The sequence below is a fragment of the Eulemur rufifrons genome, chromosome 4 (assembly GCF_041146395.1).
Source record: "Eulemur rufifrons isolate Redbay chromosome 4, OSU_ERuf_1, whole genome shotgun sequence".
Lineage (NCBI taxonomy): Eukaryota > Metazoa > Chordata > Mammalia > Primates > Lemuridae > Eulemur > Eulemur rufifrons.
In genome coordinates, this window is record NC_090986.1 from 64,053,666 (window position 1) to 64,314,478 (window position 260,813).

A 260,813-nucleotide genomic window follows, 5' to 3' on the forward strand; every position below is an offset into this window, starting at 1 on the left:
AATGGAGCAGTAAGATGGTGGAGTCAGAGTTGAAGGCACTGCTGCTGCTGCTGAGGCCAGCTGAAGGGTAGGCTCAGTGTGAAAGCCAAAGGGTTCCTCGCACTGAACCCAAGAATTAGCAAGACTCACCTTCCTGGTCACCCGGGACTGACTTCCTCTTCCTCCCCTGGAAGAGGAGAATGGGAGGAGCAGAGCTGAGGTGCCCAGTTCATTGTCCCCAAGCTTACTGATGTCACTATTGCAAAGTGCATCACCTCCTCAGTGGAGGGAGGAGGGCCGGGGGAGGACAGGCTCACCCTGACTGCACTCTCTCCACCAGGAAAGGAGTGGGAAGAAGCTTTCTCCCCAGCGGTGAGGTTGCATTTTTTAAAAACAAATACCTGGAAGCTTGCTAGGAAACAGCACTAGTTTAGTACAAAATATTTCCATCATTGACTTTGTTTCAAATTGTGGCATCATTGTTGAAATTACCAAAAGTACCGAAATGTGGCATCATGCAGGGGTTTGGCTTATGACACTATGGAATGGCAAAGACTTCTCAAGTGCCGCAGCTGGCCCCCCAGGTGGCCGCGCAGCAGGGCTGGCTACATAATTTGCAGAGCCCAGCGCCAAATGGAAATGCGAGGCTCCATGTGCAAAAATGATTAAGGATTTCAATAGAGCAACAACAGAGCATTAAACCAGCTGCAGGGGCCTTCCGAGTGCGGGGCTTTTGTGCAACCTCGCAGGATGGAGCCAGCTCTGCCGCTCACCCACCACTGACAGAATTCTGCTGCGTGCTTACTGCACGCTGGGCATGCGCGAGTATGGTCCATATATATTTTTTATTTCACCCTATGTGGGCTTATTCCTACCCATACACTACAGTTGAGGAAACTGCGATGGAGAGGGGCTCTATATATCTTGCACAAGGTCAGGTGGAGGAGCCAGAGTTGACCCTACGCCTGACTGCCCCCCAGCCCGTGTTCGTACCTACAGGGCAATTCCACTCGCCCAGCAGTTCCTCCCTCAGTGACCTCCTGTCACTGTATTACTGTGAAATGAGTGCTAAGCAGGACCGGATGGGGGTGACCAGCCATGCCAGGGGAGGCTGGGCTGGGGTTGATTCTTAGAGGGGCCCAGAGGTTTTGGTGAAGATGAAGCGGAGGGTAATCTGGGGACCTTGGCATTGCTTGGGAACATGGATAGGCAGGACAGACTCTAAAGGGACCACCTCTTTGATTATGCAGCTGGTGACCTTGCACCTTTGTGTGGACCTGGCCTGCTTCTAAGGACCTTGCTATCTCTTCACTTTCATTTCCTATTTGTGTTAGAAACATGGTATTGCTGGCTCCAGCCTCTCTGAGAAGCATAATAATTCTCTAGCTCTGATATTTATTCATCTTCTCTCAAGCGGAAGACACAGCACAGTACACAAAGAGGCACGCCAGCCACGGAGGGGCAGCTGAGTGTGTCTTTGCTTGAGAGATGAGGAGATGCAGAGAGGTTAAAGTGCTTCAGCAGGACCAGGGCCAAACAGAAAGCGCAGACCTCTGTCTGAGTCCTGGGAAATTGCCGGCTGCCTTGCTAATATGAAACATGTTTTCCTGGCCCGATTATGTAACGTGGGATAGGTTGTTTTCTATTTTCTAAGATTCAGCTGGGCCTCCAGAAACGTTTGCAATCCCCTGCCAAACATCAGTAGGTTCCTGATCCTCTGAGGGTAGTGCAAACACCAGTATTTGCAGAATTTATCACCAGATCCTGAGGGTTTGGAAGCTGGCAGATTAGTTAAATGCGAGATGCCTCCAGAGCCTATGTCTGCACACGGCTCTTTGTTGAGATATCATAGTATATGAATAAGATAAAGTTTGGAAATAATTCTCCTTAACCTTTGGTGGCAGTATGTGGGGTCCAGAGAGATTTTCATAGTTTATCCTGTTATGGGACAAAAACAAGCTGCTCTGGGTGGGATGGTGGGTGGGTGAACCCTGGGGTGTGCAGAGATTTCCGGAGACAGCTTCCATTCACTTATTGCCCATGTTTTTGGCCTCCTCCAGGGCTATGCGTTTTGCCTGTTAGCATTCGGTGGCGTTCAGAGTCCATGAAGAGTGAGGACAGATGGGAGGGAGGCGAGGCTGAGCTAAGTGCCCTGCTGGCAGCCTGCCACAGCCCAGCGTTAGCAGATTAAAACTCTCACCCGCGTCTTAGCCTCTCTCACCGCAGGACACGAGACGAGGACACTGATTCTACCTCCACCAGGACAGCTGCGTCACCAGTTAATTGACTGTGATAAACAGGCAGTGGTGCCTTCGCTCTTTGGCAGAAGGCAGGGAAGGATGTGCTTCCGGATACAGTAAATGCTGTTCCTTGACGTTCTGTGACAGGCTGGTCTCTCCCCACGGGCTGTTCAACACAGGGCCCCCAGGTCCAGGGACACCTTCACTGCAACAGCACGTACTGTGCACTTTCCGTGTGCCAGCAGCTGCCCTAAATGCTTTTCTTGGATCCTTTCATTCAATCCTCATAACAACTGTACAGGTTTTACAGATGAGGAAACTGAGGGTCAAAGGTAGCCTGAAACCAGAGCCTGTGACTCACTTCCCAAACAAAAGACAACAAAATTATAGTTGGGGCATTTTTAGTATAGGGCTGTATCTGTCAGTTATTGCTATGTAACAAAGTACACCACAATCTCAGGGGCGTGCCATCATTGGCATGTATTTTTTGCTGACTCTTCTGTAGGTCCACTGGGTGGGCTAATCTCAGCTGGGTGTCTCCAAGCAGCAGGTTGGGTCTGGAGTATGTCCCAAATGTCTTACATCCTCCTTCAACCACTGTGCAGGCCAAGGTATATTCTCACGGCACCAGCAGAAGCCAGAATGTGCAAGCAGTTCCACACCCCTGCTGGCTTCACTTCTGCCAACATCTGGGGGACCAATGCAAGTCATTTCACTGAGCCCAAAATCAAGCATCAGGGAAGTATATACCTCTCCCATGGAGGAAGGAAATACTGTCTAACAATCTACTACAAGGGTTCTTTTTTTTTATGTTCCAATTTTTTGGAAATGGGTCACCTGAGTTTGGTATAGTAACTACTAACCAAAATATTGAATGAACGAAAACACTTTATTTATTCCATAAACATTTATAAAGGGTGTACCATATGCCAGACACTGCGACCAGTGGTGAGGATTGAGAAATTAAAGGGACTGGCCTAGTGGGGGAGTTAGCCACAAGCGATTCCAGTCACCGTGTGGTAAGTTCTCTTTCCTCCACACAGGGAGCTGGGCTGCGAAGCCTCAGGGGAAGACAGAGAACGGCACTTCCAAGGTGGATACTTCCTCAGCCACGGCGTGCGTTTGGTGCCAGGTCTTCTTACTTGTCAATGACCTTCACCTTGAGCTTTACCCAAGCACTGCTTTGCTCCTAAGACCTTTCAGCTCACAAACCTTCAAGGTCCCCAGAGAGGCACAGTACCTGGGTGGTAGTAAGTGCTGTAGAAATGGTAGCGAATGTTGTTGTAGCAGCCAGCTTCCTTAACCTGGAACTGAAGTCCTCTGTGAGCGGACCCCGCCTCCTGTCCAAATGCATTTCCCGTTATTTTCCGACACGGATCCTCTAGCACTCAGCCCCTCATTTTTGGAACATGCCGCTGGCGGTGCTACCTCTGTGCTGTCGTCCCTGCTGCTCCTCTGCCTGGAATGTCCCCCACCTGGTTAACTCTCGCTGCTCCTCCGTGACCCGGCCGGGACACTCCCCACGCAGAGCCTGGTCAGGTGCTCCTCCTCCGGGCTCCCCTGGCACCCTCTGTGTGCCTGTCGTCGCTCGGTAGAAGCCGTCTGTTGGCAGTTGGTTTCTTGCACAGAGCGTGGATGCATGAGGGCGCGCCGTGCCTGGCTCTCGGGAGACGCTCAGCCCACGTTGGCTGAACCGAGCCCTCCAGCTGTGTGACCGTGTGCAAATTGCCTAAACCTCTCCCAGCCTTACTTTCCACTTCTGTAAAATGGGCATAATGATACTTTTATAGGCAGGAATGAGGATTCAAGAAAGAGCTGTAATGTATTTACCCAGGAGAAATAACTTGTGTTCACACAAAAGTATTCATACGAATGTTTACAGCATTCACACAAAAGTATTCACACGAATGTTTACCCCAAAGTGGAAGGAGCCCAGGTGTCCTTCACCTGGTGAAGAGATGAACTGTGGTACTTCCAGGCAACAGGACGCTATTCAGTGCTAAAAAGGAACAAAACATCAATGTGCATAGCAACCTGGGTGAATCTGAAATGCACTGGCCAAAGTCAAGCCAGTCTCAAAAGGGTGCAGACTGTATGATTCCATTCACAGGGCGTTCTGGAAACCGTAGACCTACAGGCCCTGAGAGGAGGTCAGTGATGGGGTGGGGGGGGGGTGAGGGCGGGAGGAGGTGTGATTCCAAAGGCAGTGTGAGCAGTGGTGAGGGCGTGTCTGGGTGATGAAGCTGTTCTGAATCACACCGCAGTCCAATGCGTAGAGTTACCCCACTCTACACATCTGTCAAAACACATCAAATGTGTATACATGCACAAGGAATATTCTTGCATGTAAAAAGTACGTTTAGGAAAAAGCAAAAAGAGAGGAAAGTATTGTAACTTTCAGCACAATGCCTGACATGGGGTGAGTGCATTTCGTAGTAAGAAGTGGATTATTCATTATGATTGTTTCTTGGTGCCCTCCCTCAATAATCAATGAGCTCCTGTTAGGGGGACTGTGTCCCCTTCAGCTTGGAGTGGGGGCTAATTTCAGATGACGGGGAAGGCTCACGTGGTCTGGCACTTCCCATACCACAAGCTGCATCTCCACCCTCCATCCAAGAAGGACCTTGGAGCCCAGGTGAGCCTCTTGGTCGTAAACTGCACCTGGGAGCCCTCCTAAGGAGAGAGAATTAATAAACTCAAAGTCAGAGATTATTTGCCCATTGGCTTTTGGTTTTCTGCCAGCCATGGACGCTGCTTCTGATAAGACATAAAAGTCTCCCGGAGTGGAGCCCCCTGGGCTGTGCGGTGCACCCTCTCCTGCCTGCAGTCCCTTTCCCAGGCAGGGCTGAGCCCGCTCTGGAGTGATCCCTAAACATACAAATCTGATTTGTACTGCTTAAACTCGTCCCTTGGTTTCGTATGAGTTGAGTGACTTTGGCATCGGCCTTCGAGGCTCCAGCCCCACCTTGCCCTGCCCTTCCTCCTGCCTTGCTCACTCAACTGCAGCCACCCTGGGCGAACTCACTGGCCTCAGGGCTGCTTCATGCATGCTGTGCTCCACGCCCCATCCCACCCCTCTGCCTGCTTATTCCTGCCTCTCATTTGAGTCTTAGCAGAAATGTCACTCCATTGCTAATGTGGACCTGACCCCACCCTGCCCCACCCCATGAGCTCACCGCAGTCCAGCACATGCCTGGACTGGGAGCATAGGTTAGTCTTGTAATGACACGTGTGACGCCTGGTAGTGCCTGGTGAGCTCTGTGAGGGCAGGGAGCCCTCACTCTGTACTCTTCGTACTCAGCATTGGGCCTGGCACTTAGCAGGCCCTTGGCAGGTGCTTATGGAGTGAGTGGAACTGGATAGGGGGACAGGTTGAGGTTGGGGCAAGGGAAGACCTGACTCAGCCTCACCACTCTCTGACCCCAAACCAGAACACCCCATGAGAAGCTGGTGCTTTAAATGCCTCCTAATGGCTCATTTTCTCTGGGACTCTGTCCTGCTGGCTTCCCCAGGTAATCTGATCTTTGAAACCATCTTTATACAATTTGTAAGGTCAGTGTGTGAGTCCCCCAGGCTCACTATGGGATATTTCTGCTACCGCACAAAAGGAGAAGTACCAAAGGGCATTCACCCGTGCAGCCGTCTGCTCCGAAAATCTGCACCAGTCACTTCCCAGAAGTAGAAGGGTGATGATTTTCTCCAGCAGATAGGACAATTGGTGGAAGCAGCTAGCTCACTGGCAAGTCACCAAAGTGGCTTTAATTCAAGGTGGCTTTGAAGGTTTCTTTATAGAAGCTCCAGTTTTCCTATGCTAAATTTAAAAATTGCAAATTTTTCTCATCAAAAAATAATTGCCTTTAATGCTATAAAAATCTATGATACTCAAGATATTGCATAATGTCGAGAGTACTAGGAATTTAACATTTGGAGGCTAGAAGCGTGGTTTCAGCAATGCTTCAAGAACACTCAGCACCTCTCCTTCAACATTACCTGGGGTTGACACAGTTTTACATCCCTTCTTAATTAGTTTATAGAGAGAGATTTGCTTCAAGTCATGTACCCATGTAATAATAGTTCTTGTTGCCATATTTAGAAGACTATGCCAACATAAATTCCACTCCCAAATCTTTCTCGTAATGAACCTCCATGGATATAATGAGTTCTTTGGAAGAAAGGCATTGTGTAAATTAAAAATACTAATGAGTCATAATGATAATGAATTATTTTCCTTATTACTGGGAGCAGGACTAACCTTGGGCAAATTTTCCAGTAGCTGAAGGTGCCTTCCCTACACCTACGCCTGCCCTCCCCTGAGATACTCTAAAATATCTCTCTTCCTTTTTTCTCTCATCAAAACCTTTCATCCCACGAATGTCCCTGATATTCACTAGGAAGTCTTGGGGGAAAGGAAGTTACTGAACTAGTTCACACCAAGATATGAATGACTGAGAGCCCCCCTTAACCACTTCCAGTGATGTCCACCCTGTGTCTTTCCAGAGACATTCGTATCTAAAAAGGTAGCTGATTATCCTAGGAGAATTGATGGACTTCCTCGCTAACATGAGCTGAGTGTCTTAGGAATTGTTTGGTTACAAGTAACAGGAGCCCCCTCAAGCAGATTAATCAAAAATGATGTATCAATGGGCTGCAAGGGCAGCCCTAGAGCTCAATGGCAGAGGCACAGCTAGGCTTGGGAGGACAGGACAGAAGCGCTGCCAGCAACTGCAGTAAACGTCTGTTTCTCTGGGCCTGTTGTCCACAGACTCATCACACTGCGTCCTTCTCTGCCCCACTCTGGAGGCAGCGTCTCTGCTCGTCCATGCGTGTGGGTCAGATACGGCTGCCACTGTGTCCGCCTGTCCTCCAGCCAAGGGTCCCATTCCCACAGCCTCGTGGGGAGGCTTTGACTGGCAGGGCTTGGATCAGGTGTCACCCCTGGCTCAGTCCATCTGCCCACAGGGTTAAGGCCGCATGAGACTGACACATGCATGGCCCAGGGCAAGGACTCAGGTGTTTGTGGGTGTTATAAACAGGATATGTGCAGGGCATGTCCCCAAAAGACATCTACACCAGGCTGACGAGTTTTTTGGTTTTTTTTTTTTTTTTTTTTTTGCCTAATTTGGTGGGGAACCTGGAGTGTTGAAGGAATTTGGGGCCAGGAGAGTGGCATGGGCTCTCTGTAAATGACAGTCCTGTGGTTGGATCTGTGTGAGCCAGGCGAGAAGTGACCGGCACTGTGCCCACTGAGGGAACAATGACTTACGAACACTGGGTTACTTTCCTCCTTCCTTGGCACTGGTTGGCTCTCAGCGTGGTTAAAGGACTCAAGAAAAGGGAGATTTGCCATCGGTTTTCCACTTTGTGTGGGCTTGCTGGGACTTTGGATAAGTCACCAGACCTCTCTGGGATTCTCTAATTCTTTTAGTAACACACACACACACACACACACATCTTACATAGACACATATCTTACTTATATATTTCATATTATTTTAGCAGATTATTCCATTTGCTGGCCTGAAAAAGAAGGGCCTCAAAAGTCCTGCCGGGAGGTTGGAGGATTATAAATTGCTTGTAGCTGGAAAGAGAGCCGCCTCATCTTCTCAGGGAGGAGGAATTCCTGCTGGCTGTGAAGAGTTCTACATGTCTGGTGACCCAGGAGGCTAAAAGTGAGCAGAAACACACTGTCTCACCTGGGAGTAGGTGCCCTTTTTGTGGACTTGGGAAAAGGGAGATCTTTAAAAGATCTGAAAGCCCTATTGCTAGAAACTGCTGGTTCTCTAGGTTTTTTATTTTTTAAGCACCTACCACCTGGCTGTGCCCTAGAGGAGAGAGTATTGCTATCTGGCAGGGCTGAGTGGTCCAGCTAAACCTCCTGCAGGTGACTGTGTTAACGTCTGAATTGGTACAGGTGTATTCTCACAGAAGCTGAAGCGGAAAACAAAAGCCCCCAACACCTCCAGAGTAGGGAGGAGGCGCAGGGGGCTCACCCCGGCTCTCCCGGACACGAGGGGAGACAGCAGTTGCCCCCGGCAGGGGCAGGAGCCAGCCCAGCGCCAGCTTTCATTTCCGTCACTCGAAGGAGTCATTTGTGACAATCCGGCAGGGCAGGCTGGCGGGGCAGACCGCTTTTGGCAGAAGTCCTTTCTACTTCTCGCAAATTAAATCACAGAGAAAGCCACCAGCAGCGAATACAAAGAAAGTGTCCAAGACCACTGGATGGAGGTTAACAGCTGTTAGTGACCCGGGGTTCAGGAGACTTTAAAAATCCACACATACGAACGAGGCAGGCCCCTCCAAATAAATTGGGATGTGAACACGGAAGAATGCTGTCGGGGATGAAAGTCTCAACTCAGAATCACAAATGATAATACGGCAATGACATGACAAAACCGGGCTGCCCAGAGAACATTCCAGTCCTCACAGGACATACACACATTTTTATTTCACCACAAAACCTTCTGATCCTATGAGGTGGGCCGGCCAGCTATTATCTCTCTTCCACAAGTAAAAAATATAAAAACCAAAGCCAAAAGTGCTACCGTGTTTGCTCAGGGTCACACTGCTGGTAGGTGCCGGAGCCAGGGTCAGACGCGGGTCCCTGGCTCCGCCTGCGGTGCCCTTTCTGCGGTGCCGGCGGCCCCTGGGAGCTGCACATGGCCGCGTGGGAGGCAGGGGTGCAGGACGCCACGGTGAGAGCTGGGGAGGGAGGAACTGAGGCATAGCCCCCTGCCTGCCGCTTAAACCCGTTCCTTGACTGTCGCCTCACTTTGGGGTCAGCAGCTTTACACCTTCCCCTTTTTTGAAAACAAGATAATACATGTTCATTGTTTAAAAAAATACAAATATGGGCCCGGCGCAGTGGCTCACGTCTGTAATCCTAGCACTCTGGGAGGCCGAGGCGGGAGGATCACTCGAGGTCAGGAGTTCGAGACCAGCCTGAGCAAGAGCGAGACCCTGTCTCTACTAAAAATAGAAAGAAATGATTTGGACAGCTAAAAAAATACATATATAGAAAAAATTAGCCGGGCATGGTGGCGCATGCCTGTAGTCCCAGCTACTCGGGAGGCTGAGGCAGGAGGATCGCTTAAACCCAGGAGTTTGAGGTTGCTGTGAGCTAGGCTGACGCCACGGCACTCTAGTCTGGGCAACAGAGCAAGACTCTGTCTAAAAAAAAAAAAAAAAATACAAATATGTATAAGAATATAGAAATGATAATTCCACCATTCAGACATGAACACTTTTAACATTTTAGTGCCCAAAGTATTAACATCACCCTTCACACATTCTCTCTTATTTCGTTAGACACATCTTTGCTCACAGAAATGGAATTGTGTTGCTTCCACTGTTTCTGTAACTTCCCAATTCCGTAGATATATTATGAATGTCTTTCCATGTCAAATACACTTCAAAAACATTTTTCTCATTCCATTAAAATGTTATATGTATTGTTCTTGATTGCAGAAATAACCATAAAATTATATGTTCATTGTAAAAATATTCAAATCCAAACAGTACAGAAATGTATAGCAGAGGAGGTAAAAGTTTTACTTAATGCCACCCTTGAGACATGAGCAGTCTTGCTAAATTTCACATTTACATTTTTCTACGTGCAGAATAGACACATACATATATTTTTTCCTTTTACGAAGTGGACCAATATACTATTTTGCGGTTTGCTTTTTCCCTTCCTGTACTCCTGTGGTGTGGACGTCTTCTCCTCTCAGCACACGATGCTCTAAGGCGTCTTTCTGCCAGTCCTGGGGAAGAGATGAACCGGCAGGTGACAGTAACACACAGCCAGGTGCAGCGCTGGGACTGCAGACTCCTGGAGGAGGCAGGTGCACTGACGGCGCTGCGTGCGCTCTCGGGAGGGCGGGTGCAGGTGGCCAGGCCCCACGTCACCACCGTCAGGGACCCAGCCTGGCGGGACGCTTTGTGCCTCCGTGGTGGGGGTGTTCTCACGACTGGCCTGATCCCTGCGCTGGAGAAGGAACACGACCCCAGAGCACTGTGTCGACCTTTGGGACGTCCTGAGAGTAACGGGCTTTGCTCTTACCGGGAAGTCCGGTGGGGCTGGGTTGGCTGCCCGAGGGTCCTCAGGGGGCTGTTCTGTCCCCACCCGCAGCGAACACCCAGTTCTGTCGGGGGGTTAAAACGGAGGTGGAACACACCCAGCCCTCTCTAAAGGCCCCCAGCTGCCCTGGGAGACAGGGGAGGGAGGGCTCTGAAGGCGAGGGCAGCTGGCTGCTGGGGGTGGTGGCTGCACCTCCTGGCCTGTCCTGCTCACATGGGAAGGGACAGGCTAATGGGGCCTGTTCTCACCCAGTGGGTTTAAATGACATGAATCGGAGAAATCAGGAAGAAGGCAGTTTATGTAGCTCCCTGCTCCCTGCTGTAGGGGGCAAAATAATGACACCCTCCCCCAAGAGTTGTCCATGTCCTCATCCCAGGAGCCTGGGAATATGTCACCTTTACCTGGCAAAAGGGGCCTGGCAGATGTGATTCAGCGAAGGATCTTGGGATGGGAAGAGTCTGATTATCCGGGTGGGCTCAGTGTCATCACAAGGTGCTTCCCCGCAAGAGGGAGGCAAGAGGGCCAGAGTCAGAGAGGTGGCGGCGGAAGCAGAGGTCGGAGTGTGCGCCCGTGAGCCAGGACTGCCGGCTGCCTGGCGGAGCTGGAGAAGGCAGGGAACGGATTCTCCTCTGAAACCCGTAGCAGGGACACGGCTCTGCCGAAGCCCAGATTTTAGCGCCATGAGCCCCATCTCAGACTTCTGACTTCCGGACCTGTAAGAGGATACATCTGTGTTGTTTTCAGCTACTAAGTTTATAGTCATTTGTCACAACAGCATCAAGAAAACTGATACACTGCTCGGCGGGTAGAGAAGAACAGGAGGGTGCCACGAGCTTTTGTTTGCAAATCTCTATTCCGTTGATTGCAGATATCCTAAGCAGATAACAGTCTGCTTAGGAGGAATGTTGGTTCAGAAATTGAATACCGCTGATCTGCACTCGGAAAGAAGAGCATTTAATGGAACGATGGTCTATGAATGGAACAAGGTAAGTAAGGTGGGTTTCCCAAGACTGCGTTTTATTAAGGTGCCATGTGGGTTCTTTTCCAAGGAAGGCTACTCTGGGCTGCACATTAACAGGACCTTAGAAGTTCACAGCAGCACTGGAAAATGTTCCCCCACCAAGAGAGCACACCCTGTCTCCACCACGAGCCCCAGGTGGGCCTTCAGCCCGATCCTGGGAGGAGCCACAGAAGCTGCCACTTCCCTTCTCTGTGTTTCCTCAGACCCACACAGAGGAGGGTGGAAGCTGGTGATCACCAAGACGGGAGCCCGCAGGGGTATCCGTTGCCCTGCGCGGCCCAGAGGGAAGCAGGACGGCGGGTCCCTCGTGCCCCCCACTAGCAGCCTGGGCACTGGCTAGGCAGATGCTGCAGACACAGCTCTGGGCTCCCTGGGCTCACTTCGAAGGCATGCACATTCGATTTTGAAGAGCTGAAAGGGCAAGAGTCCAGATCCCATGCCCATTCTTCCCAGAGAGTGGAACATCCCTAATCTGAAATCCAAAATGTCCTGAAATCCGAGAATCTTTGAGCACCAACACGATGTCACAAGTGGAAAATTCCACGCCTTTGATTTCTGATCGTTCAGTGTACACCAACTTTGTTTCATGCACAAGATTATTAAAAGTATTGTATAAAATTACCTTCAGGCTATGTGTATAATGTGTATGTGAAACATAAATGAATTCTGCATGTAGACTTGGGATTTCATTATATATATATGAAAATATTCCCCCCCCCAAAAAAACTTGGAAGTCCCACACACTTCTGGGCCTAACCATTCCAGATAAGGGATACTCAACTGTACTGCCCTATCTGAACTTATTACAGATATATTTAAAAGCCTGCTTTGTAAAATGTCCCATTTGCAGTTCTTGCCTTAAATTCACCCGGTTGGGCACCCACGTTGTCTGCGAAGCCAGCGCCAGCGGCTGCCCGGTGGGTGCTGTGTGTTTCTGAGGGGGCCTGTCCGGCACTCTGCCCACCTCCACCTCTGCCACCTGTGTGTCCTCGGTGTGCCTCAGTTTTGCTCCCTGACCCCAGACCAAATCCTGGTGGATGACTTCTCATGGCTCCAAATCCTGTCATTTGAAAGAGCTGTAATTTTTTATGGTTTTCCCAGAGGACCCGGGAATAAGCCAAGCACTCATCACAAATGCAGCCGAGAGGCGATTCTTTGCAAAGCGTGACCAAACTGCCCCGGGTTGGGCCGTAGCCTGAACGCAGCTGAGGTTTGGTTTGAGGGGGTGAGGAGTACTGAGTGATCTGTGTTGTTCATGGCTGGTGTGTTCTCTAAGTGTCTCCAGTAGGTTTGCTGGACTCCCTCTAGGGCAGGAGTGAATTCCCACGTCAGGTGAACACCCACTCGGTGCCAGCGTGCTGGGAGCCCGAGCACAACAGCGAATGGGCCAGTTACCACCCTGCCCCCACCGAGCAGCAGAGAACAGAGTCACACGGGTGACTGTGGACGAGGACAGAGGGGATTTGATTTCACTGGTGGGGGGACAGTCCCCAGTCAGGTGCAGTCTGCGGTTCCTTCCTCCCCAAGGTGTTTGCCTCCTGTGGAGGGGGCGGACCTAGTGCCGGGTCCTACTCAGACCTTGGAGAAAAGCCGATTCCAGAGGGAGGGGAGGTCAAAGGGCCGCGCACCCTGCAGAGTCCACGGGCTGGGCAGGGGCTCGTCCGTGTACCCCGCGGCCGGCGCCCTGCCTGGCACCCAAGGGCACCTTCTTTCTCTCTCCCGCTCACCCCCCGCTGCTGTCCAGAGGCAGCAGGCGGTTCTGGGGCAGCAGAGGCCCAAGTGCACCTGGGCATCCATTTCTCTTCGGTGCGTCCTGGCTGGGCCGACACTCCAGGTATGTCATAGCCTTTAATTGCTGCGCTGCTTATGTTTCATCTAAAAATATCTGAGCAGCCGCAGGATCCAATCTCCCCAGGAATGACCTAAAACCAGTGTAATGAGGACTGAGGAGTCGCTTCATTTCCATTTAGGTGGGGGCACGTTGGGACTAGAGTGGGAGAAGCCCCACCTTCAGAGGCAGGGAGGGGACGGTGGCGGCGAGGGGGCCCCTTCCCTCGTGCCTTCCTGACCACAGCGGGTCCTGCTGCGAGCGGAAGCTGGTGACCACTGTCGCTTCATGCCAGAGAGGAATGAGCAGAGGCTGAGTGAAGTCCGTGGGAGAGGGTTGGGGACCTGGGGACAGGCACAGGCCACCTCACCACTCTGCAGGTTTTTGGAAACAATGAGTGACAAAGGTAAGTGATGACCACAAGGACGCAGGGGGAAACAGCTGGAGGCGTGGTGGAGCGGCAGGGATCTGCCCCACCCACTCTGTGACCTCGGGCAGCTCACCTGGGCTCCCCACAGTTTCTTCCTCCCTCAGAACAAGGGAACCGAAACCAGCCGCAGCCACAGCAGACACCCCAGGGTGCACCCGAGGTGCCAAGAGCTGGTCTCTGTGCTGGCGAAACCCGCCTGTCCTCGCAGCCCCTGTGAATCGGGCACTGCTATTTCCTCACACTCACTCACAGACGGGGAACTGAGGCACAGAGACCCTGGGACCTCCCGGCTGGCCCTGGCCCCAGGGTGTTGGAAGCAGGCGCTGTCACGCTCTGGGGCTGCAACCGTTCTGAAAGCCACTATGTGTTAGAGGCCTTACCATTTGTATGTAAAGCTTTGGAATTCATCCAAAGACATACAGATTTGGAAAACAAGGCTGCTTAACACAGCACTGGTGAAGGAGATGCAGTTAATGAATTATGGAACCCCCGTACAAAAGAAACCTGTTCAGGGCTGAAAACCCTGCTGTCCATAAAGGCCTATGGAAGAAGAAAACTGTCTGCACTATATCATTACGTGAAGATCTCAAGCTCTAAAATAGTACACACTTTATCAACTCATTTTTGTCGCGACCACACCCCTATAGAAAGAGGTGTACGTTCGTGCTTTGTGGCATCCCGTGGAGACCTCGCTTGGGGACTTGGCAGAAACGAGCCCTCTGCTGCACAGAGCTGAGGAAGTTCTGCAGTCTCCTGTCACAGATGCAAAAGGGATGTTCTCAGCACAGTGCACCGGGGGACTCGGGCTGGGCGTGCTCAGAGAGCGTGGCCGCGCAGTTCTCACTTCCTCGTGGGAGACGCGCTCGGTTCTACCTGTCCACGGTTTCGGTTCCAGCAGGCGTGGGGAGCCCCTTGGACTCCCGACTCCAGCATTCTGACAGCCCCGACACCAACTCACATGCTGACAAAATCCCTCTAGCAAGCCCGCCACCTGCATCTGTCCCCTGGGCTACGGAGCAGTTTGCCGTCTGTGTCCCCAGGCTGGGGAGCCACGAACGCTGAGGTGCAGACCACTTGTCTGTGGCCGTAGAGGCCGGGCATGTGGATGGTTGTCTCTGAGTGCCCCAGCAGAAGGCTCCAAAGTCCTTTTCTTTTTGCTCATTGGTATATCCTAATTTTTCCACAGTAAGTATTGTTTCTGTAAAAAGAAAAAAAGATGTTTATTTTGAATTTAAAAAAGGAGGACCTTAGATTAGATGATCGCTTCTATCTCTAAAACTTGATGATCTCAGTAAGGCTCTTAAATGTTGTTTTTTCTGGTTTCGTTCCTCTCCTTGGCTTCGTAGGAGAACTATTTTGTTTCCCAATGTGCTCACTTCCGAGACATTGTGTTCCCTGAGGTCTGCGGGGAAACGGGGGTGTCGCCTACAGCCAGGGCACGTGGCTGCGTCCCTCCTCAGGCCACCGGGCAGGCCCAGACTGGGGGCCCCCTGTGGGGCAGGGCCAGGGTGGGGGCCACGACAGGCAGCCCGGGGGCGCAGGGGTGCAGAGGGAGGGAGAGGCAGAGAAGCTTGGCAGAGGAAGTGAAAAAATTCTTTCCCCTCTTACTATACTCCTCCCTAAAGGGAAGAAAATGCTAAAATGGTCCAGGAAACCAACAGCCAGGAACCTCTGAGAGGTTAGGCTGGTTTGGGGGAGATTGGTACCCAGGAGGCAGAGCTCTAGGGTTTGGTCCCCTGGGGCCTCCGTGTGGGCCCTGCGCCCGGTGAGAGCCGTTTTCAGGATGGGCAGGGGGCTCTGCGGCCACTCTGCCGGTGGAGGAGGTTGTTTTGGGTGCTGGCGTCTGGAGCCTGGGGACATGGGGACCCAACGCACTCTCAGGCTCTGGCGGACGAAACTTTCCACCAGGCAACGCCTCAGGGGCTTTATAACAAGGTTCTTTGGAATCAGTTCTTTACAGCTTGGAGAAGTGGGGTTTTCAGGTAGAAAGAGAGAAGTGTACGATCCCCTTTCATTTTTGATCCTTGCTTTGGAATTAGAAAGAAGTCGACCACACGAAGTCCCTTCCACAGAGGATGCCGAGCTAACCCAGCTGCTCTTAGTCCCCCAGGTGCCACCAGCCCTCCCTGCAGGGCTCCAGGCCAGGCTGGGGGGCCCTGTCTTCTGCAGCAGCCACGCAGCCCAGCGGCCACTTCTTCCAAGGTGACTTCCTCCCTGGCTCTGCAGGCAGCGACACAGGGCTGGGACACAGCCCGGCCTTGGAGGTGCACCCTCCCCCCACAAACCCAGGCAGGACTGTCCCCCCTTTCGCCGGGGCTGTGCCCGACTTCGTGGGCGAGATGCTTCATCTGTCCATTGAGGTTGGCTTGGGGAAGTGCTGCACCCTGATTTTGCCCCCTCCTTCCATTGATCTTTCTGAGCTTGGTGGGTCTCTTGAAGGCTTGTGATGACCCTGTCAACAAAGGCCTGGGCAAGGCTGTCCTGTGGGGGGGGGGGTCATGGAGGCAGCCCCTACCTTGGGGGCAAAGGACAGTCTGGGCAGTTTACCAAGCAGCAACGCCAAGGGGGTGACCGTGGCCCCGCTTCTCCACTCTGGGGAGCCTATCTGGGCGGGCTCCCGGGGAGGGGGGCAGGCTCCGAGAGGAGGTGGCCTGAGAGTGGATGCCGTTAGAGAACACTTGACCTTGGCGGAAACCAGGCTCTTCTCTGTGGTTCTTTGCTCTGTTCTTGATGAGAACCACCCTAGCTTGGGTTATTAGGAAGTGCTGGTGACCCCTGGGTGGCCACGAGGATGGTTGCTCCCCTTCCCATTGGTCGCCCACATGTGGCCCCCTCCCCCAGCCTGGCCGTCACCTGCCCCTTCCCAAACTACCACTCAGCCGTGACCCAGGCTGAGGACACCTGCAAATTCAAGGCTCAGCCCTGACCTCTCTTCTCCACTAGGCCTCCCTCTGGGAGCACTTAACATACTGATCCTCGGTGCTGAATCCGTGTGGGTCCCTCCAGGGCGGGGATGGTGTCCAACACCCGGGGTTGGGGGTCCTGCCACCTCCTTCCCAGCGGGTGTCTGTTCAATGACTGACCGGGGCCTGAGCAGCAACAGGGACAGAGGTGCATCTGTGCTGCCACGGTTCACCACCTTTGTCGTTCCCTCTCACTTTTAGTTCAGAATCCAGTTTCCACACACTGGCCTCTTGCTAGAACATACTCCTCGCTGGCTGAAGAGGAGACACTCATGGAGATCCTGGAACAGCTGGCTCAGAGACTGAACTAGGCCAGGCCAGGCCCAGCATGAGCCAGAGTCATCATAGAAGATACCAGAAGGTGCGGTCTAGGGGCCAGGGAACAGAGCCCACTTCAGCTTCCCCGGGTGCCTACAAGGAATGGAAACTGTTATTTTAAAATAAATATGACTGGGGCCACGAACAAGCTGGCCTCGATCTTCTGCAGAGGGTTCTTTTCTCGTTTAAGTCTCTCCCGTATTTGAGACTGGTTTTCTAAAAATTTGTTTTAACATTAACCAACCTTGTCAGGCTGAGGGGCCACAGGGGTGGGAGGAAGAATGAATATCCTCCCTGTGGACTCTCCCTCCTCCCCCTTTCTCGATGCCTCCAGCGTCGGGGCCTGGCCGCTGTGCACCCCTGCACCGAGGAGAGGCTGGGCGCTGCCTCCGCCTCGTGTCCCCAGGCGCACAGCACGGCCAAGGGGCCAAGCATATTTACATAAACGATTTAAATGCAGCCAAGTTTACATTTGCTGAGGATTGGGAGTGGCAATCTGGCACTACACTCTGCTAAAACCTCTAAATTACACCATTTTACCTCTTAGTGACTTTAGGGACAGGTGTAACAAAACCAACAAGCAGATTTGGAATACATCTACACACGTCCTTGGTGTTCAGGGTAAAATAACTGTAACTTGTCCCCCATACCAGAGGAGAACTCAGATGGTGCAGCTTCTTGGTGGTCCTTGAGACACTTGGGACCCCAGGCTTGGGACTTCTCTGGGCACGCCTGCTGAGAGCTTCAGATTGATTACACTAAACATTCTATAGGAATTTGAGTTGTACAGCGTCATTACAAATCACATAACGATTGATGTATTAGACTCTCTCTCCTGTATTGGGATGGATAGAAACTCCTATACTGAAAGAAACCACTGAAGAAATCATTACTCCCTTTATGTAACGATAATGCACTACCATTTACTGAGTGCTTCCTGTGTGGCAGGCATGGTGCTGGGGCTTTGCACACATTTCTCGTCTGATCCCAGGAACATCAGTGTCACCCGACAGAAGGAGGCGCTGCTGAGCTCTGGCTCCTTGTCTGCAGGAGGAAGACAGTGCTGGGCCTGGGGCTGCCCTGCCAGCCCCCCACTGGCTGCTCCACAGCACGAGGGCCACTTGGTTTCTTCGCACCTGTTTTCTTCTCCATAAAATGGCCCTCTTTTTGAAAGAGGCTTTCCCTGGCTGTATTTGCCCGGAAGTCCTTTCTCCTCATTTGGAGAGTTATTAAAACACAGAAAAAGCAGACACATGAAAGATAAAGACAATAAAAAAGCCCTCCATGGCCACAGAGTCTGTGCTGCATGTGCGTAGTCTGTGGAGAACAGTGGCTCACCTCCGTCTCCAGACGTGGCTCTCCCTGAGGTCTAGGCAGCCGGGCAGGGTGGTCTGGAAACCTCCCCCCACCCCCCAACTGGACAGAACCCACAGGGGCAACACCAAAGCAGGGTTGTTGGCATGTGTGTGGTCACGTGTAACAACAACGATGGCACCACAGTTGCAGGAAGGTTTTCACAGAGATTTATTTAAGCCATGGCGGTGACTCTGCACTGAGTTGGCCACTGGCAATGGCTACACGCACGTTTTGGTTAGAGGGAAGCACAGCGGGAGAGAGCAGGGTGGAAACATTCATGACATTCAGCAGCATTTGAACGTAGGACGGGCTACAGGCATGTCAACATCACAGGAAGTTCTTGCTCATCACCCCCTCATCACATTCAGGAAGTCAATGTCAAGACTGGTTGGTCTGGGTGGTGGGATCGTGGCAGGGGCCGTGGCAGAGGCCAGCAGGGTCCAGCTGGAGCCACACTGGAGAAATCTGTCCCAACGCCAGGCTTACTACATTCTCAGCCCGACCCCGGGGGGAGAATCTCTTTGTTTCAGAAACAGAAACAGATATCTGTTCGGTAACATGCCCCTGTAGCCAGGTCCAGATGTGGGCCGCAGCCCGGTCATGCACGGGCTGGAAGAGTCCGGGTCCCTGGTTGTGAACAGAGTGGTGGGTAGGCACAGACGTGGGGCCAGCACCTTCCCTTTTGTCCAGTTACTAACAGTTTTTGTATTTTCATACAAAGATTTTTTGCAAAATGACAGTACCTTGAAACACAAAGTCATTTAAAAAGCAAGGCAAGTGGTATAAGATATAAATATATAAGTATAATGGTTAACAGTAACACTAGTGTTTTGGTCCATACTTCAGACTGGCATATGCTACAGACATAAGGCTGCCGTCCATTTAAATGATAAAACATGTATATGAGTGAAATACTTTTTTTTTTCAACCCATTTTCCCTTTTTGTGAGTTATAGATCACCTTCTCATGCATCCCAGAGAACCAAGGAAAATAAAAGAGAAAGAATCGTAAATGTCAAGGTCACTTCTGAACCAACCTGCAGTCCCCTGACACGTCCTCTCCCAAGAAAGCCAGATACTCTTCCTGACTCAGAAAGGTGGATATTTTGAGGTATCTATTTTTAATGAGATGGTACCGTGATTAATTTCCACCTTCACCATCGTTTTCTCAAACCAAACCTATTAGGCTCTAGATGAAAAAATCCAGAAAGCAACTCACTTGATACAGCTGAAGATAGCAAAGGTCTGGTGACACAGGCTTTGGTGACGGTTTAGGCTACTCCAACAATGAGAGTCATGGAATCACAGAATCACAGGATTGGAAGGGACCTTTAGGACGATCATTGAATTCATCCCCCCCCTCCAGGCTTTAATTTCCTTTCCAACATCTCTGACCAGAGAACTATTTGCTGTCTGTAAATTCCCTGGCATGGGAAGTGCAAGGGAGGGATCCCATTCCAGTTTAGGATAGATCTAATTTTTAGACACTGCTTTCATATGTTAGACCTAAACAGGCTTCTTGGGGGGAAAGGGTAATGTTTAAAGGCAGAAATATAAACTAAAACCCCTGAGGGTTGGTATGTGATTCTTGGTTGTAAAGCTGAGCTGAAGTTTAAACATGAGTACAGATATTTCTGAATGCAGTTCTGGACATAGGATACTTGGGTCCTGAAAGAAAAAGGCAAATGATGCAACAGCAAGAAATAGCTGCTGCCAAGCCCCGCCATGGGGTGTTCGGGCCTCAACAGGGCCGGCTCTCCCGCGGGCAGTGGCTGCCTGAGCCCTTTCTCCGATAACTGAATTGAGAAAAATTGTTCCCTTCCCCTTGGCCAGCGCCACTGTGACCAGGATTTGCCACACTGTACTGAAATGATCTGTTACTTGTGAGAGCAGGAAGTGGAGGCAGTAGCTGCCGGCGTCTGGACCCAAACTCGGTGCTGCCTGTCAGTGCAATGCCACGTGCAACTAGGACAGTGCTCTCCTGCCACGGGTCCTGGTCTTGCCGTTCCCGAAGCGGAGCAGCTGAGCCCTGCCCACCCACGGCATTAGCCTGTGAGTCCTGCAGGCCACGGGCCGTGCGCGCAATGGTCTCCAGCTCTGGCGAGAGGCTGTGCAGCCACAAAGATGGAAAATCAGTTACCACGGGTCATTTCCAGATAACAATTATGGGGATTTCCAAAGAAGAAGAAACTGATACTAGCACTGGCTACAGGGTGAGCCTCCGAGTCCCCTCATGGCGAACTGTGGGCCGCCTGCCTCCCTTTGGGGCCATGCCGCAGCCGACGGTGAGAGCTCCGGCTCCAGGACCGCAGCCTCGCGGTGTCCTCTGGCAACTCCAACCCACTTGTGGCCCCTGCACACACCACACCTGACTCCAGCACTCAGGCCTTTGTTTACCCTGTTTCTGCAGCCTAGGAAGTCGTTTCCTTCCCCCCCCCAAGACTCACTCCTCATCCTTTAATGCTCAGCTCAGAAGTCCTGTCCTCTGAGAAGCCCCTCCTGCCCCACCTGCTGGGTCAAGGCACCCGGGGCAGCTCCTGGGGTGGGGCCCCAAGCTCGTCTCTATCAGTAAATTAATCTCATCCCACTGGGATGATCTGTTTACTGTGTGTGTGGCCTCTGCCCAGCCTGGGAATGGGCCTCAGAGACTCTGTAACCCCAGTGCCTAGTTCAAAGCCTGGTGTATGGGGGGCTCTCCGCAAACGGCTGATCTGCACTAGAATCTCAAGGACCATCTAGACAACTCAGTGTTCAAAATGGACTTCGTTTCTGTGTTTTCCGATTGAATTAATAAATATCCACTTTCACACTAGGAAAAATTTAACATTAAAGGAGGGAAAAACAAGAATGTTTTGGCAAAGTACTTCCTTTCACTTTAAGATACAAAATCTTAGTGAATGAGAGCATTTACATATATACAATCAAAGTACTGTGAAAAGGCATAACCAAAGGAATCTCATCTAATGAATATTTATGTCAAGGAACTGTGATCCATAGTTTAGAGCTACCCTATTGCATAAAAACCAAAATTTGGGCCTTAAGAATTGACTAATGTTAAGCAAAACTAAATTTTACTTTTAAAAAATGAATCTCAGGCCAGGCATGGTGGCTCACACCTGTGATCCCAGCACTTTGGGAGGCTGAGGCGGGGAGGATGTCTTGAGATGAGGAGTTTGTGACCAGCCTGGGCACCATAGTGAGACCCTATCTCCCCTGTCTCTAAAAAAAATTTAAAAAATAGGCCAGGCATGGTGGTACGCCCCTGTAGTCCTAGCTACTTGGCAGGCCGAAGCAGGAAGATCGCTTGGGCCCAGGAGTTCAAGGCTGCAGTGAGCTGTGATTGTGCCACCGCACTCCTTCCTGGACAACAGAGCAACACCCTGTCTCAAAAAAACAAAAAACCAAACAAACGAACAAATGAAACAAGTCAGAAGATGGAAAGGTGATGTTGCATCCGGGCAAATGCTGCCGGCCCAGAGCCTGGCTCATACCACACCGGCCCTCACACGGACAGGGAGTGGTGCATTCCCAGTGCCCTGGACTGCCACTTACATTTTGCCACTGGCGTGGTTTGTGAAGAAGTGTGTAGGAAGAAGTTTATGTGGACGAAGAATTGCAATAATTACCTCCGTGTATAGTACCCGCCCCCTCGTAACTACAGGACTGGGGCCAAAAGAAGTGCCAGATACACTTACCGCGAGGAAAACCTGGTTTCAGAGAGCTCCCGTCGCACGGCGCTGGAAGTCACTCTTCCCACGCATGCCACTACCACGTAATGTTAAGAAACAGCTGTTCCTGGAACATTCCTTTAGATTCTCCTGTTTACACCTCAGCTATATCTAACTGCCTAATATGACTGAAGTGTTTTCTACTTGGAACACTCTGGATGTCTGACGATCCCTTCCAGTTTTGTGATTTTATGATTCTTTGAACAATTCAAACAAATGAGAAATACATTATGGTTGATTGACCTCACGTAAAATGACACGAGATTCCAAGTACTTAATCTCAAACCATTTTTGCTACTGTGGAAACAGGCCCAGGCAGCTGAAGGCTCCAGTAATCAATCGTCATTCCTCTGGAGCGACCAAGAGCATGGGACTGGCTTTCTCCTACCAAACAGAGAACAGCTCCGTGTACAACACGTGCAGTTTTGCTACTTTCCCAACATAACTGTGTCAGGCATTATTTGCCAGAGCTGCTGGATGTTTAAGTGCTAAAGCAAAAATATATATAAAGTGCAAATCCAATAGGGTAAAACAAGAACTATGATGGTTCACCTAGACAGGAGAAAAGCCAGGTGCTGGTGCCAGCTTCTATTCCCAAGGAATGGAGGCTCCACTTCCATAAAATGCTTGGAAGACACCCAACATCAGCACATTATTTCTTGAGTTACAAAAATGGTGGAGACACTTAATGCAAAACTTATGAATTCACAGTATTATAAACACATACAGTTGGTTTGCTAAACTCTTTTTACCAAATTCAAGCACCCACACAGATCAGGAGAAAGAAAAGGGCAGAGCAGTGAATAGCTTGACATATCTGTGGTTTTCCATTGTGATTCTCATCACCAATGAGGTGGCAAGTGGTTTCACCCTCTGAGCGGTTCTGTGGCTGGGCTACAGCAATGCTGGGAGGGAGATGGCTGGAGTAGCAGGTCACAAGCCGGAGCGACTACAGTGGGCACACGTGATCTAACGGGGGCAGTTGGCTTCCTGAACGAGATCTGAACTCACCTAGCCCCAACTCAGAATCCACGCAAGCCTTGCTCCAGGGCGCTGGGGCCTCCACCACCCTAACACTGTGTTTCCCTCTTTGTATACAGGCTGAGCTCCCAAGCTCAGGGAGGGAGAGCAGAGATTCATTTCTGCTACTCATTTCCACACACAGTCCTCTACTACGTACAGCTTAGTAAGTGGCTGCAGGTTCTAGGAATAAACTACAAAATAGATATTTGGATATTTTAAATTTAATTCCCTTTTTAAAGCTCTCTCATAGAGTAATCATAAAGAAAAGACTCGCAGTAGTGAGAAGAGTTTTGACTGAGGCAAGCAAGGGTGGTGTGGGCAAAGGCAGAAAAGCGATGAGTGGTTATAGCGCCCGTGCGTGCATGTGCGTGCATCCTCAGAGCTCTGGTCACATGGGCCGATCGGGTCTGATGTCTCAGGTGACGGGTGCCATGTATCGTGGCTGCATGGGACGCGCGTACTGGCCCTGTCTTCCCATGCTGGGGCAGCAGAACCATCCCCAGGAAGCCTGTCCCCAGGAAGCACGCTTGCTTGGTGTTAGGGGTGGTATCGGAGGATGGCTTGTCGTACTTCCCCCAGTTAGAAAAGCAATGAATGATCGTGAGGGAATAAAACCGAATTCCAGGAAAAGAGGAAAAATAACAGGGAGGATTTCAATTTTCACCCAAATATACCACCAAAAAACTGTCACATCGGAAGTGAACAAGATACCGTGGAGGCAGGGCTTGGACCGGGAAGGGCAAGCAATTGGCCTGTGTATCTGCAAGGCTTTATTCAACCTGGTGACCCTCAGGGACTGGGGGGCCCTGGCTGATCCCGGCAGGTGAGGATGGAATGAGGGGGTCCACGTAAAGTGCTTAGGACGGGGCAGGCACCTGGCACAGGCTTGCCGCTAATTTTAACTCTAGTTTTACAGGTGAAAATACGATTTTTAAAAAGGACTTCGATATCCTGAGTTGAGTCACTACACACAAGAATATTCCATTTTATCAAGTTTGGTTGGAGTCTCTCAGAAATAAGCATTCTTCAGGTTCATTTTCTCAAGTCCTCCTTTATGTTCCCAACAGGAAAGCAGCAGGAGCTGTAGGATTCAGTACCTTTCTGTCTCAGATCACACAGAGTTTTAGCATGAAAATGTGCAAAGTGTTCTGATGCAATACATTAAGATATGAATGTTTAAATATCTAGTTTTTAAAGGGATAGAAAATACAGAAGGCGAGGAATAGAGCAGGATTACAATCTTGCATGTTCAAGTTTAGAGATGATGTCACACAAAGAAACACATCTTAAAGATGCTTATTTCTGAAGCACGTAGGGTTTTGTGTGTGCATGTTGTTTGTTTTTAATGTTATGAGGGAGGGAGAGCTGTGTCAAAAAAACTAAAACATAAGAGGCTCAGGAGGCTCCAACTGAATTCTAAATGATCCAGGCACTGAGAGTTGAAGCTCTGAGTTACAACAATCTCCTTCTGGGAGGATGGTGGCTCGGGATTGGCTTTCTCATGGCATTTTTTTTTTCAATGTGGGAAAGCCAGAGGAAACCAAGGCAGAAATACAAGGTCATTTCTCAGTAAGAACATGAACGAGTCAGACATCGCACACAGATCATTCTTCAGGTGATTCAAGAAGTCAGTTGGTGAAGCCACACACGTGGTTTTCCAAATCTCTCCATGGAAGAGGACATGAAAACAGAGGCGCTGAGAATAAATAGTGTAAAAACATATATACTCCGGGGAAAAGCAGAGAAGGTGCAGGTAGATGCAGAGAGAAGAGAAGAAAGAGATGCTGGCCACGTGACACACACTGAAGTGAAGAAAACATGGAAACTACTTTATAACGACCAAAGTACCCTGAACACATACTTCCCTCATTTCTTGGACACACAAAGCAACAAGTAAGCTAGAGTGTTGAAAAATATAAAAACTAAACACTCCACACAGATTTTTCAGTATACTCAAAACAATGTAGCTCAGCCAGAATGTATAAACCATTTGCTAAAAAAATATCTTCTTTTCTATTGTATGAACAGGTTGAAGAGTCCTCTTGCAAGTGTTCACTCACGAGGCCACCACTGTGCGCGTCGGTCATCTGCAAATCCATCCAGGGTCTTTAGTTTCTCTCTTACTTCTCGCTGGTCTGCGTTTCCTCTCCAGTCATGATTCAGATTAGAACCGTTTCCTTAGTAAATGCTGTCTTGCTGAGTCCCGCGAGGGTCATCATGACACCACTGGGGTCATATCCCACAACTGTAAAAACGAAAAGAAAACACAGAGTGAACTAAAAGTCATTGTGTGGAGGATAAACAGTCCTTATAATTGAATTCTCCAAGGGAATTTCTTCTCATTTAACAAGCAACTGCATACTATACTAACATGATTCCCAAATCTATAAGATATATTTTTCATCGGAAAGTTCAACATAAAGCTCAAAAACATGACAATGGCAGCTTGCAATTTTGACCCAGCTCAGAGTATAAAGGCAGATTAGATCCATTTAAGGGGGAAGGGAGCTTACATTAATCAGACACTAAGCATGTGTGTGTCCTTTCCATATCTTCTCATTTCATCTTCCAAGTAATTCTACAGGATGTCTAATTTTCAAAAATAAAAAAACTGAGGCTCCCAGAGTTTACTTTAAACTTGCTCAAAGCCACAGAGGTCTGGCGGATTCCAAAGTGGGTTACTTGAACCACCTCATCCTGCTGCTGTCTCTAAGGACCAGACTGGGTCAGCAAGGCAAAGCTCGGTATGTTGGGCAACCTTGTGCCTCTCTGTTTCTCGTGGTCCCTTCTGTCCTGGGCCACTGCCGTGGCACTGAATCTGTGTGGTCTACCACGGTCCTCAGAGAGGCCCGGGATAAATGCTTTTGGATTAATTGATCTCATTGGGAAAAGGTCTTGTTTATTACCTGTTGGCTTATTCAAGTCCTGCCCTTCATCCATGCTCAGCTCAATCCCACCTCCCTCGTGAAGTCTTCTCCACCAGCACCATCTCCTGCTGCTGAACTTTTAAGATAATTCTCATCTGTATTACTCTTTCGGCTGCTGCACATGTGATCTACTATTCTTTTTTTTAAGAGTATGTCCCAAGTAGACTATCTATTCCTTGCGGGCTGGAGCCATGTCTTATTTCTTTGTATAGAGCCAGTGCCCGGCGTGAAGCCGTGCATGTATTAAATAATAGGTTCCCAAAAATGCTCACCTCCAAGGACAACCTTTTGAGCAGTGCCTCACCTGTTCTTGGTGCCCGCCAAAGATAAAAACCTTTTAAATAAGATGGTGTCTCACCTTAATAACCTTGTCAGTTCCAGAAGTCAGTAACCATCCTCTGGTTGCATCAAAATGCACATGCACAATGTTATGTTTACTATCATGGAAAGTAGCCGTGGGTGCACGTCTGGAAGAAGCAAAGAAAGTTTCCAAGAGTGAAAGGTGGTGACATGAATGGAGGAGATCTAGGATGACATTATGTCCTAATTTTTAGCCTAGTGGCTAAAACTGCTTCAGTGTGAGAAACGCTCCTCACATCTAGCTTTATTCCCTGCCAACCTGTTATGATAAAAAAAAAAAAAAAAAAAAAAAAGTAAAAGGATTCTTAAAGTCTCCAAAATGGATAAGTCATAAAATCTCTAAAAGTCCTTCTGGAGAATGTGTTGCCCTAATGGAGTCTGTGAAAATCGCTTAACCGTGCTTTTGAGAAGACTTTTAAAAACCATAGTGCTTTCGCTAAGTTTCAGCTCAGAAGGACTTGCCAGTAAAATAGTTTACCTTTGCCTATTTAATTATAAAAAAAAGGTATGCTTGATAAAATGCCTAACATACTACTAACTGTTACTCTAATTGGAAGGCCATCCACATCCTTCCTTCAGTGGTGGAACTGCAGACTCAGTTTCTCTGTAGTATTCGAAAGCTTTAGCAAGCAAAACGAAACATAAACAAACATCATTATTTGCTTTGCATTTTTCAATCCATGTGGTTTTGTTTTAGTAAGAAGGCTTGTCAACTGCTGAGGTGCTCCGCGGGCAATGCAAGCACTTCCACCAAGAAGAGGTGGAAGATACAGTGCAGTGGGAAGGGGACAGGGACATAGCCAAGGGGACAATGCTCTCTCATCATGCTTCCAGGGGTCCCAGTAGGCTGCAGGGGGCTCTCTGAAGGTGGTTCTCTTCTTCCTTTATTCCATAGCTAAATCTGTAGGGCAGATCTCTAGTATACTAAAAATGGTCACTTTAAATTTTTTGAATTAAAGATTTAGGCTTAATTTGCAAGTCCCTTAGACTCCCTGGATGTGTGTCTTTATCTATAAAATGAAGAATTAAAGTAGAATATCTCTAAGGTCTCTTACAGTTCTCTAATTCAATGAAAAGAACTCTCTTATTAATTTCATCATGTATGATGAGTGGAAAATAATGAATGTAAATGCTTACTTACGCAAGGGCATCTTAATTTATATTTCACATGGAAAAATAAGAATACTTAAAATGATTTTATTGTAATTCAACGTGCTGGGAGGACCGGGGAGACAAATTACCTAGGTGATGCTCCTATAACTCACTAAAAGGGAAACTTGTTGCAGAATATTCTGTTGACTTACATCGGGGGGCAGCCTTCAATTACCCAACATAAAGAGACAACACAGATTTGTCCCACCCTCCAAAGTACACGAGGTGCAGTAAGCTAAGGCCCTAGGCTACTGGGCAGGTCTAATCAGCCTCATCAGTGGTTAGGCAACTGGGAATGTCTGTCTCCTAGGTAAAGCTGCTTAGCTCTTCCCAGAAAATAAAACCTTCTAGAACCTGAAGGCTGATCCAACTCCTTGGCCCAGAAAGTAAACACTGGGCCCCTGCACTCCTGGGCAATTCTCAAGTAGACAGAAGGGTTTGCTCCGAGAGCATCTATTTTAAATGCACATATCTCTGGGATTAGGAAGAGCAGAGATGAATTCTCTGCTTCCCTTGCATCTCGCAAGATAACACAAATCTCTTGGTGGCAAAGGCAGGCTTTTACCACTTGCCATGACCTACGCTCTAACCTAGCAGGAACGAGAACAATCTGAGTCATGGCGGGAGCGCGGGCGCAGCTCTCAGATTAGATTCTCTCCTTGGAGCGGTGTGCAGGTGCCGGAACTTACTCTTCATCTGTGATGGCCTCGTGGCAGCTGTCACAGACCCGCACTTCAAACTCGAAGCCCATCAGAGGGATGGAGGAGCGCTTGGAGCTGCACTTGCCGCACACGGCCTTCCCGCACTTGCGGCAGTGGTGCTGTGGGGGGAGAAAACAGACACTCGCTGTGGCCCCTGCGCCTCACCCCCTCCCGCCTCACCCCCTCCCGGCAGACTCTGGCAGGTCAACAGGGGAAGATGCTGAGCGAGCGTGTCCCAGAAAGCGGAAAGGAACACAGCATGTGTCTCTCGTCTGGGGCCCTGTTATTCAGAACGAGGGCTGTCGGGAACACCTGTGACTGTGCCACCTCTCCCCACTCTCGGTCTTTTCCAGAGGAACCACCCAGCAGCCAGGTGACCTTAAAGCTGGGTGCACTGCGGAAGTGCCACCTTGGGGGTGATGCTGCTGGGTGAAGGAGAACCTGGATAAACCCAGAGTCAACCCAAGGACTACACTTTGGCCACGCTCAACCCAAGTGACCTAACATTTGATTTCCTTGGGGAAGAACAAACCAAACCATGGAATTAGATTGAAAATGCTGTATTATAAGTAGACATAAATAATTAAAACGAAATTGGAAGGAGGGAAAGTAAAATAATTAAGGAGAAATAAATACCACTTATATAATTTCATGGTTTGGATATGCATGACACCTCTAATTTTAAGGTGTATTTCATTAGATGCCACTAGAATTCTAAAATCATATCCCTTAGCTACTTATTGGGAAGAAATCACTGCAGAAACTGAACTTAGAAGGAACGAGCTACAGTAGACAAAGGGAGTAAATTAATCTGTGCTCACACGGCAACCACAGGATAATAATTTACCCCACCATGACTCCCGCCCAGAGATGCTATTTCTTCCAAGATCACATGGTTGTTTCCACACGATTACATTTTGATGGAGCATCTGTATCACTCACCTGCCTTAGGCCAATCTTCTTACTGTCCCACATTTGCTTGAAGTTCCAGAAGAAAGGCTGATCACACTTTTGGCAGGAATCACTGTCCAGCCATTCAGGGGTCTTGTCAAATAAAGCAGAACGGGTCACAGTGAGAAGCAGTGAGGACAATGGAACCACTGACCCTGGTGAAACTTACGGAATCAGGATGCGTTTATATGAAGCAGAGGTGTGATTTCTCAATCATTCAAAAAATATTTACTGAATGTCTATTATTCTTTAGGCCCTGGGGATGGGACGTAGCAGTGAATAAAAAGAATCTCTACCATCATGGAGCTTGTAACTTATCAGGGAAGACCAGACATGAAAATATGATTAGCATTAATAATAATTATTTAAAGAAGCACAAGCGCGTGAAGGCCTAAGAAGGAGAAGCACAGAGTGCTATCTGTGGCAGAGGTATAGCAGGAGGCTTCGACCCAGGCTGGGGTTCTCTGACAAATGGTAGGACAGCTGAGACCCAGGATGGGTGGGAGGAGGCGATGGCTAGAGTGTAGACAGGGAAACGAGGGCGAGGCCAGAAGGGTGGGTCTTGACAGCCATGTTGAGGACAGAGGATTCTATCTCACAGTCTCTGATTGTGTGCAATTTTATTGCTCTGATTGTGTACAAGGATATCAATCTAATGATTGTGCATATTACACACACACAACCGCCTGTGTTGGAGCGATACAACTTGACTACAGTAAACACTCAGGGACTTGTCCACTGTCCCCTCCTGGCAGGGCTTCACAGGGTTTGAAGCTCTGCTCCTTGCTGCATGAATCACACAATATTCTGGCTCTGTTCACTCTTGAAAAATATATCCAACTCCATGGTTGACCAAAAGTGAATTCCAGGGAACATTTGACTCATAGGACGCTCATTATAAAGGAGGCCTGACATCAAACAAGTTTGAGAAACATGGTAAACACAGCCCACCCCCTCTAGAGAGTCACAGTGGATAGGAGGACAGCAAAGGCTCGGGAAGTCCTTTTCCTGTTGATGTAATCCTTTTCTGAGGAATACCTGCTATGGAACAGATTTTGGGATTTAGCCTCTTCTACCTTCAGGCAGAAATGAACCAAAAATTACACATTAAAAAAAAAAAAGTAAAAAGATGACATTTTAAGAGGTCTATTCTCTATGTATTTATTTATTTTTAGAGTCAGGGTCTCACTCTGTGTCATCCAGGCTGCAGTGCAGTGGCACAATCATAGCTCACTGTAACCTTGAATTTCTGGGCTCAAGCGATCCTCCTGCCTCAGCCTCCCAAATAGCTGGGACTACAGGCGCATGCCAACATGCCTAACTATTTGTTTCTTTAAAACCAAAGAAGTAAGCCTTGATTTACTTTGTAATTTTCATGCCCTATTTAGTTCAAAGACAGATTTAATAAAATAAAGTATTGATCTAAATAAATTTTACCCCTAAAAGGCTTAGTATGCTATGATTTTTCAGAACATTTATGATGCAGGAAAATCAGGAAGATTTACAAAAAGAGAAAAACCCCAAAACCAAAACTCACTGGTTAAAGAAATAAGTCAAGTGATGCTTACAGTATGTCATCAGACTGGGTTAACCAAGAACTTCTAGTGGCCTGAAAAGTTTGAATTAGCAATCTACTTCCCATGGTAAAAAACATATTAATATGCTGCTCCTTGGAGAATGGAGGGGGCAGTATTAATGTTTGCTTATGGAATAATTTCTCAAATATCAGCTTTTTACCATTAAAATTAGGTGGTAGAAATTAATATGTAAAGACATAGAAGATGCTCAATATATAATAAACTGAAAAGGAAAAAACACAGGTTATATAACAGTAAATACAACACAAATTTAACGGAGACTAGAAGAAGATATCTACGAAGTCTATAACTAAAACAGAGCCCCTGCAAACATCTACAATATATAAAGAACCCCTACAAATCAATAAGGAAATGACAAAAAAAAAAAAAAACAACTGAAAAATTGGCAGAAGACACAAAAGATATAAACATGTAATTCATAGACAGGGAAGCCTGAATGGCTAACATAGGAAGAGGGTCAGATTTGCTGATAAGCACAGAATGCCAATAAAAATGAGATAATATTTTACCCCTGTCTCCAAAAGGGCAAAAGCAGAAAGAGGATAACAATAACCGTTGCTGAGGATTCGGGGTATCAGGAAACTCCCTGTCCTCCTCTAGAAGTATAAATGGGTACAGCTATTTGGTTATTTAGCAAAATCAAGAATACACCTTCAATTAATCCCATTCTTGGGTCTACAGCCCTGAGAGAGTCTCACACAGGCCTGTGAGGGGACATGTATGAGAAGGCCATCTGGGTGCTGTGTGTGGGAGTCCATGGCAATCTATGTGTCCTTTGCTTGGGGAACAGAGAAATAAAATAGGACTTCTACACACTATGGGATGCTACGTAGGAGCACCCCAAAACACACGTGGCAGGGTGGGGAGAGCTCAAAGAGGGTTCCGTGGGAGAAGCTGAAACAGACCAGACTTGTAGCACACCATTTATGGAAACTATAAAACATACACACACACTGAACACAAAGAAGCATGCATGTTTAAGACACCTATCAAATGTATCACAGTGGGTATCTATGAGGAGGGAATTGGGAGTAAAGACCAGGAAAGGGGAAAAAAATAAGTCAGCATGTGTAGTATGATTCCACTTTTTGTTTAAAAATATCTTACATGTGTATATGTAGAGAAAAACCTAAGGAAGAATGTTTGCCAACATGTTAAGGGTGGTATTTCTCGGTGGTATTATGAGCAATTGACATGTTTTCTATTTGCTAATGAGCGTTCTCTACAGAGAGCATGTATTATATAGAATATATGCTTAAAAATGACAAAAACTTTTAAAAAATGGATTTCATTGACTGCATAAACACTTGTTTCACTTACAGGATGTCACAGAATCTGCATTCAGCCACTCAGGGTCTTCCACCATCTGCCCTTATCTTTCAGATACCCGCCATCCTCTCCTCTCTGACTGTGTCTAAACTGCTCTCGAGCACTAATGCACTGCATGCGACCTTTCACATTCACCTTGCCCTTGCTCTTGGTGTTTCTTGGCCTGCAAAGCCCACAATGCTTTGCCAGAGCACGTCCAGACTCTATCCATTTTCAGCACCATGTCCTTCCATAAACCCTTGCTAAGAACATTAGCCACGATGATAACATCCCTTCCAAAATACCCAGCACTTAGTTTCTATCTTACATCAACTGTAATTTTGCCATATATACCATTTGATAGCATGCTAAAGTTTTCTCCTACGTGGCTTTTCTTCCAGAAAGTTTGTCAGTACTTCACGTTAGGGACTGCTTCATTATGTCTCAGACCTACCAAGGTGAGCACCACACAGCACTTGTCATAATCAGAAAGCAGCTCCACTGAGACTGAATTGCAAAAAAAAAAATAAATAAATAAATTTCGGGAGATTTATGTTTATAAAATATGATACTTGCAAAAAATGAATGGAACCATCTCCACTGCTTAGAGCTTTGACTCACTCAACAAGATTTTAAATCAGTCCACAAGTATTGGGTTCCCATATAGCTGCATGTCCAGCGGCAGAATTTAAGCAAGATGCTCAAAAACTGTGCATCAACCCCTTGGTTTCATCTCTGGAAGCCACATGGCTATCCTCCTGTGGGCCTCCGTCCATAAAGGGTGGAGGCTACTTGCACTGAGGGCAAAGAATCTGGTTGTCCTCCCTTTCCCTGGTTTGGTCAGTTAGGCCTGGAAAGAAGCCAAGACAGTCCAGGTGTGACTGTCCCTAACTCAAAGCAGGCTAGCATGCAAAACCCAACCCAGGGCACAATCACTGGTCCCACTGGGGCCTGGTTAGCACAACCAGGGGATCATTGCACCCATTCCTGCCTTTATGTTGATGGTGCCAAGTGGACTTTTTAAAGAGCAATATTCTACAGTTCCGGACTTACTAATGGTAATGGTCGTTTTAATTAGTTACTAATAGAACTCCCATGAATTTATGGTCTGAGCAAATAAAGCTTTAATCTTCCTAAGCATTTAATTACTGGCATTTGAACAGCATTACGTTGTAGGTAACAGCAACCACTCTCTTGAAATGAGACTCGGGTGAGGGCATGGAAAGAAGGTGCTTTTTCAAAGTGTTGCCTTTCTAATTCTTACATTCTGGAAGAAATAAATTAGAAGAATGTATACTGTCAAAGGGAAAGTCTACCCAGAATAATTCTGGGGTAACGGTAAAATGGTTAACTTCAAAGTACTTGTCAAAGGAGATATTCAATAAACGTATTCGTTGTTAAGATGCTCAAAGATCAAAAAGAAAACTCATAAAACTTGTGCTTAAAAAAGACAAAAGTATAAAAATTTAACTATGTGCTTAAAAAAGACCAAATATATATTTATATCTGGGAGACTGTTTAGAATGTGATTCATGAGGAAGCACAGAAATAATTATTTCTAATAACTCTATTAATGCCAAACTACACATTCTTACTTCATCTTAGCCACCATTTCCCTCCATAGCATAAAGCACATGAGTTTTCTGGTTTTGTAGGAATTTTTATACCAAAGGGCTAATTGCCAGAAAATAGATGGTTCCTTCTTCTCACCTGTACTTTTGCTGTGACTGGTGTGACAGATTTAAAGTCTAAACAGCTTAGTCTCAGTCAAAATTCTTATGAAATCTCCATCACATTAATGTTGCATGCTAATTTGTGAAGGGTAAAAAAAACAGAAACTGTTTTTATGCTATAATTCTTAATTCTCTGACATTACATGTCTTATTTCACGGCTTAATCATAAAAGAAATAAGAAATAAGCAGGAGGGGAGGTGGAGCCAGAACCGCAGGGCCCAACCTACCTCCTGCCTCTCCACGTCCATGTTCCAGACGACAATCCCACCGTCACCGCCACAGGAGATGAGCTGCCGCGTGTGCTGTGCATAGGAGAGGGCCTGCACTTTGTCGCTGTGAAAGAAACCAAGGGTTTCAGGAGAGCAAATGAAAGGCCTAAAGACAGAAACCTCAGCAAAACTCACTCCTCAGCCCCAAGTGTAGATCTTAGAACCTGATGGAATTTTCAACATGCTAATAATGGTCAGCAGAGTATCCAAGATTTAAAATAAGTCTAAACGCTCCTTTAACAGGCTCAGGCCCCAGGAAGAGGTAGTCTTTGCCAGTTACCAACACTTAAGGGAAAACGCGGATTGTTGAACTGGTTGCAACTTCTTACTGGTTCCCTCCTTCCTTAAATAATAAAAATTTGTGGATTTGTGGCACATGTTCACCTTATATTTGTTCAAGAGTCATGATCTTACCTTTTGCAAAATTATCCTTGAAGAGCTTTGGAGCCCATCCATCGACATGCCCTGTGGATTTTCCTGACAGAGGCAGGTACGTTGTCACCTGAGGTGTGCCCCTCCCGGGTGGCTTGAACCCAGGCGTGCCTTTTCTTGACTCCCAAAGCATTAATAGACTTGAATTTCACTGACTCTCCATTTCTCTGGCTATTATTCCCTCTCTCCTGATTTTGTGCCTTATTTTTCTTCCTAGTTCATGCATGGCTGACAGGTTATTCCCTCTTGGTGGCAAAAATGATGGAGAATTCAGTTTTATGGTCTGACAATTTGGCAATCGCTAATAATGGATTATAGAGATCTATTCTCTGCTGGGCGAAAGAGAATGGGGTATCTGGTTTCTTGGTCATTTTTGTTCGTATGTTTGTCTATTTTGAGCTCCAATCAATTAAGAGTTTTGTGCCTACTGGGAAGAAGAACAGTTCTTTGATATTTGGACTGGTGATTTTTTTGTGTGTTTCTGTGTTTACTTCTACGGCTGAAGTTGTAAAATGAAAGCTATTAAGCTCTGTGTGTCCATGTCTATTATCCAGAAAGCCCTTTACCTCTTGTTGTGTATGGAATGCTTTCCTATTTCCAGAGGGTGTTAATAAATTAGATTATGGCGCCTTTTAAATTAAAAGAAGATTGTTCTGATTGGCTTATAAACAAGTGCTTATATAAACTGAATACTCCTTATATTCATAGAAAATAAAGAAATTGGTATTTTAAATGTACTAGACTTAAAATTAAAAATTCTTTTTACGGAAACTGCTAACGAACTCAGTAACATTTTAAGACTCCAAATTCATAAAATTAAATCTCATTTGGCAAATGAGACTAGTAGGATAGGTTTTAAAAAGCAGTTATATCTTTTTTCTGAGTTATCAGTGTGTTAAGTATAAAAAAGTACACATTTTATTTCACGTGGGTTTATTTCTCCCAAATTTATTCAGGATAACTGGTCAAAGAAGCTCATATTACCCTACATAATATTTCAGATTACTGAAAATATAAATTTATGTTCAATTAAATTGAATAATTATTCTGACAAACTTTTTATGTGAATAGTTACATTTTGTAGCATGTCAACTTAAAGGTTAATTTCCAAGGTCTTTAGGTATCTTTAAATGGGCTAATGTTAACTTTAGCTAATTGATAGATAATTGTTAGATAACTAGATAATTTCTAAGAAAGTTAGAATACTGTATATTTGATTGATTATACAGTATAATATTAAATTTATATATGTTTGCTTCTTATTTTTATATGCTATAGTGAAGCTATACTTTTAGGTTGTGTCAATGAATGAGTTCATTTTTTGCCACTTTAAGGAGATGTAAAAGTGGTGTATGTCGCAGTGGAAATTTCAGTTATGTGTGTTCATGAGCTTTGCTAGTCTGCCAAAATGCTTGCATGTGGCAGCTCTCAATTGTCCATATCCCACCTCTTCCCAATTTTCTCTATGAAATATAAGTTAGCACCTTGGTTAATTATTACAACTAAAATGGGTGGTTGAGACTACACCCCTTGCAATAATGAAAAAGAAATACAACTGTGTACATATTTCTGTTTTTGAAAGAAAAAGACTACTGTATCAGTTTTGACTTAAAACAGTGGTTCTAGAACTCTTTGGTCTCAGAATCTCTTTACACTCTTAAAACTTCATTGAGGACACCAAAGAGCTTTGGTTTAAATAAGTGATAACTATTGATATTTATTATATTTTAAATTAAAACTGAGAAATTTTAAGAATATTGACTAATTTGAAAATAGAAATGACAAATCCCTTCCATTTTAACATGGAAAATCCCATATATTTTGTGAAAAATATTCTTTCTGAAACAAAAGAACTTTGATGGGATAAAAATAATATTTCTGCAATCTTCTAACATCTGGCTTAATAGGAGAGCTGGATACTCATCTTTTTCTGCATTTATTATGATACCACTCATCATGTAGTAGCTGGAAAACTCCACAGTATATTTTTGAGAGAATAAGGGTGAAAAAGGCAACCCTGAGGTGTCAGTTTGTTCTGGAATATGAAAGAGAGAAATGAAGGACAAAACTTGGAAAGTGAATTTTATTTGCTTTAGCTTAAAGTACATGAGTCTGAAAAGAAGCTATAAAATGCATTACAGTGTTGGCCAAGTTCCCTCAGATTTGACGGCTTGCTTCCTTAAGCTACTGATTAATGCCTTTGACTACAATGCAGAAAGGATGTTCTTTACCTTCTGTGGAACCTGCCTAGTTAGCAGAGATTCTATGTCTCACCAGAATTATTTTCAGTGCTTTATGTTGACTTGATTAATGTCCTTGATTATTTAAGGAAAAGAAAGAACAAAGTGTCCTCCCTTGTGAAAAGAGCTAAATTCCTTAAAATTGTGTTATGTTCTATGTTTAAAGTGCTGTCTTGTTTTGATTATATAGATACCCAGGTATTGTTTCTTGAGCACCTGTGTGCCTATCTTACCCAAGGACCTGAAACTCTTCTCAGTTCTTTTGGTTTTGTCTTTCCAGATTGAACTCTCTATGTTGAAAAAATAAAATAAAATTTTTAGGATGTGTTTTACACCTAAAACTCTTTTTACGATTTCCCAGACAGGTCCTGGAAAACCATAAAGATTTGTCCCTTCACCTTACAAAAAGAGAGATGCTGGAAGTAATTGCATTTGTTAGATGTGTTACGACTGAAGAGTGGCATGGGAAGAGTTGTCAGATCAGAAGAGATGCTGAGCCTTCCCTAGGTTAAGTCGGTTTAAGTAAAATGTTATCAATGTAAATATTTCAGATGTGTGTTTTACTGGAAGACTGTGGAGACTTGCCAATGTCATTATTGCCTATATTTTTATCCTTAGTGAAAATACTCATCAAAACTCTTAGGAAATAGTTATGTAGGGTACCCCAAAAGAAAATGTTATTCTCTCCCATTCTGATATTATTGATCACAGTGACAAATTAACCATTAAGTCACTAAGTCTCCATAATCTACAGATAATTTTTGTATGACTGATCCTTGCCTGGAGGCTCTGCTATAGGCAGAGTTTCTGACTTCAATAAAGGACAGCCTCAGAGTTTCATGGAAAGGGACTGTATATACTAGGTATTTTCAAATATTGATATTTCAAAGAATAGACTCTTGGGCACAGGCTGCAGAGCTAACACTGCTTAGATAATTTTTAAGCCGTGCCAGTCAATTTCTGGACTCTTTTTAGTCTGGACGCAGATGGCTTCATGAACGTGGACTGCTAAACCGAGAGCCATCAGAACAAAATTAATTACAGTTCATTCACAGGACTGAATGGACCGAAGAGGGAAATTTCATTCCGGTTATTTGTCTGGAATACTGTTGATGTTTTAATGTTCTATTTTCTGGATATAGGAGGATGCCTTTTCTCTTACTTTTTAAGCTATCTCTAACCTACAATTCAGTAAACTTTGCTTGTATAAACTAAATCAAAACATTTAAAAATGATATTGAATTCTCATTGCCCAGAATTTAAAAACCGTTCCCGAGTCTCCTTAATTTTCACAGCAATATGGTTGTTTGCACAGATTCAATGAGAATCTAGCCACACGCGGGAACTGCGCAAATCAACTGTACAACCAAGCACTTACCTGGAATGTCATATTTGAGAATGATGCTCATTGAGTCAGGTCTGACTGGCCACTTTAAGAACTCACAGAGCCAAGGCCTACAAAGGCCTCCCAGAAAAACTAGCCTAGTGCCTGGTTTGCAGGGTCCTGGCCTTACAGGTGGTAAGGAAGGTACCAGGCTAGGAACCTAGAAAATGTTGGAAACCTCAAGGAATTCAACCAAGGTTATAAGTACAGCAGTTGTGAAATATAGTGGAGAGTTTCTTGGGTTTTGTTTCCTAGCCTTGGGATAGCAAATAACAGAGGCTTTGAAAAGTTCAATCCGAGATTCCTTATAAACACTTCCAGACAGAAGTTAATTTTGTGGGCTTAACAGTTGTTGAATACTGTGTAGCCCTAAATATGTATGCAAACCAAACCCAAGAACGCCTATATGGTTAATTAATACTCTTATTGTACCAATGCAAATAATTAGGCCAAACCTTGTGAGACCAGCCTTTTTTTGTAATCAAGGATAATCACTGAGATTATCATGATCACAGGGAGGAAAGCGGGAAGAACTCTTGGGCAGACTGTGAAAGATTTGAAATGGGCAAAAAGAGTACACTTTCAGTGAAATATTGGGTGTTGTCTAACACACCTTTCTGGTTTATCTGATTCTATAGGGGTCTACAGCTTTCTGTATCTTTACCTAAGCTATTTTACAACTCTGTAAGTTATAGAAAACTGATATTATTACAAACAAGTCTCGTCCACTGGAGACACAAGTCATTCCCACACCCCACCCTGCCCATGGCAGGAGGCAGCTGTGCATCTGCTTACAAATTTTCATTCTCCCTTGTCTACGTGTGTCTCCTCTTTAGATTTTCCTTTGGACTGGCTGTAACGTCTTTCTGGTTTCCTTACTAATTAATGACTAATCTAAAACATTTGACATATATTCATTAAAAAAATCAACTGTTTTCTCACTCTCTCCTGGTTGTTATTTCATACCTAAAGCATGCAGTGCTGCTATTCCTACACTCAAGGGCAAGAAGGGAAATCTATCTTGTTGAACAGACTCGTAACCCAGTGATTTGAACTACATTTTATTTGCTGAGGCATCTTGATATACATCAATGATCTTGTAAAACCAAAATAAGCTTCAGAAGGAACTGCTCTGCCATTCATAGCTGGCAGCAACATTCGGCAACAAATACATAATTTATGGGACTCTGGTCCCGTTAATATTCCAACACAGAAGAGAGGAACACAGTGATGAATGCTGGATTCCAATCTTGATAATAAAGCTGCTCAGGGACTTCCTGATTTAAGGATTCAAAACATCACCACCTTGCAGTTAAAAACTAGGTGAGGGAACGTGCCAGGTTCACAGATTAAAGGTTACAAAGAATGAAAAGATACCTTCTTACATCCATGTTTCATCTGACATCACTGTAGCGTTTATACTAGAAAGCACTTTGAAACTGGTTATTATTTCATGGATGAGAGCTCCATGAACTGCACTGCAAATGCTCTTACAAGTGCACAAAAACCCCACTTTTCACAGCCACCAGGATCTGCCATCTATAAATACTACACTCAATGGGATGACCTCATTTCCTTCTCACCAGTCCTAGTGGCAACATATGTCTGTCAGGCCCAGCTATGTAACTGGAGGGGACCAGTGCAAAATGAAAATACAGAGCGCCTTGTTACAAATGTATTGAGAATTACAAGATGGTGACAGCAGAGGATTAAACCAACCATGGGGCCCTTCTAAGAATGGGGCCTTCTATGACTGCACAGGTCGCATGCCCATGAAGCTGGTCCTGTGTCTGATGCTTAAGGGAGAGGGTAGAGAAGCTTTATCCTTTTTAAAGAAACAGATTCTCAAATGCAGGCTAACATCTGCCCAAAAATCAACTTAGACCCCCTTCTATCCCCCAAGAGTACAGGGACTTAAATGTATGCCATCTTTCATTTCTTTGATGAAAAGTCTAGGTTACTTAATGAACATCTACATTAGTCATGCATCTGCTACCAGAGATCTCACTCTCCTATATTCATAAGTCTTCCAAACCTCCAAGGACCAGCGGAGGCCCCTGAGCAATCTACATATATGAGGCCTCCCGGTGACACAGCCTAGGGTCATCCCATGCCAAAGGGACCCTAAGAGGGATCTGCCTCCCCAGGGATCCTTGGGCCTGACCAGTCTGAAACTGAACTCAGGGATCCCTCTCTGGGGGCACTGGTTTGAGCACCAGTGACATTCTGCTATTTCTTGGCTAGGGAGGACGTTCCGATTAGGCCCTGCCCTCTGTCCACTAGTATTTCCTGAACCACTGTATATTAGTTCATGCTGTTCTCTGTTTTGGGTAACCTGATCCTGAGAACTGTGAGAATGTCTTCATCTCCTACCATCTGAGCCAAGAGTGACTCCCCCCACGGAGGCATCCCCCTTTCCAGTAAGACTGGCAAACTGTCCCACCTTCACCCACTTCACACTTCTAGCACAGCTCCACGAGGGCAGGGCTGTTTTCTTACTCACGCTGTGTCCTATGAGCCTAATACAAAGTCTGGTATGTAGCTGGAGCATAGTAAACATTTGCTGAACAAATATGAATAGAGGAATTGGACACATGCGGAACTATTTCCTTAGGAAATGTGATAAACAGAAACAGCAGTCATATCCAAAAGGGTGGTTTCTGATTATAATTCTTATTTATAAGAATAATTTTCACAACTGCAATTTACTAGGTCTTTACTCCTGGGCTGATTATTGGACAGGCATTACATCATTTATATTTTTGAAAAACTCATGAGAATTTTTCTTTCCAATATTATCTTTATTTTAGAGATGAGAAAACTGAGGATCAGCGAGGGGCAGTCCCTTGCCTCAGAGGGCTGGCCCCATGCGGTCTGGCCTGCCCCAGGCTGCCCACTAGTGACCACACTACACAGCTCCTGTGTCTTTGACAAGAGTCTACCCACTATGAAAACTCTAACATCTAACACTTTGATCTATTATGTGTTTAGCTAAATAGTTAGAAATAAAAAAGACAGTTCCGCAGTACTACAGTGGGAAACACTCCTAAATCTCACAGATTTGCAGGCAGGGAAGTCTTCAGTTATATTGATCCTTGCTTCCTCCCCGAAACCCAGAAGCTGAGTGCTAGAATAATTCTACTCCTTTCATAACTTGAAATGCAATTTACTTGATATAAGGGGAAAAGCACAAATTCTCCCAATGTCTATTTACTTACACATAGCCCATTTCTTTATCCAAAGGCTTTGAGGATGCTTATAACAAAAGTCTTACACATGGTAAGAGTACTGAGAAAGAAATCAAGAGCTGGGATTTTGGAACGAGAAAGCAAACACACAGGCCAGGAGAGCCAAAGGTCATGGCTGTTGACCAAACCTCACACACCTGCTGAATCCAGTCTTGGTGCAGGGTCCCAACACAAGGGACAGCACAGACCTTTACCAGTGCTTCAGATCAAGTTATGACTCTAAGAAAATACTATTAGAAAGAAAAATTATGGTCATAAAGTTGGTCATGATATAATAGGTATTATGTAAGAATAAAAAAGGATCTAAAAAGGCCAAGTACATTATTAGATATGACCAGCTGGGCACGAGACAATAAATGTCCAGGTTTATGTTTCTGTAATAACCATCAACTAGTAAGTGATACTGGAAAACATAACCTGTACCTGAAATCGGAACCTTTTCTTTTCCTTTCCTCCCACGGAGCTAGCACAGCACACAGTCACATTCCAGTTGTTACAAGAAATAAAAACAAAATGCTTCAAATGCAGATAGCATTGTACAGAAGCGTACTTTCTTAGCTGTTTTTCCTTTGGACTTCATTCACTGACATCAATCAATTTCTTTAGTGCTAAAGCTTTCTCTGTTTTGATGGCATTTTTTCACACCAAATCAAACGAGTCATAAAAATGTCGTATTTTCTGTTGCTGAAGGATGGTGAGAAGCTGCAGAACCTGGAACAGAAGACGTGTGGAGCTGTCCCCCAACACGACGGCTGGACACTTCCATGCCAAGGAAAAGCTGTCTCCCCGCCCTGCGGAGGCCAGTCTGCTCTGCCCAGTTCCCCAGCTCACCAGTTCTGCCCCTGATCTGGAACTCTGACTACCACTAGTCACCCTGGTAGAACGAGGAAAACCAGGAACCGCAGGAGTGCGCGGGCCCCAAGCAGAAAAGAAACAGAAAACATGGTACTCTTACCATGATAGGAACCAGGTGTCATTTGATCTTCATGTTTGTACCCCAGTGCCTTGCAGAGAGCCCTGGATGTACAGAAGGTTCTGCGGAGCTCTCTGCTAGACTCAGCTAAGGTTTGGAGACCTAAGTTACCAGATGGGGTCTTTGAGGACAGTACCTCAAAATTCTCATGCAAAAAATATCTGATCTCTCCCCTTTATAGGGTAATGGTAAGATTAAACCGAGTCTGTGTGTTTTAAAAGCTCTTTGACAAAATATTAGGTGCTATTCAAAAATAAGAATCACTAAGCCAGTCCAGTGGCCGAATTTCAGGGTGAAGAATGGTCACTGTGAAAGTGGCCCCATGACTTCTCCCTTCCTGCCGAGTGCTTGTTACCCCTTCTTCCTGCACCTTCGTTGTGAAACTCATCCTGCATCTTCCAGCAGCTCCACGGCTTCTCTACCCACATGCCGGCACTAGACCACTCTAACAGATGACACCACGTGCAGATGCTGAGGAAGTTTACTTCTTCTAGCTCTGTGATACTGGGCAACCGCTCTCAGGCTAAGACATGGTGACAGGGCCCATCACAGAGCTCACATTATGTATTGCTGAGCTCGGGTTGAATAAAGCACCAGGTAAAGGCCACTGCTCTCTTCCCAGGGAGCGCCAGTTCCACCTGGTGACTCCCAATCTCAGCGGCTGCCTCCCTGTGCAAGTTCCAAGGGCGTGACCCCATCAGCACGGACTCCAATAGGGTATGTTCCATTTTCTACAAGGACAAGTCTGTACTTAAAACTGGAAGACCTATTGGTTAAGGTTTTATTTTTCTAGGACTAAAAGACTGTAGCTACACTTCACTGCTTTTCCTTTCTCAAAAAACTGTTGGTATATGTTTCCCAGAACCACATTTTACGTGCGGGTCAAGGGCCCTTGGCACACGGTGATGCCGGTGTTGAGCGCTGGTGCAGTTTATCATCTTGTGGATGAAACTGTGCGAGACTGCTTGCGGTCTTTATTAACCACTGCGTAAAAATAAAACTAGCTAGCAACTAAACTGAATGCATCCAGCAAATATTATGATCTTCATTCAAAACCTGCATTTTATTTCTCTGAGAGAGTGAGTTGGCAGGAGTGACTTGCAGATTAGATAATAATTGTTATTAAACAGAACTATGTTTTGGCTTCTTTGCTTCTTCACTTACATGGGTGATGTGAACTCCCTCTACAGGACCTGGATGCGAGTCCCCTTGTCATAGAGATAAACATAAGGGGACGATTCTTCTAGCAAGCTGCTGACAAGGTCTGAGTGCCCCCCCAAGCCAGCAGTGGCCCTGGACAACCGTTCTGCCCTCTAATGTGAGAAAGAAGGGTGTAACAGCTACTTCTCTGACATGAAACTCTAAAACTAAAATAATTATTTGTGTACAGGCCCTCTAAAATTTAATTAGTTCATATCCAACAATCTCAAACTCGATTTAACTATTTAGGAGAATATTTTGAAACTAATGCATCTAGGCAGATTTACAGGAAAAGCTAATGTTGCTTAAAACCAGTCTGGGATCACCCTTAATAGCATTTTGAAAACTTCACATGTAAAAAATAATTCAGATTAGTTCTAGAGTTGTAAAGCAGATCTATTACAATATTTTCTGTGAAAACCTTGAGCTGTGTCCCCAGGGACGGCAGCAGCACACAGTAGGGCGACTGGGAGTGTGATCTGAGGGTCACCAGCAGAGTTGCCTGGGGGGACTTCTTGTCACAATCCAGAGTCCCATAGCTCCCGACCAGCAACCAGAACCTTACAACACGGGACCCAGCAATCTCTTCACCAATTCCGCAGTAATCCGAAGTGCCCAGCAAAGTCTGAGAACTGCTCCAAGGAAATACAAGGTTTTCTCTGCTCTTCCTGTCAGCCCCCTAAAACCCATCCCTTAAGGAAGACAAGCCTGATAGGAATCAAGGCAAGTACTCGATAAATATTTGCTGGAGTACAGAATGTACTGTGTAAGGATATTGCCTCTCCCCTTTCCCTCAGGCTGCCAGGAAGCTTGAAGTCACATTGGAACTCAATTATAGAAATTTGGTAGGCCTTCATGGCTTGTATTTTTAAGCTTTTGCTTACTCTCAAATTTTTACTTTTGTATTTTCCCTGGTTCTAATTTTTATCTTTTATTTATTTGCTGCCATTACTTTATTTTATGGTTTTTGTAAGCACTCTCGAAACTTCTGTGGAATAAAATGGAGTATAAATATATAAACCCACTTTTGTACAGATATAAATCAAAGTGGCTGATCTTTGTGTTCCTGGCATGTTCCTTCCCATGCTAAAATCCTGCCACCAAGACCGGGCCACGCTCCTTTGTTCTGGCTGTCGGTTAGGAATCTTTTCTGAGAGTTCTCTAGGAAAGCAGCCTTACTTGTGTCCTTGGAGCTCGATGGCTGTTCCTTTTCTCCCTCCGATGTCCCACATGATGACAGAGTGATCTGAACTGCCTGAGAACAACACCCGCTGCACTGGGTCCCAGCAGAGAGCGGTCACCCCACCTGAGAGGACAGACACAGCCGGACATCAGTCACAGGGTAACAATGTTACTCGCCAACGAGATGTGAATGCACAGGAGCCAGGATCTAGTGCAGTTCCTGGCATACAATAAATTTTTGTTAAAAGCACAAACAAATAAGTCCCAAGAGGGAAAAAAATTGGATCCAAGAATAAAAATCCCGCCCTTTTTAAGCATTTTTTCCCCAAAATTTAATGTACCATAAAATCAATTACTATAAAGACCAAATGGAAATGAAAAAAAAAAAAAAATTAATGGACCTTCAGAAAATAGACAGCATTCTAAGAAGAATGGAAAATATTGTACTGTTTGGAAATATTAACTGTATTTTCTTTTCTTTTTTTTTTTTGAGACAGAGTCTCACTTTGTTGCTCAGGCTAGAGTGAGTGCCATGGCGTCAGCCTAGCTCACAGCAACCTCAGACTCCTCGGCTTAAGCGATCCTACTGCCTCAGCCTCCCGAGTAGCTGGGACTACAGGCATGCACCACCATGCCCGGCTAATTTTTTCTATATATATTTTAGTTGGCCAGATAATTTCTTTCTATTTTTAGTAGAGACGGGGTCTCGCTCTTGCTCAGGCTGGTCTCGAACTCCTGACCTCGAGCAATCCACCCGCCTCGGCCTCCCAGAGTGCTAGGATTACAGGCGTGAGCCACCGCGCCCGGCCTTTAACCGTATTTTCTTAACTGCTACCCACCTCCCACCCTGACAATAACAGCTGACAGGTGCTTCATTAGATTTTTTACTCTTGAATATCAGATATAATTAAGCTACAATATCAGAATTTAAAATTACTTTTTCTCTTTGGGAATTTTAATTTACAGATTCGGGAAAATCACTTACATTCTTAAGTGTCAGTTTCCTCATCTGTAGAATGGGAGCTGTGGCAATCCCACAGCCACTATGACCATCACCACTAATGATAATATCCACACAGCCATTGCCTACTTCCCAGGGCTGTGGTGAGAACTGGATCAGTTACAGAGGACCACTCTGTGGGCTGGCGTGCACAGCACAGATGCTGGTCACTAGATGACTCTAGCGATGTGGCTACAAAACATTATGACAGATTTTCCTCCACGGTAGGCCCCTTGGAGGTGTACTGAAAACAGTAATAATTTTTTCTCATATAAGATGAGCACAAAGCCTACAAATTCTTAAGAATGTCAGAAATACTCATTTTTTTTACATTATTGAAAAAATATTATAGTCTGAAAAGAACATAAAATAGCTTCTCATTTGTTAGAATCTGACATTTTTCTTATTTAGATGATCAATTTGTTACAATGAGGTGCTATATTTTAAAGGCTTTTAGGGAAGTCTCTCTCATATAATTGTATCAGAAGATTTCTTTATGTTCTTTTCCATAGGACTCTGCTTGGTGAGAAGATTTTTTTTTTTTTAAAGAGCAAAAAATGGAAGAAACCCCCCCAAATCAAAATTCCACTACCCTGGATTGTGCTCACTAGCTTCTCCCTATACCTGCACCCCACCCTGCTGGTATACACTCCGTGCATGTGAGAATAAACATCACTTCCCCCAGTGCGTATGCCGTTTACTACCCTCTGCAGCTCCAGCCTTTGGCCCCTGCCACCACCGTCCACTTCACGGCAGCAGCCAAGCACAGCGCAGGGAGTGGACAGGTTCTAGTATTGTCTATTGAATCAATGAAGGAGCAGATGAATAGAAACATAAAAATCCTTCTATTTCCACTTCTTGCAAATTCTTGCTTAAATGCCACCTTCTTAGAGACACTTTCCTTGAGCAGGCTCATTGCTTTCTTTCTCATTCTGTTTTTACTTGGTTGACTGTCTATTGCCCCAAAGGAATACAAGCTCTAGGAGGGCCAGAGCTGTGGCTTGTCCACTACAATATCCCCAGGACCTAGAATTCTGCCTGGCTTACACACAGAAGGCACCCATCCAACAGGCATGGGCAAATGATTGAATGAACGAGTAAGAATACGAATGAATGCCCTTGGCCTTGTTCTTAGCAAATGAAACAGGCATATGCTATCTCTTTCCTGGCTGACCAGTGACGTCACTGTGATGTCACTATTCTACCGCTTGCACCTTTTAGGTCAGGGCATGCTCTGCTCGACGACAGTCTCTCAGATATTCTTGCATGACTGATTAAGCCACTATGATTAGGAGGACAGAGAAGAGAAAGGTGACAATTGTATGAATTCCCCTACATGTAAAATGGGTAGCTCAGGTTCTTTAAAGCATAGTGTCAGATTAATAATGGTGGGCACTGATAAAAAGAGTGATCAGAAAGGCTTAATTGACTCAATTAAAAACACTTAATTGGAGGGGTTGTTCATTCTGTTAGAATCAATATGGAAATACTGCAATAGGGCTTACAATGTATAGGTGACAGATACTTTTAGATTCCCTCGTCAATATACACCTACACATCTACAAACACTGCACCATGAGGAGCAGGCCCTCTGTCCTTCTTTGTTGGTGACCATGGGATGAGGATGGTTTATGGTGAAGGAATTAAAGTTAAGATACGGATTATAAGTGCACAGGCTCTGGAACCAGAATCTAGGCTCAAAGCCCAGCTCTACCTTTATTAGGTATATGACCTTGGGCAAGTTATTTAATGTCTTTGTGTCTCAGAGGTCTCATCTGTAAAATAGAATGACAACAGGACCTAACCCACAGTTTTGTTGAGATTAAATGGGTTAATATATATAAGCATACAGAATAGTGCCTAGCACATGGGAAGTACTCAATAAACATCAGTTATGATCATAGTACAGGAGGCCTCATCTATACAACTTCCGTGAGGGTGTCCTTTGTTTAGTCGGCCTTAAGACAGCACCCAGCTTGTTCCCATACTATCCCATTTATCAAGAGATCAATTAAGGTTTTAGAAACAAGACCAGTCTCTAGCTTTACCACTTACATCCGGCCATCAGGGGCCAGGGCTGGGAAGGGGAGTTCTCTGTAACACAGAGAGTTAGGAAGAGAAAATAGTGAACCTGGTTAAAGAAGTCAGGGTATATTTATCAAGTCCCAGGGCTCAGAGTGGGAAAGATGGAATGAAAAGTAGCAAGACATGAAAAAGGATGGGATGACGTAGGGGGCAAACACCTCTGGGGTCCCATGCCAGCTCTCTGTCAATGTCCTGACAATGAGGTTACTAGCAGTTGGCTTATCAATTGTAAACTACAGTATTCATTTCAAATCAGTTCAACAAGCATGTACTGAACATCTTCCATGTAGTAGGCTCTGTGGATATAATCAAATAAGCCTCAGACCTTACACCACAAATGTGAAGATAAGATGATGGATGACTTTCGAGAACAAGAAGAACATGTGCATGATGTTTGGTGGAGCCATTCTCTCCTGGGGCATGTGGCTACTCCCTCTGCCTACAATGCCTTGTCCTACCTTTTATTACCCAACTAACTTTTTCTCCCTCTTCAAGGTACAGCTCAGATGATCTCTCCACCGGGAAGCCTTCCCAACACCCTCAATCGGGGTGGGCTTCCAATCTCTGCTTATGTCTCTATTGTTACATTGACACCACCAGATTGAACTTTGTCAGATAAGTCTATCCCCAACAGTAGACACTGGATTCTGTATCTCTGTATCTGAGCACGGTGCACAGTCCCTGGTACACAGGAAGTACTCAATACATGCTGACTCATCTGACCCGCTGAATTGGATGGCAGAGAGGAATGGGAGGACGATAAGCAAGAGCATTCAGGAGAGCCCTCCTGTGGGGGGTGGCGGGAGGGCCGGGTGTAGGACACTGAGGAGCAGAGAGGAACAGAGACGGAGGGGAGAGGCGCCCCCAGAAACAGCCTTCCTTCTGTGATTACTGATAGTTTATATGTTCTTTAGAGCATTGCTTATTCAAATACTTTGCTTAATTTTTTTTTTTTTTTTAGACAGAGTCTCACTCTGTTGCCCAGGCTAGAGTACAGAGGCATCAGCCTAGCTCACAGCAACCTCAAACTCCTGGGCTCAAGTGATCCTTCTGCCTCAGCCTACCGAGTAGTTGGGACTACAGGCATGCACCACCATGCCTGGCTAATTTTTTCTATATATTTTTAGTTGCCCAGCTAATTTCTTTCTGTTTTTAATAGAGACGGGGTCTCACTCTTGCTCAGACTGGTCTTGAACTCCTGACCTCGAGCAATCCTCCGACCTCAGTCTCCCAGAGTGCTAGGATTACAGGCGTGAGCCGCCGTGCCTGGCCAGGAGAGGCTCTCTTGCTATTTACTTCCAAAGCAACCTCTGTGCGTGGCATCAGGGTTTCATAGTACTTGCTACACTCATGTTTGGATGAATGGTCTGCAATTACTCATCTAAAGCGTGTACTCTATGCTGGACTAGAAGTTCGATAATGACATGGATTAGGCTTGTTTTATTCACCTACATATAGCCTGGCACCAGCATATACAGAGAGAGCTGAAGATGACTTGTATTTTATACAAACTGCATAAGTGTGAAAATCTTCATTATAAACAAAAATTAAAATTCTCCACTATTTGAGCTTGCATCTTTGCACTGAATTGTGCCTTTCTTGGTTTGTTTATTTTTATTATAGTTACACTGTTCCTTTCAATAATTCTCCTAGCAGCTAATGAACAAGTCTGTATTTAATTTTTGATTAATTAACATGCTTTGGCAGATTTACATTCAAACCCTCCTGTTTCACATATGTTCCTGCTAATCAAAAAAATTCTTAGAAGTAAAAGGAAAAAAGGAGATTTTTATCGACACTATTAATTTCCAATGGCCAAAATATGATTTTCTTCCCCTTTGTGCAGTTTCTGACTTTTTTGATAGAAATACATTCTAATTTCTGTAGAAATAGCAAAGAACTATGATACTTGGCATTTAGCTCCAGAAAGAAAACCAGCAGAGGGAGCATAAGAACTTAAAACTAGTTTCCTAAATCTCTGTGGATTAGAAAGTGTTACTTTGGCCTCTGCACATGAGTATTGGGCCAATTCCCTTGTTAACCCCCATGTTCGTATGATTGTCTGTACTGTGAGAGAGCGGTGGGGTGAAGGGCTATGATGCTGGACACACGCCCAAGACTTACCTGCTTCTGAGTTTGGATCTGGAATGTTGAGATCTCAAGACCACTCTTTAATGGATCTAGGTTTACCCAAATCCTTTCCCAGAACTGGGTCTGCTGAGTCTGGGATCTTCCCAGGCTCAGAATGGGCCTACCACATGGGGAGAGCTCACCAATATGTCTGAATCACCATGGACTCTCTTAGACGTCCTTGCTCTAGCTTCAGTGCATGAGTTGTGCTGGAGCCAGATTACTGACGGACAGATACTACTCTCAGGAATAGTAACAACAACGAGCTAAATATCTGACCCGCTACATTTGCCTTCCTGTTAGTGACCTTCCTGGGCCATGTCCTGTTTTCCTCAAAGCTATTTCTTGATAAAAATGAACCGAAAATGCTTTAAACTCTTGGAGAAAGATAAGACACAATGCCAAGGCAGTATTTTATTTTAGGACAAGCCTACAAAACATGAGATCTTTGAGCTACATATGGCTGACAGCACAGTGGTTAGAAGCAGCTACTGACCCTTTCCTGACCTCGAGAAAACAACATACTGTATAGAACTCAGGGGACTCCCATTGGCCACCCTACGGTGAGTGCCTGAGTACCGAGGAGTCAAGAGGTCAGGCTGAGAGCCACCTGTGCCAAAAGCGAATCTGGGAACTTCCGGTCCATCATCAGGCCTGCTGAGTGCACCTCCTAGATTTTACCTTGAGTCCATTCACTCCTCGCTCTCTCATTGCCACTGTCCCATTTCAAGGGACAGTTCTCTACTAGCTTTCCAATTACACTCTCTACTGCTAGAACAATCTTTTTTTTTTTTTTTTTTTTTTTTTTTTTGTTGAGACACAGTCTCACTTTGTTGCCCAGGCTAGAGTGAGTGCCGTGGCGTCAGCTTAGCTCACAGCAACCTCAGACTCCTCGGCTTAAGCGATCCTATTGCCTCAGCCTCCCGAGTAGCTGGGACTACAGGCATGCGCCACTATGCCCGGCTAATTTTTTCTATATAGATTTTTAGTTGTCCATATAATGTCTTTCTATTTTTAGTAGAGACGGGGTCTCGCTCAGGCTGGTATCGAACTCCTGACCTTTGAGCAATCCACCCGCCTCGGCCTCCCAGAGTGCTAGGATTACAGGCGTGAGCCCCCGCGCCCGGCCTAGAACAATCTTTTAAAATCCAATTAGGTTAACTTCTTTTCTTCAAACTTTTTAATGGCTTCTCATTGACGCCAGGTAAAGCCAGAGATGAGCCTCTGAGATCTGAAGTGACCCTTGCTTCCTGTCTGGCTGTCCCTCCACCCCTGCCTTCCCTCTCCCTCCCTCGTGCCCAGTGTTCCAGCCAAAAAAGAGTGACCGCACTCCCCGGAGGCCATGCTGTTGCCAGTCTCCACACCTTTACCCATGCTGATTTTCTCTGCCTCCATTGTTCTTCTCACTTCTTTTTCATGAACTCAACACTAAGTATCCCCAAAGACCTCAGGGCAAGTGACACCTTCCTGAAGAGGCCCTCCCTGACCACCTCCCACCTCCTTCCAAGTGAGTTGCTCCGTGCTTGCTCCCCACCCGGCACTATAATTACACTGGGTCGTGAGGAATTTGAGGACAATGACTGTGCCTTTTATTTCTGTGACTGGGAGTAGTGGCTGAGGTCAACAAGGGAGAGCACAGAGTGTAAGGAGAAGAGGATGTTGGTCAGAGCCTGGGTGTGCCACAGACCGCAGGGAAGTTGCAGAAAGAGCCATTAGAAGGGTGGAAGGAAGAGTGGGAGAGAGTGTGTCACAGGAGCCAAAGGCAGGCAGTTACGGCAAGAATGGCCACAATGTCGAATGCTGCTGAAAGGTTAAGGATGATAAGGTTTAAAACGTGTCCTAGCAGGCCACTGGTCACCTCAGGGACAGCAGTGTAAGTCGAGTAACAAAGACAAAGCAGACTACAGGGAGCTGGAAAGCAAATGGGAAGTGTAGGATTTGAAGCAGCTGGGAAAATTATATTCTTTTAAGAAGCATTGCTGTTTGCTACAACCTGGGTGAACCTTAAGGACATTATGCTGAGTGAAATGAGCCAGTCACAAAAGGACAAGTACTGTATGATTCCACTCATGTGAGTCACCTAGAGTAGTCAAATTCGTAGAGACAGAAGGAAGATCGTTGCCAGGGATGGGGGGCGTGGGAGTTGGGAGTTATTGTCTAAGGGAATAGAGTTTCAGTTTCACAGATGAAAAATGTTCTGTGATGGTTGCACAACAATGTGAATATATTTAATGCCACTAAACGGCACATTTAAAAATGGTTAAAATGGTAAATTTTGTTATGTATATTTTACCACAATTTTTAAAAAAAGGAGGATTGCTGTTAAGAGAATAAGACGGAAACTGCTACAACAGAACATGGGATTGAGAGGGCTTTGGGTTTTGTTTTTTTTTTTTCCCTCATCTGCAAGTGAGATTAGATGGTTTATTTTTTTAACAGGCAAGCAACTTGAGCATGTTGATAAATTGAGAAAAGTGAGTTAGTCAAAAGGGAGACAAAGGGAATAATTTTGGTGTGGAGGCGCTGAGGAGTTTGCCTGGGGCCAGAGGTAGGCAGGCTCCTGCCCTGGAGGTGAAGGGAGACAGGAAAAGCTTGTTTGTTGGGGTGGGAAGGATACAGAGTGGACAAAATATGTAAGCTTCTCTCTGGTGGCTTTTGGAGGAGAAGGCAGGGGATGAGATGGGAAAGGGGCTTGGGAAGGGTGGTGACGGTCTGCAGCGGCCACTTAGGGGACTGAGAGGGGGGTGACTACGGAAGAAGGTGGACATTCTCACTCACTGAACTGAGGATGCTGGGGAGCCGTGGCTGAAGTGGGGCACCACTGGGAAGGAGGGTGATAGAGGGGCTGAGATGCTGGACACTGGGGGGATCCAGGACCAGAATTCTCCCCAAGGGCACAGGGCAGTTGGAGTGGAGAAGGATGTAGGAAATTGGACAATGAGGAGGCTGAAGTCAGCAGTCAAATACAAGTGTAAGGTTTCTGAGGTGGGACAGTTGTGGGATTGGCCAGGGTGCAGGTGGCTAAAAAGAGAAATTCCTATCCACTGGGCATGTCTCTATATGTTCTTCCTTCTAAAGGCACAGATAATTAAGATGGTCTTTTATGAATCTATTTCCTTGGATTCAATCTTCTTTTTACTATCTGTTTCTGATTCTAGCATTCCATTTTTTTCCTTTGGGAAACCCTTATGATCTGGGTACTATCTGGTTCTACATCTTCTTTCCCTACTTTTCTTCTTATATGACTTCCAAACTCAGTGTTAGCCCTGTTCTACACTAAATCATGGGTTGGTAGTCCGAAGAAAACATAAAAGCCCATCAAGAACCATGACAACAGGCAGTGACTCATTTTCCAGGGTCAACATTCTCTAGAATGTTTCCAGGGTCAACATGTTAAAAATACTAGTAGAAAATTAATCATCATCATCTATTCAAGTCCTTCAAAGGCTACGCATGAATATTTTATATTACTTTGCTTAAATGACCCTGAGTAGACCAGTAACATAAAGGGGACCTTGGGTTTTAAACTGAAAAGGACCCCAAAAGAAGGAAAGTTATAGAGGAACTTGTCCCTTTTTCCACAGCTTAGCTACCCATGATGAGTGTATTTTTCTTTTCATTTGTCTTGAAAGTGGAGGTCCTCTTGCACAGTATCTTCTCACTCCAAGAAGGACCAGGACAGCCCAAGGCAGCTGTCCTTTTGGCCTTCTGAGGACTGAACTGTTGCCACAGTCTCAAACAATGTCTCATTAATGTATGCCAACATTGGCTTTCTCTAGTGCATTATGCCAAAAAACCAAATCACCAACGTTTTCAAAATAGATTGGTTCCTCTTTTGTTTGGATTACGTAGAAGAATTTCTGACATTATGTCTTACTAAACCATTGTGAAATCAGTTAAGCATTATCATACTTATCTTTGCACAAGCACGAACTGTACTTTGCCACTTTCAAAACGAATCAACTGAACATCAGGACATGCAGCAGGCGCTGTCTCACTGTAGTATCAACACATGATGATTTTGCTTTTAGTCCTACCTGTGTGTCCTCTGAATGTTGTGACCAGGGTGCAGTTTTCTTGCTCCAGTTTGAGGATCGTTACTTGGCCTGAGTGGTCACCAATAAACACATGCCGGGTTTCAACATCAAATCTATCATGTAAGCATTAAGGATTGTTTCTCAAAATTGAATGGGCAGAATTTACAATGAAAAAAAAAAGGCATAAATGTAATAAGAAATGTACAAATCCCATCTGAGGAAAACTTGAAGATAGTGCTGAAAGACACAAAAGTGGACTTAACAAAATGAAGGATATGCTGTATTACTGGACAGGAAGATTTAAGATGCTATGTTATTGGATGGTGAGACTTAGAGATGTCACTTCTCACTATATTTATTTACAGATTTAAAATAATCCCAATAAAAATACCAACACATGTTGTTTTCTAGAACTAGGTATATTTATTCTAAAGGTCACGTGCAAAAATAAATAAGGCAAAAGAGCCATAAATATTCTGATAATAAGAATAATATGTGTGATAGGACAGGTGAGTTTTGTCAGATATTAAAACATGTTATAAAGTTTCTTTAATTAGAAGTGTGGTGTCAGTGCATAAATAGACTAACGGAACAAAATAGAAAGTCTAAAAACAGGCTCAAAAGCACATAGAAATTGTCTGATAAAGGTAGCTTTTAAATGAATAAGGAAAAGATGGATTTTAAAAAAATGATGTTGGCAAAAGCTGGATAGCCATTTGGAAAAAAAAATAGGATCTGTATCTCACATTGTATACCACGGTAAATTCCAAATGAATTAGGGATCTAAATGTGGAAAATGAAAACGTAAGTTCTAAATAGGAGAGTTTCTGTATAACCTTGCAGTGGAAAAGCTATGCCTCAAAAACACAAACAACAAATACTATAAGCAAAGCCAAAAGACAAATTGAAAAAAATATTTGCAACTTATGTCACAAAGGGCCCAAATCCCTAACATAAAAAGAGCAATCAAGAATAAAAAGATCACAAACTGAATTTAAAAATGGGCAAGATTTGAATGGAACTATGAATGGACAGTTCAAGAACTTGATATGAAAATGGTACTGTGCAAAAAAACAGTTAACAGAGCAGACCTGACTGCTGTCCTTCGAAAGGCTGCTTACAAAGCTGGCATAGTGTCTGGGAACTTGGATTTTTGGGAGGGTTCCCACCATTAACTGATAAGAGTGGCTCGCTGTGCCTTAACCACACAAACAACACGGCCTATCCTGAATACCTGCTTTCCTTCTGGGAGTCTGGAATTTTGGTATGTGCCAAGTAGACGCTGCCTATGTGACCAGCCCCCAGTAAAAACCCTAGGCATGGAGTCTCTAGAGACCTTCTCTGGTTAACAATGCCTAGCAATCCTATTTCTAGAGATTTATCCCAGAGGTACACTGGCAAAAATATAAAATGACACATGCCTGAGGCTATTCACTCCATATTATTTTAATAGCTAAAGTTTGACAATAACTCAAAAGTCCATCAATCGGGGACTTATTGAATTAGCTATGCTATATCTGCACAACACAATACTATGCAGCTGGGGGGAAAAAATGAAGAAAATTTCCATACATTGACATGAATTTTCAGGTTACATTAAGTGGGAGGAAAAAAAGCCAAGGAATATGAGAGTTTATAAGCTATACTACCTTTGTGTAAGAAAGAGAGGGAAATATAAATGTGTGTGTGCATGTGTGCATGTGCACACAGGGATGTACTTATATTTAGAAAAGGAAGGAGTGGAAGGATTAAGATATAATGAAAATGGCTGCCCATGGAGGGGGGAGAATCAAGGTAAGCGAACAGTGATGGAAGTGAGACATCTCTCTTGTTAGAGATCCCATTTTGGAATCCTGTAATAATATTACATATTAAAAAATATATTAAAATTAAAAGAAAAAATCCCCCAAATTGAAAATGAAGTTAAATAAATGAAACTAACTATGAAATTGGTGATACAACCACATAGTTAGGATTATTTCAAGTGACTTTAAAACACAACATTTTGAATCTACATCCTTGGTATTCTAAGGACAAAGAGAGCTGCGAAGAAATCTAAAATTCTTATTCAGTAGTCTTATTGTTATTTTAACATTGCACTTACTATTTTGAAACCATTTAAATATACCATAGTGTAAAGCAAATAAGGAATTATGTCAGTGTTTTAGGAACCAAGATTTTCAGCCCAAGATAAAAGAACCAGCACAAAAATGAAGAAGTAAAAACCCTGTAATGCTGAATTTTTGTGAGAAATATATGAACTGATGATTTATTTTCTTTTAACACACACACACACACACACACACACCCCATATATATTTCCTGTTATCTCTGAATATTTTTCCTCATTAAAAGAATGGCTGATTCTAGGACTGGGACAGGAAAGGTATGAGATGGGCTTAAGACATGTTATGTAAGGCAGCTACTAAAGGCTCATGGGCTTATCTCAAAGAGACACAGTGGTGAGAAATGAACAGGCAGAGCACAGAGGCTGTTTAGGGCAGGAAAACTCTGTACCATACAACGGTGGAAACATGTCATCACACATTTTTCCAAATCCATACAATGAACAGGACCAAGAGTGAACCCTAATGCAAACGATGGATTTTGGGTGATAATGATGTGTCAATGTAGGTTCATCAGTTGTAAAAATGTTCCACTCCAGTGGGGGACGCTGCTAATAGGGCAGCTGTGCGTGTGGGGGCATTAAGTATACAGGAAATCTATACCTTCTGCTCAATTTTGCTATGGATCTAACACTGTTCTAAAAAATAGTCTTTAAAAAATAAAAATAAAAAAAGACTTTGGGGCCCAGTCTTCCAGTAAAACACACATCTGTTGCCCAGGCTAGAGTGCCGTGGCGTCAGCCTAGCTCACTGCAAACTCCAACTCCTGGGCTCAAGCAGATCCTCCTGCCTCAGGCTCCTGAGTAGCTGGGACTACAGGTGTGCACCACCATGTCTGGCAAATTTATTTTAATTTTTTGTAGAGATGAGGGGTCTCATTATGTTGATTGGGCTGCTCTTGAACTCCTGGCCTCAAGCAATCCTCCTGCCTCAGCCCTCCAAAGTGCTAGGATTACAGGCCATGAGCCACTGTACCCAGCCTGAATTCTTTAAAAAAGTATTTAATTGACAAAAATTATATATATTCAGGTATATAATATGATGATTTGTTATACACTATATTGTGTAATGATTAGCACAGTCAAATTAATTAACACATCCATCACCACCCATAGTCACAATTTGTGTGTATGTGTGGTAAAGAAGATTGAGTGCTTATGCCCCTTCAAAATTCAAATGTTGAAACCTAATCCCCAATGTGATGGTATTTGGAGGTGGGGCCTTTGGGAATGATTAGGTCAGGAAAATGGAGCCCTCACAAATGGAATTAGTCCCTTTAAAAAAAGGTCCCAGAGAGTCCTTTGCTCCTCCTGCCCTGTGAGGACACAGTGAGAAGACAGTTTGTCCATGAAGCAAGAAGCACGCTCCCACCAGACACTGAATGTGCCGGTGCCTTGATCTTAGATTTGCCAGCCTCCAAAAGTATGAGAAATAAATTTCTATTGTTCATAAGACACTCAGTCTAGGGTAATTTGTTAGAGCTGCCTAAACAGACCAAGACAGAGGGGCAGACTGGATGATCTCAAAGTGCCCTTCCACTCTAACACTATAAGGAATCATTACTGTTTTGACAAGAGAGTTCATGTATTTCAGTTCAAGCACTATGCTCATCTGAACTGGCTTGTAGAAAGTCAAGTTTGGAGTTTCTTTTATTAACAGGCCGTATGACCCTCTCAAAGATAAGCTGATCTTGCTTTGCATTCCTTATCAACCTTGCCTCTGGTCTTCTTGGGAACTTGCCACTTTCACAACCTTCCACAATGGCCATTGTTAGTTTCTTCACCTTGCCCTTCCAGCCAGAAAAATAAGAGTGACATTAGCCTATATACACATAAAAATATCCATCCTGCTACATGGCTGCAAAAAACCAGCAATGTGCTTTGTCAGGTTGTTGAGAATCACTGAACAGGCATTTTATAAATATGGAGATGAAACTAGAAAGCAGGCCTTACTGTTTCTTTCTTATCTGTTTCCACCTACTTTCTCATCCGTCAGCAGGTGGAGAGACTAAGACTCTCAGGGTCCTTTACTCCCTACAAGGGTAGCATCATCCCCCCATGCTACACACGGGTCCATACTGTACTTGTTGGAGCCCAGTCAGCCAGACATGAGAATTATCCAGTATCAGCAGGGATTTACCCTGAGCACATTGGCAGCTTGGGAGATAAGAATACCATTCCACAAATCCTGGAACAGTCTCATGCATAGAGCTAAGCTAGAACATTACCATGTAGATACCTGCTGACCACTCTGGTCCTGGCATGGTAGCTTCTCAATAACTGTTTTTAAAATGAATAGGAATCCTGTAGTTCTTTTCCCAGGCATCAATGGGAATGTTCACAACCTTAATACCTATGTATAAATATCAAATATTATATTTTGGTGATGGTTTCATCTCCATGTATCATAATTCTGACAGCTGAGGTGCACAGATCTGGGCTGTGTCCTGCCTGGATGTCAGACCCTGTGTCACAGCAGACACACAACCTGCCCAGCCGTGTCTACTATTTCAGGTAAAAATGCCTCACTTCACTAACATGAGGAACCTTGACGACTTGTGCTTCAGGAAGGTCTATGAGCATCTTCATCACATAGGGCAACTCAGCAAATAACAACAACAAAAATCTTTCAAGATGCACGTGTCCCCAAATTTCATCAATCAAAGAGGTCAACAGCTAAGTTCCCACCGAGAGATCTTGTCCGGCAAAGGATACTGCAGACCTGAGGCCACGGCACCGGTGCGATAACCTCCCAGGCGCTGCCCGCTCTCAGAGCAGTGCCAGGCGAATTGCTTGTCCTGCCCTGTGCTCAGCACCCACTCCAGCTCCAGGACAAACAGGACCATCGTCACTCTGCTCTGATGCGCTGAAAATCAAGAGAAAAGAGAACAACCTATAAAGTATCCTAAGGAGGCTGGAAAGGCATGGTCCACAGGGACGTATCATTCTTTTCTCCCCTCCCAGAATAAGCTGAACAGTATAACCATGTCAGGGACGGGGTAGAACAATTGGAGCCCGGGGTATGCTTCTGTAGGCAGGCGTGTCTAAGTTTTTTTTATTATTTTTAAAAAACCATCCATCTCTTCCCCATGCTCTCTCCACCCAACTTGTGCCAACTCAAGGACTGCCACAGAGAGCTCCCATTACCAAAGGCCTGGGCCACCTCCCTCAGACAGGCTACGGCTGCTGGACTAGAGCGTCAGACCCAGTGTGACCACAAAACACACTGGGAACAATGCTCATATAACACAGCCACTGTGGTTAGCGTATGTCCACTTACAAAAAATTAATAAAGACCATACTGTTCTTTTTTTGATGAAGTCTGTCTTATAAACCCATAACAATGTTCTAGATGAACAATTTTCTTTAAGAAATTAAATGCAGGGAAAGGAAGACAGAATTATTCCCAAGTGCCATATAAAAGAGAATTGAAATATCCCTTATGCCAACGTGTGTGTGTGTGTGTGTGTGTGTGTATACACTGTATGAATGATAATGAGCACAAATTTCCTAGAGTTGTTCATATATACGGGCAATATCATCACAATTATTACATCACACAATTTCAGTGTTAGAAGAGACCATTCCTATCACCTCACTGATCTCCCTATTTTACATATGGGCAAAGTGAGGCACAATGAAGTTGAGTAGTTTGGCCAAGGTCCTGTGGCTTCTCAGCTACCGAATGAAATCAGGCAGGAGGATTTTGGCTTGCTTCTTCTTATACAATTCTAGGCAGTGAGGTGCAGGGTACCTGTGGTCACTGAATAGAGCAGATTGGAATGAACAAAAACAGATATCCTGCGGCCTTGACCTTACTGGGTCCTATTCCTAGGGGCTGGTAGTCCGGTGCGGCACTAGTTTCCCATTTTGATCATGAAAACAGAGTTCGGCAGTATGGATGGATAAATGAAGTTCTGCTGGCAATACCAATATTATCTGCCAATTGCTGAGTATCTAACAAGTGCCAGGTACTTAAATAACATTCTCCAGCTTAACCATTGTAATGACCCTGCGGCTGATTTCCTTATTTTACAGCCAATCCAACCTTAGCAAAATGGAGCTTTTAGATTGGCTACCATGTAATACAATCAGAACGAGAGTGAAACCCACAGGACAGTCACTCGACAAATGCTGGATGTTTTAAGATCTGGTATTTGAAGAGTGGAGAATCTAAGAGAATATGGAAGCAATACTACCATGACTTTAATTATACATGCCTGCCTTTCAGAGTACCAGCCACCATCAAGATCAAAACTCAGGCTTTAACTAAAAGATGTGACTTCTTGAAAAAATTCCTGAAGATCTTTTCATTTCTGTGTCATCAATGGTCCAATTCAAGTTCCACCAGTGGTGGAATAAAAGTAAACTCTCAAATGAGTCCACGTGTACCCAAGTCTATTTCAGGCAGAAAGTGGCCCCCAGCACCTCACCCCTCTTTCTCCTAAAGGGGCCTTTGGCCTTCTAACTGTCACTTTCTAAGTCCAAGTGATAACAACCCTAGAAGATAAAGGGGGATTAGCCCTCTGAGTGGCCTTCATGTGCCAGAGGACATAGAGCCAGGAAATGGTAAGTGGCCTGCTCAAAGCTACATAAACAATGGGTGACAAAGCTAGAACCAAAACCCTAGTCTCTGCTGTCATAGTTGGTTCTCCTTCTCAGTGTCAGGCTGCCTATGACTACTGGAAAAGCAAAACAAAACAAAACCAAAAACCCCTAACTCAAAGCACATACTCTTTCTATGGTGAAAGAATTCTTTTATTCAAAAAGAAACACTTCAAAGACACATACTTATCACTAAGCTTCAGATCAGAAGCTTATTTAAGAAAATGGTGGGCTTGATGTCTCGTCCTTCTTGAATAGGAGTGATGAGAGGCTACATCCTTGCTTTGATCCTGATCTTAAGAGGAAAGTATCTATTTTCTCACCATTTAGTATGATGTTAGCTATAGGATTTCTGCGGATGTTTCTTTATCAAGTTGAAGAAGTTCCCCTTTATTCCTAGTTTGCTGAGAATATTTTATTATGAATTAGATTTTATCAAATGCTTCTTCCACATTAACTGATATGATGATATGATTTTTCTTCTTCAGCCTGTTGATGTGATGGATTACATTGACTTTTTAATATTGAACCAGCTTTGCATATCCGGAATAAATCCCACTTGGTCATGCTATAAAATTCTTTTTAAACATTGTTGGATTTGATTTGCTAGTTTTTTTAGGATTTTTGCATCTGTTTTCATGAGGGATATTGGTCTGTAGTTTCCCTTTCTTGTAATGCCTTTAGTTTTTATTAGGATTGAATTTTTTTAAATGTTATTGAGATAAAATTTACATAATATAAATTTCACCACTTTAACCATTTTAGAGTGTATAATTCATTGGTTTTTAGTATAATCACAATGTCATGCAATCATCACTACTATCTATTTCCAGAACATTTCCATCATCCCAAAATGAAACTCCATATCCCAACTCTTCCTCCCCTCCCATCCTTGGGAAACCACTAATCTACTTCCTTTCTCTATGGATTCTCCTATTCCTGATATTTCATATAAATGTAATCAGGGAATATGTGGCCTTTGGGGTGTGGCTTTTTTCTCTAAGCATAAGTTTTCAAGAGTTATCCATACTGTAGCATGTATTGGTACATCATTCCTTTTTTATAGCCAAATAACTCATTGTATGTGTATACCACATTTTGTTTATCCATTCATTCACTGATGAACGTTGAGGTTATTTCCACTTTTTGGCTATTATGAATAATGTTGCTATGAATATTTGTGTATGAGTTTTTGTGTGAATACCATCATGCTCCACACAATGATGTTTTGATCAATGATGGACCACATATAGAATGGTAGTCCCATAACATTATAAAGAAACTCAAAAATTCCTATTGCCTAGTGATGTCGCAGTGCAACACATTACTGTGTGTTTGTGGTGATGCTGGTGTAAACCAACCCACAGTGCTGTCAGTCATATAAAAGTCTAGCATATACAACTATATACAGTACATAAAACTTAATAATGATAATAAATGACTTTGTTACTGATTTATGTATTTATTATACTATACTGTTTATCATTAATTTAGAGTGTATTCCTTCTACTTATTTTTTTAAAAACAGTTAACTATAAAAAAGCCTCAGGCAGGTCCTTCAGAAGGTATCCAGAAGAAGGTATCATTATCACAGGAGATGACAGTTCCATTTGTGTTATGGCCCCTGAAGACATTCCAGTGGGACAAGATGTAAAGGTGTAGGACAGTGATATTGATGATCCTGACCCTGTATAGGCCTAGGCTAATGTATGTGTTCATGTCTCAGTTTTTAACAAAAAAAGTTAAAAAAAAAATGAAAAACAGAAAAAACCATATAGAATAAGAATATAAAGAAAATATTTTTGTTTAGCTATACAATGTGTTTGTGTTTTAACCTAAGTGCTATTATAAAAGAGTCAAAAGTTTAAAAAATTAAAGTTTACAAAGCAAAAAACTTACAGTAAGCTAAGGTTAATTTATTCTTGAAAAATTTCTTTTTATAAATTTAGTGTAGCCTAAGTGTACAGTGTTTATGAAGTCTACAGTAGTGTACAGTAGTGTCCTAGGCCTTCACAGCCACTCACCACCCACTCACTGACTCACCCAGGGCAACTTGCAGTCTTGTAAGCTACATTCATGGTAAGCACAGGTGTGCCGCCATGACAGCTCACTCTGAGTTTTAGTTCTCTCTTTATTTCTGGCACGTGAGAATTTTCCTTTTGTTTCTCCCATGAGCTTAGTATTACATTAAGAAGAACAACAAAAACAATACAAATAAACTGTCATTTTACCACTACCTCTAGGTGTTTGTAGGGAAAGGGTTTCCACAGTAGTCTAATTATCAATTTTTTATGATCTTCTTATAGACAAAATACCTATGAGCTATACCAAGAGACCCAAAGAATACTGGCATATGAAGAGTAGTTTCTAGCGATTTGCTTATCACATGTACATCTGTGAGGCCAATCATTATTTTTAATAAAGACATAGGGAATGACATATTTTATGCTTACATGTTTAAGAAAAACACAAACTAAGTGGGAATTAATATAATTAATAACAACTGGGATTTCAAAATATCTTGATGAGCTGAGGTGATGGGCTAAATAAAATGAGATGATAAATAGCAGAACATGAAGTCCAACATTTGGGCTAAAAACAAAAATAAAAAATAAAAACAAGAAATAGCCTCAGAAGTACAGAAGATACAGCCTAAAAGCAACTCAAGTGAGAACTGCTGAGAAGTTGAATTGTCTGTTCCACATGACCTCACGGTATAAAGTGGCTGCCAGAAAGCTCGCCCTTTATATTAGGAGAAGAGTACCCAGGAGAGGAGAGGAAAGGAAGGAAATACGATTTTGTACTTACCAGATTACCTGCATGTGCTAGTTATCTATTGCTAAGTTATCAAACCTTAGCAGCTTAAAACAGTAAACACTTATTATCTCTGAGTTTCTGTGGTCAGAAATCTTGGTGCAGCTTAGCTGGGTGCCTCTGTCATAAGATCTGTCACAGGATAGAATCAAGGTGTGGGATGGAGGCGACAGAGAGGAGACCTGCTTCCAGGCTCTCTCTCATAGCTGTTGGCTGGATTTAGTTTCTTGTAGGTTGTTAAACTCAGGGTGTCGGTTTCTGCCTGTTGATAAGGCCTCCCCTAGTTCCTCAGCACATGGGCTTATCCATAGGACAGTTCATGACATAGCACTGGCTTCCATCAGGGCAAGCAGGCAAGAGAGCAAGAGAGGGAGAGTAAGACGGAAGCCCCAGTCTCTTTGTGGCCCAATCTTGGACGCGATATCCATCGCTTGCCATACTCTAGGTCTACCCCGCACTGCAGGCAGGGTAGGAGCGTGAATACCAGGAGGCATTACCATTTGGAGCCATCTTAAAGGCTACCTACCAAAACATGCCATATTTTAAATAATCCTAAAGGTACAATATGATATCCCAAATCTGTGACCAAGACAATTAAAAAAAACTTCTTAAGAAATGCTTTTTAAAAATTGATCAATAATAATTATACATATTTATGGGGTATATGTAAAAAAAACATTTTTAAAGAACAAAGGCTCAGGTCAAATAAAATAGGAGTTGGAGATATGTTTAGGCTGGAAAAGAGAAGTATTAATAAAAAAAAAAAAGACTGAAGGAGGAGAGAGAAGGACAACAGTAGGAACTATCATGGCTGTTTTAAAATAATTGAAAAGCTGCCATGTGCAAGAGAGATTGTACTCAGTTTTTGTGGCTCCAACCAGCTGGGCAAAGACCAATAGGAGAACATTCTAGCACTTATTGCACAACATTTGAATGGCATTTGCCTGTTAGCATTCTCCACATGATTATAAACTGCTTTATAGACAGACACTAATCATGTCTTGTTCACTATTACGATCCTCAGTTACTGGAATATAGTAGGTACTCAATAAATATTTGATGAGTGTGCAAAATTAAAGAATAATAAAATACTATAGAGAAATGAATTGTAGCTCCAAATCTTAAAATACAATACTTAATACTTGGAATTTTCCAAAATCAGAATGGTTGTTATGTCTCTAGAGATATTAAAGGAGTGGCTAGATGATCACACAGGACGAAATGAGGTCAAGAGATCTAGATGAAATGACCTTGAGGTGTTAAAAGGTCCTCCTCTAATATTCTGATTCCACAACATTGTTGTTCTAGATAAAGAAATCCCTTCCAAAAATTGCTCCTGATGAAGCTGGCCTGCCAATGTTGAAGACATGATAAAACCATAGTTCTTCCCCTTGGACAGTATGAATACTCTGAGCATTCTCAAACATTTAACCAAATATGAAAGGAGTCCCATTTAAGGCAGCTTTACACTGGCCCCACTTTCCGAGCCTGCTGCACTGCCAAGAGGCAGCGTGGTGTAGTTGGATGACAAAGGCTGTGCGTCTGGGAGTCAGGCCAACCTAGTCTGGCTCTGCACTTGACCAGCGGCAGGACCACAGGCAAGTTACCCAACCCATTTGGGCCTCAGCTCCTTAATTCAAAAACTGGAACAACATTCGCTTCAAAGGGTTGCTCTGGGCCCAGCTTGGTGGCTCACACCTATAATCCTAGCACTTTGGAGGCCCAGGGAGAAGGACTGCTTGAGCTCAGGAGTTTGAGAACAGCCTGAGAAATATAGTCAGACCCCAACTTTACAAAATATACAAAAATTAGCCAGGTGTGGTGGCATGCGCCTTTAGGCCCAGCTATCTGGGAGGCTGAGGCAGGAGGATCGCTTGAGCCCAGGAGTTTGAGGTTGCAGGGAGCTATGATGATTCCACTGTACTCTAGGCGACAGAGCAAGACCCTGTCTGGAAAAAAAGAAAAGGGGGGGGGGGTTTGCTCTGTTTTGTTCCCCTGACTATTGTAAAGTAAGTACTCTCTTGTGGCAATGAAAACTATCAAGAAATATTTATAAGTCTGGATAATGAAAACACTCCTCTCACTCCCTACCTTGATAGTTTTTCACGGGAGTCATCTTGTTATAATCTTCTGACAAAATAAACTCCTGCAAAAGAAAAGAAAAATATTAAGCAAAAGAAATCCTTTAAGTGGATAACTATGTTTTGATAAAACCAGATTGTATAAAGTAAATTATCATCACAGCTTCAAGTAACATTAGTATTTTCCCCATTAATTCAGCACTTTTGTGTATCTTTAAAAGTGATGACCATAATTATGATCCAATGCAATTATCATAATTTTTACCTTATACACCTCTTGACTTTTTTTGTGTGTGTACGCATGAAAAGAAAACTGGATCAAGTTTAGAGTGTTGACACTGGTCAACTTTGTAAATAAACGTGATTTAAAATACTTTTCTCTCAAGGGTGCCACAGCTGAAAATTTGCAAGGCTCTCACCTGTGAGCAATTCTCTTCTAAAGAAGTAAATTAGATGTTTTAAAGATTCTGTTTCTACCATCAGTAATTTATTTCCCGTTACTTACTTACTACAAGTTGCTCATGGCTGCATCTTAACCATTCCCTGTATCCCCAGGGCACCTTGCACAGTGTCCTGGCACAGCAGCAGGTGATCAGTAAGTATTGGGCAAACACATATGTAGAAGGCACCTTCCAATCTGATGAGGTTAGTTTGGATGTCAAATTTACAGAAAAAATCAGTTTCTATACAGCACATTGTACTCTTTGTGGGGATACATAAAAGGTGAGTGTGTATGGTTTCACCTAAGTATCTACGTATACAGCAGAAGCCAACCAAATGTTTCTGGGACCCAGCCAGGTTTGGAGTCCTTGAGCCTCTTTCAAATGCAAAATATCCATATGTCCTTAAAAATTAAATTGTCAAAAATAAGGAAAGCTGCAAAGTATAAGAAATCAATGCCTTCATCTGAGCCTAAAAATGAAACAATGAATATTTTCAAACCATTTGGAAACATCCAGAATTTTTCTTTGGTGACTTAAAAAAAAGGGGTGAGAGGACAGGGTGAGAAACTCCTGACTTACTGTCTGGGTGTTTACTGAGTTCGTATAGTTTGTGAAATTTTTTAGAAGAAAATAATTATGATATTGTTTGTGTGGTAATCGTGGCAAAGGTAAAGTAGGAGGTGATGTGGAGAACATTCGTGGTGACAAAGTTCCTTTGGTTGTGCACTTTGCTGTCCCAGCCCCCTTTATGAACCTTATCTACACGTGGATTTTCTTCACCATAATTTTCTCAGTAATAACAATGTTCAACTCGTCACTTTTAAAATTCATATCATTATTCCCTCAAGGAGTGGCATTATAGCCACTTCTCGTTTCTGAAGAGTTAGACTCACACAATTGAATGGAGTGGAGTAATTTTTGCCCATAAGGAGCTTACAGCGTGGGTAGGAAAACCTCACACATGTCTCAGTGTCAATTTCCTATCTATCTTTAACCCCAGGCAAGACAATTTTGACCCTGAGCCTCACATTTTAGAGGATCTCTAACATCATAACACACAAATACATTTATTAAAGACAATGGTTATTTGGACAAATATTTAGACTTCATATAGTTCATGTTATTTTGAATATACTGAAATAGTTCTCTAGCTTAGGCAAAAGACATCTCAATTCCTTTTGGAACAAGGCAAGGTATAAAATAAAACAATCTGATGCAGGTTTGCATTTAGGATTGAATACATACGTACAAAATAAAATTACCCATTCACTGAATTGACAAACCTAATTTTTTGTTCATTTGTTATTCCTATGATAATGAAAATATAATCACGGAGAAAATTTGAGAGATTTTATCAGTTTTCATATTTTTAATCATAAAAACAATACATTATTCTAAGGAATATAAGATGGATAAACATTAAAAAGTCCTTGTGATTCCATTTCTCAGAGATAAGTATTATGGAAAGTATTACTGTAATAATATATATAATAAAACAAAATGTTACTACTACTTGGCAATGCATTTTTTCTTTTTATAAATCATGTATATCATTCCATATGAGAACATACTTATCAACTTCATTCTTTTTAATGACTGTATAGGATATACTATAATGTTCTTTTATTGATAAATGTTTATTTTGTTTCCAGTTTTCCTCATTAAAAAGATTACATTAAATATATTGTGTCTTCAGATATTTCTAGCAGTATTTCTATAAAAGTTTTAAGAGTGGAATTGCTGGATTGGAGGGTATGACATTTAACATTTGATAGATATTGCCCCTTGTCTGCTATTTTTTACTTACTACAACAATATTGCAAGAAAGGTCTCTGCACATGTATTCATATGAATTAATGTATACATAGGAGATTGCTGGTTCACATATGTACAATTAAGGTTTTCATAAACACTGCCAGATCACTTTCCAGAAAGTATACAGCCATTTAATTCCTATTCACCCTCACCTTCATAGGACAGCAAATCTTCCCATATCACATCAGCATTGAATGTTATTCATCTTTTTAATTTTTGCCAAACTAATGTGCAAAAAAAAAAAATAGCATATCATTGTGGTTTATGTGCATTACCCTGTTTATGAGCTGGAGAACTTTTTTAGATGTTTGTTTGCCATTTTCATTTCCTGTTCTATGAATTTTTTGTTCAAATCCGGCTGTAGTTTGGCTCCCTGGAAAACAGAGCCTGAGGCAAAGCATCAGTCTAAAGCTTTAACTGGAGGTGCAATATCAGCAGCGTAGCGAGGGAAATGCAAAGTGAAGAGGAGAAAGATGGTGGCGCGTTACCAAGCTGGCCCGAGTTTCATGAAGAAGCCCACCTGGTTCTCTAGCATACGGGAAGTTTCCGGACACACAAAACTGAACATCAGGTTTTGGAAGAGTCCACTAGAAGGAGGGATGGAGCAGGAATTTATCTGCCAGCTCTCTTCCATCTTCCTTTGAACTTTGATCATAGCTCCACGGGAGTTTATCTTCCCCCTCCTTCTGGAAAGTTGTATTCATACTACCTCACCCTATTAGCAGCCACAGGAGAAGTCAGACCTTTGGCCTCGCGGTGCTGCACTTCATACAATTCAGAAAGCAGCAGAGGAACCAGAGATTCTGGGCTTTGGCCTCAGGGTGGAACAAGATGCCAGGAAAGCCCAGAATAGAAGTAAAATCAAAAAAATCTGAAGCAGTGCATATGATGTGGCCTAGGCATATCCTTTGCCTCTTTTTATCTATTGCATTTATAATTTTCTTACTCAACTGTAGAAATTCTTTGATTGTTAGGGATAGTAACCCTTTGTTTAAGATGTGAATTGACACTATTTTCTCTCCTAATACTCTGTCTTTAAATTTTATTTATTGATCTTTTGTAGTACTAAAATTTTTTATTTTTTAATAAACAAACAACTCCAGCATTATGAGTTGAAACTGTGTTCCATCTTTTAAGTTTTAATTTGGGAAGGAATAATATTTCAATTATAATACGTCTTCCATGAGAAACATACTCAGGTCTTTAAATACAATTTTTCTTTACTAGTTTGAATGGAAATTTTTTCTATTTCAATTTCTAATGAGTTACTGCTCATACATACTAAAAATAGCTTTTGTTTTAGATATACACATATATTTAAGTTTTAGTATGCTACCATAGCATTTAATGTTATTTGTTGTTGACTTTGGCAAATAACCTTGACTAAGTTTTACGTAAAAAGATTATTTTAATGTTCATCTAGCTACATTTTTTAAGAGAAATTCAGAAACATATAGCTTTTATGTTAACACATAATTTTTATCTACAGTAATTACATCACTTTATTTTAGTTTTATCTGGAGTTTTTATTAAGAGTATCTGCTGAATTTAATTAAATGTCTTTGGTATCTATTATACAAACTTTTTAAAAAAAATCTTTCAATTTATAAAAGTAATTGACTGATAAATTTCCTAATATTGAGCCATTCTTGAATTCCTGAAAGATCCAAACTTGTCATGGTATATTCTTCCTTTAGTGCAGTACGGGATTTGATATGCTAACATTTTATACAGACTTTTACATATATATATATTTAAAAGTATTACTGGTGTGTAGTTTTCCATTTTGGTATTATCTTCACTGGGTTTTGGTTTAAAGATAGCAAAGCACAGTGGTTAAGAGCTCAGGCACTGGAGCCAAAGTGTCAGGTTTAAATCCCAGCTAAAACACATATTAGTTTTATGATCTTGGACGAGTTGCTCAAGATCTCTATCCTTCACTTTCCTCCTCTGTAACAGCCTCATAAGATTGTTGCAAGGACTGAGTTAATGTAAAAAAACGCATTTAAAGCAGTGCCCGGCACATAGTAAGCACTCTGTGATAGTTAAGTAAAATAAATAAATGCTACCTTTTGTAAAATGAATTAAGGAGATTTCCTTTAAAAAAAAAAAAAAAACCTTCTGGAATATATTGAACAATTCTAATTGAAGAATTAGAAAGAATTCAACTTTTCAAGCTTTTCCCTGGCATAGATACAAACACATGCTACACATATTTGTAGCTCTCCTTTTTAACTTAACACTATCACATGAGCATTTCTCATGTCATTAAACATCCTTTGAAAAATAAGTCTTAATGGCTATCACACTGGAAGGCTACACAGGATTTTATCTGATTAGTCCCTGACTGTTATATTTCTAAGACACAAATGTTTTATCATAAAAATGAGAATGAGAATATATTTATAAATAATCTTTGCCTATTTTTATGATTATTTTCTTTGGATGGTTTTCTAGAAATAAAATTGTTGACATAAAGGTAAAAATAAATCTAAAGCTCTGGATAAATATTACCAATATTTCTTCTAAATGGTTTGTGCCAATTCATATCCCTTCCATTAGTGTTCTAGAGTGTCTATATTATTCAATTCCAGCCAACATGTATATCCTAAAATTACTACTATTTAGATAAAAACAAAATTTAAAAAAATTTAACACTTTAAAATGTTGATTAGCCCTTAGTATTTTTTCTTGTGACTTTTCTGCTATCTATAGGATTTTAGTGTTTTTCTTATCTATTTGTATATGTCTGTCATGGATTGAGGACATTTTCCTTTCTGTGTCATATTTCAAGCAACTCTTTATTTTTTAAAAAATTATATTTAAGTAGTTTTTAATGCTCAGAAGGTCTGAATTTTATGTAGTGAAATATAATGATATTTTCCTTTATGACTTCCATTGTTTCAAGCTTACAACATTCTTCTTTGTACATAGTTTATAAATGTCCACTCAATTTACTTCTAGTTTCTGTTTTTCTTTATACATTAAAGATGCTTCAAATTCCTGGAATTTATTTTGGTATACGACATGAGGTGAGGATTAAAATCGATCTTTTTCTTAAAAGCAAACCAACTGCTTCAGCACCATTCATTTAATAACTTCTCCCATCCACAACTGACATGTAGTGTCTTCTTTACTATATCTTATATTCTTACATATAATAGAGTCTGTTTGGGGGTTATCTAACTCTGCTCTACTGACTGCTATTCTATTCCTGTGCCAGAACCAAAATGATTTAATTACTGCAGATATAAATTATGTGTTAACATAAAGGCCATGTGCCTCTGAATTTCTCTTCTTAAAAAAAAAATGTAGCTAGATGAACATTAAAATAATCTTTTTATGTAACAAAAAGGAAAAATCACATTAAGAATTTTGATTGGAATTGCATTAAACCTGTAAATTTAGGAAGACAACATTTAAAGGTCTTTTTTATGTATATCAGTAAATTTTCATGACTATTTTCAACTAAATTTCACATATTTCTTTTAAAAAATTATTTCTAGATTTATGTTTTTAACTTCTGTGAATGGGATCATTTTTCTATTACTTGGTAAACTCTGAATTATAAAAAAAAGGGCAGATTTGTAGGTACTAACTTTGAACTAATACTCAAAAACAGTGATATCATAGTTCGTGGGAGGCTCACTATTAATCCACTTAAAAACTTGATTTGTGGAAGTTAGGGTGAGGTGATCAATCTTGGATAGGGTACTTGGCTATGGGGACATTTAACACACTCGTAACTCCAAAGGCAGAATGAAACACCATTCTATTCCTAAAATTTAGAAGGAAAGAAAGAAGGTTTCTTTGACGTTTCAGATGAAATTAAGGAAAAAGAAGACAAGAGAAAAAGAAAAATGGCAAGACTATTTAAGCTGCAATGTAAGTAGCAGCCAATGCTTTGGGCTGGAGGTGCAGAAAAGAATAGAAATAGAGAAAGCCATTAAGCATCTTTGTAGATTGGTCAACGCCTTTTTTACTCATCTTTGTTTCTTTGAATTCCTATGAAAACCAAGCCTTGCAGAATGAAATCAATCAGATGGTAACATCACTTTATTTCTGCAATGCTGTATTCAGAAAAAAGTTTCTAGTATGCCCCATAATTAAAGAATGTACAAAAAGGCCCATGCCATTTTGTGAATACGCATGCCACTCACAACTCTTGTGGCATGTTTCACAAGAACAGTCGTTAATTTCTATTGGCTTACAAAAACATACCTGTCAAGTAGATATACCACGTTTCTTATTTGGTAACCAAGGTCACCTTATCTGAGTCAAGTTGTTACTCAGCTTTTTGTCAGTCTAAATAAGAGGCCAAGAAGCAGTACTTTGTGTTTTTACTCAAACGAAAGGTAAGATTTCGTTTTCTGGTCATCCTTAGGCTTCTGCACATCACAAGTTCTCAGTGATGTTTTGGATCCTTCTGTGAAACGCAGTAACGGGAAAAAGGACTAATGTCCACAGTGCTGTGGCTTCTGGTCCCATCCAGGGCACTGGGCATGGCAGGGTCACAGTAAGGTCTAGGTGCAGTGCTATGGTTTGAATGTTTGTGCCCTTCCCAAAATTCATGTGTTGAAACTTAATTGCCAATGTGGTATTATTAAAAGCTGCAGCCTTTAGGAGGTGACTAAATGGAATAGATAGGGTCCTTCTAAAAGAGGTCTGAGGGAGCAGTCACCCTTTTTGCCCCTTCCATCCCTTCTGACATAGAGGTCGTCCCCTCGGAGGACCCAGCCTTCAAGGTGCCATCTTGGAAGCAGACACTGGGCCCTCACCAGACCCTAAGCCTGCTGGTGCCCTGATCTTAGAATTCTCAGTCTCTAGAACTAGGAGAAATAAATTTCTGTTGTTTATAAATTACCCAGTCTCAGCTATTTTGTTACAGCAGCAGGAACGGACTAAGACACATAGGAAGAAATGAAAGTATCATCCCACACTAAGATACCTCAATTTCATAGACATGTTGAGACAGCAGCCTCTCCCTGGCCAAAGTACATTACTGGCCAGTTTTTTCCTACTTCTTTCTTTCTTTTATGAAGTAATATTCAACCACCGCAAAACATAAAACTTTTAAATAATCAATAATAATTTATTGAGTTTGGTTCTTTTGCTATTTCCATAGCAAAAGACTCTCCATTTTGAGTTTACCAGTGAAGAAATAATACACAGTTCTAAGCACTGCCCACCTGCTCACCTACTGAGTAAGGTTCAATGAAACAGATCCTCAAAAATTCCAATAATAGAACCATGGTAACTTCCATATTTTTTTACAATCCAGTTTTTAGTTTCCTGCTTTATTTCAGTTTGCCAACAAGCTCTTATTTCTTAAAATATAACACTACTTTAAAAATAGAAATATAATCTAAAATTAGATGATCTGTTACTGATTCTTTGTCATGTTTGCTCCATGTGAGAAACATAAATGGATTTAATGCTTGAAGGGTCTAATTTTTATGACGAAAACTAAATTATAGTTATATTCCCTATGTAGGTTTTTCTCTCCTCTCAGACAAATACATCTCAAACCAACCAGCAAGGTCATCCAAAAAATAAACAGGAACTCTTAATTCAGCCCAAGTGTGATAAAGAATGAAGGAAAAAATAAAATCCTCTATTTAACTACCCAGCAAAAGTGTCATATAAAAACACACAGCTTTATGAGGTAATGTTATTTGTGTGCCTATGCAAAGCCGTTACTTAAGAGAGGATTTGTTTCTACTGTGGTAAAAAACATATAACATTAAATTTGTCATTTTAACCATTTTTAAGTGCACAGTTCAGTAGTGTTAAGCATATTCATGTTGTTGGGCAACCAATCTCCTCAACTTTTTCATTTTGCAAAACAAACTATACCCATAAACACTAATTCCTTCTCTCCTTTCATCCTAGTCTGTGGCAACTACCTTTCTACTCTTTCTGATTCAATGATTTTGACTACTTTATATACTTCATGAGTGGAATCGGGCAGTACTTGTCTTTTTATGACTGGCTTATTTTACTTAGTATATATATCCTCAAATTTCATCCACACTACAGCATGTGATGGGCTTTCCTTCTTTTCTAAGGCTGCTTGATATTCCATTGTATGTACACACCACATTTTCCTTATCCACTCCTCTGCTGATGGACACTTGGGTTGCTTCTACCTCTTGGCTATTGTGAATAATGAATGCTTTAATGAACAAGAATGTTCATTAAGTATATCTTCAAAATATCTCTACAAAATCCTGCTTTCAGTTCTTTTGGATATATACCTAGATGTGGGATTGCTGGATCATATGTTAATTCTATTTTTAAGTTTTTGAGGAACTTCCCTACATAAGAGAGTGATGGATTTAAATTCAGTGTTTGAAAAATATGACTGCCTTTAAAACTGTCTTCTTTTTTATTGTATAGTTTCAAGATTAACAGTCTCCTTTTTGTCTTGGCTACCAGGAAGTTCAGAATCAAATTCCAGTCTTAATCATACAAACTATGCTGGTCCTTATTATAATCTGCACCCCTGTGTTATTCTAGGTTTTACTCAGCTCTCTTGGTTACAAGGAACTCAGCCCACTAAAGAGAGGATTTACAGTAAGAAACTGTATTAGCCACTCTCTGTCTCAGGGCCTTTCTTCTGGTATTCCTGCTTTTTTTTTGTAAGCGTAATAATCTATTATCCTTTCGCAACCAGCTGTTCTCTTCTGACAACTCAGCTTTTGTTCCCTCATATCTGGAGCTTGTACATGGCCATCATGGCACACAGAGGATTTCTAGGACAGTAAGACTACTCTGTATGATACCGTAATGGTAGATGTCATGACACATTTGTCCAAACCCATAGAAGTGCACCACCAAGAGTAAACCCTAAGGTAAACTATGGACTGTGGATGACAAGGATGTGTCAGTGGAAGTTCATCAGTTGTAACAAATGTACCACTGTGGTGGGGGATGTTGGTAGTGGGAGAGGCTGAACATGTGTAGGGACAGCAGGTATGTGGCAAATCTCTGTTTCTTCTTCTCAATTTTCTGTGAACCTAAAACTACTCTAAAAAACACAAACAAACACCTCAAACCCTATAAGAATGATGCTAAGAAAGACCCTCTAAGATCTCTTACTTATGGCTGTCTCTACACTTGAACAACCAATGGCCTGGAACTTGCATCCCTCAGTTGTCTTTTTGTTTAAATCAGCAGTTCTCCAACTTTTTGGTCTCAGGTTCCCTCAGTCTTAAAAATTATTGAGGACTCTGAAGAGCTTTTATATATGTGGGTTGTACTGATTGATCAAAAATACATATTAGAAATTAAAACTGAGAAAATTTTAAAATGTTGATTCATCAAAATAACAATAACAAATTTATTACACGTTAATATAAATATCAATCTATAAAAAATAACTGTTTTACAAAAGAAAAAATGTAGTCAAACAGTAGCAATGTTTTCCATTTTAGAAAATCTCATTCATGTCTAGCTTAACAGAAGACGGACCCTCATCCTGCTTCTGCATTCAATCTGTACATTTGCTAGAAAATGAGAGTGCAAAAGGCCAAGAACATCTTAGTATTATTACAAAAATAGCTTTCGCTTCACAGATCACACTTTGAAAACTACCGGTATCAGTGATTGACCTGACATTAGGCTTTGCTTAATCTTCATTTCAGATTCTGCCAGTTTACCTACAGGGTTCAAAGAATTATTCTTGTTTGTTTTATAATTATGAAAAGAGGCTTCACTGGCTACCAAACAATGGGACATTCTCTCACCCAGGAACTGAGAGAGAAGGTGCCATTTCCCCCTCCTGTTCTATGTCTAGTGACCCTAATCTTTTCTGACCACATGTGTTTTAATAAGCAGGGGGAAGGAATGCTTTTGCTGCAATCCCCCAGCCTTGGCTCCGAACTCTGTAAGAAACTCCCAGTCACATTTCTAAGAAGACTGGAATATGTCACGATGCATGGAAGCATCCGAAACAAGAGAACAAAAGACAATTGGGGTTTGTGCAACGACAGCAGCCGCGGGCCTCTCCGGATGCAAAATATCACCTATAAAGGGACAAATTCAGGTTTACAAATGCTTCTTACAAATTCTTGTTCAAATTCAGGTTTACACACAAAACAAAGCAATGTCAAGGTCTCTCCATAGATAGACTGCTTAACTGTCTGGCTGCTGCCCCTCCAGTTTGCTTGGGTGCTTCATGGTTTCCCTGTCATCATCTTTTTTCATCAATGGCAGCATGTTTTTGTGCTACCCCCAGTCCCTCAACGCCGACTGGAAGCAACCAGTTGCAGTTGGCTTTTCAATAATATCTCTCCCAAGAGGATGGAAAGAAGAAGGTAAAAGAGAAAAGACACACAGGTTTGGATGCAACCACTTCGAAGACTGCCTCTGGCAAATTTAAGATCTTAAGGACAAATGCTCTTGGAAGTTATTCAACGAATGGGGAATATCCTGCTCAAGGCCAAAATCTAAAGCCAGAAAATGGATGTATCATGCAAAGGAAGCCACTAGCGAAAGTATTCTGTGCCCCCATCACCATTCATGAACAGTAAAAGAGATTGTATATTTTAAATAACATTTATACACAATAAAAATTCTGCTATAATATTAAACAGCAAATGATGTGAGAGATCAATTTACATAAAGTCTAGTTGCTGATATTTATTTTTTAAACAGAAAAAACAGCTCAAAACTTCTTGAGAAAATGACGCTGAACAAAAAAGCTGCCTGTTGAAACTGAAAATTGTTCATATCTGATGTCATGGTATTTGGCCTAACAGTTAAGGCTAGAGACTACTGTTCCTACTTACGAAAGCAGCTTGTGAAAGAAGTTTGGATCTTTGGTTGTTACGTTGTGGGTTTTCTCGAGTTATAGAGTTTGTAAGGGGTCTAAACATTACCTAGCACAATGACTCATTCTCCAGATAGAGAAACTACAGTCTAGAGATACTAAGAGACTTGTCCCCAGGTCACAGGCTTAGTTGGTTGGATAGCTCCGGCTTAAAACTTGGGTCTGTCTTTTGATTTTTTTATCCACTGATATTTTGACTCACGCAAACCTCAAAGAGCCTACTCAAAATGATATTGAAACCCAGGAGAATGTCTCATTGAATTTCCATGAGCAAAGGAAAAAAATCACAGTGCAAATTCTGAAGTTTCTATTCTCCTTGGAGAATCCAGATGACAATACATCACAAAAAACCTGAAAGAAAGATAAGCACAAAGCACCACATACCACTAATGCCTCCACTATGATCCCTGTTACCCAAGCCTGACACCGGGAAGTAGGAGCAAATGGTATGCCGGGGACACTGACCAATTAGAACAGAGATGGGCTGTAGACAGCAGCAACCGATGTGTAATGGCTGAACATGAGCTTGGCTTGGAAGTTATTTTTTGCCAGCTACCCCTTTACCCCACTCAATTTCTCCCATATATTCAGTCATCAGATTCTGACCATCCTTGTTGAACCCATGACCCTTCCAATGCATTTATTTCCAAGTAAATGACATTTATCCTTGACAGTGACCTGCACGTCCCCACTTCCCAGCCTTTGATCTAGTCTCTCCCTTTCCCTAATCTCCATCACTTTTCAAACCTATCCCCCTAGGTAAGATTGACTAGTGTGCTTTCGTATAATCACCCCAGGCAGAATGGATCTTTCTTCTCTGAATTTCAAGAGACTCTATAGCTCTCTGATGCTATTGATCATAGTCTACATTAAATTAGAGGTACCTATGATCAAATTATTTTATCTTTACTTATAGATTTTAAGGAATGGAGTTTTTGTTGTCCTAATTTTTGTCTCCCATATGTCCAGTAATTTTCCTAATATACAATGTATGAGAGGTAATCAATAAATATTTATAAATAAAGAAATAATATTCCTTATTTTCTTAATAAAACCATGATTTTATTTGTACCAGGATCTTAAACAGTCTTGCCTCAGGGTCTTTGTACTGACTGTGACTCTGTCTTAATCACTTTTCCCCAGACATCAGTGTGACCCACTCCTCCAATTTTCAAGTCTTCTGCTCAAATAACATCTGTTCAATGAAGGCTAATCTGTCCATCTTTTAAAAATTGCAATCAGTTCCTTCTACCCCACCCTCATATCCTCAATCCCCCTTACTCTGTTCTATTTTTCCCCATAGTACCTATCACCTCTATGACCTTCTAACATATATAAATTATCTTTTTTGTTTATATAAACTTTACTAAAAGCAATACAAACAAGGAGAAGGATTTTTGGCAAGGGAGGGTATATTTTGTTCACTGATGCATCCCAAGTAACTAGAACACTGCCTGGCACATAGTGAGTGTTCAACATGTATTTATTAAAAAATTGAATAAAAGAATAAAAGTGTCATTTTAAGTACTATATTTTATATGTAGCAGCTCTCTATTAATATACTTTTGAAATATATGCAAATAGTAATATATAATATACTGTATAAACATTAAGCATGTTCTTTTCAGTGATGGTGTCAATTAATAAATGTGATATTTATTAGTTTATGTTTTCATTTAGATAAACCATCAGAGAAAGATTAAATAATTTGCTCATCAATGTCTCAATTGGGGGCTTAGTGCTACCCATAGTAGGTTTGAATGAAAACATGTGTAATTATCAGACATCCAAATAATAAAAGAAAAAAGGAAGAGAGCCTAATTGCTACACTATTACTTTCTCTAATCAATGCTGAAAAATAGAACAGTATATAATTTTGACTCAAAGCTCAGGACTAACCAATCTTTTACTTATTGCATCAACAGAAAACACAATAACATGTTGCTTTTTCAAGCTGTTTAGAACCACGGTCTCCATGCTGAAATGTTATAATTATCTCTTTTTCTGGATTTAAATTCACAAATTTTTAGTCCTGAACACTATTCAAACAAATAAATACACATTTAGCAAGTAAAAAACAAAAAAAGACAGCCAACAATACATGTTAAATCCAGTCTTATTAGCCAAAAATGGTGCTCACAAGAAACAAACTAGTTTAAGAACAATGAGTTTAAAAAAATTCTTTAAACTTGAGGTGACAAGTAATTGTGTAAAAAATAATACTCTTTAATTTCAGAAAAATTAACCTTATCAAAAAGTAAATTAAAGTTCATCTATTACTGAGAGGAATAGAATTTCTGCTATAAAAACAGTAATTACCATTTACTGAGGGCTTACTGAGTGCCAAGGCCTTTATATAAATTATTTCATGGAACCCTCACAACAATCCCATGAGGCCCAGATTATTATCTCCAGGCAGCAATGAGTAAACTGAGGCATGAGTGAAGTTAACCAACTTGGCCATGATTCTCCAGCTAAGAGATCGTAGAGCTGGAATGCAGATATCGCCCTCTATGGAAGCAAAGTTCACACCTCAACCGCCAGAGCACCTGCCCTGCTATATGAAGGCAAAGTATGTTAACAATGATTTCTTACAAACCCTGAGTAAGCTCTACCTGACAAATGGAGGGAAGAGAATAAAATAATTGCTTCCTCCCTGGCAGCTGGTGGGAAACAAGGGCTTCTGTAAGGATGACTGTAAGAAGGAAGGTGATAGGAGAAAGAACATCTGGATGGAAACACAGATGAAACTGATTTGGCTTTTTTCATTCCAAAACTAATATTGCAGTTCCAGGTTGCACAAGGCTCTCTATACTGGGTATTGGAAATACCAAAGCAAATATTGTGTTTCTTGCCTTCAAGTTGCTCAGGCTAAAGAAGGTAAAGAAAATAAGGAAATTAACACTCACTAAATTTATTAAGTATTATTCACCAACACTTATGGGGACTACAGTTGGCTCTTGAACAATACAGGTTTGGACGGCGCTGGTACACACACACACACACGGCTTTTCTTCTGCCTCTGCCACCCCCGAGACAGTAAGACTAAGTGTTTCTCTTTCTCTTCAGTCTATACAGCGTGAATATAACAATGAAGACCTTCATGAGGATCCACTTACACCTAACAAATAGTAAATATATTTGCTCTTCCTTGTGATTTTCTTAATAACATTTTCCTTTTTTTTTTTTTGAGACAGAGTGTCGCTTTGTTGCCCTGGCTAGAGTGAGTGCCGTGGCGTCAGCCTCGCTCACAGCAACCTCAAACTCCTGGGCTTAAGCAATCCTACTGCCTCAGCCTCCCGAGTAGGTGGGACTACAGGCATGCGCCACCATGCCCGGCTAATTTTTTCTATATATATTTTAGTTGGCCAGATAATTTCTTTCTATTTTTAGTAGAGACGGGGTCTCGTTCTTGCTCAGGCTGGTCTTGAACTCCTGACCTTGAGCGATCCACCCGCCTCGGCCTCCCAGAGTGCTAGGATTACAGGCGTGAGCCACCGCACCCGGCCACATTTTCCTTTCTTTAGCTGACTTTATTGTAAGAATACGGTATATAATACACACACAAAATATGTGTCACTCAACTGCTCATGCCATCAGCAAGGCGTCCCATCAACTGTAGGCTATTAGTACGTCACTTTCTGAGGAGTCAGGAGTTATATATGGATTTTCAACGTGCAGCGGATCAGCACCTCTAATCCCCACATTATCTAAGGGTTGACTGTATACATGTGTTACCTTAATACATAATTATATAAATGTAATATACCTATAAACTAATGATATAGAAATACTAAAGTAGAAATTTGAACTAATGGGTGTTAGAGTCCTCAGAGAGTCTTTTAACCCTTCCCTGGAGTAGAGCAGGCTTCTCATAAGGATGGATTTGGGGCTTTAGGCTAAGACTTAAAGGTAGGAGAGGAGTTCTTGGGGTGAGCAAGTCAGTGAGGGATGACATCTATTTTTGGTAGAGGGACTCCATATACATGGGCATGGATGTGTGACCCAAACAGGTTTGATATCTGGTGGGAGAGTTGTGACAGATGAGGCTGACAGAGAGGGAAGGAATTAAGGGCTCTGAACTTTATCCTTCTGAAAGTGGCTGAGAGTCTCTACACACAGTGTGTGTGGAACTTCGGGGATCTGGTGGCAGAGCAGCCGGAGGAAACTAGAGATAACAGGCAGTAGGACCAACCTGGCTTATTACAACTATTCAAGCGAACCTGCAAGACACAGAAATTTTAAAAGTACTAGTGGGAACACAAGAAAAGAGACAGAGTCAGGAGACAGTTCTGAGGTTAAGTCAGGGAGCCATGGGCACTGATTATGGTGCGGTTTGGGGGACACGTGGGTCACATTTCTGGCTGGGGCTACTCAATGTGATGCCATTTACCGAAGGAACAGAGAAGAAAGAGCATATTTGGGGGGAAAGAGGATTACTTCTATTTAGAATATGCTAAATTGGAGTGCAGTCTCAGGCTCAGGAGAAGGGAATCAGTCACAGTATTGAGAACTGTAGGTACAGGATAATTAGGCCAAAGGAAGAGATTGCCAAAAAAGAGTACGCAGCAGGAGGGCAGAAGCTTGGGAGCTTTGCATCTAAGACTCTGACAGAGAAGGAAGAACCAGTAGAAAAATCTGGAGAGAACTTAGGGTTTACTGGACTTAAAAGGCCACACCAAATACCCAACCATGACACCACTCAAGCCACTGGAAGGCATCGTTCCAGCTCCTTTCTCTTCCTACCTATAACAGAAAAGCTCTGAGCTGAAGAACCTGCCCTACTGTTTTGACTTCTCTCCAAGCCAGGAAACCAGCTGGGCCTCTGTGATTGCTGCAAATGAAAAAGCTGAGCTGTACTTTGTGCCAATATGGTTAACAGTCTTTTTGCAACTGTGTACTTTGCTCCAGTGAGCCTAAGGTCTAATACGGATGGTTTTCTTCCTACCCTAAATGAGTGTGTATTTAGAAAAATGTAAAACATTCACTGGTAACTGAGAGAAGAGTTATTCCTCCATCTGTAATGAGGTGAAGCTAGAGATGAGTGGGGTGTGGAGCCTGCATTCAAGGTTTAGTGTGGGAAGAGCAGTAAATAAACAGGAAGGAGCACTCACCTTGGAAAGAAAAACTAATCAGGTTACCAGCACCCTGGGTCACCGCAGCATCGAACGGCAGCCAAACAAAGACACACAAGCTCAGCACTTGACCCCAGCACTGAACCCCAGAGACCAGGGCATACCTAATACCACTCCCCTCTCAGCCAATATAAGCCTCTAGCCAGCAAGAAGGCAGCCTTTTTCTAAGACTGCCTCAGATCACAGAGTAGGTGGAGAAGCACCGGGTGACAGCAATGCAGCAACTATAAGGGCTATAAAAGAAAAACTGCTTCCTCCATGCATTTTGGCTCTAGTGAGTTTTCAAGCATTACAGCAAAAGAATAAATGTCAGATGGCTCTTTGGAGGGTCTGTTTCATGACTCTGCTGTTGTCAAGGTTCTCTTGAGAGGAATGCCTTCAAAGGTGATTAACATGGAAATGCCAGCCCATCTGGGCTCTGAACCTCACAATATAAATGACAGTGACATGAGAACCACAATCCAGCTCTAGTTTGTACAAAAGATTAACTCAAAGTAAAAATTAGCAACATATTTGTGTATACAAAGAATGTTCTCAAATGTCTGGATAGAAATGGTTAAGAAAAGACTTTTGATACCAACAGACTGATTTCTAGTGTTGAAAAAAAACTACAGGGCCACAGACAGCTCTCTGGACATTGGCCTACAAAATCCAGATTCCTAAAGAAATAGAAAACGATGTAACTCGTGATAGCTGGTGATCTTCCCCCTCTCACACTCTCACTCCAATAAAACAAGGGAGTAATTTATGATGAGAAATTTGCTACATCTTCCCCAATCATCCAGTTGGAGCATCTCCAGTAATCTGTACATCTCTCTAAGCCCAAAAAATTTTCTTGAGGATGATGAAGATTAAAATGGCAACAACTTGGACAAGAAAACTCCTCTGCAGAAAAAATAGTGTTTTGACAGTCCGTGTTTGCAAATCACTGCTGAATTACTGTGATGAGGCAGCAAAGATTGAAGATGGGACCAGAAATAAGCTGAATCATCCTAAGGAATATGCCACCACTAAGACACTTCCTCCCCTTGGAACTGACCTACTGAATCCTCATGACACATTTTAACCAAACCTTCCTGGTTACTGCAAATGGAGGATACTGCTGCTGCTGATGACAATGACATTGACAGGAGCTAATACATATGGAGCATTTGACATGTACAGGCACTCTTTTAAGAGTTTTACATACATTATGTCAGACAATCCCAACAACAACCCTATGAAATGGATACAAGTATTATCCCCATTTTACAGATAAGAAAATTGAGACACACAGAGTAAAGCAACTTGCCCCGTGTGACACAGTTTGAGGGAGTACAGCTGTGATTTGACTTGGACATTCTGATCCCAGAGCCTGTGCTCTTAACCTCCATATATTGTCAACTCGATAAACTATATTCATTCATTCACTCACTCATTGATTCAGTCTATACATATTTACAGAGCACTTAAAATTCATGGGCGCCAGGGATGTAACAGAGTCAAACAAACACAGTTCCTGCCTAGTGGAGCTTATGCTGAATATTTGCATGAACTAAATAATTACACCAATGATTATTCCAGAGGAGAGAGAGACTATTAAGGTATAAGGTTCCAAAGATAAAGTAATCTGGAATATAATACACCCATCAATTCCCAGCCATTGCCTTTCTGAAGCAGAGATGTGGCCACACTGATGTGGCCAAGATAGCTCCAATAGATAGTGTGTAAATGACTGCAATCCACCACTCACCCTACTGGATCTCCTCAGCACCTAATTTATCCAGAGCAATCTGGGAGCTCCTATGGGTATTCATGCTACAGGACTGGTCTAAAAGTTGGATCAAGAAAGCCTTCAAAAATTCACAATTGCAATGGAGGTGCCACAAATTAATCTCACATTAAAGAATGCTCTTGGCATTAGCATTTACTGTTGCTTGACCAAGTTTTTAGATAACATGCAGGTACTGAGCAAAAGATGACAGGGCTACATGTACAATGATATAATTAGGGCAGAAGGTTTGTCCTTGAGAGGTCTGTAATCCACACAAATGTTGAAGGCGCAGTCACTCACACAATAACAGCAAGTATTTTCTTTCGACAAGACAACCTTTGGTGAATTATATTGTATAAATAAATAGTAAGCAACTGGCATGTCAACACCCTAGTACTATTTTCCTGCTAAGCATAGCTCCAACACCTATAGCATTAAAATATGTATATATTTAAGTTCATTGTAACTTATTAGCACAAGCTCAGAAGAAAATGGCTACCTAACAGCCTATAAAATGAACTCACATGGGAAAGCTCAGTGACTCAGAATGATGAATTGACTCAGAAACAGTGGTCTCGTATGGTAGAAACCATGGTATAATAACAGAATCATATGCTAGTGTAAGTAACAGTGGGGTTATGCAAGTTTAAAAGAAGAAGACCCTGTTGATTCTAGTCTAGGCCCACATTTCTCTTAACACAAGACATCCTGAAATTTTCTTCAAATTCACCCTCTGTTGTTCTCATAATTCAGATCAAAATCAGTATCACACTAGACATCCTGGAAAGCAGGGAAATTCCAGAAGCAACATCAACTCTTCTAGAAGTACAAAACCTGGAATGCATCACGAGGATTGACAAGCAGGAGTCTGCTATAGCAGTGCTATTTCTAAGTCAATTGAGGTGAAGATTTTCAAAAGATTTTCTGTCCAGCAGGCGGGGACTGACTGTACATTCAACTTGCCTGGGTATAGCTGAACTGCTTTATTCAGAGGCTACTTGTCATTGCTGTTGAATGTGACCTCACCATTTGGGTTCAGTCCCTGTTGGCTCATTATAACCCACAGTAATAAACAACATATCCAAAACACCTTGTTAGAGTAAATGCTCAAACTCTTCCCTCCCTCGCTTTTAACAATGGCTGGATGCACAGAATAACAAGAGCTCGTGCACACTTCACTAGTGAACACCCTAGGGCAATGCCTTGTAGTTGGGCTGTCCTAGTTTTATGAAGAAACTGGCTTGGTATAGTACAAAGAATATTTGTCCAGGGCTCAGGGAAGTCCTAGCTCTGTCACCACTATGTTGACATGTGACCTACCCAATCTATTGCTTAATCTAAAGGAGAGTGCCACTAGATGCAGAAGAATTAAGGTCCCTTTCAATGCTAATATTTTCTTATCACCCAAGAGGATTTTGAGTCATCTTATTTTAATATGTTTGGATAGTTCTTGAAGACATCATACCTCACAGTCACAAAATTGTTTCCAAATCAAGTGTTTAACACTGGTAGGCAAATACTGTAAATACAATATCACAAGGTGTACTGAGTTAAATAGTGTCTTCCCAAAATCATGTTCTCCTAGAATCTCAGACTGTGGCCTTATTTGGAAATAGGGTTTTTGAAGATGTAATTAATTAAGATGAGGTCATACTGGATTAGGGCGTGCCTTAAGTCCAATGACTGGTGTCTTTACAAGAAAGCCATATGGGCTGGGCATGGTGGCTGACGCCCTAGCACCCTGGGAGACCAAGACGGAAGGATCCCTTGAGCTTAGGAGATCAAGACCAGCCTGAGCAAAAGCCAGACCCTGTCTCTATGAAAAATAGAAAAACTGGCTAGGCATGATGGCGAGTGTTAGGGTAGAGATACCGGTGCACACGGGTTTAGAGAAAGACTTCTCCAGACAAAAATTAGGATAGAAAGGTTTATTTACTTTTCCCTGGGGTGTGGGGAGGGAAAAGGACCGGCACGGAGGTGGAAAGAGGAAGAATGCGCTGGCCTCAAAAACCAGCTATGGGGCTTTTTAATGGGGGCTGTAAAAATGGCAGGGTACAGTGGAGAAACTGCTGCATCCGCTCCTTTCTTTCTTCTTGGTGGCAGGTAGATAACAAAAACCGCAAGGACATCAGAGTCCAAGAGTTGGCTTTTCTGCCTTTCCTTGAAGAAGGGATTATCACAAGAGATGTGACTCTATCCTCCAGATATGTTGGAGGCTTGGAGCTCACACCCTGCTGTTCCCTCAGGAACTATTTAGGCTGTAAAAAAGCAGATTCTAAAAAAAAAAAAAAAAAAAAAAAAAACAAAACCCAATTTTGAAAGAGAAAGATTTACGTCTCTTTTCCATCGACTCAGCTCTTTTCAGAAGTTGTGCAATACAGAACTCCTACAGCGTGCCCATGTCCCTTTAGTGAGAGAACTCACAGGATTGATCTTTAACTGTCACTGGGGAAATTGTGGGATTTGGTATTGTCCTATTGTTTTGGCAAGACCCGCCCGTTTCTGCACATGTCTGTAGTGTCAGCTACTCGTAAGGATGAGGCAGGAGGATCACTTGAGCCCAGGAGTTTGAGGTTGCAGTGAGCTATGATGATGGCACTACACTCTAGCTGGGGCGACACAGCAAGACCCTGTCTCAAAAAAAAAAAAAAAAGAAAGAAAAGAAAAGAAAAGCCATGTGAAGACACAGAGACACAGAAAAGAAGGTGATGTGAAGACGCAGGCAGATATTGGGGTGACCCATCAATAAGCCAAGGGATGCCAAGGACTGCCAGCCACCACCAGATGCTAGGGAAAAGCAAGGAACCATTCTCCCCTGCAGCCTTCAGGAGCATGGCCCTGTCAACATCTTCATTTCAGGCTTCTGGCCTCCAGAACTGTGAGAGAATAAACTCTGTTGTTTTAAGCCACCCAGTGTGTGATACTTTGTCACAGCAGCCCTAGGAAACTAATATTCCAGGTATTGATATGCTGTAACCAGTAATGACTCATCTTGTTCTCCCGGAACTACCCAAGCTCTGTTACAAACACTATAATATCTTTGACCTTGTGAATATAATAAAACACTTACAGTCCAAGATCCTGGTTTTAGAGGATCAAAACAGCTCTGATGATTCTTGGATTTCCTTCTACAAGATGCTAAATATATTTTCAAAGAGGTAACTTCTCCTTTTATTTGAAAAAGTTATATTCTCTTTTACAGAAACTACATTCCTCTCCCTTGAGGCTTCTGGAATGGGGATACTTTTTGCTTTTGCTCAGCAAGAACTCTTTGCCCGAGTATTTTCTGTGACCTGTGATATGGCTGTCCTATCTATGAGATTCTGCCAAAACATATACCATCATAAAGTCCATCACATGATACAATTTTAAAACATGTCCTCTAAAGAATACCACTGGTAAAACAGATAAAAACAGTGATATTCTTGTAAAGTATACTCTAAAATTGTAAAATATGATTGATGTGAGAAGGCATATTCCTTCAATAATTCCAAAAATTCATCAGCTCTAATCTAGGTAAAAAGGAGGCAATCAAAGACTTAACAGCATATTTTATGGTCCCACGAACTGTCAGGAACACATTATATTTCTACTTAGGTTTCTTATTTGCTTGCTTAATGTATATCTCTGTGTATTCTGAATTTCAAGAGGCAGTATATGGATGTCAAATTCTTCTGTATGCCCAAACTAGTCACTTAAACACCAGATCTGCTCATATTGTGTCAACTGTTGAGAGTATATTTACCCTGCCAGCCTAGTGCCCAATTTCGTTTTTAGCATCCTGATGAGATGGGTTAAAATGGCTTATTTCCTTCCTTCAACTGACATTTTACAAAGCATCTACAGTGGTGCACAACTCTGTTAGGATACAAAGCTGAAGCAGACCTGGTCTTTGCTCGTAGGCAGTTCACAGTACAGGAAGGAGACAGGCCCATAAACTAAGGAGAATGCCCAGGCTTCAAGGCACACAGGCAGAGTTCCCATGTCAGCTGAGCTGCTTCCTAGCTCAGTAAGCTGGAGAAGGTATGTAAATTATCCAGGCATTTGTTTCCTTATCTGAGATATGTAAATAATACTATCTATACCATAGGATTATTGTGGAACGCTGGAATGAGGCAGTGTTACATTTAATACAGAGTGCCTGGTACATAGTAGCTGTTCAACAAATGTTTAGTTTTCATTCCCTTGGATAGCTCATGTGAACTAACAGTAATATGTATTATAAAAATATAATAACCACAAGAATTACCAAAATAACAACAAATCCATGCATGGTCAATATCATTATTTTTTATATAACAATCACCATTCTGGCCAGGCGCGGTGGCTCACGCCTGTAATCCTAGCACTCTGGGAGGCCGAGGCGGGTGGATTGCTCAAGGTCAGGAGTTCGAGACCAGCCTGAGCGAGACCCCGTCTCTACTAAAAATAGAAAGACATTATATGGACAACTAAAAATCTATATAGAAAAAATTAGCCGGGCATAGTGGTGCATGCCTGTAGTCCCAGCTACTTGGGAGGCTGAGGCAGTAGGATCGCTTAAGCCGAGGAGTCTGAGGTTGCTGTGAGCTAAGCTGACGCCACGGCACTCACTCTAGCCTGGGCAACAAAGTGAGACTCTGTCTCAACAAAAAAAAAAAAACAATCACCATTCTGAATAACTGTTATATAGATCAATTTTCTCCTCTCATCCCAATCAAACTTCCTATAACACATATATGAGATTAATATTCAGAAAACAGAGATTTTATAATTTTGGAGGCTTGTTCAAAAAAATCTTTAATATGCATTTACTGTGGCAAGATAGTAATAAAAATTTTGGTTCCCTAACAATTTTGATGAAGAAGAAAATGCATATTTATAAAGATATATACAACTCTGTGACTATCCTACAGCCATTATTCATTAGGGTTGGTAGAAATTAATTTAATGAAAATTCTTTAGTTCTGCACTGACATTTCCTCATCAATCATCCCCTTTAAATACAGTAGAAAGTACTGGGTTGAGATTGAGGGGAATTTTTCTTGGTAGGGATTTAGTTCCTTTACATAATGCTACTTGTCCTGAATCAAGGCTTTCACAATACTCCATTAAACTTCTTTCCAAATTGGTTGATTTCTCTGCAAACATTTCTTGCCCGTTGTTACCTCCATGTTTTTTTTTCCTCCATGCCATCAATTTTGTCTGAAATACCTTATCTTCCTATCTTTAGCTAATCAAATCTAAGCCTGTCTTCTAAATCCAGCTCGCATCCAGTTTCCATGGAGCTCTCCCAGACCACTGTCTCCCACTCTCTTCTGACCTCACTGCCTTGCCAAAATCACAGTCACTGGTGTGCTGCTACTTCCGCTGTTATGTTTACTTTGTGTTACTTATTTCATAACTTCATTTTTCATGAAAATGAAAAATGTCTCCACAACTGAATTATAAACTCTTTGAGACCAGGAGCCAAATTATGTTAGAATTGAGCATAATCTTTTATACATAATTGAAATCCAAATATTTGTTGGTTGGTAGAATACATGAGAAACAACAATTGAGAGTTTTAAGTCCTCCTTCAGCATGAATACCAGTTAGCACAATCTGACTTCTTTCAATATTAAAACAGAAGATATTACTGAAAACTCAAGATGAATGAAACTACTGGCATATCTTCTTCCTCTACAGAATTGTATAAACACTTTGAGTAGTAATAGAATTGTACAAATAAACTTATTTTTAATAGGAATAGAATTGTACAAATAAGCTACCTCAGAATTTAAGCAAGTACTTATTACAACCAGCTTTATTAAATAATAATAATGATGTTTATATTTTAGTCAGTAAACTTATTTAACAAATTATTCATTGAGTTCCTAACTTGTACAAGGAAGCACATTAAGATCTGCTAGGAGAAGAGATGAATAAAAGACTGGCCAAGGCCTCAATGCCCAATACTTTAATAGAAGAGACAGACTTAAAAACATTTTACAAAACAAAAGTTAAATAAGCAATACAATATAGTGAACCTTACTGAGTACTGTGTGTGATTAATTTCATTGGGTAGGGCTCAGGAACCAACTGCCAAAAATAAAATAAAATGATAACATTTGAACTAGGCCTGGAAAGATAATTAGGACTATGTAGACCAAGATGGCAGAAGATGATTCTGGGCAATACACTCAGAAACAGTAAAACGTAGAAGGATGTAAATATACTCTCACCCCATCTTCAGCTTCTCTCAGTAGGGGATCTCACCTGCTACTTCATGAGAAGAAAAAAAAAAGGCATTCCTCTCCTATATCTCAAAACATATTGACATTTCTCTTTCTCTTTCCCTTCTATCTCAAGGGTCCTCATCCTTTCCCACAGCTAAATTTTCCAAATTGTTCTGACTCTCTCGCTGTTTGTCTCCTATGGGATCTTGTTCCAGTGCTCAACCTCTCTCTCATTCTCTTGTGGCCAAATTTTTGAAAGAATGGTCTCTATTTGTTATCTCTACTTCATCTCTAATCTCTACTCAGTTACATAAGTTTAACTGTCTCTTAAATCTTATATAATGTGTTCTTTTCATTCAGTAAAATAAAGTGAAATAAGGATTTACTTTCTGATTTCATCCTTTCTTAGTTTTAAAATAAGTTAACCAGTATTCTCAAAATTTATTTGCTATATTCAGGGACCAGAGAATGTATAATCTTTGACTACAATTTATCATGTCTAGAAAGCAAATTATTAAACAGCAGAGACTAAGTATTTTCAGTAAAGAACCTGTTATTGTAGTGATCAGTGAGAATCCTGAACCTTAAACATGCTGTCCTCTCAGTGTAGCTTCCTCTAACTTAGCACTCTTCATAATTCTTCAGACGAGAATAGGTAGAATGTGCAATTCATCTTCCTCAGCAACATAAAGGAGGAACTTTCAAGGAAATTATTTCACACAAGTCAAGGTCCTCAATCTTTCTCGGAAGAGCAGAGTAAGATAAGGCTTGATGTCTTGATGCTGTACTGAATACCTAGAGAAGAGACAGCTCCAGTGCCCAATTGATGTTCTGGCTCTCTGGCAGTTTCGCTTACTAAAGGAATAATGCCTAAGATGGTTTCTCCTTTTATATACGATAAATAGCTAGAATTCTCCATAACTTACTTGCTCACCTTTCTTGCCTTCAAAGCCAAATGTATCAGCGCCCATTAACCACCCACATTAATATCTAAAGTGCAAAGAACCACCATATGTTATATAAACCTAAGTCTTTTCATGGACAGTGAGTGTTACGTCCACTAGTCTGCGAACTGTTGGGCAATAGATAGATCTCAGCTCATCTTTTCAGTCTTCTTTTGTAAGGGACACTTCAGAAGTTCATTGAATAATCCAATGATCTCCCTTTGTCTTTTAAAAATAAATTTATTCCACACACACACACATACACACACACCTCCTTTTTAAAATGGCTCTCCTCAAAGTAGACAACAATCTATATCAGAAACTTCTGTTTACCTAAAGAAGAGTTTACAATTCTACTAAATGGGTTAGATTTAATTCCATAAATATTTGTCAATAGGCTGAGTTATATTTAATAATATTTTAATATTCCCAGAAAGGCCACCAAACAAATGTTTTGACTAAAGGTCAAATAGAAAACTTCAGGCCCACTAATATTTGTAAAGGTCGGGCAAGATTACAAATGGAGGCCTACATTCCATGTCTAAGTATTTAAAAGTTACAAGTCCTCCGGGTGTGGTGACTCACGCCTGTAATCCTAGCACTCTGGGAGGCCAAGGCGGATAGATCGTTTGAGCTCAGGAGTTTGACACCAGCCTGAGCAAGAGCAAGACCCCATCTCTACTAAAAATAGAAAGAAATTAGCTGGGCAACTAAAAATATATAGAAAAAATTAGCTGGGCATGGTGGTACATGCCTGTAGTCCCAGCTACTCGGGAGGCTGAGGCAGGAGGGTTCCTTGAGCCCAGGAGCTTGAGGTTGCTGTGAGCTAGGCTGATGCCACGGCACTCTAGCCTGGGCAACAGAGCAAGACTCTGTCTGAAAATAAATAAATAAAAGTTTACAAGTCAAGTTAAACTATTAAATAACATATGGTCATATCCTCCAGTCTTGACAAATACACCTTAAGCTACCTGAAGGTACAGGTTCAAATTTAGAATTCTTAGACTCCTTGAAGTTCCACATCATAATGTGCTCACATGGGAGTGAGCGAGGAAACTGGCAGGCCCAACTCACTGAAAAGTTGTGAGACCCGAACCAAGGTCTCTGACAAAAACCAGAAAGCAGATGCAGTAAAGAAACTGGTTAAGACCAATGGGAGCCAAGACAGTAACAAGAAGGACCTCTGCTCGCCCTGGTAGCTCATTATGCCCTACTTATAACGTATTAGCATACTAAAAGAATTATTCCCACCAGTGCCATGACAGTTTACAATCACCATGACAACCCCCAAAAGTTACCTTATATGGTAGAAAAAGAGGAGGAGCCGCCAATTCCTGGCAATCTCCACCCTTTTCCCAGAAAACCTATGAATAATCCACCCCTCATTTAACATATAATCAACAGATAGCCAAAAATAGAGCTCATCAACAAAGTACTCTGTTTATGGGGCTGCCTGCTTGCTATTTGTTTCTTTAATAAATGCTGCTTTCATTAAGATCACACACATTAGATCACACACATTAAGATGTAAGAGAAAGTGTTTTCTTCCTGTTCTGTTGCTGGTGTCTATCTACATCATGATTAACCATCTGATAATGCCACTAGTATCACAGCTTGCTCTCACAAAGTCAGATTCATGCAGTTCACTCATTAGCCTCCCAATGCCCCTATATTAGCCACCGTGTGCGTGGCAGGTCAAGCTGAATCTTGTCAGCACTGATGACAGCTTTCCTTACACAGAATCCCTTACCATAATATGCTGCACTGCAATTTCCACTTAGCAAGAAAATGATTCTATTAATTTGAAAAAACTAATAAATAATTCTCATCACAATAAATATACATACTTCACAGGAAGGGAAGTATTTCAACTGGAAATCTTATTTATGTGTACTTACTGAGATTGTACCATTGTCTAGACCTATGGACAGTCTTCTTGTTTCCGGGTTAAAAGACATGCATGAACATGGAGCTGAAAGAAATGAACATGTTGATGAAATTAACAAAACGATGATTCTCATCGACTTAGGAGTGCCTAACTAGCTAAAAGTGTGGGGATATTTTTCCCCACTATTTCCTGAAAAACAGTTTATTTAACACCCACTCGCCAAAAAACAAAAACAGTAATTTTACAACCAACCCTTAGTTTTTCAGTGATCTGTTCAACGAATATAACAAATAAGATATTCTCAAACTGGGCAAGTTCCAGGGGGCTTGGTCTCAGCTTGTCAGTATTGAGTCTAACTTTGACTAGATTACCAATATTTTTGCACTGTGTAATCTTTCTGTTACCACGCTTTCTGTTCCACCCTGATTCTATCTTAGATAGAAACAACCTATCCTTTCTGAACTAGGAAAACAAAAGAAAGATCTTGTTATCCCCCCAGCCTCTTCACCCACATACATACACATACACACACTAGTATAGAAATCTATTTTTTGATTCAGAATTAATTTGGGGCATGTGAACTAAGGGGAGTTTTTTGCTTTGGGCATTCAGGAAGTACGCGGGAGGCTGCTGACTGAAAACGACTGAAGATGTGTCTCAAGCTAAAAGAGAACCAACTCGTCATTAGGGCTAGACATCGTAGGAAAGAGACCAGGTGAGTCAGCACACCCAGTCCTGCACTGGAACTCCCTGTTCTGCAAGACTGACTGGCTGAGTACACCTGAGCCTAAGTAAATGAAGCATGCCAGGAAGCTATGTGTGGTCACTAAGTGCTTACTAAACAGTTGCTTCCAGGCCCCTGCATTCTCCTCTAACCTATGCTTGCTTCTAAGAATGGAGGCCTGCTAAAACAGTTGTTCTAAAAAGTCCAGCACAATTGTTAAATGTCTTCCCCCACCCCCCGCATATTCACAGTAGCCCTGTAGATCATGCATTACTCATCATCATAATCACAATCAGCATCAAATATTTTTATTCCTACTTTTCACAGTTATTATTACATGTTTTACCCAAGGTTACATACAAAAAAGTTGGAAAAGGTTCAAAGACCAAACACACAGTCTCATTTTCAAACACCCAATTTATATTATCTTAAACTATAAAAGAACTTCAAGTTCTACTGACAGAGCCACTTCAAAAACACAAACACATCACTTAGTAACATTTTTTTCATTCTCTATAAAAGGGCCCTGAACAAAACAACAAAAAAAATCTTCTAAACTGTATAAAGTATTTAACTTTTTTCTAATTTTCCATCATGATATATTCAAAAAATAAAAGCATACAAAAAAGAATTTTCCCCCAAAACTTACACCAGCACAACATACTATCTTGTTTCTGGTTAGCCACAAAATAAAACTGGATTCCCAAAAGTACACTGCTGAACAAAGTAATCACATTATATTTAGTGCACTGCCCTAAGGAAGTCAGTGTTACTTGCCCTTGGCCCATAAACTATGTCAACACAATTTCTATACAAATGCTAAAATGCCAGGTCTCATAATCCCATAACATTAAAATCTAATGATTTCATGGAAGATTATCATGTTAGCTGAAACAAATCAAAAGAAAAAAACACATCGATTGCAACTATGTAAAGTACATACATGCAAGAAAGTACATTATACATGGGAACATTAAGCATAGTTCTTGTGTTCAAGTGACAAGATTATTTCTGTAACATTGTTTTTAATGTTATCGTTTTCCTGTTCCTATTAAAATTCATTTTAAATATCTAACCATTTATAAGATGTAAACATGAGCATAGGAAGCAAAACTCAATTACTGTCCCAAGGGGCTACAGACTGGACAGAAACAACCTTATCATTTAGCTGCCTGCCTGACCATCTAAAAGTATTTTCTGTGATTTCCTTCAAAGTTCTTATCTGGTTTTGCTATAGTTAGAAAACTCACTGATCTTTGAATGTGATTTAAAAGACTTTTTTACAACATTGCATAGGCTGCCCTTAAATCTACATTGCTATTTCTTTATTCCTTGTCCACTCCATTTGCTATATTTCTTGCTATTCTTTCAATGAAAATTTAGAATGCTTATTACGTTCCAGGCATGTGCTACAATGATATATAAGGCATTACTGCCGCCATCAAGGAATTTATAGATTGTGAAACCAACTGTATATAGGAACTGTAAGACTTGATTTCACCTCCTTGATTCAAATCACTTTTATATATAGGAAGAAACACTACCAGAATTCAAAAGCAAAAGACTTTTCCTACAAAGGAGCATAAACAAAAGAAATTTTAACAGAAATCCTGCTGTTCTAGAACTCATATGCCTGAACCAAAGATGTTCTAGATAGGGGAACGCCAGAGTTAGACAGCATTAGCTCCCAGGTGCCCCAAAGACACTACTAGCCCTTTGAAGAGACATTCTGGGAAAACACCAGGCAAACCTGTGTGTATGTGTAGAGAAAGGCTTTTGGTAGGTGAGTCTTATGATGCTCTCAAACCATTTCCCAGCTGTGACACTCCCATAAGAACAGGCCTTGGGGTGGTTACTCATAGCCCTGGCAGAGCCAAAGAGGCAGAAAGTGAATCCAAAAGAATACTGATGCCCAGAATTGTTGTTACAGTAAATATCTTTCCTTGTGAGGGTCAAAGGAAAAATAGATTGACACAAAGATCCTTCTAACCTCAACTTAGCAGAAATTAACATAAAAGCAACTCTATAGCCCACACAAAATGGTCTTCTAGCCATGTGAGACAAATATTAAACGGGCAAAACTGTCTGGGGAAGGATAATGAGATACAGTAAAGTAAAGGCAATTATGACTAAATGGTAAAGAGAATCCTTTCGAAGGAAGAGTGGGAGGAGACAAACAAAATATGATTTAAGCACAACATTTGTAGCTAGGTGGCAAAAAATGGCTACAAATATTTGTGATGCTTCACAAACAAGAACTCTGCTTTAAATGCTGTAAAACTAATAATTTATAAGGCAATAAATAAATAATTGGTCTCTCTGATGTCTAAACATGCAAGTTAGAGATGCGCTGGCGCGGAGACTGTTCTTTTCTCCCACCTTGAAATTGCTCTCTCCAAGAAGTGAGTGAAGTACCTGACCAGAACTATAAAATTATAATACAGCTACTGATTTCCTCTATCAAAGCTGCATCCTTGAACTCCAGATGAAATAAATACAGCATGATACAAAATGTGAAGATATATTTATAACCCTCACCTCTAACTGTTTTTCCCCATGAGAAACAATAACCACACAGAGTAAGATTTGTAGGGTGACCCGAATTTACCAAGACCTCTTACATATATCATGCTATATGTAGCTGGCCTGAGACTGCTCCTATACTCACCCAATAACTGAAACTCAAGGCCTTGACACTGGTCTTGTTGATGTTATAGTTTAGTTCCTATATTTTTCCCTACATTTTTATTAAAATGTAGGAAGAAATGATTACAGTTTCTTGATAAAATAGTATCGGACTTTTCCATGCTACCTGAATAAGATTTCCCATCTACCTCTTTTGTCTCAGACTAATGACAGTCAAAAGAATATACTGGAAAATTTTTAGAAAGCAATGAAAAGCACAAATAAACTAGAAATTTGTGCAGTCTATAGGTAATGGGACCTCTTATTCTCTTACGTTAGTATCAGGACTTTAGACCTTGATGGTCTGTCAAAGTCTCACCTTTAAAATTAAACACTTTCATAACATTGAGTGTTTGGTAAAATGAAGGCTTTGTGATTTAAGGCAGTTATTCAGCTTAAAGTTCAGGGAAAACTAAAATAAAGAGAAGATCCAGTATGTGTGATTATATTAATGACCATATAATTTGAAGGGGAAAAGCTCAAGAGATATGAGCTCTAGACAAAGGGGACTCAAGAGACCAACATCAACCTCAACAGAGTCAATAATTAAATGGATTGGAGAGAAAGTGACTATTTTCATTTCTGATACTTTTATCCAACAACTGGTATTAAAAAAGTTGCCCCTGCTTATTTTAAAAAATGTAGTTGAGAAGGGGCAGTCTCAAAATACTTCCATTTGGGGGAAAGTTTCCTAATTTCTATTATACCAGTAATTCTTTCATTTTATGACTAATTTATTTCTGTCCTTTGCTGACCAGTTGAACTTTGCTCAAATAAACACAAGTTTCACTGAAGGTTAAGCTTGGATTTCAATCACAGTGCTTTATAATGCTAAAGGCATTATTTGGCAAGAGACACTAATCTTCATGAGAGGTTCTGGTTGGAACTTTAAAGCTAAATAAACAGCGATACTTCTGCAAATAAAACTTTAGGTGTTATAGGCATCCCGGTGAAGTTAAATGTCAGGATTCCACAGTAAGAAGGTCTTTAACAGAGCCTCCAATGAGCAATACATCCCTACAATGCAAGGATTTAATTCATGGACACTATTTCACTCAGCCCTGTTTGTCAAAGAACATTATTTATCATAATAGATATATAGTACTCAACCCATGCCTTATTTCATTAGCATTTCTATATTTAGGACTTCGATTGTTTAGCGCTAAAAAGCATTTTTCATTTAAATCAAATGTTTATGCACTCCACTAATATTAATCATTTTGTTTTCTTTTAATCTAGTCTCAGTAACATCAGCAAAGTTACAGTGAATTACAAGTGGTCACTTTTTCTCCAAGACAAGTTTTAAGTTATAGTAAAGTGATTTTACTACAGTAAATTTTAAAATGCCCCATCAGATGAAAATCAAATAAGAGTATGCTAAATAAAGGCTGTAATTAGATTAATTAACATCTGGTATATTCATTTTGGATGATATATGTTTTCCTTCATTTCCATTAAAAATCAAAAGTTCCTTAGGTACCTTTTCCTCTTAGTAAATACAGAATTAAAAGATCACATTATATTATGGTTTTTAAAATGTAAATAGTAAAAACAATAAGTTGTTTTTATTTATTTTTATTTTAACAAAAAAACCATTTTACACATAGTTTTATAATATAACCTATACCAAAAAGAAACCAACAAATGGAGCAATACATTTCACAATCAGGAACCCAGGAATTATTTGAAATAAGGTATAAATTAAAAACAGAGTGAGCAGTTCTCAATTATACACATATCTCCCAGTCTGCCAAGAAACTCTCTCAGTTGAGTTAAAGATGTTTAAAAGTCTTCAGAACAATCACTACTTTATAAAAATAGAAACTTCTGAGTTCATTATTTTAAATACCTTTCTACCACTAATCTGTCCTCATGAACTTTTCCCCAAAACTCCAACAAACCCAGCAGATGAGGTGGAATAAGTACACAAACCACCTCTACAGTCTTAAGTTGTCTAAAGTCTTCCTCACCAAGGGGAAAACCAACATTTGCAATTTACATACAAAGTAACTCATTCCCAGTCCAGTTATAAAGCATATTAATCAACTTAATTTTCCAAATACCCAATTTCGAATTACCTGTTGCCTTAAGACTACAGTCTCAATAAACGGGAAGAGGAAATCAACCCACCCACAAACTCACAAATTAGTTGATTGTTCCTAATAACTCTGGGTTAACATCAGTAATGATAGTATATATTCTTAAGTACCAAGAAACTGAAGGTATTTTACAAATAGTTATTTGACATATCTGATAACCAAAATATTTTTGCAAACTTGAGAACAAAGAAAACAGTTTCTCTGTTAGAATTCAAAGCAGAGAAAATATAAAGGACTTGCCCAGAATGACTCAGCAACTAGACAGCCAAAATGAAAATCAAATTCCAGTTTCCCCCAATGCCGCAAGCACAGGTTCTAACCTACAAGCTATTTTGAATACTCCAACTTGAAACAATACATTTTTAGGGGGGTAAATTTAATGTAAATAATAGACTATGTTCAAACGTTCATCTTAACTAAGATAATTTACTTAATGTATTTCCCACTTCATTTTACAAAGAGTTTGAAATGGCTTAAAAAGCAGATACAATAAAACCAAAAAAAAAAAAGAAATAAAAAGGTACAACTGTGGGAAAATATATATATAAGAGCAGGAAGAAAATTATTCTAAGGATTTCTTGGGAAACTTAGTAAATTTCATGCTTCACATTATCCGTAAGGACCAAGTACCAAGTCCTTTGTGCTGTTTCTCCCAACCTTTTTTGCCTCATGATACACACAGAAAATTATATTTGTACAGCCACTGAAGTAAATGGAAGAGACTAACCTTCCCTCCACCCCTCTTCCACCTGCCCTCCACACCCCTTCTCAGCTAAGCAGTCACTTCTCAGGGGACTGTAATCTATTTGGACCACACCAATAGGCTCTGCCTTCAAGGAAGCAAAGGGTTCTCGGCCCCCATATCTGAAAAATATTGCCCGTTCATGCTTTTTCATAAAAGGGGCAGTGCGTATTAGGGTAGACAATTACTTCAAAAACAGCTACAAAGCATTTCATATAATATACACATCAATATAAGAAAAGGGCACAAGGAATGAAGGTGTTTCTGCAGAGGGCTAACATAAAGTGGGAAAACCCAGAATTTAGATAAATAATCAGACTGAATATCCTTCATGCTCTCTACCACAAATAGTCTCTCTCTCAACCACGCTTTTGATAAAAACCAGGAAGCAGACAGCTCAAAATGATGTGTTTCAGTGAGGACTTGAGTTCCTGTACTTTAAGTGGAGCAGATGGAGAGGTGGCCATACTTGTGAGAAAACTGAGGGGCCCAACCACAGCTTCTGACTGGGCAAATGCCATCTCACCAGGCCAAAGCAGAGAGCTGGGAAGATGATGAAATAGGTCATTTTATTGCTGTTAGGTGTGCCTATTTATTTGTAACTATTTTTGAAAAAAAAGTCTTCTGTTTGGCTTTGGGGATAAATTCATAAGTACTTGGGAGCCAAAGTAAATTCCGCTTGCCTGCCCTGGCAACAACAGAACCCAGAGGTTTTCCACTTCTCCAACACCCCCGGCCTGAGGCTCGGGTTCCCACAAGCCTCCCGGTCACATATTTGGCAGCCATGCTGATCTACCGATTCTCCATACCCAGGGGAGAGGTGGGCAGTAAAGGCCCAGCCATGATACCCAATCCTCTCAAAGAGTAAGAAAACTCTCCAACACCTGCTACCCCACCTCTTGCTTGAGATTCCTTCCCGCCTCTCCTTCGTCTGATCCCATGAACAGCAGCAGGCCTAGTTAGTAAATCTGAAATAACTCAACCACGAAAATAGGAACGCCTGTGCTATTCGCATGCTTTTTCTCTGTAGTGTGATACAGAGGTAGTTAAAATGGGATCTGTTAGAACCCTGGAACAAATAATCACATTTATGGTTGCAACTGAAACTTCAACTCTGTACTCTGAGGAAGATCCCTCTCTGGTTTACAAGCTCAGGCGGGGTCCCAGGTGGGTAGGTTGTAAGTTGATACTGTCACAGACAATTAGCAGCTGCTATCTGAGATACACCAAGAGGGTATTCTTTTTTGAAAGAATATTTGATACGGAAAGGCTCTGATTTCTCACTCATCCATAAAAATCAGCTAGGAAACTACAAAACAAGTCAGCAGTCCCCCTCAAATTCTCCATAGAGAGCAAGGTTTAAAATGAACTTTCCTCAGGGAGACTCTGTGACCAAGTGCCCGTAATACCTACTTCCCATGTGGTAACACTCAGCACACATCTTGGCCGGTACTCGTTTAATGTCTGCCTTCCCCAACACGCTGTAAACACCATGAAGGCAGGCACTGTCTGCCATATTTAACCACTATATTTAAAGGGACAAAATAAGGAAATAAGCCATATTTTAAATGTGTAGAATTTTTTTCTTTTCTTATTATATACTCAAATAAACACAATATGGTCATATCTGCCTTGTGCTAGCCATATTATAGCCTCCAGATATATGGTACTTTTCCCCTTATTTTGTAACTAATGCCACGTAACCATTAATTAAGGATCATACTGAGTAACCTCTTAGCAAAACAACTTTCAATAGAAAGGACTGCAAAACAATCCCTTGGAAACTCAAATCTATTTCAGGTTCTCTAACTGATTGAAATGTAGCTTATTTCCTTATGCAATGATTCTGCCTCTTTGAGGTTAAATAAAGCTTATATTCTTGCTCAGAGGTCAGTTACTATATCATCTAAATGCATAAGAGTCTTGGGAACATAAAAACCAATTTCTGACCAATTGTGATGAATGTAGCCTTTTTTCATTTACCTCTACACAGTAGTGGAGCCACCCAACAATGAAAAGTACTAAAATCATCTTGACCATATGTACTTTGTTCACCTGCAAATCTCTGGCATGTAGGTCAGTGGCCTGTATACAGTAGGTGTGCAGTAAATATTTGATTGACTGGCATGTGTATTTACACCTATATATTTACAAATCAGCCCTATATATGCATAAGGCTTTACACATGTTCATGTAAACATTATGTACATAGATCATCAACATGTTGGCTATAAAGTCACAAGATAATCTTCTCAAACTTTGTACATTCAAATCACCTAGAGATTTTATTAAAATGGAGATTCTGATTCAGTGGCTCTGGGGTGGAACCTAACGGTGCATTTCTATTAAGTTCTCAGGTGATGCTGAAGCCACTGGTCCACAGACTACACTGAATAGCAAAGTAATCCCTTCTGTACCTCCTTCAGTAGAATACTGTAGGCAAAGCATACAAGGAATTAGAAGGTACTCTTTCTCAAAGTACATGTTCAGTCCTAAGGAAAATGGATGATAATGTCCTCAGGGGAACTCATCTTTATTACCAAGCTGAATCCTTCAATAAGCATTTATTGAGCACCCATGCCAGGTGTAGGAGCTACAAGCAACCTTTAGTCATTCTTGATGAAAATGCAACTAGAAAATGCAACTCTGTATTCTCGGTGATATTCAAATTAAGAGAGCATTAGAGAATGGCACCAAAATGTGTCTGTATGTGTATATGGGGAAGGGAGTGGGTAAGCAATCACTTAGGATCCTGTGCCTTCATGAAGTTCCTATTAAGGCTCATCTCAGGAAGATTCCTTGCTTGCCATCCCCAAATCCCCATCATTTCATCCAAGTCTGCCATATATAAATATATACATACATACACACACATACACACATATATATACACACACACGTGTTTGTGTGTATGCATGTGTGTGTGTATCCTATAGATCTCTAAGGCCAACTTCAAATTGCTGGATTATAACCCTTCCCCAACTCTTCCAGCTAGATACTGTATCAAATTTGATAAAAGAAGCCAGACCAGAGGACTGGTTATATCACCTGAAAATCAGAAAAAAATCCGAGAATTTCCTTCCTTTTCCATTTACCTAAACCCTCATCACTGCCATGGCTTAAAAAGAAAGTTCATCTTGGGCCCATTGCGTATAACAGTGTCTCCCAGAAGCAAAGCAGGTAAAGGAAGAATATAGCATTCAGAATTACAAGAAGTTTCTTCACAAAAAAGGGGCAGAATACTCAGTTCAGCTTCGTGGTTACCATCTATTTACTACAAAAATCTAAAAACATGCAAAGTCTCAGAGATAATTTGAAGATCACTGAAAACCATCATATCCTTAATAATTCATTTGTTCATAAACAGGCAAAATTGTTGTTTGAATTATTACAGTATGCCAGAGGCATAAACTTGAACACATCTACAATTTAGCATGCATTTATTTTGGCTGTATATAGTGGCATGTACTTCTGAAACTGGGATACTTATATCAAAAGAAGAGGTACACACTGCAGCAAGCCAGAGGGTAAATTAGCCCAAACAACAAACCTAGGAGATTTTTCAAGGGTGTTAATTTTAATTAAGATTTGATGGGAAGGGACTAAGGGAAATGACTAATACAACTGATAATGAATTTAAATAATCATTTTACACTAAAATAAACATGAACTAGGATGTCTAAAACTTCATTAATTTTAAAAATGAAACATTAAAAAGAAATTTCCTATTTTAGGGGAAATTTAGCTAGCTCTTCTCTATCTGTGGGGGAACTTCTTGGTGGAACAGTCTAAGAATCATTCATATCTATTTTTTAAAAGCATATTTGGAAGATTTATTATTTATCAGTGCAAGGACATATTTCTCAGGTAAGATCTTGGGGAAATGAGATTGACTTCGAATTAGAATGTTTCAATCCTAAGCAAACACTTTTGAGAACTGAATGCCGAATGCCTTGAATTTGAATAAATGATATAACAATAATGCAAGGACAAATTTACTTCACAAATGTAATCACTGGACAAAATTTGAATGTCTAAGGACACACTATAAAATAGTTAAACAGAAAATTGGAAAAGAGACGGAGACTGCTGTAATCAGACAGCCTATGTGCTGTCATCCTTCTTCCATTAATCTTATTCAGAAACTATGAATACAGAGTCAATTTCAGAACAATTTTCTTACTTTACATAGTGAAAGCCTTAGAAAAATCTAAAATGATTTAATATGGTACTTTCCATTATAATGAGAATGCCAACCCTAGTCTTCGCTACTCAAGAAGAAAAGACAGAGAAAGCAATCTGGGAAGGAAGGAGAGTCAGGGTGCATGTCTGGTTTTTCAAGACAGAGATGCAGATACTTACACGGCATTGCATGGTATATGCTTGGCCAATACTGTCCACTGTCTCTCTTTAACCAAACACGAACTGTCCTACAAGAGAAGAAAATGTGTGCATGAAATCACATGGTTTAGTCATGGGAAAATGTTGATACAGATACAAAGAAAACAAACCTCCTAATATTAAATATGTATATTTTAACTACATAATAGATATACACATATATCTTAGCCATATATGTAAAATACATATGCATATATATGTATACAACATATACCTCTCAAAAGAGCCTATATTCCTTAAATTTAAGGCTTCTTTAGAATTATATATGACTCTTTAAATATATCTTCATATATGTGTATGTATCACGAGAGTGCTTGAAAATTATTATTTTCATTATTCTTATTTTGCCTTTCCAAACATCTGACCTTTGCCCTAGTCTTCTGGCATCCATCTGCCTGGGGAACTATTAGGTTTTACCAGTGAAGGAAGTACAAAGAGATGAAATGACATAATATGCAGGGTCTCACATGAACAGAAGGATTACATAGTAAGTTCATAGTCTTGCAAATCAAGCCATTATCTTGAGGTACAGTTTTCTCAAACATGCTCAAGCAATAACAAGCTCTGAGATTCAGATTTTCTGAGCTAGAGGGGTAGCCATGGGACCCACTATGGAACAGGGTGATACTTCAGCAAAGGCTGTGCATGAAGTTCCAGGCTGGCAGCTGGATAGAGACAAGGCAGACACCCAGGAGAGTTCAGAGGGCAAAGACCAAAGAGACTGAACCATCTGGGGAGCACCACTAGGCTCTGACCAACTAGAAAGGCCGGACTATGAGTTACACCAGCCATGACATTATTAGCATTTGCCAGCAAGGCAAGCACAACTAGGAGGTTAAAAGTTATTACCCCAGAGACCAGAAGAAATGGTGAACATCAAACAGAGGGAAACAGTCAGTTTCCCACTGCCAGGACCCCACACCCATAAGCCATCCTGAGGTAAAAAGCAGACTTGGAGACTGAGCCTTTTTACCTCAAACAGAGTTTAACACTACCTAAGAAGACTATTTAAGTCATCATACTGGACTCAGTTTTAAATTGTATTGGATATCCCCACCCCACAGCTAAACACTGGTTCCCCTATAAACAAGTAGTACAAAAAAGACTAGAGCAACCACAGACACAATAAAGTAATGCCATTTTCTCTGCTAAGCCACAAGTTGTAGTGATATGTGGTGACGCCACGTCATGTACATGAATAATTTAGTCTTTCTGATCAACTAGCCTTATTTGTAAGGTGGACAAATATAATGGTAAGTAACTTGTAAGGAGTAACTCTATACATACATTATTCACATACACATCAGTGTTCACTCTTGTCTGAAACAAGCTCTTTTTCCAATATATGCTAATACAACATTGTAATATCAAGATATTATCTCAGTAAGAATCAATACAGGAGTGACATCATGGTAGATGGTGGAGTAGGACACTCCAGGAATCAGTCCCTCCACCAAATCAACCATTGAGGTGGCAAGAACTGTCAGCCCCAGCCCCATGGCAGGTAGTCATGGAGACTGTGGCTCATGCTCCTAAAGAGAATACTGATGTCAGAGTGGGAACCTTGTCTTCCACAATTTGGGGATGTATGATTTGATTTGTCTGATAGTTCACTGAAAGACTGAAGCAGAGGCTGGCTATTGTTTCAACCCCCCAGTGGTGCAGGGCTTCCCAGTGTCTTTCAAAGTAATTTAAAGAAACAGAAATTTTTTTCCTTGCTGGATCCAAGCATTTAAGGAAATCACTGGATGACCTCAGAGATAACAGAACAGAGACTTCAGTGATCACAAACAACAAGGAATATAGTATTTGCTAGAATACTTTAGAAAAGTCACTAAATAAATAAGTAGATGACTGTAACATTCAACAACAGCAATCCCTGAAGAGGAAGGAGAATTTGATTTCCAGAGTTATTGCATTACAATATTCAAAACGTCCAGTTCCTAACAGAAAATTAAAAAGTATACAAAGATCCAGCCTGAGCAAGAGCGAGACCCCACCTCTACTAAAAATAGAAAGAAATTATATGGACAGCTAAAAATATATATAGAAAAAATTAGCCGGGCATGGTGGTGCATGCCTGTAGTCCCAGCTACTCGGGAGGCTGAGACAGGAGGATCGCTTGAGCTCAGGAGTTTGAGGTTGCTGTGAGCTAGGCTGACGCCACGGCACTCACTCTAGCCTGGGCAACAGAGTGAGACTCTGTCTCAAAAAAAAAAAAAAAAAAAAAGTATACAAAGAAACAGGAGAATGTGGCCCATTCACCGAAAAAAAAAAGTTGACAAACTATCAATGAAGCTGTAAAATGCCTATATTTAAAAAGATCACAAACCAACAACCTAATTTTATACCTTAAGGAACTAAAAGAAAAAAAAAAAAGAACAAACAAAACCCAAGGCCAGCAAAGAAAAGAAATAATAGATTCAAGCAGAAAAAAACAAATAGAAACTAGAAAAACAGAATCAATGAAACCAAAAGTTGGTTCTTTGAAAAAATTATCAAAAGTAACAAACCTTTAGCTAAACTGACTAAGAAAAATAGAGAAAATGCAGTTAATTTAAAACAGAAATTAAAGTGGGAACATTACTTCCTACCTTACAGAAATTAAAAAGGATTATAAGAGAATACTTATATACCTGCCAATTAAATAATCTAAATTAAATGGACAAATTCCTAGAAATATACAATCTACCAAAACCGACTCAAGAAAAAATAATCTCAACAGACCAAGAACAATCAAATCAGTAATCAAAAACCTCCCAAGAAAGAAAAAGTGCAGGACCAGATGGCTTCACTGATGAGGTCAACCAAATACTTAAAGGAGAATTAAGAACAATCCTATTTGAACTTCTAAAAAATAAAAGAGGGAATACTTCATGACACATTCTATAAAAGCCAGACAAAGGTACCACAAAAAAAAACCACAGACTCATACCTCTTATGAATAGAGATACAAAACTCCTCCACAAAATACTAGCAAACTGAATTAAACAGCACATTAAAAGGATTATGCACTCTGACCAAGTGGGATTCATCCCAAAGTGCAAGGGTAGTTCAACATAAGAAAATCAATCAATGCAATACAGCATATTAATAGAATGAAGAAAAACACATGTGTGCATACACACGATCCCCTCAATAGACACAGAAAATACATTTGACAAAATTCAATAATCTTTCATGAAAAAAGCACTCAGCATATTAGAAATAGAAATTTCCTTAACCTAATAAAGGGCATTCATGAAAAATTCTTAGCTAACATCACATTCAATAAAGAGTAAAAGCTTTCCCCCTAAAATCAGGAATAAAGATGCCCACTTTTCCTCCTACTATTCAGCATTATTGGAATTCCTAGTCAGAGCAATTATGCAAATAAAAGAAATAAAAGGCATTCAAATTAGAAAGCAACAAGTAAAATTATCTCTAGTTGCAGATGACGTGATTCTACATAAAGAAAATCCTTAAAAATACACACACACACAACTACTAAAGCTAACAAATAAGTAAAGTTTCAAAGTACAAGATCAGCAAACAAAAAATATCCGTGTTTTCAATAGTAACCCACATTTTTAAAGAAATTACAGCCCTCAAAACACTATACATATACATTTACTCCTTGCAATACCCTATTAAATAGAGCTGTCTTCACTATATATACTGCCTTCCTTATACCAACTTGTATTAAGGGCACTTGATAAATTTTTACATCTCAAAATAAAAATACAGTTGATCCTTGAATAGCACAAGTTTGAAATGCCAAGGTCCATTTACATGTGGTTTTTCACCCCAGAGACAGCCAAAATCAACCCCTCCTCCTCCTCCTCAGCCTACTCAAAGTGAATACAATGAGGGTGAAGACCTTTATGATGATCCACTTCCACTTAATGAATAGTAAATATATATTCTCTTCCTTATGATTTTCTTAGTAATATTTTCTTTCCTCTAGCTTACTGTATTGTAAGAATACAGTATATAATACATATAACATACAAAACATGTGTTCACTGTTTGTTATTGGTAAGTCATCTGGTCAACAGTAGGCTATAAGCGCTCCAACCCCAGTGTTGTTCAAGGGTCAAATATATATAAAATATCTGTTCTCTTATCTCTTGAGGTACAACAGCAGTTTAAAAAGGAAAAACTGTATAGCATCCTAGAGGTCAAAACTACAATTTGGGTGGCTAGGAATTTCCTAAATAAAAATGTAAATTCCACCATATAAAACTTAGAAGTTTTAATTTTTCTGAAAATTATATTTTAAAAGCAATATGAAAAGCTTTTTTAAAAAATTTATTTATTTTTTATTTCAGAATACTACAGGGTACAAAGGTTTAGGTTACATATATTGCCTTTGCACCACGAGAGTCAGAGCTACAAGCGTGTCCATCCCCCAAACAATGTACACCACACCCACTAGGTGTGAATATATCCATCCCCTTCACCCCCCTCCCACCATATGTGCACATAAGTGTTGATCAATTAATACCAATTTGATGGTAAGTATATGGGGTGTTTGTTTTTCCATTCTTGTGATACTTAACTTAGGAGAATGGGCTCTGGCTCTATACAAGAGGGGCTAGATCACCACTGTTTTTTGTGGCTGAGCAGAACTCCATGGTGCACACATACCACATTTTATTAATCCACTCATGGATTGATGGGCACTTGGGTTGTTTCCACATCTTTGCAATTGTGAATTGTGCTGCTATAATCATTCAAATGCAGATGTCTTTTTTATGGAGTCTTTATTTCCTTTGGGTAGATGCCCAAATACAGAGAGCTGACTGTATATGGCCACACAAGGTCCATCCCCCGCATCCTACCCTGAAAAAACATATGCTTTTTTCTATATTCTAGCAATCTTTAGGAGTCTGCTTATATTAATGGAGACAATGAACAACAGGGACTGGAACAACTTGCATTTTCCAAGACTGCCAAAATCTAGAAGTTAGGAATTCTCCCCCACTGCCCCACAAGTGCACTTGGACATATTCATTCATTGACTTGTTGATTCATTGATTTACTAGACAAACATTTATTAAGCACCTACTAGGTACTAGTACATGAAATGCACTGGAACCACCAAGACAAGCAAGTGCCACCTCTGTTGTCAGGAAGCTCACAGAGCACCGGGGAGGCAGGTCACAGCACATTACGATACAGCAAGGTAAGAGCTAATAAGGTAGGGAGACACCCATGCTGTTATAGGGGCACGTGGGGGCATCTAACTGACTACAGAGCCGGGGGTCAGGCAGTGTCAGAGAAAGGTTCTCAGAGATGACAGAGTCGGAAGTGCAGGATGAACGGGCATCTGCCAGAGGAAAGTGGAGAGGAAGTGGAGCATGTTCCTGGTAGAAGGGCAGCACCTGCAGCCCGGGGAGGCCAGAGCGAGCATGACTAGTGAGAAATAAGGGCTGAAGATAAGGAACCAGTCACAAAACCACAACTGGTTTTGTTTGTTTGAGGAAGGCCTGGAAAACACCTGGTTACCTTGAAGTAACCGGTTTGGAGGATGTGGGCTGTAAACCAGGTGAAAAGGAAGACGGGCTGAAAGAGAGACAAGGACAGATTTTAGAGCATTCAGGAAGTAGGAGCATCAGGGCTTGGGGGCTGACCAGATGTGGGGTGATGTGAATGGGGGTGCCATTCATCAATATGTAATTCTGAGTCCATCTTGAACATGCTGAGTCTGTGGACAATCCAGTTAGGGCTGTTGCAGAGTGAACAGTCTCTCTGGAGTTTAGGGGTGAGACTTGGGCTGAAAATTAAGATTTGGAAGCCAACAGCATATAAGTAGTAGCTTCAGTAACTAAGAATAAAAGAAGGCCAACAACAAACACAAACCCCTGAATCACATCAGCAGCCAAGGGGTGTAGAAAGAAATACATCTGCAAATACCTTAGAGTGGGTCAGCAAAGAGATAGAAGAAAAATCCTTCTTTACCGTTCAGACACAGAATGTGTCCTGAATTTGGGTCCAGAAAATAAGGTCATCATAAGCATACCTAAGAACTGAACCAAATTCACAGTGAAAACGTGCCTACAATAAACTGTTATCTATATAGGTCACTTTTCTGAGAGAAAAGGGAAGGTTGGGGGTGGCGACAAACAGTATACCACAGGTTGCTAAGCTACTGAATAACATAAGACGGGGCGTCTACCCATGTCGAAATCCAGGCTTTTAAAAATGTGCCCTAGAATGATGCAACCTTCATTAGTTACCATAGCAATGAGCTTCATTTCCCAGGGGACAATTGTTATTTTTGCCACCACTGAAGTAACTTGGGGTGGGGAGAGGGGGCAGTGAATCCCACTGTGTTTTGAAGACCCTGAATTTCCAAGGACTACTTTTCCAGTAGATTACATGCTGCAACAGCAATACAAACAGAAGGAAGGCAGCCCTCAGCAATCTGCAAACTAATAGAAAAACTTTGAGCAATAGGATGTCAATCAATGTCTTTTTGTAGGTTTTACAGTCATTTGTTTATAGAGAAAAAAAAAAAATGCTTCCAATGCAGAGAATGTTGCAGAGATTCTTAGAAAATATAGCTGAAAGATTTTTTGAAAGCTTATTTCTCTATGATTATTAGACTTCTCTGATTATTTGTAATAAGAACAAACTGACAGGTTCCCAGCAAATGAATTTGGATCACATATAAGTAAATAAACTAGACCCAATCTTTTACAATGTACCGTGTATCTTTTGTATCCAGGGTTTCTTGACCATAGACAGAAGCTGCTGTGTGGAAACTGGCAGTGTAACTAAGGTGGCCAGGGGTTTAAACAGGGACTCGAGATGGTGCTGTCCAGCCTCTGGTTCCCTCTGCCAAATAGCTCATTCCTCACATTAATGACACTGCTACAAGACCTAAACAACTTTGCTGAATCACAGACACCTGGACTTTTTTTCTCATAGCTGTAGCAACCAGCAATCAGAGGCTAGAGAAGAGGTGTGGCTGTTTTATGTTTCAACACCTTGGGATTTGAAAGGCATTCTTGCTTTTGAAACATCCACAGCCATTCTGGTCATTTGCAGTCATGTGCATCGGTGAGGTGTCCTTACTACAGCTGTCTTCCCTCTGCCTTTCAACCAGCTAGGTCATTCCTCCTAATCCAAAGGCTGTGAGAGCCTTCACAATTTAGAATTTTAAAAATTACATTCAAGTGACAATATTTTCAGTGCTTTTTAAATCCATAAAATGAAGTCTCAACATGAGGTTAAATGCACTCATACGCCAGATGAGACATTACAAACACAAAATACCTGGAAATTGTCTTATCAGTCAATAGTGAGAGCCCCGAGAGAAGGAAGGAAGCCACAAGGCCTTCATTCTGAGTAGTTTTACTACTACTGGTACTACTCGGTGTCTGAAAACAGTGTCCTTGCATTGTAGACTTCCTTTGCTGTATTTTGTTTTCTTGGTGCTAATGCTTATGCACAGCTTCGTGTCCTTGCATGGCTGTGGGTTTTCTACTTCCCAGACACCCTCTGGCTCTCAACAGTAAACATGCATATCCACTTTCCCTTATGAGCACAACTGCCCTATGAAACCTTCGGCACTCCTCAGGTAAAACTAAGCTTCAGGATCACACTGTGCCTTGCACAGGGCTACATCAGGACATGTCACATTAGCCATCAATGCTAGTTAGCAAGTCGTTCTTCCCATGACACAGTGAATTCCTTGAGGACTTGTAAAATGTTTACCTCTGAATATTTTTATCTTTGATTTTTTTTAAATAACTACAATACTTTTATTTTTAATCACATCCAGTATTTAGAATAGAGCAAGTGCTTTTAAATGGTTATAAAACTACATGAAAGAAAAAAGAATGGGAAATGAAAGAAAAAAGAATGGGCAATAAAAGAAAAAAGACAAGAGAAAAATGAACACTGTCCATGCAACGGTGCGGAGGAACCCATCAGGAAGCACTTGGAACAGCCACACAGCAGATCAGAGAGGCTGGGCAGGGGGCTGGTTATGAGCCATCAGCGATGCCATCTGCTCCTCACCCAGAGTCCCTCACAGGCCCAGAGAAATGCTGAGTACAAGCCTTGAACTGTCAGCCTGAGTAATTCAACAACGTGAGAGTGATCGTCAGTATCACCCAGTAGGAGGAATCCGGATGATATCGTTAGAGGAAAAATATAGATTTAAACCTTGCTCTTGGCTCTGTACACAGCGGGAAGGCATGGTTTGTGTCTTCCGACTCGCCACTATATTGCTGCAGCCTGCTATGGTGGCAGGCGTGTGAGAAATGCTCAGTAGAGACTCAGTGAAATAGTAAACGGAAGGAGCCCTGGCTGCTACTGTTCTGAATCTGCCCGTGGATTAACTGCTCTCTCCCAGGGTAGTCATCTTAAAACACAGTATGGCTGGGGGGAGGGGTAATAGGGAGTTACTATTTAATGGATGCAGAGTTTCTGTTTGGAATGATGAAAAAGTTCTGGAAATGGATAATGGTAACAGTTGCACAACATTATGAATATACTTAATGCCACTGAATTATACACTTAAAATGGTTAAAATGATAAATTTGATGTTATATATATTTTACGACAATAAATAAAAATAAATAAATAGAAACATTATTTCTCTGAAACTGTAGTCTTCATAGAGTCACCAAAGGTGCAGCAATTAAAGACAGGTGCCCATGACTGGCCCTGGAGCAGGTCTATAAAAAGCATCCTGGCTGAGAACGTTATTATTAAAATAAAAATCCCAAGGGGCAAGTAAAACAGATTAGATACAACCGAAGAGAGAATGTATAAACTAAAAGGTAAACAAAAAACAATCTAGAATATGTTCTTCACAGAGACAAATATGTGGAAAATATGAAAGGTTAAACATGAAGGATAGAGTGAAAAAGATTAGAATGAAAAGGTGTAAGACATATGCAAATGGAAGGAATAATAAGAGAATTAGGAAAGAGTCAATAGTTGAGAGATAATGGCTCAGATTCTTATAGAAATTTTGAAAAATGCCAATCCTAAAATGAAGACAATGAATGACAGGAAATTAGCCCAGATCAGATCAAAAGTTATTATTTCCTTTTCAAGATGAAATGATCACACTGTGATGGTGACTATAACTCAACTACATTCCTATTTTCCTGAGATCCTGAAACATCAGATATGGTATTCTCTGGGAATGCATACGGAACTCGTTGGAGAAAAAGAGGAATCCAATCATGCATCATTGTACCATAACCACTTTTTTTTGCTATCTATGTTCTCATAAGAAACATGTCAAACACATTTTCAGTACCATCTCTTATATCTCAGTGGTGACTAGAAATGCTACATGAATAAGATGAACCCATGTTGGGTAGAACATGGTTTTGGGAAATAACTTCCACTAATGAAATTAAATAGAGCAAGGCAGAAAATAGAACGACCACCCATTCTGCCTATCCCTTCTCCATTTCTGTTTATCTTTTACTAACCACCCCAAGGTGAGCAAAGCAAAGTTACAATCATCCCAAGTGGATGTGTGAAGGTGTTAGCTAGGACTCTAGAGGAATTAAATAATTTGATTAAAGTTATATAGGAAAATGGTGAGGAAAGCCACATTAAAACCTTATTGTCTTAAATACAGTTTGTGAGCCTTGATTGGTTACTGCTTTGAAAAAATCAACTGTAATAATAAGTTCAAAGTAGAGAAATTCGCACATGTTAAATGATATTAACAAATTATTGTTACTTTAGTTCTGTATGATAATGGCATTGGGTATGCAGAACAAGTTATCCTTTATAGATATATATTATAGTATTAACAGGTGAACTAGTAATCTAAAATTTGTTGAAAGCAAATCCCAGCACCCCTACTCAACAAAGGGTGGAGGGGGAGATACATGAAACAAGATTGGCAAAGGTTGATAATTGAAGCTAGGTGATGAATGTATCACTATTTTTGTGTGTTGCATATATTTGAAATTATTCATAATAAATTGTTTATAAAAATCTTGAGCTCTTGACTCACATCAACAACTGTACATAACTATATGTGACAGCCTCCGCTGGGAGCACAGAAAGATTATGATAGAAAAATAGTAGTGAATACTAATTCAAGTAGTAATAAACACTTTCATCATCCACTTAGCAATCTGAATTGGTTTAATATCCTTTATTGGTATTAATAAATAGTTCACAGATGAAACACCCTTTATTTCTAGATAACAAATTCTGGGCCTCTAAAATGAATGAACAACCTTGAATGTGTTGTGCTTTTAAAAGTTTGAACAGCTGAGGTTAATTATCTACCTTATACGCCCAAATGTTAAAAAAAAAATTGGCGCACAGTGTCAGAATAACCGTGCTAGAAATTTTTTAACAGCTCTCATGTCAAATATTCTCAATATATATTATGGTAGCATATGTCAATAATAAAGGAAACAATAGCATATGGGCTTCTTTGAAGTTAGCAGAGTGGGTGAAAATGTCTACTTCTGCAGTACTTAAATATATTTCACTATGCCATTAAATTCTTACTACTGGAAAATACTAAATTGGCATAAAATAATTGAGATTCCATATGAAATAACCTACATTATTTTGAACATCCGTCTATTCTCCTTTACGACAAAGAGATAAGTACTGAGTTTCTAGATGGAATCATAAAAGCCCTTATGCTCTAGCTTATTTTAAAAAGTATAACTAACCATTTCTCACAAATTTTAAATGCATCTGACATTCTTTCTAGGAATACAAAAGAGGTACAAAACAGAAAAATCAGAGGCACAGCCAAGAGAGTCGACTAGAGACATAGCATGTCGGATCGTCCCAGCTGGAAGGTAGTATATTGTTGGACTGAGGAAAGCAGGGAGCAGTTGGAGCCCAGGTGTGGATTGCGGGGAGAGACAGCACAGATGTTCCGGGACCCAACCAAGAAAAAATGGCGAAACTGGGAGAGAGGAAGATAGAGAGGAGAAGACACCGGCACGGACCAAACCCGGAGAGGCTCGGAGCCCAGTGAAAGGGTAAGGGGGGCTGTCCCTCCCCCACCTAGCTACCTTCAGTGTAAAGTGGGAAACAGAACATACTAGGGGTGCTTCTACCGTCCACCAGCCCAGGCATGGCTGCTAAATAGGAACAGCGGGATGAAAGAGCAAACTCCAGGAGTTAGGGTGTTAAAAAGGGACACTCCACAGAAGAGCACCACGAGAGACCAGAGTGCCGGCTTTCTTGCACCTGGACACTTCCTCCTCGGCATCTCCTCCAGTCACCGTATCAGAGAAAATAATTTTGGCTTGGGTGGCTGGTAGCAATGCCCCCACCCGCACACTGCAACTGTGAGAATACTCTTAACTGAAGAGCACAAGATCGGCTGCTTCCCTAGGGCAGGTGGACATTCCCAGCCGAGCCCACCACTGAGAGCTGGCCACCGTAATTTGCAAGCTTCCTGCCTGCTGGCCTTTAGTGGGATCATGTGCTGGCAGCTTGGACAGGTGGGCCAGACCTGATGCCCCCCAGACATGAGAGTGGTGCCGGGAGATGCAGGGGAGAGATCTCGGTCCCAGATTCGGGTGACAAGGAAGCCCTTGTAGACATATCCAAAAGGGGAGTTTGGAGGGGTACTGAGGAACAAGGATCTGTAAGTGCACCTATCCTCCACCCCCGCTGGAGAACTGCCATATTGGATATGCCATACTGGTGCAGCATTTGGAGTGAATTAGCCTGGCACCTGGTTCCCATGACAACCAAATGCCCCCGGGGTGCCACGGCTGAATGGGAGCAGCAGTCCCTCCCCCCACTCATTACAATAGGAAGTGCAGCTTGAGCCAAGAAACTCGCAAGTGGCCACTTCTCCCTAGAGGGAGCATACCCCTGGCAGAGGCCCCTGTGGACAAAGAGGCCTACCTTTCTCCACTTGGGGTCTTGCGCACAATTGGGGGCCCCCCTACTTGCCACTGCCCCACAAGACGCAGGCTAATAGGTCAGACACACGGACTACTAAGGGGTAGTACCAGGGCTGGTCTTGGGAGGTGAGAAAACCCACACAGACTGTTTTGATCGGAGAGTGCTGTGGAGTTTCAAGGAACAAATAGGGAGGGTGCTCACCCCACCCGACAGAGAAACTGCATTGGTGGACAAGAGTGGAAAGAGCCTGGTCTGGGGCCTTAAAACTCAAGCGATCAGGCCCCTCGCTCCGTAACAGACTTCCCGGCTTGGAGAGATTGCCCTGAACTTCATACCAGCAGCTCCGGCTAGGAGCCCGATAAGCAACCTCTAAGCTTTGCTGAGACTTAGCATAGCCTCTCAGGCTCTCACAATCCAGCCACAATTTGTCTTGCCCTTCCCTCAACCTCAGGGAGAATAGAGACCAGGCAACCCCCTGGGAGCTACAGGGTCCCTCCTAAAGCTTGGGGCATTCGCGTGGCCCACCTGGGGAACCAGAGCTTATCACAGGCACAAAAGACCATCTCAGCAGCCAGATCTTCCATGCAAACTTCACACAATGATGGGGGAACAACCCCATAGCAAAGCATAGCGCTTTCCAATGTAAGCAAACAGGGAGCAGCTGATTCACACTCACAATCACCACACACCAGCTCAGAGATTAAGCTGGGGAACCTAACTCACTACACACTGTCGGGAAGAGCTGAAGACAGCAGGTCAGAGGTAACCCAAGAGGTTCATCAATCCTGCTTCAACATCCCATAGGCAACTCAGGACCAGCACCCCTCTCCCTGGCATGCTCAGGGATCAATCTTTGGGGAACCATAGACAAGCACATAAGCCAGACCTAGCACCCTCAGGTCTCAGCCGAGAGGCCAGATGAGAGGGAACCAATAAAAGAACTCTAGAAACATGAAAAATCAGAGTGAAAGGACACCTCCAAAAGAAAATAAAAACTTCTTACCAATGGATAACAACTGAAAAGAAAAGATTAAAGTGACAGCTGAAGAATTTCAAATATGGATTGTAAGGAAGCTCAATGAAATATAAGAGAAAATAAAAACCCAACACAAAGAAACCACACAAACAATGCAGGACATGAATGAAAAATTTGCTAAAGAAATCGAATTGGGGGGTGGGGGGGGAGGGACATATACCTACATGATGGGTGCAACGCGCACTACCTAGGGAACGGACACTCCTGGAGCTCTGACTTGGGGGGAAAGGCGGTACATGGGCAACGTATGTAACCTGCAATTCTGTATCCCCCATAACAATAAGATGGAAAAAAAAAAAAAAGAAATCGAATTATTTTTAAAAAACCAAACAGAACTTCTGGAAATGAAAAATTCATTCAAGGAAATACAAAACATAGTGGAGAACCTTAAGAATAGGCTAGATCAGGCAGAAGAAAGAATCTCACAGCTTGAAGACAACACCCTTGAGTTAAACAAGTCAATCAAAGCAACAACAAAAATAAACAAATGGGACCTGATCAAATTAAAAAGCTTTTGCATAGCCAAGGAAATAATCGATAGAGTGAATAGACAACCTTCACAGAATGGGAGAACATATTTGCATGCTATACATCCAATAAAGGGCTGATAATCAGAATTTACAGAGAACTCAAGCAAATCAGCATGAAAAAAAATCAATCAACCCCATTAAAAAGTGGGCACAAGAGGTGAACAGAAACTTTTCAAAAGAAGATAGACTAATGGCCAATGAAAAAAGGCCAATGAAAAAAATGCTCAACGTCTCTAATCATCAGGGAAATGCAAATCAAAACCACAATGAAATATCACCTAATGGTAGTAAGAATGGCTTTTATCAAAAAGTCCCAAAACAACAGATGCTGGCATGGATGAGGAGATAAAGGAACACTTATACACTGCTGATGGGACTGTAAACTAGGACAACCTCTATGGAAAATAGTATGAAGATACCTTAAAGAACTAAAAGTAGACTTACTATTTAATCCAGCAAAATTCCATTATTGGGTATTTACCCAAAGGGAAAAAAGTCATTTTATCAAAAAGACATTTGCACTAGAATGTTTACTGCAGCACAATTCACAATCGCAAAGATGTGGAATCAACCCAAATGCCCATCAATACATGAGTGGATTAATAAAATATATATGTATATATTTTGTATGCATACATATATTGTATGTATATATGTGTGTGTGTGTATATATATATGTATATACACACATACACCATGGAGTGCTACTCAGCCATAAAAAAATGGTGAACTAATACCTTCTGTAACAACCTGGATGGAACCGGAGACCATTCTTCTAAGTGAAGTATCCCAAGAATGGAAAATCAAACACCACATGTACTCACTATTAAATTGGAATTAATCAATCAACACTCATGTGCACATATGGTAGTAAAACTCAACAGAAATCAAGCAGGTGGGAGGGGTGAGGAGGGATGGGTAAATACACACCTAACAGGTACAATGCACACTATCTAGGTGACGGGCACACTTGTAACTTTGACTCAAGTTGTACAAAAGCAATTCATATAACCAAAATGTTTATACTCCTGTCATATTCTGAAATTTAAAAAAAAGAAAAGAAACCCAGAAAAATCAAAAGGACAATGATATTACATCTTTACTAAGTCAGATAAACATACAACAGTAGCTACTGCCCTCTACAATTTTGCTTGATATAAAGTGATGATTTAGAATGCATGGTTGGAAAAAATGTCATGTTATCTTGTAAAAACCACAGTATACAGATATCCCTTCCTCCTATAACCAACCTTTCTTCCTGTGGGTTTTTGAGATACATAATATATACTCATGAATGTTAATAAATCCCATAAATCAAAATCACATTAACTTCTTCCACACTGAGCCTTTCTCATAAGCTTCTGTAGAATTGTGCACCAGTGTTCCTTGACATATCAAAGTACATGGCATACAAAAGCGGAGATAAACCTATGATAGCAAAATTTCTTTATATGTTGGTTGGAAAAAAGTCTATTACTAGAGATAATTCATTATGTCTTGTCCTCCCTTGATTTTAAGCTGTGCCAACAATAAAGCTTACAGATAAACTCATTATATGCACAGAGAAGCCATAGAAATAAAACCTTTTGTTTATTAGTTAACGTTTATTTTTCTTTTTGTGGGGAAAGTACAGTAAAAGCAAAGCTGTAACTAAATTATTCTCTAAAATTATCTTCAAGTATTCACCAAATTGCAAAAAGATTCTGAAATTCATAAGAATCTTGAGCTAAGCCTGACAAGACACACAGTCCCTCCACTAAAGGCCATTCTGTAATGCAAGCATGATATGTAAATTATTGTTCTACATAATATATAATACATCAGCGTCAAGTCACTCAAAAATAAAAGTCCAAAAAAGCTTAGCAATGCCGAATATTTGTACTAGCCAGCATTCTCCCAAGGAGTTATATATGCAATAAAATGAATGACATAAGCATTTTCTGACTCATATAGTGTAGCTTTTCATGAATGAGTACTTATGTGTGAAAATGGATTAACTCTCTGATCTCATTTTAATGAGTTTCTCTTTGTTTTTGAGGGACTACACTACACAGAAACTCAATCACTCTACTTTATAGTCATTTAAATCAATCCATTTAGGAGTCTTGAGAAACACACTGGCTTGTACGTATTTGGGCAAACTCACCAAAATTTAAAGTCAGAGAATAATTTAAATAATATAGTTACCTCGTCCACCCAATAGGTTGCTAAGCCCAGTCAAGTCTACCTCCTTAATGTAACTAAAAGCTGTCCTCTCTGCTAGCTACACTGTCTTAGCTCACAATCTCATCAATACACCCTAGAGCCTCCTAGCTGGTCTCCTGACTCCTCCTATTTCATCCTTCTCTGATCCCTTCTTCACCCAGCCACTGAAGTCTTCTTTTTAAAATTCAAATCTTATTATGCTACAACCTTCAAAGATCTGGTGATCAAGTCCACCTCATGATCTGCCAGACCCTGTAGGATCTGACTTCTGTCTGCTTCTCTGGCCCTACCCACCCCAGCTGCCCAACACTGGCCCCATACTCTACTAAACTACTCTTAGTTCTCTAATGCAGTAGCTGCCAAACTTCTGGATTTCATAGCTCAGGAAAAACAATAACAAAAACAACTAAGAAGGTAGTAAGTTAAACACAGAGTTGCCAACTTTTTATTTGCCAGGAAAAATGATTTCAAACAAAAATAAAATCTACAATTTGCTAGCATTTTCATTTTACAAAAAGTTAAGGAAAACATGGTCTTATAACTTTAAAAGTTGAATAAATTTAATTTTAGGAATAGAAAGCTCACTGCATTGTCTTTTTAAAAAAAATTTCACTGCACCCTGGCAAAAATTTTGCATGAACTTGTTCAACGAAATCACTGCCTTAACTCATCATCAATACCCGTAAGTCCCTGTGCATGCTGGCCTTCTGCTAAAGCGTCTGTTCCACCCCTAACCCCTGTTTACACCTACATAACTAGTACATCCTTCAACAATCACTTTATAGGGCAGGGCAGTCCTTTTCAGATTTTAATGTGCATAAGAATAACCTGGGGATCTTATTAAAATGTAGCTTTTAGTCACAAATATTTTGTGCTATGCTTCTTCTAGGTTTATGATTTTAGCTTTTACATTTAAGTGTATAATCTGCTTTTTGTTCATTTTTGCATGTGGTATGAGCTATGGATTGAAGTTCATTTTTTCACATGTGGATATCTAATTATTCCAGCACCATTTGTTGTAAAGACTATTCTTTCTCCACTGAGTTGCCTTTGCTCTTTTGTCAAAAATCAATTAACTATATATGTGTGGGTTTCTTTTTGAACCTTATTCTGTTCCATTGACCTATCTGTCTAGGCAAAGCTATCTCATGTGTATCTAGATGGCTCATGATCCAAAGACAAACAGCATTCTGTCAAATGAGAGAGGACCTGGAATATCCTAGACCTCCTTGATGTTTGCCTGTGTTTTCCTTCCCCTGCTTTACTGTATCCTTTGTCTTATTAAAGCCTTAGGTAAATATACTTTGTGAAGTCTTGTGAGTACTTTCAATTAACTGGCTGTGGGTAATTGCTGCAATGATTTTGCTTTCCATGATTTAAAAGACTTTTCTTCCCACAAAGCCAAAGAACTGGCTGTTTTCCACCCTGACTAAATGGGTCAAGGTCAATTCCCTCTTTGCCCTCTCTGCCAGGATGGGCACCTCCCAAATCACACCAATCATGGCCTACAGGCCTATTTTGGTAATAACCAGTTAACTATGGCCAAGATAACTAAGGTAACGGTAAAAGGGGGAATTTTTTAGTCTAAAGCATGTTTAAAAATCAGAATGTGTATGCCAGCGTGTGAAATGCCAGTGTGCACGTATGAATGTGGGTTACAAAGGTAGCTGAAGCAACTGACACATTGACCTGAAAATGAGCAAAACCCAGCAAAAACCAAAATCTTGTAAGACATATTACCAACTGACAGATAATTGCTGGGCTTCCTGATACACAGAGAGAGAGACAAAGTTGTATATCCAGCATATGGACAAAAAGATGATGAAACTTCTGGTGGGCATTCCTTCCAATGAGAGAGTCAAGCCAGATTAAAGTGTATGTGGGCACTTCCATAGTCTGAGAAGGGAGTTACACTTTGGCACTACCCAGATATGGGGAACCAAAAGAGAAATAGGGAATGGAGGTCGGGTTAGAGCAAAACTGCCACCTCTCCTTCTACTAGTTGGGAAAGTTAAATAATAGCAGTAGAAGGAATAATAACATATTGAGCATTTGTTATTTTAAGACATATTGTGCTTTACTAGCTTTATATTCATCTAATCTTCACAAAAGTACTAGGAGGGAGGGAGCTCCTGTTTTCACTTCCCTTTTAGAAGTGAGGAACTGGGAACTGCAGTGTAGTGACACTAACCTGTCTGTGGTCCCCAAGCCAGGGAGGGGAAGAACCAGGAGTTACTACCAGGCAGTCTGACTCTGAAGTCTAAGTCTTACCATGAGACTATTTCTGAAGCCATCAGAATGCTCAGAGAAAGGAATAAATCAGACTCAGAGGGCAAAAAGTGAATGGAGGAATTCTGGTGAAAAGTTCTCACTATTTAGACAACAGAAGGCAGAAAGCTGAGGAAAATGGTCAATAGGCATTTACAGCACCTTGCACAGTGCATTAGTTAGACTTCTAATTTATGTCTCCAGGTACAGGAGACAAAAAGCGTGCTGCTCTGTGAAATTCTCTTAATTACACAAAGCTACTGCTCTTTGGCTGGCATGGAAAATGATGATCGCTTCATAATTCATCTTATAACTCTTGCCATGTAAAAGGTTTAGGGCTTCCTCTTGGAGGGGGCTTGGCATATTTCCCTTCCTTCTCCTCCAACTCTGACATCAGAATGAAATCCACTTAACCCAACTGTAACACACCCAATTGCTTTGATCAGTACATAAATGTTTCAGCAAAAAAGTCCTCTTTGGGCCGGGCATGGTGGCTCATGCCTGTAATCCTAGCACTCTGGGAGGCCAAGGCAGGAGGATTACTTGAGGTCAGGAGTTCGAGACCAGCCTGAGCAAGAGTGAGACCCTGTCTCTACTGAAAATAGAATTAGCCGGGGGAGGTGGCGTGGGCCTGTAGTCCCAGCTATTTGGGAGGCTGAGGCAGGAGGATCACTTGAGCCCAGGGGCTTGAGGCTGCTGTGAGCTAGGCTGACACTATAGCACTCTAGCCTGGGCGACAGAGCAAGACTCTGTCTCAAAAAAAAAAAAAAGTCCTCTGTGCTCTACTGTAGTTATTTCTTGGTACTGAATATATGAGAAAAAAATTAGCCTTTTCCAATCTTAAAGTGCTAACAGATACTGTAAATTTACATAAGCTTAATTCACTGACTCAGACTCATGATGTCTTTTAAAATCTTTGCTTATGAAAAAGGTTGAAGTACTACTTTTCCTTCATTTTGATAAGCATACGAAGTACTTATCATGAACCAGGACTAGTACTAGGAATACAAAGAGTATAAAAATGGGGGCCCAAGTATCCAGAGTCAGATTTTCACCCACTATTTCTTAAAAACACACCTCCAGGGTTTTCCAAGACTACACTATAATTTCATTTTTTTAGAAACAGGGTCTTGCTCTATCACCCAGTCTGGAGTGCAGTGGCCTGATCATGGTTCACTATAACCTTGACCTCCTGGGCTCAAGCAATCCTCCCACCTCAGCCTTCCAAGTAGCTGGGACTACAGGTGTGTGCCACCAAGCCTGGCTAATTTTTTTTTTTTTTTTTTTTTTTTTCTGTAGACACAGGGTCCCACTACATTGCCCAGGCTGATCTTTAACTCCTGGCTTCAAGTGATCTTCCCTCCTCAGCCTCCCAGAGTGCTGGGATTACAGGTGTGAGCCACTGTGCCTGGCCAAGACTACACTGTTAGTTCCTGGTGTTGTTAAAGCCCTGTAATTGTCTTTGCTTGGAAATAAAGTAGAAAGATCATGACGGAGAAAGAGAATCTTTACAGTTTTTTGATCTCCAGTCTTAGAAGCTGGACTCAGAAATAAAAAAAAAGTCTATCTTGCACATGGCAGTAGACTTTAAAATGTAATAATAACAACTAACATTTATTGAGCCCTTACTCTGAGCCAAGCTCAGTTTTAATGACTTTATAAGAATTATTTGATTTAATCTTTACGATGGTCCTCTAAATTGGCACAATCACCATGTCCATTTTCGAGATGACGAACTAAGGCACAGCAAGGGTAAGTTAATTAATTTCTAAGAGGTTAAGTAATTTACTTAGCCAGAATTCGAACCCAGGCAGCCTGTCTCCAAACCCCATGCTCTTAACAACTATTCTCTCCTGCCACTGAAGAAAGACTAAAATAGCTTGGCAACATACCAGATTAAACAGAATGACCAACAGACTAAAAGCCCAGAAACATACTAAAGTACACATACTAATTAGCATACTAAAAAGTTATTACAAATAATGGAGGGGACAAACGAATTGTACAATAAAAGGTGCTGCCCTATTTACTGATTTATTTGGTTCCAAAAATTTCAGGTGGTTCAAAGAATTACACGTGAGTATCTAGAACCAAGATGATACATGTGACTCCCTTCCGTCATCATTTCTTGCTAAAAGAATCCAACTAATTCAAATAGGAAAAATTCCCCACCACTGACTGGCCACTTAACAAGCACCCCAGCCACAAACCTGAACTCCTGAGAAGAGTCAGTGGGAATGGTTTAGCAAAGGGCACAGCGAGTGGAGACCCCAATTAGCAGCCGGTTCCCAAAACATCCACAACAAAACTGCTGCCATTCATCAATCATGACAGCCAGACTCCCTACCGAGTACCATAAACTGTTAACAAATTTTAATATTATTATATACACGAATAAACTGGTGCTCAGAAGTTAAACAAGATGACCAATGCTATATACAGCTAATAAGTAGCAAAGCCAGGGTTCCTCCACTACATATAATAGAGGGGCCAAATCCACCAGGATCTCCTCTTTAGAGCCTACCGACAGCTCCTGGATTGGAGCAGAGGCTGGAGGCAAGACCATGGAGAACCAGCCGTGCTAGGCCTTCTGACTGAATGGCTGAGGCCAGGCAGCTATTCAGGGGGAAGGGAAACTACCCCAGCGGACCTCTCACTGCCAAGGCAGACACAAAAGGGAGACTGTTCCTGAACAAAGGCAAAGTCCACCCTGCAGCTGTCTCCCACTGCCTACAGCTCCAACCCTACCCACACAAACTATTAGAACCCTAAACTGCTGATAAAAAAATTTTTTGCCTTTTTTTAGTGAAAAGAACTGAACAATGACCTACACAACCTCTGACAAAGCATATTTCAGTTACCAACATTAAACAAACTGGACCTCGCTTGACAGATGAGCAAACAGAGAAGCTGGCAAACTAGACAGGGGAAAAGACTCAGTATTTCTGGAGAAGTGGAGAAATGTGAATAATTAGGGTAACTGCAAGAAGCAAGACAAGTTTGCAAATTTTAAAACTGACATTCTCAGTGAGATTCAAAGGGACACCACATCACTGATATAAAAGTTATGAAGAAAGATGAAAATGAGCAACAGGAAATAATAGTATAGGAAAGCAAAAAGGGACACTGGTGGCCTGTAGAAGAGAGGCAGTGAAATGCAGACTGGCTACTGCAGAAAACCACGCTGGTGCCTGAGAAGCCCTGCTCAATGAGATCTTCAGAACCCACAAAAAAGTCATGAAAAATGGGAAATTATCAGTGCAAAAGATACCACCTGAATGACAGATCTATAAAAGATCAAATCTGTATATAACAGGAATCTCAGAAAGAAAAAACAAAATAGAAGGAGGATATAATCATTAATGAAAAGTAATAAGTAAATAATGTGAAAAAGCAGAACTTAAAATGAGGTTTTTAGACTGAAATCATTCATTCTGACCTTGGTAGAATTAATCATAAAAGAACTATGCATCCAAGGAGAATTTTTGAATGTTGGAGAGAAGGAAAAGTCCAATACACATCTGGACCTCCACCAAGATTAAAACAGTAAAAAGGAATATGAATGAGGTGGACATTGAGCTTCTCATCTACCACAGTAAGTGCTAAAAGATAATGCAGTAAGATGTATAAGACTGTGAAGGGAAAAGACTGTGACCCAAGAATTCTATATTTAGATAAATTATCAATACCACAACTATCATTATTATACAGCGGAAGAAATATATTAATATACACAAAAGGACTCAAAAATATACTTTCCACGTATCCTGTCTGGAAAAATATTCTTAGTGAAGGGACGTTATACGATCAACTGAAAAAATAAATTAGAATTAAGAACTCAAGAAAGTAGAAGATATATAGAAACATAAAAGAAATAGCTGTGAGCAATAAAGCTAACAAAACTACAGTGGTCTACATAATGCATGCTAATGGTGTTGAAATCAATGCAAATATTCAGAAAGAACACATGAAGGAGCATAATGTAAAAAAAAAAAAAAAACAGTATGAACAAATAGTTCCCGTTATTTCAACAAAATTGAAGAGGTAAGGGGAAGGAAGGAAGAAAACATGCTGAGGCACAGATAAGGCTTAAGGGAACTCCACATCAAATATTCTAATGATAAACAAATCCCGTCAAATTTTAAATGTATCCACAGTAAGAACAAAGATTGCACAAATAACCCCCAAGTCACAAAAAGAACTGTTTTCCTTCTTTGAAAAAAAAAAAACTTGATAAACAAAAAGCAAAATAAAACTCAGAAAAAGGTAAACAAAAAGAAAGCATACTTTGAAAACCTAACACAAGAAGCTAAGAACAAGACCAAATATTCAGTAAACACTAATGAGTTAAATACTCTTTTAAAAGAGGAATCCTCATAAACTGAGTGAAAGGGCAAAATACCACTGTCTTCCTGGGTTATTAAATGAAGCAATGTGTGCAAAAGTATCAGGCATATAGGAATTGTTCAAAAAGTGAATATAAAGAAAGAAATAACATTGCAGATAATGTGGAGAAGCAAACTTTTTTTTTAAAAAGAAAAAAAAATCCTTCTAGTTTAAAACACCAAAAGAATTTCTTCAAATAAAAATTTGTTTTAAAGTCTCATGATGAGCTGGCAAGAAAATGAAAAAAATCCTCAGAAATCAAAAAGATGAAAGTGTATAATCTTTGAACCAAAATTCCACCTGTAGAAATTTATCCTACATTCACATTCTGTAAAGGTAAAAAATTACACATGGGAATAAATAATAAATTCAGGACAGTTTTCTCAGTTTAGGATGTTTTTTACATAGTCTCATAGAGTTTTTCTTTCTTCTATTTGTATAAATTTATGGGGTACAAGTACAAGTTTGTTACATGCATAGACTGTGTATTGGTAAAGTCAGGGCTTTTAAGGTATTCATCACCCAAATAACACACATTGTACCCAATAAGTAATTTCTCATCCTCATACCTCCATGTCTCCATTGTTGTATCATTCCACACTCTGTGTCTATGTGCATATATTATTTAGCTCCCACTTGTAAATGAGAATATGTGGTATATTTTTTTCTGTGTCTGACTTGCTTCACTTAAGATAAGAGCCTCCAGTTCCATCCATGTTGCTGCAAAAGACATTATTTCATTCTTTTTATGGCTGAATAGTATTCCGTTGTGTGTATATACCATATTTTCTTTATCCAGTCTTTCATTGATTGACACTTAGGTTGATTCCATATCTTTGCTATTGTGAATTGTGCTACAATAAACATATGAGTGCAGGTGTCTTTTTGATAAATTGATATTTTTTTCTTCAGGTAGATACCCAGTGGTGGGATTGCTAGATGGAATGGTAGTTGTATTTTTAGTTCTTTGAGGAATCTCCATACTGTTTTCCACAGAGACTGTATTAAGTTATATTACCACCAACAGTATATAAGAGTTCTCTTTTCTTTGCATCCTTGCCAACATCTGTTTTTTGTCTTTTTAATAATAGCCATTCTGACTAGTGTAAGATGATACCTCATCCTGGTTTTAATTTACATTTATCTGATGATTAGTGATGCTGCGAGTTTTTTCATATGACTGTTGGCCATCAGTTTAAGATGATTTGGGCTGCAAATGACAGACTACCCAACTAAAATTACTTCTGGCTGGGTCAGTGGCTCACACCTATAATCCCAGCACTTTAGAAACCCTAGACGAGAGGATCACTTGAGGCCAGGAGTTCAAGACCAGATAAAATGATTTCAACAAAAAAAGATCCAACTTAAAAGGACTAAGAAATAGGTAGTTCCAGGTCAATTCAGTAACTCAGCGTCTTTAATGGTTGAGGATCCATATTTCCACTCTATCACCATGAATGTGCTGAGAACATCGATGAATACAAAGTTTATTAAGATTGTATATAAAATAATCTTTACTAAGATCAAAGAAAAAAAAAGAGTTAAAGGAAACATGTTCATAGTGGTTGCTCCAAGATGGTGGGCTCACAGGTGGTTTCCTGCTTCATATACTGTTTTTGTACTCTCAATATTTTTCATAAGAATATAATATAAGCCAAAAAAGAAAAATATATATATAATCAAGAACTAAAAGAGAAGTGTTACTGAAGAAAAAGAAAGGGCTTAATTACCCCTTCGCCTTAATGACATAGGTACTTTCTCCTTGTTTTCCAATTAGAATTCTTTCAAGTTAATTTGTTGTGTGCATGAGGCTTTTAAATTTTCCACCACATGCACAGCAGTTTTGTATAAAAAGGAAGCTATGATGTTGTTAATGATTATCCTCTATATAAAGTGTAACACTGGTTTGGAACTGACCAGTGCACAGAGTACTGTACATGCCTTTATTTCATTTATTACTGACTACAACCCTTATAAATAAATAGGGAAAATAAATATAGGTAAATAGATCATTTTGCAGTGAGGAACTTTTAAAGTTTAATAATTAGGCCGGGCGTGGTGGCTCACGCCTGTAATCCTAGCACTCTGGGAGGCCGAGGCGGGTGGATCGCTCAAGGTCAGGAGTTCGAGACCAGCCTGAGCAAGAGCGAGACCCCGTCTCTACTAAAAATAGAAAAAATTATATGGACAACTAAAAACATATATAGAAAAAATTAGCCGGGCATGGTGGCGCATGCCTGTAGTCCCAGCTACTCGGGAGGCTGAGGCAGTAGGATCGCTTAAGCCCAGGAGTTTGAGGTTGCTGTGAGCTAGGCTGATGCCACGGCACTCACTCTAGCCAGGGCAACAGAGCGAGACTCTGACTCAAAAAAAAAAAAATAAAAATAAAGTTTAATAATTAGCATCCTCTCCCAAAGTCACATTAAACTGGGAAACTTAAATACAATTGACATCCTTTTTTTCTGCATCATACTTCATAAAGTTAATATTAAAACAAATCCACGGTGGCTGGGTGTGGTGGCTCACGCCTGTAATCCCAGCACTCTGGGGGGCCAAGGCAAGAGGATCGCTTGAGGGCAGGAGTTCGAGACCAGCCTGAGCAACATAGCAAGACCCTGTCTCTACAAAACACTAAGAAAAATTAGCTGGGCATGGTGGTATGCACCTACCGTCCTAGCTACTCAGGAGGCTGAGGCAGGACCCCTTGAGCCCAAGAGTTTGAGGTCACAGGGAGCTATGATAACATCATTGCACTCCAGCCTGGGTAACAAAGTAAGACCCTGTCTCAAAAAAACACAAAACCAAAACAAAACAAAACAAAAAAACCCAACAAATCCATGGATAGATTGCATTAATTTCCAAGGGGCTCAAATTCTTTTCGATATTTAATTAATACCAGTAACCATCTGTGCTCCAAGTCTTCTGTAGTCAAAATGAATGTTTAGAGACCAAAGCAAGCTAGGAGAAACCCACACTATCCATTTGGTGTGCTTCAGTGAATTCTTTCTGTTAACCTTCCCCACTTTAGAGATAGAACAGCTTGAGAGACTTCCCACGTAGAGTACCACTTATCCACTAGTTTCATAGGCATCTTCCAACACTATCTTCTCCATATCTTAAAACTAAAAATTTGGGTCTCAAAATGTCGATTCAAAGTTGAAGGGCACCTGAGAAATACTCTCATCTAACTTTTCATTTCATATGCAAGGAAACAGTCCACGTACAGTTTAAAACCATCAAAATGAACAACAGTTCAAAAACAGGAAGAAATGTTCCATGGAGCACACAAAGATGTCTTCAGAAGAGGCCTAAACCCTGCAAGACTTTATCCTGCAGCTCAATCTTAAAGTTATGATCCTATTTTTAAAACGCTGGTCAATCGGTTTCCAAGGCCCTTTTTAGATATTACAAATCCTCCAGTAAGAAAATTCCATCCAGTTAAATATGACGTGCAGAGTAAAGAAGCTAATTGGCATCTGCAATGCATCAAGGACCCTATTAGGTCATCCTGCCTCTTCTTCTCCTTCCACAGGAATAGAAATTAATCTCTGTCTTTTTTGTTATTGCAGTTGTCTTTAGTAATGTGATATGAGGCACTGAAGAGAGGAATTTGGAAGCATCAAATTGTAAACAAAAAACTCAACTAAAATAAATTTTTTTTAAGCTTTGTTTCATTTTGTTTTAGGCCCTGCCACATTAATCGCATAACTTATTAAATGTAATATACTTCCTACACAAAACTGAACAAACTACAAACATCTAAGATGTTAAGCATCCATCAAAGCTCATGGGTTGAGCCCCACGGGTGGAGAAAGAGGAAGGAGCTATTCACTGAGCCTTGTACTGTGGAAGACACTTCCTATAGTTTGTGTATGTTGCTGGGAATGATCCTTACAACCCTTCTAGTAAATAGATATTTAAAAACTCTCTTTTCACAGAGAAGGAAATGGAGGCTTGGGAGGTTACGTTGCTCAGACTTCATGGATAATAGTAAGACAAGCTGGAATTTGAACCACACCAGTCTCACTGCAAGCCCTGTTTTCTTTTTACTGTGCAAATGCTGCCACAAGTACTTAATGGAGAAAAAAAAACGATTCAGCTCTTATCGTTGAAGAATGTATGTTCTAAAGACCAACCTGGGTCTCATTTCCTCACTTATTTAAAAGTTCGGGATTTCAAGTGAAATTTAAAATATTCTTTCCCCTTCAGCATCTGTTCTTTATATCCTTGTTGTTGAGACCACGCTTGGCTGCCAGGGTGCTCCAGGGCCACCCAACTATGACTAAAGGGTTTGAGAAAAATTCTTGCCTGGACTTATTTATAAATACACAGAGAGTGTACGGCAATATTAAAACAATCAAACAGGAGCAACTCACTAGAGTGCTAAGTATTAAATGCTGTATCAGGTGAAAATTCCCTCTTGATATCAGTTTCCTTTCCCAAGTCCTGGCTGCGTCTCATGCCTGCCCTGTCAGCATTCCCCCCTCAGCCAGGGTTGGCAGCGCTCAGGGCTGGCTAATCTTGGCTGGCTTCCACGTGATTTCAGTTGGCCTCAGTAATATTTTTGCTTAGCTCTCAAGTCCAGAGACACTTATTCTATAACTGACTGCCGTTTTTTATTGAACTTCTGAAACCCTCCAAACTGAGGAATATTTTGAATTGACTCTTATTAAGAATGGGTACCAAATTTTAGTGGTGGCTGCCTTGAGGTGGGGTGCAACAATTTTGCTTTGCATATTATAAATATTAATTTGTTTTTTAAAAAGATGTATCACTTTAAAGATAAACAGATCCAGCTTTTCTCTTTTATTACTAACTGGAGCGACAGGATGGCTACATTCCTTTCAGCTTTAAAAAGAGCAAACTAAAATTTGAGAATATGAATTTTGCACCCCAACCATTATACCCATTACACACAGAGATGTCCACACATCACTCCTAAGTGAGGAGGAAACCATCATACCGATACTAGGAACGTGTGTGGCTTAAGTGCAATCAGATGTACTTGACCGGAAACGCCAAGTCAAGTTTGGATTATGAAAGCCTATCTACCCAGACCTTACCGCCTCTTACCACCCTGCCACCATCATCCTGGTCACAGCCGCCGTCACCTCCCCTACTGCAATGGTCTCCTAATGGTCTGCCAGCTTCTAGCCCCATCCACCCTGCCCTGCACCTGCTTGACTCTCCCACAATGGACTGTTGATATTATTAAAACAAATTAAATCTTGATCCTGCTCTGCTCAAAACTCAGCAGTGGTGCCCCATTTTACTAGAGTAAACACCTAAATCTTCACAGTGGTCTACAACACCATCTTTCATCTTGAGACATCCCCCTGACCTCATCGCCTAAGACCCCCTCCCTTCACTCACCTCCTCTCTCTCCTCCCAGCCACACTGGCCTCCCTGCTCAACACCAGAGACATCCCTGCCTTTGCACTGGCCGTTCCCTCAGCCAAGAAGACGCATACCCAGACTGCCCCATAGCAAACCCCATCACCTCCTTCAAATCTTTGCTCAAATATTGCCTTTCAGTAAGTACCACCCTGCCCATTCATTTTAAAGAGCAGAAACTTCACACCCATGCCTCCAAGACCTACATTCCCAGTCCTTGAACCCTGTTCTGTATCATTGTTCATAGAGCTTATCACCCTCTAACATACTCTTTACTCATTTATTATGATTATTGCTTATTATTTATTTCTCCCTACAAGAATGTAAGCTCCACAGTAGCAGCCATCTTTGTTTTGTTTACTAATATTATCCCACGCCTGGAAGAGTGCCTGATGCAGAGTCAGGGACTCAACTAACAGCTGTTGAACACATGCTGAATTAAAGTCAAATAAGCAAAGTGAAAGAGGCATGGCAGTACAGTCCTATCAAGACCCCAACACACAAGATTCTTGCCACTCCCAGCAATGAATGGAACCAGAAAAAGCAAGCCAGCAGCAGTCACAAAGGTGCAAGAGCAATGGTTCACACCGCAGTTCTTGGGAACAGAACTATAAATAATCAGGTAAGGCCTAAGACATAGAGTTCGAGTATCTCAGATCAAATCTGAACTCCCACTTTTAGCAAGTTCATTTTATCAGAATCCAGCAGTAATTTGTCCTCAAGACAAATTACCCCAAGAAAAGCGTGTGCCTGGAGTAGCCTCTGATTAAATGAATCAGTTTTACCATCTGCTGGTTTCTCCCAACCTGATCCTTTCACTACTCCTTCACCTTTATCACGTTACCTCAAAATAGAGTTCAATCACTTTAAAGATAGTTCTTAAAAGGAATGTTGGGCAACAGGGGGAACACAGTCTAATATGTCTCTGCATCATGACTCTTTATTTTAAAAGCTTGCTGTGGTGGGAGGGCAGGGATAGTGTGGAGATACTGAAGAAATTACTTCTAGAGATTAAAAAAGGACCTATGTCTTTTAAAAAAAATAAAAAGAAAGAAAGAAAGAAAGGAAAAAGAACTGCCTGTAGTAATAACTGCCTATTGTGGAAAGACAGAAATGACCACAAGGTTGAGAGGTCAGGAACCACAGAATACCCCAAATTTCTAGCGGGAATGAGAAAAAGCTGGAAATAGGGAGCTTCCCTGTGTTCACGGGATGTGCATTCTGACATGTGGCGCACTGGAGTAGTCAGCGATGAGAGAGTGATGAGATCTGAAAGATTTAAACCGCAAACATGTGTTGAGAGGCAGGCTACTTGTAAAAAACACACAAAAAATATCAACATCTACAACCAAGGAAAATCACAGGTAGTTCTTGAAAAATGAGAAAGAGATTTTTAAAAAATTGAACTCTTATCTGAGGCAGTATTCCAGGACCTTGAAATATTAATGACTCACTGAATCCTCACAACCACCTCTATGAATGAGGTGCTACAATCATGCCCATTTTAGAGATGAGGAAGGTAAGGCACAGCATTTTTTTCTAGTCCTTGCTCCTCCTCCAGGATCCCTTTCATCTTTCTAGTACTATTACTCTTACTTAGGTTGTCCATTCAGCCCCTCTGCCCAGGACTGCCCTGGTGTATGCCTTTTGGCCTTGCCTAAATATTAACGGCATTTAACTTCACTTTGTTAAAAATTGTGGTAAAAGAACACATAACATAAAATTTACCATTTTAAAAGTATACTGTTAAACCTAACTTCACTTTTAAAAGTATCCCAGTTTGGACAATAAATAATTACATGATCGTCCTTCTCTTCCCCCACTGTACTGATAACTTACAGACATCGGTAACTACAGATACTGTAGTTATCTGATAACTACAGATAACTGTTTACCTACCTGCATCCCCGACTGAATTGGGAGCTTTTTGAGAACAGTTTCTGTGTACCCAGTGTTTTTATGCTTACAACCCAGCATAGTGCCGGGCATATCGTTAATAAATCTTTAATAAATGAACAAATGAATGAATATTATCCTAAAATCCCTACTGATTTCATTTTCATTTTACAGAGGGAGTGAGCCCTCCACCAGCTTCAGAATTTGAACCTTGTAAACTGCTCCAGCTGTATCTGAGACGGATAATGCAGCTAGAGAGGGAGCCTGGTCTACAAAATGCTGTGAATGTGTGTTGCTGCCCAAGTAAAGAACACGCATCTACCCACACGTGGGCAACCACAGGAGACAGTGGCTACAGGAAATTTGTGTAGGCTTATAAATATTTGGACAGATTCACAAAACTGGAATAAAGAACAGTAATAAAAAGAAAGCAAAACTACCTAAAAGAGTAGGGACTCAAAACACAGAGAAGAATGTCAAGTGCTCCACTTAAACATTCTTTTAAAATTCAAATATTATCTTTAGGGATACAAATATTGTAAAGCTCAGCATATGGCCTCCTGGAGTGAATCACAGCACAAACGTGCTTTGGGTTAATCCTATGCTTTTGTGAAAAGGGAACTAATAATGATCTCTAATTCCAGTGCAATTTTATAAACTTACGATGCAATGTGTAATATGAAGTTAAACAACCCCTTCCTCCCCCTTACACACCGTATCTTTCTAAAGCAAGCTAAATTGAGCAAAAAGATGAAACAAAATTAAGAACAAACGATGGAAGTGTGGTTTTTAATCAATTCAAAAGCACAAAATCCCACTGCAATAATGGTGGAAACTGGGACTGTTTCATCATATTAATACTTAAGTTCTTTTTTGAACCCTCCACCCAAGTGTTAGAGTCATTAGTACCATGTAGCTGTTCCAGTCCAGTCTAATAGTGACTATATTTTTCTGATGGTAACTGCCATTTGTGCCTGAGGGAACCCAAAACGACCTATGTGGCCAGCCATCACGCTGCATCTTTTAAAGCTTTCAGAGAGCTGAGGCAGCTGCCACTTTATTACTGGTTACTCTGCTTAAGATATGAAGTCCCTAAGAATCTTGCATTCAAAATAGTCTCCACTTCCTTCAGGTCTGCTTTCCCAGGTAATCAATATACCTTTAATTCTTCTAGATTTAATGAAGAGACTATTTTCGAAAGCTATTAACGTATCTGTACTGAACATGACCACCCTCAATCTATCAAAGGTATGTGTTTGCCTAGTCAAGGTATCTATTATAGCCAAAATTCAGGAAGAGGGAAGAAGAAGACAAGATTTACCCAGGCTTTATCCAGAGCAAATGTATTTTTCTAAATCCCTTTAACTTCATAAACATATTAAAGCCAATAGGACTTGATCGCAGAGTTATGTCTTTTATGTGTAAGAGCAATTCTAGTCTGATAGGATGAGGAAACAGGGAAAGCCTGGCCGAGAGGAAAAGGGGACAAGAGGACAGCCAGAGGTAAGAGAGGAAACAGATGAGTGTGTCCACCCTTCCATCTTGGAAAGGGTGCTCACAGGGTGATTGAAATACCGAGGGCGGGAGGGCTTCTGCCATGCTTCCCATTTAGGGTTCTGGGAAAAGACTACCTCACAGGCCACGCCACACTATCCCGGCTCAGCCATATCAAAGAAAAGTCAGAGCTACAGCAAAGTCAGAACAATGGCTGGGGTTTATCTTTCCTCTGAGGCCCTGACATTGATTTCCACAAGACCCAGAAAATCCTGCCTGGATGGGGCAGAGGGGAGTGAATAGATGCAGGTGGGGTAGGTGGGTTGAGAGCCCACAGGGGTAAGGGGAGAGACGGTACCACTACAAAGGCTGCAGGAGACCACTAGGTCAAGAGCAGGGTGGAGGATATGGCAGAGACCCAGAGGGGAAGATTCCAGAGCGGAATCATGCTGAAGGAGCTAAAGTGAAGTGGAGCCCGCCAGGAGCACCACCAGGCATGAGCCAGTGAACACAGGCAAGGGCCACCCAGAGTCTTCAACAGAGGACACCAGGGAGGGATGTCATCCCAGCCATCTCCAGGTCAGGCAACAGGCCAGAGCAGCTGTTCCATGGCACAGCCAAGAAGCACCCAGAGGTCACTAGATGGGTCCACAGATTCCATCTGCCCACACAGTCCCCTACCTCACCCAGATGCCATCTTAGTGAGGAAATATGCGAATCATGGCACTTTACATTTTTTTAAAAGGAGCATTTACCGAAAACTTTTTTAAATTGTTGTATCAGACTAATTTTATCAGATTGAACGAACCATACTTTAGCAATTCTTCTCCCCCTGTATTTCTGTACTGGGAAGGCGCTTGTAAGGAAGACCAGCCCAGATTATCAGAAAATAAGGACTATTAAGTTAAGTTTGGCCTAAGGCTGCCTCCAGACATATTTTAAGTTTGGCCTAAAGGTTTCTTCATACATAGTGAACTGTAACCTTACTTGACGTTAAACAGACTGCAACATACTCATTTAATGAGTAGCCAAATCCCAGCCAACCAAAGGCGGCCAACTGTTCAAAGCAGGTTCAAATAAGGCAAATTCCCAGCCATAACCAATCCAGCTGTTTCTGTACCTCACTTCTGTTTTCTGTCTTTCACTTTCCATTTCTGTCCATAAATATTATTCAACCATTTGATTTGGCAGCTCCGGCCAGAGTTGCTCTGAACCTATTCTAGTTCTGGGGACTGGACCAATTGGCATGGACCATTCTTTGCTCAGTTAAACTCTAATTTGTCTTAAGATTTGTCAAATCTAATTTGTCTTAAGCTTTTCTTTTAACAGGACTCATTCTCTCTGAGTGTTCCATAGGTAACCATTGTTTTTTCTGACCCTTATATTAATCGTCTACCACAGGAGGTTGAATGAGGAAAAGAGTCCCCAGTTGTATTGGAAGGACCTCGCATCCATTATCTAATTTTGGATGGGGCAGGAGGGGAGAGTCTCCACTAAAGATATCCTACAGTTCTTCATTTACCTGTTTTTGGAGGTAGAGGAAGTAGGTCTTCTGAAGAATGATAAAAAAGACATAGCTGTGAGAGAAAGTCAAAGAAAGAAAGGGAGGCACAATTTGCTTTTTCCTACTTTGAGCTCTGTAGCTCACCATACAGTAATAGCATTTTTAGAGCAGCAAAAGGCATCACGTATTTTATTCACTTCCCTAGCCTTCCCAAAGGTGGATGAGCTCCAGCAGTCTTGTGATTGCCACTTGATGAAAGGTATGTGGCACTGCCCATTCCCTCTTCAACACACCCTCCTCCACTATTCACAATGGCGACAGGCAGGGAGGAGGCACTCTAAGCCTTTATTGTTTTGCATTGGCAAGCCTCCCATCTTCCAGAACTGAGATGTTCTGTGTTCGCGGAAATTCCAGAAACATTCTGTGAGAATATGGGTTAATTAGCCACAGGGTGTGATGCTGTATAATGACAATGAGGGTTTGCAGTGGTGTCAGGTGGGTTCACTTCATACCAGGTAGACAAGCTGCATTATGCTCTATCAATTAGGAAACCCTTCTAATATCCACTGATCATCCATCCACTAACTGTTTCTAAATCATAAAGTTCTCTAGATTAGGGACCAAGTGGTACATCTCACTCTGTGTCCACTCATTTATCCATTCATTCATCCCCTTACACAGGCATTCATTTAACTAATTTTATTCATAACACATTGTGCAACACCACTGTGGCTACATGGCAGAACAACATATCCCTGCCCTCAAGAAGCTCAGAAGCTAGGAGCAGAGACAGACTAGTAAAGCATCAAACTGTCAATTGTCAACTTACTATCAATATCATTGCTACTAGTATAAGGAACGAGGCCATCTGCTAGCACAAAGCAAACTTCTACTAAGGTAACGTATAATACCATAGTGCTGGCACACAATCAGTGCTCCAAGAAAATGCTAATTAATTCTCTTCCTTGTCTTCTGTTAAGAGAGTGTTGCTACTACTACTCTTAAGAAAGTGCTGCCAAAATGTAGCACTAAACACAGGGGGCCTGAGGGTAATGAGACAAAATTCTGTCTGTTCTTACTTAACAAGCATCCCAAATTTTGGCATTAAAGTATATGGCACATCAAAAACAGTGTGACTGCTCTCTTAATAAGATTTTGATTTCTATAGTCAGAGGAAGGCTGCTGAACAATGGCAGGTGAAATTAACAGTAAATAGAAGCACATGGGCAGCTTCATCTTTTATTAAATAAAGAAATTTCTTTAAGTATGGCAAAGACTTAAGAGGTGTTTCTAGTCAACGGCAGAGGCATAAGAAAAATAAAAATAATAAATCAAACTAGTTAGGGCAAAAAATTTAAAGCCTAGAAAATTAGCCTGTATCTCAAATAGATCAGGCTGTGAACACATTACTTGAAATTTCTTGAGATTCAACCCACTATTTATTAAAGTGGCAAGATGGATTTTCTACCTCCTCCTGGATTCTAGGAGAAAGGTTTGTCTGTCTTATAGATGTTCTACCCTGAGGAGTCTGAGGACTTGAAACATTTGCTCATTTATGGGAAAAATGAATGGAACTTTTGGTCAAGAGGTGACTCCTTGGGGACAGTAAGACAAAAAAGACTGAAAGGAATACAGGGGAAAGAAAGAAGATCAGAGAAGGAGGAATAAATTCATGTTGCCCAGATAAGAACAACTTTGTACTGAATGACAGACATCACAATAAGTGAAGAATTCTGCACTTGGACTTCATGCGTACAGGGACTGTCTAAAAAGATTTCCTTTCTCATAATGGGATGTACCTTCCCATTCAACCAAACCCTACGAGTACAGCTAAGGACTAACTGCTATAAAATGCATCTGATAGCTAACATACATAGGAAATTATTATTAAACAGGCTGTTAGAGTTTTGTTAGAGTTAACACTAAGAGTTTTGTAAAAGTACACCAAAAGTTCCACACAAATTTACTTTATAATGAGCACTTTCTTCACAGACAGAGTTGGAATAAACATGTTTGGGGGGTAGGGAGATTTTCAAAAAAATTAAGAAAACGTTTCACAAAATCTCACCTATATACACACAAATATTTTTATCTTTCACAGGTTTATCACAATGACATGAACTCAATAAACACATGTTGATTCAATAAATATGTATTTCTTAAGAAATTCCTCTAGCTTAGTGTAAGTTGCCGTATCTATAAAAACTCTTAGAACTACGTGCTAGGCACTGTTCTAAAAGCTTTCCATATAATTCATCTCACAGTACCCGTCTGAAGTGCTGTTATAGCCATCAAGGTGTTGCCAAATATCCTGATTCTCCTCCTTCTGAGCTTAGTAGGATGGTACTTCCCAACCTCCTTAAATTTAGGCACAACCATGGGACTTGCTTTGACTGATGAAGTATAAGTGGAAAGGATGTGTGTCACTTCTGGGAAGAAGTCTGTAAAAGCCAGTGCAGGATTTGCCAAATCCCTTCCCCTGTCAGGGTGAGTAGCAACGCTTGGTGGAGCCTCAGTTAGCCTAAGGGCTCTGTTAGCAAAGTACGTAACTCTCAAGAGTCATGGGCGATGAGTAAAAAATAAATCTTGTGGTTATCTGTTGTTGCAATTTAACCTAGCCTTTCGTGACCGATACAAGTGAGTATGAGGTAGTTCAAAGCAGAAGACAGCATTTCTTTTCCAATATTCTGTAATTTAGACTGTTCATTAATATAGACTTTTTTCTCTCTGCCATATTGTTTGCTCCTCCCTCCCGGAAAACAAGTCATAAAAATCATTATCTGCATTTTGAAAATCACAAATTTATATATTCCTTTATTTTTAAAAATTCCACTTTAAAAACAGTCATTACTGTTTAAAAAACAGGTAATTCATCCTTGCAAAACACACACACACCACACACAGAATAATTTGCCCTTGCAAAAAATTCAAATACCTAAGCATAAAAAGTGAAAAATAATTAGACCTCTTATCTCAGCTCATTTATCTGCATACATAGATTTTTTTTTGAAACAGGGAGAGGTGTCACAAAAACAGTATACATATTATTAATACTTTGCAACTTGCTTACTTAATAGTCCATAGACAGCTTTCCAGTTAATAACTGTATGGTCATAACATAGTTTATTTAACTAAGTCCCTACTGATTTTAGCTTGTTCCACATTTTTATTTAATTGCAATGCCACAATAAACATCTTGTAAAATTACGCTAATGTTTCCCAAGCATAATTTATCCCAAGAAGTAAAATTTATCCCAAAAAGTGGGCCTGTTGAAAGGGTCTTTGTTCAAAAATCACATCAACAGGTACTGCCAAACTGCTTTCCAAAATAATGGTATCAACAGTATTCTCAACAGTACATAAAAGTGACTTTTTTCCTTAGATCCTTACAAAACTGGATATTATCACTTTTTTTAAATATGTACCAAGCTAGGAATAAAAAAATGGTGTTACAGTGTTTCTTTTAATTTGAACTGAATTATTTATTTCTAACCTTTTTTGACTATCTATATTTTCTTTGGAAAAATGTCTGTCTATATTTTTTACTTTTTAATAGGGCTAGCTTTTTATTATTATTTATTTATAAAGGCTTTTTATTTATTAGGAATATTAAGAATTTTTAATCTATGTTGCATATATTTTCTCCAAGCTTTCACCTATGAATGCTGTCTTTTAATACATAGATTTTTTTTTATTAATATGGTTACATTTGTCAAAATTTCCCACTATCATTTCTGAGTTTCAAGATATAGTCCTTTACATTAACTATAAGCTTAAGTCAATTGAGAGAACACATCCACAAAGAATACAATTAAGCCTGCTTTTTTAGCTCTTTAAATTCACTCTGAGCTTACTTTATTTTTTCATATAAGCGTGTGTATGACCTATATCTCAGAATGCTATGGCACTCAAAAGCAACCAGCACAGCTTCCACTGTATAGCAGGCTTTCAATAAATATTCATTTATTTTACTCTTCCTGAGTTCCATTAGTTTCGAGACAACAGATGTATATAATTCTTTTCAAAATATTTTCCAACAGAATTCCAATTGTGCTCAGGGTGATAATGTGCCCAGCCAAAAAAACTACATTTCCCAGCCTCGTGAGCAGCCAGGGGTAGCAATGCGACACAGGCTCTGGTTAATGAGATGTAAGCGGAAGTCACCGAACTGAGCTTCCAGGAAGCTCTTTGAAAGAGAACGGCGCAGCTGGTATATGTCTTTGCCATCTGCCCTCCTCCTCCTTCCTGCCTGGAAAGCAGATGCAATGCTGACTGGAGAGCAGCCATCCTGAGACTTCAAAGTGACAAGGATCACTAAGGATGGCTGAATGGAAAGGCAGAGGCAAGCATGGGTCTTTGATGGCTTCTTTGAGCCACTGACCAACCCTAGAATGCCCACCTCTGGACTTCTTGTTACAAAAGCGAAATAACGCCTTCGCTTATTTCACTCATTATTAATGAGTCAGGTTTTCTGTTCACTGCAGCAGAACGTAGTATCTAAACTACACGTCAGGGTGCAACCCAACATCTCAATATGAATTTTTTTTTTTTTTTTGAGATGGAGTCGCGCTCTGTCACCTGGGCTAGAGTGCCGTGGCGTCAGCCTCGCTCACAGCAACCTCAAACTCCTGACCTCAAGCCATCCTCCTGCCTTGGCCTCCCAGAGTGCTAGGATTACAGGCGTGAGCCACTGCGCCCAGCCCTTAATATGAATTTTTTTTTTCTTTTTTCTTTTTTTTTTCACTTATGAAATATCCAGAATAAATATGAATTTTTAAATGCCCTTTCTGTTTCATGCCCTGAGATAATCTCTTGAAGAAAAGCTATGCTAGTTTGAAGGGCAAGTTCTCCATTCACAGATATATTTAATTTTAAAAGGAGAAATCAAATCACTAAGCACTTCAAATAGAAAGTTCAAGAGCACCCGTAAGGAGAAGTCAGTAAGCAGCAACATATGGTATTACCTGTGCTAATCTTGGTGTTAAATTACCCTTATCAGGACACCACATGGCTCATTTTAGCTGTGACATAAAATTTTAGGGACATAAGATTTTTCAATGAAAAATGAGATTAGATTTTTATTTTTGTCATTAATCAATTCCCAAGCATTTGGGCTCACTTGTAGTTTTAAATGAAATTAAGAAAATATTCCAGAAGGTGCCCAGTGAAAGTCCCACCACTGTCCAAGATCATATTCTTCAAAGTATTTCACTAGATAAGGAAGGAATAGAATAAGCTGAAGGATCTATTTAACCACTCTGCTACTGGGAAGCATTGTCTCAAAATTTAGTCCTGTTTTAGTCCTCACTTCTCCTAGCCAGCCCTCCAAACCTGAAGGAGCAAAAGGACCAGAAGAGGTGCAGATTCTGCCCTCCACGAAGGTCCTTCCCAACATGGCAGTCACTTCAGCTTGGGAAAGAGGAGAGGGGAATCATAAACTGTAAGCTCCAAGAGACTATCTTAGTCATCTTTGCAATTTCTTCTGTATTTTTTTTTATTTTTTAGAGTCGAAGTCACTGCATTGCCCAGGCTGGTATGCAGTGGCTATTCCCAGGCATGACCATCGCACACAGCAGCCTCAAACTCCTGGGCTCAAGTGATCCTTCTGCCTCAGCAGCCAGAGTGATTAAGGCTACATGTGCATGTCATTGCACCCGGCTGCAGCTTCTTCTTGATCAGCCACCAATGCCTCCACCAAGAATAATTTTCTTTTCAAAAATACCTAACCCTCCCCCACCAAAGTTCCCTTCATGTGGCATTAGATATTTTTAAATTGAATTCTTCAACTATGAATAAACTCCTTTACTCAGATTGAACACTGTCCTGATTTGCCTCTGTAATGAAAAGGAATGCACCACATGCTACTGATCACAATCTCTTTACCCTCTACCTACAGGGGGAAAGGAAGATGGAGAGAAGAACGGGGTGGAATACAGAGAAGACAGTTCACAAAGAATGGCCGTGCACAGAACATCATGTACATGGTCGACCACAAACTTTCCATATTAACAAAGAATAACCTCCAAAGCCAGACATATTCCCATCTAGTCCAGTGGGTTGCTCAGTTATTATTTTAATTCTTCCTTTTACAAATGGACCATATCACTTCTCAAAATTGAATATACTTTTTGAAATATGTACCTACAAGCATAGGCAGAGTTTAATACACTTTTTGAAAGGTTTGTCTACAAAACAGCAAAAAAAAAAAAAAAAAAAATTTACTTTAGTTATAAAAGGACTTCTCTCCAAGGTGTTAAGTTGTAAATAAAGTTCTAATTACTGCCAGCCAAGTAACGTAGGTAACAAGATATCAGTAAGAATTGCAAAGCAATATCTGTCATAGGTAATTACCAAATAATTATAAATTGTCTGAAATGGATTTCAAACACAAACACCTAAATTTGGTAATCCAGTTCCCTCCTACACAGTGGAACAGGAAGGCCACCAGGCTAGGAATCAGTATATGTGTTTTAATTCACCTAGCTTGCATAGTGAATTCACCATCAAATGATGATCATTCCATTTAAAGCTCTATAAATCTCAGTTTCCTTGCCTGTAAAATGGCAATAATGATACCTATATTAGTTAGGATGCTCTCAACTGGAATAAGGAAAATTTACTCTCTGATAGCAAGAAGTCAAGCATTGGGATAGTTCCAGGGTTGGTTAATTTGGTAGCTAGTTCTTTCCATCTTACTCTTCCACTATATTCAGCATGTCTTATTTTCAGGCTACCTCTCATTAGGGTCACAAGACTGTAGGTCCAGATGGTCACACCCAGTTATGTAAACAGGCAGCAGAAAAATAGAGGTCGTTTCTTCCCTGCGTATCCCTCTCAAAAAGGAAGTGAACTTTTCCCTCCCTTGTTTCCCTCCTGATGTATCTCCTTCCTTACCCCCAACAGACTTCACCTCTCATATCACTGGCCAGAACTGGGCCACATGCAGTCCTAAACCAATCCCTGGCAAAGAGAATGAATTGCCTGTAACAGACTTGGACTATTCACGATTTAGTCCTGAGTCACATGGGGTAGGGGTGAACACCTGAATAAAACTAGGGTTCAGCCAGCAAGAAAAAATGAAGTAGACAACTGGGTAAATAATCAACAGTGTTGGGAATCCCTTACTTCACAGTATTGCAAAGAGGATCATGATAAAGCATGAAAAAGCTGCAAAACATAAAATGCTTTATAGATGCAAGAGATTAGTATTCATTTAAGGAGATATGTTGTGTATTGAGGCAAAATTTCAATGATGAAATAGATTCATTGAAAATAAAGGACATTCTTTTTTTAAAAAAATTATCACACTAGCAATCTATGATGACCACCATTCAAATCATAATTATAAAATGTGAGGTTCTGAACTACTATGAATACATGCATTCTTCAAATATATGCATGACCAAGTAAAGCATTAGCAATAGGTTTTACAGCCAATACACACTTCTATTCTGCACTCAGCAAATATTTTCTGAGCACCTACTATGTACCAGGCACTATTTAAGCCCTGGGGATACATTAATGAACAGAAGGAAATCCCTGTCTTGTGCTTACACTGCACACTTAACTGCATTACTACTTTTGAAGACAAGCCTTCTTAATCACCCACATATGTTGAACTCAAATTAGCAGAACACTATAATTTTTCCATTTGTTTTAGAAAGGTTTTATTAATTAACTGTGAAAGTAAATTTTGGAAAAAATACATTCAGGGAAGAGATGGAATGAAATCATTTTAAATTCTCCCGAAGCTCATCAGAAGCTGCCATCTAAAATGAACAGCTCATTTTACTACCTAAGCAATAGATATAACTGATGATTAAGAAATCAGGACTCCTAAAATGCAACATGTAATTAGTTTAATTTAAATTACTATGCTTCAAAATTATAAAATTTATTAAAATAAAAATAATAACTTTTCACAAATTGGATCTACCAGCCTTATTTTCATAGCTCTCCCCAGTACCCATTCTGCCCACTCTTCCATATTGCAGCCGAGTTATCATTTTTATTTTTCACACTGGCATTAAGCTTATAGACACAAAAATATTATTTGCAAATTTTAGAAAGAAATTAAGCAACTGGTTTTCTGAGAAAGGCAATTCCATAGCTTCTCACTGTAATAGTGTCAAATATTTTACTTATATATATTCCTATGCGTTTCTCCTTTATAACTTGTTGTTTTTATCTCTAACACATAAGATTGGCCTCTTCTTAGAAAAGATCTTCAGCAGAAACACATATAATTTCAAATTAATCACAATAACCTTGGTTTTTGTTTACTTCTCCTATTTCCCCACACCACCCAAAAATAAGATCGTGAATCTAGGAAGATAAATTGACAGGTGCTCACCAACAGAGTAAAGGATGAGTTAACCAGATTCCTCTTTGTTGTTTTTCATCCCAATTCTGTATGAATGCCAAAAAGCAGAGCCACATTTCAGCTATCATTTCTGAAAATGATACTTGCAAATGGCAAAACTAAAATAACATCAATATCTACAGTATAAAAACAATCAAATACAGACAAAATACATATAACCAGAGAGTCAATCATAAGAGCAAAACCACAATGGACGTTTTCCATGACTGTCATCCATTAATAGAGAACAGATTTGACATTATACTTTTATCTAGGAATCTTACAAATCTTCTAAACAAATGAGTGTTCAGTAGGGCTTTTTAAAGATTCACTGTTCTTAACTCGTTTAGAGAGATTCACTCAAGGTCATAACAATTTTTCTCTTTCTATTCAGAAAGATACATGATTTCCTATATCTGTTTTAAATAGCAAACAGTGAAAAGGGATTACTTTGCGTCACAAAGCTACTCCCCCTGTTCCCGTTAGTGTGTGCAACACAAGTGGGAACCAAAAATGATAAATTCATTACTTTTCCTTAAACTTTTGATTTTAACTTTTTTCATACTTCCCAAATCCCTGAAACTTTACATTCATAAGAATCATCAATGGAAGGAATTAGTTAGCTATTTGGACAAAAAAGCCAAATAAATTTGAGAGCAAAATAGCAAAGATAACTCTGAGTCTAACTCAGAGGGCATTCCCAGCTCTAAGCTGTTTGAGGTGAGTGAGGTGATCTCATCTATGCATTCCATCTCCACGTATTCACCACCCCAACTCCAGAACCTAGCCAGGCCTTTCACAGAGGAGGGCCGCATCATTGCCATTTTTAGTGCTACCCTCTGGAATTGGGTATATGTCAGGGAAAAAAAGACAAGAATCATATGTGCCTAGGATTCAATTCCATCCTTGACCAATCAGCACTGATCAGAAAGGACTCCTCAGATGAGTTTACATAAGAGAATAGACTAGGAACTAGAACTTCAAGCCTACCCTAAATCAAATCTCCTGAGAACTTCCCTTAGCATCAATTTAGCTTTTAAAGATGAAGATTGAGTTGCTTAATGCATCATATAATGGATGCATGTATTTGACATCTCAGCACACTGAGGCAATCTCTTTGATTAAATTTTCAAGGTAACAAGCAGATGTTTTTTCAAACACTATTTGTTTGCTTTTCATACTTTTATGGTATTCTTTCTAACATATTTTCCTGTGTCCCTAAATATAAGTTAATGGTTTTCTTTGGCCTGGGGCGGGGGGGGGGGGAGTAGATACTTTAAATACAGATGTCCCAGGAGCTACAGTCTTGGACAGAGGGTTGCTTATTCTAATACTAAATCTCCCAAACCCTCAGTTCGTTTTTAGTTCTTATATCCACTGTCTATAATTTTTCCAAGGTCAACTGTCAACTCTTGATTGTAGTATTATGAATACCCTAGCTAGCCCTTTTCACAATTCTAATCTTTTGAGGGCTAAAAGGCCAAATGATCAAGTTTTTTTTAGACTTTTATCCAAAGTAAACAGCAGGAAATAAAAGTCAGAATAGTGTTGTCCTCTTGGGGGCTATGATCAGTGGAGGGCACACAAGGTGCCAGCAATGTTCAATTTCCTAACCTGGATGGTAACTATATGTGTGTTCACTTTTCAATAGTGTACTTAGCTATACATTGATGTTTTATGTGCTTGTCTGTATACTTCACAATTTTTCAAAAAGTTAAAATAACAAATTATAGGCAAAGAGTTGAATATGAAATAGACCACCCCCCACTGTCACTTGAGCACATACATGTGCACACACAGCAACATTCCCTCAAGTAGCAATTCCTTTGCTTGCAATTGTATTTGTAGATGACAGCCAGCGATGTCTGCAGAGGAGAGTTCCTTTCAGCATTGTTTTGTAATAAAGAAAAAGGGAAAAGAATAGAAAAAAGTTCCTGGAAACAACCTAAATGCCCCCTAGTAGAAATACCTAAATACCCCCTAGAATGGTATTGAAAAAGGTAGGTCAAGTTACTCTGTTATGAAAATATGTCCAAGAATATATTTAATTAAATAAGCAAGTTGCAGAACAAAACATGCACATCTGATGTCATCTTATTTGTACAAAAATGAGAGAATGAATGTGACTATTTCTGAAGAAATGAATGCATGTGAAAATATTAAGAGTGGTAACCTGTAGAACATAGGAATAGTTGATAAGGAAAAATAGGGGATTTTACTTTCTACCCTTTGATTGCATTTGAATTCCTAGCCAATAACTATGTATTTCTTTAAAAGTAAAAAAAATATATATATATATATATATATATATATATAAAAATTTTCATTTGCTGCTGTGAAAAACTACTACAAACTTAGTGGCTTAAAAACAATACAGGCTGTGTGCAGTGGCTCATGCCTGTAACCCTAGCACTTTGGGAGGCTGAGGCGGGAGGATACTTGAGCCCAAGAGTTTGAGGCTGCAGTGAGCTATGATGATGCCACTGCACTCTGCCTGGGGTGACAGAGTGAGACTGTCTCAAAAATAAATAAATAAATAAAATAAACAAATGTATTCTCTTAGAGTTCTGAAGGTCAGCAAGCCAAAAAGAGTCTTAAGGGGGGTAAAATCAAGGTGTCAACAGACTTAGTTCCTTTGAAGGTCTGGAGAAAATCTGCTCCTCACTTCTTCCAGCTTTCCAGAGACTGCTGGCATTCATTAGTTTGTGGCCGCCACGCCACTCCAATCTCTGCTTTCACCTACACATCGCCTTGTCCTCTCTAACTCTAATCCTTCTGCCTCCCTTATAAAGACTCCTGGGATTACATTGGGCTGCTCCCAATAGTCCAGGAAAATCTTCTCATCTCAAGATCCTTAACTTCATCATAGCTACAAAATCTCTTTTACCATGTAAGACAATATAATCACAGTATCTGGGGATTGGCACTTAGACATGTTGGGGGGCCATTCATTATTCAGCCTACCACAGCAAGTATATGCCAAACTGCTGTGCCTCTAGGCCCTAGACTATTTGCCCTGTAAAATTTGGATTCAGACAAAAGACCACACTCAAGGATCCAGAAGGGCACATGTGGTCCCAAGGCGGGAGGTTCCCCACCCTTGCCCTAAGTTCTGAGATGTGAGGGTAGGACAGCAGGGAAGCAATCTCACTCTTACACTTCTGTATTACTTTAATTTCTTACATTGAATGTTTTATTGTTCTAATTAAAAACCCAATAGACATATACCATATTTTATCAACTCTAAGGTGCCATCAACTATAAAATACATTATTTTATGTATGACTCAGAAAGAAAAAAACACTGAACTATGATATTTCACGTAATATCATGGTGGATTGTTTGCAAAAATGCCCTCAGAATCTCTCCTATTCCAATATGTGCACCCCTTGGCAATGTGACTAGACTGCTCCTCTTACCAAGAGGCAGAGTCTGTTCCTTCACACCTTGACTCTGGACTTGGCCTCATAACTTGCCTTGGCTAATGGGACCTTAACAAACATGATCCAAGCAGAGGCTGGAGAAGTGCTGGCCTCTCTCTTGCTGCTGCTTTTGTGCCATGTGAACACATCAGGCTGGTCTACTATAGGAATCGGACTATGTGGCCATACCAGCCACCCAGACAACTCGCTGACTTTTGGGCAAATCCTGATTTCAGAGATACTTAAAGATGAAAAAAATGTGGATCTTAGAATCAATGAAATATGCTATGTTATATCAGTTTTTAAATATCTAAAAGGTGATTCTGGGAGGAAAGCATAACATATTTTAAGGAGCAGAGTTTTTATGTTACATTTTGGCTGCTAAAGGTTATATTTGCTTATTTTCTGGTTTTCAGTTACATTTCCTACAGTTTAAGTCATTGAATAAATGACTGCTGGCACTGAAGGGATGCTGCTTTCTACCACAGGATATTAGAGCAAGATAAATTATCTTGCCCATTCAGTGGGAAAGAAACTAACAAACTTAAGAATTAAATGGTGAAAAATTATTACTTTTTTATTCAAGTAGGCATTGCGAATCATAAGTTAAGCGTGACAACACTGGCAAATGTCTCCTCATTTTACTATATAAAATATATAATTATATTAAAAACAGAATATACAGTTATAGTGTATACAGTGTGTAAGTTCCTGTACTTATTATAATTGTAATTTTTTAACCAATATGATTCTAAATACAAAAAAGATTCTATTTACCTCTTACTACAATACTGCATTTATAGGCATCTTGTGACCTTCCTGTTCATATCTCATTGATACATACAAGATATGTTTGTTAACAAAAGGTCAAATGCCTGTTTCATTGTGAAAAGTGAATTTTCTATACTGTTGCTTAAAAATCCACTTATGGATTATTATAATGGCTAACATCTACAGAGTGTTTGTTTCCCAAATATCTAGTTATCAAAACAACTAACCTGGGTATATCAATAGAAATAACAGCCTATCCCTAGGTAATTTCTTCTCTAAATATACACGGATTTATATAAATTCTTAGATTATTAACTTAATACACAGTTACTGAGAGCTTGCAATGTGCCTGACACTGTACTCAAGACTAAGGGACACAAAATTCCCACCAAAAAACATCTAATTTTTTTTTTTTTTTTTGAGACAAGGTCTCACTGTTGTCCAGGATAGGGACAGTGGCATCCTCGTAGCTCACTGCAACCTCAAACTAGGCTCAAGTGATCCTCCTGCCTCAGCCTCCTGCGTAGGTAGGACTACAGGTGTGTGCCATCATGCTCAGCTGCTTTTTCTATTTTTTGTAGACACGGGGTCTCCCTATGTTGCTCAGGCTGGTCTCAAACTCCTGGCCTCAAGTGATTTTCCTGCCTTGGCCTCCCAAAGTGCTGGGATTACAGGTGTGAGCCACTGCGCCCTGCCTTAAATTTTTGAATTAGAGATATCAACTGAATTAATGTATTTTTCTAAAAATGCTATCACTTGCCATCAGCCCTATATACAACTCCTGACCTTTAATCCTCACAAGTACCGTGACATTTTAAAAACAACTTAACCCCTCTGACAAATATCACATAGCTAGCAAGTGGAGGGGCTGAGATTTAATCCAGGTAAGCCTACTGGCTTTTGTCACCATCCACACTGCCTTTTGCCATCTCTGCATTATGTTTTTTTATTTAAAGTGAGAAGAGACTAATTGCAATTTATGTTAGAATAAAAGACAAGAACAATCTCATAGAGTAAAAATGAAAAAGAAATTGTCCTAGAAGCAATTCATCATCATAAAATGCACTGTTCTGCATGGTCCTCAAGTCTCTCTGGGTTCCAAGCCTTGACATTCACAAGGCCCAGCCACCTTCCTTCTGTCCTTGGCTTCTAGGAGTTAGCCTGTAGGCTCATAACAAACTCCCCTTTCCTTAGGCTTTTGGGGACATTTCTGTTTCTTAACTAAAAAATCAAGACTCAGTCTGATTCCCATTAAAATGGCCTCTCCTCACAAGTTGCTGGTTGATAGAGGTGGGGTCATAGTGACTTGTTCCTCTCAACACATTCAAGGAATAACCTTTCAGTGGAGAATCTGAAGCAGAAATTTCTGAAGGGGCAAGATGAGGGAGGCAACTCTAATATAAATGTCTTTTCTAACTGGAAACCTTGTCAATAAATACTATCATTAGCATGCATTATTTTCAAAAGAAATTAATATTTATAGCACTAAGAGCTGGCTCCAGCTTGCAATTATATTGTGTTTGGTCTGTAGAGTTAAAAAATTTTTTTTGCTAACTTTAAAAATTGAAAGATTTCACAACAGCCAGATTCCAGAGTGTATTCTGAAGCAGAAAACTGCTCCTGGAGTACAGCCATGTGAAAGCAGTGTGTGTGAAGAAGTTGCCATGGGTCATTCATTTCTCCACAGGCACATCAGAGATCACACCGGACATGAAGCAAATGAATTTCAGGAATTTGGAAAGAAGCCACATACACATAACCCAAGTGAGAAAGCCTTCTTGTCCTACACACGAAATTCCCCACACTGGAGAGAAACCCTATGCTTCTAAGAAATGCGGAAAAAACCTTCATTTCTCTGCAAATTCTTTGAAGACGCCTGTAATACACACTGGAAATGAACTTTATAAATGTAAGTTTTGTGGAAAAGCCTTTGATTATCCCAGTTTACTTCTTATACATGAGAGACTTCAAACAGCAGAAAAAACCTGGGAATGCAAGCAATGTGGTAAAGCCTCCAGTTGTTCCAATTACATGCGAACACATGAAAAAACTCACACTGGAGAGAAACCTTATAAATGCAAAACATGTGGTCAAGACTTTAGTTATCCCAATTCTGTTCGAAAACATGAAAACACTCAACACTGGACAGAAACCTTATGAATGTAAGAAATGTGGGAGATCATTCACTTGTCTCATAAAGGTTGGAGACATGATAAGGCACACTGGAGCAGGGCCTTATCAATGTAAGTTATGCGGGGAAACCTTTGATTTTCCCAGTGTAGTTCCAATACATGAAAGAACACACACTGGAGAGAAACTCTGTGAATGTAAGCAATGTGGGAAAGGCTCCAGCAGTTACAGTTACTTTCAAATGCACGAAAGAAGTCAAACTACAGGGAAACTCTACGAATGTAAACAATGTGGTAAAGCCTTCAGAAACCCCAGTTCTGTTCAAAACCAAGAAAAGACTCACACTGGAAAGAAACCTTATGAATTCAAGGAATGTGGGAAAGCCTTTACTTGTCTTGCAACCCTTTCAAGACACTTAATAATGCACACTGGAAATGGAATTTATAAATATATGTGGGAAAGCCTTTGTTATTCCCAGTTTATTTCATATACATGAGAGAACACACATGAGAGAGAAATCCTATGAATGTGAGCAATGTGGTAAAACCTTCAGTTTGTTCCAACTCCTTCTGAATACATAAAATGTCTTACACTGTGGAGAAACCCGATAAATGGCAGCATTGTGGTAAAGACTTCCATTGTTCAAAGTACACTGTAATAGGTGAAAGGACTCCCATTGCAGAGAAACCATACGAACGTAAGGAATACGGGAAAGTTTTCATCGGTTTCAGTTCCTGTCAAAGACTAGAAAGAACTAGTACTATTAATGTGTGAGAGAAATCCTGTTATTGTAAGAAATTTGGAAAGCATTCTGTTGTCCATTTCCTTTCAAACACAGGAAAAGAGAGTGGAGAAAGAACCTGTGAGTTAACTGAGTTAAGAAGAGAGATCTATGATAGGATAATAAAATCCATAGTTGGGCGCTGGATCTCTGGACTGTGTTACGTCAATGTTGGTGACTTTGGAAACTAGATTTCCCAGAATCCATTCCATTTATGATTCCATGATAGAATTCACCACTGTGTTTTGTATTTCCTTAAATGAATTTTTCATTCCCAAAAGTTCTACCATTTTTTTTTTTAATATGTTGATCTCTTTAGTGAATTTTTCATTCATTTCCTGAATTATTTTTTCTGGTTTCTTTGATTTGGTTACCCATTTTCTCTTGCATTTTGTTGAGCTTCCATATAATCCAAATTTGGAATTCCTTATGTCATTTAAGTATTTTCATTTTGCTTAGTATCATTGCTAGAGGCCTGGTATTCCCTTTCGGGGGAGACCTTTCATTCTGATTTTTTATACTTCCGGAGTTCTTACACTAATACCTTCTCATCTGGAGGAGTTGTTGCTTCTTAATTTTGGATATTCTTTTGTTTAGATGGGGCTTTTTACTCCACTCACTTTTTACCCCCCACTCACTAGAATGGGAATGTTTGTAGCATATGTTGGGTAAGAACTTTTGGCTTGGTTTGTGGGTGCTTTGATGGTGATCTAGGTCTGGATAGCTGCCTTAGTTATGGATATCCTTAATATGATGCTTTTCTCAGTTGCTAGGTGTTTGTATGCTGTAGCAATGGTGAGCTATGTGTGTGGGAAGATTCCCTGTCTCTCTTTGATGAGAAAGGAAGGAAGCTTTTGAAATCTTTTCTCTATCCCCTGTCATGTGGTCTTTTTAGCAGTGTCAATTTTAATGACATGCCCAGTTTAATCACTGAGCCAGTAGGTGGTGCTTTTCAGTGAAAAATGACCTCGCCCTATATGATTAAGTCAATAAATGTTGAAAAGGGCTGTGCAAATTGACCTCCCTGTCAGTAGGTGGCACTTGCCAGAAGGAACAAGCTTCAATGTTGCTTTATGTCCTGTGATCAGCTCTAGTCCCTCTGGAGGAACACTTGAATGCCCCAGGTGGTGGGTGGGGCCCTGGAACTTCCAGGAGTGTCCTTATTCTCTGCCACAGTGTAGGCTGGTGGGGGAGTGAGAATGTGTGGGGCTGGGTTGGATGGGCTTAAATAATTCAAATTTAAAACAATTCAAACTTAAAGCTGTTGGAATGCTATAAATTATTCTGAGCCTGGAGAGAAATGTGGCTATGCCGTCTGAGTCATGTGGCATGCAGATGCAACTTCTGCCATGTTTCCTGTAAATGATGAGGAAGACTAAGTGCACCAGAGATAAGAACACCTCAGATCATTGTCCCTCCTCATGGAGTAATAAAGTAATCTTCCTTTGAATGTAGCAATCTGTAAGCAATCAAATCGCTATGGTGTATGCACTGGTCTTGTATGGAAAAGGCAGTAATCTTGCTGGAACTTCTCTGTCTAGGCCTACATATGTGAAACCTTATCTTCTAGACTTTGGAACATCAACCACATTAATTTGGAGTTAGTGTTTCTGGATGGCTATCCTCAAGCTTTGCTCTCAAATAAACTCTATACTTAGTCATATTTTTTGAATCTCAAATATTTAAGGTTGACAGAACCTTTTCAGACTGAGCGAACTTTACTTTCTCAACCTTCGTCCTATCTTATCCAGATAAAGATCAAACATCCATACTATACACAACTGATATGACAGAAATTTCCCAAATGGAAACTCAACAAGAAAAATAAGTCAGAAAAGTCACACTGCAACCAAATTCCAAACCAACTTATTCCATTCAAACAGCATATTAATTCAGCTAACTACATATTCAGATTAAGCATAACTAACCTCCCTCATTTAATTTTACCTTCTGGAGAAAAATTATGTATTCTTCAAAATTGTTTAACAACCTAAGCCTTGACATGTAAGGAGAATTTATTAAACCATTCGAATATAAATTCAAAAATATTCCAAAAATCAAAATAGTAATATAATGAAATAAATTAGCCATTCCCAACACCTCTTCTCTCCCAATGAACACTAAAACAGATTACTGAGATTCTAACAGCAAACCATGGAAACTGATTCTGGGAAAATATTAATCCAGACATACAAAATAAAAAGGAATAATATAATTTTAAGTTTTTCTTGAATTAGAATTTAAATGTATTTAAATATGAAGTAGCAGAACAAAGAGTCATACCCAGGCTTTCCTGACTCCAGGTCCCTGGCCCCAAAAAATGCCTCCAGAGATGGAACTGAGAGAGATAAATGACATTCCTAATTTACCAATACCCACCTTCATTTATATATTTGCTGTGTACATCAGGATCTATTATAAAAGGTGTCTTAATTTTTAATGTATTGCTTTTCTCCCCCTGCCCCCCACCTCAGCTTTTAGAAACATGGGCTTTCTGGTTATCCTTCGATTTCCTCTTTTCTTCTTCTTCCAAATAACATAAAAGGTCTACCTACCTACTCAATTTTTAAAAGGGGAAACCTTTCAGATTTTGTTTTGGTTTTTTTTTTTTTAGAAACAGGTTCTCACTCTGTTACCCAGGCTAGGGTGCAGTGGCGTGATCATAGGTCCCTGCAGCCTCAAACTCCTAGGCTCAAGCGATCCTCCTGTCTTAGCCTCCCAAGTGGCTGGGACTACAGGCATGAGCTACTATGCCTGGTAGCCTTTCAGATTTTAGAATACTCCTCTCAGGGTCTCAAGTGCTGTTTTCCCACCAATAGGCAGCCCAGGCAGTGTGGCCTTCACCTCTCATGAGCGGGCTCAGATGACCTTAGCCCAAGCAGACAGAGCAGGAACAAGGAGTCTGCAGGAGGGAATTTCAAGGCTTAGTACAGCTACATCTTCCCATGTATCAAGAGAAGCTGGCAATCTGGATTTATATGTGAAATCCATGTTTAAACCTTGCCTACAAATCCGAAACTTCTAAAAGCAGTATGTGGACCACCCAAAATGTGTCCAAGGGCGATCTTCAGTCCACTAGTGGCCAGCTTCCAGCTGAGAATCGTTTAGAGCTTTATCCCTCCCTAAATTTATTCCCTATGGAAGATACAGCCCCTGCCCTCCAGTGGGGACAATGGACACGCCATTTTAGGATAAGATACCAAATGAAGAGACAGAGAAGCCTGTGAAAGAGAACATAGCGCCCATCCACCACAGGCCACTCCTGACCACTGGCTGTCACAGAGCAAGTTGGGGAAGTGGTGGTAAAAAGATGAGAGAGATAACCTTACTTTTATATACCCTGAGAAGAGAAAAAGGAGCTCAGAACTATATGAAAACAAACAAAAAGTTCAAAAGCCCAATCTGTGTATATTCAAGGCAACTCTTAAAATAGTCAAGCCTTAATGGAACCAACAGAAAAAGCTTACTTACCTACACAGAGGCATGCTGGTGTCACAAACAAAAAATAAAACAAACTTTTACTGAGCATCATCTGTGCTCCAAGTACTACAGGTGCTGCAGGAAGGCCATCTGATGTAAACCTCTCAACAACCCTTGTAGGAATCCTTATTCCCAATTTGCATATGTGGAAACTGAGACTGTGAAATCTTTAAAGTTTAGGAAAGAGCCAATATCTGGAGCCAAATTATTCCTTTCCCATTAACTCTCTGCCCTGGACAGAAAAATGAGGCTAATATTACAGATATATGATGGCAAGCAATAAAGAAAACTCACTAGCTACAATAATTAAAAGTGGAGAACTGGTATCAAAAGAAGCAAAAAGATCCCCAAAACACAACAGAAGCCATCCATAGGAGGCCCTATAGATTATGAGAATTTAATTTTGTGATAAAGATAATTTCACAAATAAGTACAAAAGAAACATAAGCACCATTCAATAAATAACACTGAAATAATTAACAGCAAATTTTAGAACAATTAAATTACACTCCCCAATTTACACCATCCAATGAAATACACTCCCAACAAATAAAAAAGTTATTTTTTCATCAAATTATATAGCTAAAAATAAAAATGAATATTCAATGGATCTCTGGTGAAAGAATTACTTTCAAAAATTAGGAGTGATGGAAGAAATTTCAATTATTAAAAAAACAGGCCGGGCGCGGTGGCTCACGCCTGTAATCCTAGCACTCTGGGAGGCCGAGGTGGGCGGATCCTTTGAGCTCAGGAGTTCGAGACCAGCCTGAGCAAGAGCGAGACCCCATCTCTACTAAAAATAGAAAGAAATTATATAGACAGCTAAAAATATATATAGAAAAAATTAGCCGGGCATGGTGGTGCATGCCTGTAGTCCCAGCTACTCGGGAGGCTGAGACAGGAGGATCACTTGAGCTCAGGAGTTTGAGGTTGCTGTGAGCTAGGCTGACGCCACGGCACTCACTCTAGCCTGGGCAACAGAGTGAGACTCTGTCTCAAAAAAAAAAAAAAAAAAAAAACAATAGGCCAGGAGTGGTGGCTCACATCTGTAATCTCAGCACTTTGGGAGGCTGAGGTAGCGGGATCACTTGAGACCACCAGGAGTTCAAGACCAACCTGGACAACATAGTGAGACCCTGTCTCTACAAAAAAAAACATTAGCTGAGCTTGCTGGTGCACGCCCATAGTCCCAGCTACTTGGGAGGCTGAGGCAAGAGGATCCCCTGAGCCAGGAGGCTGAGGTACCAGTGAGCTATGATCATATCACTACACTCCAGCCTGGGTGACAGAGCAAAACTCTGTCTCTTAAGAAGAAGAAGAGAAAAAAAAAGAGGATAGCTTTATTTTTTTATTTATTTATAAATAAATAAAAGGACTAGAGCACACCAGCAGGTCTTGAACCACCTCCGCAAGGAAGTTGGAAGCTGATGTTTTGCCAGAGGAACCACTGAGCTAGAGCCAGCCCCAATAGCTAAATTTAAAAGTAAATGTTTTCTATGTAAAAAATAAAAAGGCAAACACCAAAGTATAATATATATATCTGGATATACATTAATAACAGGCATGGGGTTAATATTCTTACTATATCTATAGAATATATGTACAAGAAATTGTTAAGAACCAAGAAAATTTGATGGAGAAATGGACAAAAAACAGGAACAGACAATTCACACAGACAAAAATATGTAAACAAGAAAACAGAAAAATATTCACTAATCAGTTAAAAATACCAATTAAACATCAATGAAATACTACTATTTATCAAGCAAATTATGAAGAATAATTTAAAACTAATAATATCCATGGCTGGTCAGGCTTGGCAAAACTAATATTTTCATATGTCATACATCATCATAAATATTTTAAAATGGCACAAACCTTTTGGAAAGCAATAGGGCAATCTTCCTCTTACAATCTTTCCTAAAGAAATAATCAAAAACTTCAGCTATTCAGGGTCAGGAGGACACCTACATACACAACAATGTTCATCATAACATTTATAAAACTGAAAATAATCTGAATAGCCAACAGTAGGGGATGGGTAAATTCTGATGTATCCACTAGATTACCAGTATCTTGAGAGCAGGATACGCTTGCTCATGATGGGAAACCCAGGTCCAAGTACATATAGTACCAGAATCAAATAAATATGAGCAAATACTGACGGAAAGGAAAAATATACAGCCACTTAAAATGATGGTTAAAGACTAGGTAGCTGCTGGCACAATTTTAAGTGAGGGCAAGAATATAAAAGTATATGATTATAATCATACTTTTAAAAACTACATTAGGGCCGGGCGCTGTGGCTCACGCCTGTAATCCTAGCACTCTGGGAGGCCGAGGTGGGCGGATCCTTTGAGCTCAGGAGTTCGAGACCAGCCTGAGCAAGAGCGAGACCCCACCTCTACCAAAAAAAATAGAAAGAAATTATATGGACAGCTAAAAATATATATAGAAAAAATTAGCCGGGCATGGTGGCACATGCCTGTAGTCCTAGCTACTCGGGAGGCTGAGACAGGAGGATCGCTTGAGCTCAGGAGTTTGAGGTTGCTGTGAGCTAGGCTGACGCCACGGCACTCACTCTAGCCTGGGCAACAGAGTGAGACTCTGTCTCAAAAAAAATAATAAATAAATAAATAAATAAATAAAAATAAAAACTACATTAAAAAAACTGCCAGAAGAATATATATAAAATACTAAGTCATTGTGCTAAGAGGTTTCTGTGTAGTTATTCTTTATTATAGTTGTATTATCTTTATTTAAAATGTAAACATACTCCAGAGGGATTATTATTATGATTACTTAAAATTTAAATTGATCCTTAGAAATTGGAGAAAAAAATAACAAATTTAATAATTAATAGAAAATGCATAAAATCTCCAAGTAGCTCCACATTATAGGTAATTGCCCAGCTAAAAAGAAAAACATAGTCATACAGAGAGGTTAGCAACTGACATTCATAATTTAGATGAGATGCATCATTTCTGAGTCCTGACTCAGTAATAAATGAACATATCACAGGAAGCCCAAAATGCAGCCACTCAAACATCTGCTCAATTTGCTGCATTCCTAGTTTTTTCTGAACTCCCTCTGGCTCTGGGCTGAAAGGCTTAGAATATTTATCTATAATCACTGTGGGAATTTCAGAAAGGCAGGACAGGTGAGGGATGCGGTAGGTTGGTGAGGTGTAGGTCCCTGATTGAGTTGCATTTCCACCTTCTTTCTAGAAAACCAAAACTACATAAAGAGAGAAAAGGAGGGTACAAAACTTCAACAGTTCTTCTAAAGCACTGTAGTATTTCAAACTTGTTCACAACCCTTTAGTGGGTTGGAAAACTCATCAAAAGGGTCACAACCAGGATTTTAAAAGGGCGACAACAGAACAGAAAATATCAGTGTGCGTGTTACATTAAAAGGATATCATTTCATAAAACTTTTCTTTCAGTTATGTATATGTGTATGTGTGAGAGTATGTGAGTCTTGGGTAGCATTGCTAAATATATTTTTTTATTGTGATTTGTGGTCAAAGAAGTTTCCAAAGTATTACTCTAGATAACCCAGGCCCTGATGTGGGTGCCAGCGAACCGCGAACCGCCGGGAGCTAAACTGTTCAGTATTTGAAACTACAGGATTCAGCTAGAAGTAGGAATGTAGTAAATCCAGTTCAACTGGGTGTTAGGTGCTGATGCAAAACAAATACTTTAATATTTCATCCAGGAATAAATAACCGCTGCCATCCAAAGGCTCAGTTGACAGTTTCACACAAGCGTGCTGCTTTTTTCCCAATGCACACTTTCCTTCACTTGGGAGGTTAGGATGATATGGTTGCAGAGACTTTACACTTACACAGTCGCTATGTGGGCACATCATAGTACCAGAGTCATAGCTTAGGAAATCCAACCCGCTCCTTTTCCAGATGGAGAAACTAAGGCTTAGAGAGATAAAATGCCCTAGGAAATGCCAAGGTCAATGAAGAAGAAAGCTGGGATAAGACTCCCAGTCCCAGTTCTTTTATAAAAATCCTTAAATTTAAGGTACACTAGAGCACAAAGCAACAATCCCTGCCAAGAGAAAAGTGGACTTTTTTCTTTTTTGGTCTTATTGGTTTGTTTCTTATACTTCTGAATTAATTTTTACTAATGACTAAATGAAGCATTTGGATGAAGAGGCCCCCTACCCTTTAAAAAAAAGAGTTAATGAGACTGCATGCTGAAGCTGCACAAAGAAGAGAAGGGATTTTTTTTCTGTGTTAGGGAATTTCTAGGTTAATTGTGGCCCTCTCCTTGGGAGATCTGTTCATATAAAAACAAGCAAGTGTTGCCTCCTTTTGAGTTCTTTCTATTCTGAGACTAGTTGAGAAGAAAAGCTTAGTTTGATAAGTATATGTCAGATATTATTTAGTTTAGTGTTACAGATAACAGATCACTACAAGCAAATCTTAAATCACAATTTATTGATTGATTTCTAAATGCCACAGAGTGTTTTAATTTCCCCAAACTGCTATTTTTTAATGACATCAAGATGATTCTCAACAACAAACAGAAAAAAAAAGTCTCTCTCAAAGCAAAACACAAAGTAAAAACAGATAGGCAGGGAAAGATGTTGTGCAAGAGTCGAGATTCCTTTTCTGAAAGTTTTTATTTTGTTTGCAAAATATCATCTCTCTAAAGTGTCTTCTGGCTACTTACATCCTATGATTTTTACCTATTTTTTCTTTTTCAAAGGAAGTTTAGTAACACTTGAGGTATCACACAAGCTGGTCAGGATTTCACGATCTGAGAATCACTCACTTTAGGAGTGTCAGAATTGCCACCTTAACATTTTCCATAGTGTTGCAATATCCAGATGAATGCACGCTGATTAAGATCTATGAGGTCCTAGACAGAATCTGGTTTAACAATATAAAAGTAGGAAGTTCAGAACCATCAGGAGCTTTGGGGTCAACTGAAGCCAAACCTCCTCTAATGAGTCTCCTTCAACAAGCTTTCCAAAAGTGATCTTTCCTTAAAAAGTCAGTCTGTTTCTGACCTTTAGAGACACAGAAGCAGCCTGTTTCCAGACAGATTCCCTGGCACGAAGACGGCCTCCTGTTCTGAATTCAGAGTAAAGGTCTAATTTTCAACAATTACAGAGGATAAATTCCCTCTTTGGGGCCTTGAAACCAGCAATTGTTACTGCCAAGTGATGAGTCTCAAGTATACAGTTGAAAATGTATTAATTTTATGCCATTAAATAGAAATTTCACATACTCAAAAATTAGACAGGTTTTTAGATGGATTCTAATTTTGCTGACTTCAGAGACCTCACGCCATCACTCTAAGACGTCCTCAACTTTTAGAACTCTGTTTGCACTGTAACAAACACTTCGATTTGCACTTCTTAAAACAAAATTTATGCAAATGTTATAAAATACATAGCACATAAAACTCTATCGGGAGCTCAACTGAACTGAGCCAAGGTCTAATAATTATTAGTGAAACTAATGGTTGAAGCAGAGATGAAACAGTGCAATTTCACAATGAAAAGAGCTAATCGTAAATGAACCAATACTATGAGGACTTACAAGATGAAATGAAATTTTAACATACCTTTTTAAGAAATAGTCAAGTAGTCATGGAATCATAGTATTTCAAAGTTGGTAAAACGGCCTTGCAGGTAGAAAAAAAAATCCAGCTTCTCTCTTGTTCCAGCCCATTTCCACCTCCATCCCATGTTGTATTGCCACCCTGGCCTCAATTAAATAGCTTTGCTCATGGAAACTCACAGCATCCTCAGGTCTATTCCAAATTCAAATAGGTGATCACCAAACAATGCTTAATTGATACAAGGAACATGTGGTGCACATCTCCTTCCAGGAGTGGGGAACCCAAAGCTTTGGGGTCACATGTGACCTTCTGGATCCTTGAGGTCAGCCTTTTGACCGAATCCAAATTTTACAGAACAAAACTGGAGATCAGATCTCCTCATATTCAGATAAAAATCTGACCCCCTTTTGCCAAGTGCATGGGTTCTGCCCTCAGGGCTTATAGAGAACAGAGCTATGTTGCATAAATTGATCCTGAATAAAGCCAGAGTATAAGAAGGCAATTCCCCACAACCCCTCTCCAGTGCCTTCCTCCTCTACAGTTCTCTCTCCTACATCCTCCTCCCCCACATCCAACCACCACACACAGGTCTTTTGATCCAGAAAAAGAGCCCCAAATTCTTGCACCCAGAGGTTTCAGTAATTTTCACTATCACAGTTACCCCACTGGAAACACTAACTTCCAGATTCCTCAAAGTGTGAAGACATTTAAAGCTGAGTTCTAAACATTCTAGTGCTTCTCAATGAATGGGAGTTTTCTTTCCCCACTACCTAGAAAGCCCTTTCCTCTATCCTAGCTTTTTCACATGAACTCCTACTCACCCTGCAAGACCCATGTGGAAAAGAGATCAGTGGTCTTCTCTAACCACCACAAGCACAGGAAATTCTTTGGAAACCCCAGAGGTACCTGTCTTCACTCTGAGCTGACTCCTGGGTAGGGAACAATTTCCTATAACTGTCTAGTAGAAACTACCTAGTTACTGAAACTCTCTGTATAAATGCTAAGATTGTTGACCTCTGTTAAGATATGCATATAAAGAACTTACTAAGATAAAGGTCTGGATGGCACCAGGTCCCACCTGGAGAGAGGTCCCTCCTGACTTTCATCACTTGAAGAGGCTACCACTAAACAAAGGAGCCCCTGCTAAACTGCAAACTAGACATAAGTCTTGACCAAAACAGAGCAGAGATGTCTGAGAGGAAGCTCTTAAGCAAGGTATGCTAAAATGGCACTTGCTAAGAAAAGGCAGTCCAAAAAGAAGCTGGGAAATTAGGAGCCTGAAGTACCAAAGTTTGGTGTGTCCTTTGGGGATAGAATCTAGCTACAACCAAAGCAAAGATAAACTCAGGCAAGGCGAGTGAGTTCCAGGAACAGACTCTGTATCATGGCAGCACCAGAAATCTGTACCTGGAAATCAGATTGTTTTTATACTCCTTATATTCCCTTATATTTCCTTCTATGATATTGAGTAAAGTTCTAGGTTGTCTCAACTGTGCTAAGATGAATTTGAAGGCAAAGGTTTTTATCCATCCTTGAGCTTGAAGGTTTGAGTACTACCAGCCATTATTGATGGCAGTTTGAGGGTAAAAACCATAATCCAAGTGAAAGAATCCTCCAAAGGAAGGTAAAATTTTAGGGACAATAAAGACTGTGGAATCCTGTCATTCTTCCCCATCTGAAAATTCTTTTCAATACTAAATCTTTGAGGCAGTAGCAATATTTTTCTAAAAGGTTACCCCACTAAATTTGAGCATCTCGAAAGGACTTTATCATTTTAATCATTGTCACGTACACAAGTAACTGGAACACAATAAGAACTTGAATGCTTGTTGACAAAATGAGGCAATGCAAGGACTTTCAGTGTTTTAAGGCACTCTAAAGACCACCCAGTCTAATACTTCTCCCATGAGTGAATATTTGTCCGCATAGGCTTCATAGGTCATCACATAATTCATTCAATAAATATTAACTAAATGTTTACAATAGTTAAGATGTGTTTTTAAGAACAGAAAAACAAAAACAAAAACAAAACACAGATCAGTCACTGATACAACAAATGTTTTTAAGGGCCTACTGTGTGCCAGACACTGTTAGGCCCTAAAGATAATACAATGACCAAGATACATGAAGCTCCATAGGAACCTCACAGAAGAGAAGATGAAAAGAATGTGAAGTATATACTGTATGATACTGTGTAAAATAGAAAATGTTAAGTGTTTCAAAGGTACAGATAAAGGCAATAAAGGAGTCAGAGGCCAAAAACAGAAATGAGGGATTCATAACAAACAAGGGATTCATAACAACTTATGGAACACTGCCATTCAGGTATGGGACATTATTCGTGGCTTTATCTTAGAGTTCAGGAATGAAGAGAAATAGTTTGTAGCCAAAACAGTTAATGGTAATGGCTTTGTAGGTTTTGATGAAAATCAATATTCTATTTTCATATCTTTAGCTTCATATCAAGTGATATCAACACTGGATTTTGAAAAGCAACAACACAGATCAATTCTTTTAATGAAAACAATAACTGAAACTGAGCTCTAAATAACAAAGTTATTTTCATGTTTGAGTATATGACCCAAAGAAGCACAGAGTTGTCAATTTAAATAATAATAAAATATATATAAATAATAATCCTGGATTAATGTGTGGGCCTTACTTATCTAACAGTAACTCTATGGTAAAATAATTTCTATTATTTACCTTGTAAACTGGAAAGTAAAAATTAGGCTAAGATATAGCTAAACATTGCATTTCTTTTGTCTTGTAATCAAATGAAATTTATTCTTCAGTTTCTTTCATATATTCTACTTTAGTTTCTCCAAATACTTTGAAATATACCCGAGTAAAGCTGTTTCCTTCAAGGTAAATGCAATGCAACAGGAATCAGAAGTTTTAAAACTAAAATTAAAGGAGTTTAGCTTTCACTACCTTTGCCCTTCTCTTACTTGATTCAATGAATTTACTTATGAATTTTCTACAGCATTTAGGAAGTGATCAGTCCATCTCCAGTAGTTACAGACTGGGAAAGGACATCTACTAATATATTCCTTCAATACATTTTATGGAATGTATTCCATAAAAACAATTTTATGGCAAAGAATTTTAGGTCCAGAAGCAGGCTTTTTAATAGAATTTTGCCTCTATGAAAAAATAAAATTCTCTCATAAGGCTTCAGTATGAATTTAAAAGAGGCTCTTACATCCACGTATTCCATTCCAGCCATGAATTTTTGTTCATTGCAGACTGTCTGCCATTGGTGTATGTTTACAATGTTTTCCACCGGATCTGCACAGGAAATCAATCAAGTGCCATTTGTATTGAGCATGATGTAGACAAGAACATGTCACTAATATACTCATCCTAGTTATACTAAAGAACCTAAAATATGAACAGACCTATCAAGCAAAATTTTTGAGGCCACACTATATGCAAACTGCTGAAATGATTAAAAAGACAGTAATGAACACTGTTGTTTTACCTCTGCCGTTTGAGTCACGAAGGAAGAATATTCTCTACCTCCACATGATTTCAATGTTTATTTTAAAAACCTAACTACTATAAAAGCCCCTTGTCATGTACTTCTACAGTGTTACATTTTTCAGAATGCTTATAGCTATTATCAACGTAACAATTCCTGATAAATTACCATAAGTACTACATTCAAGCAACATTTCTCTAGTAATTAGCTTCTTCAGTCTTATTTCTGCATATTAAAGGACATTTAAGTTAATGCAAAAACGCAAAAATAAGGAAGTATATTGAAGGCAGAACAACTAGCTCCACTTCTGCAAATTAAGCAAAATTACGCGAAAATAAAGGAAGCAAGCAAAGGGAAGGAACTCAAGAGCCATTTGCAGCAGTGATCCGTTGCAAGTTCTAGGCGCTTCCCCTTGAGCTCAAGGAGATAAGAAAAAGAAGGGAAAGGAGAAAAGACACTATGCAGAAGCCTAAAGTTACTCTTTTCACAACTTGGGAGTATTTATTGAATTCAGTGTAAGATGTCTGGGATATCTGGATTCGGTGGGAATGTCTGGGGAAAGGGAGTGGCATTTGCATTCTCAGTCTGGAACCCTAAGAACTGTACCACTGAGTACCCGAAGCCCTTAGTTATCTTGCAGAGGCGGCTCGGAGCATCCTCCTCAAGCGCACACCTGAAGGGCCGGGCGGCTCCTCCCTCTTTCCCTCCCGTCCTCAGGGATGAACCAAGGTCCCGTGTCCGGCCCACCGTTAGCCTGAGGGCAACCCGGGCTCCGGCAGCCGCCACCTAGCCCCAGGCGAGGCCAGAGCGCACACCGCCGTCCCAGCTCCGCTTCCCGGGGCCACGCCGCGGCGATAGCGCGCAGCTGGACACCCGCACCGCCGGGATGCGCATTGCAATAAAACTTAGGGGAGCATGTCTGCACTCGCGCCGACGTGGAGGCACAGCCCATGACGCCGGCTCGGGGACAGTCAGCCCGTCCCGCCCCTCTTCGCGGCCGAGGGGCAGCAGTCCATACCTGTCCTCCGAGACGCTGATGACGCCCTCCTCCTTGGGCACGATCACGGCCATATTCACCACCTCCTGGGACCCCTCGACCCGCTGCAGCAGGATCGGCTTGCGGGTCAGAGGCTTGGGCTGGATCTCCGCCGCCATCGGAGGAGGGGGCGCGCCGGGGGCGCCTCCGCCAGCCGCGCCGCGGGGTCGGGCTCAGGAGACCGCTTGGACACGGGCACAGGTTGAGGCAGAGACTCTGGCTGGCCCTACCGGGACGCCGGCAACCAGCGATCATAGCCTGGCCGCCTCTCTCGGGAACGACTCTGCGCTCCCGGCTTCGGGCACCAGAACCGCCACGACCCGGGCTGCAACCCGGCGCCACTATCAGAGCAGGGGGCGGAGAACCCGGGGGGCGGAGCCTTTGTGGGCGGGGCCTGCCGCAGGGGGTGGCCGCTGGTGGGCGCGAGGGCGGCTCCACTTCCGGGAGGGTGGTGAAAGAGGAGGGGAAACCTGAAGCGGGAGGCGGGGCGCTGGTGGCTCAATGCGCGTGCGTCAGCCCACCGGCTCCTCTGCAACGCCAGAAGCCAGGCAGAACCGCTAGGACGCATGCGCTTTCCGTTGCCCACGGTCTTCCACCCTCTCTACCATCCACATCCAGTGTTCAGGCCCCTCCCTCTTTAATCTCCCGTGAACGCGCGGGTACACACCCCTGGGAACGCGCTTGCCATAAGCCCCGCCCCCTCCAAATTCCCTGACAAGGGAGCTGACGTGGGGCGGGGAAAAGAGCGCCCCAGCACGACCGGAAAGAGAAGAGGCCTGCAGAAAGGAAAGAAACACAGCTAGCTAGCTGGGACGTGACTGGGCATGCGCGGGGTACCTGACTTAGCGATCTTAACAATGAAGCGCGGCGGGGAGGCAGTTACTGCTCCCAACATGCACCGCGCCTAGCCGCCAGTAGCACCCAGTGGCTTCCTGGGAGTTGTAGTTTCTTGGCACCTCCGCCCCCTTGTCCTGGAATGACCCATCGTCCACTTCTCTGTGTTCCGAACCTGGGGAGCTCAGTGGCCTCCCCGGCCATAGGCCGAGTCAAGGGCCGAACTGGCCTCGAAAGCTGGGAACCGAGGAACAGCCCTGGGCTGAACAGTACGTCGCCACTCCCTGGGTCAAGCTGCTGCCCGGAATAGTGGCTCGTCAGGGACTGGGAAAGAAGAGAATCTCATACAGGCGCCTTTGAGAGAGTTTAGAGATCATCTGTAGTATCAATCCCCTCATTTTCTTAGATGGCTAAATTACTAGCACAAAGTTACTTAAGGGCCAAGTTAGGGCTAAATACCCACATCCTCGCAAGACTGCTCCTACTCCTGCTTCTTTCCCTTCCCCAGCGATCCAGCCTTTTTAGCTTGTTCCAGAGACAGTGAACAAAGTTACCGTGATTACTGAATGAATGTCAGGTGTCTGGCACAAGGCCTGGCATGTAGGTTGGTCATTATACGATAACCCCTGCTGAGCTCTCCCAGAGCTGCCAGCTGAGGAGTGGTCATGGTCTATGTGGTGTGATTGCGCTGGCAGGATTCTGGAAGTCAGAAAAATAAGATCCCAGAGCCAGGCAATGAAGGGGGCAGGCCTTGTGGAAATGCATTGCTAAGGCAAGTTTTTGGCACCCGAGGTGGTATGGTGCAAAGAGCCCGTCTCAAAGCACACAAGGCAACTCTTCACCACCTCTCATCTTTGCAGATATTCTGTAAGGACTTTGAAATGGGGATTCAGGTATTTTCCAGCTTTGGGACCTAAGGTAGGCATTCCACTTCTCTGAATCAGGTGCCCCATCTACTAATGGGGCATAACACCTACTTCAGGTGCTTGTTGTGAGGCTTTCAAATGACATTTTAAGTGCCTTCATGTGCAATAGGGCTCCTACTGCTGGCAATTACCCATTTCCTCAGGGTAGCATCTTTTCACCCCCTTAAAGTTATGAAGGAGGTGGCAAGTGGCTTATTCCCAAGCTTTATGGGAATAAGAACCTGAGTGGGGTCACCAGAACCGTGACTCTGACCTTCATTCTAAAGAGCCAGAATCTCTATCTCATCATTCACTCAAGAAATATTTCATAACTACTCAGTTGTAGGCAGTGGGAACACAGATTTGAATGTGAACCTCTCAGGGATCTCACAGATCACTAGAAACAGATAAGAGAACAGGCTATGATAAGGCAGTGATGATGGCAAGAATTGTGATGAGGGACACATGGGTTGAGGTACACAGGAAAGTACCTAACCTGACCTGTGCAGGAAAAGCTGCCCAGAGGAGGTATATTCTAAATGGAGTCTTGAAGGGTGAGCAGGAGCAATCTAGTCACATGGGTTGAAAGAGTACTGGGAAGAGGGGATGAGTAAAATGCTTGGAGGCAGGCATGGTTGTTAGGGAAGTGAAAGAAATTCAGTACAGCTAGAGCAGCCAAGTGAGGCTTACAGCACAGAGAGGTGAAGATGAAGACATTACAAGACCTGAGTATGGGCCATGGCCTGATGCACCGTGTTCTTGGTAGGAAGGGATACATTCTGGACACCTGCAACATCCTCCTGGGGTTGGATGGACACTCAAGGAAACAATTACAATACAATGTGGCAGCTGTCATAATGGAGGTACTAGGGAGTGCAGTGAGAACCAGAGACTGTGACCTGTGTCTGGGTGGTAAGTCAGGGAAGGTTTTTCTGGAGCAGGAAGAGCTCTTCTGGAATTTGGGAGTGGTAGGTCCAAAGAGAGGAAACAGCATGTGCGCGAGGTTAGGAACTGGAGAATACCTAGTGGAACTTCTAGTAGCTGGAGGTCAAAGTTTGAGGAGGAAGGAAGGTCAGGAGACAGTGCTGGAAATATTGGCAGGTGACACTTTAAGGAAGATGTGCAGAACTTGGATTTTAACCTTTCTGTGATGGAGAACTGTTATATTCTCAGAGCACATCTGTATTGTACCCAGCACAAGATCAGGCTTCTAGAATGATATAAGAGACATCTACTGCTCTTGGGGGTCATTACTGGAAGGGGAAGAAATGAGAGCTAGTAATTGTAGAACACTCACTGTGAGCCACATACTGCAACATTGTATCCTCATAACTGTATAATTACAATTGTATTTGTCTGGACCCTTAGTCGCAGGTAACAAAAACACAACTGGATACAAAAAGAAAGAAAGATTGCTATCTGTTTATGCCATAGAAAGAGGAACAAAGTGCCTTTCCTACAGTCACGCAATTATAACAGGTGACAGAGGTTGGATTCAACCAAGTCTGTCTGTCTCCTGACCTCCAGGTTCATTTATTCAAATATTCCCACCCCAGTGATTCTTGGGCCTGCTGGGAGACTTCTGATCCACTGACCATAACACTTTCCACTAGCCAATGTAGTCATAAGATTACATGGTATTATATGTAGTAAGCTAAAAGCAATGCCTAGCACCCTGTAACCACCATACAGGGTTATCTCTTTCATGTTCTCCCCTCCTTTCACTGCTTAACTCCCATAGTCTATTACCACAACAGCCTCTTGCAAACACCCTTAGCACCCTTGCCCCTCTCTCATTCTTGGCAGGCAAACCCCCAATCCTGACCACTCCAACTTTTCACTCACTTCCTGCACAACTTTTCACTTACTACCTGCACTGAATTCCGCAGGAGAAAACTGCACAAACATGCTGATTGGTCTCACTGTAGATTCACAACTCTGTGTCTTTAGTAAATCTCTTATCTTGATTCATACTTTAATTAGAAAGTAGAAGCAATCAAAAACTGACTCATCTTCATGTCATCAAATCTATCAACTCACAGTCTCTGCCTTTCTTCTGTAACAGTGGAAAAAGAGTCTGCTCCTGTTAAAGGTCAGGGTAAGTAAACCTCTCTTTCCTCATTAAAGATTCCTGAAGTTATTCACTGTCTATGTTGAACCATTTTTTTCCTTTTCTATTGGATCTTTCCCATTGGCATACAAGCATGCACTACTATCTCCCATTCTAAAAATAAAATAAGCACAATATTCTTCTAGCTGCAAATCCTCCCCCATTTCTCCATTCTTCTTCTTAGGAAACTACTCAAACAAGTTGTCTGGATGCACAATTTCCATGTCCTCATTTCCCATTCTCTTTCCAACTGATCTCTTTTTTTTTTTTTTTTTTAAGACAGAGTCTTGCTCTGTTGCCCAGGCTAGAGTGCCGTGGCATCAGCCTAGCTCACAGCAACCTCAAACTCCTGGGCTCAAGAGATCCTTCTGCCTCAGCCTCCCAAGTAGCTGGGACTACAGGCATGTGCCACCATACCCGGCTAACTTTTTATATATATTTTTAGTTGTCCAGCTAATTTCTTTTTATTTTTAGTAGAGACAGGGTCTCACTCTTACTCAGGCTGGTCTCGAACTCCTGAGCTCAAATGATCCTTTCACCTCGGCCTCCCAGAGTGCTAGGATTACAGGCGTGAGCCAGCATGCCCAGCCCCAACTAATCTTAGGAACCTTCCTAAATCTATACTCCACTGGAACTGCTCTTGACAAGGTCAGACAACCTCTATCTTGCCAAATGCAATGGCCATTTCTTCACCCTCATCTTAATCTGCTTCTCAGAAGCATTGAGCACAGTTGACCACTTTGCCTCAAAACTCTTCCTTTGGTTTCCATCATACCACACTTTCCTAGTTTTCTTCCTAAGAGATTAATACTCCTTGCTGGCTTATCCTCCTGGACTTCATTCTTTGATTTTTGATTGCTCTAGGATTCCGTTTTGAGGCCTCTTCTCTTCTTTATCCACGTTCTTTCTAGGTGATTTTATCCCCTTATGTATTCATTTCCTTTTGCTGTTGTAACAAATTGCCACAGACTTAGTGGCTTAAAACAATGCAAATTTATTCTCTTACATTTCTGGAGGTCAGAAGTCCAAAATGGGTTTCACTGGGTTTAAGCAGGGCTGATTCCTTATGGAAGCTCTGAGGGGAGAATCCATCTCCTTGCCCTTTTCAGCTCCGAGTGGCCACCTGCATTCTTTGGCTTGTAACCCCCTCCTCCATCTTCAAAGTGCATCACTCCAGTCTCTGCTTCTGTCACCACGTCACCTTCTCCAACTCTAACTCCTCTGGCCTCCCTCCTATGAGGACTATTGTGATTACATGGGGCCCACCGAGACATCCAGGATGATCTCCCCTTCTCAAGATCCTTAACTTAATCATGTTTGCAAAGTCGCCTTTGCCATATTTATGGGCTCCAAGGATTGGGACGTAGACATATCTGGGGACTCACTATTCGGCCTACCACAAAGGTTTTAAGTGGCATCCATATGTTCCTGACTCCCCAATTATCTCTAGCTCTGACTTCACTCCTGAATTCCAGACTCATATATCTAAGACCTACTCTACTTTGTCACTTAGCTGTTTAGTAGGTGTTTTGAGTGTTCCCAAACAGTATCTTTAAATCTACCACATCAGTCACCCAATCGCTCAAAACTAAGTTCCTAGGAGTCATCTTTGATTCTTCTCTGTTCCTCACAACTCATATCCAAATCATTAACAAGTCCTGGCAGCTCCACCTCCAAAGTATATCTTGACTTTTCCCACTTTATACCATCTCTCCCATAGTCCAAGTCATCATAATTTCTGGCCACTACCACAGTAGCCTAACTGATTTCTTTGCTTCTTCTCTTGATCCCTTCTAACCAACCCCATACAATCCATTTTTATCACAGTAGCCAGAGTGGTTTTCGTTTTAAAATATAAACCAGATCATTTTACTCTTCTGCTTAAAACACATCAGTGGCTTATCATTGCACTTGGAATAAAATGCCTCTCAAGTCTCACCTCTCCTGCTCAGTACTCACCACGCCCTGGCTTGGAAAGTCCCCACAAACACCAACCTGCTTCCTGCTGGTGGCCTTCGCACGAGCTACATTCACCTGCTGGCTACTTTCTTCTCACTCTCCAGGCTTCAGCTCCTTTAAGAATCATACTTACCACCTCTAAGGGACCCCACCTCTTTATAACACTTGCTGTCACATCACTCTGTTTTATTTTACCTCTGCCCAAAACAATCATATCTGCTTCTTATTTTTTCTTAGTCTCACTCCTCTAGAAGAGAAACACCAGGAGAGAAGGAACTTTGTGTGCCATTTTATTCCTAGTCCTTAGAATAGTACCTGATATGTTAGGAGGTATGCTTTAAAAATGGATTGAATTGACTCAAAAGAAAGGCAAGCCCAGATTTGTTTAATTCTATTCCATTAGAGCATAATGGAAAGACTGAAATCTGGAATTTTCCCTAATTCCTGGAATGGGGCTATCATTGGGAAAATACACACAACTGCAGCTAATGTCCAACAGGCAGATGATAATACCAGTATGGTAAAGGCAGCAGTTTAGTAATTGGCATCCAAGAGAAAGGCCTAGCATGAGATAAGTGAGTTGTCCTAACAGACAGATGAGAGGAGGGAGTGGTTACACATAGTAGTTCTAAACCTTTTAGGTCACAGACCTTATTAAAAATCAGATGAACATTATGGATCTGCTGGAGGAGGAGACATGTATCCATGAACAGGCTGAATTTTACGTGCAATTTCAGAAGGCACACAACTGTCAGAAACCCAGGTTGAGAACACCTGCCTGCTCTAGAAAAATTGAAGACTGCTTAGCCTGATTCGCCCACCACACACACAAGAAAGGGCATTGTGTTGGGAATTAAGGACAGAGAGGAGTAGACTGCTAGAGAAATGATTTTCAAACCACTTTGTTTGTATACCCCTTTAAAGAGTTTTGAAAAACTGGAACTCCCTTGCAGAATTTCAATATAAGTTTAAATATTTTGGAGTCTGAATTCTAGTACCTTGTAAATATTAACAATTTATTGTAAATATTTTTATGCTTGAGAATTTTTTTTTTTTTCTGTTGAGATAGGGTCTCACTCTGTTGGCCAGGCTGGAGTGCAGTGGCCTCATCATCATAGCTCACCTCCAACTCCTTGGCTCAAGTGATCCTCCTGCCTCAGCCTCCTGAATAGGTAGGACTACAGGCAGGCACCACCATGTCCTGCTAATTTTTCTATTTTTTGTAGAGATGGGGGTCTCACTCTTGCCTAGGCTAGTCTTGAACTCCTAGCCTCAAATGATCCTCCTGCCTTGGTCTCCCAAAGTGCTAGGATTACAGGCATGAGCCATTGTGCCCAGCCTTTGAGAATCTTTTGATGCCCCCAATAATATTATTTGAAACAAAATATATGTAAAAATTAAAATTTGATAATTTGTTTAATATACTAAGGCCATAAAGCTCTAATTTTTAAAAGTTTCTTGTAGATTAACTGATCATTACAATTATTAGTTCACAATAGGTAATATAAGTATATTAGAAATGTATATAAAATTATTAAACATAAAAAGTAAATTTTTAATGAAAATTTTTATTGAAGATGAACAAGACTAAGCTTTTATATTACCCTGTATCCAAAAACAAAGAATAACTTATTGCTAGAATTAAGCAGGATTCAAGATCAATTCTATTCCACTATTTTATTTTGTAAATATTAGGTCTAAGAAACCTCATTTACATAAATAGATGGGAATGGAAAGAGTTTTGTTATATCAGTGCCATTCAATTCTTTGAACTCTTTTTGAGTTACATGTCAAAAATTACATAGTTGGGAGAAAATTTTTTCAAATCATATATCTGATGAAAATCTTGTATCTAGACTATATAAATAACTCTTACAACTCAATAATAAAAAGACAACACAATTTTTAAAATGGGCAAAGGATCTGAATAGACATTTCTCCAAAGGAGATATGCAAATGGCCAATAAGCACATGAAAAGATGCTCAACATCATTGGCCATCAAGGAAATGTAAATCAAAACCACAGTGAGATAGCACTTCACAACTACTAGGATGGCTGTATTAAAAAAGATACATGACATCAAATATTGGCAAGGATGTGGAGAAACTGAAATACCTTCATTCACTGCTGGTGGGAATGTAAAATGGTGCAATCTCTTCGGAAAATGATCTGGCATTGCTTCAAATGGTTAAACAAGTATTACCACATGACCCAGCAATTTCACTTCTAGGTACTCAATAGAAATGAAAACTTAGGTTCATCTAAAAACCTGAACATGAATGTTCAAAACACCATTATTTATGATAGCCAAGAAGTGGAACTAACCCAAATGTCCATCAACTAAAAAATAGATAAAATGTGGTATATCCATACAATGGGATATTATTCAGCAATAAAAAGAAATATTGATATGTGCTGTAACATGGATGAACCTTGCAAACAATATGCTAAGTGAAAGCAGTCAGTCATAAAGGACCACATATTGTAAGATTCTATTTACATGAAATGTCCCCAACAGGCAAATCGATAGGGGAGAAATCAGATTAATAGTTGCCAGGTGATGGGGTGGATAAGAGAGTAAGGGGTTTGGGGACCACAGCCAAGGGGTACTAGGTTTCTTTTCTTAATTCATAAAAAGGTTCTCAAATTGATTGTTCTGGTGGTTACACAACTCTGGGTAAAGACTAAAAGCATTCAACTGTACACTTTAAAATGATAAAAGTTATGCTATATAAATTATAATTGTCTGTTATCCAAAATTATTTTTGATCACTGGCTGACAAATTATAATTAGGTCTCCATCAATTTTATTGAAAGAAAAGTATTGGGAACCACCTGACTTGTGAAAGGGTTTTTCACACAGTCATTTAAGTAATTTATTGTCTCAATTTCTGGGGAGAATACAAAATCATATTATGTCACTATTACTTTTACCTGTTACTCTTTCACTTACAGGCACTTTGTTTAGCCCCGTATACTATTATAGAGAAATAATTGGGAACATTTAGAATGCTTTAAATTCAGTATACCTTTGCCAATACAGTTTTTTTTAATAAAATGCTTTTATTTCATCACATGGTTACATATACTTTTCTCCAAATATTAGAGCTGCAGATTTTTATGGAAAAAGTCCACCATGTGACCTAATTATCAAAGTCCTATTGTCAAGCTAATCGGCAGATTAGACTTATTTTCTGTAATAAAAATTCTGACTTCATTTTTCCATCCAAAAAATATTAATATGCATTTTGAGAAAAACTGTAAAAATATAACAGAATGCATCTTTTAAGATGGATTATTAAATGTAGCCAAGATTTCAATGATGTAGATCAAATATAATTAATTTACTAATTGTTAATAATTTATGAAAAGAAATAGTAAACCAATATACTTTTCTTATTACTTAATGTAATGTAATGTGTGTTTTGGGTTATAAATACTTGTAAAACAAAAAAAGTAATAAAAACTGTGAATTGACATTCTTTCAATAAATTGTGTGTGTGTTGAACTCTGGTGTTGAACTTTTGAGAATAAATAAATGCAAATCAATTATAAAAATCATACATGATTTGATTAGTTTGGTTAGCAATCATAATCAAAAATTTTTTATATATCGAAGGAAAGAGAAAGATACATACTCTTTTAAAGCGATTGTCTGGTACTGGCATTATAATTTAATTTTTTATTAATAGGAAGTAGAAAATATTAGTCATTTTGTAAAATAAAATAAGATGGCAATTGACCATGGATAAAATAAATATTTCACATGGTTTGATAAACAGGTTCTAACTACCTTATTGTATAACTAACTGAATACAAAAAAATCAATTTAACAGTGAGGTTTTTCTCCAACGTATTTTGAAAACTTGGTAGTACTTGAAAATCTTCCCATTGCACAGAAAAGAATCAGCATCACTAATTTTATCTGATTTGGCTTCTCTGTGGTCTTTTTCATTCTAGTTAATGACTTACGCTAGGGATGAGTAGTACCGAGAACAAATAAAACGAACTGCTTAGTTTTAAACACATGAGAAAAAGGGTTTGGGTCATTCAGTTTTCTTACTGTAGGTCACTTATCTTCACTCTCACAGTACTCTTCTTCTAGAACAATGTATTATTTAAGAACAGATGAAAAAGGCAAAGTTATTAAATAAAAACTGCCCATACTCCCACCACTCTATTTACCTTATATTTTAATTCAGAACCTTCTAAAAGGAGTCAAAATATCCTTGTTTTTTCCTCCCCTAACAGACATACTTATGAGACAAGAAACACCAGAAATATCTATGGGTTAAGCTGCCTTTTTAATCATCAAAGTTTCCTGCAAATCAATATTTTAGTCCTTTTTGTTGTTGTTGCCAGGTCTTTTTCTCTTACCCAGGACAAAGCACACAGTGAGTTTGGGGGCAGGTAAAGGGTATGAAATGGGAGAATGTCTGATGTAAATTCAGGTACATCCTCTGGCAAATTGGCTTTAGGGAAAAGTAGCTTTAAAAGTTGAGGATCTGGAAATGGATACCCCTAAAACGATGCTTGTCTATGTAGCACTTGACAAGTTTTCACAGACCAGAGTTACATGGGCCAGTTTGGACACCTCTAGTCTGGGAAATTGAAAGGGGGACTGCGGCTCTACTGGTGGTTGGAGCTTTTAGGAACGGGAAGAACTAAAGGGATAACTCCGAATAATTGGACTAAGATAACTTCTTTTTGATCAACTCCTCACCTTTGGAAGGCCAAGTAGGGAACAGTATGAGACTGGGAAAAGAAGGCTCACTGCAGAGTCAAAAGTCCTTTCAAGTAGTAAACAGCATGCATTTTTCTGGCACATTCTCAGCACCCTAGACCAGCAATAGAAGGCTGGACACGTATCTGGGGCTCCTGACTTCACAAGATGTAACCCACACACAGCAAGAGGAATCTAGGTGCAGACTGTGTTCTGAGACCCAGAGAGGCAGTTAGCCAACAGCAGGGACATCTGCCAACAGGCAGCTGTGCACCAACCTCCAGGATGGGGTTCAAGGGCAACGTTCAAGTCTATAGGGACAGCTAAGGAAAGCAATGCAGGGCCCTAAGACTGGAGGGACTGGTGTTCTGGGCAGGAGACCTCGGTAGGACCTTAGGTGTCAGGACTAGGAACAAGGTAGGAGTAGTGCCACTTAGCAGGGTGTCCTGTAGCAAATTACTTAATCTATTGCAGCTCCCGCCCTTCTTCATCTGTAACATGGTGGTAATCACAGCACCAATCTTACAGAGTTGTTGTGAAGCTTGAATAAGATCGTTCATTTGAAGGAATAACCCCGTGTTGGCAAGCAGCTACTTTAAAGGAAGAAGGGAAGGATGAGAAAGAATCGTAAGGGCGGAACCACGAGGAGGACAGATGGAGAGAAGAAAACGGGAAGAGGCAACAACTTTGTCTCAGAATGAGGGAGGAATCTCATAATCACCTGGGACCCAAGAGCAAGGCCAGACCATCTTGCAGCAGCAGCTCCAACTTTTCCAAGGTCAAAAATCTGAGACTAGGGAACTAAAGATAACTTCTACCCTCATTTGTAAGTCAGCTGTTTAGAACTCACTCAAGTGAATTTCCTCGCTTATTCAATTATGCATTGGTGGGTCCCGCGCATGCTCACAAAATCCTTGTGGCATGAAACCCATGGTCCCTTGACATTTAACTACCGTGATGAATAATGCTTCTCCAGAAGAATATCTTTTAGTTATAGCCAGGAACATCACAAACATGCTTCCATTGTGTCTTCCTCCTCCTTTCCTCATTCCCCTCCCGGCAGCAGGTACACGGGTCCCTCGGCCACAAGGTTTTGTGGTTCTGACGCCTGGCTGCATACCAGAATGCCTGGGAACGCTCTGAAAATGCAGATCCTTAGAACTTCTCCTCTGGTTTTCTGGAAGCTTGTCCTGAGAATATGAATTTTTATCAGGTATTTCCAGGTGATTCGAATGCAGTTGGCCCTCATGCCTTGTCTAATCTGGGAACCATCGACCTCGGAATGCAGTGGAAGGGCGGGGAACGTCTCTCGTTTCCTTTTCTTTCCCAGTTAGAGGGACTGGCCAGCCTGCTTGCTTTTCCACTATCGGCAGCTAGTGTTTCTGGCCAGACCAGTGTCTCTTTTCTGTGGCCCACTGAGTGACAGAACACAGCCTGTGGCTTTTCCCCTCCCCACCTGTGCTGGAAGCCAGCAAAAAAGTTATTGCAAGGCTTGTCCCCTAAGTCTTCGTCTTCACTTCCCCCGTCCTCCCTACCCCTCTCCAACCCAGGCAAGTGTGTGCTAACAATAGGTTTTCATGTACACTACTAGGGGCTAAAGTAAGATTCTTCTATCTATTTTTCTTTTCTTTTTTTTTTTTTTTTTTGAGTCAGAGTCTCGCTCTGTTGCCCGGGCTAGAGTGAGTGCCGTGGCATCAGCCTAGCTCACAGCAACCTCAAACTCCTGGGCTCAAGGGATCCTCCTGCCTCAGCCTCCCGAGTAGCTGGGACTACAGGCATGCGCCACCATGCCCGGCTAATTTTTTCTATATATGTTTTTAGTTGTCCATATAATTTCTTTCTATTTTTAGTAGAGACGGGGTCTCGCTCTTGCTCAGGCTGGTCTCGAACTCCTGAGCTCAAAGGATCCGCCCACCTCGGCCTCCCAGAGTGCTAGGATTACAGGCGTGAGCCACCGCGCCCGGCCTATTTTTCTTAATGGACTTTATTTTCTAGAGCAGTTTTAAGTTCACAGAAGTATTGAGCAGAAAGTAGAGTTCCCATATGTTCCCTTCCCCACTTGCATGCACACTATCAACACCCCACCAGAGTGGTGCATTTTTTAAAATCAATGAATCTAGGCTGGTACATCATTATCATCCAAAGTTCATAGTTTACGTTAGGGTCCCCCTTGGTATTGTGCATTCTATGGGTTTTGACAAATATGTAATGACATGTGTCCACCATTGTAGTCTCATACAGAATAGTTTCACTGCCTTGAAAATCTTCTGTGTTCCACCTATTCATCCCTCTCTTCCACCAACCTCTGGCGACCACTAATTTTTTTTTTTATATTCTCCACAAATTTGCCTTTCCCAGAACGTCATATACTTGAAATCATGTGTTTTGTACCCTTTTCAGACTAGCTTCTCTCACTTAGTCATGCATTTAAGATTTCTCTATTTTTGTTTTGTGGCTTGATAGCTCATTTCTTTCTAGTGCTGTGTAATATTCCACTGTCTGATGTACCACAGTTCATTTATCCATTCACCTACTGAAGGACATTTTAGTTGCTTCCAAGTTTTGGCATCTATGAATAAAGCAGCTATAAACATTTGTGTACGTGTTCTCATGTTGACATAAGTTTTCAACTCATTTGGGTAAATATCAAGGCATATAATTGCTGGATCTCAGGTAAGACTGTCTTTAGTTTTGTAAGAAACTGCCAAACTGTCTTCCAAAGTCACTGTATTATTGTGCATTCCCACTAGCAGTAAATGAGGGTTAGGTTTATCTAAATTTCAGGGGAAAACCAACTCTCCTGGAATTTTCTTCAGAGGAACTAGGAAAGCAGGGTAGTATGAAGTGGGAGTGGGAACCAACCTTAGCCAAATGGTGTAAGTACGTTTTGCTTAGGGTAAAATAGTGAAAAAAAGAGGGAAGGCAATGAGTTGATGTTTCTGTTCCTTCTTTGCTTTCTCTTTACTAATAACTTCCATACCACCACAGACCCACCCATACACTAGCCCTGAGCTGGGCTGAAGGGAGGCCAGGACTGTAGCTGCTGAGGTCTGTTCGTTGGAAGATGGAGAGCAGGGGAATCCCACACACATTTGGTTAAGAGGAAGTGGGTCTGTTATTCCTAGAACATGGAGCTTCTCAAAAGATGTTTGCTAACTGAAACCACGAATGAAAACCTCAACTCTCCCTCTGTTTGCCGTGCAAGGGTCTTAAATCTATTAGAGTCCTCGGTTAGCTCAAGGAGAATCAGACAGACTCACAATCCCAGGGACATTATCTTCATTCATTCATTCATTCTTCCAGAAAATATTAGTTCAGTGCCTGCTACGCGCCAGGGAGTGGGCTGGGTGCTGTATGTGATTAACTCTCTTGTGAAGTCAAGGGTGGAGCTCAAAGTGGCTCACAGCTTGAGTTTATCATTAGAGGGCCACTGGCCCTAGGGCGCAATGAGCAAGTGGAGGAGAGGAGTTGGTGTGACAAGCATTTGGTTTAAAAGTAAAGGCCAGGTTTCTGCTGAGGTCCTAGAGCATAATTACGTCATCAGATCTGCTGTCAGTCTTCCGCATCAAATAATGTTTACTAGAATGTGTGAAGCAATTAAATAGGACCTGTGGATAATGAAGAGTGCCCAAAAAAAAAAAAAAAATAGTGAAATGGGGGGAGAATGAGATATATTGCCATTTAGGCAAAATGATTTATTCACTTAGGCAGAGTCAGTCCCAAACTGTCATATGTAACCATAGCTGCTTTACTAAGGAATGGACAATTTGTATTTTGTGACAACTTTTGGGGATAATGTATTTTTCAACAAGCACCTGCCCTTGGTTTAATTTTCCACCTAAAATTATACACATGAGGAAGATATGCGACTCTGTCCACAAAGAATGAGATCATCTTTATACTCGAGGACCTTGATTGAAGGTCAGTGGTTAATGACCAAAATTCTAATGTTGTCACTGGAGTCCTGGCAGAATGGCATCTGAAACTCTTTGGATATATCTGATGATACTTTTAAAAACTTTTCATAAGCATCAAGGGTTAACACAATATAGCCATTCTACAGATGAACCAGCTGTTGTTGTGTATGCTCAGGCCTCATGGACATGGTTTTAAGGAAAATCACCTCCCATCTTCATACTCCATATTATAAGCCCTTTTTAAGCATAGACCCACCTTTCCTCCCTTGCTGTACTGCCCCAAGTGTCAGGCACAGCACAAGGCATAAAAAGGGAGTAAGTAAGTAGTGAGTAGAAAGACTGATTGACTCTTAATATCTCTGCAGAACAGTTTTCAGTAAAATAGAGCAGAGAGGAGTCACGTGCCCATGTTTCTCCTATCAATAGAATTTACTTGGCAGTTAATACTGGAGGCCACAGAGACCAGGACAAATGTTTGTTAAGAAAGATGCCTCCTCTTGAGTAAAATTGGTTAGGATCAGGTTAATTTCCCTCAAGAGTAGCAGACACCAAGGGAAAAGGGCTTTTGTGCCAAAGGAATTAATGTTATTCTTTTTCTTAAACTGTCGTTCTGTCTCTAGGGGAAAAAAAGCAAAAAACAAAAAAACCCTCTAAGACAGTAAGGAAAAAAAAAAAAAAAAAAAAAGACTGCATTCACAGATAAATAAAAGAGCTCAGACAGAGTATGGAACAAATTGAAAGTCCTAAGGAGAAACAGAAACAGGTCAAAATATTGTTGATAGTCCAATTAGTATAATCCAAACTTTGATCTCCTACATTAAATCCTGGAAAAATTCTATGGGCTTCTAGAACATACATCTTTCCTTCCAGGGTATACAATTCTAAAAAATTTATAACCTATATCATATGTTCATTAATTAAGTATTTTTAAAAAGATGATTCCCTTTTGAGGTTGCTGTGAGAAGGAACTAGAACCAGCACCCTTGAATGAAATGATGGGGAAATGGGATGTGGCTTAGGTTCCTCCCTGGTCTTACTCCCTCCAAGCCGTCCTTTCCACTGCTGCTAGAGTAATCTTTCTAAAACTCACAGTCCTAACTTGGCCTAAAACCTCCAAGAGCTTTTCGAGTCTCTAGAACAGAGCCTACAGGCATCATCTAGCCCATGCCTCCTTCTACAATCCCATTTCCCACCTTCTATTCCCTCAAATCCTAAAGTCAGTGATTTTAGTTGCAAATCATTCATTTGATCTTTCAAACAATGAAGGGAAAACCAGCAGCCACTTAATCAGAGTATGGTCAAGTCGTCAGGTTCATTTCTGTGCAATTCGCTTATCCTCTGGTTGGCTTCCCTCGGCGTAACTAAATGGAAACCAGCAGCTCTCAGGTTTACGCTGCTTCTTCCACATCCAATAGCTGTGAAGGCCTAGGCTGCTTTCCCGCTGAACATATCCAGTCCTGAACTACTAGCCCTGAGGGATGCCATGGCTACTTTGCTAGGCCTGGAGGACACGCCTCTTCGAGAACCAACTGTGTCAAGGCCAAAGCCAATCAGAGCCCATTCCTGGAGCTGAGCATGAGGTCAATTATACTCAACTCCATGGCTGGGAAATTTGGAAAGGAGGAGAGAATGAATACTGAATAAGCATCTTCAAAATCCAAACTACTTACAATTCTTTTATTCTATGGTACACTGCTCTGCCCTCTTCCTGGAATGTTCTTTCCCATTTTATCTGTCTAGAAAACTCTTATTCTTCTCTCAACCCCAGTTCAAGCACCTCATCCTCTGTAAAGCCTTTTGGGATCTGTCACCCCAAACAGAGTAGATCACTCCCTTCCGTGTACCGGTCTTATGCTCAGTACAGGATTAGGGTTAGAATTATTATCTTTTCCCATTGTTCATCAATTCTTTGTTTGTTTGTTTTTTAGAGATGGGGTCTTGCTCTGTCACCCAGGCTGGAGTACAATGGCATGATCATAACTCACCACAACATGAACTCCTGGGCTCAAGCGATACTCCCACCTCAGCCTCCTGAGTAGCTGGGATTACAGTTACGAGCCACCATGCCTACTTGATCAATTTGTTTAACAGATTTGTAGAAAGGTAACTCCTTGAGGACAGAAATCCTATCTTATTTCTCTTGATTCTTGGCACCTATGAAATGACCAGAGTATGAGTATCCCTTGAATAAGTTCTGGGTTTTATTAATTCTACTGGAGGCATTGAACACATCCAGTTGTATGCTGTGTGTGTAGGTGTGACCTTCTCTGGAAAGAGGTCCCCAAAAGGAGTAACTGGAGACTGGGACATAGACAGATGGGAAGTGAGACGGCTGTGTCTCTTTGGTCTTGACCCTCTTGGTCTGGATTTAGGGGATTTAAGGTTCTTTGAGGGTGCAGGGCATTATTAGTCACTAATGATACCCTCTGCTCTATGAAGACAGGAATTAGGCAAGAGGCTTCCCTGTAGGAACCTCAAGCTGGTAGCCTAGCCAGCCAGACTACCTAATTGCATGTTATGTTCTATGCTTATGTTACCTTTATTATTCCTAATCAGAAAGTGGGGAGCATGCCCTCAATAATATTCTCTCTCGCCTCACAGCTCTGAGAAAAACATAACACTTTTGGCTGGGCGAGGTGGCTCACACCTGTAATCCTAGCACTCTAGGAGGCCGAGGCAGGAGGATTGCTCGAGGTCAGGAGTCCGAGACCAGCCTGAGCAAGAGCGAGACCCCATCTCTACTAAAAATAGAAAGAAATGATCTGGACAGCTAAAAATATATATAGAAAACAAATTAGCCAGGCATGGTGGCACATGCCTGTAGTCCCAGCTACTCGGGAGGCTGAGGCAGGAGGATTGCTTAAGCCCAGGAGTTTGGGGTTGCTGTGAGCTTGATGCCACGGCACTCTAGCCCAGGCAATAGAGTGGGACTCTGTCTCAAAAAAAAAAAGAAAAAGAAAAAGAAAAAGAAAAACATAACACTTTTACCTTTCCTCAACTTACAATCTCTAAGGGCGAAGTAAAGAATTAAACATTTACAAAAGATGCAATAAAATTATTATCATTATCAACAAATTTTAAACACATTTATTCTTGGTAGGGCATGGTCTACATGGCGGAGAAACACAGAAAGCAATTGAGCAATTTCAGGGAAGCTGGTAATGAATTCGTAAATGAGAAGTGCTCTTCAAGTAATAGCATGGGTGAGAGTAAAGCCAATATTCTGGAGGGTCCTGGGATTCAAAGATGAGAAGACATGCACTGCGTTAGATGCTAGTATCTGTCATTAGAGTCACGAAGGCACAAAAGACAGGCTCAGGGACCTCAGTGAAGTCACCTATAAATGTAATAGCTAGAGACTATTAATAAGCATAAGATAGTATAGTATAAATGATACATCTGTGATGGCACGGCAGCCACGCTATTTGACTGATCACTGAGGGAGTGATCAGTGTGGAATGATATTAGTCAGAGCAGGCTCTTGAAGGGGTGAGTCACAGGTGTTTGAACAAGAGGCTGATATGATGTAGATGGCACTCCAAAAATATTATCTTAGCAACTGGGTAGATGGGGGAGCAAAGCAGGGAGACCAGGTAGGAGGCAGTAATGCAAACGAGGTGTTGGGAGCCCGGACTAGTGCGTGGGCTGTGAAATATAGCTGGAATGGTTTAGAGCAGGCAATGCAGCCGATTGCATAACAGCGTGGGCTTTGCAGACAAACTGACTTGGGCTCCAATCCTGGCTCCACCACTGACTAGCTGTGTTACTTGGGTAACTAACCTACCTGCTCTAAGTCCATTCCCTCATCCACAAAATGCAGGAAATAATAATACACTAGTGGACATTTGTCATTTTTGCTGTCCGGTATCTGAAAATCCTTCCTAGTTTGAGTGAATCCCAATGTAAGTGGGAAGCCACAAAGGGGAAGCTATTTCTCTGCCTGCCTCTAGCAGCTAGGACATAGGCACATGCCCTAAGCAGGACCAGTTGATGCTCACCCATCTCTCTGTACTTAGGGGTAGTGATGCAAAGGCACTGTGGTCAGTCTGAGAATTTTCCAGGCTGCTATGGTGGACATGAGAGTCCAGAGGCATGGCGGAACGGTCCTGAGAAACTGTAACTGAGGTAGGATCTTGACTCTGTCCTCTGCTTCTGCCCTTGGCTTCCACCTGAGCCTAGTCCTCTGCTTTCCTAGGGATGCTATGAGTTGCCCGATACACTTCTAAAAAAATTTATTTTCTGCATAAGTTACCTGCTGTTTGTTGTCAGGAACCCTGACTAGAACACAACCAACCTCACAGGGTTGTTCTGAGGATTGAATAAGACAGTGTATATAAAGCCCGTAGCCGTGAACCTGCCACAGTACATGCTTACTAAAAGGTTGATCTAAGAAAAAAGAAAGAGCATTTGTAACAGAAGAGGCACAGACTTTGAGAACTAATTAGATGTGGAAGAAGAATAAAAAGGAAGGATGGGGAAGGTAACGTCAAGTTTGCAAACCTGCCTTCCACATCACGGTTCTGCCGCTAACAAGAATATGGAAGCTGAGAGAAGGACACCGGCTTGAGAAGGGGCTGGACGGTGATGGCAAAGGTACCGACCTCTCAGGATGTTGACTGAGAACACGGTGTTCTGCCGACATGGCAGAGTCTGAACTTGTTAGCCTGGCCCTTGGGTCCTTCACAGCCCAACCTGCCTTTCCAGCCTTGGTTCTTACCACTCCCCGGAAGGCACCTGATGCTGGAGTCAGATGGAGCTGCTTGGTCATTTGGGCTTTGTTGTTTTTGCACACTAGGTCCTCTTTGCCCGGAATGTCCCGATCATCCTCCTTCAACTCCAACTCCTCGTTTAAGACTCAGTTTACATCTTTCCTCCTCCATAAAGCCCTTTCTAACTCCTCCCAGGTAGCGTTCCCTCCTTCCTCTCCTGGGTTCCCACAGAATTCTGTTCATGCCTCTCTGAGGGATCACATTTTATTCTCATTTTCTCTTTGTGTCTCCTTCTCTGTATTGTCCCAGACCCTAGGACTGCGGTTCAGTCGTCCTTGTGTCGCCATTGCCCAACGTCCCTCGCACACGGCCGGTACTTCATGGGCTCGTTGTTAAATACCCAGGGTATTTCTTTTTGTATTTGGTTAGAGATAAAAAAAGGTATAAGATAATGAATTTGATTCAACAGTTCACACACACGTCAATCTTGTTTTTTATTTGTTAATGTGTCAAGTAATAATTAGTGTCCCTTATACTTCCTGGCTCCTAAAGGGCAGAGTTTGGTATTAATTCACTTTGTACCAACAGGATTTTACACCGACATGCTCAATAAAGTAATTGGAATCCTGTTTGAGGTGCTGTTTTGGTGTAAGCAAAGCAACATTGCTAGTACGCTGAGAAAACCCTGGCTGTGAGAGGCCAACCAGCAGCCTCAGTTAAATGTCTGTGTAGATACCTTTCTAGCTCTGATCTTCATGATTCAGTCAAGTCACCTTTCCCAAATAGGGACACCTAAATGAAAAGAAATATTTCCTTCATTCTTCCCTAGTCTTTTTTTTTTTTTTTCTTAAGAGACAGGGTCTCGCTCTGTCACCCAGGCTGTAGTGCAATGGCACCATCATAGCTTACTGCGGCCTCAAAATCTTGGGTTCAAGCAATCCTCCCACCTTACCCTCCTGAGCAGGTAGGACTACAAGCACACAGCACCACGCCTGGCTAATTTTTTAATTTTTTGTATCGATGAGATCTCACTATGTTGACCAGGCGGGTCTTGAACTCCTGGGCTCAAGCAATCCTCCTGCTTCAGCTTCTCAAAGTGCTGGGGTTACAGGTGTGAGCCACCGTGCCTGGCCCCCAAGTTAACCTTAAGCACAAGGGTCTAGAGGAACAGAGCCACGAGGCAAAAAATTCAGTTGTTTTATTTTCCATTGCCCTCATAAATTAGTCCTTTTTATTGGACTAAAATGATTTTAGGGATTTTATTTTTAATTCATTTTTAAATAAATAATATAGTCCTGGGTTCAAAATTTATAAGTGTCCAGTGTAAAATCACCCTAACACTTGCTCCCCAGACATCCTCCTTCTCTACTCACGGGCACCAATGCTATGACTTCCTTCTGCATTCTTCTAGAATAAATCTTCTTTTAGGAAATACATTTTCTCCTACTGCCTTTTACACAGAAGGGAGCTTGGTATGCACAGTTCTCCATCTTGGTTTTCCTCACTAAACAATTTCTACCGTGTAGATCTTTTCATATCAGTATATATCAGTACATATCTTTTTTTCCTGGCTGCGTGGTATCCGTTGTAATTTGTTAAGCCAGTTTCCTATTGATGGGCCTTTAGGTTTTTCCAAATCCTTTCTATTTTACAAAAAATTCAGCTATTCTCTTAACCCCCCTTCACATTTCCTACCCAGCTTTTGTCCCCTTCATTCTCAACAAATACTGTCTGTCTTATCTCACAGAGAAGACAGAGGCTATTAGAAATTCCATCACTTTTCTGCCTCCCATCCACTTTGTACTTTCTGTTCCTTCAATATCCAAACAACGTATGTTTCTCACAATGTGCATGTTCTCTCTTGCCTCGGTACCTTCCTGTATGCCATTCCCACTCCCACTACCCTTCGTTTGCCTGGGAAACCTCTATTAACCTTTCAGACCCAGGTGTGATTATCATGCCAGAGGGAGTTAATCAGTCGCTGTTGTGTATTATGTCTGTACCTTGTTCTTCTCCCATGGTTGTACTTACTACGCTCGTTTAAAATTTGTGTACATGTCTATGTTCCCATAAGTCTCTGAGTACCTGGAGAGTTAATTCATATCAAGATGCCCAGCGCTTAGTATAGAGTCTGGTAGTAGAAGCTTCTCAATAAATATTTGTTGAATAAATGAATAAGTAATGCGGAGGAGATGTAAGCCTGCGCTGTAATGACAGCTACTTGCAAAACAGTAAAACGCATCTTCAGCTTTGCATAGTGTAATGGAAATAGCACTGGACCAGAAATCAAGAGACCTAATTCTCATCCACAGAAGCAGGAAACTTTTTCCAGCATGCTCATTGCTGCATCCTCCATGCCTAGAAGGAGGGCTGGCTCTTAACTGGTGCTGAGAAAGAAAGAAGTTTTGTGTTGTATTTGGATTTGAATCTGCTAAAGATGCCCTTTTATTCAAATAGTCTGTAAGGGAAAAGCTAGAATCAGAGGATCTGTAGCTTTCAGACTAACAAGAGAACATACCCAAAACACAGTCATGAGTAAGTTATTGTAATGTCAGTGAGCTTATTAACAGCTTAAGTTGAATAAATACAAATTGGCTTTTACAAATATATTTTATAGATTAAATTATACATTTTCCACAGCCACAGGTTTTTCCAAGCTTAGTGCTAATCACATGCTTAATTTGGAAAATGAAACAAAAACCTTAAAGTTAATAATCTTGGGCAGTTGGGGCTCCTGGCTCCTATCCTGTGGACACTGATGGAGCAATAGTGTGACAATCAGAGACAGAGCCACCATAGATTTAAACTGAAACAAGACCTTTACCCAACCTGGCCTGTCTCCTAACAAGGTGCTGTATGCATTGCTCTTCTGCTTACCTGAATGAAAATATTTCCCCCGCCCTCTCCTCCTTGTCTTATTGAACAATAGTAACACACAATAATCTCAGTTCTCCATCAGTTTATGAAAACAAGACTCTTTCATCCTAATGCTTCTGATCCAATACCAAGGTGACCCACAGATTATTCTTAAACCAACACTGAATCAAAGCTTTACATTTACAATTTTTATTTCCATGGTGTTCACTAAATATTTGTTGATGACCAAATGAATATTTTGCCATTAATTAGTCCTGTAACCTTGGGCCAGTTTCATTTAACTTTTCTGGACCTCATTATCCTCATCTATATAATCAAATTTAATTAAGTCATATTTTTCAAATTATTTTTAGTAGTTGAAACCCTTTTTTCAAGAAAATCTTATGCAGACCCCAACACATAGAATAGAAGGAAGTGGGGCTCCTCTGGGTGATACAGGTTTGGGGGCCCTAAAACTCCTCCTTTTTCACACCCATTTCTGCTTCTGGGGCACTTAGCTGAGTAGCCAGGACCCTCTCAGGCACCATCTGTAAAAGCTACTGGATTAAACATAATTATAAATATAAATAACATTGACTCTCAGACTTGTAAAAAAAAACTTATAGTTAACTGAGGTGCAGCCTCTTAATTCTTAGGAATTCTAAGGTAAAACCACCCAGGCAAATTAAAACACGGTTTCTTTGCTTAGAATGATATCACATCAACTCAACTCAATCATCAATTGGTTATTTCATGCTAAGCATAATTGGAAATTTTATATATCCTTGGTAAATTAACAAGGAACATGAATATGTTAGTAATGAACAATGAACATAATAACATGGACAAATTACTAATGAACATATTTTAGTAGATAAAATTTCTCAACATGTGAAAATGGGGGGAGGAATAAAAGTAATCCTTGGGGAGTGAAAAGGTTGAGAATCATGGTGAATTTCATTTTCTTCCTTTTCAAACAAATAAAATGAGGCAGGGAAAGGCCAGATGGCTTGCCTAAGCCCTTACAGCTTACTTAGTGGCAGATTCTGCAATAGGACCTGAGACTTGTAATATCCAGCCCAGTGTTCTTTCCCTGACCATGTTATATTTCTACATAAGGTTAGAATTTTGCCTTTATGTGTCTGGGATTCATGGTCACAGTGCTACAGAATGATAGCAAGTCCGTATTATCTCAGCATTCATTATCTGAATCCCTGAAGTTTGAAGTTGTGTAGTAGACTAAAAATCATCGTAACCCAGAAATGTTTACTTATCAAATGACTGCTTATCAAACCCACTCCAATAGTCATCTCCATTAAGCATTAGTTTCTCTTCCTCCTTTCCAATTGTAACTTGTCAGGTCTTTAGCTGAAAACTGGATTTTTATATACATTGACAATGCAGCACAAATACACTGCAAAGCAACTACAAAGTGCAATTGCACATCTTGCAAAAGGTACAGGATTTACAAGATTGATGAAAGCGAGCCAATGTGCTTAGTCCATAGTGAAAGGGGAAAAACACAGGTGACATGGAAGAGGTAGACAGGGCCAGATTAGGGAAGCCTGGTGAGTCTCACTCATGGTCTTCATTCTGATTGCGATGGGGAGTTTTGGGAGACCTTTAAACAGGGGGAGTGACAATCAGATTTATCTCTAAAATTTTCATTTTGTAACTGGCAGAGACACTAAAATAGATGATCTTGCAGTCATATTTCTACGATTCTATCCCACAGATACATCTCCACGTGTACGAGGTTATTCATTGTTGCATTATTTGTAAGAGCAAAAAATGGACCTGATTGCAATGTTCAGGGAAAGGGGCCTAGTGAAATAAATAAACAATGGTATGATACGCAGCTGTAAAAACAAATAAGGAAGATCTCTATATACTGATACATATGGAAAGAGCTTTAGGACATATTGGTAATTGAAAAAAAAGCAAGATATAAAACAGTGTATGTGGTAGGCTACATATGAGGTGGGAGAAAATATACTTAAATATGCTTGTATTTGCCTTAAAAACCCTAGAAGGATTTATACAAACACACACACACACACACACACACACGCACAGATGGAAGTGATTATTGTTAGGGAGTTGGAATAGAGAATGCAGGAATGGGTGCAAGACTTCTCTGACAGTATCTTTTTATAGGGCATTACATTTTGAACCATGTAAATGTAGAACCTAATAGAAAAACATTATTAAAAATCACTCTGGCAGCTCTATGGAGAGGAGGCTGTAGGGACATAAGAGTAGAAGCTGGGGCTCACACCTGTAATCCTAGCACTTCAGGAGGCCAAGGCAGAAGGATTCCTTAAGGCCAGGAGTTCAAGATCAGCCTGTGCAACATAGTGAGACCTTGTCTCTACAAAAAAAAAAAAAAAAATTTAAAATTAGCCTGATGTGGTTGTATGTACCTGTAGTCCCAGCTACTTAGAAGGCTAAGGAAGGAGGGTTGCTTGAGCCCAGGAGTGCGAGGCTGCAGTGAGCTATGTATGATAGGGCTACTGCACAACTAGGTGACCGAGTGAAATCCTGTCTCAAAAAAAGTTTGAATCAAAACTTTTTCATTATTTACTATGAAATGTAAATGGCCTTCTCTAAGTGGCCTTTTCTATATCCTGAACAAAGTCCAAAAGAATCACTATAGTTTGACTGTGTCCTCTCCAAAATTCAGGTGTTAAAAGTTAATGGCTAGTATGAAGGTATTAACAGGTGGTGCCTTTAAAAGGTGATTAGGCCTCGAAGGCTCCTTCCTCATGAACGAGATTAAGGCCCTTGTAAAAGAGGCTTCGTGCAGCCTTTGGCCCTCTTGCCTCTGTCTTCTGCCATGGGAGGACGCAGCACTCCTCCTCTCTGGAAAAAGCAGCAACAAGGTGCCATTTTGGAAGCAGAGAGCAGCCCTCACCAGATACGGAACCTGCTGGCACCTTGATCTTGGACTTCCCAGCTTCTGGGACTATGCAAAATAAATTTCTGTGCTTTGTAAATTACCAGTCTATGGTATTTTGTTATGGCAGCACAAATTTAGACAAGGACAGAATCCTGCAGGGGCAGAAACACAGGGAAATAGATACAATGTAAATATGTTTTCTTGGACAATGAGTTCCCATCTTTATTAACAGAATAACTTTCTATATTTTCTGGATTGGTAATGGCAGGAGGTGGAGAGTAATAATTTTTATTACTTTAATGCTCTAGAAGTTAAATAAATGTTAGTTGGTAAAAGTGGAAAACTGCTCTCTTAAGAATTCTGCCTTCAATTACTAATTTTGCTCTTGGGCATTTATTCTGAGTAGGACAGACTTTGGAAATGTCCCCAAGTTAACATAAGCAGGGTCTTACTGGCTGTATTGTTTGAGGTGACACCCAGTGTCTTAGCTCAGGCTGCTATAACAAATTATCATAGACTGGGTGGCTTAAACGACAAACATTTATTTCTCGTGATTCTGGAGGCTGGAAGTTTGAGATCAGGGTGCCAGCATGGTTCGATTCTGGTAACAGCCCTCTTCCTGGTTATGTCCACACATGGCCTTTCCTTGGTGCATACACGCAGAGAGAGAGATCTTGTGTCACTTCCTCTTTTTATAAGGGCATTGGGGCTCCACCCTCAAACCTCATCTAAACCTAATTACCTTTCGAAGGCCCACCTCCAAATACTATCACATTGAGAATTAGGGTTTCAACATGTGAATTTCAGGGAGACACAAACATTTAATCCATAGCAAAGCACCCACCAGAATCCCCTTCAGGTTGAAGAGCTTCATACTCTCAGGTGTGTGGAGTGTTGGCCAATGACAGGTTACAACTGCACCTTCCAAGAACTTGCTTTTATTGAAGGAAGCAGTCTCCCCCAAGATCCCCTCTCCATGGGGCCTGGGAGTACAAAGACTCAGCCCCTGGCCTCAATCCAAGACTACTCAAATGAGCCCTCCCACCTCCTGAGCTCCCCACAAGGTCAGCTGAGGCCAAATTCTGCCTCTGTCCTGGTCCTTCATGCCCTTACGAATGATGTTCCTCAACAGACACTCTGCATGCAACTCTGTCTCACAGTCTGTTTCCTGGGGAACCCACCTAAGACACTAGTAGACCTTATTAATAACATATTCAAGTAATAACCAAATGATACTGATTTCTCTACATTTCGAGTAGGTTGAGACACAGTGTAAAAAGCAAACACGGTGGATAATGCCCAAAGTACTGTACACTTTCAAGGCTTCTTCCTGCACTTCCCACCTATCACACATACATTCGTGGAAGAGAAAAAATGTCCCTTAGATCTGTTTGGCACCACATGTTTTTGGCTATGACAGTGAGTAGTCTCTCTGCTCATTATAACTGATCTCTGAATTCGTTACAGTAAGAAATCACCAAGTTTTGGTCTCATTGTGCTAGAATTTATTTTTGTTTCTTAAAGATGTATAACAACAGGAAGTCCAATTTTGGGTGGGATATTCTTGGAAGAAATGAAAAGTAAATAATAAAATAAAATAGCCACTTCAGCAGCATTCCTTAAGATTTCTCTAGCAGGCATTGTGTGGCTGCATCTAAAATAAAGGCCTTTGATGCTGAGTTGATTTGTCATACACCTAACAATTCCCAGATCGTAGATCCTTTCTGCTAATTTGTTTCCATCATTGTAATTTATTTAGTCTTCACTTTTTGAGATCTTTTAAGACCCTTAGTAAGATTTTTTAAATAGTGCTGTGGAGGTAGGAGTTCACAAACAATGTTCGGCCTTTCTCCTTTCAACACTTAGGTCGTGCTCTCTTCCTCCCTGGCTGCTTGGGGGTTGGCCGCCATCATGAACGACACAATTACCATCCCGACCAGGAAGTTCATGACCAACCGACTACTTCAGAAGAAACAAATGGTCACTCGTGTCCTTCACCCTGGGAAGGCAACAGTACCAAAGGCAGAAATTGGGGGAAAACTAGCCAAAATGTACAAGACCACAGCCGATGTCATCTTTGTATTTGGATTCAGAACTCACTTTGGTGATGGCAAGACAACTGGCTTTGACATGATTTACGATTCCTTGGATTACGCAAAGAAAAATGAACGCAAACATAGCCTTGCAAGGCATAGGCTGTACGAGAAGAAAAAGACATCAAGCAGGAAGTGGAAAAAAAAATACAAGAACAAAATGAAGAAAGTCAGGGGGACTGCAAAAGCCAGTGTTGGTGCTGGCAAAAAGCGGAAGGAGTAAAGATTATGCAATGACGTCACCTGCAGCCATTGTGTGGATTTTTTCACAAGAGGATTAATAAACTCAAAAACTTTCAAAAAAAAAAAATACTTAGGTAGCTATAGTTCGGTGTTTGGCAAAGTCCAGTGTTTTTTTTCCATAGCACCTTATATTCAGAGACTTTGTCACAAAGACGATCTGTCTTCAGGATTCTCATATTTTTTAATGCTTATTTCTTCATTTATTCCCTTTTCTAGTTTAAAATTTTGTCCATTGTATTCCAAGCAGAACTGGAGTTTTCTAAAATAAAAAATTAATTAATTTAATTAACTAATGAAAATAAAATTTTGTCCTTCTTTGTTAAAAGTCATTTTTATTACATAACTGAGGAAAATTGAAGATGAGATAAATGAAAAAGAAAAATAATCCATAATCCATAAACCCATACGATGGTGGTTTATTTACTTCCAGACTTTTGTCAAAATAACGTGTATAGAATTTATAATTCTTACAAAACATATTCATGCCATTTTATGACTTAACTTACCAATATGTAATAAATATTGTCCATGTTAATAAATACACCATTAAAATATTATTTAATAGATGCATAATATTTTATAGTGTAGATATGTCATAACTTATTTAATCAATATCCACAATTAAACATTTATATTATTCCCTTTTATTTTTACTTTTATAAACAATGCACCCATGGACATCCTCACAATAAGTCTTTGTACAAATACCTGGTTATTTTCCTAGAACAAATTGTTAGAAGTGGGATTTCTAAATCAAAGAGTATGTATGTATTTAAGATTTTTAGAAATACTTATTGTTAAATAGTTTCCATTTATATTCCCACCAGCAGTGGTTGAGAATGCCTTTCCCCACACCCTTGTCACCCTGAGTATATCATTCTTTTTCATATTTGCTAATCTAATAGATGAAAAGCAGAATCTTGTTTTTAGTTGCATTGCTTTGATTTCTAGTGAGCCTGAATTTTTTAAAGAAATGCTTATTGGTCATGTATATTGCTTCTTTTGTGAACTGCCTGTTCATGTCCTCTGAACATAAAATATTGAATTCTAATATTTCTCTTATTGAGTTTTAAGAGCCTGACCTACATATTTATCATATATATGTGTATTCTAGATATAGAAATACATATATTCTAACTAGTTTTTCCCCAGTTTGTCTTATTTTTAAATTAAATTTTCTGGGCATAAAGTTTTTTAAGTAGTCAAATGTATAAAATTTTTTTCTTTATAATTCTACCTATGTTGCATTGCTTTAAAAAAAGACATTCTGTACCCAAGATTATATAAATAATCTAAGAGAAACTATATTTTCTCTTAGTGATTTATGGATTCATTTAAACATTTTTTGACATTTAAATTTTTCATCTACTAAATTTTTCATTATACTCTGAGGTGGGACTCTATTTTTTTTCTATTGTTTAGGATATTATTCCAATATTTACAAAATAATCCATCCTTTCCTCAATTGAAATGCTATCTTTAACATATACTAAATTCTTCAATAACTTTAAATCAGCTTCTGGACTTTTTATTCTGATCACTTGTTCTGTCTATGAGTCCTATACCTGTACTACACTTTTAATTAGTATCATTTTACAATGCATTTTGATATCTGATAGGACCCTTACTTCCTCTTTACATTTTTAAAAAAAGCATATTATTCCTAATGTTTAACTCTACTTTTTTTCCGAAATGTCCATTATTCTTACATACTTATTCTTCCATATATTTTTATATTAATTTTGGAATATTTCCCCTCCTCCTCTACCCCCCAAAATCCTTTTGGATTTTTACTGGGATACCATAAATTTATATATGAATTTAGGATGAACTTACTTTTTACAATATTAAAATATCCAGAAACATAGTTTATCCTTCCATTTATTTATGTCTTTAAGACCCCTGATCAGGATTTGTAGATTCTTCACACCGGCCTAGCTGAGTTCACATTCAGTTCCTTTTTAATGTTGCTATTTTTTTCACTAGACTTTCTAACTTTTACTTAGCCTGTTGACGTGTTTTTAAATGAAGCTTTGACATATAATTCACATACTATAAAATTCATCCATTTTAATTGTACATTTCACCGGTTTTCAGTATATTCACAAGGTTGTTCAACCATCACCGCTATCTACTTTTAGAACATTTTCATCACCCCAAAAAGAAACCCCATGCCCATTACCAGTCACTCCCCATTCCCCTTGCCCTCACCCTGCGTGTCTCTTCATTAGCTGTTCCTGGTCTGTATTCTTTATAACAAGACCGTAATCATAAATATAGCTCTTTCCCGCATTCTGTGAGTCATTCTAGTGAATTATCTAATCTAAGGGGGTCATAGAAACCTCTGAATTTGTAGACAGTTGGGAAGACATGCAGGTGCCTGTGGAGTCCTGAAGTGTGGCTGGTGACTAAAGTAAGTGTGGTCTTAGGACCTCGCCCTTTTGTTGGTGGGGTCTGTGCTAATTCCATGGTTAGTGCCAGCACTGAATCATAGTACACCTAGTTGGAGTCAAGATAGAACAAGCATTGTCTTAGTTTGTTTGGGCTGCTTTAACAAAATATCTTAAACTGGTTAATTTATAATTACAGTTCTAGAAGCTGAGAAGTCTGAGACCAAGGTTCTAGTAAATTTGGTGTCTGGTAAGTGCTTGTTCTTCACAGACACCGCCTTCTCGGGGTGTCCTCACAGGGAAGAAGGGCAAAAGGGCTCCCTGAAGTGCTAATCCCATTCATGAAGGCCCTAGATGCCTTCTCCAGATGCCCCACCACTCATCCCCACGGGGATTAAGTTTCAACATATGAATTTTGTGGGGACACAAATGTTCAGACCATAACAAGCATCTTTTCATGTGCTTTTGGCCATTTCTAGATCTTTAGAGAAATGTTTAGTCAATTCCTTTGGCTATTTTTAAATTAGGTTATTTGTCTTTTTACTACTGAGTTGCAAGAGTTCTTCATATATTCTGAATACAAGTCTATTATCATATATATGATTTGCAAATATTTTCTCCCATTCTGTGTGTTGTCTTTTCATTTTCATGATGGTGTATTTTAAAGCACAAAAATTTTTAATTTTGATGAAGTCCAATTTAACTATTTTTGTCATTTCTGCTTTTGGTGTCATATCTAAGAAACAACTGCCTAACCCAAGGTTATGGAAATTTATCCCTATGTTTTCTTCTAAGAGTTTTGTAGTTTTAGCTCTTACTTTTTAGAACCATGATCCATTTTCAGTTAATTTTGTGTGTGGTATGAGGTAGGGATCCAACTTCATTCTTTCACATGTAGATACCCAGTTGTCCCAGCACATAACCTATTGACTTCTAAACATTTTGTAACTACCCACCTAACATTAGGTGTAATAATTTTAATGGTTTCTTCTATTTTTTCGAGTAGATAATAATCAGGTACAAATAATGATAATTTTGCTTTTTCTTTGACACTATTTATTATTTTGTCTTCTCAGATATTAAAAAATGTTGATCACAGCACTTTTTAATCTTTTTTTCACTTCAGTGGAAGGCTTCTAGAGTTTTGCCATCCCTAAGTTGGCACTTTGTGCTTATTTAGTAATAAATGTCTTTCAGTATCTGCTACTGTATTTTGCTACTCCTGATCCAATCTGAGGAAACATGGCATTACTGTAAAACCTCTTTGAAATTATATTTTAAGAATAATATTGTTATAATTTCTATTTTAATATGGCTTAATATTGGAAGGAGAGCTCTTTTAACAAGTATTTTTGAGGAATGTTTTCCTGAAACAATATTTATCTAAAGCAGTTTATTATTCTGTTTTTTTTTAAAGTAAGTACTTCATAAATGATATGATACTTTTGACCCTACATAAGGAGGGAATTAATTTTTTCAATCTGAAATAGTTTTATTTTGGAAGTAAATCAATTAATGAACTTGAATAGATAGTTCACAAATACTGTACAAATTCCAAAAGGTAGAAAGTTGTATATACAGTGGAATAAAATCTCCTTTCACACCTATTCCTTAGCCACCACATTCTTCTCCCTGTAAGCAACTATTGTATTCTGTTAGAAGGGAGGTTTTTTAAAAAAATAAAAGAAGTCAATACCAATACAATATGCACATGCACACGGAAAGATAGATATACAAAATATATGCAATACAATATATACAAAAATATATCAAATATGTATGTGAGAAAAATAATGTGCCAGTAAGGGGTCCAATGGGAAGCTAAGACCCAATAGGAAGTCTGGGAGTCAGCTCACAAAAGGGAGAGAAGCAGCTGAAAAAACTCTTTGGTACTTTGCCAATATTGTCAGTTACCAGTTATTAAAACTCCAAATGCATTTTCTCACCCAGTTACAGCCCGAGATAAATCTAGACTCCATGCCACATTAACTGCATAAAATATAAATGTCCACCACCTAAGCTTCCCCTGCGTCAGATGGCAAATAAGATAGGAGCCACACATTCCTGAGATGCAACAGATTGAGAGCACAAAATGACAAATCAAATTTCTGTACCAAAATGTACTAAGCCTCTTCAATTAGATGGGAGAAGCCTAAATAAATCAAAATCATGGCACAAAAATAACTTAAAAGCCTTTCCCCAAATAAATTTGTATTATGCTGTAAACAACTCAGAACAGCCAGTTGGAACCGTGGTGTGTAAAGCAGGCGGGTAGCTTTAGTAGAGTCACCATAGTCCAGCCCGGGGGCCGGGGGGAGCGGGGGAAATAAAGCTCTGAGCAGTGGAGGCAGACAGGGGAGGAAAAGTGGGGTAGGAGGAGGTGGGGAGGTTGTAGGGGAGGGGGAGGTGCTGATTCAAGCAAACCAAACTCACAAAAGGCTGATTTATAAACAGAAATGCCATTTGTTCATTAACCAGCACAGGGGGGATTAGAGGGATGTTTTATTCACTGTGCAGAAAAAACCTAATGTGCATTTCATTCTGCAATAGCGTATACTTACAGTGGGTGATCAGGATACTCCTGGCAACAAACACAGCTTCGATTCCCTGCATGGTGCCGGGTTAACCCTGATATATGCTATTGTGTGGTCTCTACTCTTTGTCTTTTCATTCCAGTGCCTTCTGTTAACACATCCTTCCTTCAGATACAGACCACAATAAAACCTTGTGGACCAGACTCGCTTTACAGCGTACTCTCTAAGGTCGTCCGTTTCTCCTCACTGGCTCAGGAGGGCCTTTCTGTGGAGGGTTGGGAGGTAAAAGTCACATAATGTGACAGTTGCCTGCACAGGTCCTGAGCTCATGGCCGTTGTTGCAATCCATGCCTGGCCGTGGACCAGCTGTGTAACCTCAAGTGGTCATTTGACTTCTCTCCTCTTCATCTGTTAAAGTGGGAATAATAGTAACAACCCCAGCAAGTCATTGTGAAGATTAAATGAGCTAATTCAATTGCTGGACCGTTAGCACTGGGCTAAGGGCAGAACGCTCACAACCTTCGCTGTTAGTGTTACGCCTGCTCCAGTCTACCCCTGTCCATTTGCAGTTGTTTCTGCCCAGGAAGAATAAACTGTTTTCAAGCCTTTGCTAAACATAAGGAAAAGAAAAAGAAAAGTCAAATGAAAGACCAGTTTGACTTGATGCCGAAAAGTCTGAAACTTATTCTATATGTTAAAAAAATGGAATTGTATTGCTTTCAAATTTGAATAATATCCAATCCCAAATACATGGAGAGTAAGAAAATAAATAAATTTTTAAAAAGGTAGAATAAGTAAAAAAAAAAAAAAAACTTTATGTAAAAATGCAATTTATGATAGACAAGTATTTCTGGAGTTACTAGTATCTACCTACTTCCATCCCTGCTTTTCTTAAATCTATTTGAAACACAGCAGCCAAAATAATCTTTTAAAGGCTTAAGTCAGATCATGTCACTTTTCTGTTCAGAATCTTCCCACCTCATTCAAAGTAACAGCTAAAGTCTTCACAATGCTCTACAAGGCCTTACATAACCTGCTCACCCCTGCTTCACCTTAACCTTGACTTCATCTCTAACACCCTCCCCTTACTCATTCTGCACATTAGACTCTGAAGTCCCTCCCTTAACCATGCCAGGTACTCCTGCCTCAGGCCTTTGCTCTTGTGGTTCCCTCTGCCCAAGTCCCCTTCTCCTTCAAAGTCACATCTCCTCCATTGCCTTGCTCAAAACCCACCTTCCCTGATCACCTTATTTAAAATTGTAACTCCCTCCCCAACTCTGTAGTCCCCTCTCTGGCTCCATTCTCCCTATAGCATTTCACCATGTAATTTACTGTATATTTAGCGATATGTTTTGTTTATAATCTGTCTCACCCCATCCTCCCTGCAGGAAAAGCACCGCATGACTGAGGTTTTGGTTTGTTTCACTGCTACATCCCCAGTCCCTAGCACCGTGGCAGAGTGAGGGCGCTGTTTGTTGGATGGATGAATGAATTCGTGACAGATGCTAGGTGCTTCTACATCTCATTTCTATCTTCTGATAAAAGTTTTATTTTCATAATTACATGTCACTAAATGGTAGCCCTTATTATGATTATGTATTTTTATAATATATTGAACAATGGCTGCTCCCCAAAATTAAAAGTGGACCAAAAGCATCTTTAATTTCTTGAAGCTGGACTTTGAAAACGCTGTTTATTTTAATGTGCAGATGTCCTTTAAAGGCATTGGACACAAGACTGAGATTCAGAGGAAGAAGTTGTTTTTAGCTTTTTACTCAATGTAAATGACATATATCACTTCTGAATTAAAATGAATTATGAATTTTCACATACATTTAAATTGGCCTCTCCTATTTTAGCATTAATTCTGCCACCCTTAAAAATGATTTTAAATTTGTTTAAATGGTACACGACAGCAGAAGTGTGGGCCTGGACGTCCTGCCTCTGCTTTGTTGGAGATAAGGCCTGCCTACTGAATTTCTGGTTTCCATTACTGCTGATGACATGAAAGAAATGCTTGTAAGAACAAATGTTTGGTTCCAGGCTGTAGCCTAATTTAATAGTGTAGAAAAGTTGATGATTCATTCCAAAACCCCTGGGGAGGGAGGGGTGATTACAAACAATTTGGAAAGGGGCAAAGAAGCCTAATATGAAACCACTGCAGCGATCTTAAACAACCACCAAAAAAAGTCTTGTCTAAACTTGATCAGATGCTGATTTTTGTTTCCCAGAATGATTTTAGCTGAGGGAAGACTGTTAGATTCAAAATTCCTTTACCTCTCCCCTGATCTGGGGAGTGGGAGGTTGTAACCATATTAATTCTTGAAATTTTCAGATAATGGGAAGTATTTGGATGAAAGATTACCCTGAGGTTTTCATAATTGTGGTTTTTCTCAAAAGCATTACATGTGATTGTGATTTTTTTAAGGGGCCACAACCCTAGGCAAATTTTTATGGAAGAAAGAAGAGACTTTTTTTTTTTTTTTTAATAGAATCTAAAATCTAAGATGTCAGCCATCTAAGTAGGTGGAGAAGACAGCTGCCATGGGCAAAGCCCAAAAACCCCTCCCACTGCTTGCATGTGGATGCCTGAAACTTTGAAAATCAGCAATTTGTTTTCTTGGATTAAGACTTCATCTATCAAAATACTAATTAGTCCCGCTCAGGAGCACATGTTAAATTTTCTGGGCCATTTTTACCCTAACGGTTATGGCCTCACTGGTTTCAGGTCTAACAGGCGTGGGAGAAAGCAAGTGGACCCCGGGAGGGAGATGAGGCTGCACGTGTGTGCGAGGGCTTAGTGGCAAACACACTTGAAGGAGCATCTCAAAGATCATCAGAAGGCGAGGTAAAGCAGAGAAAAGAATCTGGAAAGTTTTCCCTCTGTAGGGACCATTTTGACACATTCTTACTGAAGTCTTCCGTCTCTGCATCCTGGAGGAACATAAGGTTGACATGTAACCTGGTCCAAGGAAAGCCCACACGCTTGATTCTCAGGTAACCCTAAACCGCAGTCTGCACTATCATAGCAGTTAATCCCCCAGCACTAACCAAAACCACTTGCCTAACTTTAATTAATATGTAGTGTTGCTCCATAACAACCAGAGACCTTGTAATGACTTTATCATTTTAAACAGTATTCTATAAATTACTTCTGACATGGAGGAATTAATCTTTCTCCCCCATGGTTTTGTAAGGGAGTCGATCCGTGCTGCTGTGGAAAGACGACTCCAGCCTGGCTGTTGTCTGTTAGGCTCTTTGGACTAATGTTGCTAGAGCTCCATGGTTACCCCTCGGAGATAACAGTGATATTTTATTTTAATTTCTCACCGTTTAACTTAGTTATTTTCTTTTATGTAACTTGAAAAACAATTTAGTGCCTAGGAAGGGAAAAAAAGGGATTTCATGAGGTTTGGCTTATTATGCCATTTTAAGATAATGCTTTGCAGTACAGTACATAGCTGGGCTTCTTGTAGTGATGGCACAGCTGTTCAGAAAAAGTCCTCTTGCTTGTAAAGATCACCAGGTTTTTCCATCATCGTTAATGTAATTACCCTATATTTAGCACATGTCATGCATCAGATACCTAAATGCTAGGTAGCCAGGCTGCAGAGCTGACCTCAAGTTGCTCAGTCTCGTCAGTGCAAGGAGACAGGCAAATTACTGTCTGCTAGGAACAAGACAGAAGTTTGTGCAAGACGGTGGAAAGTTCCTCACCCATGCCGGGGCATCAGGAAAGCTTTTCTGTGGGGCTATAATATCTGAGCTGAGTGTTTTAAGGATGTGAATAATGGTGGGAATTAACCAGATAAAGAAGTGGAGGAGGAATGTTCCAGGCAGAGGAAACAGCACAGGCAAATACACAGTAGACAGAACCGATTTTCCCATTCGTCTTGGCCTGTCTAGGACAGGGCCCGGTTCTGACTCATCGTAGCAAGAATGCCTGGGTGCATGGCAGCAACCGACAATGTGCCTCTTTCAGAGGGAGTCTAGGTTCTCTTAAGGCACCTACCAAGAAGGAGAGAGTTAATGCAAGTACTGCGATGGCTTTAATAGCCTCTACATTAGAACATGTAATCCAGGGGGATAAAACAAGACACAAAGGACTTGAAGATTTAGGGTAGTGAAGTTGTATATCTTAATCAGTTGGATACATGTATTTCATTTAGCAAATTGGTTACAACTTTCCCCTATTATCTTTATTAAATTGTTTTAAAGGAGTCTCTTCCTCCTTTTAAAATTCACCATTTAAGAATACAAATACAGTATTGTTTGATTCTGAAATGTCTGATTCCAGATGGATTCCACCAACCATCTATGAGACCATTGACCTGGTTCCAGATGGAGATGAGATAGTCGGGTAGACTTACCTATTATATAAACCTCTCACAGAAAAGGAAGGAGCTGAAAGCTGTTGAGTTAAACTCAGAATAAGGATGATTTATTATATCTTCTTTTGTCAAATGGATATTTGGCGGGGGGAATCTATTTTGTATTCCCAAACAAATTAATAATTGATTTAGAAAACTGAATCCAAGTCATTGAATTCTGATTCTACATTCTTTTCGGTTGATAGTAGTTATAAACTTTAGAAAAGCAATCAAGATTGAGGGCTTATTACGACATATCATAGACTTTTGGAAATACATTACTTTGGAGATCTAGTCCAACCTTTCCTTCTAAAGAAAGCTGAGAGGGTTGACCCACCATGGTAGCAGGAACAAGACCAAAACCCGGGCCTTCCAATTTTATTATATAAGCATTTGATGCTGCTGTGGCTGGGTGCCCCCAGAAATCAGACCTGGAGACAGAGATTTGCATGCAGGAAATAGACTGAGAATTGCCCCAGGGTCAACACCTGGCGGGAGTGAAGGACTTAGGGTTGGGCAGAGGGAGGAGCTGAACTGGCTAAGTGATCCTCTGATGCTCCAGAGCTGGGATGGCCCCTCTGAGTTAGCTACCCTGCCTGGCGGCAAGGGCCTGGAACCTCTATTGCCCCTCTCTAATCAACTAGTCATCAGATGCTGGCTGCTTTCAGGGAGAAGGCATGACCTTGGGCAAGGTGGCAGTTTTTTGCTGAGGGCAATTCTGGGAAGACTTAGCTGAAGGCTGCCAGGTCACCATCACTCCCAGCCACCAGGGCAGTGAGTGCCACAGTCCTGAAGAAGGCTCTGTCCACAGCCTCTGCTCCAACGCCAAAGAAGAGCTTGGCGATGGTGTCTTCATACATGTTCACTTGATTTCTCCCACGAGTTAGCAAGATCTTGTTGACAGATTCTCAATTTTCCTGGGCTCAAAAGAAGTATGACATGTAGCATATTGCTAAGACCCTATCAGAAACTCAATAATATTTATTGATAGATAAAAGTCAAAGAAATTAATTATAATATTCACTGTGATTTGAGAGGGTAACTTATATAATGACATTTCCTCCCTTGATTAAAGCTATAATTTGAAATTAGGAATATGATTTATAATGATAAATATATTAAAATCTTAATATTATTAGAAAATCTCTGCTTTTTGATTGGTTCTTTACCTACCTCATTGTGTGTGTGTGTGTGGGGGGTAGATTAGAAAACAACATGTTATGTTAAGATAAAAGAACCTGAGGGTAAACCCAAAGATACGACTTTCATAAAAGGCTTCCCTGTTGTCCTAATTAATTGTACAGAAGCCTAAGAGGGAAAACCCCTGCTAACTTCTAAGTTAGCTTGATATCCTTTTTTATTTGTATCACCAAGGGATACAAAGTGAATAAATCAATACCCCTGAAACATACATTTAAAAATGCTAAACATTTATCTCCCTGTTTCTTTTTTTATTAAGAAATACGATTAAAGAAAATCTTCACATTTAAAGCAGGATGAAGACTTGAAATCAGAAAGCTACAATGCTAAACTATAAGATATTGTATGTCACTTATTACAAATGTGGGTTTGTATTGACTAGCTCAGATGTTCTCATCCCATCTGGAAGATTATTTGTGCCAAAGGAATATTGGTGTACTTATATACCACTGTCTGTGTGCACAAAATAATTTAGGTCTAAGGAAAAGACGTTCCCGAGTTTTAACTAGTGCTCCAAATGAGAAGCAACCTTTAAGAATAACGGTAACAGCAGAAGAACCCAAACATCACAAATAGCATTGAGAACTGTAATGAAAGGCTTTTTGTGTCACCAAAGCATCCCCTTGGCAGGCCCAGCTGCAGCTGTTAATGTTTCGGGAGCATTTGAAACGGGCAGATGTGCCAAAGTGTGGCTGTGCCCCCTTTACAGGGGGCAGGACATCATGTCTCAGTTATGGGCCTAAAAACCAGCCTCAGAAGCCCTCACCCGGGGAGTGGCCGTGGCTGTCTCAGGGTTAGTGGTGTAGAGCAAGACGCTGTCTCTTCTATTCCATGACTTCTCAAAATGCAAAATAATCAACTAGTTGACGCTTCAGCTGAGCTTTACTTTTTAAGAATATCGTCTGCAGTAAAATAATATTTATTTGGGTATATTCATTCAGAGCTCAAAATAATTTTCACAGAATTTTTTACTTTTTTGCTTTAATGAATAGTTTGCTACAGAATTTATAACGCAAAGGAAAGGTGGTGCCTTCCCATGCAGCATGGTGGGGTCAGAGGGGGCGTGGTGGTCTGCAGGGGCCTCTGCTGGGATTCCAGAAGCAGCGTGTGCTCTCCCGAGGCTGAAACCAGGCAAATACACTCACCCCACCCCCCCAAACCGCCACACTTCGCTCACCTAATAAAGTCACATTCCAAATTTTCTACTTCCCTTTTCTTTGAATGAGACATTAGTGTATCAATTGAGTTTCCTTCACTCGAGTCCCCAATAACTTTCTTTTATCAGGAGCACGTGGACGTGAAAAGGGAACTATGTGTGATTTGTCATCCTATAGACATAGTCACCAAGTGATTATCTTGTCTACAAGTTACTAAGGTATTACGTAGATGGATAAGTGCCTATCTAGGCCAACAAAACAAAACAAAACAAAACACCCTTTAAGAACCTTTTAGGAAAGAATTCTGCAAGGGGACTGTTTACTTGGCTTTGTCTACTCCAGAAACATAGATCATGACTCTGAAAGACATTACCCACCTTGGCCAGGTATATCTGATAATACCAGAAGGGTTTATTCATTTGGAACTTTATAAAGGTCACAAAAAGATTTGTTGACAATGAAGTTACTCTCTAGAATTAGAGCTGTACTGTATAGAAATATACAATTTGCTTTGTATTATTTTTCCCCCAAACAAATTAAAAGGTTTCTGATATCATTCTCCAGATCTTTCTAGTGAGATCTCTTAGGATGGTTTTAAAAGAACATTTTGCTTTCCAAATATGTTGAAAACCTTGCAGCAATTTTTTTGGTGGGGGAAAGGAAAGGAACTTCAATCAGTAGCATCTTACATAGCTGTCAGTTGTCCTCGGACCAGATCGCAGGTCTCCGTAAAAAGCTCCATTCTCTGCATACCATGGTCTCAGGAATCTTTCTGGTCTCCACTTCCATTGGAATCTGACACCGCAGACTGTACCTTTCTTCCCAAGTTCACTACTGCGTGAATCTGTGAGTCTGTTTCCCTTTTCCAGGTACCCCACTGCTAAGGCCCATGCTCCTATGCCCAGTTCTGAATCTCTGTACACTAACCCAAGGTCAGCTAGATTCTCTACTTGCAAGATAAATTTTTCTCTGAGGTCAGGGGTCAATGCCCAGCATTTTGCACACTCTTTGGAAAGCAATGATTCACATATCTCATGGCCATCTGGTCTGGGCAGTTCCCAACCACTGTCTATAGCATTGAATTCTGGCCAATTCTGCATAATGGGTTTTCAAGGACTCTGTTTAAGAGTGTATGGACCACAGCCCATCTAGCCAAGGACTTGTATGTGGTGCTGAACAAAGCATCACAATCTCAGAAGTAGAAGCTGCTCTCTTTCTTTTCAGTGTCAATGAAGGATTTTCCAGTGTATCCCAAGAGGTACCAAATATTGAAGGCAGTACTTTCTACTCTTTTTGCCCTTATAATTCTTATAGTTGACTTCTTCTAGAGGGAGGGGAGTATGTCTGTCTTAGCCACAAAGGCAACTGTGTACGGCTCCAAAATGATGCTAATTTATTCTGACTTAGCCTGCCCTAATTGTCCTGATACCTGACTTATAATTCAAGTATTTTGCTTTTCTACTGGTTTTAGGTTTTAGGGATAATGTTTTAATTCTTTCAAGTCCACATTTACCCATTTACTATCCCTATCCACAGAGGATTGACCAACTGAGTATTTGAAGAGTATTTACATTCCTTTACTTTTGTCTGGTACACCTACCTCCTCATCACAAAATTCACTGACAACAATTCCATATGCGACCTGTTCCATCAAAACTGTGGCTCCTACTACTGCCACTTCCCTACGTTTTCACCTCTCATCTCCTGCACATGAATTAGTACAAGAAATTTGCTTCAATATTCTGTACACTGTTGCTCACACCATCTAGTCTGTCCTTTTGCTTTGTGTCCATTTCTTGTTCCCCATCAATCCCCCTGAACTCAACCATTGTGATGGTTCCTTTTCTGTGTCAACTTGACTGGGCTAAAGGATGCCCAGATAGCTGCTAAAACATTGTTTCTGGACATGTCTGTGAGAATGTTGCTGGAAGCGATTAATGTTTGAATTGGTAGCTGAATAAAGAAGATCCACCATCACCAATGTGATCAGGCATCAGCCAATCCACTGAGGGCCTGAATAGAACAAAAAAAGATGGAGGAAGGGTGAATTTTCTTTCTATTTTAGCTGCAACATTCATCTTCTCCTGCCCTTGGACATTGGTGTTCCTGGTTCTTGCGCCTTCAGACTCAGACTGGAATTTGTATCATCAGCTCCCCTGGTTCTCAGACCTTTGGACTGAGGCTTGATCACACCACCAGCTTTCCTGGTTCTCCTTGCAGAGGGCAGATCATGGGACTTCTCAACTTTCATAAGCACCTGAGCCAATCCCTATAATCAATCAATCTCTCTCTCTCTCTCTCTGCCTCTCTGTATAGTTGTGCACTACATAATGGCATTTCAGTCAAAAATAGACTATGTATATGATGGAGGTCCCATAAGAATATAATACCATATTTTTTACTGTACCTTTTGTATGTTTAAATACACAAATACTTCCCATTGTGTTGCAATTACCTACAGTATTCAGCACAGTAACATGCTGTACAGGTTTATGTAGCTGATGTGTGGTAGGCTATCCCATCTAGGTTTGGTTTGTGTAAGAACACTCTATGATGTTCCCACAATGACAAAATCACCTACTGATGCATTTCACGGACTGCATCCCTGTCCCTCAGCCATGCATGACTGTATGAGTACACACCATTGGCTTGGTTTTTCTGGTGAACCCTGCCTAATACAATTGTCAGATGATTTCTTGGTTCCCACATCTGACCTCCCCCAGGCCTTCACTAGTGTGAACTACCTATGCATAGGCTACTTCCTCTGCCTAGAATGGCCCTCTTTGTCTTTGCTTTCCTAGAGAATGCCTGTCTCTCCTTGACAGCTCAGATTCAGCATATGCAAAGTCTCTCTCCTCATTTCCCTGCTCCTCAACCCATATGAATTACGGCTCATTCTGAGCTATCTCTGTACCTTCAAATTATCTGTTGATGATCATACTACAGTAGCACCCCTTTACCATGGTTTTGCTTTCTGTGGTTTCATTACCTGTGGTCCACTGTGGTCGGTAAACATTAAATGAAAAATTCCAGAAATAAACAATTCATAAGTTTTAAATTGCCCACCATTCTGAGTATTATCATGAAATCTCACACCATCTGGCTCTGTCCTGCTCCATCCTGCCGGGGTTGTGAATCCTCCCTTTGTCCAGCATATCTGCGCTGTCTATGTGCCCGGTGACTTGCTTATTAGGGTCTCGGTTATCAGATTGACTGCCACATTATCACAGTGCTTGTGTTCAAGTCACCCTTATTTGATTTAATAATTGCCCCAAAGCACAAGAGTACTGATGCCGGCAACTCAGATATGCCAAGGAGAAGCCGTCAAGTGCTTCCTTTACATGAAAAGGTGAAATTTCTTGACTTCATAAGGAAAGAAAAACAATTGTATGCTAAGGTTGCCAAGATCTATGGTAAGAATGAATCTTCTATCTGTGATATTGTGAAGAAGGAAAAAGAAATTCATGCATAGGGTTTGGTACTATCTGTGGTTTCAGGCATCCACCAGAGAGGGCTTACGGTGTATCCCCCACGGATAAGCGGGTGGGGTGGGGGGGTTGGGTTGCTGTATATAGAAATTATTTGTTTATCTGTCTGCTTCTCCATTATACTTGGGTTTCTTGACATCAGGGCCTTTGCAATTTTTGATCTGAATTTCTAGCATAGCACTTAGAACATAATAAGCCTTCATGTGTTTATTCATTCTTTAGGTAAATATTAATTGAGGGCCCTTTATATTCTTACTCTCATGAAGCATAGAGGAAAGTAGAGGCAGAAATAGGGGGAGTGTGTTGTGTGTGTGTGTGTGTGTGTGTAGGAGAGAGAGTGTGGGTTTTAAGCCAAATTGCATTACAACTTTACTTGCTTGCCTTTCTTTTCATTTTGTGATCAACAATCACTCTTCAAAAAACCCTGATGGAGCCTTCATTTGAGTTCTGTGGTTCTTGATTCCTCTGTTTTCTTTGACTTTTTTTTTTCTTAAAAAAAAAAAAGAAAAAGAAAAAGAAAAACCTCCAAATGGTCCGTGGCAGGCATTTCCCTGTGTACCTGAGCATGGTAATGCCTTATTTTATCTCAACTGTGTGTTTTTTACTTAGGGAAAACCTTTTAGGACATAAGAATCCAAGATTTTCAAAAAATATATTAAAAGCTTTTTAAATTAGAGAAAATTTAAGACTGAGGCATTAAGTCATTTTTCTTGTGAATTTTGTTTCAAAAGTTTTTAAAATGTTGTTCTCAGCAGAGTTGCCTCAGGTGTAGGAGGCAGTCAGTGTGGTTTGGTTGGGGGCAGAGGGGCCCCTGGGTTCAAGGACACCCCCGTGTGCCAGGTGCACCAGCCACAGCCTCCCTCCCGCCTCCCCCAGCCTCTGGCTTCACCACTACAACTGTCCTCTGGCTCAGACCAAAAAGACAGCCCTGTTCCTCAGATGGGAAGGGAACCCGCCAAGTCTGTTTAGACTAGGATGACAACACCAAGGATTACTTTCTCATAGTGGCTAATCAGAAGCCAACGAGGTTGCCTGGGGCTAGTGGGGAGGAGGGGGCTGGTTCACTGTAAATGGGCCTGAGGGGTCTTATTGAGCGGATGGAAACTATAGGAGGCTGATTTATCGTTGTGTTTGCACAATCTGGTACATTCGCTAGAAAAATCATTCAATTGTACCCTTGAAATGGGTGAATTATATGATACATAAAATATACATCAATAAAGTTATATAAAAAGCAAGGTGTACAACAGTGTATTTGATATGCTACCATTTAAATGAAAAAGTGGGAAATCAAAAGGAAAGGCAAAAGAGGCTGAACTTTAATGAAATGCTACAAAACAAAGTTTTTAGCATCTTTGGGCTTTCAAATTTATTCTGTGCTTCAGTCTAGCCTTAGTATTGACATGCCAGGAATATGAGCACAGGGTCTGGGGATGGTGGTCTATGGACAGTAGAGGTGATGAAGGGTCTTTATGGGTGCTGCACTGGAGGCTTTGGGGGTGCCCCTCTCTCAACATGCTGTGAATTGTGCTCAGACTGCCCTGCAGGCAATTTGATTCCATGTGTGTTCCAGCCAAAGCTCTATGCACCACATGGGCATATGGGAAAGGGGCAGGAATATGCCTGGCTATCAGGTGGGCAGCATGGAGTGGAAGGGATGGAGGGGCAGGTCCCTGGTAAGGCCAGGCGCTGGAGGTGAAATGTGCATGTGTGGGGACAGGGAAGGGAAAAGAGGGACAGCTAGACCAGAAGGGTAGGAGTGGTGTATTGAAGAGGCCATGCATTAAATGTGTGTGTGTGTGTGTGTGTGTGTGTGTGTAAGAGACAGAGAGAGACACGTGAGAGAGAGGTAGAGAGCATCCCTGTGATCACCAGACATCACTAGTTCATGGCTGCAAAGCAACCTCATGTGCAATGTTCCATGACTTTATTCCCAGGGGGACACAGTTATATCAAAATGTGTTCCGACAATGCCATCTGAGGAGCATGGCTGGCCACAGCAAACGGGACGGGTAAAAGAGGCAGTGCTCTGTGCTGTCCTGGTTGACCTGCTCTCCGGGGATTTCTTCCTGGACTTCGGTGAACCCCACTTGGAAGGCACCGTGGAGAGGAGTGGCCAAGCGGTGAGTCTGGGGAAGAGCTGCGGCAGTGCAAGGATTGAGGTTTGATGATCATTATTTGCAGAGGTTGAACTTATTCCACATTTTTGTTTCATGGAGCACAAATACATGTCATTTTAAAAAGTCACTGGTAAAGGATTGGCAGCAACTTTCCCCAGCTTTATATTGGAGACCCCAAGCACAGATCCACTGGACCACCAGGTCAGAGTCAAAGCCCTTCACCAAGGTCAGGGCTAAAACCACCGTGATTGAATGTGGTTTTGTAGAATGATCTTTTTTGTTTTCTTTTTATATTCTTTTTTTTCTATAGTTACATTTCACAGAATGTTTTCTTTTTGAATGTTCATATACATTCACTATTACTTTGAAAAAAACTTATTAGTCCCTCGGACCTGGATTTTGGCTTTCTTAGTTATACTTTGTTTCAGCCAATTCAATCTTACTGAGGGACCAACTCATTTCACATGGTGTTTTCCTGCCTATAAACTGCAGAAATAAACCTAAATTTAATATTGATTAAAAAAACAAGGCTATCCAAGTTTCAGAAGAGAATTTATGAAAAACAAGGCTAGGTTTTTTTGTAATTATAAACCTAAATGTTGTATTTTAGCAGTAGGTATGTGTACTGAATTAAATAGTGTTACCTCAAATTCATGCCCATCCAGAACCTGTCAATGTCACCTTATTTGGAAATAGGGTCTTTGCAGATGCAATTAGTTAAGCTGAGGTCATACTAGATTAGGATGGGCCTTAAATCTAATGACTAATGTCTTTATAAGAGAAAGGAGAAGGAGATTCAGACACAAAGGTACAGAAACACACATGGGGAAAAAAGGAAGATGGAAGCAGAGATTGGAGGGATGTCTCTACAAGCCAAGGACTGCCAGCACCAACCAGAGGCTGGGAGAGAGGCTTGGGGCAGATTTCCCCTCAGAGGCTCCAGAAGAAACCAACCCTGCAGACACCTTGATCGAGCTTCCAGAAGTGTGAGCGAGAATAATTTTCTGTTGTTCTAAGCCACCAGTTTGTGGCCATGCGTTTTGCAGCCCTAGGAAACCAATACAGCACGTATTTCAAAGCTGCTTGTCCTTGAGCTGCTGCCTACACCGCAGCCTGGGAGATCTTGCTGGAACGCGGAGCAGACCCCGCTGCAGCTCTGTGCAGAGGAGAAGGTGCAGTCAGTAGGGTGGTCTACGAACACTGCACGATCTGTGCCACCCCCTTCTCTCTCTTGCCTCCGTTCATCTCTTCTTTGCCACACTTGCCTTTGTGGTGTGTTTCCAACACACCACAGGCCCTTTGCCTTTCTGTCATTCTGGAACATTCTTTTGCTGATATATACACGGCTCCCTCCCTTACCTCCTTTACTCCCCCAGCACCTTAGTGAGACTCGCCTCACCTCCCTGATTAACATCACCACCAGCATTCCTTAGCTCTTTGCCACCTTCTTTTCCTCCTTAGCCCTTAGCAAGAAAATATATTTTACTTATTTCATTTATCCTCTGTCTTCCCCAGTAGGCAGGACTTTTGTCTGTTCTGTTCACTGCTATATCCCAGGCACCTACGTGCCTGCCACATAGTTGATGCTCAATAAATATTTGTTGGATGAGTGACTGTGTCCACTGGTGCGCAGATGTGCTTTCATATTTATACATGAAATGCCTGATTTCCAGAACCTTGCCTGTGAGTAGTTGCCAAAGCTAGCACCAGAACTTGCCCTCTTTCTGATCCTTGACCTCCCTCCAAAGCTGGATATGTGGCAGCCGGGGCAGGGAGCACCTGGTGTTCCTGGCACCCACACTGTGGTATCCACAGAACCAGTGTGGTTCTTGGAGATTAGCATATTAGTCTGTTCAGGCTGCCATAACAAAATATCATAGACTGGGTGGCTTGAACAACAGAAATTTATTATCTCAAAGTTCTGGAGGCTGGAAGTCTGAGATCAGGGTGCCAGCATGGTCGGGTTCTGGTAAGGGTCCTCTTCCGGGTTGCAGTTGGCCGCCTTCTCGATGTGTCCTCACATGGTGGAGAGAGAACAAACTCTCTGATGTTGCTTATAAGGTCACTAATTTCATCATGCGGGCCCTACGTTCGTGACCTCATCTAACCCTAATCACCTTCCAAAGGCCCCGTCTCCACATATCATCACATTGGGGGTTAGGGCTTCAACATATGGAATTGGAGGGTGACACAATTTAGTCCATAACAGTTATGTTTCCTGGAACCAGCAGGGACACATCCAGCAATAGGGGGCTAAGTAGGCTTTTGTATGGTAACATCCCATAATTTTTTCTCTAACCAAAATGGATACAGAGTTCCAAATGCAAAATTCTTTCTAGTAAAATAGACTATATCTCATTCCCATATTGATAACTGCCTGAATATAGAAGCATCCAGATGCTTGATGACATATACTCAGAGCCTGTGGATACTGAGTGATTTGCCTCCCACTTTGCATGGTGTGGTGAGTGGTCTGACATGCAGTCTACAGCAGGGTGGAGACACAAATGAATCTTACTTCCCCTTTTCCACTCCAACCCCTCTAGTCTTAAGAACATATGCGGTTAACAAAGCCAATGCCAAAAGGTTCTGTCTCTCCTGGGCGTCCCTCCTGCATGCCCCAGCGTGATGCTTTCCATACATCACAGCAGATGTCTCAGCTGTGTGACACCTGCCCAGGGTGGTGGGGCAGGAGGGTGGGAATGAGTCACTGCCAATCATCCCTGCTGTAAGAACAAACTACAGCCTCCGCCCTGCAGACTGTGGGTTGATCATATGCATTTCCTCATAATAATGAAAAGAAGAGTGGCCTTTGAAATATGAAATCAGCTTGGCCTCACCAAGTTATGTGACCACAGGCAAGTCATTTATGCTCTCCGGGCCTTGGTTCTCTCAACTTAAAATGCTGGACTAGGTTCCTTCTAACTTTAATATTCTGTGACAATGGCCCATTTCTACAAAAGGAGCAAAAGTATCCTATGGTTAACCTACAAAACAAAGAGAAAAGGGAGGGGCTACTAGCCAGCAAGATGATGGATTGCAATGTGCTCATTTTGGAGAAAAATGCAGAGGACTCAGAGAGCTATTTACAGTGGGCTGTGTCCCTCCTGCCCCTCTTGCAAGCTCTGCTTTCTCCATCCACTCTGCTGTGGCTGACCCTGGTGGCTATGGAGCTTTATGTGCCTGAGGGGAGCAGCTGGGCATCTGAAAATTGCTGGGAATCAAAATAATAAAAATTCTGGGAGGCCTAGAGCCTTTTGAGCACCATATACAAATTTAATGAGGAAAGACATATTTGCCTTCTGGGAAATCCCTGAGAACCTCTAGCTGCCTCTTTGCAAGGTCACCAGGGTGCAGGGGCCGGCCCTTGAGGACATGGTCTGGGATGAGATCCTCTACCTTCCCTAGGACCTTCTTTAGTTTGGTGCCTTCTGAGGACAGCACAAAAATCATGCCTTTCGTGGTAATAGTGTGAACACATTTGCCACATTTTCCCACATCCCAAGAAATCAAAATTGAAAGTAGTCACCTGAACGCTGACTACAATTTTTGATTTTTCTTTAAGATGAAGTTTTTGTTTTGTTTTTAATTTCAGATTTTGGAAAGGTCATCTTTAAAGCCACTGGTTGTTTTTCATGGTGACGTTAGTGTTTCTGAAACTAGCTGGGGTAGAAGAGTGGGTGGAAGAATTACCTGGGGTGGGAGAGTGGATTTAAAATACATATGTCCAGGCCCAACCCCCAGAGGTTCGGGTTTGGTAGGTTTGAGGTGGGGCCCAACATAAGATATTGGAAGCAACTCCACATGGTTTAAAAACATTGATAAAAATGATGGCACTAGAGCGAGAGCTATAGTAGGAAGCTCACAGAGAACAGAAATGGATCAATTCTCTAAAAGTCCACCTTTTATTTGTAATCTATGTGGACATGTTTTTACGGTGTAAATTGATTCTGCCGAGCAAGTAGCTATATTTCTTCAGTTGAACAGTTGATGTAAAACAAAACTTGAGACATTTTTATAAGAAGCAAAATAAACTCCTAATACTCCCATCCTAAGCAATTGTTTTCATTTTCCATATTGTCTTCTAGTCCTCCATCTATTTTTCCATATTTATAATTACAATGTGAATGCCATTAAAAAATACTGCCTTTTAATTTAAGGTTTATCAAAAATATTTTTGACATTTCTGCCAGCCTCCCAATCTGATTTTTAATGATCACATAAGATATCTTGTAGATGCACTATGCTTTGCTACATCATTTTCCTGTTGTAAAAAATGATTTTGCTCCCAGATTTCAGCTGTTATAGATAGCCTTGTAATAAAAATCTTTGTGCATCTAGATTTTTGGCTTCTGTGGAATTAATTCTTTTGGGTAAGTTCCCAGGAGCAGGATTGCTAGGTCAAAGTGGCAGAACATCTGTATGGCTCTTGCAACATATTGCAAAGAATCCAATTTAAAAATACTGTGAATATATTTGTTTATGCTTAGAAAAATAGCTCGTGTTATATAGCAGCATCAGGCCCGCACATGCTCCAGTGAGGAATCTTAAAGGCATCTCTGTTTGAAGGCAAATACAGATTTTCACAAGAAATGGAGGTTAACAAAGTTTTAGTTTTTGTGCATGCAAGTCAATGGAAATGATATGATTTCTATAGGACTCTCGGGGGATTCTCATGACTATTTCTTCTTAATCAAATAAGACTGTAGATTCACAGATTCATTTGAATGGTTATTCTCCACACTATAGATCAATATATTCTTCATGGGAATTTTAAGAAAAGAAAAATAGCTACTTGTTTCTGTGGTCATTTGGAATCCCAAACTAAATTATATTCCTTGCTTATAGAACAATGTCAAAAAATATTTGTTGAATTAGTGAATGTATAATTGTTCTGCACATCTGTTTTTAATATTATTAAAAGGTACAAAGTCTTCAACTTTACTAACCAAATTACAGAGAATTAAAGTACTTTTAAGAATATAAAAACCAATATATGGTTCATTATCAGTTTACTACACACAATTTCCCACTCTTCACTACTTAATTAAACAATTCAAATATATAATAATGTAAAATCAATGTCAGTTTCACAGCTGCCAGTTGCCAAAAAATTTAGAGGACAGTTTTTAATACCCCCAAATTTACAACTATTTCCACAGCCCTCTGTGGTATTTTCTTTTCTGCAGAATAAAATGGTGATGAAAATAGGCTGGTTCTAGACACCAGCTGTCATTGCTTTGGAAGTTTCCATTATTTCAGTCTTTTGAATTTGAGTAATCAAAAATTTATAACCTATTTCAAAATATAAATTCTTTCAGCTTTTTCCTGTTTAAAATGTGCATATTTTTATAATTACCTGCCTGAAATCTCACACTCTGGGATCACGAATGCATTCTTCTTTCTAAAGGAAAATGTGGGTAGTGAAGGTATCAACCTACAATATCTAAAAGAAAAATAAGTTCTAGACTGAAAGGGGAGGCTGGAAGAAGCAACAGACAAGGCGCTGAGAGAGAGTTGGGAGATGGGTCCAATCTGCCTCCCTCTTCCACGACCAACTCTGACTTCCCCCTCTGGTCCTCTTCTCTGGTCCTACCAATTGGCTTTCCCTGCCCCACACTTCCCTAATACAATACTCAAATCTTCAGCATTTTCTGACCATGCCATGTTTTTGCAAAATATTCTGGCCTTGCACATACTGTTGCATCTACCTGTAATGCCACCTACCATCTCTATCCGAAAAATTCCTGATCATCCTTCAGCGCTCAGTTCAACCATCGCTTGTACAGTTAACTCTGCCCCAACAGCCAGCGACCTTCCCCCAACTTCACTGTATCACCAGCACCCCAAGAAAAGAACCTGACCTGGTCCCAGAAGAAATCTACTCATTTCTTTCTCTAAGAGTACTGGACACATATTATTCACCCACTCAAATGTTTTATTAAATGCCCACTGTTCTAGATGCTGGGAAACAGTGGCGAACAAAACAGACAAGGCTTCGTGGGGGTTTTGGCTTAATGGAGATAAACAGACAATGAAATAAATAAGTAAATTATTTATGTAGTGTGTTAGAAGACAGTAAGTGCTTCTGGAGAGAATAGAGCAGGGAAGGGAGAAGGAAGTGCTGGAGGAGGGTGTGTCGGGGGTAGGGCACACGCTTACCCAGTGAAATAGGGTAGCCAGGGAAGAGCTCGGTGACAAGGTAGCATCTGAGCTAAGACTCGAAGGAGGTGAGGGATTGACCAGTGGGGATGTCTGGCAAAGAGAGTTCCAGACAGAGGGAACAGAAAATGTACAGGCCCTTCAGTAGGAGCTTGCCGGTCTTTGGAGAACAGCAACAAAGCCCTTGCAGATGGATGCAGGAGGGGTCCCCAACATTTTTGGCACCAGGGACCAGTTTCATGGAAGACAATTTTTCCACAGCGGAGCTCAGGTGGTGATGCGAGCGTTGGGGAGCAGCTGTAAATACGCTTGCTTGACAGCCAATCACCTCCTGCTGTGCGTCCCCCACCCGCACCCCTGTTCCTAATTTCATGGAACACAATTTTCCCTCGACAGCCACAGTCCCGACAGCCACATTCCCGAAGCGGTCCGTGGCCTGGGGATTGAGGACCACAGGATTAGAGTGAGTAGAAATAAGAGTAATGGAGACTAGACCAGAAAGGTAAAAGGGTAGAGATGGGGGCCCAGATCTTACAGAGTCTTGGAAGCCACTGTGAAGACTTTGGCTTTTACTAGGAGTGGGATGAGAAGCCACTGGAGGACTTAATCAGAGCATGGACTTGATCTGAGTTACATTTTTAAAGGCTCCCTCTGGTTGTTACAAAATATGGATTGTTGGGGGACAAAGGAATAATCCAGACAAGAGAACATGATGATTAGGCCAGGACTGCAGCAACAGAGGTAGTGAGTAGTGGTCAGGTTCTGGATATATGCTGAGGGTAGACCCAATAAGATTTCATGATGGATTAGATAGATGCATGGTGTGAGAGAAAGAAACAAGTCAAAGACGGCTCCAAGGTTTGCAGCCTGAGCAACTGGAAAGATGGAGCTGTTAATGAAGTGAGATGATGAAAGTTGTAGGTTTGGAGGGGAAGACTAGGAATTTGGCTTTGCACGTGTTGAGTTTGAGATGCTTTTTAGCCCTTAAAGGAGAGACATCAGGTTGTCAGTTGGTGTATGAGCCTGGAGTTTGGGAGTGACATCTACTGGAAATAAAAATTTTGGAGTCATCAACATACAATTGATTTTTTAAGCCACGACACTGAATGAGACCATGAAGCATGTGGTTACAGAAAGAAAATACAAGAGATTCGAGGCCTGAGCCCCAGGGGACTCCAATATTAAGTGGCTAAGCATACAGATCTGTTATAGCATGTTCACATATTATTGTAATTATTTACGCTTATCTCAGACTTCCACTAAACTGTGATCGCCTTGATGGAAAAAACTGGATCTGATTTTTAACAGCTTTATTTGAAGTATAATTTATGTATCATAACACTGACATCTTTAAATATATAATTCAATGACTTTTAGTTTTTATTCATTTTGTATCTTCAGTGATGGGTATATGGTAAGCACTTTATAAATGTTTTTAGAATGAATGTTGAAATTTTAAGTGAATGAATAACAAATGAATGTATTTGATTTTAGATCAGCCCTTTACATCTCTGGACATCACTTCATTGTGTAAAAACCAAGAATGCTGACTAGAGAATTTTTAATTCTTTTTCAACTTTGAAATTTAAAGGTTTCAAAGGTTTGTTTCAGAGGTGTGATAGTTAATCTTATGTGTCAACTTGACTAGGCCATGGGATGCTCCAACATTTGATGAAACATTATTCTGGGTCTGTCTGTGAGGATCTTTCTGGGTGACAATAATATTTGAATTGGTAGACTGAGTAAAGCAAATTGCCCTCCCTAATGTGGGTGGGCTTCATCCAGTCAGCTGCTACCTGAATAGAACAAAAAGCCTGAGTAAGAGAAAGCTCCTCTTGCCTGACTGCTTAAGCTGGAACATCAGTCTTTTCCTGCCTTCAGACTCCAGCTGAAAAATCAGCTCTTCTTGGTTTCCGACTGGAACTAACATCATTGACTCTCCTGATTCTCAGGCTGAAAAAAATCCTAGATAAAATTTTGGCAAATCAAATTCAGAAAGACATATAAAGGATGAAACATACTGGACAAGTGAGGGGTTATTCCAAGAATGCAAGGTTGGTTAACACCTGAACATTGATCAATGTAACTCACCATACTGAGAGTGAGTTCTGTCTTAGTAAAATCTTTCAATAAATTTGGAAGAGAAGGTAACTTTCTCAACCTAATAAGGGACATCTACAAGACAAGAACAAAAACAAAAAACAAAGCTAAGATCATGCTTGATGTTGAAAGACTGAATGGTTTCTCCCTAACACTGGGAATACAGCAAGCTTGCCCACTGTTACTATTTCTATCCAACATTCTAGCAGGACAATAAGGGGGTGTGGGAAGGAAAGAAAGAGAGAAATGGAAGAAATACAAAGTTGAATGAAGAAATAAAACTGACTTTATTCACAGATGAAATGATTGTGTTCACAGAAAATCCCGAAGAACCAAGAAAAAAGATACTAGAACTCATAAGTTCTCAATGTATAAGGTTAATATACAAAAGTCAATTGTATTTCTTCACAATGAAAGAAACAATATGACAAGCAATGAACAACTAGAAAATGAAATTAAAATTCTGATTATAATAACATCAAAAAATGAAATACTTATGGAAATTTAAATATATGTAAAATCTGTAGACTGAAAAATACAGAAGATTACTGAAGGAATTTAAAGAAGTTCTAAATAAATGGTGAGATATACCATGTTCATTGTATATCAGGCTTTTTAAAGAAAATTGTAAAAAGTGGCAAATAGATTCTAAAAGAACCAAAAATAGCCAAAATAATCTTGAAAAGGAAAAAGCTGGAGAAATTACCTGATCTTAAGACTTACTACAGTAATCAAGACAGTGTGATTTGTCAAATCAACAAGCATGTAGATCAACATAATAAAATACAGAAACAGACACATACAATTATGGTAAATTGATTTTCCACAATGATACAAAGGTAATTCAGTGGGAAGCATAGTCTTTTCAAAAATGGTGCTGAAACAACTAGAAATCTCTATATGGAAACAAATGAACCTTGATCCTCATCTCACACCATACACACAAATTTATTCAAAGTGGATCATAGACATAAAAGCCAAAATGATAATACTTCTACAAAAAAATAGGAGAAAATCTTTGTGGCATTAGAGTATGCAAAAAAATAAAAAGATGCTTTTGTTTGTTTGTGGTTTTTTTTTTTTTTTTTTTGAGACAGAGTCTTGCTCTCTTGCCCGGGCTAGAGTGCCGTGGCGTCAGCCTAGCTCACAGCAACCTCAAACTCCTGGGCTCAAGCAATCCTCCTGCCTCAGCCTCCCGAGTAGCTGGGACTACAGGCATGCGCCACCATGCCCGGCTAATTTTTCTATATATATTTTTAGCTGTCCATATAATTTCTTTCTGTTTTTAGTAGAGACGAGATCTGGCTCTTGCTCAGGCTGGTCTCGAGCTCCTGACCTCAAGTGATCCACCCACCTCGGCCTCCCAGAGTGCTAGGATTACAGGCGTGAGCCACCGCGCCCGGCCAAAAAGATGCTTTAGATAGGATTCAAAAAATCCCACAATTCATAAAATAAAACAATTACAAATTCAATTTCATTAAATTTTTTAAGAACTAGCTCTTCTAATGACATCTTTTAAAATATAAAAATGCAAGCTAAAGCCTGGAAGAATATATTTGTAACATATATTTGACAAAGGACTTGTATTCAGAATATATAACAAACTCTTACCACTTACTCTATTAAGAAGGAAAACAACCCAACTAAATGGGCAAAAGATTTGAATGGATACTTCAGAAAAGAAGGAAAAAGGAATGGCCAATAAGTACACAAAAATCCATCAGGGAAATGCAAATTAACCACCAGGAAAATGCAAATTCAAATCACAATATGATACAGTTTCACACCTATTAGAAAGACTAAAATTTAAAAGACCAGCAACCCCCAATTGTGGGTGAGGATGTGAAGCAACTGACAATTTCTCATAAAAGGAAACATGCATCAAACTTTCTCATAAGTATTTACCCAAGGGAAATGAAAATACATGTTCATAAAGAGCCATATACAAGAATATTCATAGCAGCTTTACTTATAATAGCCAAAGCCTGGAAATAACCCAAATGTCCATCAGCAGCAGAACGGCTAAATAAATCGTGGTATGTCTTTACAATAAAATACTACTCAACAATAAAAAGCATGCTCTTCCTGTATGTGCAATGATGTGGACGAGTCTCAAAAACATTATGCAGAGTGAAAGAAGCCAGATACAGGAAAATACATACTGTACGATTCTATTTGTCTGAAATTCTAGGAAAAACTAATCTATAGTGACAAAAAACAGATCTGGGGTGGGAGCAGCTGGGATCTAGCCAGCATTGTCTCCCTAACGAGCCGTGTGAGCTTGAGCAGGTCACACGCCACCTCTCTGCTCCTTAGTTTCTTCAAATGTAATAGATAATTCAATAAACCCAGGTTACATGTACTAGCTGATCTTGACGGTCCCTTCCTGCACTAAATTTTTGGTCTCTTCTGCATCCAGACTCACAGAAGAATAAAGGAGAAAAGCGTGTTCACGGCATTTACATTGAATGCCTAAAATGTAGCATAACTGTCACGAATTGTTTTTGTCATGAGAGAGAAGGGAATAATGTCTAGCATAAAAATCTTGAATTAATAGTAAAACAGGCCAGGCAACTGAAGAAAGAGCCCAACTGCAGTAGCAGGAGGCCTGTGCTTTTGATAGGAAATGCTGAGCAAAGGGTGGGGTGAGTGGCAGAAGGAAGGAAAAGCAAAGAAGGAAAAAGAAACGCAGCTCCCAGAAACTGAAGACTCAAATCACCTTCCTGGTACATATTAGGTAACTGCAAGCATTAGATCCATTTATTTGCCTGGTAACGTATTATTCATGAGCCAGTATTATTTAGAACAGTCAAACAAATAGACCCCAAAAATGCATTTAAAAAGACATTTCACTAGGCTCTTTTCTGAGGGAGCACATTGCCTGTTACATAACAATCCCATGAAGGAGGTACTGTGCTTGTTTTTGTCCTCTCCATTCTACAGGTGGGGAAACTGAGATGTATACCACTGTATTACCTTTCTAAAAAAACAAGGCATTTTAAATTTGTAAGCACAGCTGGCCTCATGGCTTTGGATAAGTGTTCGCCGGCTTGTAATACTTAACTTGCTGGGCTGTGGTCAGGATTAAATGAGGTAACATATGTAAAGGCCCCGGCACATATTCAGTTCTCTATAATGGGTAGTTATCACTAATAGAAGGAACAATTAATTTTGACTGGTAAAATTTGTAACGTGTCTTAGAGGATGCAGGATTAGAAAGATCCTGGTGGCAAGACCACTCAAGACAAAGGAGACCATTTTGGGCAAGTTAATTGTGTGACAGTGGAAGGCATATTGTAGGAATGTAAAATAAGGAGGTGGCACGGGGTTTGGGGTTATAGAAGAAAATTAGGCTAGTTGGGGCTAAAACTGTGGATAGCCTGGATTGTTTGCATGTGACAGCTTTGGTACATGGCAGGGTTTGGGGGAGCTGCTAGGGTTTGGCATGATCTTATCAGTATTTTAAGAAAAGAACTCTTGTGACAGTGTAGAGGATGGGCTGAGGCAGGGGACAGACAGAGGGACTAGTCAGGACATTCTAGCGGGGTTTGAGTTGACATTTAATGAAGGTCAGATGTGGGGCTGCAGAGCAAATGGAACGTTAGGAACACTGGAAGACTCAATCAGGATTTGGCAACTGAAACCGGGTAGGAGAGGGTGAGAGGGAGATTCTGGAGCTGAAATGCTTCTGAGACCTCAAGCATAAGTCACATCTAGCACAGCTATGATTGAGATCAAGTGTTTCAATAAAGAGAAGAACTAGGTTTGTATGGAAGGATGAGTCAATTTAGGATGTGCGGAATCTGAGATGTTTATAGAACATCCCGCTGCAAATATGGGCCTGGGGCTTAGGAGATGAGTCAGCAGGAGGCAGATGGAGAGTCATTCCCTTAAAGATCACAGTGGAAACTACCCAAGTGGATGAGATCATTAAGGAAGAACATGTAACATGAGGCAAATACTATCAATATTAGTAACCATTACAGGGAAGTGCATATACTTGGAAGACCTTGGCTTATAGTGGGAAGAGCGTTAAACAAAATTAAAATATCTAAGTGTAAGTCCTGCTGGGACTTCGATGTGTACATTCTCATTAATTAATCTTAACACATAACATTGTGAGGTAGAAAAAAAGAGGGAAGAGGGACAAACCCTTGTTAAGGCCCATAGTTTTGAGGTTCAGGCAGAAGAGGAACTAGAAAAGGGAAGAAAAATCAAGTTTTTTAAGTTACATTAAAGCTCCAACAGCCAACTGGTTATCACCAGACAGAGATCCTGCCTCCAGTATTCTTGGATCCCAGATGAGGATCAGGATGCACACATAAAAAATACGTAACAAGCCAAGGGGACATTTAGGAAATTCCAAGTGCATGGCATAGGCAAGAAGCACTATTTAATCATGGATTGGGCTGGATTTGGTCCAGGAAGGCTCAGAGAGAGGCTCATGTGGGCTGGGTCTTTAAGGGCACAGAGCTTAAAGGAGTGGAGAGAGCAGAATGGTGCAGATAGGGGGGCCACGGCCTTAAAGGCCTTAAAGGCCAAGCATTTTCTCGTAACTCATATTTACAACCGAGGCATACCAGAAACCTCCTACAAATTAATAATACAGCCTGTCTCCATTTTTAACTCGAAATTTCCCACTAACACCCAATACTACAGGAACATACTGATGTGGTCAACAGATTTAGCAAAACGGTGGCATTTGATTTTCCTTGTAAACATCAGTACATTTCATCTTTTCTTTCAGCTTCTTATTTATTTTAGTTCCAACATTTATTTATATACCTTTGATTTCTAAATGTTAATTCTCTTAATGTCTAATAGTATGACATTCTGAACTACTGACATTATGCCTAGAGATATTTATTTATTTATTTATTGAGACAGGGTCTCACTCTGTTGCCCGGGCTAGAGTGCCGTGGTGGCGTCAGGCTAGTTCACAGCAACCTCAAACTCCTGGGCTCAAGTGATCCTCCTGCCTCAGCCTCCCGAGTAGCTGGGACTACAGGCATGCACCACCATGCCTGGCTAATTTTTTCTATATATTTTTAGCTGTCCAGCTAATTTCTTTCTATTTTTAGTAGAGACAGGGTCTCGCTCTTGCTCAGACTGGTCTCGAACTCCTCAGCTCAAATGATCCACCCACCTCGGCCTCCCAGAGTGCTAGGATTACAGGCGTGAGCCACCATGCCCGGCCTAGAGATTTTTAAAGAACCACAAATTCCCAGTTCCTTCCACATTAATGGTCTGAAAGTTGCTCCCCTCTCCCTGGAACTCAGGAGGGACCCTGGAGGGAGGTTATGTCCCAGACTGTAGTGGGCATTTGCTGCTCTTTGGCTTCCCAGAGCCCACTCCTTCTGTTAAGAGTACTCTAAATTCTTTGTTGGCAATTATTGGCTTCTCACTGTGGCCGTCCCAGTGGGGGACCCAGCCCACATATCTTCTCTTCTCTGAGCCTTCCTGGACCAAATCTAGCCTAATCCATACTTAAATAGTTAAGGAACCCTGCCTTCTTGCCAAGAGTAGCCACTGGCTGAAGTTAGCCAATCCAATTTTATTCCAGAACACTGGATCTTGAGCAGGGCAACTCGGACCGTTAATAAAAAATTGGACCAGGGTTTATTTCAACCATGATGCTCTGAGGAGATCATCAATTACTTTCTACCCTGTGGCTAATCCTCATTGTTCAGGGCCTTTTTAAATTCTGTTAGCTGTCCCACATCTTTCTAATAATTTCTCTCTCAACTTAGCCAGAGTCAGTTTCTATTTTTTACAAAAAATAAAACAAAATTCATTCGCTGACTCCGCTAGAAAATCCAGTGTTCTCAACTGTCTGCCAAAGTTTCCTCCATTGAGGTGGGAAATCAAGAGTGATAAGGATGGTTAAGAAAGTCTAATTAAGAGATATTGTGACAAATGATACCTTGTCTGTTTCCCTTTCAGTTAATTGAATCACTGTCCACACAGCTGCTCACAGAAGATGCTGAGAGTCATCCCTGATAGGTAGCCTCACTATGCTAGACACACTCTCTACCCTGCTTGACCCTGCTGTCTTCCCCAGGGGATGGTTTGTGTAGAGTATATAGAGAGGCTCCTGTGTTCTCTGCCTTCCTGGTGGAGTTTGGTCCTTGCTCTGCCTAGGGAGAGTGAGGTCTGGGTGTCAGTTCTCTTATCCACCAGCCTCAGCCTGGCTGTGCCTAGTGATGTGCTGGTAAATGTCTAACAACTGACTCTCTGAAAAAAAATAAAACAAAAGTTTTGTTTTATGGTATTTGCTGACTTTCATGTCATAATATTCCCACCATGATGGATTTTAGGCTGCCCATGTGACATCACTGAATTCAGAGTTGGGAAAAGACACAAACAATCAGCTCCCATGTGTCCTATGAGCTGGCTCCGGCACATTGCTGGCTGCATGTCTCCCAACATGATCCTCTCAAGGTAAGTCTGCGCTCCGTGATTCTCTCTCCCTGAGTTCCAGTAACTTGCATTATCCCTTTGTGGTCTCCCTAATCCCTGCACACATCCTTGTACATTGTCCCTTCGTAAGAAAACACACTGTTCACACAGATGCACACACTTCACACATTATCCTAATTTGAAAGTGCCATCAAATGGCAGTGATAACCAGCCTCCAAAGTGGCCCCTAGTGACCTCTGTCTCCTTCCTAATACATTCTTGTGTAGTTCCCTCCCACCCTGTTTCAGATTTGGCCAATGTGACCAGTAAAATATGGCGTAAGTGATGGTGTGTTACTTCTGCGATTAGCTCCTTAAAAAGACTGTGGCTTCTTTCTTGTTTGCGCGCGCTCTCTCTCTCTCTCTCTCTCTCTCTCTGTCTGATTCTCTCTGGGATTCTCACTTTGGGGAAAACCAGCTTCCACATCAAGCAGCCCCATGGAGAGAGCCACATGGTAAGGAACTAAGGCCTGTAAACAACAACGAAAGTGACATTGAAAGCAGATCCTCCACCCCTAGTCCAAACTTAGATGACTACCACACCTATCAACAGCTTAACTGCCACCTCTTGAAAGACTAAGCCAGAACTAGGTAAGCTGTTCCCAGATTCTTGACCTTTGAAGACACTCTGTGAAATAACAAACAATTGTTATTTTAAGTCACTACATTTTGGAGTAATGTGCTATGCAGCAACAGGTAACCAATATAGGCACCCTGACAGATGCATTCCCTGTCTCTTACCCTTCATATCCAGGCAAGCACCTCCTAAGAATCACTCATCTGTTCACTTCTCTCCTTCTCCACTGCCAGCATCCTTGTCCAAGCCTGGACTGCTACAATTGATAACTACTCCAGCTAGAATGATCAGTGGCAATCTGTTGCTGACATTCTCCTTATGAAAACCCTTCCCTGGCGACCCAATGCTCTTAGAATCAAGATAAAAATCTTCATATGGCTCAGATGGCCCTGGATGACTGTCGCCCTTCCTGCCCCCACGGTTCGTCTTAGGCTGCCCTCACTTACTCACGCTCACCCTCCCTCCATGCTTCAACATCATTAGTCTACGTTCTACCCTTCTACCTAGCAAGGTTCTTCCTTGAATAAAGCACTATAAGCATGAAGCTTAAAACACAGGCTTCTCCTACCTCCCAGTCAGCTCAAATCACCCTTCAAACCCCAGCTTAAATGTCACCTTTTCAGAAAGCCTTCCCTGGCCTCCACCAAGACAGGGGATAAGTCCACCATTATTTACTTTCACAGGAAACTTACTCAATATTCAACCCATATTTGTTGGGCATCTAACACAGGCACTGTCTACAGCTTGGAATACATTAGAGAGGATTCCTTTGTTCATAGTGTGTATCACTATTCTAATTCAAACAATTATTTGTCTCATTAACTGATTAATGTCTGTCTCCACTGCTAGACTGTAAATTCCATGCAGACAGAGACCATTTTCTGCTTGTTTACCAATGCCTGGCTCAGACTAGATGTTCAATTAATATTTGTTGAAGAAATGAAATAAGGGAGCTTTGAAGTTAGACAGACCTAAATTTGAAAACTTGATCTACTACTTACAAACAGTGTGACTTGGGCACAGTTTCACCATCTATAAAATGAGAATCATGACAGTATCGACTTCCTTAGGGTGGGTGTGAGGATCGAATCACATCACGTATGCAATGTGCTTAGAACAGTGCCTGATACTTAATAAGTGCTTATGCAAATGTGCCATTTTATGATTAAAAATGAATTTTATATCACATTCATGTCACAGAGCTATCATTTTGAGACTTCATCTATTTATTGCAGTCTACATTTTCCTGAGTCATTATCTTTCCCAGAATTTATCATTTTGGTGTTGTTGCTCAGCTTAGCTAAATGTACTTGCTTTGACTCTTTCAGGGTTTCTCTGAAAATATAAACGGATGCAGCATTTTTTGTTTGCTATAAATTTCCCCACTTAAAGAAAAGATTTTTAACATACATATACATTTGGGAAAATAGGAAAATGATGCATACCCGTCAAGAGGACTCAGTGTCAAGGAATCAGCAGCAATAAACAGGAGTAACTGTATCTCAAAGAACGTGGTAGATAAAAATCAAAGTGAAAGAAAAATAGGAAGTCACATGCCTACAGTGTTTGATTATCTCAATCAGGATTATTTATAGCGAATCTTGGTTTGCATTTCTGTTGAAGGTGCTAAATGCATAGAAGAAATGATTTAAAACATACTCATCAAACTGCCAAAGGCTGGGGGCTTTACGTTTTAGTTTGGTAAGAATCCTTTACAAGAATGTATTAGTTATGTGTGTGTGTATACATATATACATACACACAAACAAATATGATTTAATGAATAATTAAATGTACTCTACCTCAAAAAGAAGAGGGAGGCACAGTTGGGCTTCAGCTTGGTTTTGTACACACATTTTATCAGCTGTAAAAGCTATCCCTTATGTGAAGGGCAAAGTATGAAGGGGCAAGAAGAGGGAAAATTGGAGAAAGAGTTACCCACGTATATTTTCTCTTTGTGGCTTCATTATTACTTAGACCATTGTAAATTTCTAAAATATTGAAAATTATTCATCAACTATTTACAGTGTGCCTTCTCTATATAAAGGACTGTAGTCGGTCTCCGAGGGATCTGAGGCTCTAGGTGGCCTTCCAGTTCCTGGGACAGAGCAGAGCAGCAGCAGACGCTGTGAGGCGCTAGAAGGGGTTAGGCGCTGTAAGGCAAATGCATAGCAGTGAAGGGGCAGAAAGTGCAAAGCAAGCAGACATCACATTGGGGAAGAAACGGAACATTCTGTGAAGAGGTTACAGAAGCTGAGACTGAGAAAAGTCTATTGTATTAGAGCAGGAAGTTAATACTGTGCCAGAGGTGGAGCCGGACAGCGTGAGGGAAATGAAGAAGCGAGGGATTTAGGGAAGCTAATGTAGATTAATCTATCTTTTCTTCTAGAAATATGTTATGTAGGGAAAGGGGAGAGGGAATAGTAGATTGTCAGGTTGTCAGGGTTAAACATTTTTTTCTTTTTCATTTTGTTTTTAAAATATGAGAGACCTAAGTAGGATTTAAGGCAAAAAGAAACAGTAAAGAGGCAAGAAAGAATGGATATGTTCTCTGAGAATTCTTATTGAAAAAGAAATTGAAAAAAAAAAAAAAAAGAAAGAATAGGTACATGATGGGAAAATGTTCCAGAAGAGGCATGAGAGACTGAGATGGACATAAGAGAATTTGTTAAGAGTTGGAAAAAATATGGGACATTTCTTGGCAATAGATGCTTATCATAATTATCGTCTTCATTGGTGAAAATAGGGCCATTACAGATGGAAAAGACAGATACCAAAAGATGGCGTTAATCTGCTAAACAAACAAACAGGGCGGTGAGGTCATTTTTGGGGACTGCAGGGGTGAAATGGGGTTTGAGAATACATGAAGTTTTGGTTCCACTGCTGTGGAGAACCCGAGAAGCAGGCAAAAAATATGAATACAAGAGCTGGCATGTGATAGTGAGTGACTCAGATTTGGAGGAGACCCAGTCAATACCTATTTGTGACTTCCTCCAGCAACATTTGATAGACAAGGAGCACAAGTGACAGAATGATAGGAAGGGGTCCTAAATTGGGGACTGAAAAGGGAGGTGTGAATGTAAAATTCAGACAGACTCTGCTAAATATAAAGAATAACTTTCTAGCAATCTTCTCCAGAAAATGGAGCAGATTGCCTTAGGAAGAAGTTAATCTGCTGTCACTGGAGGTTTTTATACATAGTCTGGACCACCTGGGGCTGTTGTTCAGGGGACTGGAGTATTGGATGAGTGGCTGGACGGCAGGACCTTCCACCCCTTTTGTATTTTGTGATTCCAGAGCAACATTAAGAGTATCAGTGAACTGGCTGACCAATGGGAGAGGAAGGCAAGCAAGTTCTCAAGCCAGGGCTCCTCTCCAGACCTACTGAGTCAAATAATTCTGGGGGCAAAATGAATGTGCATGTTAAAACTTCCACAGGTGATTTTGCTGCATAGTCAAGATTGAGAACTAGGGACATATGAAATGCAAGGTGTTGTTCCAGGCCCTTTACATGTGTTTAAAGATGAGGTCAGATGTAAATGATTTTTGGAAAATCTGCCATTTTGGGTTTTTCATTCCACTCTTTTTCCTCTGTGGATGATTGAGAATTGTGTAAATTGTATTCCTACTTGTTTAGATAAGTAAAGAGCATCAGGAATAATATGATCTGTAAAGAAGTCATTCATTCACAATTCAGTAAATAGATATATACACTCAGGTTATTGATATATTGAAATTTATTGCTTAATTAAACCATTTAAAGTGCTTTAGAATATCCTCAGGCAATGGAACAAAGCATGAAATCAGATTCTATTAAGACAGAAATAAAAGTGCCAGTTAAGGCCGGGAGCAGTGGCTCGAGCCTGTAATCCTAGCACTTTGGAAGGCTGAGGCAGAAGGATTGGTTGAGGTCAGGAGTTGGAGACCAGCCTGAACAAAAACAAGACCCTGTCTTTACTAAAAATAGAAAAATTAGCTAGGTGTTGTGGCATACGACTGTAGTCCAGCTACTAGGGAGGCTGAGGCAGGAGGATCTCTTGAGCCCAGGAGTTTGAGGTTGCTGTGAGCTATAATGACGCCACTGCACTCTAGTCCAAGTGACAGAGTGAGACTCTGCCTTAACAAAAAAAAATGCAAGTTAAAAAATAGCAATGCATCGAAGATTCATTATTGCCTGTCATAACAATAAGGTTATATTTTATAGTGAAAATAAAATTAAATCAGGGAAAATGAGATCTTCTATACATTTAGGAAAAACTTTGTGAGTTTTTTGTTTTATGTAAAGTTCCAAAAAGATTATTAATTCAACACAGGGAAAATGAGAGAATTAATGCAGGCCTATGACAAGATTTCAAGAAATTTATTTTTAAAGATAAAGAGATGCTGTTTTTCCCATCAAAATCACTAAGTTATATGGTTAGGACTTAAAATTCATTATTTTTAAAAAGGAGCAGGAAGTTGGGAAATAAATGTGAACCGAGTAGTTTTTAATGTTGATTATCATTCACAGTGTGCTAGAGTTGAAAAATATCTTTAAATTCATTAAAGCTATTATAATTTATTACAATTTAAATAATTATTTTAATGTATTATACTTTTTCATGATATATTTTAAAATATGTTACTTGATGATTTATTTATTTATTTATTTTTTATTTAAATTTTTTTTTTTCCAGATCATTTCTATTTCTAGTAGAGATGGGGTCTCGCTTTTGCTCAGGCTGGTCTCGAACTCCTGAGCTCGAGTCATCCTCCCGCCTCAGCCTCCCACAGTGCTAGGATTACAGGTGTGAGCCACCGTGCCCGGCATTACTTGATGATTTCTTCTTTAAAATTTTACTACAATGACTTTATAGTATATGTATATCAGTCAGGGTTCAACCAGAGAAACAGAACCAGTAGGATATATATATATTAAGAGATTTATTACAACAAATTGGCTTACATGATCGTGGAGGTTGGCTAGGAAAGTCTGAAATCTACAGGGCAGACTGTCAGAAAGGCACGAGCAGTCTACAGCCAGACTTAATGGTCCTCAGCCTCTACACGGAGCCTCCCAGTGGCTCCAGGCACATGTGAATGCAGAAGTCCCAAGCTTCACTGTGCAACTTTCAGCCTCTAATTCTAATCATAACAGTAGAATTTGGAATATCTTTCAGCAGTCTTTAGTTTGTGTCACAGATATCTAAATGTAAAGAACAGATGCATTCTCGATGGAAAATAAATTTTTCCTGTGGTCCCAATCCCTGTTGCTGGATGCCTAACCTCTTTCTGCTTATTTTGGGTAAAGGAACTCATATTCCAAATGGACTTTTCCATCTAGGATTTACATCTTCGTTGTGGATCTACTTTCTGAATTCATATACTTGCAAACTGTCTTTGCAATAAGAATGACTTAGTGTGTTTCCATATTTAACCATACGTCTTTGCTTAAACTTGTGGATTTGTTTGGACCCTTGATTCTAATCTTCCCAGTTTGGACCATTCCACCTAGGCTGTCTCATGAACAAACCATGATTGGGACAACGGGCTCACTTATAAAGCCTCAGTGTGAGACTGGGACCATAGTAGTCTCCCCTTGTCCGCAGTTTCAATTTCTGAGTCTCAGTTACCTATGGTAACTGCAGTCCAGAAATATAAATGGAAAATTCCAGAGATAAACAATTCATAAATTGTAAATTGTGTGCTGTTTTGAGTAGCATGATTAAATCTTGCGCCATCCTGCTCTGTTCCACTGGGGGTGTGAATCCTCTCTTTGTCCATTGGATCCAAGCTGTCTGTGCTACCCACCGTCAGTTAGTCACTTAGGAGCCATCTCGGTTATCAGATTGACTGTGGCAGTATTACAGTGCTTGTCTTCCAGTAACCCTTATTGTACTTAATGGTCCCGAAGTGCAAGAGTAGTGACACTGGCATGTTGTTATAATTGTTCTAATTTATTATTAGTTATTGCTGTTAATCTCTTATTGTGTCTAATTTATAAATTAAACTTTCACATAGAATGTGAAAGTTTTTTCCTATGTATGGGTAGGAAAAAAACATGGTATATATAGGGTTCGGTACTATCCACAGTTTCAGGCATCCACTGGGAGTCTTGGAATAGACCCTCTGCAGATAAGCAGGGGCAATAATTATGAGAACTATGAGCCTGGGGATAGTAAAGTCACCCCTAGTAGCCTATTTCACAATCGAGAGTGGTAGTTTCCTTGCTTAAGGCAAAGTGTCACAGTTTACCCACCAAACCACTCTCATATCCAAAGCTAAGCCTGGGCACCACTCTAGAGTATACCCCTACTTCAGCTGTGATATGCCAGCAGCACTGCCTTGAATGGAAGGTGCTTGCTCTTTTGGTAGCATATGCCAGCTTTAAGATTCTAGCTGTAGAATCCTGACAGCAGACATGTCACTCATCAGGAATCGCCACCCCTGACCCTGCAATTCTGAAGCGCTTGGAAGCTTCTCTGGGACAGCTCATTCTCAATGTTTTCTCTGGATCAGAGAAGCTATAATACAGGTCTGACCAGTGACCAAAGAAATACTCAGAGGCCTCAGAAGCCTGCTTCTGTATGACAAAATGTGGAACAATCCCATATTCCCCAAACCCAGCTGCTCTTGAAACTCCACTGCCTGTGCTTATTCATCCACTCAGACATGTTTTCTTACCTATCAAAGACTACTGCTTTCTCTCCTGAAACCTAAAGCTTATTCCTGCCAAGACCACCAAATCCCAACCTTAGAAATTCTTCCACATTACAGGGACAGACCAAGTTCCTGAAACTTAACCAGTCTCCCTACACTCTTGCTTACCCCAGAATTACAGGAGTTCCCTCTATAATTCTCATCACTAAAATATTTTCGCTTAAAAAGAACACTAAACTCTGAGTTGTTATGTCTCCATTGGCCCCCAGGATTGATTCAATTGATTCTGGAGTTGGAAATTCTTGTCCTGGATGTCTTCTTTAAGCTAGAGGAACCAGTAAAAGAGATAGCTCTAAAAGTCAAGAAGCTAGCCCTGAGAAGCTGAACTACCAACAGTGGACACACTGACCTCCTAGATAGGACTAACATTTCCATATGGTCAAGGAGCAGGGATTCTTTTGTACCTTAGAGTATTGGGTTGAGACTGCCAATTGTGCCCTAGTACCTGTTCTACCTTTCTTTAGTAAAAGAACCCCTGAAGTGTAGCTAGGTATGTGGACACTAGGAGTAGATTCGTGCCCAGCTTCCCTAGCATCTGAGTGTATTGGTGCTCTTGGGATGGGAGCTGAGGGAGGTATGCAACTTTGGCGCTGTGGCTTTAAAGGGAAAGGGCATGCCCTCCACTCCCTTTTCTCTATCTTGCTGCTAGACGTCTTGAACCATAATGACAAGTACCACACCCTAGGATGGCAGAGCAAAAAGATAGCAAAAGCCTGGGTCCTAGGCATAGTAAAGCTGCCATATTGACCTTGAACTGCTTAAAGTTATACTTCAAAGTCATTTTGTGTTACAACAGCAGAACTAATATAGAACAAATGATAGGAAAGTCTGTTCATTGTCAAACAGTAAGTTTGTTCAGAAATAATGCTGATATGAAGGATAGGCTAAAACCAATCTATGCTTTCTCTGGGCGGGACCAGCTGTGGCTCCAAGTCATGACCTCAAATTTTCTGCCTTATTTTATGGGCATAATTGCTGAACACTGCCTCAGCCAGAGCTTCTGAGACTGGATTCCCATCTGTGGTTTGATATGGAGTTATCAGAGCCAACTCTGGACTCCTAGAGCCTCTCTAGGCAAGCTTGACAGTGTGACGGCATGTGCTCCCTGTCTTTAGCCTTGTTCCTGAGGTTTTCTCCTGGCTTCTGATAAAAAATAAGAACTGGAGACACAGGCTTCCCAGAGCACTGTAGTGAACAAGGAACAACCTCACTCGTTCTAAAAGCCAGGGGGATGACCACTGATTTAGGGCTGTTCAGGTCTTTGGTGACTATGAACTTTTCAGCCTGAGACCAGCATTTGAGAAATTCGCTATACTCACATAGAGAACTCCGTCATCATCACATAGCTTGAAACTTACTCTGGTTACCATACACACTGTAGATTTTTCTCTACACATATTTTATAGAATTAGTATACCCCAACAATTCCAAAAACTGATAAATATATTTCTCCCTCTCATTTTTTGGACTTTTTTCTACTGTGGTAAAATATATATGACAAAATTTATAATTTTAACCATTTTAAAATGTACAATCCAGTGGCGTTATGTACATACTCATTGCTGTGCAACCATCACACTATTTGTCTCCAGAACTTTTTCATCACTCCAAACTCAACTTCTGTACCCATCAAACAACAACTCCCCATTATCCCTCTTCCAAGCCCCTCATAACCACTATTCTACTTTCTGTCTCTACGAATTTGACTATTCTAGGTACCTTATATAAGGGGAATCATATGATATTTGTCCTTTTGTGTCTGGCTTATTTACTTTGCATTAATTTCTTCAATGTTCATCCATATTGTGGCATGTATCAGACTTTCCTTCCTTTTTAAGGCCGAATAATGTTCCATTGCATGCATATACCACGTATTAATTATCCACTCATCCATCAGTGGATACTTCGGTCACTTCCACCTTTTGGCTACTGTGAATAATGCTGCTATGAACATGGGGGTACAAATAGGTGTTCAAGTCCCTACTTTCAATTCATTTGGGTATATGCCTTAAAGTAAAATTGCTAGATCATATGGTAATTCTATAGTTAATTTTTGAGGAACCACCATACTGTTTTCCACATCATCTGCAACATTTTACATTCCCATCAACAATGCACAAGGATTCTAATTTCTCCACATCCATGCCAACATTTGTTATTTTATGGGTTTTTGAAAAATATTATAGTAGCCATCCTAATGGGTGTGAAGTGGTATCTGTCTCTCAATTTTAACGCCCTCAATTAGCATTATTTTATTTTATTGTTATATATATTTTTGGAGACAGGGTCTTGCTCTGCTGCCTGGGCTAGAGTACAGTGGCACCAACATAGCTCACTGCAACCTCAAACTTCTGGGCTCAAGTGATCCTCTGAGTAGCTGGGACTACAGGCATGTACCACTATTCCCAGTTAACTTTTTAAAAATTTTTTGTAGAGACAGTCTTGAAGTCCTAGCCTCAAGGGATCCTCCTGTCTTGGCCTCCCAAAGTGCTAGGATTACAGGCATGAGCCACCACACCTCACCCAATTAGCATTTCAGAAACCCCTACCAGTCAGTACTAGTTCAAATCTTCTGGCCCTGATTGTATTCTTTGATAAAGTGGTTAATGGAATAGTTAGACATGAATGGACCTTTGAGGTCACCTTGCCTACTAGTTTTCACATCTTATTCCTCAAAGCTCCTACCCTAGTTTTCAACCAAACTACTTCTGACTCTGAATTCATCAGTTTTACATAGTATATGTCTGAGTAAGATTGGTTTTTTTTTTTGTAATAAAAGAGTTCTTCATCTTAAAAGGAAAGTTTGAAAACTTAGACCTAGGCCATACTTTCTAAGGCTCAGAGAGATTAAGTGACTTTCCCAAGGTATTTTGGCTAAGTAGTAGCTGAGGTAGGATTAGAACAGAAATATATCCAATGACACAGAAAGCGTATCTAGTACCAGTCATGATATGTGCTATGGTCTGAATATGTTTCCCCAAATTCATGTTTTGGGAACTTAATCCCCAAAGCGACAGTGATGGAAGGTGGAGTGTTTAGGTCATGAGGACTCTGCCCTCATAAATGGATTAATGCTCTTATAAAAGGGCTTGATTTATAGAGTTTGGTCTCTCTCTTGCCCTTCTGTCCCTTCCACCATGTGAGGACACAGCATTCCTCCCCTCTGGAGGATACAGCAACAAGGTGTCATCCTACTAAACCTGTCAGCATCTTAATCTTGGATCTCCAGTTTCCAGAACTGTGAGCAATACATTTCTGTTCTTTATAAATTACCTGGTCTCAGGTATTTTGTTATAGCAGCAGAAATAGACTAAGACAATATGCATGAAATCTTTCAATTACTCATTCATGTCTTCAACATATATTGTAGATCATATTTAACTGCAAAAGAGACTTCACTCACAAAATAGACTGGACTGGTTGGTCTTTATCTCCTACCAACTTGACAAGAAAAATGGTAAGGAATCAGGAACGAGACATGCTCATAGTTAAATACTATCATTTTAGTAAACAAGAAACCAACACCAACAATAATACCTTACCCCTCCCTGCCAAGGGGATTACACACGAGATATGGTTATATTGAGAAAGTGTACAAACATGGTCAGTTCTTTCTAAAGAAAAAAGTATCATATCAATTTTAAGTACTTAGAGAATTAAAAATAATTGTGTGAGATACACTGCATTAATATTACAGGAAATATAATGTTGAAGAAGATAGCATAGGCCATGCTTATAAGAAGCTTATAATACATGGCTAAGACAAATAATACCAATACTGTACAGATCAGGGTAAAATAACAGTGGTGAAATTTTTTTAGGCATTCTAAGGAGGGAAAGATCATATTTTGTTGAGGAAAATATAGAAAGGTGTAAAGTACTTCGTAAAAGATGTAAAGGAAAATGCTGTGGCATATACTTTAAGGGGTGGATAGATTTTCAACAGGTAGAATTTGAAGAATCAGAGGAGAGAAGGCCAATTCAAGCAAAGAAAAAGCATATGCAAAGACATTAATGGGGATGATCACACATGGTATTCTAGAATGTGGACTTTAGGGAGAGGATGGGCTGTGTATAGAGCAGTTGCAGGATAAAGGCCTAAAAAGATGAGTTGGGAACTCAACCTGGAAATAGCCTAGAATGGCAAGCTGCAGAGCTTACGCTCTATTCACTAGACAAATGAGGCAGAGTTACCAAAGGCTACGCAGAGCACTGGGTTTTAGAGGCAGGTGATTGTGGACAAGTAGTTTTTTTTGGGCATCAGGGGATTGTTCCCTCCCCTTAAATGGCTCATTTCCAAGGAGGACAGAGGCAACAAGAATGGCTGCATCAGTGAGGTAAATGGTACAGCAAACTTCAAGGTTTGTGCCCTGGAATGAGTACAGAATGGACTGGAGCAAGGGTGACATCTAGAAATCTATGTTAACAATCCAGGTAAAAAGTAGACAGGCCCTTAATTAGGACAGGCATGAGATTAGACACAAACTAGAAAAGCATATTGGAAGGAGAAAGTATAGGACCTTGCAATCACCGAGGGCAAAAAAAGGAAGGCTCAGATAAGCATGACTGAGCTTGTAGTAATGAGTAATTGGAGGAATGATGGTGCTACAGAAATTAGGAGTTGTGAGTTAGGAGGAGGAGCTGTTTTGGAGCTGAAATAGTAGGAGTTTATGGGTTCGGTTGGGGATCAGTTGATGTTAAGGTAGCAATGGCCATCTGGTCAAGTTATCCAGCAGGCAGTTGGATTAGGTCAGAGCTAGGGCTATATTCCTAGGAATCATGCACAGTGGCAAGAGTTAAATCCATGAGTAAGAGCAAGAGGGAGCAGGAGTTCTGAAGTAAGCCCTTTGAGAGTGAAGCCTTGGGGGATGGCCATGTTTAAGGACAACCTGGGGAAGAAGAGACAGAGAGGTTAGGAGGGTTAAGAGAAGGGCATCCCATTGTGCTTTGGCAACCCAAGGGTGCCAGGTAACTTATATTTGCTCCTCCAGATTCACACTCCACCCCTCTCCATTGTGAGCTGTGTGGCTCCACGCCCTTTGGCTTCACTATGGGTTTAGTTGAAGGGCATGCAAAGGAGTGGGGAGAGTGAGAGGTTGCCTTGGGCTGGCTGTGACCCTTATGCAAAGGTCACTCATGGCTCCTCTCTCAAGGCACCTGCATTGCATGATTCTCTCTCCTTAGAGGTTCCATAACTTTCCCTTTCCTCCTCGCTTTGGGCCCAAGAGAGGTAACAGCTCAACTGCTATCTCAATTCTTTCTATTCCTTATTGTTCCCTTAACCTTCCCTTATAATGGTCCCTTATAAACTTCCTAAATTATCCTAATTTGAGTGCTGCCTTTGTTTCCTGGTGGCATTGATGTACCTGTTATACCTCGTAAACCCTAACATGAGCAGTAAGTGTTGACCGAGCCTGTGACTGGGAACACTGAGGTTGTTCTATCCCCAGTCAATGGCTTCTTTTATTTATTGAAATCAGCAGCAAAATTTAATTTCAACCATAATTCTACCTAGTCCTTGGAGTCCTACCCAGATCCTGCCACACAACTGAGTAAGAGGGACTTTTGGTAGTCAAACTAAAATGCCTAAAACGAATCCCACACTTTTTGATAAAGATGCAGATCTATGTGTGAAAAAAGTGAGCATACCCACAGATAAGCAGGAGGCATCCCTAAGTCTCGGTCTTCTCAAGATGCTACAAGGGAAGCCCTCAGCTGAAGGCTATCTAGCCAATCAGCTGCAGCTATCTAGGTAACATGAACAGCCTTAGTCTTGTTTCTAGAACCATTTCTGGCACTAGGTAGGTGGGCATAATGTCCATTGATTTTACACGGAGTCATTGTTACTACTGGTCCTGCATTGATGTGGGAAACTCAGTCCTAGGACTGGGTACCTGCCTTGTACTTTCATTTCCAGATTTTAGATTCTTACCATTGGAACTCTCTGACCTGAGCATTCCATTAAAGTATTGGTGATTTCTTGCACTCTCCCCAAACAGGTGCATGCCCTGGATGTTGGGCACTGAGTCCAGTCAGCCCTCTTTGCCTTGGACTGATGTTTTGGTTGTGGATCTGCCTTACACACGTACATCCTCACGTGCTCATCTTAGAATCACAGGCTGGCTGTGCTCTGAGAGTCTCAGTTACAATGTAACCCCACAGATCTGTCTTCATTCCTGAACCTGACAGGACATAACATGGCTCATTTCATCGCCACCCAAGATTCCCAGGAGATTAGTGGTATTAAGTGCATTTTTCACACTATGTTGTGTGTTTTACAATACTGTGAGCATGTATATTTTCTATACATCAATTCAATAAGAAAATTATTACTCTCATTTTACCATGAAATCATAGAAGCTCAGAGATGTTACTTAGCTTTCCCTAGGTAACTCGGTGGCAGAGGTGGAACAGCATAGCTCCTTGTAGGGAAATCATTACAAACACAAATTACAGCAATGTAAAGAGGGGTGTTTGATGAGTTCAAGGAATTCAGAGTAAAAAATGAACTTCTGGCTGGAATGGTCATAGATGAGGGAGGAGATGGGCCATAAGGAACAGGTAGGATTCTGATAGGTGTTGATATGGTTAGTATATTAATGAAGGGACCAATAGGATGTATTGTGGTGGGGGACAGGAAAGAGAAAGATTGTTTTAAAAACTTGGTTCACGTGATTGCAGGGGCTGGCAAGTCTGACTTCTGCAAGGCAGGCCAGCAGGGAAGAGTTGATCTTGCAGCTGGAGTTCGAAGGCAGTCTGGAGGCAGACTTCCTTCTTCCTCGGGGGACCTTATTCTTCCAAGGCCTTCAACTGATTGGATGAGGCTCACACACATTACTCAAAAGTCCACTGATTAAAATGTGGAGATAGGACCCAAACCCAAGTCTGTCTGATTCCAGCCTATGCTGTCAGTAACAAAGACAGTAGCAACAGAACTAAGAAAGAGGGAGACAGACTCTAATAACATTGTGGAATTGAAACATTTTGGTAACTAATCAGATGTCCTACTGATAGAGACAAAGACAACGACAAAATTCTGAACCAGATGGATTTTTAGCAAGAGAAAACTGTGGATTTTCAGGAAAGATAGGATAGTCCATATTAGAAACTGGTTATAGAAGAGTCAGAGATTTTTGGATTTATTCAGGAAGTATGTTTAATGGCAAGTGTGCCAAGTACTAGGGTTACTAGGGCTCTAGGCACTACAGATCCATCAGTGAGCAAAGCAGACTAACACCCCTGTGCTCACACTTCCCAGTGTGGAGAGACACAAAAGGAACAACAAATAAGTAAATTGCTGCTAATGTCAGCGAAAAGTGTGGTGGAGAAAAGTAAAGTAGGGAAGAGGACTAAGAAGGAGCCATGGCCAGGGTGGTGAGGGGAGACTGCCAGAGAAGTCATTCGAGTGAAGTCCCCAAGGAGGTGAAGGGCCAAAGCCCGCAGGTATCTGCAGCTGGGGCTGGGAGTGCAGGCAGGAGATGCATTCCAGCAGGAGGTAACAACACGAGCAGGTGAGGGCCAGAGGAGTAAGAGAGGAGGTCACAGGTTCACTGTGTAAAACCTTATGAATCATAAAATATTTGGCTTTTATTCTGATTGAGATGAGATGCCACTGGAAGGTTTTGCACAGAGCTGTGCCAGGATGGGACTTCTGTTTTACAAGCATCACTCTGGCTGCTGTGCTCAGAGGGGAGTCGGTGGGGTGGGCAGTGGCATGGGGACCAGTGAGGAGGCTACTGGAACAGTCCAGGAAGAGCTGAGGGTGGCTTGGACTGGTCAGATTCTGGAGGCATTTTGCAAATAGCAGACCAGATATGTTGATAATTTGATAGGGAAAATATGTGAATTTTAGGGTAGAATATTTGTATTTAAGCAGGAATATCTAAAAGCTCTGAGGAATGTGAGGAGTGGAGTGTGAGGGAAGGGACACCGGTGAAGACAGAGATTTGAGAAACATTCACAGCAGGACCACATAAGGCAACTATAGAGAGTCTCAGATGAAAAGTGGGTGTGTGCACGAGATGCAAATGTATAGCTAGGGAACATAATGGGGAAAATCGAACTTGGCAATGCAAAGGTTTAGATGGTAGGAATTGGAACTGAGAGTGATAGGGGAATAGGATAGTGGCTGTCATCAATTCCAACTGACTACATTTTGTACTTTGTGGCTCAATCTTTAAAAGAGAATGAATCAACATAGTACTATTACTGCTATTTTTGGAAGTCTGCTACTAATAGTGATATTACCCGATCCTATCTGTGATTAAAGCATTTATCTTTTGAATTAACACATGTGACAGCTGACAGAACTTTGATTTGAAAAATCAGAAGGGCAATTGGTACTATTTAACCTTTTAGCGCCTTTTGTTTCAGGCTGCTTAATTTGTACTTACGAAAAATGTGTTACATTTACCTGTGACAAGCTATTCTGTTTTTCCCACAGGCAGTAACCTCATTCTGGTTTGGATTCCTTATTTTTTTTTTCCAGGCAAGGTCTTGCTCTGTAGCCCAAGCTGAAGTGCAGTGGCATCATCATAGCTCACTGCAACCTCAAACTCCTGGGCTCAAGTGATCCTCCTGCCTCAGCCTTCCGTGTAGCTACCCCTACAGGCACACACCACCATGCCTGGCTAATTTTTCTATTTTTTGTAAAGATGGGGTCTTGTTCTTCCTTAGGCTGGTCTCGAACTACTGGCCTCAAGCAATCCTCCTGCCTTGGCCTTCCAGTGGATTCTTTTTTTTTTTTTTTTAATGTATAAAACACTAGGATTAATTCACTCTTCACTTTTGTGCTTATAAATCCTTAATAGAAGCAAAACTGGCTTTCACTGGCTTTTCCTTCATGTGTTCAAAGGACTGTGAATTATAGCTAAGTGAGTTACATAAGCAAGGACCTCTGTGTGCAAACAAGTCCAAGATTTAGCTGCAGAGTGAGTGGTCTCCTCTTTTACAGAAAGAGGCATTTAACTATTCAGAATGTTCCATGTCTGTACTGATAGACCGAAGCCTTACAGACCCCATGGACGTGCAGAGTCCCACAGATGTCCTCCAACTTGATTGCAATTTGAATTTAATTTTTCCTTTTTTTCCTTTTGGTCCTAGGTCAGCAATAGTCTTTTCTTGGTTGCATCTCATCAGCTATGCTCGCCACTGTTCAAACTCATAGTGATAATTTAGTCAGGCCTCCTCTGCATCTCTTCACCCTGCGAAGTGTCCTCCTTGCACCCTACCTTTTCTATAAACCATGAACATTTTCTTCAGCCTGGGAATGCTCCCCTCACCCCTTAACCCTCTCCTACTGCTTTATCTGAATAGATTTAGTGAATGAGAGTTCACTAAACGAGAGTTTACTTACATTGTAATTGTCATCATCAAGAAATATCTTCTAACACATAATGGATTCTAGCCTGAAGATTTTTAAATTTAGAAGCTTCAGGTTTCAAAAAATATATTTGTATGTTCTCTTACCAATACTAATTAACTTAAAATGGACTTGAGTGAACTTACAATGGCACTAGCCAACATTAATTGAGAGCTTACCATATTCCAAGCACTTTATCTATTTCAATTTGTTTAATCCTTACAACAAAATTCTATGAGACAGCTATTACTATTAATATATTATTCCCATTTTACAGATGTGGCAACTGAATCTCAAACCATTTAATAACATGCAGGTCATACAGTCAGACCTCAAATTGCATTTGAACTCAAGCTGTCTGGCTTTGCAGTCTACATGGAGTCCCTACGCTACTCTGCTTCTGTACTTGTTCGAGATAAACTCTTTGTTTATTTTTATAGCTATGTCCTTTGGGTTTCTTAAGGGTGACAGCATCATTGGTATTTTGTATGGGATAATTCATAGTTGTGCAGGACAGTCAGTCCCATATTTTGCAGAATATTTGACAGTCAGTCCCATATTTTGCAGAATGTTTGATATCGTTAGCTTCTGGCACTGAATGTCAGTATCTCACTGCCTGATCTCCTCCATCATCGAGAAACCAAAAATGTCCTCGTACATTTCCCAATGTTTCCCAGTTGAATGTCTCATTGAGAACCAAGGGGAAAAGTTTGTATCAATTAAAAATAAATAAATGCACACATATACCCCTCTCTCTCTCTTTCTACACACACACACACACACACACACACACACATATCAGAAGTCTTCTGAAAGTTTCCTAAGTTTATAAGTTCATAACTTTTAACAACTGTTTTAACTTTAAAAATATAGCAATACAATTGAGTAACTGATAAGCAAAGGAAAGGGTCAGTCAGGCTATGAAAATGTAATTTTGGGGTGTGTCTGCAATGCTCTTCTTTATTATTTGTGAATAAACAGTTTTGAGGCTAAAAGATCTTGGACAGTTTAACATTCATTACAAAGTAAGATAAACTCTACTGTTTACCCATCTGCCTAGCAAAGTTTTTTTATAGTGCAAAGGTAAACTTGAATTCAGCCTGTGCCAAATCTCAAAGTCACACATCTGAAAGTCATGACTTTTTTCCTATATTTATTTTTGGCTGTCAAACTTCAGACCATTACACAAATGCCTGTTGCCCTTTTACCAGCTCCAATCCTTCCTCAAGGAAACCATAATAAGTAAAAGTATTCTGTAGAGTAAAAATGAATTTTTGGGTCTTGGACTTTCTAAGCTGTGCTAGGTCTCCTTCAGACCGCACAATTGGAGCTAAATCTCCAAGGTCATCACACAGATAAACCCCCTTACAACGCTGGAATGTGGACTTTTTAAAATTACATTTTTAAATGACTCATTCTCAAGAATGTTATAACAATTCTCTGAGCTATATAGTAAGAGGAATACATTTACTTAAGTAGGAAAAATGGTCAATTATAAGACGTATCTTGAAATAGATACAACCTAGAAGTCTGCACACCCCCACCCCCACCCCCTTTGGTTCACTTACGAAAATAGCCTAACAGTCTTAAACAAAATATTTTATAATCTTATGCTATATTTTGGGAATTGTCAACAATAAGGTAATGATATTAAGTTTTGTTCTTGCCCTCTATTTCCTGTTACATATCTGTTTTGCAATATGCTGCCAGAGCTTGAACAACATACTCGATGAGATACCTTGATGTCCCTGAGGACTTAAAATTTAGGCCTCTTATTATTAGAACCATTTAATGATGATGTAGACATTTAAAATAAGAATTTCCCTTTGAAAGCTGTGATATGGCAGATAAACCTACATACTCTACAGTATATCAAAGTGTTGAAATACATATTATAAATCAGACAAAATGAAAGGAACTCACAGAAAATGTTTTAGTAGTTTCATAACATTTGATTTATTGAAACTTCCCTGAAATATTTTTATACCTGAGAAAATAAGGCAGAACATACTTTTGAAAGTAGTTTATCCATAAAATGTGCATGTATTTTTATTTCATTTAAAACATCTACTATGCCATGCATTTTTACTTACCCTTTCTTTGAGGAAAGGTTAGAGATAGTTAAGAGAAATAGGGCACTGCTAGCACTGTCCAGGCCCTTTTTGTGAAGGAATATGGCAAGACCCTGCCACTGGAATTTCTGGTGGCTTCCTGCCAGGGAAGTTTGCTTAGCCTGATCTGTGGAAAGGATCTAAGTAGCCAATAGGTTTCAGATTCTTTATGAAAGTGACAATGCTACTCCTTAAAGTATACAAGGACCTTGTTGGATGCCTTAGTGAGAAAACACAAAGAGCATTTTAATTTAAATAAAAATTTTTTTATCTGCAAAAGATTAAATGGATGAAAGGAAGATATCAAGTAACAACAAAAAGTGAAATGTTCACGAAAAGCTCAAGATGAAAAAAAAAAATTATATTATTGTAAAATGAGGGTTCTACCCAGAAAAGTGTAGATGAATTGGATGGGGAGTTTGGAATAAGGTATTTGACCTAATCATTCACCAGTTCAACAAATGTTTGAGCAAATATTATGAGTAAGACATAATCTCAAGCTCTGCTAAGTACTGGAATTGAGGAACGAATCGAATGCTCAAGAGTCTGGAGTGGTGTTCCGAACTGGGTCTGGAATAGTGAGGAGTCCAGCTACATAAGGGCGATGTTGAGGATGGCGAATGGAGTGCTGGGAGAGAAGGTGATCCAGAAATAGGCAGAGAACTATATTAGCAGTCATAAAAGATATACAGTTGTCCTGAGAAACTACAACTTAATTAAGTTTAGTGAAATGAGCACACATTCTATTTATCTGGGAGAGGAAAAAACATAAAACAAGTTAGGTATGACAAGGATCCTACAATGAAGATCATGGAAAACTAGAAAGAAGCATAAATATGGAAGGAGTAAAAGAAAGAAGTTAGAAAAGTACCATCTGGATGGCTAAGAAGTTTGGAGAAAAATGGAAAGAATTAAACATGTACACTTTATTTCAGTTATTTTAAAAAGATATTTATACTTAAATTTTCAGGGGGAAGGTAGGGATGGGGAGAGATTTTATAAAGGATACAAAATTACAGCTAGATAGGAGGAATAAATTCTAGTCTAGTATCCTGTACTACTGCAGGATGATTATAGTTAACGGTAATATATAGATTCAAATAGCTAGAAGGAGGATATTGAATGTTCCCAACACAAAGCAATGATAAATGTTTGAGATGATAGATATGCTAATTACCCTGATCTGATCACTATACATTATATGTATTGAAACATCACTATGTACCCCATGAATATGTACAACTATTGTCAATTGAAAAAACAAAATTAAACAAATTCTCCTTCACCATGGAGCCTGACTTCAAAGCAGTAAGAACTGCCAATGAAATGACAATGTTGACATAGCTATTATACTATCAGTAAGAACAAGATATATGCTAATGGGGGAATGGGGGTGGTGACATGGGGATGAAACAGGTAAAATTAGGCTAAATGAAATAATTTAAAGGAAGACAAATGTTATCTAAGCTGAATTATAGGTGATGGGAAAAATCTAAGTCAAGAAAAATAAGCAACAAAAAGTTCAAAAGAAAAAAACACCCACAACTTCCTGGTGAAACTATGGTAGCTAAAAAACTACAATTTGAAGATATACATATACATGTACATGTATATGTAAAATTAATTGGATAATGGAATTAAGTATTTTTGCTAATTATTAATATATAGAAAAAAGATAAATCTTGAAATCAAGGGGAAAAGTTTGGGTTTGAACTTCATAAATTGATTTTTCATTACTTAATGAATGAATTCAGTGGGCTTTTTAAATGGCCAGAGTCCCTTCCTTTTATCACATACACACACCCCTTTCATATTTGGTTAATTTTAGAAAATATTTGAATACAGATTTTATATGAACTAATTTTTTGCCCACCCACTTAAAAATGACTTTTATATGATAAAAGTCCAGTATAACAAAATATTGGATTGTGTTTCAGCTTTTTGTTTTATTGTGGGATTGACTACACACAATGTATCATGTGTGTGAGGCGGTTATTAGTTCTAGATATTTTTATATCTATGAAACTCTGCTAAAATTCTTATTTCTGTATGTGAAAAATGGTATAAAATAATAATAAAAAATGACAAATATGTATTTATCTTTTTCCGCTTGTTGCTTCACAAAATCAAATACCTTACTAGAAATTCTTGCAACTGAAATAAAAAAACCTGCTGGGTGAGGTGGTGGTAGTCCCAGCTACTTGGGAGGCGGAGGTGGGAGGATTGCTTGAGCTCAGGAATTTGATTCCAGCCTGGGCAACATAGCAAGACCCCATTTCTAAGAAAAAAGAACAACCCAATGATCCCACAGATATATCTTTCAAAGGTCAGCATCTTTACTTAACAAAATATGAATAGTACAAATAAATATTTATGGAAAATTTTAATGGTTCAACAGATGTTATTTTTTCAACAAGTCATCAATTTGAGCAGGCTTTACTTAGGATAAAATGCATAATTTAATAACAATTAGATATAGTCATGCATCACTTAATGGGATATGTTCTGAGAAATTTGTCTTTAGGCGATTTCATCATTGTGCGAACATCATAGAGTATACTTACATAAACCTAGATGGTATAGCCTACTACACACCTAGGCTGTATGGTATAGCCTATTGTTCCTAGGCTACAAACCTATATAGCATATTACTGTACTGAATACTGTAGGTAATTGTAAGGCATGTATATCTAAACATATATAAACACAGAAAAGGTACAGTAAAAATGTGACATAAAAGATAAAAAATGGTATACTTGTTTAGGGCACTTACCACGAATGGAGCTTGCAGGATTTGAAGTCGCACTGGGCACATCAGTGAGAAGCGGTGAGTGAATGTGAAGGCCTAGGAAATTACTGTGTACTACTATAGACTTTATAAAAACTGTACACTTAAGCCACACTAAATTTTTTTTTAAATTTTCTTTCTTCAATAATAAATTAGCTTACTGTAACTTTTTTACTTTAAAATTGTTAAACTTTTTGAGTCTTTTGTAGTAACACTTAGCTTAAAACACAAAGACATTGTACAGCTATATGAAAATATTCTTTTTTTTATATCCTTATTCTATAAGCTATTTTCCATTTTTTTTTTTTTTTTTTTTGGAGGCAGGTCTTGGTCTGTTGTCCAGGATAGAGTGCAGTGGTGTCATTATAGCTCACTGCAACCTCAAACTCCTGGCCTTGAGTGATTCTCCTGCCTCAGCCTCCCAAGTAGCTGAGACAAGAGGCACATGACACCATGCAGGGCTCATTTTTCTATTTTTTATAGAGACCGGGGTCTTACTCTTGCTCAGGCTGGTCTTGAACTCCTGACCTGAAGTGACCTTCCTCCTTCGGCCTCCCAAAATGCTAGGATTACAGGTGTGAGCCACTGTGCCTGGCTCTATTTTCTATTTTTAAAATTTTAATTTATTTCTTTATTTTATAAACTTTTTTGTTAAAAACTAAGACATAGACAACACATTAGCCTAGGCCAACACAAGGTCAGGATCTTTAATATCATCGTCTTCCACATCCACATCTTGTCCCACTGGAAGGTCTTCAGAGGCAGTAACAGGCAAGGAGCTATTAATATAGCTGTTTATTATTATTATCAAATATTATGTAATGTACATAATTGTATGTGCTATGCTTTTATACAACTGGCAGCAAAGTAGGTTTGTTTACACCAGCATCACCACAAACACATAAGTAATGTGTTGTACAACAACATTATGACTACTAAGACGTCTCTAGGCAATAGGAATTTTTCAGCTCCATTATAATCTTATGGAACCACCATGGTATATGTGGTCTAAGATCAAAATGTTATGTGGCACATGACTATACAGTAAATATTTTTCAACTCATAGAACACAAAATGTTCATTCATATTTATAATGTTTGAGACTATAGTGTACATTCATTGTCCGCTGTCCAAACGATAATCTGGTTAATTAAATGAGCTTTTTAAAAGTTGCTGTTTTAAATATCAATATTTTAGTGCCAAGTGGCAGTTTAGTAAAAATTTGTTCTTCTAGTAAAAGTTATTTTATACCACATTAGATTCATTACATGTATGGAAACACTTTATAATTACTATGAAAGAAATTTGGAGACATTATCACTAGTTTTACTTTTTTCAAACAAAATAAGAGCAACCGGTTTTTCAGCATCTACTAGGAGCCAGGCATATGCTAGGGACCACATATATGTTTTTTTCTAATCTTGGCAACAGCCCTACAGTGACAGAGACTTTAAGTTGCTCTCCCAACACCCATTTTCTCCTTCTTCCTTATTAACTGCCTCAGTTTTGTTGGAGATGGCAATACGCCCAGCCAAAAGTGAATTTTCCCAGCCTCCCTTGAAGATAGAAGTGGCCATGTGACATAGTTGGCCAATCAGATCTAAGAGGAAATTATTAGGTGCAGGTAAGAAATCTCCTTTTTAAGAAAGGCCAGCTCAGTTTCTTCTGCTGCTTTCTTTCTCCTTCCCATTACTTCTACCAAAGCAAACCTACAATATTTGAGGTGAATTAGCTAACTACGAGTTGACAAGCATACCCTGAGAATGGCTGAACAAGAAAACAGAGAAAGCTTAGTGTTCCTGATGACATTATGAAACATACAGTGGACAGATGAGGCCTGGACTGCCTCATGATCTGATGCCTCATGATCTGATTAAATGATCTGATTTAAAAATGCTTCGAGATCCTTGGATTAAAAGTGTTATATATCATGGGGAAGATATAATGTTAAGGGCTATGTAAACATTTCCCTTAATTTTATTTCAATAAATTTTTACACTGGGAAAATTTCTTTAACCCTAGTCCTCACTTTACTCATTTTTAATCCAAGAGAATTGCACCAGATTATTTCTAAGATTCCCTACAGAAGAATTAAAATGCTGTACACTTTGGCCTGTAATGAAATCACAATGACAACAACCTGACCCCTAAATGCATAATCCCTGGTAATTTTATGAATATTAGTGAGCCACAAATGTTCATGATACAAAAGTTAATGCGTGAGAGTCATACTAACCCTAAGAGTTAGAGAGACAGTGTAAGCAGATACGTGGTATTATAGTCTGTACTGAGGTTTCACATGAAAGTGCTGAATGGAGTCACTGAAAGGACGTGGACTCCAGCCTTTATTTTTACTTTCGTACACAGATTGTGCTTTTATAGAAAGAACAAAAATGCTATACAAATACAACACAGAGTATAGTAATAGCTCTCTTATGCAGCACTGGTAGGTGATTGGTGGATGAAATACGTCAGTTAAAACAGGGAAATTAAAAAATGATGCGTACGTATCTTTTTTTTTTTTTGAGACAGAGTCTCACTCTGTTGCCCAGGCTAGAGTGCAGTGGCATCAGCTTAGCTCACAGCAACCTCAAACTCCTGGGCTTAAGCAATCCTCCTGCCTCAGCCTCCCGAGTAGCTGGGACTACAGGCATGCGCCACCATGCCCGGCTAATTTTTTCTATATATATTTTTAGTTGTCCAGATAATTTCTTTGTATTTTTAGTAGAGATGAGGTCTTGCTCTTGCTCAGGGTGGTCTTGAACTCCTGAGCTGAAAGGATCCACCTGCCTCGGCCTCCCAGAGTGCTAGGATTACAGGCATGAGCCACCTCGCCCAGCCGCTGCATACATATCTTAAACTTTTAATTTTAACTTAAACTACAAATATATTTCACTTGCCAGCAAAATACCTGTAGATTTTTTACTTTTTCTAAGCTTTTGCAGTCCTCTTGCTTACAACTAATTTGACAGCGATTTCTTTAGTGACTGACTTTCGTTTCACATTTCATCGGTTGACATGTTTAATTAATTAACATAATTTCAATAACAAGTTTAACTGGTATCAGTGGGTTTGGGGAAAATGCAGCTGATTCCATAAGCAAGAAAGCTGTAGTGGGAGTGGAGGTTCACAAACATGTTAGAGGGAACTCTACTCGTTTTGAGCACATACCATGCTGTGGGCATATGTTAAAGAGGAGCATTGGTTAATCGGGCAAATTAAGTGGATGTCATGAGAGCTCCTTATGTGCTCATCATCAGTGATAGCTACTATATCAGAAGATGTTAGGCTATTTTATTCACTCTATTAGAACATAGGTCTTTGGAGATTAGTGAACTGAATATTAAAATGATACTGTCATTAACATCCCCCATTATCCTTCCCATCTTGTTCCCATGACCAAATTCCTGCTTTACATTTTATTGATTATTTACCTGTCATTTTCTTCTGTGCCTGAGTCTCTCCCTTGAATCCCAGTTCCCTTAGTCATCACAGGGAGCCCTGTCCCTAAGCCCCAGTTCCCATGGATGGGTCAACAATAACAACTATCAGACTTACTCAACACTCTGCCTCTGGATTCAGATTCAGGTTCTAGGTCTAGTCTGATATACGACCTTAAGCTATGTTAATTATTATTAGTCTCCATTTCCTTTTCTGAAAAAGTAAGAACACTTAGCTTACAAATTTCTTAGATTAAATGAATATGCAGAAGCCCTAGCACAAGTAGACAGTGAAGTGTTTGTTTTCTTCCCATTTCCTTAATGGCAGTAACATTTGGTCTCTGCCTGTTACTTCCCATCACATTCCTAACACAGAGCTCAGAACACTCACAGGAATGCTTGTTGAATCTTCTAAAGGTTGACCACCCGCCTGCTGCTATCTCTGCCCATCAAGAGCCCAGATGGTCTGTCTGCTTGTCCATACTATGCCCTAGTAGCCACCAAAGCAATTTCCCTGGAGCACTCAGCTTGGCCTTTAATCTCACTGGTTAACTTGAGCAGCTGTCCACTTCCCATAGCTCCCTCTGCATCCATCCTTTCTACCTCTGAATTTCTCTATAATTGATTTTGTCATCCAACATATATTAAACATTTACTACATACTGGGTGTATTAGGGTTCTCCAGAGAAGCAAAAACAATGGATGAAATATATACATATATAAATATATGTAAAGAGATTAATTATAAGGAATTGGCTCACATGATTATGGAGGGTAAGAATTCCCAAGATCTGCAGTCAGCAAGCTGGAGACCAGGAGAGCCAATGGTGTAGTTCTAGTCTGTGTGTGAAGGCTGGAGAACTGAGAACCGGGAGAACTGGTGGTGAAGTTTCAATCTGAAGGCTCAAGACCCAAGAAGAGCTCATGTTTCGGTTTGAGTCTGAAGTAAAAAAACAAAACAAAACAAAACAACACCAATGTCCCAGCTCAAAGGCAGTCAGGCAGAAGGAATTCTCTCTTACTCAGCCTCTGCGTTCTAATTCTTCAACTGGTTGGATGAGGCCCATCCACATTAGAAAGGGCAATCTGCTTTACTCAGTCTACCGACTCAAATAGTATTCTCACCAAGAATAATGTTTGAACAAATATCTAGGCATCCTGTGGTCCAGGGAAGTTGACACATAAAATTAATCATCACACCAGGAACTGTGTTAGCTGCTTTGCTCACATTCTTGTCATTATTTCTGGTCTCCGAGAAGTCAATGTCCCATCTTTCACATCCTAATATTCCCACCTGTTCTGTTGACCCTGTCCTGCTCCTGAGACCTGCCATAACAACTGCACTTTTCTCACGGTTTTAGTTTTTTCTCTCTTTTTCTATCTAAAAACATATTCAGGGCCAGGCGTGGTGGCTCATGCCTGCAATCCTAGCACTGTGGGAGGCCAAAGTGGGAAGATTACTTGAACTCAGGAGTTTGAGATCAGCCTGAGCATGAGTGAGACCCTGTCTCTACTAAAAATAGAAAATATTAGCCGGGCGTCGTGGTGTGTGCCTGTAGTCCCAGCTACTTGGGAGGCTGAGACAGGAGGATCCTTTGAGCCCAGGAGTTTGAGGTTGCTGTGAGCTAGGCTGATGTCACGGCACTCTAGCCCGGGTGACAGAGTGAGACTCTGTCTCAAAAAAAATAATAAATAAAAAATTAAAAAAATCTTTAAAAACATGTTCAGGTTTTCCCTTTACCTTAAACAAAAAAAGGTCTTCTGCGATCTTTACAGCTACCATCTGGTTCCCTTTTTGTGTGTGTGTGCAAATATAGAAATTACATATTTTGCCTTCAATCATTCACTAAAATTCCTGGTGATCTATTTTACCTTATTTCTTCTGTCTCTATATTCCACTAAAAAGACTCATAAAAATCAGCAATGCCTTTCTTAATCTCATGGCTTTTGTTTAGTCTTCACTTTGATATTAACACTTTCGTAACTTTTGAAAAAACATAACCACTTTTCTGAAATACTCTTTTTTGCTTTGGCAAGTCAGGTTCCTGGTTCTCTACCTTCTTCTTTGCTAACTTTTAAAGTTCCTCTTTTTAGTCCTGTCCCCTTAGGTAAATGTTCCTCATAGCATTTTGAACTTTTTTTTTTTTTGACATTTACCAAATTCCACTCCATGTTTTAATTATTTCTATAGTATAGGTTCAAGAGGGAAATACCCAGATTTTGGATCTCTATCAGAAAGCTTTTCCTGCTTAAATTGTAGTAACACGTACATGCAAAATTTAAGTGAACGATTCATACCCCTAATAATTCTATGCAGGCTTAAGTAATTTGTAAAGCTTTTAAAAAATTATGGCTGAAACACTTTTTCTAAAAATGTTTATAACTTATTTTCCATAGAGAATATTGGAAGTATAAACCAACAACTTTTCAGGCGAACCATTTGGCCATATGTATAAAGAGCCCTAAAAACCACATCTGATAAATTCCCCCTCTAGAAATTTATCCTAAGGAACTAATGAGATGCTTTAAGTCATCCCTGACTCCTTTTTTTTCCTCAAACCCCACATCTAAGCCAATAAAACCCCACTTCTGCCCATTTTTACTATTATCCCCATCATCCAAAGGCCACCATCATTGCCCAACTGGATTGAAGCAATAACTTCCTGTTTTCCCTGTTTCTACCCTTCTTTCCACAGGCTACCGTCACAGAATAGCCAAAATAATCAGGTGCCCTCTTTGTAAAACCCTCCAATGGCTTCCTATTTCAGGCAGCATAGAGGCCAAGTTCCACTCATCATCAGCAAGGGCCTCTTGGCAACTTTCTTTGCTAACTCTGCTTCAGCCACACTGGCCTCCTTGCTATTCCTTAAATAATGCCAAATCCACTCCAAACTCAAGGTCTTTACATGTTTTTCTCTGCCTGGAATGTTTTCCTCCAATATCCACCTGGCTTGCTGCCTCACTGCCTTCAGGTATTTGTTCAAATGCCACTTTCTCAATGGGCTCTTTCTTGATCATCCTGTTTAAAAATACAATCCTAGGCCCCCACATTACCACTTCTTATTCCCCCCATCCCTGCTTGATTTCTCTCCAGAGCACTCATCACTATCCGATATAATATATAGTTTACATATTTATTGTCTCTTTTCTCCCCTTCCCCCAGGACAGGGATTTTTGGCCTGTTTATTTACTAATGTATCTCCAATATCCATAGCAATAACTAGTGTTCAAAAAATAGTTGTTGAATTATTACAAAGATATATGTATAAGGCTGTTCAATGCAAAATTACTTATAAAAGTAAAATATTTGGAAATGAACAAAATGTCTAATAAGAAAATAAATCATGATACATCTAAGGGATAGAATATTAGTACTTATTAAAAAGTCCTATTTTTAAAAATTATTTAATGATCTGAAAAATACTTACCTTATATTAAGTGGGAAAAAAGCAAGATAGAAAAGAATATATAATAAGACCCCAATTTTATTTAAAATATAAAGGAGGAGATATATACTAAAATGCTATCAGTGGCTATCTCTGGGTGGTGAGATTTAAAGTGATTTTTGTTCTTCTCTCTTATTATTTTTATATTTTGCAATTTTTTGACAATAATCTCTACTTTTAAATAAAAAAAATAAAGATAGAAAATTGTAAAGCTTTGAAGAAAAACAAAATTCTTCCTCATTTAGTTGCTTTCTTCTGTTTGTTTGTTCCCCTCTAGTTGAATGAATTCCTCACGTCAGTTAGAGAGATGATTTGCACATATCTTTGGCACTGATCATATTCTGCTAGTATTATGTATCTAACCTCTATAAGGCTATATACTTTCTGAAGGCAAAAACCATGTCTTGTTTATGATTTTTAGAGCCCACAAAACTTGTTTCTACATTCGACAATTATTTTAAAGAAAAAAGTATTTGAAATGTTTTTAGCCAGGAATGATGTATGGTGTTATTTGCTCAGGGAAACCAAGTTGTATAATTTTCTTATAGTAATCTGATGTGCCTCATGACCTTCTTGAAAACACTCAGGTTAAAACTACATCAGAAGATGACTATACCACAAGCACTTCTGGGGTTTGGCCTTCCTTCCTGGTGTCTTTATTTATATATATTTTATTAGCTGTTGGTGCATTATATTAAAACTTTTGGAGTAAATTTGGGAATGATAGTGGATTTCAGGACTGACACATTATGTTAGTTAGATTAGGCTGGTGATCCAAAATATATAATGGCTCGGACATAACAGAAGCTCATTTCTTGCTCTATGGGTGGGTGTTCTTGGTTGGCAGACAGGTTTCCTCCACACATTTAGGGTCCCATTGCCTTCTAATTTATGGCTTGCCAGGTTATATAGCATGTCCACTGTATGCTAATTGTATTTACTAATCTCTGCCTCCAGTGTGTTAGGTTCTAAGTATAGTGAGGGCATAGAATTGTCAGATTCAACAAATAAAAATACATTATGCCCATTTAAATCTGAATTTCAGATAAACACATAAATTTTAGTATAAGTAGGTCCCTAATATCACATGGAACATATTTATACTAAAAATTATGTGTTGTTTATCTGAAACTCCAATTTAATTGGTGAGCCCTGTATTTTATCTGGCTATCCTATGAGCGTAGGGATTACATCTATCTCATCTACTACTGAATCCCCAGAATCTAAAATAATACCTGTCATTACTATAAGATAAATAAACCTCTCAATAATATTTAATAAATAATTGATTTTCTGCCTGTCAGGGAGAATTCTTATTAGCAAAAAATACTTATTAATAATACTGCTATTAATAATAATATACATTAAGTATCAGCAAGGAATATATTAAATATATTAATATTTATTATTGAGAATTCTTATTAAGTATCAGCAAAGAATATTTACCAACAGATAAGACTTTAATATCTATCAGCATGTCAAACCGCAAATGTTTTACTAAACTTCAAGTATTAAATCTGTTCAGCTGCTATAGCAAAATACCACAGACTAGGTAGTTTATAAACAGAAATTTATTTCTCATAGTTCTGGGGGCAGAGAATCCAAGATCAAGGTACCAGAAGATTTGGTGTCTGGTGATGGCACGGTTCATAGTTGGCATTTTCTGGCTGTGTCCTCACATGATAAAACGGGTGAATGATCTCCCTCAGGCCTCTTTTATAAGGGCACTAATCTCATTAATGAGCGCTCTACTTTCATCACCTAATCACCTTGTAAAGGCCCCATATCTTAATACCATTACCTTGGGGGTTAGGATTTCAACGTATGAATTTTGAGGGGACACAAACACTTCATAGCACTTCAGTAAAATAAATGGATAAAATCCAACTTTCCCGAGATATCTGCACAGCACTGTCTCTCACTTTTCTTAGGTCTCTACTCAAATGTTATTTTCTCAGTGACACCTTCCCCTTTTCTCTACATCTAAAACTCCAACCCTCCTTCCTCTGCAACACTTTGTTTCCTTTCCTTGCTTGATTTTTCCTCCTTGGTATGAATATACAATATATTTCATTAATGCTTATTTATCTTGTTTGTTTACCTCCTCCACTAGAATGTAAACTTCGTAAAGACAGGCATTATTTCCCCTGTTTTATTCATTGCTAAATTCCCAGCTGGTGTACAAATTAGGCATCCAATAAAAACTTGTTGAACAAATGACTGAATAAACACCACTAGACCTTCAGGGAAGAGTTATACATCTTATTAGAATTTATAGTTTACTAGTATCTTGATGATACTCACTTTACATGACACAAGATGGCTTTAATCACACAATATCAGGATTCTTCCTGCAACCACTCAGTTCACTGAGTCCTGTCCATTCTATCATCTCAGCGTCTTTGATAACCCTCTCCTCATCTTCCCTGTGCCACTTCCATGGTGATTCTTATGTGTTCTGTGGATTAATGCAGAAATTGGCTAACTGGTCCTCCTTAACCAATGTCTTCCCATTCTAATCCAGTCTCGAAATTGTTACTGAAATTATCTTTCTAAAATGAGAATCTGATTTGGGGATCCTGAAGGTTTGTCTCCCTATCATCCAAAGAATAAAATTCAAAATTTCTTAGTTGGGCACACGAAACCCTTCATGTGGCCCAGCCTCCATTCCTACCACTCTTCCACACGTTCCTACTCTACTGCTCCATCCTTATATGATTTATCTGTTCAAATGTCACTTCCTTTATGAGAGTTAGCTGTTCTATCTTCAGTGCTCAAAAAGCTCTTTGTATATTCTCCTAATAATACTTATTTTAATAGCTACCAGCAATAAATGGTATTTTGCCAATTCCAAGATGTATGTTTCTTTCCATTTTAACATTTCTAAAACTGGAACGTGACTTATAATCATGGCATCCTACAATCCTGTCACCAGCAGGCAGTTGTAATGTAGTTGTCATAGCCTGCACATGTGCAAACTTCATGGTTGTTCCTGGTGGCATGACTAGACAATCTTAAACCCTTGACATTTCAGAAACATTTAAAGAAAGAATTTAAGTCCTAGTTCTGGTCTGAAAACCTTTCATTGATACCTTCAAGTTGGATCAAGAAAGCACCAGCACCAAAACTCAAAGAACAGATGCCAACAGTTTTGAAGAAAATATAGAAAACAACAGTGGAGTATTCTTTTAAAAAATGTTGCATCCCTAATGCTCCTATTGGCAGAATTCGATACAGTGTGATAAGAAACCACTGTGTCACAGTTTTAGTAGCACTATTCTTCCACTGCCCGCCCCCCCCCAGCCGTAGTCCAAAAATAATGGTGTTTCTTACAGCTTATGATGTCTCAAAATTGGTGAAATAATGTTACCTTGAATTTTCAAAACAACTCTGTAAATCTTATTATTATCATGCCTGGGGGCTGCTGACATCATAATATTGTATTCTCATCTGTTTATCTGTCTTTCCATTAGATTACAAACTCTCTGAAGGCCTACCACGGTGCCTGTCACTTATTTATTAGGTGTGCAGTTAATATCAGTGAAATAGTAACTGCAATGTTCATGCTCTTTTGCTGTCCCACTCTGATTCCACTCGACTCTAATTCTCAGTTTGGATATATCCATTTTCAGGGCTGATCTTGAATTGCCTGAGACTTCAACTATTACCGTGAAAGACCTAATTTTTAATAGTAGCCCTACTAGCATTTTCTTCTGAGGACTGATATTATATAATATTAGTATGACCAAAATTAAATTTCCTTGTAGATATATTATCTGATTATGTTAGCTGGATAGTTTCACATCTAATTTTTTATGCTTATTACTTTTACATATTTTTTGATGTTTTCAACCTCTGAACATCATTGACTATTAAGATCTCAAAGAGGATAGTACAGCAAAGAGCTGAGGGAATGGTAAGATAGCCAAAAGAGACTTTGTTAGGTTATATACGAGGAACACTAAGTTCGCCTGATTATTCTGTTCAGATGGCACATCCAGATACCATAAGCCAAGTCATTGGCACATAATTACTTTTAAGCCGTGTTACCCTGCTTAATTGGTTTAAAATAATTTTAAAAAGGCTCTGGTTGGCTCTTAGAAATAAATCTAACTCATCAGGTCTTAATTCTGTTAGAATAGCTCTATTTCAACAATTTAGTCTACTGTTTAAGCCAGAGTCACCATTCTTTCAGAGGTTTTCGTATAATTTATTCCCTTTTAAATTGGAGCAAGAACATTTAGACAACACTCCTTTAAAAACAGCAGCAAAGAGCAAGTTTTCTCCAATACCTATTCTAACCAGTGTCCTCCCAGAAAAATCTTCCCAAATCCTCTAGACCTGCAGTCCCCAACCCCTGGGCTGAGTACTGGTACAGGTCAGTTTCCTATTAGGAACCAGGCTGCACAGCAGGGGGTGAGTGGCGGATGAGCAAGCGAAGCTTCATCTGTATTGACAGCTGCACCCCATCACTCACATCATGGCCTGAGCTCCGCCTCCTGTCAGATCAGCATCTGCATTAGATCCTGCATTATGGTGAGTTATGTAATTATTTCATTATACATTACTATGTAATAAGAATAGAAATAAAGTGCACAATAAATGTACTGTGCTTGAATCATCCCAAAACCATCTCTGCCCCTCCCTCCTGCCCCCCTGTCTGTGGAAAAATTATCTTCCATGTAACTGGTCCCTGGTGTCAAAAAGGTTGGGGACTGCTTGCTGCTCTAGACTGCAACAGCACAGAGTTTGGCACACATTACTCCAACTAGATTTCCCTCTAGCATTGTAAGAGCTGTTTCTCAGTAGAGTCTGATGAAATAGTTGGCTTGCATTTAGAGGCCATGTTTTAGAAAAATAAGCCTGAATATTACCAGAATCTTTCTAGAGTCACAGAGATTGAGTAAAGAAGAGATTCATGGTTTCCATCTCTTGCTTACTCCACAGCCTAAGCTCACTGAGAGAACAGTGGGTATCTCCAGCACTATGTAGTTTCCTCTTTCTAAGTTTTGTCAAACATAGTTGAATTCAAGCAATTTAAATAAGCATAGAACACAATCCACTGTTAACTATATTGGTGATCACACATAGGTTTTTTTTTTTCCTTTAGTATGCAGATTTATTTTAGGAGTTCTATTAAAAAATGCAATAACTCTAAGGGTATGTGAATTTTTTCAGTTATTTACTATTACTAGATGCCAAGAATATACATTATTCTTACACATTAGGCATGTAGTTCTTAATCAGAATTATTTGATTTGCCTGAAGAGTTTTTAAAAAATGAGATGACCTAAGAATCACACAGACCAATGGGGAAAAATGAAATAAAAAAAGAAATTAAAAATGGGCGAATTTTTTTTAAACCAGAAAAAAAAAAAAAAAAAAAAGACATGACCAGCACCCATCCCAATTCTATGGAATCACTTTCCTCTGGGTATAGGCACTTGGTACATTGTTTTTTAAAGTTATATGGGTACTGGTGATGTGTATATCCTGGCTAAGAATCACTGCTTTAAGCCACCATTAACCAATAGCTAAACTGTCAACCAGAGTCACTAAGAATAAACTTGGCCTATTTCACAATATTGTCTAGGGACAGCTTGTCAATGCTCCCTGGTTTCTGATTGCCTCTTGATTTGCTGCCTATGTATGTCCTCATTTTTTTTCCTGTTCAACCTCAGGGCCTTGCCTTCTGGTACTTCTGGACTTCTGAACTAGAAACTTGATCTTTGATCTTAGGAGCCAACATAAGCACAGGTTCTGGTTATATGCTCCAGGTTGGCTCACTGGACCTGGCCTTCCTGATCTTTGCATCTAACCCTATCTCTACCACACACTTCCACTTATGGCCCTAGTATGACAACCTGCCAAAACCATTGAGTTAGAAAAGAAAGAGTCATGATGGCTCCTTTGGAAAATGGTTTCAAATAACCGTAATAGGTAAGTAAGGTCATTATGAATGCATGCTAATCTACTTCAATAGTCTAGTTTGATTCCTTTCCAATATTGCTTTGTATTTAGCAACTCAACTAAAAACGCTCCAATTTATAAAGGAAAAAAAAAACAAACTCCTTAGCTTGGAATAAAGGACTTCTACTAAGTAAATCTGACCTACCTTTCTGGATATTACACTATATTCTTCATGCACCTGGTGCTCCAACCTAGCTGAACTTCACTATTCCCTAGGAAGCCATCAACAATGCTGTCCATTCTTTCTCCACATTTTCAATGTCTAGAAGGACTATTTTCACCAGAAGTTTCCCCTTCCTTTACCCATGTCTAAATCGTATCAGTCCATTGAGGCAGTGTTTCCCAAATCTGAGTAATGTACAGATTCCTAAAAGAAATTCTTATGATGCTAGAGAATATGTTTTCAGACAGGCAGGGGTCCATAGATCACAGTTTGAAAAGCACTGATACAGAAACTAATGATTAACTCTATAAAAATTATGCAAATGATCACTTTGAAAGAAAAATTTTATCTTTATAATTGGTAAAGTAACTTGTATTTTATCGTAGAACTTTGATTCTTATTTTCAGATCTATAATCCCAGTTTGACAAACACTATTTTAAGGTACAGCTTAGACATATTGACCTTGGAAAATGTTCTTTTATCACTTCAAGGTAGTAATTTTTTCTCTTTTCTGAATTACTTGATATCTAAGCACCTTCTTGGAGTAGCCAATAATATGCATGTAGTATTTTCCTAGAAAAACATAAGCTTTTTGAAGGCAGGGACCACATTTACTTTTTATCACCACCTAGTACCTAGTACACAGTGGTTCTCAGCAAACACTGGCTGTAAAATCTGTCTCTATTCCATCTTATTTTGTAGTCCTAATCTCTTAAAAATATTACACCTTTTCTGAGGTCCATACTCACAGAATAGCATATTACTGAAATAGTCCTACTATAAATTAACAGTAAGTTTCAGAGGTTGTCTTAAAGGAAAAGTTCAAGTTATGAAACTCAGATTTTAAAAAGTGACATTGGTGGGGCTTCAAATTAGCACAACCCCTGCGGAAAGTAATTTGGAGATATCTCAAAGAGCTAAAAATAGATATACCATTTGATCCAGCAATCCCACTACTAGGCATCTACCCAAAGGAAAAAAAAGACATTCTGCACTGGAAAGTTTATGGCAGTACAATTCACAATTGCAAAGATGTAGAAACAACCCAAGCCCCCATCAATCATGAGTGGATTAATAAAATGTGGTATATGTGTATCATGGAGTACTACTCAACTACAAAAAACAATGGTGAACTGGCACCTCTTACATTATTCTGGATAGAGCTTGAGCCCATCCTGAGAAGTGAGGTATCACAAGAATGGAAAAACAAGCACCACAAGTACTGGCCATCAAATTGGTACTAACTGATTAACACTAAAGTGCTCATACGTAAGTAATATTCTTTGGGTGCCGGTCAGGTGGGAGTGGGGTGGTAGGGTGGGTAAACTCACAACTAATGGATACAGTACAGTGCGCACTGTATGGGAGAAGGGCAAGCTTGTAGCACTGACCTGGGCAAGGCAAACGCATTATATGTAACCAAAATGTTTGTACCCCCATAATATTCTGAAATAAAAAAAATATATAATAGGCTTTCAATAAATATTTGTGAAATTAATAATAAAAATATGTAACTTAAAAAATAAAGTGTCATAAAGCAAGTCTCTTCTGTGTTAATGTTAACAGGAACACTTTCTTTAAGTGATGGGTAGGCAAACATGGATTTCAGGATAAAGAATACAATTCGGAAATGCAAGGCGAATGGGAGAGGCCCTATAAATACCTATGTAGTTTTATAAGGGCTAAGTCCCTTAACGCGTATTTAAGGTAGTGTCTTCCTTTTTTCAAATAGTGTAATTGAAGAAAATGTATTCCTAGGACATGTAGGAGAGGATTCATTACTTCAGGTAAGACGACAGGCGCTTAACAGAGAATGTCTTCCCTCACACAGTATTTGGAACGAGTCTGAGAGGTAGCATATGGGGAGATGAAAAAGCACTGGCAGGGTTCCGGGGAACCCATCCTCTGTGTTATCTGGGTCAGCTGAAGTCACTTTTTTCACTTTAAAATGAGGGTAATGGATTATGATTTGCTAAGGCACTCCCCAGCTCTGAAATATATTCTATGGGCTTAAGTAAACAGGGCTTTGAGAATGGTACTTCTTTGGTAGGACCAGTAATGTTTTCCCGACAATAAAACGGACAACAAACTTTCATCGATTTTTGAGTCTTCCTCTAGGTCCTTTTGGGGTTGGGTTAAGAAAAATATTGTTTGTTCCCTTTTAAGCGGGTCCTCCGACGAGAGAGCTCGGGGCCTGCTGCGGGCCCAGTCCTCCCCTTTGGTTGCTCCCCAAGGCCGAGCGAGGATCGCCC

General features: G+C 40.5%; 2 protein-coding genes across 3 annotated transcripts; one reads left to right on the forward strand and one right to left on the reverse strand.

Moving 5' to 3' along the window:
- Nucleotides 1–21,196: 21,196 nt before the first annotated feature.
- Nucleotides 21,197–165,072, reverse strand: WDFY2 (WD repeat and FYVE domain containing 2). 2 transcript variants are annotated; one of them, XM_069467698.1, is made up of 12 exons: nucleotides 164,760–165,072; nucleotides 103,119–103,186; nucleotides 92,517–92,590; nucleotides 65,509–65,563; nucleotides 58,714–58,864; nucleotides 53,874–53,986; nucleotides 44,619–44,745; nucleotides 33,921–34,026; nucleotides 29,045–29,146; nucleotides 28,091–28,221; nucleotides 26,248–26,356; nucleotides 21,197–25,207 (listed from the first exon to the last, which is right to left on the reverse strand). In XM_069467698.1, exons 1-12 carry the CDS (start codon nucleotides 164,894–164,896, stop codon nucleotides 25,178–25,180), a joined length of 1,203 nt encoding a protein of 400 aa, XP_069323799.1. In that variant the 5' UTR covers nucleotides 164,897–165,072; the 3' UTR covers nucleotides 21,197–25,177. The 2 variants fall into 2 exon arrangements, with proteins under 2 accessions (XP_069323799.1, XP_069323800.1); XM_069467699.1 differs by lacking the exon at nucleotides 53,874–53,986 and having other exon boundaries at nucleotides 58,721–58,864.
- A 26,517-nt stretch (nucleotides 165,073–191,589) lies between these two features.
- On the forward strand, nucleotides 191,590–192,014 carry LOC138382708 (small ribosomal subunit protein eS24-like). The gene has a single exon (XM_069467255.1). It carries the CDS (start codon nucleotides 191,602–191,604, stop codon nucleotides 192,004–192,006), a length of 405 nt encoding a protein of 134 aa, XP_069323356.1. The 5' UTR covers nucleotides 191,590–191,601; the 3' UTR covers nucleotides 192,007–192,014.
- Nucleotides 192,015–260,813: the final 68,799 nt, after the last annotated feature.

Excerpts from the sequence above, each read along its gene's own strand:
- WDFY2 (XM_069467698.1), bottom strand. The coding sequence starts at position 164,896 with ATGGCGGCGGAGATCCAGCCCAAGCCTCTGACCCGCAAGCCGATCCTG. Across the intron at positions 58,865-65,508 it reads TCCCGTGAAAAACTATCAAG|CGCATCAGAGCAGAGTGACG; the intron begins GTAGGGAGTGAG and ends CTTGATTTTCAG. Across the intron at positions 26,357-28,090 it reads GAGGCCATCACAGATGAAGA|ACGTGCACCCACGGCTACTT; the intron begins GTAAGTTCCGGC and ends TGCTTCTTCCAG.
- LOC138382708 (XM_069467255.1), top strand. The coding sequence starts at position 191,602 with ATGAACGACACAATTACCATCCCGACCAGGAAGTTCATGACCAACCGA.